The following is a 288,358-nucleotide window of genomic DNA, read 5'->3' on the forward strand; positions in this document are numbered from 1 at the left end:
GCTACCTGGGCTATTCCCACTCCTGGGGCTTGCTCCAAGAATACATGTGTACATGTAAAGCAAACGGTTTCTTTTTTCTGCAGGGCAAGCACACTGCAACCGTGTGCACAAAACTGACCAGATAAAAAGAACTAATGTTCATTCATTTTACAGAGTGATTACAGTAACCCCTTTTCACCATTTTCCACAGTATCTGCAGGTTATGCCAGCGATGTGTTCTGGATATTTACCCAACTGTGGGGTCGTAATTAGTAGGGGATGAAAGCAAAGCTTGCACGCTTGTAAAAGAAAAAAATTGGCTGTCAAACAGATCTTTTCAACACTGAACTTTATTAAATAAACACAACCTATCCACAGGTTACTAAAAATAATGGTTCTGCTGCCTCCATACAATTGGTTGTTTGAAAGGCAGATCAAACTTATCTAAAGACTGATCTATGAACCCCCACAAACCCCCCACTCCAACAGACATACTGGGATCTGATCAGGAGTAACAATGGGCTCTTCGATGATCCGTTCACAAAGGAAACTTCGCACACAGTTGTGCAAGTAATGGAAAAGATCACTGGTATAGGAACTCCGGCCACAAATAACATTGATACACAACATAAGCACAAATGCAATTTAAAACTACTCTTAGATTAAATAATTATTTTAGTCTTTGCTAGAAAAACAGATTTAAGCAAGAGTCTTTTCAAGTTAAAAATATGCATATATTGATCCTGGCGCTGCGGTTCCAGAAAACACACTGGACACAACATTTAGAGTGAAATTGGGAAAATATCAGGTTGGGTACATACTCAAAGCTTCAAATGACAGGTAGAGGAATACGAAGCTATGAGGAAAAGTTTTTCAAACAATAACATAGAAGGATTCTAACACGAGGCAGAAGGTAACAAGGGCCCAAAACTGTCTCCTTTACATGGCGCGATTAATAAGGACCCGAGTAGTCTTTGTCCCTTTGTGGGATTGTCTGGCGTAATTCACGATACAAATAGTTATATGTAGCAATGACATTGGTGGAAAACACCACGCCCACATTAATATACAACAATGTTGAGAAATAAAGCTACCGACACACAGAACATAACATGTGCTTTCTTTCTTCATTTTCCTTTTTTTGAGCATGCTATGATAGTGTAATGTAAAATTAAAATCATTGGGACCTTTCCAACATTGTGCCGGAAAGTGACTTACAAATGCAGCATGTGTAGCACAAGACTAGCAAAACAGACTAGCTCCTGCTATAGAATACATCCCGGCATTCCACAGTTGTACGTTGCCGTAAAAATCTCGATTGATGGCGGACTGTTGCACCTACGAACAAGGTAAGGAATCTTCCCCTCCTTTGAATAAACGCCCAGTATGCTGGTGCGACTGGCATGATACTTTTGAACAAAACTATGCGACCTTGCATATTTTCAAAAAGCGTCCAATATAAAGACCAAATTGACGCAATATAAGTATGATTCTTACAATAAGGCAGGCACATATATGAACAAGCATGTGTCAGCATTAACTGTCACACAAATAGACTTTTGTCCTTTTATTCACGGGAGCACGACAACAGTGTGTGAATTTCATAGCCATCTATTAAGGGCGGCGCAGGGAGCAATCAAACAAGAAGGTGCCATCACCCCCTTTCTGAGGTTAGCGATTTTTCTTTGATCTATGCACCTCCGTTCTAATAAGTACCACAGAACATAATAAAGGTCGAAATATACTAAATTGAAACTACCTATCCCCCATGTAGACAAACTTTACTGAGGTCCAGCCAGTACTATTGAATCTATCCATCGTGCCCACACTTACCCCTATCAAGGTATCACATACATGCACTGTGATGTCCATTCCAGAGCCTTCCATAATCTTATTGAGTTTTATTACTTTCTATCATAGTGTGTCGTTCCGAAAACAGTAAGGGTTACATCGATTTGCATCGCATATACAATAAACAACATCCTGAAGAAAGCCCATCAAATTCCGGTCAGAAACGTTTGGACAAACTTATTCAGATAAAAGGGCTGAAACATGTGTAGACAACTAGAATTTCAAGTGGTCTCTTTGTTCCTCTTCGGTACCTGATGTACATACATGGACATTGTTTTCTTAGTTTTTTCTGTTTAAGTAAAGAAACCCATAAACAGAAGTTTAATTGGTTTAATTTTTTTTTTTTAAAAAGGCAGATGTGCAATAAATAATTGAATCTCATTGTTACTAACCCCAAGACACAATAAGCTTTTTTATATGTAATGTTTTGTATATGTATTGTTGATACGGATATGAATGAATTATGGTATGAAGTAATTGTTTTTTGTGATTTGACTAAGTGTAAACACCATGAATAAATGTATACATTGCTAACAAAAGTCTCTGGACCACATAATGCTAAATTTAATATAGCATTTAAAGGTTGTTAACGCTAACAGGCATGAAGTTAAGGAAGGGGTAACCAGTTGTCACCCAATTATAAAAAAATCCTTTACGTGGACTCCAACCTTTCCTGGGGTTTATTTTACATAGTTCTGAGGTTAGTAAGGGCACAACCCTATACCCATGGCGGCATGTGAGGAATGAGGATTTCGTGCCCAACATGAGTTTTTCAGAGCACCAGTGCCATCTCTCAGACAGACGCTAACTTAACACTCAGACATCTACATCAATGAAGGAGGAGCAAGGAAAAGTCTTGCCTAGGTTTCAGCACTGTGATCATACATTTCTCTGTCAATTAGGCATTAATACATAATTCCCCATCACAGCCCTCTGTTCCGCAAAAGCGTCAATTGTAAAGAGAGCAACTCTGTCCAGACTCGATTGGGAGGCAGTGACATGTTCCAAGCTGTGCCAGTCGATATTTCGCAGTGGAGCCCAGAGCAAGCAGCTACTACTACTACTAGAAGATTGAAACAGTGGGCAAAGGTACCAGCTGCAAGAATTCAAAAAAAGAAACTTCGCCTTCTCCAGTGTTGGATTGGACCGAATTCCAAAGATGGCACTTGCAAAAGGGCAGAAATCGACACAAAGGTGTGCATTTCTTGACTTGGGGAGAAAGCAGGCCTTTTCTAAACTGGTGATCTCTTTTCCTTGGGTCACCAGCTTGGTCAGGTTGTCTGCTTTTCATGAGGGATTTTTATGGTCCACACACATTTAAAATCACACCTTCTTGGAAAACTGTGAAACTAATTTGTATCTACGGAAATCTAAATTGCTACATGTTGCCTGAGGTACACACCTATAGTTCAGGTCAAGGGTCCTTTCTGAGGCACCGACCAAGCAGTGAAAGAAAAACCTAACAATATTGCAAGACAGCGGATTATACGTGGTCTGCAAACAGATGTGCTGTCGGAGTGGGTGTGTACGGTCAGAAAAGCAGCTTAAGACCAAGATTTCATATCAAAGTTCATGCACAAAACAAGAAAGCAGCCTTGATTTAGGAAATTCAGCAGTTCTCAAGCACGTGAAACAACAACATTTTACAGTTTTACCAGACAGGGAAGGTGTTCTGTAAAAATAGACGTTACTAGGTGTACAACACAGCCTTAAGCCACCACCCCTTTCCTTCAGCCCAATGGCCCACCATTCCCTTTAAAGAATAGGGAAAAGCATGGGCCAACACATCAAAAATACTGTGGCTTGGGAACAAGCACATACCTGACCCCATGTCCTAGTCTCACCATGTATAGCCAATTTGCCTCACCATCTCAATTCCTTATTGTGTTCTTAATTGTACATGCAGCACCACTTCTCATCAAAGGGCTTGGGAAAATGCCCAATCTAGATACCTTGTTGGGTGAAAACATCTTTGACGATCACAATTGGCGAGGGACCTCCCATCAGCAAATAATCTTTAGCTAGACAATCAAACTTAGCTGAGGTTTCCAACCACGTGGACGCACATAAGTCAGAATCAGCCAGGCTTAGTGTGAACTACAGTCATCCACACCTTGTGAATTCAGGGCGATCGACACGAAGATAGAGACCAGCTAAAGTGAAGGATCCATGACCTTCACCGATAGATGTAGATCAACTCTAGCGAGGGAAACAGGGCATCCAGGATACGACAAATAGCTGTATGGTTTTGTGGCCGCTGGTTTTCCGAACCTTGTGTTTTTATTTATTCCAGCAACCAGAATAATAGATTTGAAATAACGAAACCTTTGTCATCACAGTGGCTCCCAGTCATTTGCAGTCACAACCCAACTTTGATAAATGCATTGCCAGCAGACAATTGATTCCATTCTGTACACCAACCCTATGATCCTTTGTCCAATCATTATCGAAGGCTCAATGCTCCATTATTTTTGCCACCATCGTTGTGATCTGGACAGAGAAATGGGCGGAGAGTGCCAGTGAAGGAGCAGGAAGGAAAAGCAAAGAGCCGAGATCGTGCATCAACGTCATAAAATGTAAGCCTCCCCGCCTCATAGTCCAGGTACACCCCAACAACTCGGGGGATTACTTTTGGCGTGATGCGGGTTGGTGGGGTGGTGAGGGCCCCGTACGACTTCCCATGCACCAAAAACATTGCCCAATATCCATCCTTGGGTGTTAGTGAGCTCTTTGTTGTCCTGCTCACACTATCGCTGCAGACTCCCACAATCCAGCGTGTCTTCTGTCCGACTTCCACTTCCCAGTAATGTCTGCCTGATGTGAAACACTCGGCTCCTAGGACAAATGGATAATACTTGAACCTGCTTGGGTTTTTGGGTAGTTTCTGATTTCGAGCCCCGCTCCTCACATTTTTCATATCTTCGGACAGGATGAGAATAGGGTGCGCAGTTCCAGGGTCCAGGATCACATCCACTGCAGAAAGAAAAGGAAAAACAAAAAAAAAAAGAAAATCAGTCTCGCAGAACAATTTGCCCATTGCAGTGAAATGAAAAATGATAATATGTTGTAAAATAGTATCCCACAGCTCTACTGTCTGTACTAATCCTAACTATCCAAAAGATTACAGGAAAGAGAAATGAAGATCCAGTGATCTATCAGAAAGAATCTGGAGAAATGGTGATCAATGCAGCCAGGGGGTGCAGATTTTGAGTTGGTTGTTAGATAAATCAAACCGAACAGCACCGTCATCTCACTGATGCTTTGGAACTGTAGAAATCAGACAGTTGCTAACAGTAGCCATGTAAGGGCAGACTGGGAGACGTATGGTGCTGACTTGCACAGGAGTAAGAGAAGGACGCCTTTTTGTTCTTACTTGGCATCCATTTCAACTTTTACAAAACATTATCTTTCATACAAGGTAAGCATCTCTTGTTTTAGACACAGCCACCCTTATCAGATTGTGATATTCCCCCAACGCGATGCAGATTTGCGATGCCATGTGCCAGAACACACAGACGAAGAGGGGAGGGATGAGTGAAGGACAGAAAAACAAACCAGCTCTGTATTGGCAATGACAAGGCAAGTATTTTCATTTAAAAGAAAACATAAAAGTGGGTTAGAGATTGAAACATTTTAGCCTCCACCACTTAACCCATCTATGTGCAAAGGTAAAATAATTCCTTGAAAAGGGATGGGCAGACTCATTCAGTAAAATGTACATTCATTTCAGTATAGGCAGCCATGCAAGAGACACCCTAACCCCCCCTTGTCTCCCCACCTAAGAGAACGGGAATAAACAAGTTATGCACCTTTCTCAGAGCAGTAGGTTTTCACCTTTACAGCTTTGAAACTTCACTTTGTATGTACCCGCTTCACAGCCGTCACCAAAGAAGACCCTAGTTCCTTTCAGTTTGAGTAGTCTGCCCCAAAAACTTGTACCAAAACCAAGGACAACAGAGAGGATTCCAATCTTCAACTTATCCGACCATATAACCTCTCCCGCTGAACAAAACCTTTTAGAAAAAGGTTTGTCGTTTGTACCGGCTGCTAAAGCTCATGCTTTCCACACCAAAGTCGAACTGAAACGCTTTTTCCCCCGGAATATTCACCTGAAATACTTCTTCGAGGTGTACCTACCAGAACATTCACGTATCAACATGGAACGACCCGAAAAGGATACAGACAACGTCACAGGCCTGAAAATAAAATCTACATTTATGCCTCCTCCCCACAAGATTCCCTGCGAGTTCGAAACCTACGAGAAAATGGTCACCAGAGCTGTCCAGAAGGGACTCTCTCACAATCTACAGACAGATGAAAGAACAGCGCTACGTTCATTAAAAGACAACCACAACATCACCATCAAAGGTGGCGGCATCGTCATCCTGAACACCACGGACTACGACCATGAATGTCTGCGCCTATTAAGTGACGCCAACGCCTACCGAACCTTACAAGTGGACCCCACCAAGAATCTACAAGATGAGATCCGCAGCCTAACAGACCACGCACTTCGAGAAACCTGGATCTGCGACGAGGAGCATCTCTTTCTAAATAAAGCTCACCCGCGGATTCCTGCCTTTTACATACTGCCAAAGATACACGATAGCCTACAGAACCCTCCTGGAAGACCAATCGTATCGGCCTGTGATTCGATTTTCGAACCCCTGTCAGTCTACACTGATTCTTTCTTGAAACCTTTTGTGAACCAAATGAACTCCTACCTCAAAGACAGCACAGACACCATCCTCATGCTGGGGACTATCAACATGGAACAAGATTACATCTTAGCCACCCTAGATGTCGAGGCCCTCTACTCTTCAATCCCACAACAAGAAGCACTAGAGGTACTGAAACGTTTTCTGGACAAAAGGAACACCAAAGATGTCCCCACCAACTTTATACTTGAGTGTGTGAGACTGGCAATGACTGAAAATTTCTTTTATTTAAAGACCAACTGTACAAGCAAGTCAAAGGGGTCAGCATGGGGGCCACCTTCGCACCAGACATTGCCAACCTGCACATGGCACACTATGAAATTGAAAACATCATGGCAGACACCAATCCCTACAAAAATAACATCAAGCTGTGGAAAAGGTACATCGATGACGTGCTCCTCATCTGGCGTGGGAACCAACAAGACCTAGCCGCATTCCAACAATGGCTCAATCAATGTAATCCACACATCAATTTCACGATGCACTGGGACTTCAACGGCATCGACTTCCTTGACCTTCATATCTACAGGTCAGGTGATCACCTACAAACGGAACTATTTCGGAAACCCACCGACCGTAACACCTTGTTACACTTCAGAAGCTATCACCCAGAGTGTTTGAAATATAACTTGCCTTACAGACATTTCTTGAGGATCAGGAGGAACTGCACCAACCGTGACACATACGAGAAACACGCCACAGATCTACAAAACTGACTTCTCGACAGGTGATACCCGAGGAAATCCGTGAGACACGCAAGCAAACAAGCAGCAAACACGGACCACACAATCTGCCTCACCAAAACTACCAAAAAAGGACTGGACAGACTAGTATGCGTCACAACCTACAGTCCCCTCAGCAATTTGATAAAGAAGACTATCAAGCAGCACTGGCCACTCATCAAGAACACTGGATCCCTCCAGAAAGTGCCCCTATTCGTCTTCAAGAGAAAAACCGAAACATCAAGGAGTCACTGGTTCATACCTCTCTGGAACCTCCTAAACAACCCAATACTCTATGGAATCTACCGCCTGTCCAAGGCCACTACCGATGTGGGAAATGCATGGCCTGCCAGTTCACAGAGACCACGAAAGTGTTCACGCACAATGAGATCTCGTGGACCTTACAGGACCACACTAACTGTAACACTAAGCAAGTAATATACACCATTGCATGCCCCTGTGGACTTTTGTATGTCGGGAAACCATGAGAGCTATGAAGACTAGAATCGGCGAGCACCGATCTTGCATAAAAAACAGGTTGCCATACAAACCACTAGTTGAGCACTACGTGAAGAAAAACCACACCAACATGGACATAAAGTGGTGTGTCATACAGAAAGTAAGCACCGCAAAAGAGGTGGAGACATTGACAAAACCCTGACCAGATTAGAACAGAAATGGGTCCACAAACTACGTACTGTAAAAGAGGGTTTACACATAACTGTAGAGTAGTAGCATTTGCTGTAAAGTCATGTGAAACTAGTGGTGTCGTGTAACAATACACCTGTCTTCAGCAATATGTTTTTTTGATTATGCGCATGCCTGAAGCACTGTCATTCACCATGCACCTGCCCGCAACAGTGTACAGATTGATTCACAACCATTGACATGACAGCACACATGGATTTATATGGACAGTGGTAGACACCTTTATCATGCGCCTTTTTCTGCATGACACCCTTTACATGTGTCACACTCGTGCATGACTTGCATTTTAGCCTGACTGATTGCCTGCACTGCCCGCACTAAGCAGGCACTACACTCATTCAACAAACAGGATATGCGCCCCGATCCCACTGGTGAACTACAACCCCCTCCTGGACAGTGTTTCAACACATGACCGCCTCAGCTTCCAAACAGGCACTGAGGTAGACACCCCTCATCATGGCTGCCGCCCTAGAACATAGTACATGCCTAGACCTCACACACTCGCGTATGAACCATCTCGGCAGCACCGCACGCTCGCAATAGGTAAGTTTACACTGCACGCGCTTATCGCACATATCCTGGTATGCCGCACCATAGCATCTCCCGTGGGGCACATTTCTAACTGTATGACTCTGCGTTCTACACGCTCCCAGCCGCTTGTGCTCCCAACCGTAAGGCGGTAGGGCACGCATTTGGCACCTAAATCTCCCCTGCTCTTAAGTCACAGTCCACACAGGCCATGGGCATTACCTAGCTCCAACTGTTGTGGCCTGCAGCACCCGGGGGGCACCTGTTCATTTCTCCAGAACTAGCGATCAGGCGAGCCCCTTTGTGCACTTTGGTAGACACATACAGGCACTTGCGCTACCCGTATCTGCACTCAATTCCATCATGCAACTTTATGTTTTGTCATGTTGAGACTCCGCTTAGCCCTTTTTTGCCTTTTTAAACACACGGCACCACTCTAGTCCACCACAGTGGGACCGTTAGAAGGTCATCTCTCACCACCACTCCTAGGACCTCCACCATTACCTCTTTCAGCTAATTACTTACCATAGGCTGTAGAGGGACAACACCTACTTTGCGCCAATTAGTCTTCGTACCTTTCCTCATCCTCCGACAGGTACAGCCGCGCATTTGTTTTGCACAAGATGAAGAATCCTTCCTGTGGAAGTGGATCCTCCCACTTCGAAGTCTGAGCCACTGTTCTCCTCGGATTCGGTAAGCACCGGCATCCGCCCCGTCTAGTATTCATTACTTATTCTCTGCCAGACCCTTGTCGACCATCTACATCCTGACACGTTCTTTGTCTGTTTCATTCCAACAGACTACATAGGATATTCCACTCCTAAAGACACTCCTGTCCTGATGAAGGCCTACACCACTAGAGCTCACCTAGCTCCACGCAAAATGGCCGAAACACTGTCGTGTTGACATGTTATATATGTTGTTCAACTCTTGATTGTGCCCACACCCAATGGGCTACCTAGCTGTTTATGATTCCACTAAATTCTCTAGCTTCCTTCCCAAGGAACCCATAGAGAATGAACAAACAAAAGAATTAGATTGTTCAAATATTTACTACTTGATTGTTCCAACTCAGGTACTACACTCCGTACGTCCTCAATGTTGAATGTCCTATGTTTTTGATAATAGCAGTGTATTACCACACCAACTGCACTTAAAATAAAACTTTATTGCAGAAAAACAGATTGTGATAATTCTGTGTCCACCCATGAATGGGGTGACCCACCCAGGGTTGTAGCAGTGGTCGCTCTACAGCAGATAGATCTACCTGACCTTGCTCATTTGTTTGTTGATATTACTGTACCCACCTGGGCAGAGCAAGGCAGTAACCAGGTACCCTTCCGAATATAACCAAAAACTCAAGACAATTAAAATCTCAGCTTGGAGGGATTCCCTTTATTTCTTTGTAGGTTTTCTATTAAAGGCATCCTTGTGTTAAATCATGCCAGGGGGAGGTGATGTGAAGTTGGGGGCAGTGAACCCCAGAGGCCATAGCCCAAAGATGCCTTGGAAGATCTGGTGCATCAGGATGGTAGACAAGGATTTTCAAGCTCGAGATGACCAGCAGTTGTTGCTTGATGGTGGCATCCCCATTCCGATTCAGCATATTTTGTATTTCTGGCCACCACTTATTCTAAGAGTTCCCCATCACCTCCCATTCAGGGAGGATTTCTTTCTGTACATGGAGTACTACACCCACCCCCTCTATCAATGAACGTACCTTTCAGTATTTGTGTCTCTAGTGTTGAACATCCAGGCATTCTCAGAACAAATCAGACTATACTTCAGGCAGCTGGAAGCGAGTACATCAACAATCTGTCCAAAATTGTGTCCAGTTCGGTCACTGGTATTCAGACAAGCAGGCTATTCTGCACTTTTGCTCTATGGGCCATACCTTATCCATTGTTACCAGCCTGGATAAATCAGGTATTCAGGATGAACCCTGGTGGAGGCATCTTGCTGCAATCAGATGCCACAAACACTGCTAGAGCACTGCACACATGCCTTTGGTTGCTTGTGGTCTTGTGAAAGGATTGTGACCTAGCAGTCCAGGCAGGACTTACCCTTTTGCGGTGGGAGCAAGGTTGATTTCCACATGGTCTTTGCCCTTCTGTAATGTCATGGTAGGCTGAAAAGCGGTGGTCTGGGGGGTTGCTCAGAGCAATGCTAGTGGTTTGCATTCATTGAGAACCTTCCAGTCATCGCAGATCTGTTTTGCAAATGCCCCAGCTTCATCTGCAATTCTAAAAATGGCCTTTCACCTGCCGAACAAATATTCCAAGTATGGAGGAAAAGTCACTATAGGCTAGTGTGACAGCGGAACCAGGTAGGATCATTCCCTCATGTACAATTACAGATATTCTTTGCTTCTGCTGGTCAGTAAGAAGTGGCGCAAACATGACCATTACTTTGGAAGAGGAACCTAGGACTTTAAACGTAAGCATTTCAAAATGACTCGCCGGGAAATGGGCGGATATGTTACAAGAGGTTTGTTCAACCGTCACTGTATTTCAAGGATCCTCATCTGGGACAGATGGTTAACAGGAGGAGTTTCAGGGGAGCGAAGACAGACCCGTTTACCTTAACTGAGGACAATGGAGCATTACGGTAAAGTCTCTGAAAAATGGGTCCGCTGTATGAGAATCCAACAAGTGAGTTGAGTTGCGTCAGCCAACAACACTGGATTTTAAACCCACAATCAGATGAATCGTCCAAATCTTTTCAGTGTTCCTACAGTGTCTTCGCCTTTTCATTTAGTGGGTTATGGGGCCATTGCTCCTTGAACAACTCTTAGGAATTGGGGGCTTGGAACCATTCTATGAGTAATGGTCGTCATCCTCCACTTCAAATGCATACGAGTGGTATTAAATGGTTCTCTCTGAGTCGCAATGGATGAATGCCTGCTTCAGTGACACAATGCAGATTCATGCTTTCAGCTAAACTACATTGTTGGCTCAACACTGCATCTTAGTGCTTTGTGCAGTCACCTCTGTGCAATGTCTGCAAACAGCAAAATGCCACAAGTGGCACAACTACATCTGCACCAACAGCCTTTTCTCTTAAGACACAGCATGGGAAAAGATTTTCAGTATCGGTTGGTACTGATATAACAGGGCACTACGCACCCCAGTACTGGCTCATCCATAGGAGTAGAATATCCATACCCAATTCGGTACCAATTATTTCTCTTCTTGGTACTTGGGAGGCAGCAGTCTCACGCTCTTTCTCTCCCTCTGATCAAGTTTGCTATCTGGCTGCCAAAAATGTACTTCGAGTCTCTGGGGTTTACAGCATCCCACACTTTTTTTTGTTCAATTTTTGGTTGTCTCTGGAATGGTCAGGATGTTGCGTCGGTGTTCCAGGACTTGTAGTTTACATGACACCACCAACACTGGTGCCTTGGGTTGTCTTGACAGGGATCGGGTGATGAACTCTTTCAGGGTCATTGGACCGGACTCCAGTAGTTATCCAACTCCTCCTCCTGACAATAGTAGATGGCTTCGAATGACTCGTCTACCAGCTCTTCAGGTATAACCTGCAGCCTCTCCATCACTGTAAAACAAAAGAGGCGATGGCTGGAAGGTTTAGAATTAATCTTAACCTCTGGCATTGCTCTGGGCAGCCCTCCAGACCATCGTTCTTTGCATGCCAAGCCATTACAAAAGGGGAAAGACCATATGCAAATCAGGCACGGTCCCACCACACAAGGGAAAGTCCAGCCCGAACTGCTACGTCACATCCCTTCTGCACGAGACCACAAGCATCCCCAGACATGTTTCGGTCTGTTGAGCCTCATCATGGTCTCGTGCAGAAGGGATTTGACCAAGCAGTTCGGGCTGGACTGCCCCTTTTGGATTGGGACCAAGCCTGATTTGCATATGATCTTTCTCTCTTTGTAATGGCTTGGCAGGTGAAGAACGAAGGTCTGGAGGGTTGCCCAGAGCAATGCCAGAGGTTCAGATTATTTCTAAACCTTCCAGGCATAGCCTCTTTTGTTTTGCTGTAGCCCCCCCCCCCCCCCCCGAGTAGGACGGGTATGCCCAGACGTGGGTCCCGTGCCTGCTGGGCCTAGAGCCCCAAGCTACTCCTCACTGATGAGACCCAACAAGGCTGGAGCATGTTTGGAGATACTTGTGGTCTTGTGTAGAAGGGCTGTAACCAAGCAGTTCCAGCAATCGCCTCTTGTTTTGCTCTCTCCATCACTGTGCAAGAATTCTTTCTAGGATCGAGACTTTCTCTCTCTTGCCCTTCCGCCTCATACCTCAGTCTTTTCTGCTTCCTTCCTCTGGCCATCTGCCTTGCTTTTCTTTTCCTACTCTTCTTGCCTTATTTCCTCTACATGAACTTTCGCTCCTTCTCTCTGTTTCCTTGCCATGCTCTTTCCTTTTCACATCCTTGTAACTTACACACTTTTCTTCTCTCCTAGGTTTCTCTCGCCATCTTTCCCCACTTCCTCCAGTCTTCTCTCACTTCTCACTATATCACCCGCTCTCTTCTGTCCCTCTTGCGCCTCCTTCACTACTCTCCACCCTCCCCCCATCTCACCTCAAAGACACGTCATGCTCTACTTTGCAACCATGCACCTAATTCCCACCTCTTCCTTTCTTTGCATTCCCTCTACTTAGGCTGCCGTTTTATTGGGAACGAGGCATGCAATTGTCTGACTACATTCAGCTGAGCATGCAACTGGTTTGTAATTGGTCTGACCTGCGTGGACTACAGGTTGCCCAGCTGATTGTGTTGGCATATGGAGCATATAGAATACAACTTATGCAGCTGCAGGGGTTCGTGAAAACTGCAGCCTCATTTACCCAGCATTTCAGTAAGACTGTAATATTATGTTTCTTTTGACATGCCACTAGCAAGCAGAGACTGAATCGTCTGCAAGCAATGCTCCTGGAACTTGGTCTCTTACTGAAGCATGCTTCTATACGGATAGTGTGTGGCTTACTAACACCTGTGGGAACAGGTCTGCAAGAATCGCTGCTCTCTACCCAGCACTTGTCCTCCCCGCCCCCCACTAGAGTGGTCCTCCCCATGTTATTAAAGGAGTTTACAGTTCAAAAGGCCCTCCAAGGCTGGGGGTAGGCTGCAGACCTTGCAGTATCAGACATTTACATCCTCCAGGGCCCCCATCACAAAGCATGTGGTGCTCCCCCCACCCCCAGTCTCACCCCAGTCCCATCCTGTAGCAACAAGCATGAGGCTTTGTTACAGTACCTAATAGGAAGCCCATGGACATTAGATGTATGTATGTAAAGCATTTATAAAGCACAAACCTAGCTATGAATCAATGGAGCGCTGTACATAAGGTACCCACTCGGAGGGTTAGAAGTATGGGTGCAGATAAGGGTGCAGGAGTAGCAGAGGAGCTGAAATGGCTAGGGGGACGGGGAAAGCTCCAGAGGCAGAGAATTAGGGGCGAGTAGAGCGATCAGCAATTAACGAGATGTGAAGAGTGACGGTCAAAAGTACTGACGGGATGACTGCAAGGCATTGTCATCTTGAAGGCCAGTTTGGCACATACATACTAAGGTTAAGGAAGCTCAGGTGAAAATGCAGAAGGATTTAAACAAAACAACGGTTACCCATGAGAACATTCATTCTGATGGACTATTCCTTCTCCCACACATTCCTGATCTTTTGAAATAGCTGCAAGGACAGACTGGATGCAGGGAATTTTTGCATAGCCACCAGACAGCATTAGTGAGGCTCCTATGGTGCTGAAATGAAGATCTCAGATACCAACATAGAGCAGCATGTATGCCCTTTGCTTACTTAACCCAATTTTCCCTGTTCCAAAGACAGCAATGAAATGTTATAACAGACAGAAATAACCACAGTCAATATGTTCACACATATTAATAAAAATCATATAAATGAGTGAGGGGGAATCTACGGAAGTAACAATGTACCCATCAGAGAAGTTAAGCAACTTAACCAACTGGTCATGGAATCCACTCATGTCAAAGGCCACACCATAGACTGTTCGTCTCACTGATCCTTACACTCCAGGTAGCCAGTAACTAGCCTCTCTCCTGGACAGTTCATGTTCTCCTCAATTTCTCACTCCTAGCGACTTGTGATCTGGAGCCAAGAAGTTCCAGGAGGCTGTTTGCCCGCATCATCCAAAGGAAACCAGTCGCAAGCTCTCCCGGCAACTTTACAGGAACTGCTTCAATTCACTCCATTCCCACTTAATACCCAGTATCCCTGAAATCATTGAATGCATGATTGCTTGTAGATCCCTTACTGATGAATTGAGATATCTCGCTCTCTCTCTCTCTCCTGCTAACTCCCCATTCCCTTATTTCTTCACTCACATTTTCTTCCCCCTATGATTGTAAAGCACTCAGTTGCTTCCCAACAAATACCCTAATAATAATTAGCTCTGCCACAATCCGCTTGAGGGAAGCAAAAAAGGAAGCTCTACAAGACATTGGGGGGGAAGGCTGAGCTCCCAGCAGACCTCCTGGTTTACCTTACACACATCTATAGATACAGATAGGTCTTCCTCAACATAAGGAAATCGGGATACCAGCTCCGGGTTACAGAACCAGTCAACTCATCTGAAGGGTTTGTGTAGATCTAAAGGGTAATGACTGCAACCACAAATGCTTCATGAACTCAGGAGTGATGCAAAGCTCTCGCATCCTACTTCAAGAATAGAATGGACACCCTAGAGTCAACATCCTTGCAAATGACAATCATCATGGAAATGTGTACCTAACACTACCAGAGTGCACATTATGCAGGCTGCAGTTCAACCTAACTGAAATAAATGATAAGGCCAAACTCCATGCAGCAGTCAAACAAACATCACCACAAGCTGATATTCTCAATGAAAAAGTTGTTAATTTGGGTATGCCTGTTCAGGACCCCACCAGCTACCACACTCATCAACAACGTGCTTAGCACCAAACGGATACCTCAAATTCAAACAAGCCATTGTAACTGCACTCTTGAAAAACCTATTGCTGATCCTGGTATCCTCTCCTACTGCCATATCATGTCAGGGCTACCCTCTTATTTGCAATCCGATGGCAAACTGAGCATTCCCCAGTGCAGCATCCTCTGGAATAGAAATCACCATAGTGAACAAAAGGGCTGAACTCAACACAAAGGACAGACATGCAGCCTTCCAATATTGGACAACTTCACTTTCAATACCATTAAGCACAAATGTCTCGAAAGACTTCGGTTGTTGCAGTTGAAGGACCTGTGCTCCAATGACTCAGATCCTTCTTTGGCAAACAAATGCATCTAATCTACTCACCTAATTATTTCACAAACACTTGCAGAGTACTGAAAATGTCTGCACTAGCCCCAATTCGGTTTCATATTCGCAAGGACCCATTCCCCACTCCTCCAATTGGTGACAATGGCGAGGGCCTAAAGAAATGTCTAACATGCGTATGTGACCAATACCCATATAGGGCTAAATCATCAACAAGGAGCCAAAGGCAGCCCAACTCATGTGAAACGCTGGAAGCACCATAACTAACTTTACCTAAACTCGTCAAAGGTAGAGATAATCCTCCTTGGGGTAATATATTTAATCTTCCTTGCGTTCTACTGGCCTGCAGCCATGGGTCATGCCCACAAACTACACAGTGCTGCACCCGGGAGTAGTGTTTGATACCAATATGAACATCCGCCAACAAATAATTTGTTACCACATTGCCACTACTTATGCAGCCCATCACTAATACATCCATGCCTTTGCAGCAGACCTTAGGACTGGCCTGTGCAATACCCGGGCACCAAGGAAATTCCACCCTTAGACCACATCACTGAAGTTTTGACCAACTTAACACAGCACAAAAATAGGGAGTAATCCCACTTCAAGACTATACTCCTTTATAAATCTTGCCCCAGGTTTGAAAAGGATGTCAAGTAATTCTGCAAAGGATCTACAACTAACCGGTTCCTGTGAGCCTTCGGTCCACAGTCACAAGGCTTTGTTTGCGTTCATCCTTCATTCACCCCATAACAAATCTCTGCAGGACGACATGGCATCTGGATTCTGCCTCAACAAGCCTAAACCTTCCTAACAAAACTGCATCAGAAACAAATATCGGTAATTAATCGTGTTTGTTCCTCTTTTCAAATGTCTCCCACCACCTTCCCCTATCAAGTTTTCGGAAGTGGCAATCTACGGCGTGATGTCTGGTTGCGCATTGCCCGATCGCTATAGAACGTCTTTGCTTGCAAGGTCATAGTAAGTCTGAATGTAAACTACTATCGATCTTGCAATAGTCTTGAGATAGCTTTCTGTTCCTATGATAGGCAAAATTTAACTATCTAAAAACAAAAAGGGGGTGCCTACAAACTGACAACAGGATTCTAGCTGTGAAAACTATCTTCCTTCTAACTATAGCTTCAGCATATTTAAACTGGCATCAAGTCAGGTAAACTGCAGCTCTGCATGCGTTTTGGACTTTGATATCTCACTACTGAAAACCCTGGTTAGGGCTGATGGGAGTTTAGTCCAAAAACATCCTGCGAGCTAAAGCCTGCAGAACCCTGACAACAGCATGCATAAAGATGCCAAAGCGAGGGTGATAATGTAAATCCTATGATGCGACAATGAAACGGCCCAGAAGAAAAGAAATTATAATCCCTCTAAAGCATGGTCGGAATGAAGAAAAGAAATCTGTTTGGGTGTTCTTTTGGATAGGGGCATACGTTAGCTTTCCACAATCCAAAGGCCAAAGGCCATTTCTGGGCAACACGAATAGAAAACCAAATGCAAAAAGGGGATGCCAACAAGTCAACACCATTAACACTTCACCAATTAGAAAACCACTTCCAATGCCTCATACAATGTTTGTGGGATGTATGTCTTTACATCTCCTGCATTCACTTCGCCATACATTAACTTTTTCACTTTTACGCCTTCTTACATTTTCTTCTTCAAACATGCACTTAGTCATTACAAGGGAAGAATCCCTGGTAACACCCCTTTTTCTGATCTATATTGTTCCCCGTACCTAACCATTGACCTCAATCCCACTAACCGTAACTATCGATTGCCTTAAACCCACCGCTCATATCCTTCCCTCCAACCCAACCCCTAGATCAAACTCTTTCCTTACCCCCATTCTTAAATCTAACACTAAACCAAACCCTTACCCTGATTCTAATGCCAATCCTTACCCTAGCAATAACCCTCTCTCTGACATTAAACCTAACCCTTTATTTAGGACCAACACACTCCTTTTAAAATGCATTTTGTCCTCACAGGGGAGATCCCTGTGACCCCCTTACTTTACCTGTAGTCGTCCTTGTATGCCAACCCCCTACCTTTAGCCCTTACTTATCCTACCCTGCAATCTAGCCCTAAAGGTAAACCCATACCCTAGCCGAGAAGCTAACTCTAATCCCGACAGTTGAACAGACTTTCTAATGTATTTATTTCTGTCTAAAAAGAGTAAACCGGTGCCCTCTTTACATCTAATGCGCGAAGGAAACCTTTAGCAGAAAATAGTTCAGGTAAGAAACATGGTAATGATATTGCTTGATTAATGTGGAAATGAGAAACCAGTTTGGGATGGAAAGAAAGGTGTGTTCTAGGGGATCAAGAGAATTTCTGACTGGCAATCTCCTGGATCTCATCCTCTTAGTCTGAGAAGGGGATCTGAATTACAGTGAAGATGACTTTGAAGAAAGATTCATGATTGGGCGGCATAGTAAACATATCAATCAATTCATTTCTCAGACGTAACATCTGATGAAATGAGGAAAACATTGCCCAAGGGTGAATCAGGAAATATTGAAATGGGTATCTGCTATATTACTAAAGCCAGAGGATATATTCTTCAGAGGCATGCTGGTTAGCCAGAAGAAAATAAGGGTCAGGGCACAACATAGCCTCTTTCATGTCATCAGCATATCAAGAAATATTACCCTTATCAGCCAGACAACAAAACCTTTTCTCATTTCATGTGCTCGGATCCTAACTAAGAAAAGGGAGCTACCCTCCAGCAAACATGTGGCTTTATGGCATAGTCAGAGCTAGGCACCAGAGATCCTTCAGTGCTACTGGAAAAAGGTAACAATGTGGCAGCATGTGTTCATTGTCTAAAAGACACAAATTGCCCTTAGGCAAGAGACAAAAGGTTTTCAAGCATTTGAATAATTAACACACTGTACATCACAAAACTAAGAGGTTTCCCACAGGTCGCACAAAATCCAACACCCCATCCCTAAAGACCTGCTCTCCAATCTTGATTCCAACACCCCCTGTGTCCTCATCTTGTTTGATCTCTCGTCTGCCTTTGACACGGTCAACCATGCTATCCTGCTCAACCGTCTGTGATAAGGAACAAGTTACTTACCTGTAACTGTTGTTCTCCAGCATGGGTCTGGCATGGATTCACATGCTCATGAATATTCCCCGTCGTCAGGCTGGGAATCCTCGGTAAAGAAAAAACCAGTATCAGTTTCGTTTCTGATCTGTCTTTCGTAGTAATAACCAATCACTGGTCTCTGCGTCATACTGACCACAGCCAATGACTGCCCTCTACCTAAGCACCGCCTCTGGCAGCCATCTTCAGATTTGGAAGCACGTGAAGTGGCAGTATGACCAAGTGAAGAGCCGCAGAGGGGTAGGCGGGAGGGTTCGCATGTGAATCCATGCCAGACCCATGCTGGAGAACAACAGTTACAGGTAAGTAACTTGTTCCTTCTCCAGCATGGGGTCTGGCATGGATTCACATGCTCATGAATAAAGAATACATAGCAGTACACACATGCACAACCACGGGAGGTGGCAAAGGCTCAACATTAAGCATCACATCAACTCAACATTAAGCATCTTACCTCCTCTCCAGGCTCACCTCAGGCGAACAGGTTGCGCAGCACTGCTTGGCCGACCCTGGACTCCTCCCTGGAATCCCGGTCGACGCAGTAGAATTTCGTGAAGGTGTGCGTCGACCTCCACGTAGCAGCCCTGCATATGTCCAGCAGGGGCACACCAGATAGGAACGCCGTGGTAGCTGCGATCGCTCTGGTGGAATGGGCTCTCGGACGGCCAGGCAGCGGTCGGTTTGCCAACCGGTGACAGTACATGATACAGCCGGAGAGCCATCTGGAGATGGAAGCCTTCGAGAGAGCCTTCCCCTGATTGACAGGTCCAAAGTTCACAAAGAGTTGTGACGTCTTCCGAAAACCTTTCGTGCGGTCCACGTAGAACTTCAGCGCTCTAGCTACATCCAGCGAGTGCAAAGTCCTCTCAGCCGGCGACGAAGGCGACGGGAAGAACACAGGTAACACCAAGGGTTCGTTGAGATGAAAGTCCGACGGTACCTTGGGCATGAAGGAGGGGTGCGTCCTGAGCACTACCCTCGTGTCGTGGAAAGTCAAGTACGGGGCCTTGCAGGAAAGGGCCTGGATCTCTCCCACTCGTCGTGCGGAGGTGATGGCCACGAGAAAAGCTGTTTTCCACGATAGAAACTTCAACGGGGCCGAGTGCAGAGGCTCGAACGGAGGTCCCATGAGTTTGGTCAGCACCACGTTGAGCTCCCACGCCGGGGCCGGAGCCTTCACCGGCGGGAACGATCTGAACAGTCCCTTCATGAACTCTTTCACCAGACGATGAGACCACAAGGACGTCCGGCCCGTGGTTCTGGTGTATCGGGAGATCGCAGCAAGATGAATCTTGATGGACGCGTGTGCCAGACCAGCTTTGGCCAGCGTCAGCAGGTACGGCAGCACTTGGGGAGCCGTAATCCGTAGAGGGTTAATCTTCTGTGCGTAGCACCAGACAGAGAACCTCTTCCATTTGTGTCCGTAGCATTTAAGAGTCGAGGACGCCCTGGCCTTTGCAAGAACCTCTCTGCAATCGGCCGGTATGTCGTATCCTCCAAACTCTAGCGCTGCAGGAGCCAGGCCTGCAAGTTCAGCGACTTCGGGTCGTGGTGGAGGATGGCGCCTCCTTCCCTGGAGAGTAGATCCGCGTCCGCCGGCAGCTTGATTGGCGGGGACGCCGACAAGTCCAGAAGGTCCGGGAACCATATCTGCCTCGGCCACGCAGGTGCGACGAGGATCATCCTGCACCGTGACCTCTTGAGCTGGTTGACGAGCCGGATTAGCAGAGGCAAGGGAGGGAACGCGTAGAGGAACAGGCCCTCCCAGGGGAACGAGAAAGCATCGCCCATGCTCCTCGTCTGGGGAAACCTGCTGGCGAACCTCCGGCACTTGGTGTTCGTCGCCGTCGCGAACAGGTCGATCTGGGGTGTGCCCCACCGTCGGAAGAGGCGATCCACCAGATCCTGCCGTAGTTCCCACTCGTGGCACGAGCGCAGCTCCCTGCTGAGTGAGTCGGCGATGGTGTTTTTTATCCCTGCCAGATGAAACGGCACCAGAAGAATCCCTTGGGCGACGGCCCAATGCCACAGGTCCTGCGCCTCCTTGGACAGCGCTGGGGACCTGGTTCCGCCCTGTTTCCTGATGTAAAACATGGTGGTGGTGTTGTCGGTGAAGATCCTCACCACCTTGCCCTTGAGGGACGGAAGGAAGGACCTGAGGGCCCAAAACACTGCACGGAGCTCCAGGACGTTGATATGCAGGGACTTCTCCGTCGGGAGCCAGAGTCCCCTTGCGTGCAGATTTTCGGTGTGCGCTCCCCACCCTTCTAGGGAGGCATCCGTGGTCACAGTCACCTGGTGGGCTGGGGTCTGGAAGTCCATGCCCGCCGTCAGATGCGCGCGGGTGCCCCACCACCGTATCGCTCGTCGGAAACTCTCGTCGAGCTTGATCCTTTCCTCGAAGCTGCCCGTCGTCTGGATCCAGCGCGCATCCAGGAACTCTTGCAACGGGCGCATCCGGAGCCTGCACATGGGAATGAGGTAGATGCAGGAAGACATCATCCCGAGGAGGGACTTGATGGACCTCACCTTGGCCGCGTCGGCCACCAACATCCGTTGCACCTTGCCCAAGATGGTCCTGGTCCTCTCCTCCGACGGGGAGGCCAGAAGGGACACTGTGTCGAGCCTCGCTCCCAGAAACAGTGCGACTTGCGCGGGCACCAGGTGGGATTTGGCGTAGTTCACGGAGAATCCCAGGTCCGTGAGGAGTTGGACGGTCCTTGCCGTGTGGACCACGGCGAGCTCCCTCGTCTTGGCGCGGATGAGCCAGTCGTCCAGGTAGGGGTAGACGTGAATCCCCTCGCGGCGCAGCTGCGCCGCCACCGGTGCGAGGCACTTGGTGAAAACCCTGGGTGCCGACCGCAGTCCGAAGGGAAGGGCTTTGAACTGGTAATGACGCCCTTGGACCACGAATCTGAGGAATTTTCGGTGCCCCTTTAGGATGGGAATGTGGAAGTAGGCATCCTCCAAATCCAACGACGATAGGAAGTCTCCTTCCTCCAGCTGACCCAGGACGTGCTGGAGGGTGACCATCCGGAACTTCTGCGCCTTGATGAACTTGTTCAGGCGTCGCAGGTCCAGGATGGGGCGCCATCCTCCCGTCTTCTTCTTCACGAGGAAGTAACGCGAGTAGACTCCGGAGCCCCGAAGCCTCTTTGGGACGAGTTCGATGGCGCCCTTTCTGAGCATCGCCTTTACCTCCAGGAGAAGTTGAGGGACGTGAAGTTCTTTCCTGGCCACGGGGGGGACGCGCGGGCACCTTCTTTGAAACTCGAGCGCGTGGCCCCGGGCCAGGGCGTCCAGCACCCAACGGTCGGTGGAGATGGACTCCCACACGCTGACGAAGCCCGCCAGCCGGCCTCCCACCGGGGTGCTTCGGTGGGGGCCCGACCCCACGGCCGGTTCAATCCTGCTTGGACGCGGCCTTGCCGCCTTGGCCTCCTTGGCGACGACGGCGGGGGCCGCCAGACTTGCCTCGTCCTCTGTAGGCCTCTTGCGACGACGAGCGGGCCGCTTGACGGTAGGAAGCGAAACCGCCGCCGGAACCTTTGGAGGCGCCCTTGCCTCCGCCGCACCGAAAGGGCGTCCGCCGTTGCTGCAGTACTCCAAGGGCCCGGGCCGTCTCAGTATCCGCCTTGATGGCCTGAAGGGAATCGTCCACTGTCTTCCCAAACAGGTTGTTCCCGTCGAAGGGCATGTCCAGGACCCTGGTCTGGACGTCCTGCCGAAAGTCCGTAGCCTTGAGCCATCCGCGACGTCGAAGGCAAACGCCGTTGCCCATCTGGCGGAACCCAGTGTCGGCGATGTCCGTCGCCACGGTGATGGCGTGGTCCGAGGCCACCTCACCTTCCTGCAGGATCTCAAGGGCCTCCGCCCTCTTGTCGTCCGGCAGAAAATCCAGCAGGGGAGCTATCTTGTACCAGAGTTCCCTGTCGTAGGGGGCCACGATAGCCAAGGCGTTGGCCGCTTTAATCGTCGTCGCCGCCGACGAGATGACTCTGCGTCCCATGGCATCCAATTTCTTTCCCTCGCCGTCCGGCGGGGAAGTCGACGTGGAGGCCGCACCCCCCCCCCGCTTTCTTCCTGGCTGCCGCGGAGACGACAGAGTCCGGGGTAGGCTGCGCCCGGAGGCATAGGGGGGCCGAGTCCGGGACCCGGTACTTTTTCTCGTACCGGTCTCTTTTCGCTGGCGTCGTGGAAGGGTTCTTGAGGAGGGAAAGGCCCTCATCCCAAATGTCGTCCAACAGAGGCACTGCGAGGACCGTCTTCCTCTTGGTCTCGCGCCGTTGGTAAAGGAAGCCTTCCTTTTTCTTCTCCTCAGGGCAGAGTTGGAAAAGCTCGGATGCCCTGGCGATCATTGAGTGGAACGATCCAATCTCGTCGGGCGGAGAAGCCCTGGTGGGAGGCGACGACGGAAAATCCTCGTCGTATGCCTCGTCGTCCGTACCCGTCGCTGCCGTGTCAGTCCCCGTATCATCCCCTCGGGTGGACGGGGAGGAGGGCTGGACGGGGCGCGACGGTTGAAAAGGAGGCGGTGGATGGATCCTTCTTTTCTTGGTAGGGGGAACACCAGAAGGTCCCGGTTCTGGATCCCCCGACGGGAGAGGTTCCTCCGTCGGTAACGGTAGTCTCGTCCTTATCTCGGAGCATAAGGACTGTATAGCCAACAAAATGGCCGCTGAGTTGTCTTGCGGCGCTGGCAGAGGGGAATCCGACGGGCGAGCAGGGGCCCCGTCGGTATCCTCGACGATGTCGTCGTCGTCACCTGCGTCGGGGCCCATTCCGACGGGCTGGTCTTGTTCCACGCCTAGGCCGTGGCTTAAGACCTCGATCAGTTCCTCTTCTGAGGTTGAGGCCGAATCTACGACGACGCCCTGCCCCCCCTTCTTCCCCACGGAGGGTTTCACGGGGGTCCTATCGATGGGCACGAAAGAAGACTCCCTCCGAGGAGGCAGGGAGATTCTGGGCCCCGAGGCCGCCACCACTGGTGCAGCCTCCACAGGCTGGGCCAGGGCCGCCGCGACCGTTTCGATAGAGGGCTTGGTCGAATGGATCAAGGCCTTCACCACCTTAGGTGCGCTCACCGCCTTATCCTTGAGGGAGGGGGCACTGCCACGCTCCTCCTCTGCCTTAGAGCTCGACCGGGGTCTCTCCAGGAGCTTCGCCGGGTGCTCGGCCTTCCTCTTACCCGACCCAGAGCGTTGGCTCGTGGTTGATGGTGCCGGGGAGGGTGCGCCCTGCCTGGCGCCCGTAGAGCCCGACCGTTCGGCGCTCCCGGTGCCAGCGGACTCGCGGTGCTTGGCCTTATGTTGGGCCCCCGTCGCCGGGGCGCCCTCAAAGGTCTTAGAAGACCGCTCAGATTTCTTCTTCTTCTCGCCAGACGGGCTCTTACCCTCCAGCCAGCTGGCGAGACGTTGATGGCGGTCCTTCATGGTCCGTTCCGACATGTTGCCGCAAAACGCACAGTCCTTCTCCACGTGCGTCTTGTCCCCATGAAGGCAGTAAAGGCAGAAAGAGTGTTCGTCCTCCTTGAAGACGTTCTGCAGCTGGCATCCAGGGCAGGCCCTGAACAGCTTTCCGGGCGTCGAGCTTCCCTTCTCCTGGGCCATCTCCGAGACCGGGCCTGAGAAGCTTCTGGAGTCCTCCGAAGTGTAACTCGACGAAATCTTCACCCTTGAGGGGCACAGATGAATCCGACACGGGTCCCCGTTGATCGGATGTAGGATCGGTGGAGCTTGAGGCTCTTTTGACCGAAAGAATCGAAGTTTTTGTGAAAAAGCGCGAAAAAATAGCACTAACGCTCGAGAGCAATAGCACGAGGATCCCAACACATGAACGTGCGGTAAAAATCTGAAGATGGCTGCCAGAGGCGGTGCTTAGGTAGAGGGCAGTCATTGGCTGTGGTCAGTATGACGCAGAGACCAGTGATTGGTTATTACTACGAAAGACAGATCAGAAACGAAACTGATACTGGTTTTTTCTTTACCGAGGATTCCCAGCCTGACGACGGGGAATATTCATGAGCATGTGAATCCATGCCAGACCCCATGCTGGAGAACCTGGGTATCACCGGTCAGGCCCTGGCGCGGCCAACTTCTTTCCTCGCTGATCGACCCTCCCAGGTCCAACTTGGGTCCTTCCTCTCCTCTATCTTTACCTCTACATGTAGTATCTCCCAGGGGTCTAAATTCTCTACCTGGTTGTTCAACCAATACCTGGCACTTCTTGCCCACCACATCGCTGCTCTCTGCCCTACCTTTCAGTGCTGTGCATATGAGTCAGCTCATTTTCAGGCTACCTTCAGCCACGTCTCCTATTCAGGAGTTGTGTGCCGCCAATGATCTCTGCCTCAATGCCAGTAAGACAGATTCTCCTCGTGGGCACACCCGCTCCCTCCATTCCCGTCACTCTCTGGCTGGCCTCTCTTGGCCCTCTTCCTGCTCCCACCTGCGAGGCTAAAAACATCAGGGTAATCTTTGACTCCACTCTCTCCTTACATTGTTGACGTCTCTAAGAAGTCACACTACCAGCTGCACCTTCTCAGAGGTATTCTTCCTTTCCTCTCCTTCCCCCAGAAGATCACTGTCTCCAGAGCTCTGGTTCTCTCTAGGCAGGACTATTGCAACAGCCTCTTTCTAAATCTGCCTGCTTCTACTCTCCGCCCTCTGCAACTCATCCAGAACAGGACTGCGAGACTTGTCTTTGGCCTCAAGCCCAGGGATCGTATCTCCCCAGGACTGAAATCTCTGCACTGGCTCCCAGTGGCTGCAAGGACTAAGTTCAAAACCCTCTGCATTGTCCACAAGGCCTTCTGCGGTCTGGGGCCTCAATAACTTCCACTCTCTCTTCCTAAATATCTTCCTTCTCAAGCTCTTCACTCATCTGCCTCCAACTCCCTCAGGGTCAGTCACTTCTCCAAGCAACGACTTGGTGGTAGATCTTTTTCTGTGGCCTCCCTCTGGAACAGCCTCCCTCTCTCCTTGAAACTTGAGGAGAACCATCTCTGGTTCCGAAAGCACCTCAAAACCTTCCTCTTTGCTTCGGCTTTCTCTCATCCTCTCCCCGGCTGAACTCCAGGCTGAAACTGCACTGGTTACCTAGCCACCCTCTGATCTCGGGCCCAGGTCCCCCTCTTGCCAGTTGCACTCCTGCATTGCCTCCCTGGCAACCCCCGCACTTGGGGACTGTTTTCTGCATCCCTACGGTCCCCCACCAGCACATGACACCCGGTTTCTGCACTTACCCTTGAACTTGCCACCAGCTGGCCATACTTCTCTTAAAGTTTATTTATTCTATTTATCCCATGTACTGCACTGTCCCCTCCCCCTCGACACCCCACACTTTCCCCCTTCCCCCACCCCTGCATTTGCGCTGTCTGAATGACACCAGGTCTAGTAGGATCGGTGTCTCAGTCTTCCCTCTGCCCGCTCCCCCCCTTGCCACGTCGCGCCTTGAAACACTTTTGTATAGGCGCGTTATAAATGCCATATCATATACTCGCTTCACATAGTACACTTGCAGAGCTCAACATAATTTAGTCCCAAGAACACAGCCAAATGTATGTTGAGGCACTGTACAAGACACCATGGAACACCATGGATTGGCAAGAAAAACACCAGCTCATGAGATTGAAGTATCTCAATAGGACCGACTGGAACATTGGATGCCGCCAATGATCTTTGTCTGAATGCCAGCAAGATGGAGATCCTCCTCATCGGCACACCTTCACCATCCTTTCCCCTCACTCTCTGGCCGGCCTCCCTTAGCCCTCCTCCTACCCCCACCTGCGAGGCTAAGAACCTCAGGATCATCTTTGATTCCACACTTTCCTTCTCCGCCCACATCTCTGCACCTCCTCAGAGGTACTCTGCCTTTCCTCTCCTTGCCTCAGAAGCTCAGAGTCTCCCAAGCTGTGGTTCTCTCTAGGTTGGACTATTGTAACAGCCTCCTTCTAAATCTACCTGCCTCTACTCTCCGCCCTCTGCAACTAATCCAGAACAGGACTGCGAGACTTGTCCTTGGCCTCAAGCCCTGGGATTGTATCTTTCCAGCTCTGAAATCTCTCCATTGGCGCCCAGTGGATCCAAGGATTAAATTCAAAACCCTCTGCATTGTCCACAAGGCTTTCTGGGGCCTGGGTCCAAAATATCTTCAGGTATCCCTCCGCAAATACCTACCCCCTCAAGCTCTTTGCTCCTCTACCTCTAACTCCCTCAGGGTCAGTCGTTTTTCAAAGAAACGGGCTGTGAGTAGATCTCCGTCTTCGGCTGGGGCCTCCCTCTGGAACAGCCTCCCTGCCACTCTAAAACTTGAGTACCACCATCTCCAGTTCCGGAAGCACCTCAAGACGTTCCTCTTTGCTTCTGCCTTCGCCCCCCTCACCCCTGCTGATCTGTTCTCTCATGGCACTGTGCATCTGACCACCCTCTGTCCTCGGGGCCAGGTACCTGCTTACCCTGCCACCCTCCCGCACTGCCTCTGGGCCACCCCCGGCACTGGGGTCTGTATCTGTACCCATACAGGCCCCCCCCCTTTTGTTGCTACACTTATCAGACCTATCCTTTCTACTGCCTTAAACCCAGCACTTGCCAATTGCTGGCTGCACTACCACTGTTTGGTGCCTTTATTATTTATTTTATTATTTATGTTTCTCCTTTGTTCCGCACTTTTCACTTCTCCCCCACCTTCCATGCACTTATTCCCTCCCCCTGTCCCATGCACTTGCGCATTCTCAATGTCACTGGGCCTAGTATGATCATTGTTTTTTTCTCCCCTGTTCCCCTCCCTTGCCTTGTCGCGCTCTGAAACACTTGTGTACGAGCGCGATAGAAATAAAATATCAATATCAATAGTTTCCATACTGCACAGGGCTTTTGACAGATCAGCTAAATATGTATCAGGTTAACGATCAAAAAAGAAAAACGAATTGGGGGAAATATATAGAACAACTTGCTTAATGGAAAGTTAATATTGGAAATTGATGTAAACAAAGAATTTAGTGTCTCATGATAATTCAACTTCAAATCAAAACATTTCTCCTGTTTCTTTCTCCACAGAGAAAAGGGACACCTGAAACGTAACGAATCCCCAGCAAAACATTAGGGTAGAAAAAAGTGAGCAGTGGGGTTCAGTTACCTGTAAAGCTGCGGGCCCATCTCAACTCTGAAAAAAGCACATGTTGAAATGTATGTCAGTAACGCATATACAAGAACCACTGTTAAATATTTACATTATTAGGAATCAAACTTACCAACTTCTGCAGGAAATCTTTCTGTGATAGAAGAAACAAAAGAAAACAGCCATTATCAACTCTGCTTAAATATTTTGCCTAAATATCCCGATACTGTGAATCCGTACTTTAGGTTCTGGATTTTCCAGCATGCATCTGCTCCGGACAACCCCATTACATCTAGCTCACTTCCTCTTGTCATAATATCTACAGGTCAATAGTTCTCCGGAATATAATCTGAATCACACCTCAGTTTGTTACTCTGACACAAGTCCTCTCATGCCATCCACAATAACCTTCTAATCCGTTTAAGTGCACTTTGCTTTTCTTACTCACCTCTTGAAGCATGAATGACTGCACCCTTATGGTCCCAGTAGTCACCTCTTATCTGGCGCTAATGCAACCCTGTCTACCTTGAATTTCCTCCATAGCTAACCTGTGCTTCACTGATCTTTCAGATGTAGCTGTGGAGACTATACAACTTCTCACACTGTTCCAAAACGGTGGTCACAAAGTGGATAGCCCAGAGCACTTACTAGTTCAATACCTTTAATTTGTTCTCTTTAGGGAGGAGATGGGAGCAATGTCTTCAGGAGTGGGGCATAGCACAAAAAGGGGACATTTCTGGACAAAGTGTGAGGTTGTAGGAGCAACTGGAGGACAGTGAAAGGAGTCCTAAGCTACAAGGGCCTAGTGCCCTTAGTTCAATGTCCAATCGCTATTTTGGTCCCTACAATTCCGGGGTGCCTGCAGCCAAAAAAGGTTCCTCAAGGCATTTAATGTTGCATGGAGGTTCAAGGTGCCCTACTACCCTTATTTACTTGTACTTGGCAGAAGGTCTCAACAATGTGCTAACCTATGGATCTCTGTAGCCGTAAGACACTCCCACAGGGGCAAGTGACCCCTCTTGCCCCAGGGGTTGCTTTAGACTTTTATGGAGACAAGCCAGCATAGTTTTTCCCGCTTGCTGTAAGGGTTTCTTGGGTAGGATCCCCTTTACTGCCAGAGCCATTGTGAGAATGCAGTAATCAGTGTGTGCCAAATTGTTTGTGCAATCAGTGTGTGCCAAATTGTTCCACCAACGCCACCTGCCACATTTCAAATGTTTTATTCAGGTATTGAAGTTTCCAGGATAACTTAATACGGCCATCCCCCTTGTCCCTGTAACCGGTCCTTTTTACTGTTTTCTCATTTGCATGCCCTTCCCAACTTAACTTCAGGTGGCCAATCCTGCCCTCTGTACGAAATTCCAGAGGGATGCACTGACCCATTTTCTATCGCTAGCCAAACATGCGAACTGGCGTCCCTATGAAGCAACTCATTGGCCATCAATAGTTCTGTTAAATTATATCCAAAAATTGTGCAAAATTATATACCCCCATACTGAGCTTTATGCGTCTTACCAGATGAGCTGCATTAGCGATCTCTCTATCCTAAAAAACTTAGATCTGACGTTTTTGAATGGCGTATTTTGAAATACATACAAGTATCTTGGCAAAGGCAACATTTTAAACAAGGCTCCTGGCTCCGACTGGGCAATGGTAAGATTGGCCAACATCTAGTACCAGTCTGGAATCTTCTTTTAACAGGTTCTAGGTTGCATAGAAAGAATTACTTTTGACCCCTTACTATTTTTGCAAGCCCAAGTATTTGAACAAATCAGATCAGTTTCATTCAGGCGTGGACATCGTTTCTGGATGGTATCTCCACCCACCACCTATACTGGAAAAAGGTTGGGGGATTTTTAAGGCTGCACCGTCTACCGAATGTTGCAAAGATGTCCACCACTCTAGGTCAGCACCATCTCAGGTCTTCGCTAAATAAGTAAGACTGTCTACAATGAGATGCAGTCCTCCACACCCCCGGCTACTTACAAAAGTTCAATACTAGCTCTTGACATAACCATTCTGTTAGAGTTTGCAGTGCCAATGTGATTAATAGCGGAGTTAGGGTGCAAACATGTCTCAGCCATGCTTGAAATAAAGTTAAATCTTTGAGACTAGGAGCACAGTGCTCAAGTCTTGGAGTTTGTTACATGCTGGTCTCAACCCTCCTTTGCAACGGGAAGGACTACAGCAACTGCCAGTTGACCCTCACTTTTGCTGATGGCTTGGTGTAGAACTGTTGTAGCATATTATTAAATTAACTCTGAATCCTATGGTCTTCATTATAGCCCAAAGATAAGAACACTTGACATTCAAAGGTTGTCCAATCACATTTATAGCCAATGGCTCAGGAATTGTATGAGATATGAAAATGGCACAGGTTCACCCCTGGTGCCCAGGACTCCGCAGGACAATACGGTGCAGCCCTTTGGGTGCCAGCAGTTTCAGTATGGTGCATTGGTCACACTGGTCTTTTTGGCCTGCATGGAGCAGGGACCTAGTAGCGCAGTGTTTCCCAAATACACTTATCGTAAACACTAATAAATCTAGTGGTTCGGGTGACCGTATACTTGAGGAATACACAGCGCTCAGTAAAAAAAAAACTGTACTTCAACACATAGGTTGCTGTGTCCTGCATGTCATGTATGCTGCATACATGAGATGTGGGACACAGCAAACTTCAGTTAAAGTACAAATTCATTTTATTTATTTTTAACACAGGGAGGAACAATGCTCTTGTGATCAATAGATAAGAAATCAGATTTGACGGGAAGCAGTGAGCTTCTTACAATGGGGTGAGTTTGAGTGACATTCTGACCAGGATGTGGAGGGGAGTAAATGGAACAATCACCGGGGACAATACATGGGCGGACCTACATAGATTAAGGACAACCAACATTAGACATTTTAAGTGCATGTAGGTGGTACAGCCAGATGTGTTAGGGATGCGACCATGAAGCGAGGGAAGGCAGGTTAGAAGCAAGGGAAAAATGTTAGCTAGAAGGCATATGAGGTAGGTTAAGAGGGTAACTGAGGTGAGGAGGTAGGCTTTTAGTTTGGTTTTGAACAAATCCATGCAGACTGTTTCTCGGATGTCTGGCGAAGAGTCCATGAAAGTGTAGCAAGAAGAGGGAAAGAGAGCAAGCACAGGGATGGCGAGGTGCCACATGGGTAGTCGAGGAGAAACAGCAGAGATTACGAGAATGCTTGTAGAGTTAAATGGAAGAGGATGGTGCCTTGCTGTGGATAGATTTGTGAACCAGGAGAAGAAATTAAAATCTTGCCCTGTTCTGCATCGTCAGCCATCCAGCCTGGTGACGGTACGAGGAAGCAGATGTGAAGTGAGGAAGTTCAAAGAGAGTCCTGGTAAGAAAGTTAATGATCTTGTCGAGAAGACAGAAAGCATAGTTGGGGAGAATGAAGAGGATGCTGGCACCGTAGTGTAGTTTACAGAAGACTATAGTGGTAAGAGATGCTTGACAGTGTTGAAAAGAAGGAGGTGCCTGATTTTCCTAATATTTAGGAGGTTGATGCGACCCACCGTTGTAGTTTTGGAGATGAAAATAGAGAAGGTGTGAGAACGGTCATAGATGATGCCGAGGTTTCTAACTGAAGAAGAGTAGGGGAGAGTGTCAGGTGGGAACTGGATAGGCAGGGGAATAGACAAGAGAGTATTTGGCAGTGTAGAAGAGAACCTCTGTTTTGGTAGAGGTTAACAGACAGTAGGAAGCCATCCAATATTTAATGGCAGGGAGACAGTTGGAAATTTTGAGAGAGCGATCAGAAGAGAGTCAGGAAAAGGGAAGATTATGTGTGTCGTCTGCGTAGAGTTGGTACGAGAACCCAACGGAGGCAATTAGTGTCCTAAGATCAGAGGTGTAGAGTGTAAAGAGGAGAAGACCCAAGAAAGATCCTAGTGAGTTGAGAGATGTTGTTGCTCCAGGAGACAGAGAATTAGCAAGGTGAAGGTAGGATTCAATCTAGGCAAGGGTTTGATCGCGAAATACCAAAAAGAGTATTGGGGAGATCAGAGTGATCGACAGTGTCAAAGGGAGCAGACAGGTTAAGGAGAATTAGGATAGAGACTAGGTTGGAGTGCTTAGCAGAGGCGATGAAGTTGGAGGTATTCATGAGAGCAGTGTCCATGGAGTGACAGGAGCAGAAATCTGCTTGTAGGGTGTGTCAAAGGTTGTGCATGTCTAACAAATTGGTAAGATGGTTGAACACAACCTTTTCAAGAACTATGGTAGTGCAGATGGAGAGACACAGGGTGAAAGTTAGCTGGTAGGTTTGGGACCGCCCCTTGCTTTTTTAGGAGAGGGATGACCGTGGCCATTTTGAAAATAGAGGGAAAGCAAGTAGAGTTGAAGGACAGGTTGAAGAGATTCAGCGAGGTGAGAGGCTGATAAAAGGGAAATAGGCTTGACTAGCTGAGGCCCAAGAGGGTCTGATGGGACACAAGAGTGGTTAGAGCTCTTCAGTATTAGTGTGACTAAAGTGGGAGTTCGAAGCAAAGGGTAGAGTAGGTAGAATGTAGGAGGAGGAAGTGCAAGGAAGTTAGTCTAGAATTTTGGAAATGTTTGCAGCAAAGTATTCAGCTTGGTCATGACCTGTTAGAATGGAGTTCACAGTCATACGTTACCTTCAGAAGGAGTGAGTTTAGGGAGCCCTGTAGCCAGCAAGGATGGTTGGATTGAGTCAATGAGGGTGTGGTAGAATTCCCTTTTCGTTATATCAAGAGTGGCCTTGAGAGAGTTCAGGGAAGAGAGGTAGAGTCGCTTCTCATGCGAGTGGGTACACCTCCATATGCATAGCAGCCAAGGCATGTTTGTTCTGAGAAAGCATATGAATGGGGTGACTCATAGTTGAGGATGCTGAGACTTAGTGGTGAAAGTAAGCAGCGGGAAGTGAGAGGAGAATGAGTCAGAGATTGGAAGCTGGAGAAGGCAGTGTTAGTGGAAGAGGCGTCAGGTGTGAGGTGGAGAGTGAGAGCTGTAGGTCGGAGAGAAAGGGAGAAATGGCAGCAGGTTCACTTGAGCTCAGGTGATTTTTTTTCTGTGTTCTGGACTGGGGTTAAATATACTAAGCTTGTACCATTTATTTCACAGCTCAACAGGTAAACCATTTAGACATGGAGTCTTGCCATATGGTAGGTTAGATATTGCTAGTTCTATTTCACAAACAAACATTAGCAGTGGCTTCTCATGACATGGCTGTGGTCTTATTCCACATCTAGTTACACTACAGACACTCTTCGGTGATGCACATCTTTCCATATAGCATCAGCCAGCTTGGAGAAGTTGATCTGATTTTCAGGATAAATTGTGACTGGTCTGCATGCATGACACCACCTAAACTCTCTTAGCCCCAATAAAGGGCTATTTGGGCGCAGTCTTGGCCACACTTTTCCAACAATAAATGTGCTTGGCAATAATTTTCAAAAGTATTTATAGTGAACCCATCCTTTTAACAACCTATCACAACGCTGTACTGCCACGCCCTCATCCTTTGCCGGTTATTAATACTTTTGTAATTGAGACTAACGCTAGCCACTAATCCTCCAGTTGTGCTTCTCCATTTCATATCGCCCAGGTCCGATTTCCACAAATCACTTCACATTCCAGACCTAAGATTCTTTTACTATGATGCACAGTTGGCTCTCGGGTTGCTGGGCTACTGTGACCTCTCCTCTTGCAGCGAAGGGTGCCCCTGATGATTGGATTTCGGCAATACTCTTTGTGTAGTGCATCGCCACCCTAGGGTCTGAAGAAGGGAGTTATATTACCCTTTAATTTTCTGATTGTTTCCCTTGTGACCACTAACCCCACCCATGCAAAGTTCCCCAATGATCCCCTAGTCCAGCTAGCATGGTTTGTTATGGTATATTGTGATCACCCTAAATACTTATATTTCGAACCAACAAGCTGAGTCTCTTGTAATAGAAACACCGCCAAGCAGTACTGGCTGAGAAACTGGGCCACTGCCCCCCCCCCCCTAATTTTATCACTGTCCCATATAATAGAAATAATTTGCATGAACTTCACAAGTGACCCCCTTTGATTTCTGGCCTGAATGGTGAATAGTAACTTTCAACATGCCACTAAACTGTGCCCCTACTCCCTCCTCTTCATATGCGATGTAACCTACAATCATCTGTCATCTATCGTAATGTAAAGAAAAACTGTTGTGGGTGTTTGAGCAAGTTGCCATGCCGACATATACCCACCCGTTTGTTTATGCCTCCAATTATTTGACTAATATTACAAAATGTCAATGGATATCTCCACTGTGTCCATGTTGCCAGTGTCCTAATGATCCGTTTTATGCCTAGGTGTTAAGGAACTCTCTGGCTCATACAGTGTGCCAGTGTCCACTCCCCTATCAGGCATTTATTATGATATTTATTGAGCGCGGACCTAGTTTCAAGAAGCAACAGTGCGCTTTACAGAATACAACAGTACAGATGCATAGCATAGTGCTTTTCGGAGGTATACAACAGTACAGATATACAGTGGGCAGTGGGATATAGAGGAGGGGTATAGCTGTACCGGGTGGCAGGGAGGAGAGGGTCAGGTGACTAGCGAGTCAGGTGGCGAGAGGGGCGATGCAATGGCCTAGGTGTTAACGCAGAGAGATTCCTTGAACAGGTGGGTCTCGAGTTCAGAAAATTGTAAGAGCATGGTTGTGAGTCCGATGCTGATGGGGGAAGAGGTTCCATAGTGTTGGGGCGTAGGTATCAGAGGCTTGGTTTCTGGACCTTTCCTTTTTGCAGCAGCAGATTTCAAGTCTGCACATGTCCTCCCATCTGGTGGTGCACTGTCCGCCAGAGATGCTGATTTTCTCAGCAAGGTAGCTGGGAGACTTGAGGGTGACTGCCTTATAGAAGATGCAGCAAGACCGCAAGATGATTTGTTGGTGCAGTGGCAGCCAGTGAAGGTTGATGAGGGCCAGGGTGATGTGGTCGTATCTGCGTAGACCCTTCATGAGGCGTGCAGCTTCGTGTAGGACACTTCTCAGGGGCACAAGGGAGGATAACAGGAGGCCTTCAAGGAGTGCATTGCCCTCATCCAGGTGGGATAGGACCAGTGCTTGAACAGTGTACCTAAAGCTGTCCAGAGGGAGGAAGGGCTTCACTTTTCGCAGGAGAGCCTATACCAAGCTGTGCGAGTTTGCTAAGCTATGTGTGCCTTGAAGGAGAGGTGTTTGTCGATGTGGAACCCGAGGGACTTGGCGCAGGAGGTGAGCGCAGGTGTGAAGTCCTCAGAGTTCATGGCTGATAGCCAGGTGTGTTTGTCTGGGTGTTCGGTATTGTTGGTGAGGAGGAGGAATTCGGACTGGAGTGGTTGAGCTTCAAGTATGCACTGGACATCCAAGACTGGATCAGTGAGAGGCAGGCTTTGAGCCTTTTGATGTCCTTGATGGAGTCGATCTTGAGGTACAGCTGTGTGTCGTCGGAATATTGGTGGATGTGGATGCTGTGTGTGGCTAGGATTCCTTCCAGAGCGATTTTCCGTGTGATTTGAAGCTCTGTTCTCTCTGACCCTCGAGTAAAAAAAAAAAAAATCAAAAAAAAAAATCAAAAAACGATCAATCGCAGGCCTCGGAGGCCTCGGATGGGTCAGCGAAAAACTTTGTTCCATTGTCCCCCATCGTCTTCTTTTTTACCATCTCAATAGATTGCAGAGCCTTTTGTGCATTTCAATTATAGTTGGGAAAATTGCGACTCTGGCCCCTTCCAGAGCACTCTTCTTTCTGGCCACCTGCTGAATAGGGCCCCGATTATGTAGAACATTTGGAATACGGAGAGTTCTACATGCAGTGTTTGTCATATGGTTAGAATTTATTGAAAAGCTAGGTTTTTAGTAGATTCTTGAATTGGGAGGGCTCGTTGCATAGATTGGATGGAAGTGAGTTCCAGATTCTGGGGGATGCTACGGTGAAGTTGGCGCTACCTGTTCTGGAATTCTTGAATCTGGGTGTGAGGAGGTCAACGAGGCAAGGTGGGGGAAAAGATAAAATGAAAAAAAGGAAGCGGTATAGATACAGCCCCGTCATGCGGTACAGTGACAGGTACACCCATAGCAGTACAGGTTGGGATGGACAAACAGTGCATGGAGCAGGGTGGAGAAGTGAAGGCAAACTGGCTGCAGGTGTGAGAAGTGGGTAGGAAAGGCGGGAGGAAGCTGAGGGGAGGAGCAGAGCAGGAGTTAAAAGAAGCCCCGGGAAAACTCATCAGGTGTCTCTCATTACAGCAGCAGCACTGGCCGGAGACCACAGAGAAGTGGGAGGAATCCCCAGGTGATGTACATTGGGCATACTAGGAGGCTGAAGGAGCGGCATCGCAGAGATCCTTATCAAGAGGCAGACTCTCTGCCAGGAAAGGCTAGAGGAGCGGCAGCGCCGGGAAACACTACCGAAGTGGATTCACTGACCAGGAAAACCTGGCTGTAAACCATTTTCAAAGGACAGTGTTTCCGTGGGTTTACCCTCTCTGTTTTTTTTTGAAAACCCAATTTGGACAGCTGGCGAAGGAATGGAAAGCTAGTGTCAGGGGAAGGAATTTATGTGACCTGATTATTTTTCTTTCAAAGAGGAGCAAAGGTTAAGAGGACATTCATGTGAATGTCTGAATTGATTCACCCTTTTTCCGAGCAAGCCTGCTGAGCCACAATTAAGCATGTTTTGTTGTTTATAATGAGGGGCTGGTGGAAAGGTTAACAGCAATAAATCCTACCTTGTTAACCCTGCATTCCGACTGCAGTCTACTACTTTACAGTGGTGGCAGCGGTGGGATTCAAGAGAAAGCCAAGGCAGACAGAATGGAAGCTGTGATAAAGGCACTCACAGAGGGACAGCAGCAACTGCAACAACTTATCCAAGTGCAAGGCCATCAGGCGCAGACAGACAGACAAGCCCTCCAACAAGCCATACAAGTGCAAAGTGCGGCACAAGAGCAAGGACAGGAAGAAGAAGAATATTGGGAGAAGCAGTGGCCACCACACGGACGCATCCTGCGATACCCTCCACGGTATTACAGAAATACCAAGTAGAAGACCCCAGTTTTTTCTTTGTGAATTTTGAGAGAATAGCCAGAGCAGCTCAATGGCCGCAGGACAGATGGGCCTTCTACCTCGCACCCCTGCTCACGGGGCCAATGCAGGGGGCATACCAAGCTGCCAACCCCACAGGGGACACTCCTTAAACAGAGATTAAAAAAACAGTGTTGGAAAGACTCGGTATGGATGAAGAATCATACAGACAACTTTAGAGAAACCAGATTGAAACCCAGCGAAAGCCCAAGACAATTGTTCTACAGAGTGCAAGATTTGGCGGAAAAATGGCTGCAAACAGGCACTGCCACAATAGGACAGATTAAGGATAAAGTAATGATGGAACAATTAATTGATGCCTTACCCGGACCCATACAGAGGTGGGTTAGGCAACATCACCATCTGTCCTTAACCGAGGCCATAGATGTGGCAACAGCATATCAGAAGGCAGGTAACACTCGGCCCTTCCCAGCGACCCACTTGAGACCAAGTATGGAGACTCCCGCTTTACGCAGTGGGCCTTACAAGGGGCCAAGCACTGAACCCAGGAACCGGCCAGAACCCCGATCTAATGGGGTTGTTACAAACAAAGGAACGGCACCCCAATGTTTCGATTGGGGTCATATTGCTCGATTCTGCTCCAGAAAAACAAAACCTGAACCAGTGGAAATCGGGACCTTACAAACTCAGGAATACAGAAGGAAACGGTTACCTTATGTGATAGAAGTCACAGTGGACGGGCATCCCCGTCAAGCAATGATGGATAGCGGAAGCCGACTGACGGCCATACAGCCCCATGTGAGTGAGCAAGATCACGAACAGGTGAGAACCATTGGCATCAAATGTGTGCATGGGGATGTGAAAGGGTATCCTACCAAAGACACTGTTGGGATTGCAGGGACAGGAGATACCCATCAAATCAGCCATTATTCCTACCCTACCCCGGTACTGATAGGAACAGATCTACCGGAATTTGATAGATGGTTAAGAGAGGCCCCCTTTGCACAAACTGATCTAGTGGGGCCCTGCAGTCGAGAAAAAATATCCAAACCCAGAAAAGGATGAACCGAGGGAATCAGGAAAAGTACAGAGACATTTCCATTATAGACTGGAAAGTAGGGGATCATATGCCGTCATTTCGAACAGAAACAGGGTTAGATGAAACGCTAAAAAGAGCCAGAGAACAAGCCCTAGACGCTAGCGGGACCAACCCTACTACTCCTTACTTTAAAGAAAAACACGGATTAATATATCGAGTAACTCAAGGCCCTGATAACATAGAGAAGGAGCAATTGTTGGTTCCCCAGTCCTACAGGAAAGGGCTGATACAGCTGGCACATGACCATACCACAGGGGGACATCTAGCGGAGAACATGACGATAAAAAGGGTGTTGCAAAATTTCTACTGGCCCAGAGTCTACGCGGAGGTGTCAAAGTATTGCCAAGAATGTGGGATATGTCAGAAAACAAGCCCACATATACCGGCCAGAGCCCCGCTACAAAGGATGCCCTTGATCAAAGAACCCTTTCAGAGAATAGGGCTAGACATTGTGGGGCCTATGGAACCTACCAGCAGAGGATACCGGTTCATACTAGTGGTAGTGGACTATGCCACTAGGTACCCCGAAGCCTTTCCATTAAGAGGAATATCTGCAAGACAAGTATGTGATGCCCTCTTGCCCTACTTTGCCAGAGTAGGGATTCTTTTAGAGATTGTGACCGACCAAGGACGTAATTTTATGTCAGTTGTCATGAAGGAGGTATGCAAGACCCTTGGAATCAACCATTTGAGAACCTCTGTGTACCATCCACAAACGGATGGGTTGGTGGAAAGATATAATAAAACCATCAAACAAATGATAGAAAGAGCCACCAGTCCCACTGGTCTGGGGTGGGAGCGAGTGCTACCATGGGTGTTGATGGTTTTACGTGACACTCCGCAATCTTCAACGGGGTATTCCCCATTTGAATTATTATTATTTGGGAGACAGCCAAAATCTATCTTGGGATTACTGAAAGATACCTGGGAAAACCAGGAAGAAACAAACCTCACTGAATATGTTAATGACTTAAGAGAGCACCTGGGAAAACTCCAAGATTATGCATAGGAAAACGGGGGTCGGGCTCAAGAAAGACAACAGGCATATTATGATAAAGGAAGCAAACCGAGAACGCTTAAAGTAGGAGACAAGGTGTTGGTGCTTTTACCCACTCGCACCAACAAAATGCTCGCCCAATGGAAAGGCCCGTACAGCATCACAAAAATATTGGGCCCAGTTAACTATGAGGTAGAACAACCTGATAGGCAAAACAAACATCAGAACTATCACATTAATCTCCTCAAGTTATGGAAAGAAGAAGGGGACTCAGCTGTATTGTGTACAACCCTGGCAGAGCTGTCGGTCCCAGAACAAATGGTCACAACCTCGGCTAGCGGCATACAAGATGTGGGATTGGGGAACAATTGAGCGACACCCAAAGAACTGAGTTATTTTCCACCTTAGAACCTGTGGCAAAATTATTCGAGTATACCAGGAAGAACCCATGTCTACCCACTGCATCCCCACAGAGGCAGGCAAGATTGTACGCCTCCGACCCTACAAAATCCCTGAAGCAAAAAGGGGAGAGATAGCACAATAAATAGATAGTATGCTGAAACTAGGTACCATTATTCCCTCCAAGAGCGCCTGGTGTTCACCGGTGGTACTAGTGCCCAAACCAGATGGTACCACACGGTTTTGTATGGATTTTAGGCAATTAAACACCATTTCCCGGTACGAAGCCTACCCAATGCCCAGATTGATGAACTGATAAAGAATCTGGGAACAGCATCCTTCTTGAGCACCTTGGACTTAACCAAAGGGTATTGGCAGATACCTCTCAACCCGGCGGATCAGGAAAAAACAGCCTTCTCAACACTCCAAGGGCTATTTCAGTTTACGGTGTTACCATTTGGGTTACACGGGGCTCCTGCCACGTTTCAGGCCTTAATGGACAAGATCTTAAATTCTCATGAACCATATGCGGCGGCCTTTTTGGATGACATAGTAATTTTCAGTAGAACCTGGGAAGAACACTTAATACATCTCACCAAAGTAATTAAATCCTTACAAGAGGCCGGGCTACATATTAATCCCAAGAAAACCAAACTGGCAGCCAAAACCACTAAGTATCTGTGATATTCGGTGGGAGGTGGGGTAATCACACCCCGGGTGGACAAAATACAGGCTTTGGGAAAACTACGAATTCCAGGGTCACGGAAGGAGATCCGAGCATTTCTAGGGTTTGTGGGGTATTACAGAAGATTCATACCACACTTTTCTACAATAGCGGCACCACTGACGGACGCCTTGAAAACCAATAGGCCACTTAAAATTACTCCTGAAGCGGTGCAAGCCTTTGAACAATTAATACAGCTAATATCAACCCAACCAGTCCTACACTGCCCGGACTTCTCTAAAGACTTTTTTTTGCAGGCAGATGCATCAGCATTAGGATGCGGTCTAGTACCAAGGGAGACTGACTTGTACCTGTACAGATGATTGTTAACCTCTGTGGCATAGTTGTGATCTTGAAAAATGTATGAGGAACCTTTTGTTGTGGATACTAACAGATGGACCTCAGCGCCCAAAAAATGACATCCGGTTCAGACAAAGTGGTGTTGCATGAGTATGGTAAGCAAAAACACAGATTGCTAGTTCCTCCACTCCGTTTAACAAGAAATGATATTGCGATGTTGCTTCATATTAGGTTAATGCGCCACAGAAAATGAAACTACACTCAATAGTTCATGCGAGTGGTTTTCACATGAACTATTGTGTGTAGTTTCATTTTCTGTGGCGCATGAACCTAATATGAAGCAACATCGCAATATAATTTATAGTTGTGATCTTGTCCAGGGTGATCAAATCATTCTGTACCACAGGATCAGAGCTTTGCCACAACAAGATACTTGTGCGAGTTTCCAGAATTATCCTCCTCCCAATTGACCTGTTGAAGGCCGCAAAGCGTGACGGATTTCAGACTCCCTCCCAAAAGTGAAGACTGCTTCAACACCACCCAGTATCACACCCCCTTTACCAGAATGAGTTGGCCCGGGACCCATTAAAAAAACCTGATCATACACCTTGGAAATATATTTACAAGTTGGTTGCATACCACTTGGACTACGAATTTGTATTTTCCCACCATTTGAAGATGACATAGAAGCGATCAAAGATTGGGAAGAACTGTTTACTACAATCTCAAAAGAAATTATTTATAGATTAATTATCAATGCAAAAAAACATGATAAACTCATCGAAAACATGACACAAATAAAGGAAGACATAGAACAACTCAATATACCAGAGAAAACATTTAAAAACTATGAAATACTGGATGACATAATAGATTAATATTCAGCACAAATTGAGATGAACTGGACTAAGTTCAAAAGAGTATACACTTTCAACCAACAGTTTAATCTAAGGACCAAACAACCAAATGTAACGTCACAATCAACAACACCACCATCGTCCACACCATTAACATCAGACACTGATACTGTCAGCAATACGGACCTAGAGGAAGGACCACCAGCGATACCAGTCTCAACCAACAGACAAGTCAACCTCTTCCCAACCTGTAACTACATACTCTTTTTTAGAAGAATTCATCCAACAAAAACAAATGACAATCTATCCCAGACCACAAACAAACATAGGCAATACCATGACACCAAATCCAGGACCCGGAGGGGCAAGAAAGGCAAAAGATCCAAATCTAAAAACAAAAACCAACAAATCGAAAGTAGGGAGGAACCGCTGATATCTAAAAGCAGGGAAACACGTGTCGAGGGAAGACACAAGAAATGAAATACCAAAAGTGACCCTAAACTGAATATACTATCAGTGAATTTAAACTGAATTCCAATTCTCTCATTTGAATTTCAAGAACTAATGATTTATGAAAAAGAAAAAAATCACAATAAAAATAACTTTCTGATCATAACGGAGTACATTGTATTATTCAAGGACAAGCACAACTCAGGACCATTTGTTAATGAAATCATACACTGTAGAATCTGACCTTTAGCGGACATGAACTGTATTTATGCCCTCGCGGAACATGGTGCCAAACGTGTGCAGATTTCCAAGCAATGTCACATAGGCACTGTGCAGGACAAATGTGGACAGAGCTCTGCTCTATCCAATCCATTTCTTAAAACCAGTTGTGAATGACATGCACAAAGGAAGCTTCAGGAGAACCAACCAATTACAAAATACTTTCACTTTGGGTGAAAAATTGTATGAGCTGTCCAAAAAAGGGGGGTGTTAACCCAAGATGCTTTTACAAGCATGATACTAGGTGGAAAAAAAAGAACAAGGCATGGCAGTTGGTGACGTCATATTTATAAGGCTGGGGCCACATCACAAAAGGACTCGGTATGAGGTGCCTAATGAAACCTTTTTTTCCCTGAGGATTTGAGTTAAATTTCGATTTCATTTTTGAAAATGTGTTAAAGTAAAAAAAAATATGGTAAAAAAAGGTAACAAAAAAGAAAGATTCCCATGCTCTGTCCTTATGGTGAAGAAACAGATTAATTTGTGAAGGATACTTTGCACTTACACAATTTCATGCATTTACACTAAGCTGGAAGAGAAATTATTTTATTTCACTGCTCCAATAAAATCTGGTAACTTACCTAGGGAATATTTTATACAAATCAAACATATTGACGGAGAAGCAGCCAACTCAGGTGATCCTTCCTGAGAAATTCATCACTTAATCATTACCTCAAGTTGGGCATCTCACAAATTTAAACTACTTTTTACCTCCAAATTCCAATATCAGGTTCCTCAGATCTGCATTAAAACTCTGCAGGTTCTTCTCACGCTCCTGTAAATCAGACTCTGGCTCCTGAATCTTCACCTTCTTGCACCTGATAAGAAAACGGGGACATGCCTGAAGCTGGGAATATTGAAAAGGATGTCAGGGTACCTAAGCAGAGCCAACCAACTACGAGTCACTCAATACAAATTACATTACAACACAGTTGGAGGCCAAGCGCCGTCTATGGGCAGAAGTTAGGACATTGGCAAGATTGATGTGCTGGAATCTACCAACAATATTTATGCACGAATAAGAGACTTCCCTGGTGTTAGGATGAACAAGGACCATTTGCAGTGATATAAATAAGAACAAGAGTCTTGCCAAGAAGAGCAGCTACAGCAAGATAACGGAGGAAATGACACCACCCAGGGGTAAGAATGGACAACGAGCCTTTAATGCAGACTTAATAGAAAGATTACCCAGGGGTAAAGATGAACGGGCAGCCTGTTACCTTGTGAAACCAGAAGGCCCTCCCTTCATGCTCCCAGTGGTAAATATGACATCAAAGGCTGTACTTTTTAAAAAACATGAGACAAATGAGAGATTGCCCCATTAGAAACAGTGAAATATGCATAAGAAAAAAAAGCACTGTACCTGTTCAAAATGCTCTGCACATCCTAGAAAGACAAAAATCAAGGATGATTACAAACATCCTGGAGACATTCCACGCATCTGACCAGGCTAATAAGGCAGCAATGCTGCACTTCTATTCCTGTACATTACCCACCCGCGACCACAAGGGACCTCACACACGGATGCAGACCCTTCTCTCTGTGATCAGGCACCTGAAGGAGGAATGCTCCTCTTCTAGCTCCTTGGATCACAATCCTGGTACACCTCTTCCTGTGGCTCACATTTTGTCTAATGTATTTTACCTGTGATCTGATCCAGGAGAGCAGAATGAATGCTGCTCTTTCAGTTCTATAAACCACTCTCACCTTCAGTAATTCAACGTCCGGCTGCAAACATTTCTTCTCCATCTCTGCGATTAGTTTACAGAGGGATGCATGTTGCTCCTCTAGCTCAGCAAGATTTTTTTCGACAATCTTTAAACATTTGGTCCTTTCTTTTTCCAGACTTGTCAGAAGGAGACACTTCTCTTCTTCTAGAAAGTTTTGCATATCTTGAAATGCATACATGACGACCTTCCGTTGGCTCTCAAACTTTAACTGCAAAAATACACAAATACATGTTTTGAAAGAAAAAAAAACATTTTAGGGCATGGATGAATTTACTTTTTATATTGAAACGTGCTGTCTGTTTAGGTAGGTACTACTTTGGAACCATAAACAGAGCAAGAGAGGAACATGGAGAATAGTCAATCTATGTTGGGCATCTTTACTATGCAAGACCAATATGCACCAATTTGTATTAGTTAAGAAGCATACGAAAGTTTTTTTCTCACACGCAGTGTCAATGCATTATCACAAACATGTATTCAAAATAGGTTTTGCATAAGGAAGTAGAAGAAAAAAATAACACTTAGGATAGCTGCGCTCAGGTACCATGCCTGGATTTCGATAGTGGCAATCTCACCACTGGGAAAGAGCAGTACTCCACCATCTCCGAATAATTGCACACAACTCAGTGAAACACGCCCTTCATTTTTTTAACTATGGAATGGTCGCTTTGCTCTGCTAGCAATTGACCTTTCCTTACCTTTTCTAGTTGCTGAGCAAGGTCATTCCTCTATTAACCATTCAACCGGGTCTTAAATTGAGCGGATCTGGAGGTGTGGCTACTGGTGGCAGATATAGCTGCCTAATCCAGCCCCTCAAGAGCCCTAGGGAGTCGCAGGCTCTCAGACACCGTCGGAAGTTGCAACGACCTAAAGTGAGTTGGCAGCAGTGTGGCGAGTCAGTCGCAGTAGTAGTGGAGAACCGACAGAACAACACGTCTGCAGTGAGCTGCGTGGGGAGGCCTGCAAGCCCATAGCAGACCTGCCCAAAACCAGAGGGCACGGCAGCGAAAGTGTGGCTAGCTGGAAGATTCCAAAGAGGTGGCGCAGACCTGAGAGCCTGAGAACACGCAGGCAAGTGTCCAAATATTCAATGTAGACTGGCAGGGTCAGTGTAAGGGAAGCGCGAATACATTGTGTGCCCACTGGGCAGGGTGACTGGCTCGCGGGGTAAGCCTGCAGTGCGGCTGACATAGGAGCGCCAAGGCCATCTGGAGGAGCCCCCGGAGTGGACTCGACACCTTGGCAGCGGTGGGAACAGAGGGCAGAGACCCGTCCAATGGGGGGCAAACCCATGAGGAAATCTGAGCGGAGCCCAGCTGACCGAACACACCTAGGAGAACAGACACAGATGACGCACACGGAGAGATCTGGCTCCCGGCAATGCTCACCCTAGTTTAACCGGTGCATTGGGCAGGCCCCTCAGTGCTGAGGCTGCCCGATAAAGACTTGGCAGACTTAGTGGAGTGGCAGCACGGTAGACACCATTCAAATTACAAAATGTAAGAAGAGCCCCCACCTCGGTGTGTTGAGTCGGGTCAACTTTGAGAAAGCAGTGGGACAGCACTAGCCTGATGCTGCGAATAGAGCACATTGGCAATTTAAGGGGATGAGATGAGAATGTGCATCATCAGAGCACAGGAAAAGCATTTCAGCAAATTCCAGGAAAGCTGCAAAAAGATTGCGCCTGCTACAGATGGACTTTCCCCTTCGGTTTGGTGTTTGCTTGGAAGAGGCGCGAGACAAGAAGCATGACCCCTGAAGAAGCTGTGTTGACAAGGAGCTAGTGCTTTTCCTCATTCCCATGCTTCCCAAGCACTTTAGAATTAGGCAAGACTTCTGTTAACTGTTTTCTAAGCAATACAAGAGTCCAGGGGGGAGGAGGGTCACTAAATGAAGATAGTTAGTATTTAAATATAAGGTGCAAATAACTATGTAGCTGAATGAATTTGAAATAAATGCTAAATTGTAGCTAGTTTAAAATCTCAAAGCACTGTGAATGCAGCCTGTGCTGAAAATAGACTACAGGCATTGCCTGGTGTCGGCTAGCTCCGACAGAGGGCACGAGGTAACTCAGCAGCTGTTCCCTGTCCATCAAAAACCAATGGAAACTAAAAGATTCAATGCACGACATACAACGGTATCCAGGCATTGTTTCGAAAAAATAGTTTCGAATGACAAAATATTTTTAAAAAATGAATCGGAAAAATGAATTATTTTTGTAGGTAAAGGTTTTTTTTGTTACTAAAATGGGCAGTAAGGGGTAACAAAAACAGGGGTTGGCACCCCCCATTAAAATAAATAAATGCATTTTTTAACGCATTTTTATTCGAAACTTTGCCATTCAAAACTATCACTAGGAACCACAGAGTACTATGGCAACAAGGTTTTTGAGGACAATTACTGGACCAAATAAAATATGAGAATATTGAGTGAAGTGTCGAGTAATGCTGAAAGGTGCGTTTATATATAAATGGTTATAATATAGCAAAATTATGAAAAATGAAACAACAATGTATTTTTGCATAGGCTAGCATTATGTTAAGTAGCCTGTCCCAAACGGAACCCGGCCAGGCAAGAAGGAAGACTTTGCAGAATCCCTTGAAAGACAAGAAGGACAGTTTTGGTTGAATCATGCGGGTATCCAGTGACCAAGTCAAAAAGTATATAAGGGCCCTGCTTGGCATTAGTCTGCAGGAGCAAACCACGGAAGACAGAACGCTGGTCTGGGACGGGGGGTCAGATTTCTCTGCCCCCACCATCCTCATCTTTGTACAGATTAAAGCTTGTTATCCGTGCAAGATGAAGACTCGTGTCCTTCATTCCCTAGAGGGGTGCATTTACTCTGGCGTGAACGTGATTAGGGGTACCTGTATTTAAGGTGTACCCCTGTAAGTTGGGCTACCTTTCAGTGATGACGACCCGACGTGATACTTCGTTTTTTGCCTCTGTACTTTGCGAAGCTCTATGTTAGCCAGCCACGCCCTGAGCGACTTTAGTAGAAGCCATTTTAAAAGAAATCCTTTCTGCTCACTGAAGCAGGGCATGGCTCCAGACAGACAGGCCAACATGGGGACTGGATTGGATAGGATAGAATGGATAGGATTTCAGGTGATGTGTTAAGGAGTAGATTGGATAAGAGGAGGGTTATGTATTGAAATTGTCAGATATTTCTGTTTTTCTACTTTTTATAATGGAAGAAGGGAACCTCAGCTTAGAAAGACTGGGAAGTAAGGGATCCTCAGCCATAATAGATTGAGAAGGTAGCGGCACGCATTATTCTTTTAGGACGATAAAAGCAATCAGATCCTCAGCATATAAAAAAATGCAGGGAAGATGGTATTACAAACTTAATGGCTAGGTATAAAGGAATGGGCCTGGATTTTAGTCAATTCTTTTTTATATTTTCTCTTGCTGTCTTTTGTGGTGAAAAAGGAAGGCAGGAAGGTAAAGTGGAAAAGTGTGAAATCAAAGTGGAGAAAGTATAAGAGGGCGTGGAAAAGAAAGTGGGTTAATCTGTATTTTTGTGTACAAAGCTGAAGCATGCATAGCAATAGGGTTTAAGTGACGCATTAGGGACGCGCGCAACATTATGGAGGAAGAAACTCCAATAAAACACATGCATAGGGTTCTGACACTGTATTGTGACAGAATAAATAAACAATGGGTAGTAGAAACAAAGGAAGGGGGGACGTCCTGCTCCTGGCCAGAGCAGGGCTCCCATAACAGAAACATGCTAGAAGAAGTCCATTGTTGTAGCAAAATATGAAGGGAACATGTCCCAAAAAAAGAAAAGAGATTCTAGATCTCTGTCAATTAGTTGAGGATATGGAAGATCGGGAAGGTGAAAAAGAGATCCAATGTAAGGGAATATACCGTTAACGCCTAAACCTGCAGTAGGGTATACAAACCCAGTCTATAAGCCTCCAATGGTAGAGAGTGTCAACAGGATTATCAGGATTGGCAAACAGGGGGTGCGGGGGGGGGGGCTCAAGAGCTTTTGCACCTCCATATAACCCATCCACAAGTGCTGATATGTCCGTAGCATCGGGGTACCCAGAGGGCCCACAAGTGGACATATAAAATAAATTAAGAGCATTGCGGGAAAGGCATCACCAGAAATAAGGGTACCGGTGCAGAAAACAGGGGATTGGAAGTCAGGAGATTTATTTGTTTAGGTTTAACCCTTGGGCAATAAGAAATGTTTGTGTTGAAAAAGATGATGGCCAGAAGGTATGGACGGTCCTGGGACAAGAAGTAGAACAAGCAGGGGATAATGTAGGGGAAGATCAAGGTGGTAGAAATAACGAAGAGGCAGGGCAAGAAAGAGATCAAGGAGAGGAGGCATTGAGAAACCGGTCTCTGCCACAAGAGGCAGTGAGGAGGGACAGACCGAGAAACAGACCAGACTTAATGGTGGTAGTACAAGATGAGAAGGAAAAAAGGGGTAGAAAAAAATAGATATGCAGATGCCTCTTATACATAAAGGAGTAGGGATAATGCAGTATGTGCCATGGCCTCAAATGGACAAAAATAATTTGATTAAAGCTCTCCCCCAGTTTATAGCCGGAGCTAGTAAATGGATCTATGAATTTGAAAAACAAACACCAGGGGTAGCCTTAGCACTGGGAGATTTTAAGATTTTACTGGTCGCCATAGTTGGGGACCAGGCTGGGGACATATTTCCTTCTCTGCCCACATCTTTGATGTCTCTAAAAAGTGAAACGTCCTACTGCCTTTCCTCTCCTTCCCCCAGAAGCTCATGGTGTCCCAAGCTCTGGTTCTCTCTAGGTTGGACTATTGTAACAGCCTCTTTCTAAATGTACCCGCCCCTACTCGCCGCCCTCTGCAACTAATCCAGAACAGGACTGCGAGACTTGTCCTTGGCCTCAAGCCCTGGGATCGTATCTCTCCAGCTCTGAAATCTCTCCATTGGCTCCCAGTGGATGCAAGGATTAAATTCAAAACCCTCTGCATTGCCCACAAGGGTTTCTGGGGCCTGGGTCCAAAATACCTTCAGCTATCCATCCGCAAATACCTCCCCTCTCGAGCTCTACCTCTAACCGAATACCTCTAATACCTATAACTCCCTCAGGGTCAATCGTTTTTCAAAGAAACAAGCTGGGGGTAGATCTCTGTCTTCGGCTGGGGCCTCCCTCTGGAACTGCCTCCCTGCCACCCTAAAACTTGAGCAGAACCATCTCCGGTCCCGGAAGCACCTCAAGACCTTCCTCTTTGCTTCTGCCTTCGCTCCCCCTCTCCCCTGCTGACCTGTTCTCTTTTGGCACGGTGTACCTGGCCACCCTCTGTCCTCCGGGCCCAGGTACCTGCTCACCCTGCCACCCACCCGCACTGCCTCCGGGCCACCCCTTGCACTGGGGTCTGTATCTGTACCCATACAGCCCCTACTTTTTCTTCCTGCACTTTTCAGACCTACCCTGTCCTGCTGCCTTAAACCCAGCACTTGCCAATTGCTGGTTGCACTACCACCGTTTGTTGCCTTTATTATGTATTATTATTAATCTGTTTCTCCTTTGCTCCGCACTTTCCACTTCTCCCCCCTTCCATGCACTTTTCCCCTCTCCCTCTCTCATGCACCTTGCCGTTCTCAAAGTCACTGGGCCAAGTAAGATTGTTGTTTTTTTCTCCCGTGTTCCCCTCCCTTGCCTTGTCGCACTCTGAAACACTTGTGTACAAGCGCAATAGAAATAAAATATCAATATCAATATCAATTTGAGGACAGTGAACAAAATGGGGAGATTTTGGAAATCTGCATCCCCTGTGATGATATGGTCCAGTATAGGGAGGTACAGTGCCCCCTGATGGCAGTGGTGACCGAGTTGTTTTTATTGTTTGAGGATGACATGCGATATGTGCCAGCACAATTATGGACTGTTAATCCACATGATGTTGGGTTACTGAGAGATGTGACCCCAGTACAGTGCTTAGCACAATCATCAAGTATGTCGAGGATTGGTTGGTATGTAGTGAAAATGAACATCAGTACAGGAGGGATTCTGTTGCATTATTGTAATTTCTGGCTCACAAAGGGTACAAGGTAGATAAAACGAAGCTACAATACTGCCAACAGGAGGGCCTATACTTGGGGCAACTCATTTTTTGTAAACAGGTAAAAAGATCATCAGATAGGGCGGCGGCAGTATGCACCGCCCCTAGGCCCAGTACTATGAAGAAAATGTTGCAGTGTTTTGGTCTTATGTAATTATTGTAGGGCATGGATCCTAGACTATGCAGTCTACACAAAGCCACTGTTACAAAGTCTCAGGGAAGGACAGAGTACTTAAAAGTACATTTGAATGGACTGACAAAATGACTAGACAATTTGAGGACAAACTATTTGCACAGCCCCTGTTTTTAGCAACTCCGGATTATATACACAAGTTTTATTTATTTTCCCACTCTGATGAACGGCTCATGCATTGACGGAAGCAGACATATTATAGGTTGATGGGTCATAAATTATTGACCAGGGGACCCGACGTAGTAACACAGGGGCGGTCGTGAGAAAGTGGGACCACAGTTCCATACACAGCACTGCCCATATTACAACAGGGCTATTATCTGGGGGAACTGATCAGCCCCACGTTTAAATGTCCATATGAGGTGGTGTTCTGTACTCCTCTAGCCATCTGCATGAAGGAGTTAGATATCTCTCTCTCTCTCCTTTTCTCCTCTCCAACAATAATCAAAGATGGCTGACGAACCTCTCTGTTACATAGGGATAATGATCATAAAGATTTTATGTATTGTAGAAATGTAGTGGCATAATTGTTGTGTGACACTGGTCGTGGTTGTTGGGGTGGATGAAGGTATGTCTGTTATATGGGGTGGCCATATAAAGAGGGGGATGGACAGCTGGAAAATAATGTGAATATGTCTATAAAAAAGGAAATACAAAATGGCTCACTTTTTGCCGGACTCCATTTCTTAGACGAATGAAACAGGAAGTATGAATGACGTATGATTTATATAAGGGGTTGGGCTTTGACACTATTTCTTACATCCAGCATTTGGAGACATTGAATAGCTGGTACTCTGATATGCGCATTGCCGGAAGGAAATCAATGAAAGCTTTTATGTGTGTGCACTTATCATGCACGCATCAGGGGCTCTTAAGGTTTTAGTTCCACATCCAGTCTCAATTACAGAGGCACAATGCCTGGTACATCTTGCACTATACGGGATAAAGGGCACATTCCATGCACGCAGCGTGCAGTTGAGGAGCATTGATCTAGACCCAGCATTATGCAATGGAAACACAAAATACTGCCATATTTCGCCATGGGAGGTTACTCAAATGGCAACGACAAATGGCTGACATGCCCAGCAGATGGACTGATCGAGTACAGTGGAGTAGCAATATCCCAAATAGAGACTATGTGTGAGCAAATATGGTCCCAACTCACCACAAGGCTGACACGGCTTGCAACAAGAAGCCAGTGTGAATACATTGAGCCATAGACTCAATGAAGGAACAGTTCCTGTTGGAGCAAACACACTCTTGTGATCCCAGATATGACGAAAAGGTACGGCAGCAGTGATGGATTACTACTGGGTTTGTGTTCACTGGCCACCCTGCACTCAGTGCTACTAGTAATCCTGGAAGAACACCTGAAGGGAGAAAAAATGCCTTTCGAGGTGCCAACAGCCACTCTATCACCTAAAGAATCGGAAAGAAGCTTGTAGATCACACAGCAATTTGGTATGCTGCCAGAAAAAGGACGATTTCAACAGTGGGAAAGAAAGAAGAGATCAAACTGTCTCAAAAGACTGTTTTGCACTGCTCAGAGGAACTACTGACGAGTATCGGCCTTTTAGCTCAACAGAGACTTTCTTTTTTATCTTTTTTGGCTTCTGGGGTACAAACAGCTGCTGCAATTTTATACCCCCGGAAGATGCGGAGAATGGGTCACTATCCCACGTCATCAAGGCAGTGCACAATCTAGGTGTTCAAATGAAGAAAGAAGGTGGAGTTCAGAACACAGATTGGCTATCGCTTGCCTTTGAGTGGATCCCGCCATGGCTGGGGGCAGTAGTAAAACTACTGGTGCCTGATAGTGTTCTCTTCTGCACGTGCCAACTGGGTCTCCGATGATGTGTTCATATAGTCCCTAATAGTGCAAAGATGATGGTATCAATTGGGGGACCCAAAACACCTTGCCATACAATAAACAGCGAAACCCAAACTAATATTTCCGGGGTTGTAGATATGTCAGGTGGGGACGAGTTTGTTACTGTAGAAGTAACAAAAGGGGGGGAATGTTGAGAAGGAGCTAGTGCCTTTCTTCATTCCCAAGCACTTTAGCACTAGAAGAGTCGAGGGGGGAGGAGGGTCACTAAATGAAGATAGTTAGCATTTAAATACAAGGTGCAAATAACTATTTAGTTGAATGAATTGTAATAAATGCTAAATTGTAGATAGAGTGAATGCAGCCTGTGCTAAAAATAGACTACAGGCATTCCCTGGTGTCGGCTAGCTCCGACAGAGAGCACGACATAACTCAGCAGCTGTTCCCTGTCCATCCAAAGCCAATGGAGACTAAAAGATTCAATGCACGACATACAGAGTATTATGGAAACAAGGTTTTTGAGGAGAATTACTGGACCAGATAAAATATGAGTATATTGAGTGAAGTGTTGCGAGTATGGCGGGAAGGTGCGTTTATATATATATAAATGGTTATAATATAGCAAAATGACAAAAAATGAAGAGACAATGTATTTTTGCATAGGCTAGCATTATGTTAAGTAGCCTGTCCCAAACGGAACTCGGCCAGGCAAGAAGGAAGACTTTGCAGAATCCTTTGAAAGGCAAGAAGGACCGTTTTGAATGAGCCATGCGGGTATCCAGTGACCAAGTCTAACAGTATACAAGGACCCTGCTTGGTATTAGTCTGCAGGAGCCAGCCACAGAAGACAGAATGCTGATGGGGGCGCGGTGGGCAATCATCATCTTTGTACAGATTAAAGTTTGTTATCCTTGCAAAATGAAGACTTGTGGCATTAATTCCCTAGAGGGGTGCATTTACTCTGGTGTGAGCGTGATTAGGGGTACCTGTATTTAAAGGGTACCCCTGTAAATTGGGCTCCCTTTCAGCTGCACAGCCTTTTGGTCTACAGATCGGGAGCGAACAAGGAGAACTGAACAATTGGTGGTCCGAAATTCCAGCATACAGGCAGCCACGTAGCCCCATAGATGCTAAAGAGAGACAGTACTCACAAACGCAGGAAGCTTGATTGAAACAAAAGCATGTGCTTGATGAGGAAGCTGGGATTTCCCCGGGGGTGATCGAATTAAGGGCCTAAGTGTTACCTTATGAGAATGGGGTGGAAAGAAGGGGTGACATAGTTTTCCCAAATACATCACCTCTGTTCACAAGGTGGGAGGGAGGGAATGAGCGAGATGGGGTGGGGAAGGGTTGGGGGTAGGCCGGAAACTAAATTCACAACTAGTAAAAGCACAAATATGTGTAGAAAGGGGCAGTCTGGGAAAGCACAACTTAGCCATTTGCGCTGGTGTGCTAAGCAGCAACCCTCAAGCTCCTGACATATGACGCAAGGGGTCGCAATACCCCGAAGAAGACAGGTAGGCTACTGATAGAGCTCTCCCGCCTGCAAGTAGATGCGGCGTGCATACAAGAGACACATCTGATGAGGAAAGATGTGCATAGGTTATGCTCGAAACACTTCCCGCATCGATACTACGCGAGCGCAAAGAACAAGAGCAAGGGGGTAGGCATCCTGGTGAACAGGCAGGCTCAGTTCAGTCTGGTGAAGACCAAGACAGAAAGGAGGGAAGGTATCTCTTTGTAGAAGGGTGGTTTAACAGAGTACTACTCACAATTGCTTCGGTCTATTCACCGAACACTGGCCAAAACTAATAGTTGTGCAGTGCTGCGGGATCTGGTGGAGTTCGCTTCGGGGGAGGTGCTTATTGCAGGAGACCTTAACATGTCATTTTACCCCAATTGGGACCGCTACAGGGTCACATATATGGGCACAATGCAGCCCTCGAAAATCTTTAAGGGGTGGGGGGGGGAGGGTCTGGAATGGTGGATACTTAGAGGCATATGAATCCCAGAGTACGGGACTTCTACTACTCCCACATGCACAAAGTGTATTCAAGGCCGGATTACATCATGGTGGGGAGGGGGATTCTGTCTAGGGAAGAGTAGGCAGAGATGGGCACGATTTACGCATTCGGACCATGCTCCAGTGTTTATTTCCTGGGATCTACAGCAGAGGGAACATAAATCCTCCTACTGGAGGCTGATCACATCCCTGCTGCATCGGTATGTAGGAAGGATTAAGCTGCGATATTACAAACAGGGGAAGAAGGCAAGCAAATTAATGGCCTGAGAGCTTAAAGCTCAAGCTACTAAAAGTGGCGTCTGAGATCTGTGAGCACCCGATGCAGCACAGTCGAATTAAAACAGGGGAACGGGAAGGCATTTGATCAATTCTAGAGAGCTGTACACTTCTGACTCCCTGACTGAGGATTTGATAGACACTTTCCTGGGGAAATGTGCCCTACAGAAGGCGACAGAGGATCATTGGCAGAGGTTAGGAGAGGGCATAACTAAGGAAGAGATCTTAAAGGCCATCGGCTCCCTAAAACAAATAAGGCCCCAGGTTTGGATGGATTTGCCACAGAACTTTATCAGACCTACGCAAGCGTGCTTCTCGTCCCGCTTCATATATTATTGAACACAATCTGGAGGGAAGGAAGGGTCCCAGACTTGATGGAGGCGGCGATGGTAAAGACCCAGGGTTGTGCTCCTCATACCGCCCCATCGTGGTACTAAATATCGATAGGAAGCTCTACACCAAGATTCTAGAGACCAGGTACTTCCGTACTTGGTGACGGTTGATCAATTTGGATTTGTCGTGGGGAAACAGGCTGCTGACAACACCAGGAGGGTGATAGACCTCATTGACATCGCGCATAAGAAAAAAGTCCCAGCAATGCTAGTAGCCTTAGCTGCAAAAAAAGCATTTGACTGGTTGGAGTGGAGCCATTTACGGGCAGTGTTACACATGTTCGGTCTGGACGAGAACTTTATATGGGGGGATATTTGCATTGTATGGGACACTGTCTGGGAAGGTGGCAGTCAATGGGCAACTATCTCAGGGCTTCCGCTTAAGTAGGGGAACAAGGCAGGGTTGCCCTCTTCCGTCTCTCCTCTTTGAAGTTGAGCCACTAGCCGAGCAAGTAAGAAGCAGGCAGTATATTCAGGGCAGCAGTTATGGGAAGACCGATCATAAAATAGTGTTATAGTCTTCACTCCCTCCAACACTTGACCTTTTAAAAAGGAATCAGAGCAGTCTCAAGGTTCCAATTAAACCTGAATAAGTATGAAATCCCGAATGTATCCCTGAGACGGGACAGATTGCAAGATCTGCTGGGCATTTCTCCCTTGGAGTGTGCTACGAAGGTTATCAGATACCTGGGCATAAGGATTGCAGCTCCAGCGGGGGGGCCTATATGAGGCAAATTATCCTTAAGTCCTGAGGGCAATTAAGGCCAACTTACTGAAGTGGAGAACACAGGAGTTGTTATTGGGTAGAGTGGCGGCGATAAAAACGATTGTTCTGCCAAAACATCTGCATCTATTCCCAGTTCTCCCCCATGACACCTCCCAAAAAAAGCACTAGAGGAAAATATGCAAATGTGTCTGAAGAAATCATCCAGCCAGGATTGAAGCAGCAAAATTATACAGGCCCAGCCACAGGGGATGGCTTTAAAGCAGCTTTGAAAATATTATCAAGCTGCACAATTGCGGGTGGTTTGTGCCTGGGTTGACCCGAACTCAAAAAAACACTGGAGACAACTAGAGGAGCAAGCAGCAGGCAGACCCCTTAGATATGTTATGGAGCACAAAAATGTAGCAGATCTACAGGATTTCTGAGTCTTTTTGGTGAAGTGGTTGGAATCTAGCAAAACAGACTGAACATGGGTATTAGACTGATAACATTAATCCAAACAGCCCTGCTTGTAGCAGATGTATATGAGCAGTCATCTATGCAGCTGCTTTACATATTTCACTGACGGCGGTGTTGTAATGTCAAGCCTGCTTCTAGCAGAGCCAACGTAGGTCTGCGTGGAAGAGGATGGTTGGCATTTTGCTAATCTAACAGAGCTGAATGCAAGGGCCTGTAAAGCTCAAGCAAACATTGTTTTTACCTACCTGAGCGTCTAAACTCTATGCAGTTTGAAAAGCCATCTTTTGTTTAGTTTAGTTTATTTATTTATAGAGCGCGCCTAACCCGGAGGTATCTGGGCGCTTTAGCTTGAGCAAACCACAATGGTTACAGACATAAATATACAGTTAGCAGTTAACTTGTGTTACAGATCAAGTAAACATGCCAGACAGATGCAGTTCTAACAATGTGCACTATAGATACAGGTGAAGTGGAAAAACAGCAATTGCCTAGGGTTACAGATCTAGGCGTCAATCGAAGCGGAGCATGTGAGACGTGTTGAAGAAAATTTTTGACCTTAGTTTTGCTGGGAAAGAGCCATGTTTTACCTTTTTTCAAAAGGATGGTTCAGCTTTTAGTGCTGTTGGCAGGGAGTTCCAGAGTTTTGCTGCTAGAACAGGGAAACTAGACCCACCAGCCTTTTGTAATTTGTATTTAGGCAGTGTGAGTAGTGAGAACTGGTGGGCTTGGTAGATTGATTTCTGTTGAATTTGCCGACCAGGTATTTTGGGGCCAAGTTGGAAAGGCATTTGTGCGTGATCACTAGAGTTCTGAATGTGATTCTGTCTCGCATTGGGAGCCAGTGGGTGTTGCCTCTTACTGATGAGATGTGGTTAGTTCGTGGGATCTTTAAGGTAGATCTAAGTGCATTATTTTGAAGCACTTGTAATTTGTTCAGGATTCGATCCTAGGTATAAGGTGTTACAATAGTCCTGCTTAGATAATGTAAGTGCTCTGGCCAATGTAATGCAGCTGTTAGTGGAAAGAAAAGGTTTTGATTATGTTGTTCTGCAGCGACAAAGGCATTAAGAAAGAAAAACAGAAGAGAAGTCGATCTGCAAATCAGAGACGTCCTCCTCAGACAGAGCCTTTGCAAATCACACCCGGATCAGTTGACCTGCTGAGTTGCGGGACGCCACCACAGACTTCACCCCTCCCCCCAACTTGAGCAGGGGTGAGGGATGAATGACTGAGGGCTGCCTAGGATACCGGGGGCAGGAAAACAGAAAAGAGGCCCACCGCCAGGTCTGCAGGGATCCAGCAGGAAACAGCTAGAGCTCACACCAGCCCATGGTAATGAAAGCAGGCAGGGCAGGTTCTCTGCACCGGGCGGAAGCATTTCATTTGTATGTGTGCCACATTCTCCCCAAGCTCTGCAATGGCATCCGCCGGCACAGCACTCCTGCAACCAGCAGCGCATTCCCCTAACAAACCCATCTAGACTCTTGTAACTTGGTGCGGGTCCCAGGGGGCACTGGACTGAGCCGGGAACCCGTTGCTCCCCCCACATGACTCCCTGTTGAAGCGGCCCTGTTAGCCAGAGACCCCACTGCAGCCTGTAACCCATTGCCTACCCGAAGGATCCCCCATGGAGAAATCCAGATACCCCTGGTGCAATTTCCCTGCCAATCATAATCCACATACTGAGCAACCCCTTATGGTCAGCTCCAACCCGGGGCCCTGTCCCCACACGGCAGTGACAGTAAATCTCGAGCCAGCCTCTTAAACGGAGGCCCCCCCCCGCAAGCCAGAGGATCAGCAAGGGGCACAAAACGAATGTCCCAATAGCTTAGTCCAGCTGTGACGAACGCATGAAGGGGCCTGAGGACCGCCACCACCACCGACCTCTCAGGGCTCTCTCGACTCAGCCATCCATCTGCAAGACTAGGAATTTAGTCTCCCAGCGGCCATCTATGAGCTGGGTAGCCTCGCTCCAAAAATTCTGGCACGACCAGAGCCCTTGCCCGACACAGGCAATCATGCCAATATACCGGCATCCAAAGCGCAGGAGACCCAGTCAATGAGTAAAGGCTCCTTGAAGAAATCAGGGGCTTTAGGGCTGATACTGGCAAAAGGCTGGATTGGTTGGACAAAAACAGACCGCGTGGACGACCGCATACCAGACCTAGAAGCCAACCGAACTCCCGTGGACCTTTTGGAAACCCAAATTGACATGAGACACTCTAGTTGGAGAGGAGAGAAAGTGTGCCCTAAGAAGATTTTGAAAATCGTGAACGACGCAATAACTTAAGGTTTTTTGGCTTCCCGGAGCGCAAAAGTGAAACCCAGAGCGACATCACTAAACCATAAACGCGGTAGTCAGTAATCTCTTTAATGAAGAAAACACCAATGAACCTACCATTGACAGAGCCCATAGAGGGGGAGGGAGCTCCAGGGGGCCAAGATCAATTCTGGCAAGATTCCATTACTTTTCAGAGAAGTCCAAGATTCTGGAATTGGCAAGAAAGAGAGGCCCGGTAAGAGTGGGGGAACATACAAATCACATTGTATCAGGATCTCTCAGCTTTCACCCTGACAAGGAGAAGGCTTTGTGGGCCCCTAACAAAGTGGCTCAATGCCAAAGGAGTTTGTTGTAGATGGGGGTTCCCCTTTTCCCTAGCCTTAGAGTATGAGGGTTAGAGATTCAGCCTCATAACAGAAGATGATATACAGAGAGTGACAGAAGACCTGCTGGGCAATGCCGCCCCTGCTACCGCATCGGAACCCGAGGGGGAGAACTGAGTGAATCCCAGAAGACTAATGAATTTGTGGACAGCTGCTGCGTTCGTAGCCACAGGAAATTTAATAAACTAAATCTGGCGTCCCCGCCGCTCCCTGAAGGGCGAGGCCGAGTACTTGATGGTTCATTGAGGGGGCGACACAACCTATCACTTTGGGAGGACATGGAGAGTCCACGTAGAGGAAACTGCACTCGATTTGGTACGGCAGACCATACGAACCTGGCCTCGCGGGAGGCCGGGGGTTTCTCCGGGCCCCAGACTATGACTCTGGTCATGGGGGCGCTGCCCCGGTGTGCGGTCCAGCTCTTATTTGTGGGAACATCATTGGTTTGTGTCTCCTTGGGGGGGGGGGCGGTGAGAATGATTGGAGTATGTTATCGAATCCAGGGTAACTGAGGGGGGCTCAGAGGAGTTATCTGGCTTCACACAGGCCCAGAGGGGAGGTAGGAATGGTAGCTTGGTACAGCAACGTAATAAATGTTGCAAGTAGTCCAAGTGTGGGGAGGGCGGCGGTTGGGGGGTTTGTTGATTATCGAAGGGAATTAAGTTTTGCAAGCTACCAAAAACCAGTTCCGCCCAGAGGGGGGGGTTATACCAGTTAGACGAAAGAGATCATGGCCCGGGGAGAACACACTGGGGCACCAAATCTGGGAGGTATAAGAGAAAACTGCGAACCCCCCCCCCGCCACCCCACGATGGCTGACACAACAAATACACTGGCGCTGGGTTCGATAAATGTAAGAGGTTTGAACTCCCCCACACAAAAGGTCCTTAACGGTTTGGGAATTCAACCGATTAAAGCTGGAATTTATGTTCTTACAGGAGAGCCACTGGCAAAGGGGAGGGAACCGTCCTTGAAAGCCAGGTCAATAGGGGAGGTATTTCATGCGTCTGGCTCAACCAAAAAAAAAAAGAAAAAAAAAAAAAAAAAAAAGGGAGCAGCCCTACTGGTATCCAGCAAGCTACATTTCATACTGAAGGCACAGTTAAAAGACCATGGGGCCGCTTTGTGATGGTGAAGGGGGAGATCGAGGGCTTTATCCTCACTGTGGTTTCCATCTATTGCCCAAATGAAACCCAGGACCAGTACTATGAATCGGCTAGGAGCAAAATTCAAACCTTTGCGGAAGGTACACTATAATAGGGGGGGGACTTTAACAGGGTCTTGCACTCCAAAAGTGACAGAAAGAGTACATCCCTACACCACAACGGAGGACCTCTGCTCGCTTCCAGAAAGCTAACCTGGAGTTGGGAGTGACAGACACCCACCCAAGGGGACAGGGTTGAGACCCGCTCTTTCCATACTATGTAAAGGTACATGGCACTAAGGATAGATTATATCCTTGCGAAGACCAGAGGACTACTGTTGAAGACATCCAGCATTGCCTCCTGCAAAGTCCAGGGAAGCCCTGCCTTTCTGCATTTATCTTCAGAAGGCCCAATTGGTGATTGCCCTCTTGGGCTAGTGGGACCATAAATTCTGGACCCCTGCATGAAGATCCTGCCATGAGAAGAAGCCCAGGTATTCCAAAACCATCCTGTGGGCTGACCAGCTTCATCTAGGGCATCTTCCGTGCATCGGTCCCAGTTGCATGTTTTGGCTTGGAACTTTGCAGATCGCTAGCTTGTGGCCCAATGCCCGACCTCCCGCAGCTACTGCTCCCCATCACAAAGTAGGGCTCTTCAGTAGCTCAGTATTCATCATTTCCACAAGCTTTACCTGCTGCTCTCTGATTGGGTACTTTCCACTTCTGCTCACCTCATTCTTGCCCTGGGGGCCTGCTGTCGTCGTAGAATCTATGATGGTTATCATGCTGTGGTGCTTGGGTCCACCAGCTTGAAGGTATCTGGAGCTGTCGCCTAGACGGACCAAGTCCTGACGCCGAAAACTACAACTGCACCTGCAGCCCTGGACCACCTGCAACCGGACCTTCAAATGAGGTGGGCCCAGCGGATATGAAAACCCTAGGGCTAAACGCATTCTAATGCCACTTTCAATATATTTTATTTTATAGCCCCAACGTTCTGCTATATGCATTCACATGCCTTTCTCAATCCATTGTATAGCTTAGCCCAAATACTCTGCTAAAAAAGTACCCATGTATGTTCATGCATATGCTTGGCCAATATACCAACACCTAATGGCGCACTACTATTGTCTAGGCCTTGATACCTTGACCCATCACAAGCCCGTAGGTAGTAACACACACATACCTAGCCATTGCCTATGAACTAATAATCTCTTCCCCCTGACTACACCGTCACTGTCCAAACCGAAGCATGGCTCACTATCTACCCGACATGCCGCCTACCTCTAGCCCAGGCTCGGCACTTCATCCTGACAACCACAACCGCACACTCACCAAAATCCTCACAATGGCAACTCACCTACCCGATTCACACTGCATACTCCGACCCGCTTTCCGCCACCCCTACACTCCTTCCACATCCTAGTTACTAAACGTAACAAAATCGGCCGCCAGGAACGCTACACATATCGCACCAAACCAGCCCATCTCGCGCACCCTACCAATAACAACGGCAAGCACATCAACACCTGATGCCTCCATAAGCCAGGAAGCCCAAACTCTCAAAGGCGCACTTATCAACACTAGACATCGCTGACCTAATCACAACCAATAACTTGGACCTCTTAGCCATAACTAAAACTTGGCTCCACTACGCACCCGGGCCCTCACTCTCACTGGCCATCCGTGATAACTATACCATCTTCAGATCAGATCGGCAGGGCGCCAAAGGTGGAGGAGTGGCTTTCATCACCAAAAATCACCTTCTAATAAGAGAAATCCCCCATCAAGCATTTCACTCTGGAGAATTACTCTCGATTAAACTGTCACTAACCCACATCAGTACAGTGACCATCCACCTAATTTACAGACCTTACATTTGAAGAAGACCTAGCTCAACTTCCATCCACAAATACTAAGCCCTCTTCAAATATAATCCTGCTAGGCGACCTAAACCTGGACCTCAACGACCCAAATGACGACCATGCCATCACTATTGCCAGTACCATGGAAGCACTTGGCTTCACCCACTGTATCACCAGTCCTAACCACATCAAAGGCAGAACGATTGATTGGCTAGTTGACCACAACTGCCAGACTAAGATTGTCTCGAATGTCCCCTGCCCATGGTCAGACCACCACATCATCTCCTTCACCATTCCAATAAACAAGACCCAGGACAGTCTGCCACCCTGCCACCCCAAGCACCAGCAACTCCTTCAAGAAACTCCCGTAACATAACGCCAGAAAACCATCTGCCACTCTTGACTCAAATAACAGACCCTCAGAATCACACCTGCAACAACCCTTATGCCATGGTAGAGCTTTACAATCAAACCCTCCTTGCCGCCATTGATGAGGTAGCACCCCTAAGCATGCGTAAAAGCCAAACCACAAGCGCACCTTAACGCCTGGTTCACTCCCGAACTTAAAACATTACGTAGTGCCAAAAGAACTGCAGAGTGTAACTGGATAAAGTCACCAAACAGATCTCAAAGGCATCTTCACTAGCATCGTGAAAAATTATAAGAAATCTACCCTCCTGACTAAAAGCTCCACCTACAACAATAGAATCACCAATGCCAACTCAGGCACCAAAGAATTATTTACGATACTACGAGAGCTTGAATCACCAGTACCCCACAAGAAGTATGCCATAAAGACACAGCCTGGTGCACAGACATACGAAATGCCCTTCTCGGCAAAATTGCCACACTCCAAACTAATCTCACACACAACCAACCTGCTGAGATTCCTATATACTCAGCACAGAACTCAAATTCTTTATTCAACTTCTCCCCAGTCTCAACAACAAGTGCTGAATATCAATAGCCTTAAACCCTCTAGATGTCAAGACAACATATGCTCAGCTTCTTTTATTAAAGACTGCACTTCCGGCCAGGACATGGTACCGAAACAGCCTTGCTAGATCTAAAAATCCAAATGGATGAATTCAAAGATAAACGGAAAATTAGCACTCCTCCTCCTCCTACTAGAAACTTATCTGCAGCTTCTAACTTAGTAGACCACAGTATACTCTGTAACCATCTAACCACAGCAGCCCACTTCTCGCCTAATGCCATACTCTGGACACAATCTTTCCTCTCTAACAGAACCATGAGAGTATTCACCCCCTCTGCATCAGCACCCCCAGCTGCAGTCCCATGCGGAGTGCCACTAGGTTCCTGTGTTTCGCCCACGTTATACAATATATTCACTAAACCCATCTTCCAGCGCCTCGATGACTTGGGTGTCACCTACACCAACTATGCAGATGATACCCAAATCCTCATACCCCTGACAGGCTCCTACGACAACGATACGAAATCACTAAATCAAAGTTAACAAACTATCCAGGCATGGATGGCCCAATATGGCCTCTGCCTTAACAATGAGAAGAGAGAGCTCCTCCTCATTGGCTCTCAACCCAGACTAAAAAAATCTTGAAGATTTATATAACTCATTCATGACTGATGGTATTAACATATTAACATCAAAGTTTCAAAGGAAGTAAAAACACTAGGCATCTATCTAGACTCTACGTTCACCGTCGAGACTAGTCAACGCTACAGCCTTGGCAGCAGCCTACATAGCCAAGCTCATCAACGGATGTAGATCCTTCCTCTCCCCAACCAGCTGCAACACCATCGCTAGAGCCCTCAAACTATCCAGATTGGATTATTGCAACGCCCTCTACATTGGGACTAATAAACGCAATCTGAAGAAATTCCAGTTTATTCAAAACAACACACTAAGAGCTGCTCTAAATATCCCCAAGAGTAATCGCATCAGCAAAACCAGGCACTCTGTCCATTGACTGCCAGTAAAAGACTGCATCCTTTTTTAAAAACACTCCTTATCCCATAAATTTATCTCGCAAACTGCCCCAAAATGCCTCGCTAATACATTTGCACTGAACAAACCCAATAGACCGACATGCAGCGCTTACACACACCTACTCAGCATTCCCAAATACAATCTCCAGAAAGCACGGGGCAACAGCTTCCCAGTGCTAGATGCCAAACATCGGAAATGCTTGCCCATCAGCACTAAGATCAGAAACCGCACTCTGGACCTTCAGACAAAAACCTGACTATTCACATTAGCACATGATATCCAATTTACCTGACTCAACTACCAGCTTTACCCCCACCTTCACCTTGCGCTCAGCTTCTCCCCTCTCTCCCCCACATCTAGCCTACTGTTAATAAATGCTTGCAATTATTTGTATTTAATTTAATGATACCACTGTAAATGGACAATTCATGCATTCCACTACCCTAACTAACCAACCAAGATGTATGATACATAATGTCAGTAATATGTATGTATGTAACGGTCAAGATGTTTTCAGTACCCAAATGCCCCAGGGTTAGGTGCACTTTATAAATGCCAAAATAAATAAATAAAAAAGGGATTTCTCGCTGAATCGGAATAAGAGGTATGGGGGTTCATTTGCATACCAGTTTACACTGCCGACATACGGTTGTATGGGTGGAAATTCCTCACTCCAACTCTCCCTTGCCTGGTTGTGATCAGTCTAGTTCTGGCAAAGAGTCCCCCCTAATCTAGTGAATGTTTATTTTTTACAAACTGGAACATTCACCTTCCTGTTGGCTTTGTCAATACTTGTTCTTCAACTTTAAAGACTTCCAACTTCCTACAACAGGTAATATTCGGAATTATGACTCTTTGGGGCACTACACCTACTTATCTTAGCAGGGAAGGACTTCTAATGTGTAAGGGGCCTTATGAAGGCAACTCAATTTACTGGCCACAGTCTGTTTCGCTGCCAAATTAATTATGGTTTTCAGGGTAATGTGTGGTTGATAGTTAACGAGATCGCCAAATGTGTGTGTGTATATATTTATTCATGGTTTTGCTTTAGTAATAGTTACTTGTGATTTTACATGTCTATGACTTGGATCTGCGTGAAATGACTGAATGCAAATGTCCGACTACCAAAAGTCGGAATTTTTTTTCTCAATTTTTCCGCAAATATATGACAATGCATTACTTACCGTAAAAGCATTTCTGATGATTGTATCTGCTTAGATTCACATGCTGTGCATAGGTCCGACATCCAGTGGTCATTTTGTTTTTCGTAGTCGAAAAGGGGACGTCGACAAGGCGTGTCTGTAACACTATCCCTGTAGTGACGTGCGTTGTACCCACAATCCCTCACGTGTCGAGGTCCCTCTGTATTTTTCTGCCCTGAGGGAGCCTTCTATACGTGAGTGAGTACAGAAAAGAGAGAGATATAGAAAGGTGTTTATGTTCCTTCCATCCGAGCGGGGAGGAAGGGTGGGTGCATATGAATCTAAGCAGATACAACCATCAGAAATGCTTTTACGGTAAGTAATGCATTGTCTTCTGATGTTTGTTAATCTGCTTAGAATCACATGCTGTGCATAGACTAGCGAGCAGTACCCGGAGTTGGCGGTGGGTTATGAGAAGGAACAGTAGAGAAAAGATGTCTTAATACTGCTTGTCCCACCTGCGAGTCAGATCTAGAGTATGCATCTAGACAGTAGTGTTTTGTAAAGGTGTGCACAGAACTCCAGGTAGCCGCTTTGCAGATGGACTCAAGGGGAACATTTGCAATGAACGCTATGGAAGCCCCAGTGCCTCGAGTAGAATGTGCTCTTGGCTTGAAGGGTAGTTCTCTCTTAGAAAGAGAGAAACAGAGAGTGATGCATTGAACAATCCATCTAGATATAGTGGACTTTGAGACTGCATCTCCTTCTCTTCCTGCTGCCACCGAGACAAAGAACTGATTAGTCTTTCTCAGTGGCCTGGTTCTTTCCATGTAGAACATGACAGCTCTACGTACATCTAGTGTATGCAGACTTTTTTCTCCCAATCTGGAAGGGTTTTGAAAGAATGTTGGTAGTTCTATTGACTGGTTTACATGTAATTTCGAGATGAATTTTGGTGCAAACCTTGGGTGTGTGCGTAGAACCACCTTATCCTTGTGAACTGTTAAGAAGGGGACTAGAACAGAAAGAGCCTGTAGTTCACTTACTTTCCTAATGGAGGTGATAGCTATTAGGAAAGCAGTCTTAAGAGTGAGGTCTTTAAGAGTTGCCTTGTGCATGGGTTCAAAAGGTAGAAAGTACCACATTTAAGTCCCATCCGGGAGCTGGGTTAGCTATCGGAGGGTGTATTCTCTTTACCCCCTCCATGAAGGCCTTAATAACTGGGATCTTCCACCACAACACTTTAAGTTGGGAAGTGGTGTATGCAGAAAGTGCCGCCAGGTGGGCTTTAATGGAATTGAACACTAGACCTGAATCCAATAAATGGGTCAAGTACAGAACAATATGTGTGGGAGAGCAGTCAACCGGGTTGATGCTCTTTCCTCTACACCAGATAACAAATCTTCTCCACTTGCTAGAATAGCAGTGGCGAGTATTCGGTTTTCTGGCTTCCCGGAGGATGTCCATACATCTCTGTGGGAGTTGTAGATGTCCAAATTCTATGATCTCAGGAGCCAGGCTGCTAAGTTCATGGTCTGAGGGCATGGATGCAGTGTCCTGCCTCTGTCTTGTGCAGCATGTTCTACGGGCAGGGAAGTTTCACTGGAGGAGATAGGGACATCTCCATCAAGTGTGTGAACCATGGCTGCTGGGCCCACATTGGGGCCACTAGTATCATGGTAACTTGCTCCTGGTGCATCTTGTGCACCACTTTGTTGAGAAGGGGAGTCGGGGGGAAAGGCGTAAACAAATTTCCCTGACCATTGAATCAACAGACCGTTCCCCTTGGACTGGTTCTGGGGGTACCTGGAGGCGTAACTTTGGCATTGTGAGTTCTCCAGAGTTGCGAACAGGTCTATTTCCGGGAATCCCCATTGCGTGAAGACGTCTAAGACGATATCTTTGTGCAATCGCCATTCATACTCTTCGGGCAGGGGGAAGTCTCTGCTGAGTTCGTCTGCTAGCAGATTGAGTTCCCCTGGTACGTGTTGTGACAGTAGGAACATGTCTTTGAGAGCCCACTTCCATATATTCTGGGACCGCTTGGACAGTCCTGGAGAGTGGGTGCCCCCCTGCTTGTTGATGTAGTACATGGCTGTGGTGCTGTCTGTAAGGACCATCACCGTCTTCCCTTGTAGGTGTTCCTGGAAGGCTTTTAGTGCTTTGAACACCGCCAGTAGCTCCAGTAAGTTTATGTGCTTGGATGCTACGTTCGGAGTCCACACTCCGTGAGCAGTCTGATGGGACAGGTGAGACCCCCATCCTGTGAGGGATGCGTCCGTGGTTAGAGAGGCCTCCACCGCGGGTGTGGCAAAGGGTTTCTCTATTATCAGGTTTTCCTGTGTCCACCACCGTAGCGAGAGAACCAAGGCTTGCGAGACCACCACTAGATCGTCCCATTGTCCGCTGGCCTGACACCACTGGCTGTTGAGCCACTCTTGCATTGGGCGCATGCGCGCTTGAGGTACCAAATAAAAACACGACGCCATCATACCTAGCAATCGCATCGTTTTGCGCACCGTCACCTCTCGACCTGCCACATATTGGGGGATCTGAAACAGCATGTTTTGGACCCTCTCGTTGGAGGGGAAGACAAGGCCGTCCTTTGTTCGAATTAGAGCCCATAGGAATTGTTTGACTTGGCTGGGGTCTAAGCTGGACTTCTTCTCGTTGATGGAGAAGCCCAGTTGGATCAAAAGGTCTACAGTCTTTTGGGTGTTTGAGAAGCATGTCTCGTAAGAATCCCCTGTTATGAGCCAGTCGTCGAGGTAAGGGTATACTGGGATGGATAATCTGCGCAGGTGGGCCGCTGCCACTGCCAGTACTTTCGTGAATACCCTTGGTGCAGATGCTATGCCGAAGGGTAGCACTCTGAACTGGTAGTGTTTGCCCTCTATCATGAACCTGAGGTATTTTCTGTGCGCTGGCAACATTAAAATATGAAAGTATGCATCTTTCTTGTCCAGTGTTGTCATGTAATCTCCCTGTGATAGCAGTGGGATCACTTCCTGTAAGGTCACCATACCAAACTTTTGGGGTTTGACAAACTTGTTCGCTGGGCGCAGATCTAATACAGGGTGCATGGTTAGATCCTTTTTGGGTACAAGGAAGTACACTGAATAAATACCTTCCATTACATGAGATAGAGGCACGACCTCTATGGCTCCTTTTTCCAGCAGTTGGTCCACTTCTTGGAGAAGGATGGCGAGGTGTTCTGGTGTCATGCGGCGTCCCCTCGGGGGTCTGTATGTTGGGGAACTGTTGAACTCTATACAGTAGCCGCGGGCTACGGTGGAAAGTACCCAGCGGTCTGATGTTATTCCCTCCCATGCTGGAAGGAAGGATGTTAACCGGCCCCCAACCGGCGTTGCATGGGAGGGGACGCGAATCTTCGCGTCACTTGGTTGTGTTGTTGGCTTGGGAGCCTCTGGGGGTGGAACCCCGGCCTCTTCCCTTGCCACAGCGTTGACCCCTCTGATTGTACTGGCCGCTATTAACCTGGTAGTTGCTGGCAGAATACTGTTGTTGGTTTTGTTGCTGGCGTTGTCCACGAAAAAAGCGCTGATTACCAAATCCCCGCCTGTTAGGGGGTTTTGAAATTCGGTCTAAGGTCTTTATTGTATCAAATTCTTTCTTCGCGTTCTCCACTCGTCATCCACTGCTCTCCCAAAGAGGTTGGACTCCTCTATGGGTTTATTAATAAGGGACGCTTGTGTTTCCGCCTTAAAACCGGAATTGCGAAGCCAGACGTGACGCTTCAGTAAAATTCCTTGTACCAAAGTGCGGCCAGCCGTCTCTGCTGCATCAAGGGTATTCTTGACGATGCTTTGATTGACCAGAGAGCCCTCGTTAACTGTAGCCAGTAAACGAGTCCTTAGGGGTTCGGGAACTTCTTCGATGTCCTGTTTGAGCTTAGCCCATTGAGCATTGGCGTAGCTTGCCAATAGTGTGTTATTATTGGCGATTCTGGTAGAGAATGCTGCAGAGGTGGTGATTCTCTTGGCTAGGGCATAAAGCTTCTTCCCCTCTTTATCTGGGGGTGCCTCGCTGGTAGATAGTGGGACACCGGCCCTTTTCCTGGTGTTGGTCACGACCAGGGAGTCCGGGATTGAGTGACCCTTTATATATAACGGGTCTGATTGAGAGGGGGAGAACAGTTTCTCAATCCTCTGATTGACCCCTCTCACCAATGCAGGAGTGGAAAGAGAAGGTGTAATACGTCTCTTAACTGAGGCGAGGATGGGTATAATCTGGCTAGTGGGGGGTTTTTCTTTGATAATCCTCTCCACAAAATCGGTGTCTGGGGTGACCTCCCCAGTTTTGATTTCGAAATGTGCTGCTGCCTTCTTCAGCAGTGCATTGAAGGTGGGTTGATCATCGACAGGCGAAGGGTTCCTGACTGGTGTAGTTTCAGTAGACCTGATGACTATACTGCTACTGCCTGTGTCAGTCGACCTAGCCGGTGACTGCCAGGGATTTGGGTCGCCCTCGTCTGTGTCTTCCTGGAATCCCTCCTCACCTATGTTAGTTTCCTCGTGAAAACCTCCCTCTTCTTGTTGGTCCTCAACATAGGTGAACTCATCTTCCTCCTGGAAGAAGGTGTCTTCCTCAGTGGGATTATAAGAGTATATGTCCTCCTGTGTGGGGTTATAAAACTTCTGGTATTTAGCCCTTGGACTCTTCATGGGTGCCTCCCTTGGTCTCTTGGGTGCCCTCTCTTCTGGGATGGACATGAACCGGTCTAGTTTGTCCATACAGGTCTGGAATCTTTCAAAGGTCCACGGAGGTCGGCCAGGACGGCCTGAGAAAGAAAAAGGAGTTTCTTCCTCCTGCAATTGTCGGGTTCTGTCCCATAACGTCGAAGAAAGTGAGCCTTCTCCTGAGTAGCCTTCTTGCTGGCTAGGGCCTTCTGTCGGCGTCGGGAACTGGCCTGATCTGTTTTCCGGCGCTTTCGGCGTATCTTTGGCCTTGTGCGCGGTTTTCGGCGTTTCACACGCCGTACGTCTCTGGCCGTCCTTAGATGCTATGCGCGCGAGGCTCTCGGCGATCATTCTCTCTTCCGAGGGATCGGTCGCCGTCGAGTCCTTGGTCGTAGAGTCCTTGGTCGTAGAGTCCTTGGTGGCAACGTGAGCGCTCTTACGATGCGCGTCGCCGGAGGTTTTGGTGTTAGCGCCCTTATTTTTAGAATGCCCAGTCGCCTGTCGCGGAAGCGGTGACGGCTGACGACCCTTACGGTCGGCGGAAGACACCGGTGGGCCCGGCGTCCCCGTTGGCGCTATGGCCGCCTTCGACGAATGCGTGCCGGGGGGTATGTGCTTTGGTGTTTTCCTGTGTGCGTCCTTGTCGCCGGGGTGTACATCCCCATAAGCTGGGCGTGAGCCGGGCTTGTCGGGGCCGGGGACGGACGAAGAGGAGCGTGAACGCTCCTTTGAGCGGTCTACAGCCTCCGTTACGGGGGCCGTGTAGTCACTGTCCTCGTCACACTGGGCGGCGGCGGCAGCGGGCGAGGAGTCAGGCCTAGACATGGCATAGGCCACCCACCTTTTGACCCTGCGGTCTTTTAGAGTTTTGGGCTTTAGTAATTTACAGGCCGAACAGCCGTCCTCCTGGTGATCGAGAGGTAAGCAACGGTTGCACCGTTTGTGCTTATCCTTCCAGGTATATTTACCCTTGCAAAGCGGGCAAAACCTAAATGGCGTCCTCTCCATAGCTGAGGGTAATAAGTGTGACTACGACCTCGAAAGAGAGGGAGGGGAAAGAGAAAGGCATTCTTAAAGAGAAGAAAGAGACCACAAAACCCCACTCTCCCTACTGTGTATGGCCGGCGAGGCCAGGCCACGTGTTCGGCAGCGCCAAAGGATCCCCTCCGCTCGTCCTTCCGTCGAAGATCTTGCTCGGCGGAGAAACAGCTCTGCGTTATCAATCTTAATAACAAACGACCAAGGGTCGAAGAAACTATTTGGCAATGTCTCTCGAGGTGCTCCGCATAAAGGCGACCAGTAGCTGGGCGGAAAAAAACAATCTGAGGGACCTCAACGCGTGAGGGATTGTGGGTACAACGCACGTCGCTATAGGGATAGTGTTACAGACACGCCTTGTCGACGTCCCCTTTTCGACTACGAAAAACAAAATGCAATACTCCGCAGTGACCACTGGATGTCGGACCTATGCACAGCATGTGATTCTAAGCAGATTAACAAACATCAGAAATATACATTTTTATTATCTTTACCCCCCCCACATATATATCTGCGGAAATATTGGGGTCAGACTTTTGGGGGGTCGGACTTTCTGCCCTCGGTCATTTTGTCCTATTCCCTATGACTTATCCGAGTGCTCTGTGTGTGTCTCATTGAACCAGTAAACGACGCTCATAACGCCTAAAGGCTAAACCTTACTGCTTTGCTACACTAACATGACTGAGCTAGGCTAGACCCAAGTGCTCACTACTCTGTTCACTAAGTAGGGTGGCCTCTAAGAACTTTCCTCCAGCGCTGGTTCAGAAAAACCATTTTAACAGACTATTGTTGCCTTTATGCAATCGAAGCCACCCAAGTCCAGACCCTGGCAAGGGAGCATTGTGGGAGGGAAGAGATGCTGAAATATATTGTTAGCATTTTTATCTGCAATGATTTTATAAAGTTCACTAAAAATTACAAAAAGAGGAATAACTATATCCCTATGAACTAAAGACTTCACCATGTAAACACTTCGGCTTGGGTGCCGTAGTTCTCTGGCCTGGGCGTGCCAGCAGTCTCTGCTGCCATCTTGGAGTGCCTAACTCCCTCTTTAGGCTGATGATGTAGAAGTTGCGAAGTAGGATCCTCCCCCCTCATGGTGGTTTCCATTCCTGCAGTGGGGCTTGGGGCTCAGTGACCATCTCAAAGATTCTGACAAAATGTTACAAAAAAGGAATCGATATCCCAATGAACTAAAGGCTTTGCGATGTAAAAAAGCACCTATTTCACTTACTTTTCTAAAATAACTAGTACCTATAATGAAAATCTCTTCCTATGAGATGTATAAACTGTATGCACTGGTCCAATGGGGTACACAATAGCTTAGCAAGAGCAATAAGCTCCTTTGTACAGATTGTGTGAGGAAATGCCTCTTCAATCCATACTCTAAAGTTGGAGTTGCATATCCCACAAACCAATAAAAGTAATAAAAAGTCGGGAAATAACTTTATTTGAACAATGAAGGATTCCTATCATGTGTACAGAGGCTAACAAACAAGTCTGAAAAGGAGAAGCTTAAGTTATGAAGCCAAGTTTGGAGATGAAACACTTCTTGGATGCTGACCACCATCAGGAAAGATCCCCAATGGAGTGGGTAAAATCCAGAGAGGTAGTGATGACTCCAAAATGTTGTTCGACAAAATACATACCTCTAGATCTTTGGTCTCGTTCTCCTCTTTAGTCTTCAATCCCAAAATGGTCTGCGATTCAAGTCTCAGGGTCGCCAAGCCACGGTGAAGCTTCTCCTGAAAAAGTGGTTGGAAATGGATTCACCACTAGGCAGGGAGAGATACGCACAATAAAACAAGCAAGCTTTCTTTTCCTCAAGTTGCTGAGGTGAGCCCATTTCAATTTCAAGTTACTTTTACCACACAAATCACATTCGGTTTTCCCAACTGATTATAGCTCCATGAGCACTCAGCTATGCAACGTTTGTCCTAGACTAACACATGCATTCCCTCACTGTGATACAGTTGGTTAAAGGGAAATGAACGAAGTGGCAGAATAGCACTCAGCAGGGTTTGAATAACGGTAGGGCTGTACATGCGAAGAGTACATATAAACCTCCACAAGATGCATGCAGTTTCACTTGCTGCAGCGCACACACACCACCCAGACCACATTGCATTTCGGACCAAATCACTGGAGGAGACCAAGGTCGACCCTTTCATCATTTGGGCTATTTGGCTCATACACAGTCTGCCCCTAGACACTGCTTCGCATGATTTTTGCCCTTGCTCAAGCCCTGACTCCTTCACTCAATGGATGATGCTTCTCCGATTTTACCAAATGGTTATCAGCCCTTTCCAAGACATCAGACAGAAGTCAAAACAATTTGTCTGGATGCTGATCTTAGTCAGGTGCCAACTAAGACTCCACCAGAGTTGGATAAATATGCAGACTACTGCCGCTATTCACCCATATGTGCTCCAGACCACTGAGTGCCAGCTGTTTAGCATATGGATAGACATTTCTGTTAGTGAAGGTTCAATCCAACAGCGGTTCTATGTCAAATGTTTAGGGTTCAGAAAGATCAATCCACACCTAGGTACTTGGGCTTCCCAATGTTTGCCTGACTTTCCCAGTGGGTAGTCAGAAGGGCAGTCAAGGCTGTACAACCAAGAGGAGAACAGAGTAGAAAAGTATAGGGTAGTATAACAGCTGGCAGGAATATCCCCAAGGTAGACATTTCACAATATACTCATTCACATAAGAGTGAGCATAAATGAAAATGAAGTATGTTACAGGTGAGTAACAGATTTCTTCGGGTGGGGACCTTTGCAGCAATGAGTTGGAAAATGCAAGGGTTCAATATAAAATATGCTTTTAGGGTTTTCTGAACAGCATAAAATCCAATGCTTTTGAACGGTACAGTCACTAGTGGAGGATGGTGGTTATTAGAAAGTACAGCCGTCAATGTTTAGGCAGAGCCAGTAGAAGTCATCATTGGGCTTGCTTGCACCCAATGGCTCTCTAGGGGCCAATGTTGGTAATTGATAAATACGAGAGGAAAGCATCCAGAACAAGTTAAGAGGCAGTCAATGTTGATGCCCAGCTGTAACTGTGCAGGTTGAGCAGGCTGCAGCCACGGAGGTGACACAAGGGCCCTAGACAATTGCAGTTACACCACCAGCAGCAACAGTGGCCAAAGTAGTACAGGCGGTGGTCTAGCAGTTCAAAAGGTGACATATTAGCACTGTGGACACCAACCACTGCCAGTCTGTTGCCAGAGAGTCAGGCCCAGCACACGAGGTAAGCCATGGAAGGCCCCCCGTGTGCTTTCAATGGAATATGGGAGGTGATTAACTTGACTGTACCTGCACAGTCAAGACAAGGAAGCACAAGTGTGGTTCCCTTTGTTGGTGTCGCGGGAGGTCTTGAGTGCGCACACAGCCAGGAAACGCTTCTGCAAGACGCACCCCGAGAAAAACACACACGTTTATTTACTAGGTGCAACAACCCAGGAACCCACATTCGGGCAGATCACGTCCGGATACACTATAAAACATTGTCCCAGCTTAGTCCCAGCTTAGTCCTGGGCTGGAAATCTGGCTTCATTGGGTTTCCAGGTACTTGCACAAGCCGAATGCACAAAGTCATTAGACTGAAGGCCATTTGTAAGCAATTAGCCATGGTGAAAGGACTGGGAATTTAGATTTCAAGTCTACTGAAAGGTCAGTGGCCCTTCTTGGGGAGGAAATGCCTGCCCTAGTTTTGTCCTTAATTTTCCTGGTGAAGGGGACAAACTGGGATAGAAATGGGGAGGAGTTTCAGCTGGTAAGCAATAGGCCTAGATTGAATTCAAGATTCAACACACTCTAGAAATGGCACTTCCTGTGGGGAAGAGAACCGGCCAGCCTTTCATCTATTGTATTAATAGGATACTCTGTTTGTTAAAACAACTCAGAATCATCCTATGATTCTTTCATGTATAGAAGACCAATATTCCATTTGAGCCAAGTCACACATGCCACAACGCCACCTATTAACCATCATTGGAAGCACACGTCCAGTTCAGAGCCATATCAGAAAGGCATTGTGGGTATGCAAATTAACTCCAATGCAAGCCGTTTTCTCCAGAAAATTGCCTTTGATTTACAGGGCAGTGCTACTTATGCATGCCCCAATGCTACAACCACAAAACTTTGACTATACAGACGATCCCTAGGAAGGTGAAACCGGGTATAGTCGTCTGTAGTCTTGAGAAATGCCTGTATTGGGTTGATTAAGTAATGTATAAAGTAGCATTGTCCTGTAAAACGAAGGACATTTTCTGGAGCAAACGGCTTGCATTTGAGCTAATTTGCATACCAACAGTGCCTTGCTGATATGGCTCTGAACTGGAGGTGTAATTTCAACACTGGTTACCAGGTGGCGTTGTGACTTGGCGCAAATGGAATATTGCACAGTCACATTTCAGGTGGATACACAAACAAAGTTTTTATATGGAGCTTCATGCCGAAGCCAGCCTCTATATGTGTGGGACTGGTTATTGAACTCATGTTGCTCAGTGTTTGCTTCCAGGTCAAGCATATTGCCCCTCAGCCATACTCTTGGTACCAGATATGAGGGATATAGACTCTTAAGCTCACATGGTACTAATGTGCGGGCGGGATGAGGGGATTAGTCCCATATTGCAGGGCATTTGAGGGCAGAAGGTTGAAACAATGGACGTGAAAGATAGCAAAGTCCCCCACACCTATGCACCATTTAAAAAAAATAGGAACTGAAGCATATACTCCTCTTGTCTAAAGGAACTAGATCTAATGCCTCTCACTCCATGGGGCTGTGCAGCATGAGGAGGGTTTCTGATATGACTGGATGAGCCTAGGAAGGAATTCAGGAAGGCGGGAGGGAATACAGCGATTTATCTGTAGACAACAGAATATGATCCAACACTGTTCCACTTAGTGACCTTCACTTTGACAGCTGTGCAAAAGAATCAGAACCGACTACCTTCTGCCAACATTTCTTACCAGGAAAGAAACCCATTGGAGCCTTTTCTATTTATTTCTGGCCTCTAAACCCTTGCAGTTATTTGAATTATCAAAAGAGAAGGCGTAAAGAAAGGACTTCGCACCAGTCATCAGCAACAAAACAGCAAAGTCTGGGCTATTTCAGCCATACTTCCAATTCTCCATTGGATACTGCATGAGAGCACAACCATGCCTTCTCAATTAATAAATCATAACCTTCTCTTGTGCTTCATTTGTTTGAAAGGAAAGATTCTACTAAGCCAGTCTCCACCAAGGCAGTATGGGAGATGGCCGGCAAAGCACAGGATTCAGATTTTGAGATGGCGATATACTAAGAATCTATTTCCTTTATGGCAACATGTCTTGTCACTTCCCTTCACCAATTACAATTAAGCCTTTCGTTATTATAGCATACGTATTCTTTAGATCGCAGAGGAGCGTCCAAGACCACCCCCCCAGCAGGGGCTGGGGTAGGGAAAATCATGTACCCGTCACACTGCAACAGGAAAGAGAGCAGACAACAACCCCTGCAGTAGGTGGCTGCTCAATTGCCAACACAGGAGAGGTTTACAAATGTCACATTATACTTGTATTGATAGGGCACTGCTCATACCATCCATAAACCCTCTTAATATTCATGTTGCAATGCATCTGATACTCAGAAATGAGCACTCAATGGATGTGTCTTACACGCTCATGCAAAAAATAAATCTTAATTATGAGAAATATGCAATAAAGAAACATTGCTATTACTATAGTCAATCTGCACCATACACAAAAAATGCAAAACGTCTTTAATGAAAAAGCTGATATCATTGTCATCACCTCTACCTCTAATCAAGACGAAGACTGATCAACCTTCCCCAAGAAATCATAGTCCTCTTAAAAACCAGCTACTTGCCTCACCAGATCATGCTAGGCGACCTCACAAATCATGCTTGGCAAACTTCATACAAACACCTGCCTCACCAAATCACGATCGGCAACCTCATAGAAGCACCTGCCTCAAACAATACCTCTCTCAATGTGATTTCAATGAATGATAAAAGGCCCGCCATACTCACTAACTGTAGTAGTTAGGGAGTGGAGAGGGTTGGCGAAAACTGGATGCCTAGATGCCACAATTCAAGGAGAAATTGAATTCTGAAAATATTAAAAAGCCACCTATTAATGCACCATGTTTTTTTAAATCATAAAAATTATCACAAGAACGACCCTTCAAAAAGGAATAGATGTCCATTGGGATTAATGCTGCAGCATTAACCAATCCAGAATAAGATGCCTGCTCTTAGGTGGCGAGCTGATTCGCCTTGATGAAGAAAAACAAAATTGTTCCCCACGTAACTCAATCAATATCAAAGTTCTTCTCAAATGTCAAGAGAGAGTCCTCCTGGGACTCAAAATGCCTCAAAACAGCCAGAATCCCATCTTAGTTGCTTTAGAATCCAGCTCAGGAAACATGAGGGAGTTGCCCCTTCCTTCTGGAAACCCCTTCTGCTCTCTCTTCAGTCTTCCAGCCATCTGTGTCTTCCCTTCATCTTATTGCCAGCTCTGTCGCCGCAAACAGCTGTGTGGGGCTTGAAGCATGTCTTATTCATACTATTCGGCGTTCACAGTTCCACGCCTACAACCGCCAAAGTTCATCCAGCACTAGAAATCTTTTTAAACAAAAATATCAATGGCCAACATCTTTCTTGTGTAAACTTATAGCAAGGACGTCTGTCATTCAGCACTAGGAATCTTTCCAACAAAATTGTCAGCGGACTACATCACTCCTGTCTGAAACTACAGTAGAGAGTTTTGTAGTTCTTGCACAGTGCCATAGTGAATTCTTCACTTGTTTTAGATTTATTGGAACAATGGCACTTGTCCCAGAAAAAGCCTATAGAGCAATTAACTGCTTGGTGTATAAGAATTGTAAAATATACTAAACGGAAGGTCAGTGGTGCTTAGCCCGGACTATAGAAAAAATCTCTGAAGAGCAGTGAAGAGCGGACTGTTGAAAAAAAAACCTCTAATGCAATATAATAAGTTAATGCTCACGCTTACTTGACATTAAGTGTTTGCATCACACTGTACGTTTAGCATCAAGTCTGGGCCTACGGCCCACACAATAGGCTGCTTTAAGCGTGACATTACATGGATAGACACAAAGTGACATGTCAAAGGGAGGGGCGCCGTGATAGGGTAAGAGTGGCATTGAGAGGTAAGGAGTGGTGCAGTGAAAGGTAAAAATAAGGGTAGGAGAAAGGTGAGAAGGAGAGAGAGGACTGTGGAACATCGGAGGCACAGAATAGAGAGAGTTTTGAGTAGCAGAGGCGAAGGAAGAAAAAGGAGTAGTTAGACAGGACCAGGGTGTCCAATCGGCAGCACAAAACAACCATTCTTTTTAAAGCACTGGGGATAGGAAGAACCCCAGAGGAAGACAGATAGATGAGGTTTCTGCCTTTATGCCCTCACCCAAGCTAGATTTATATGAACTAGTTACTCACCAACTGTAACGTTCTTTCGACTGGATGTTCATCCCACATATTCCTCATCTATGATGTTCGTATCTCATCAGCTTTGCTGCTTTCGAGGGCGCTGTGCACAAGGTTGTGGCGTCAATGTCCCTCGCCGGGCTCCGTACCGACGTCACCACCAGTACAAGTAGCTTGTGCTGCGCCCGTTGGCTTCAGTTCTGTTTTTTCGAGGAAATATTCGAGGAACACCCAGGTGTGCCTCATGACTAAAAAACTCTTTGTGAGAGAGAAGTGTAACTAACACAAACTGTACTGCGGGGTAGGATGGGAGGGGCAATGAGGAATACGTGGGAGGAACATCCAGTCGAAAGAACGTTACAGTTTGTAAGTAACTAGTTCTTCGAATGGATTGTGTCCTCCCACATATTCCTCATCTATGATAGACTACCATACCAGTGATAATTTTGGAGGTGGGAGTACCATTTATTTTTTCTCATGAATGGAATGTAGTACCGCCTTAGCAAATAATCCTTCATTGGAAGAAGAAGCATCTAAGCAGTAATGCTTGATGAAGGTATGCATTGAGGCCCATGTTGCAGCTGAACAAATATCTGCTGCAGGGACTCCCCTCTTCAGATCTGCAGAAGAAGCCATACCACTAGTGGAATGAGCTTGAAGCCCATCCAGCGGGTCCTTTCCCGCCAATCTGTAGCACTCAATTGTAGCCAAAATGATCCAGCGGTATAGGTTTTGTTTCATCACCGCTAATCCCAATTTACGGCCAGTATAACCTACAAAAAGTTGGTCATCCCGACGTAATTTTGATATTGTTGAAACATAAAAACTGAGAGCCCTTTTTGGGTCCAGTCTATGAAACCTCTCCTCTTTGCCCAAATGAGGAGGAGGGTAGAACGTTGTTAATATGATTTATTTGCGACAAGTGAAAGTCAGAAACTACTTTTGGTAAGAAAGAAGGTTTAACCTTAAGTTGTGAAAAGTAGTGTATGGAGGTTTGCATGAGAGAGTCTGCAACTAACTAACCCTGCGGGCTGATGTTAAGGCCACAAGAAGGACGGTTTTTAATGGCAGAAGCCTCAAGGGACAGGAATACAGAGGCTCAAAAGGTATACAAGTTAGAAACTTAAGCACAAGATGTAAATCCCAAGTCAGGCCATGAAAAGGGACTGGAGGGTACACATTAGTGAGCCCTTTCATTAATTGAATGATTAATGGGATTTTAAAGTAGAAAACCTCTTCAGAGGAGTGCTTTAAAATGGACAGCGCAGCCAGATATCCTTTAATTGTTCCGATCTGGAGCCCCAGATTGGCTAGTTGCAATAGGAAAGAAAGCACCATTGGAGTGCCACATTGAAAAGGGTCCACATCTGTATCCCGGCACCAGATACTGAATTTATTCCAACAACACGGTACAGGGATTTAGTTGCTGGCCTTCTGGCCGAAAGCAAAATCTCCATTACGTCATCCGGAAGATCCTAATCCTTGTATCTCAACCTCTCAGAAACCATGCATGAAGGTTGAGTGTCTTGACCTCTGGATGGAGAACCCGACCTTCCTGTTGCGAGAGAAGATCCTCTCTTTGCAGAAGACTTATTGGAGGGCAGATGGACATGTCCAGAAGGTCCGGGTACCACGTCCTCCTGGCCCAATCCGGGGCAAGTAGGATCATGGTTCTCCTGAACTTTCCTCACATAATCGGGAGGTTGAGAATCACAAGGACTGGAGGAAACGCGTACAGAAGTGGAAATTCCCAGTCCACCACGAACGCTTCTCCTAGAGCTCCTCTCAGAGGAAATTCCCTTGAGCAGTACTGTGCGCACTTTCGATTGATCCTGGTCGCGAACAGATTCACTTGAGGGGTTCCCCAAAGGGTGAAGATCTCTCGAAGGACTTCCTGAGCTAGTTCCCACTCGTGGGACACTGTGTTCTGCCTGCTCAGAGCGTCTGCCGCCGTGTTCTGCTCTCCGGCTAGGTGAACTGGCGATAGAGAGATTCCTTCTCGTATTGCCCAGAACCAGAGCTGCATTGCCTCTCTGCACAGTGGTAGTGACCCTACACCTCCTCTCCTGTTGAGTAGTACATGGCCACTGTGTTGTCTGTCATTATCAGGACATTCTTTCCCCGTGCAGAGGGCAGAAAGGCCTTCAGCGCTAGTCTGATTGCCTTCAGATCCAAAAGGTTGATATGTAGTTTGGACTCCGATGGAGACCAACGACTGCCGATTGTCAGATCATTGGTATGTGCTCCCCACCCTGTCAGTGAGGCGTCCGTTACTACCTTTATCTCCGGCCATGGTTGCCAAAAAGGTTCTCCCTTCAGAATGTTGTCCTTGCAGGCCCACCACAGGAGATCCTGTGCGACCCTGCTTGGAACCTGAAGGAGTTCTGACATTCTGCCTGAGACCATTGAGTCCTGAGAGCCCACTGGAGGGATCTTATTCTCAGGCGTGCCTGTGGCACCAGAAAAATGCAGGTTGCCATGAGGTTGAGCAACCTCAAAGTCGAAGGCTGGGAGACGCTGGGCACTTTGGAATTTGATGACCATCTGCAGAATATCTTGAGCCCACACTACTGGTGGCAAGGCATTTCCCAGGGATGCATCTTGGACTGCTCCAATGAATTTGAGCCTTTGAGATGGTATCATATGGGACTTCTTGAAATTGAGGGTGAAGCCTAGTCTGTGAAGGGAGTGACAGGTGATTGACAGATATTCCTGAGCCTGTTCGGGAGAACACGCTCTGATCAACCAATCGTCCAGGTAGGGGTAGACCTGAATCCCCCCCCTCTCCCGAGACTCGCTGCCACGACCGCGATCAGTTTGGTGAAAACCCACAGGGCGGAGTTCAGCCCGAATGGCAGAACTTGAAACTGATAGTGAGAACCACGAACTACAGGCACTTTGTGCTTGAGATGGATTGGCACATGAAAGTAAGCATCCTGAAGGTCCAATGATACCAACTAGTCTGAGTTGGAGAGCCTGAAGGATCTGAGAAAGGGTTATCTAGTTTCTTAAATCCAAGATGGGTCTCAATCCTCCATCCGTCTTTGGGATGAGAAAGTATAGGGAATACCAACTCTTGTTCCTCTCCGCTACAGGTACATGTTCTATTGCACCTTTCTCTAGCAGGGTTAAAATTTCCTGCACAAGGAGCGGATCTGGAATGTTGACAGAGTTGGTTTCCGGTGGATGGACCTGAGGCCTTTTTAGGAAAGGAAGGCAGTAACCTTGAGCTACTGTCTCAAAGGCCCAAGCATCTGAAGTAATGCCTTGCCATTCTGTCAGATGCTGTGAGATTCTGTTCCCACTGGGGTCTTGTGTGATAAGGCCTCAGAGTGACTTGGTGGCGGCTGCAGGATTGGCTGAGGGCAAAGATGCTGTTCCTGAGGCTGGTTTCACACCATTTCCTCGTCCACCACAAGTGGCATTTCTTTTACCTCTTTGAATGGCCTGTCCTCTTCCTCTACCAAAAGACGAGTAGTATCGAAAACAACGACCTCTCCTGGAAGATGAGCCTGAATAAGGTTTGAGGCTGTCGCATAGAGGCGCTAAGAGATTTACTCGCCGCTTTTGAGGTCTGCAGTTTTTCTAAGCTTTCATCAACTTTACTGCCGAACAGCCTCAGGCCATCGAAAGGCATGTTGAGTAGCCTGGCCTGCACATCAGGTGCAAATCCCGACTTCCTCAACCACGCAAATCTGCATAGCAGTGTGCTTGCAGCGATGGATCTGCCGATACTATCAGCAGTATCCAGTCCAGACTGGAGACATTCCCCCCCATGGTCTCCTTTCTGTCTTTTACAATATTTAGGAAGCCTTCCCTTTCCTCGCCATCCGGAATATGTTCAGCCCCGCCGAAATGCAGTCCCACAGGGTATCGGTGAACCTGGCCAGGATACAGGTGACATTTGCTGACTTGAGAGCCATGCTACCCAAGGTAAAGGCCTTACGGTCCCAAGCATCCACCTTCTGATCCTCTCTATATTCGGGGGGGATAGATGGATAGGATGTTTGCCTTGATGAAGTTGCTGTCTGAATAACCAGACTTTCTGGAGTGGGATGCCTCTTTAAATAATCAGGGTCAGAAATAGAAGTTCTGTACGTCTTAGGAAAATTACTGTTAACTGCAGAAGCAGTCTCAGGAGCCTTCCAGTTCTTTTCCACTGTTCTCTGAAGTGCCCTGTGGAAGGGGAGAACTGGTCCTTCTGGGGGCCCTGGTCAAGTATATCAGTCATATCATCCTGATCAAATGTGGGTGAGGATCTACCCCAGCCCATGTATTAAACAACCCTATTCATCAAACTCCTGTACCCTGAATCTGCAGGGTCAGGTTTTGTAAATTCTAGCTTTGGTGACGTATCAATGCCACTAGCAATGTGAAGGGTGCCACACAAGTCTCTCATTTTCGATTCTGGATCGATTAATTCCTCTGGTAACTCTTGTACCATATTGTACTCCAAAATGAGAAACTTCATCTTCTGAGGCACTTTCTTCTTCAAAGATAGAAGACGTAGACTTAAAAAAGTCTGACTTAGGGAAAGGAGTAAATCTCCTTTCCTGTGTATGAGTTTGCCTCGAAGGAATCAAAGGAATCTTCGAAGGCACTGATGATGTCTTCGACAAAGGTGTCAAAAGCTCTTTTGGCTTCGGTGTCGAAGTCTTCGGCGCCGATGGCATTGAAAAAGTAATTGAGGGCTTTGACGACTTAGGTTTCTTCGGTGTCAGGGAATCATTCGATTTTCAATGAGTCTTCGACGATTTGACGTCGGCTCGAGATTTACCCTTACTACTGGATCTTTCCACAGTTTCCTGCGTCGTCCAATGGAGAGACCGCGGTCTGGCTCTTTTGAGGTTTCTTTGTGGGGGTCGAGGCCGCATTCTCAAAGTCCTTCACCATCTTCCTTCTAAATTCAACCCATTTTCTTGGGGAATCCGACTTAGTCGGACATCTTACCAATTCGGTAGACATATCAGCCGAAGAGGAGGGAGATCTATGCCTTCTTTTAATCTTCTTCTTTGAAGATCTACTACGTAAAGATCTACTACGTGATCGGGACCTCTTGGAATGTTTTCGCCGGTCCGAATATTTCAATTCGCCCGACTTACTATGTTTTTTTGACGAGGCCTTGGAAGAGGCCTGCCCCACTGCCAGTTTACCTTTTCTCTCACAAAGAGCCTTCTTCGTCATCGACTGACAGGAGCCACAGTCTCTGGTTCGATGGTCTGACCCTAGGCACCAAAGACAAACGTGATGAGGGTCTGTAAGAAAATTTGAAGCACGCCGTTCGAGAGCGAAGCAATCGGAAAAACAGAACTGAAGCCAAAGGGCGCAGCACTAGCTACTTATACTGATGGTGACGTCGACACGGTACGGAGCCCGTCGCGGGACACCGACGCCACAACCTCCTGCACAGCGCCCTCTGCCGAGAATTCTTTTTCCGAAAGCAGTGAAGCTGACGAAATACGAATATCATAGATGAGGAATATTTGGGAGGACACAATCCATTCGAAAGTAGGTGTTACCAGTCGTTAGGTGGAGGAACATGGGATTGAAGGACGCCTGAGCTAGGGAGGTAAAAAGCCCTCTGGAGACGAGAGTGGGACGCCCAATAGTGTAACCTCACCCCTTCTAGCATATTCAACAATCTGCTACCATTAAGACTGAGCAATCCATATTTATATTGTTTCAAAGAATAAAAAACCTTGAACTGTCGGAGTTTGTGTGAATTAAGGTCATCTGTGACCTAATATATCTATTGATTTGAGCACCTCTAGCACAAAGCTGAACTCCATGCTAGCAATTCTTTGCATCCCAATTACCCCTCGGGAACAGTGTCTTAGTAATCTGGGAGCATGTGCTGCGAAGATACAAAGCACACTGTCTTTCAACTGCACAGAGCGTAATACAGTACAGACAACAACCTAAACATTTTCAATGTTTAGGTTTGGTTAGGTTTGTAGGGATCAAATTGGGCACAAGGCTGCACTATCTTTCATATCACAAAGTAATTTGATTACACCGCTGAATTTATTTTGCTAGCACTATTGCTTTCTATGGCTTTCATTGTAGAAGCCATTATACTCACAGCAGCAAAACTGGACTGTGGTCTTTTAACACTTACGGAGGGAAATCAAGATGAGCATCTTCTGGAGCGCTAAGGTGTACTTTGATGTTAAGATGGCTAGTATAGATCTGTCCGATATAAGCTTCTACCACTCGGTCAACTTTATTATGTGTGGGGTATTTTCAGGAACACCAAACTTCCCTGACACTTTAGGAAAAGTAATTGGCCTGCCGTCTTTGATAGAAATATATCACAAACGGACCATGGTACAGATGGCATTGTTGAAATTGAAATGGTCCACTATTTTACGAACTACTAGCATGAAGATTATAGTTTAGCCAAGGCAAGATGTGCTCAGTCCACTGCTCTGAAGCTGAGCGGCTAGTCTTCTTCAGATACCCATGGAAAGGCAACTCCACACAAGCTCAGTGAATGATCTGGTTTAGATACCTATAAACAGTCCCCCGTCCTCGAGCTGAGTGTATAGTCTGTTTAGATACTGCGACAACATCCTCTGTCTCGTTCTGAAAACGACCAAAGTTGGTTGCCTTTACTGCTAATGGGACAATCACAGCAACATGACCCTCCCAGGTCACCAGCAATACAGTCAGAAAGCTTGACCCTCCCCATTGCACCAACATGGACCCTCACCAACTGAGAGGGCCTGCAGCCCTCCTTGGGCAGACCCACATTCATAGAGACCAAAAACAAATGATCTACTGCAGAAGCAGGCTGTGTAACTCACAAAATACTTGTAATGTTTATCCAGCTACTATTACCAATGAATCGTGTTGGCAGTGAAGTTAGTTCACAGACCCAGGGAGGTGCACTGCAAGCTCCCAAAGACCCCAAAGAAATGCGTGACAATGTCCAGAAACCTGCATTAGATCAAAGCCTCAAGGAGATGCTTCAGGATATCTTGAAACGTGTGTTACGTGGAAGCCCCAGGGAGATGCTTTGCAAGCTCCTGGAGCCCAGATTTGATCAAAGCCCCTGGGAGGTGCCTCATGGGCTCCCGAATCCCACATCAAACACAATGTTGCTAGTTTGCCGTTTTCAGACCACAGGTTTAACCAAGAATAATAATCTTATTGGTCCATTGTCTCCCTGTAAAAGATTTGATCACCGGGGTAACAGAATTGTAAGTTGGGCACAAACTAGCATTCTTTACACATTCAGAAAAATTCTTCCAACCAGAAACCACAGAACTGTCTCCTTCTCAGAGACTACAAAGCAGGAACACAAAAGGGGAAGTGAATCCTGAAGACAAGTTCAGACACTCAAGGAGTCCAATCAAGAGTGGGGTTGAAGGGGTTAGGAGGGACGGGGAATAGAACTATTTGTAAAGCAGAGTCCCCAGTCAGTGAATGTGGGTTGTATGAGCATGTGCTTGAGTTTAGAAGTGGTTTGATAATGGATAGCGTTGGAGAAAGCAGAGACTGGAGAGGTGGAGAAGCAGTGGGGCTTATGAGGTGGCAACCTTAAGGAAGGAGAGTGGATAGGATCAAAAGTGTAAGAGCGGAGAGGAGAGAACACCAAGAAGAGAGGAAGTAGTAACCACAGTAGGACACGTTGGTAGTGCAGAGGTGGTAACATCAGGACTGAAGAAGGAGGTGACATCAAGAGGAAATGGTGGTGTGGTAACATCAAGGTTAAGGAGGCAGGGGGAAGAAACATCAAGGGGGAGATGAGGGTGAAGTAATGCCAGGAGGTGGATGTGAAGATGACAGGAGCAGGTGGCAACACTGGAGGAGGATGAGGAGGAGGAGGAGGTGGTAGTGAGAGGAGAAGGCAGAAGTGGCAGAGGAGCCCATAACACTGGGAGGTGACTACTGACAGGAAGGTTCCAGCGGCCCAGGTCAACCCAAGGTAGGGCCAGAAGGTGACTGGAGGAATGAATAGGCTAGGAACAAAACAATAAGACCAGAGAGGTGAGAGGGGAAGAAGCAGGAGTGGTCCCGGTCAGAACAGACTTACAGGAACGCTCTATCTCTACGTGCTGGTTGCCTCAGATGACCCATCTGCTGGCAAGACTATGCGCTTCAATCCCGGGGTGAGGGATCCGAGAAAGCCCACAACTAGCCAGTCATCTAAAGGAGGGTACAGAAGCCCATAATGTAAGGGTCTGCAACCTGCAGCTCTCCAGATATTTTTGACTACCACTCCATGACCAGTCACCATTGACTATGTTGATAGGTCTAATGGGTGTTGCCATCCAAAACATGAGCATGCCAAAGGTTGCCCTGAAGCAGTGATACCCAGAAAAAAGTATCTGTGTTTATGTTTTATGGATTTGTAATTAATCTGAAATAAACTTGAAGTTTAATTGAACTGAAAGTGGTGATAGAATTCTTTTTGAACTAGAAAGGGACTAGGAAAGACCTGTGCGATCCACGTGAAGTTGGGAAGGCCCGACAGTCTGGTGACCTTTTAAAGACAGAGAGGCCCAAATAAGATTAATCAGAAGGACCGCCCAGACTGAATTTGTGCTTGGGAAGATCCAATTTCATCTAAAATGGCCCAACTTGTATACGTGTCCCTAAATAAAAGCTTGAACATATGTTCTTTGTATGCTTCTTGGTTCCAGGTAACATTGGGACAGTACCAACAGAGAGTCCATCAACATTTAGCTCAATGGATAGTTTAGTTTAAATAACCATAGGCACCCCAACACACCTGAAGATCAGGGGGGTGGGGGGGGGGGGGTCGGCATATTTCAGATACCCACACACATTCCAAAATGTGCTATCCTGGAGCTCTGTGCATGTTTTATGGAATGTTTTTTGGAAAGGGTTAATTGGTTTGACATCAGAGAATATGTGGCATAGAATTATATCAGGGTATGAAATTCAATTTACAGCAGCAGTGGTAGACTTATTGCAGTCCTTACATTTTGTAGAATAAGGTAATCCACTATTAAGGTAGGGAGAGTAGTAAGACACAGGTCGGCAATGCTAGATGTTACTCCAGTTTCGGAAAATAATTCCTTGGTGAAAGAGCTGAACCTTTTAAAGAGCCAGAGAATAAGAAGGGTATGGGGGGAGAACCTCAAGCATGGTAAGGGGATAGGCGTTATTTCTTTAGGGGGAGCCGCCTGACCTTCCAGCCATCCAGGATCTCCCATAGTTTAGGGGCGGGGGGGGGGGGTGGCCGCTGTGTTGGGACGGGTTGATTCTCTGGCGTTTTATTGAAAAATGAAATGTGTTGCTTGGACATTTTGTACCAAATTGTAAAGGATTGTTTCTATTGTACGTAGATTGTAAGCCAAATGCAATAAAAAAACAAAAAAACTTTTATTTGATTTTAATTTTCAAGAAGAGTAAAATTACAGACACTGCTCAGTAACAAAATACAGAGACGAAACATGAGCATCCACCCCATACTTCTCGTAATTGAAAATACAAAAGCATTGTAATAGGCTTACATTCCCCTCTACCCTTCAGGGCTTCTGATGTGATCAAGTTGCGGTGCTGCAGTAGGTCGCCTAGTGTGTGAATCCCCAGTCTCTCAAAGTGTTGCCGGAAAATATTCTTGCGAGTGAGGGGTACTCCACTAATCCGGTATATGGCTAACTCACGAGAGAACTAACCCGCTCGTTGAATTTCATGTTGCAGCCTGAACCACGCTTTCCTGGTTATAGCTACAGGTTGTATTTCGGATGTCTCTTTCCCAGGTGTTGAGTCCCAAAGCAGGCCTCTCATGCCGTTTGGGTGAGTAGTTGCTTTCAGGAGTAGGATATGCGGGAGTTCGGGAGTCGGAGCCCACCACCAAACAGAGTAGTGAATCTGTGCTGCCAAAAGTAGATCCACAGATCAGGGAACTCTAGGCCACCCTGTTCATACGACAAGGTCAGACTATGAGACTCTTGCCTGTCCTCCGGCCCGTGCCAAGTGGATCATAAGGCTCCGGAGGCGGGACAAGAATCTGAGAGGGGGCCAAACGGGGACATTATTAAAGATGTAGAGGAGTTTGGGAAGGACTACCATCTTTGCCAAGGCCATGCAGGCCACCTGCGAGATAGGCAAACGAATCCAAGCATCAACTTTGTGTTCTAATTTCTCTAGGATTTCTGTGTAATTAGCCCTGTACAATTCTGTCGGAGAGGGTGTCACCAGTACACCCAAATAGCTGCTGCCGTCAGGGCACCAGCGAAAATCTTCGCTGATATCAGAGCAGACCACGCTCGTTGTCAAAGTGAGTACCTCCGATTTGGACCAGTTGATCTTCAAACCAGCGAGGTCTGCGAATCGGGTAATCTCCTCCACCAAGGGTAACAGATTGTGCTTGGGGTGTTTCACGCACAGCAGTATATCATCTGCATAAAGGGAAATTATGGAGGGATGAGAATAGATTTTGACACCCCGTGGCATGATATTGCCGTATGGCACAGGCTAGGAGTTCAATCGCCAAAGCGAAAAAGATGGGAGATGAGGGACAGCCTTGCCGTGTACCACGTGACAGGAGGATATAGTCAGATAGTATGGTATATGATATGGCATTTGTAACACGCCTATACACGAGTGTTTCGAGGCGCGACAAGGCAGGGGGGGGCAACACAGGGAGACAGATAACGATCCCACTAGGCCAGGTGTCATTCAGATCGCGCAAGTGCAAGGGTAGAGGGGAAAGTGAAGTACAGATGCGATTAGTATATATTTTTTCTTGCAGGGCTGTGTACAATAATTGTACCCATTGGAGGTATGCGGTTCCTAAGCCCAAGCGCCGGAGGATCTCAAAGAGAAAGGGCCACTCCACCTAATCGAAGGCCTTCTCGGAATCCAGTGCTGCCACAACAATTGGGATTTCGGGGTCAACATTGTGCATGAGGGACAATAAACGGCGCAGATTATTCAAGGTAGAGTGCCTGGGATAAAGCCGGACTGGTCAGGGAGGATCAGCGCCGACATGTGGGGCAGGAGTCTATCTGCCGGGATCTTTACCAGAATATTATTGTCTGTATTGACCAACAGCAAAGGCCTATCTGAGGCGCATTTACATGGGTCTTTGGCGGGTTTCAATAGAACTGTAACGAGGACAGTCCTGGTGGATTTCAGGAGAACCCTGTGCGACCTGGTGGCTTTATACATGTCGTGCAGCTGGGGGATCAGCAGGTCAGCATATGCTTTATAAAGTTCTGCTGTAATCCCATGTAGCCTAGGAGCTTTACCATTGGGAAGAGAGAAGATCACTTTGTGGAACTCCTCGATGGTGGGGGTGGGGAGGGTCGTTCAGGGCCATCCCCAAGCCAGGCTCCAGCCAGCCAAGAGCAACCCTGTCCAGCTATTGCGTAATGGAATCATGTCCGGCCGTTATCTGGGAGGTGTAGAGTCTCTCGTAATAATCACGGAACACATTATGACGAGGCGCCCTGTAGGGTCTCAATTTCTATCATAGGATCTAGCTGGTGTTCACGTTTGATCGCCCATGAAAGAGTCCAGCTCGTGCGGTCGCCCTCAAGAAATGAGGCCTCCGCAATGGGGTCAGCCAGGTATAGCTCCTCTCTAGCAATCAGGAGGGACATATCTGCTCTAGCCGTTTGAAGTAGAGCCGAACCTCCTGAGAGTCCTGAAGGCCCGGTCGTGATTTTAGCATCTTAATCTCACGTTCAAGAGAGGAAATGGAGTTACATAGAGACTTCAAGACCTCACCTTCTTTTGCCATGCAACATCCTCTGATAAAAACCTTAAAGTTTCACATACCACTCTAGGGTCTGGCACTGAGCCCGCATTTATTTCAAAGAATGTCTGCTATCACGTCTGATCTCCTCTCGAAAAACTGTATCCTCCAGGGCGCAGGCTCTGAAACACCACCGCATGTGTCAAGGTGGCAGGTCGGACCATGAAATCCAACTAATACTGGGGAGTGATCGGAGCGGGTTCAGGGGAGAATCTGGGCGCTTACAATGTCTCGGGCCAAATCGGAGACCACAATAACCTAATCGATCCTGGAGGAGCTACCATGTACCCCAGAGTAGTAGGAGTATTCCCTGGCTGTAGGGTGCAGTAGTCCCCAGGAGTCAAGGAGGCTGTAGTAATCAGCGATGGCCTTCCATTTCTGAGCTGATCTCAGGGGAGCATGCTGGGACGATGAGGATCTGTCGAACTCCAAGGAGATGGCCACATTAAAGTCGCCGGCCCACAGGATCTTGTAGGATGGAAATGTATATAGGTGAGCAGCACAGCGCTGAACAAACTCTGGGTTGTCGTTATTCGGGGCATATATGTACATAATAAGCACCCACCAGCCCACTATTTCCCCTGCAAGCAATAGATAACGCCCCTCTTCATCTCCAATACTGGTATGCAGTTTTAATTCCAGTGATGGTGGATATATGTGGCTACTGCTCGGGAGTGAGTCGAACAGGGTGAACCATATCTGTGGAGCCCCCATCCAGTCAGGTTGGGAATTCTGTTGCATCGTGCTAGGTGATTTTCTTGCAGACACAGGATGTTCGCCCCATGACCTTTGGCATAGTTTGATATCAGGCGTGCCTTTTTCCTGTTAGTGAAACCCTGTATATTCCAGGTTAACAATGTTAAGGGCAAATCGTGTCCTTGAGACTTATCAGGGGCACCCATACTGTGAGTTGATTAAGTTCTCCTGTGTATAATCAAGCTCTACACCAAAGTCTAAATGAGATGTCTTCAGCCGGGGTATTGACATCCACCCAGTCAAGGTGCAACGTGTATAGTTGTGCTTCATCAATTGGCACTCCCTAACACCCCAACCCCAAAACAGAAATGTGTACAACTTGCAAACATAACCCTGGGACCCTCGAACCCCCCCACCCACGCCAGAAACAGCAACTTACCAGCCCCCTGTTCCCCATCCTGTAGATACCCTAAAATTCAGGGAAAGGAAACAAAAAGAAACACAAAACAGACTGGCGCTTGGCGTCAGGCAAAGGGAGCTTGCTGCGGCTGGGAATGCTCCATGCGGCAGAAGCCAGATACAACATTTGATGCATTGCTGTAGACCACAGAAGGGGTAGATGCATTTTACTACTCAACATTACGGTTTATGTTCGCACCCCCGGAGAGGGCGCGAAGGAAGAGGACGCTGCCAGAGATACCCAGAACAATGGGTTGCTACAGAGATCTACGGGGAGAGCCACCTGTGTCTGGAATGTCCCTTGCAAAGCGCTCAGCGGCCTCCGGGGAGGTAAAAAAAGGACACCCTGCCGTCCAGGACCACCCTGAGCTGTGCACCTCTTTTTTCCTTAGGATATTTTTTGCTGCTTGGAATGTTTTTCCCTGTTCCTGTACTTGCGGGCTAAAGTCGGGGAAAAGACGAACAGTAGCTGAGCCCCCGCGCAAGTCTTTTGCGGCACGGAGTAGGATATTCCTGTCCCGGTAGCTGAAAATGTGGGCTATGATCACCCTTTCCGGTGCCCCGGGGGAGGTCTGGCAGCCAGTGACCTATGTGCCTGCTCCACCATGTACATGTTAGTAACCAGAGGGTTATCGAGGATCTCCAGCAGTAGTTTTTCAGTAAATGACTCCATATTGTCTATGGGGATAGATACAGGTATTCCTATTATACGGATATTGTTCCTCCTCTATCTCCCTTCGAGGTCATCATTCTTGGCCATCACTTTCTTAACATTTTACTGAAGGGATGAGACCGCCCTTTGAAGGGTCACTATCTTATATTCCCCGTCACTAATTCTTTGTTCCGCTTCTGACATTCGACCGCATAATTTGCAGATCTGGACTGCGGAGGTATCTACTTTGCAGGTCAGTGCGTCTATTTTTGCCCCGAGGTTATCTGTACTGCTTTTCAAGGACAATAATGTCTTGTTCAATGCGGAAACGTCCATTTTGTGCGGGGCGGGGGAAGGCATCTGGTCTGATCTAGCAGGTCCATTTTCGCTTGCCGCTTAGGGGCAGTTGACAGGGAAGCTAGGGAGCCCAAGTCAGTTGAGGTCCAAGCAGGAACAAGGGATGGCCTGTGGACCGATAATGCAAAGGGTTAAGATCTACCCCAGCGGCGCAGGGGCAGTGCGTCTGGGTGCCTCGGTCAGGAGGATGGTGGGATCAATCTGGGCCCCCACGAGCTGGAGGAGCGCGGCACAACAGGGTCCGCCTCATGATCAGAGACATCCGCCGGGGTTCAGATGTGAAGCAGAGGCAGGAAAGAGGCGGCCGGTCTGTCCCTGCCAGCCAAGGGTCTGCTACTCCCAGGGTGCAAGCTTCAGACTGAAGGTGCAGGGTGCTGCGGATATGCCCAGTGGGTGCAGGTGATGGAACGCCTTGCGCCCAGTGTGCTATGGTGAGGGAGCCATCTGGGATCCAACCGGCAGGTGCAACACCTGGCCCACCCTCGGCACTGTGTTGGCGGGTGGCGTGGTGCGCCCTGGGATGCAGAACTTGTGAAGGGCGGGCGGAGGAGGGCTGATATGGTGAGTGGGTTGGGAGCGCAGGCTTCCTACAGGAGCTTTGCTCTCTCAGTCACACCGCGTACACCGATGTGTAACCCAGTGCGGTAGCAAAGCAGGATAACGGACAGGATTTATTCGGCTTGAGCCGGAGCACTTTCAGGCCGTGGCCATTTCCCAGTTGCGCATCAGCGCCCCCATGTATGGTTTGGTTATTATTCCTATAGATCAGGGGTTGAAACCACTCCCATCAGCCCTAGTAAGCACAGTCTATGGTGAGGGACCACATGGATTGGTTTAAAAACATGGAGAGCTTAAGGCAGCAGAACTCTACCACAGAGAGTCTACCATGGAGCTCTATGGGCGGTCTGGTTTGCCAACCAAAGACAGTTCACCAGTACGGAGCCAAACAGTGGTTTGGTTTAGATACCTATTGACACGCTCTTGTACTCACCCGACAGAGGTATTACTAAAAAGGTTGTTTTAATGCCAATCATGTAAGTATTATCAGTGTGAACATAGTTTAACATAACAGGTCTTTCTGTGGAGCACACATTCCCTACTTACAGGGGTTACCTTTGGTCTATAGACAGATAACAGATGTTTATTGTTACCCAACTCAATGGAACTCATTGAAAGTGAAACTTCCGATTACTGCAAGCTTGTGCATGTACTCATGTGCCATGTGGCTATAACACTCCTTGGGAGAAAATTCGCCAACATACTGGTGTCCAAGTGCAGGGTCTAAAACAGGGGAGTTAAATTGAAAATAGGATAGAATTAAACCTCATGCTCGTTGTTCTACTAGGATCATTGGATTGTGTTTTTAATAAGTTAATGGGTGTGTGGGTGCTGAATCAACTTCTCCAGCATTGGATCTTTCATAGATTCACATGCTGCGAATATTCCCAGTCTTCAGGTTGGGAATCCTCTCTAAAAAAGAGCAGTTTAAACTTAAACTGAAACTTTCAGTCACTTTTGTGCTCTGTCATTTTGGGTCATACGGCTCACAGCCAATAGGAACATCTCCCTTGACTTCTCCCGTGTCGTCCAGCTTTAGATTGCTTACTGCACGTTAGTGTAGGGAGTCCTCAAACATCGTCTCTTCAACATTTCTAAGGAAATTTGGGGATTTTAACATCTTTTCCACTAAATCAATATTATTTCGCCGTCTACTCAACGACTGGTGTTGGCAGCGACAGTGCTAGCTCCGTAGACCATTCCCGCCACCGGTAATCTTCGATAATGTTTCGTTTGCGCAGTTGGGCCTACCTCATGGCGGAATCCATGAGGAAGAGCCTGTTCAAGGCCTGTCCCTGCTGTGGACTCAAGAATGTCTACGTGGACAATCACCACAATGACTGCCTCTACTGCCTTCATGCTCACCATGTCATCCAGGACTGCGAAATCTGCCAGTCGTTCTCCAACAAGACTATGAGGGATCGCCACTGTAGTCTCGTAATGCCCGAGGACGGCGGCAGGGCCTCTGATTCCGCTTCAGTACGGAGTCGAGCCTTGTTAGGGCAGGGCAGGACAGCCCAGCGAACCACCTCTATTAAGAGATGTAGGTCACATGTAGTCCAGGCCACCAGCAAGAAGAGGCATAAAGACACCTGTGGCGACTAGCCCAGATCCTTGCACAAGGACTGGTCTTCATCAAAAGGTCAGTGCCCAAGGGGTGTCGGCAAGGGAGGAGAGCCAAGGCCCTTTCCATCGCCAGAGGGAGGCGATGTCTCCTAAGTCCATGTCGAAATCTGGTGGCCACTCTTCGCCTTCAATGTCGAAAACTTGCTAGTCGCCTAAATAGGCGACTATGTCATCATCGGCAACAACCAAGCCTTCCTCCAGGTTGTCTACCCAAAGGCCATCGACACCCTGTAAACTAAGCCGTTGACTGCCTCGACTACCTCGCCACGACAGTCAACGAACTAGTCCATGGCCACCTCGTCATCGGCCACGACTACCGCACCACCAACGGCAATGGCCACAAGGATCTCGTTGATGGCATCTACATTGACGGCTGTGATTCCCTCATCGACGACACCACCAACGACCCCGTTGACGGCCAAAAGTGGTTCCTTCCATACCATTGTTGCCATTGTCACCGACCTCTCCGACACCCACACCAGACACAGAAACTGCTAGCTCCTTGGGCACACTAGATCAAAGCGCCAGTCCTTTCATTCAGGAAAAGGGTGCTATGGCAGGACTTTGCGGGATAACAGAACCACGTACCAGTCTTTCGTCTCTTGCAAGACCCCAAGAGGGGACCAGTACAGGAAAAGGTCCCAGTCCTACAGCCGTTTGCAGCGACGCCATGGCTCCTCCAAATCTAGGGGCCAGTCTGGCAAACGGGCATGACCAGTCTAGGTCCTCTCGCTTCAGCACCCCGGTGGGAGGACGACTGTCAAGGTTCTTCGAAGAATGGACACACATCACGACCGACGAATGGGTGCTATCCCTCCTCCAGCAGGGCCAGTCGCTGGAGTTAGGGGACTATCCACCAGACATTCCTCTCGCACACAAACCACAGAAGTTGCGACACCTCTTGCTTCAAGAAGTACGAGCTCAGCAGCAAAAAGGAGCAGTGGAGAAGGTTCCAGAGGGCAAGCTGGCTACAGGAGTCTACTCCTGCTACTTCCTGGTAAGGAAAAGGTCACTGCACAACAAGTCAGAGGGTTGGAGGCCCAAATTAGATCTGAGGGTGCTCAACAAGTTCCTCAAGGCACAAACGTTCCGCATGGTCACACTACAGCAGGTGTTGTCCCAGCTACAACAAGGACATTTCTTGCCATCCCTCGAGCTCGAGGGATGGCAAGAAATCATGCAACCCATTGATCAACTGCTGGTTACACATGAGACCGGTGCAGGAATTCCTGGATGCCCGCTGGATCCAAGCCTCAGGTTTCTGGGACGACCACATTGCTCCTACACGGTTTTCAAACTGAGCCTTCGCTGGTGGTCAATGAGGAAACATCTATTGCAGTGCGCGCCGTTCTGGTTGCCGGCCCATCAGGCCACGACAGATGCTTCACTGGAGGGCTGAGGCGCACATTGTCAAGACCAACACACCAGGGGCCTTTGGTTGGTGGAGGAAAAGAGCCAGCACATCAACCTGCTGGAGCTACAAGCATTTGTATGGGGACCGAAGTCCTTTCTACCCCTCCCGAGGGGAAAGGTGGTACAGAGTTACACCGACAACACAAAGTCGATGTTTTATGTCTGCAAGCAAGGAGGAACAAGGTCCCCACAGCTTTCCAGGGAGGTCCGAGCCCCGTGGCATTGGGCTCTACAGAAGGGCACGTTTCTCATTCCCCTTCATCTACCGGGGATTCAGAACACTCTGGCGGACTCCCTCAGCAAGGAGTTACGCTTTAGCCACGAGTGGGAACTGCACAACGACCAGCTTCACTTGTTTCAAACGTGGGGCACTCCGGAGATCGACCTCTTTGCTACCCACGACAATAGTTGCTGCAAGACCTTTACCAGCAGCTTCACCCAATGACCCCCCCACCCCCGAGAACTTGGGGCACGCCTTTGCGTTTCCATGGGAAGGGAGGTTTCTGTATGAATTTCACCAGATTCCTCGAGTTCTAAACACCTTCAGACTGCATCGGTGCAAATTGATATTAGTGGCCCCTGCGTGGGCAGTTTTGGTACTCCAATCTCCTTGCCCTCTCGTCAGCAACACCGATCAAGCTGCGCCCACACTGTCCAGGAATCAAGGAGCGTTACTACACCACGACCTAGCCTCTCTCAATCTAACGGCCTGGCTCCTGTGTTCTTAGTGTTCTGGGCTCTGTCCCTTTCACGAGAATGCCGGGCGATCCTGGCCAGGGCTAGAGCTCCGTCCACCTTGAAATGCTAAAGTGGAAGCGTTTTCAAGTATGGTGCAAAAACCAGCAGCTGCAACCTCAGACCATCCGGCCGATCTGTTGTCCTTGGCTCAATCTGGTTTAACGCATTCTTCCATTAAGGTGCACCTAACTGCGATCTCCAGGTACACCCACGCAGCACGAGGGCATATCCCTGTGGTCGCACCGGCTGGTGAAGGAGTTTTTGAGTGGGCTGTTCCGCTCTTTTCCAACTGTTCGTCGCCCAGCGCCAGCATGGGAGCTCAACGTGCTACTTGACTGTGCCGACCCAGCTTGATACTACCCAGTAACCCACTTCCACCTCTGGAGGACCCACACCTAAATATTTAGGTTCTCGCTTCTAGTCTGGCCTCCGGAGGCCTACTCTAATGCTGACATCTACCCTCCTCATGGCAGCTTTTCACAGAGTCACCCTCACCATGGCCTCAATCCTCCCGCTCATCCAATCCATCACGCCCACCAACTTCCTCCCGCCACTCCAAGCCAATAACTGCTTCACCCCCACTATCAACTCTCACCAAAGTAACACTACCGCAATCCTACTTAGCCCACTGGAATGGATCCATCGGTATGCTACCCACCACCCCCCACATCTTTGGTCCCATGCCCCATTAACATAAGGAACTGGAGACTAGGATCACGTTTCTCTGCTCATTTGCAGACCTCTAGGGTGCCTTTCCATTCCACAGAATACACCTCTAAATCCAGAGTGCACCCTCCTGCCACTCCACCCACAGTATCCTTAGGGATACGCAAACAGCCCATCCCCATCCCCACCACCACCCACACGAGAACACCTTCAGCCACTAATTCACCAAGTTTGCATAAACCTAACTCTGCAGAAATGCCTCCCACTATTAAAGGGCTGCTGATTAATGCACGCTCTCTAGTTGCCCATGCTCCCAACATTGCAGACCTGATCTCTGAAAACAGCCTCGACTTCCTGGCCATCACAGAAACTTGGCTCCATCAGGCGGCAGGCCATGCCCTTGCCCTCCCAGAGGGTTACACGATTAGCCCTAGCCCTCCTAGAGGGTTACACGATTATCGGATCTGACAGAATCTCAGGCAGAGGAGGAGGTCTCGCCATTATAGCTAGAACCACTCTGGTCCTTAGAGATACTACCCTCGCTAGCCTACCTTCACAGCAGAACTTCTCTCTGCTAAAATCCCACTAACAGCAACTCAAACCATCCTCCTAAACCTAGTCTACCGACCTCCTGGCCCCATCTCTTCCTTTGAGGAAAGCATCACAAGCCTCCTTTCTTCAAATACAAAACCAGGCTTGGGGGCGCTGTTGAGCAGCCTGCAAGATGGCTGCCTAGTGCAAGAGCTCCGTGCCTAGCCGCCTTTTATCCGTTGACATCTGCGGTTCTGCTTTGGATCCTGTATCCCTGCTATGATCCCCTCACTGCGGCCAACGAGCTCTATCCGCATGTCGAGTTGTGAGAGAAATCAGACCCTCGAAACCGGAGATCTCCGTCCCGCCGCCATTGGGCCTTCGCTAGGCCTTGTTCTCATCGTGGCCTGACCGGGTGCCTCCCGTCGGATTTGCTGCTGGCTGCTCTGCCCCTGGCACCTTGGGGCACACACTACACGCGTGGGCCGGTCAGCTCTTGTCCCGGCCCTACCAGACTGTCCTTCCCACTGGGGGCTTAGGCCGCTGCCATCCACGGCGCGTCGGCGGCCCGCCTGCGGCGGCGACGGGCATGGGCTGAGCTGCCGGGCGCGGGCCGGCGGGGACCGCTGTCGCGCCCTCACCGGGATTCTTCAATACCTAATTCACTGGCTGGACTGACCAAGGAGGTCTGGGTTCTCAACTCGCCGGGCTGCTTTTATCGAGCCTGTGGCAGCCCGTTACGCCGCCGGAGCCCGCTCCCTTCATTCTACTACCTCCCCCTCTGGCTCCGGCCATGTCGAGTAGTTCCAAAGGATCTGCTAAAGGGGGTGCCATGGACAAATTTACTAAGACGGTCCCTAAGTCGCCCGGAGGTGGGCCACACATCGCCTCCTCAGGAGGAACTTGACAACAACCCTAATCCGGGGGTGGCGGCGCCGGACCTCACTGCCATGATGGAATCAATGGCTAAAAACTTTGCCTCCTTTCATGAGAAGCTTGATGATATTAATGCGAATGTCGCCTCGCTCAAAACCCGTGTAGACCAGGCTGGATCTTGAATTACTGAAGCTGAAAACCGGATCTCCACTAATGAAGATGCGATACACGTACTTCAGGACACTGCGGCCACCTTATCGCGCGACATGAAGAGTGTTAAAGCAAAATGCGATGACTTGGGAGTCCCGCTCCCGCAGAAACAACCTTCGCATCATTGGGGTCCCTGAAACTGCCTTGAAGGGGCGCATGGAGGACGCAGTCGAACAACTACTCAAGGACTTGCTGGGGGACCCGGACCTCTCCCCTTACTTCACGGTGGAGCGGGCTCACCGGGCCCTTGCCCCGCGACCCAGACCTGGTGATAGCCCCAGACCCATTATAGCCAAGATTCTTAATTATCGTGACAGGGACCTCATCCTTCGCCTGTCACGGGAGAAAGGCGAGCTGCGACTGGATTCTCACACTATCAGAATTTTCCCAGACTTTTTGGTGGCGGTGCAGCAGGAGAGACGTCAATTCCTCGGCGTCAAGAAAATGCTCAGGGAACGCAATGTACCATATGCCATCCTATTCCCGGCTCGGCTTAAACTCACTCATAAGGGCAAACTGTACTTTTTCACTGTCCCTGATGAGGCGGTGAAATTCATCGAGATGCAAATACCGCTTCAGGGTTCTGGAGACGGCGGTGTGGACGCTAATTAATTGTGAATGACACGGATTGTGGACATTTATTGAACTTGTTTACTTGATTTGCAATGGTAAGGCTGCTTTGTTCATTTTAACGTTCTGCGCCTGCGATGACCCGCGACCCTGCAGTCCTTACGAGCTGCAGCGTTAATGAGCACATCCTTATTGGCGTGCCAGCGACGCACTGCACAGAGCTAGTCTCGCGTTGTTTTGTTGTCCTACCTTAATTTCTGTCTTCCTGTTGTTCAAATGCAGGTCTTTAATCTCTCAGCGATATGCCCCGCTCCCCGTATATGGGATGTAGGGATGTACGTTATTTGACTGTCGAAACTGTTTTGGTTTGTTTCGGAACCGCAGGGGCTTGTGCGCAGTCCCCGATTACCCGCTCCGCGGGCGGGGCCTGTGTCATGTGTCCGCCACCACTTTTCGTTTTGCAACAGAGCCATTCGGCTCCAAGCGTGCTAGCGCACGGCAACGGCGCACCCCATTGTGATTGCACTGTTTTTTTTTTCAAACCTTTGGTATGTGTTGGCCCCAGTTGGGCCTCGGGGCAGATTGGGCCAGGTTGGGGACGGCCCAACTGTGCGCAGTTAAGAGTGGGTGATGTTTACACTGCTGATCTACGGTTAGTGGTGAGGGTGGGAAAGGGGTGGTTTTCCAAAAAGGCACACAAGGTTTCGCGGCGCGCATGCTGAAGGGCCACATGCACACTTGCTGTTCCAACTCTGGGAGCTCATACCATCACTGGAGTTGGAATGTTCACTGATATGTGGGTACTGTATGTGTAGATGCCTACCTCTGAAATGACTACTGTCATAATGTCCTGGAATATTCAGGGGCTGAGCAACCACACTAAGGCCCGTAAAATCGTGGCATATGCCAACAGACACAATTGCAAGATATTGATTCTACAAGAGACGCATTCCGATGGACTCATCCCGAGGGCTGTTGCCCCGTCATGGGGTTCTGCCGGTTCTTTACCTCCTACTCCACACAATCTAGGGGCGTTCTCACAATAATCCACAAATCAATCAAGTTTGTGCTGCATAAAAGCTACGTCGACCCCGAGGGTCGTTATGTTATAATACACTGCACACTGGTCAATAAAGAGTACTTGCTGGTTAACACTTATTGTCCCAACGTAGATTCTCCAGAATTCTTTGACACTAACTACCATACTACTGGGCTTCGTGGGGGTGCAGTTCATATTGGGGGGGGGATCTGAACCTTATACTGGACACTGCCCTGGACAGAACTGCCACGGCACCCAGAGTCCTGTCTGGTGTGGCGCGCAGGCTGCATGGCCACATGCAGTCGCTCAACATCTGTGACGCCTGGAGAACACTTCACCCCCAGCAGCGGGAATACACCTATTACTCTTCTGTACACGATAGTTCATCCAGGATAGATTTGTTCTTGGTCTCTAGAGAGGTCATGGGTAGGGTGGAGGATTCACGCATTTTGCCCCGCACATTCTCGGATCACGCTCCAATCACATTGTCCTTAGGACTGGGAATTCCCATCCCAACACTCTGCACCTGGCGCTTTAAGTCCGAAGCTCTAAAAGACATTGGGCCTCATTACACGGACGACGGTAAGGGTTAACGGTCAAAAACCAACCCGAAAAGGGACCAGGGAGCTTATTACAGTGCCGCAATTTGCGGTGCCGTAATTAGCACCTTCCCCATTCCCATTATGCCCTATGGGGCAAAAATGGGAATGGGGAAGGACAATGGTGCAAGGGGGAATTACCGCCCCACCTACCTTGGAATAGGGCGGTAATTCCCCTTTCCCCCAAGGTGGTGCCGGTATTTTACCGGCATGGACCAGGGTGCTAATAGCACCTTGGTCCACCGCGGTCCATGTAATGAGGCCCATTGGATTTAAATCTGAGATACTAGCTGACATTGAGTCGTTCTTTGAGCTTAATTCTCTTCAGGATACGTCTGCTGCGGTTAGATGGGAAGCCTTTAAGGCTTACATTAGGGGTATGTCTATCCCCGGGAGGCTGGGGTGTTGAAAGATATTAGAGCCGCTCTTGGGCAATCTGTGGCCAAACTGAAAAGGCTGGAGCAAAGTTGCTCCTCTGGGACTGACCCCACCACTCTGGCCCAAATCTCTGATGAGCTCCAGGTATTTAACACTCTAGCTACCAGCGAAGTTCATTACTTCAGCCGCCCAAAGGCCGCCAGGAAATATGGGGAGGGGGACAGGCCCGGGAAGACGGTTGCGACACTTGTGAGGGGAGAATTGGGCCGTACGCAGATCACTTCCATCAAAGATCGAAATGGTGACGCTCAATGGGCGGACCAACGAATACTGGATATATTTACCGAGTTCTATAGATCCCTTTACTCCCAGCCCGTAGAGCACACCGAACATCATATGCGAGAACTCCTCGACCAGATCCCCACCACGGAAATTTCCCCACAGACCCGGGACCAGTTGGATGCCCCGTTTACACTAGACTAGATAGTGTCGGCTATCTCAGACTTACCTAAAGGCAAAGCGCCGGGACCTGACAGCCTCACTGCGGACTTCTACCGAGAGCATATAGCTATTCTGGCCCGCTGACTGTTGGAGGTCTGGAATGAGGCACTCCCGAGCCGCTATCCTTCCCCCTTCCATGCGGGAAGCGGCTATCACAGTGCTGCTCAAACCAGGTAAACCTGAGGACGAGTGCGGGTCCTATAGACCTCTCTCCCTCATGAACCTAGACACAAAGATCTTTGCTAAAATCATTGCTAATCGCTTTCTGCCAATTATGACGCACTTGGTACAAGAGGACCAAGCAGGCTTTGTCCCCGGCAGGTCCACCTCCTATAACATCAGGAGATTGTTCAATGTCATGTCCTGTATAGATGAGAACGTCGAGGCCGTAGCGGTTACGCTGCACGCTCAGAAGGCCTTCGATATGGTCTCTTGGAAATACATGTGGCTGGTCCTCGAAAAGATGGGCATTGGCCCAAACATGATAGGGTTCATTAAACTATTATACACTTCCCCTCTTGCGCGGGTACGAGTCAATTCACGAACATCCGAGATGTTCACGCTATTCAGAGGCAGCAGACAGGGGTTGTCCCTTCTCCCCGATCCTTTTTGCTTTGGTGATCGAACCGATGGCGGACTTTATCTGTGCACGTCACTCGCGTAAAGGAAGAAGACTGGTCGACGATCCTGAAATAATATCTCTATATGCTGACGATGTCCTACTATACGTCAGAGACCCCACACCCCATCTAGACCCCATACTGAGAGACATCACCTGGGTCGGCACCCACTCCGGATTTACGATGAACTATTCCAAATCGGAGATCTTCCCGCTCACTAAAGCTACCCTGCAGCCCACCACCGAGTAATCCCCTGCGCTGGGCCCCTGGGGGTGTTAGATACCTTGGGGTGCAGATATCCCTCACTAAACCCACCTTGCTTGCCGATAATTACTCAGCTGTAGCACGAACAGTTGAGACCAAAATTTCACGATGGCGCACTCTTCCGTTGTCCGTCGCTGGCCGACTAACTCTGATTAAAATGATCTTGCTCCCCAAGCTCTTATACACCTTTTGTAACATTCCCATATGGCCCGGAAGGGTTTACTTCACTAAATTGCATTCGCTTTGTGCACAATTTCTCTGGCACTCTGGTGAAGTGCGCAAGAAGTGGACTGACATGGCACTTTCATACAAACGGGGTGGTATTGCTGCTCCAGACCTAGTACTATACTGGATCGCAGCCCAGGCCCAGCATGCGACTCATTGGTACCCGGGCTACCCATTCCGCCCACATGTCAAACTGGATCGGCTTGCCTCCGCTGGTATTAACTTAATGCCCTTAATACTACATCGACACTACGCATCCGATTCCCCCATCGACCCCATTGCTGCGACTCTGTATGCCTGGTCACGTCTGCTACACCCGACAAGTGGGCCCTCCCCATATTACAAATGGCTTCCTGTATGGGCTTTTCCTGGCCTGGAGCCCACGCTTGATATCGCTTTGGCCCAACACTGGGGTGCACTGGGGTATCGGGCGCTGTCCGACTTCTATCCCGAAGGCAAATTCATAGATCCCCAAACTTGGAGACCGGGGCACAACAGATCCCCCCACCCCCCAGAGACTTCAATACTACAGGCTTTGCGCCGCGTTCCGTACCATGTGGCCCTCCTTTCCGGATGAGCCCCCAGATAACCCGGCGACAGCCTACATCGCCAACTCGGGCGGTGCACGGGGCATCGTCTCTTCACTGTATGAAATCCTACAAGACATCATCCCCACTCCGGCTCTTGGGGCGCGCAACGGTTGGTTGGCTGAACTGGGTCTAGAAATACCTGATGAACTGTGGGAGGACATGTGCTGCCCCACAAAAAGTTTCCCTCAATTTCCGTTTTCGTGCCATGCAATATCAGCTTCTCAATAGCCTCTACTAAACACCACGCAGGACATCGGGGTTTGCTCGCTCTGAGGTGCACCTCTGTCCACGCTGCAGGGCAGTGGATGCTGATCACTTACATATGTTCTGGACCTGTAACAAATTGTCCGATTTCTGGGACGGTGTCCTTCATACACTAAGTGCAGTACCTGAAACTGTAATTGATCCCGATCCTTTGGCAGTTCTGTTTGGGGTCTGGGGGACTGACGAAACTAAGCGCCTGAAAATGTTTTTGAATATAAGTTGCATGATTGCCAAAAAATGTATACTTCAGAACTGGAAGCCCTCCTCCCCACCGGCCTCTCAGAAATGGCTGGGTATGCTCACATGGTCACAGAACTGTGAGGAGGAATACCCGACTATGCTGCCCGCCCAATCTCGACCCAGGAACATCTGGAGCGAATTTAATACGTATCTCAACAACCAAGGTGAGAACACGCCCGGATCTGGCTTGTCTCCAGTTTCCATCCATGCACCGTGATCTCTGCTGTGTCCTTCTGTATCTGGCGAGGCTCTGTAACCACTGTTGGAACTATATTCTGTAATCACTATGATGTTTTATGCTATGCTTGATTTATTTGTTTGTTGCCTTGAAGCATGTGCCTTGTGAACCTCTGCCGACAAAAATAAAAGTTTTAAAAAAAAAATACAAATCCAGGCTCCTGCATCATATTCCTTGGAGACCTTAACTTTGGGTTCCAGGACCCCAATGATGCCAATGCTCTAGCTCTCGAAAACTCTCTCTCCCAACTAGATTTCAAACATTGAATCTCTGAGCCTACCCATGCCAAGGGTCGTACACTAGATTGGCGATCTGACCTGAACTGCTCCATAAAAATTCTTCAGAACGAACCCATCGCCTGGACAGACCACCACTACATATCCTTTGCCATTCAGGGAAACGCACCGCCTAGCCCTACCATCGCTCCCCACTCACTCTCCAGGAACACCCGTAACATACCACCACCCAATCTATACCCACTAATCAATAACATCTTGGACGATACCAATTACAAAAACTTAGATCCCACTGAATTGGTCGATCTCTATAATACAACTCTGAAGTCCGCCATGGAAACCATAGCCCCAGTTAAAGTGCAAAAAGCCAAAGCAGCCGCCCACCTCAATAACTGGTTCACACCAGAACTTAAAATTTTGAGAAACCTAAAAAGAGCAGCAGAATCCACCTGGTGTAAAGCACCCTCCACTCACAACAAGGCACTGTTCTCCACTACAGCAGCTACCTACAAATCTGCCATCCTTACCATCAAAAAGGAAATCTACAACAACAGAATACTCAATGCCAAATCCAGGACTAAGGAGCTATTCAGCATCATAAGGGAATTGGAATCCCCAGCTCCGCCCTCATCAGACTGCACGAAAGATGCTGCCTGGTGTTCCAAAATTCAACAAGCCCTAGCGGACAAAATAGCTTCCCTCTAAACTAAAATAGAAGCCAAAAAGAATAGCCTTGCAAACAGCTCACCAGATAAAGGCCCTCCCAAGACTCAACTTCCTCAATGCCCGCCTTTTTCATTCTCCATGGTCACACCCAGGGAAGAGTAAGACATCATTAAAGGCATCAAGCCTTCAAGATGCCAAGGTGACATGTCCGGATCCTTTTATCAAGGATTGTTCGAAGGAATTATATCCCTTCATCGCCACAATGATAAACGCCTCTTTCAAGACCAATCTCGTCCCCAAAAACCTCAAGGAGGCCTAGGTCATGCCTCTCCTAATAAAGCCCAATCTAGACCAGAACACACCAATGAACTACTATATGCCAATCACTACTGTCCCCTTCTTAGAAATTCTGGATAGAGTTGCCAACCTGCAAATCCAGAAACACCTGGAGGACAACAATCTCCTTGGATTACGACAATCAGGTTTTCGGCCTAGCATGGCACTGAGACCGCCCTCCTGGATATGAAAATACAGATGGATGAGACGAGAGACAAAGGCAAATTGGCCATGCTCCTCTTGCTAGACCTCTCCACTGCATTTGACCTGGTTGACCACCATATCCTCACTGAACACTTAACCTATGCAGCAGCCTTTTCCACTTACGCTTCCTCTTGGATTAAATCATTCTTAACTAACCGCACCACCAGAGTCTTCTCGCCCTCTGCATCCGCAGATCCAATCCCCATCCTCTGTGGGGTACCCTAAGGATCTTGTATATCCCCAACGCTATACAACATTTTTATGAAGCACCTATTCGACCTCCTTGACAACATGGGTGTCATCTACACAAATTACGCAGATGCCACCCAGGTTCTCATCACGTTGTCGGGACACTACGGCAATGATACCAAACTAATTAACAACATCTATCTGGAAATACAGGCATGGATGGCGACACATAGCCTCTGCCTTTAATGATGAAAAAACAGTGCTCCTGATTGTAGGCACCCAAGTTCGCTTCAAACTTAACCCACAGTACACGTCTTTCATCATTGATGGAAATACAATGAAAGTTGCAAAAGAAATAAAACGCTAGGCGTCTACCTCGACTCCACTTTATCACTAAATAAACAAGTGAGCGCTATCACCTCATCAACAGCTTACACAAACAAGCTAATCAACGCCTGCAAGTCTTATTTATCCACCACCAGCTGCATGGCATTAGCCAGAGCTCTAGCACTCTCCAAATTAGATTACTGCAACACACCCTTCTCAGGAACTTCCGAACTGAATCTCAGACTACAAGTCTTACAAAATAACTCCTCAAGATCCTCACTAAACATCCCCAGATACAACCACATCTCCAGCCACAGACAAAAATTTAGCTGGCTCCCAGTGCGTGATAGAATCTCACTTCGCACCCTGGCAATCACCCACAAATGTATCTCCAATGCTGCTCCTAAATACCTTTCTGACAAGTTCTCCTTACACTAAGCCACCTGACTCACCAGATTGTCCCACACTCATCTCCTCACCGTTCCCAGATTCAACCTCAAAACTGCAGGTGGAGCCAGCTTCCCTGTAAAAGCTGCCAACCTCTGGAACTCCCTACCCCCCCCCCACCATCAGACTAGAACTGTCCTTCAATGCCTTCAAAACCAGCGTCAAACTCTGGCTCACTGACAAGGCTATTAACTGATGAGTCCAAGGGATCCCGCATAACAGCCTCATTGTTTGGTTAGAATTCCGCTGTTTCTCATCCTATTTTTACTTATTTTGAAGGCTAGACCAATATGTAACCCAGGTCGACCCATTCGCCATTGCTATGTATATCCCCTTATGTAATTATGCCTTTTGTTGGTAACATGTTAAGTTTTCCAGCAGCCAGTTACCTCAGGGTTAGGTGCGCGATACAAATAATAAAAATACTTGCAAGACTTATGAAGTTGCCTTTTGAGCCTATGCACCAAGCATCGATTAAACTTCTTTCCTGAAAAACAGCGTTTTTGGTGGCCATAACTTCGGCCAGACGAGGATGTTAAATCCAGGCGTTTTCTGCAAAACCGCCCTATTTGACGGTTCACAAAGACAATGCTTTTTTTTTATGTACTAAACCCAACCTTTGTACCAAAGGCGACATCTGCTTTCAATCTAAATCAGCAGGTGGTTTTGCCCATATTCTTTGGCACGCCAACGTCTCCAGCACAGCGAACACTGCACAAGCTAGATGTGGTGCGCACTCTCGAATACTCTGTGGCGCGTACTAAGTCGTTCCGTACAACAGATCAACTGTTTGTTTCATTTGGACCTTCTGGGCCCGTGAAGGCTCTCTCAAAGTCTTCTATCGCAAGATGGATTACTGCTTGCATCTCATTTTACCATTAGCAAGCTGGCAGGCCGCTTGCCGGCAGGCCCGGAGCTCACTCTACCAGAGCAGTGGCAGCAACCACTGCTTTCCTCTCTGGAATTCTGCTGCCTGACATCTGCCGTGCAGCCACCTGGAGATCGGTACATACGTTCACAAGGTTCTACTGTATCGACAGAGATTCCGCAGAAGAGGCTAGAGTCGGCCAGTTGGTTCTGAAGAACCTTTTTGCATAAGGTGGGTAAGTCTCCAGTGGCAAGTTATGCTGGGAGCTTGCCTCCGCCCATGGGTATTGTTGTAATACTGTTTTGTAATCTAGTCACAGCATGTGAATCTATGAAAGATCCAATACTGGGGAAGGAATAAGTTACTTACATGTAACTCCGGTTCTCCATCATTGGTATGTTTCATAGTTTCATATGCGACCCTCACACCTATCCCACATGGCTCATCTTTTGGCTCTTACTGCCACTCACGTGCACTGCCAGATCTGTAGATGACAGATAGAGGAAGAGGTAAGGGAGCTGTTCCTATTGGTTTCGAGCATTATGACCCAAAATCACTATGATAGAGCACAACAGTGACAGCGTTTCAGTTTAAACTGCCCTATGTTACTGAGGATTCCCAGCCTGACGACTGGGAATGTTCACAGCATGTGAATCTATGAAAGATACCAATGCTGGAGAACCAGAGTTACAAGTAAGTAACTAATTCAATTTTCATATAATAAAAGCATTGTGCATCCTGATGGTCCAGATAAGATGTTTTAGGGAGTAAAAATGTAAGTCCAATTCACAGTGGGAGTATTTGATAAGCGAGTAAAAATAGGTTTTAACTGGAAAAATGAAAATGTTTTTGTAAAATGTGTATTTAGGCACCTAATTATTCATGCACATTTAAGAAACCGGTTCACTGCTTCCAATCAGATAGTACCACAAGAAGAAACCACTATTATTACTATGTGCACTACTAGTCCAAACATATCTATGGAGCCATGTTGGTGAACTCAGGGGCACAAGGTTATACGTGTCAGTTTCACATTTTTTGTGGTATTTATGCTCCCTATCATTTTTTACGAGGTTTTACCTATTTTTAGGGAGTAAAAGTGGCTGATACACCCCTTATCTGTAGGGCTGACTGTAGCCATGATTATTTTGTATAAAGCAGAGACTGGCTGAACTCTGATTGGCTGGCACAGAAATTACAGACCACAAGGTTAAGCCACTACCAAGCAAAGCCCTGTTCAGAACAAATCTATGTTCCCCCAAGGGATAACAGAAAACTACATGCCACAACAAAGCTCAGCCTCTTTCCAAGCACGGCAGGGATACCACATTGGTTGGTGGTAACTGGGCAACTAATAACCATGTGTAATAGTGCAAGACAAATATGTAAAATATGTCATGTGGTTAGAATAAGCAGCGATGGTAGGTTCAGCTTCTCCAAAAGGGGCTTTGGGCCTCTCTCATTGCTCATCTGCAGCTTTACTCCTTGGACCCTTCTCTCTGTTTAATTACCTCACTCTCCTTGAATGCTCAGATGTGTGTTGTGATGAATTAAGTGATGTCATCACTCCCTCTCCGGGGAAACTCTCTCCCCATATGGCCAGGGTAAGGCAGCCGCTACTTGATCCTGACCCTTGGGTGGCGTCATGAGGGACGACCATGTTAGGGGGAAGGGGACTCAGCGGGGAGAGGAGACAACCCTTATGGGAGGGAAGGAGAATCGCTAGCAGGAATATGATATCCCCATTTCCATTCAGGGGAGGACATTAACCCCTGTAATTCCAAATCCCGTATGGCCTATTCTAAAACAGAACCAGGCCATCCAATTTGCACTGACAAAGACTCGCCCTTACACCTTTAATAAAAAGGACTGGGACGAGGAAGAGCAACAAGAGTAATGCTGAGTGCTGAAGCCACAGAACTAGAGATGCGCTCTAGTTGTTGGATGGATCGGATAGGTGCTAAGACCCCTGCACAGCGTGGAAGATGGATACACAGTGCTCCCGACGAGGGTCGGGAGGCGTGGGAGAAGCCAGCTGCAGCGGGGAGCAGGAAGGCTCCAATCGGGATCGTCATGAAAGTCTGAGAGTGGAGGTACGCTGCACGGTACCCTGCAGCAAGAGAAGCTGGGGAGAGAAGGCTGAAGTGTAGCCGGCACCAGAGAGCTGACGAATCACCAGCAAAAGGAGGAGGCAACCCTTGGAGGAACAACAGACGCAGAGAACGCCCAAGAAGCCACAAGAGACCGCTGAGCACAGAGAGGGGAATTGGGACTCTGGGGCACTTTGTGGCGTATACCGCACAATGTTAAGAGACAGTAATACTGATTGGACGAACTTGAACAAGGGAGCTAGGCCACCAAATAAATTACTAATTGAAGCAGATGAAGGAGGGTCAAAGACCCAGTGCCTGAACGTGTCAAACTGTTTTATGTTGAGAAAGACCTGGCAGGAGAGTATATATAGGCAACGTGTTTGCGAGTCTGGGACTGACTGAGAAAACGGAGAGAAGAAAATAAGAGAAAACAGAAGAAAGTAAAGTGAACATTGAGGAAGTCCTGGCAGCGGAGGATACCAGGCAATCTGTTTTGTTAGTCTGGGACCCACAACCACAATTGAAAGAGGAAAATAAGAAAGTCCTGGCAGGACTTGATTGCGAGTCTAGAACCTGCACCCAATCATGCGAAATCCAGGAGAAGGGAAGCATACCCCCCTGGACTGGAAAATGAAATAAAAGTTTGCCTTGCATTCCACAATTTTACAGTTTAAGAGTGTGAAATCCAAGGTAAGCGAAACATACTCCTTAGGCTGGAAAGTTACATATTGTGGAAATGTGAGAGAGAAAGGGAAGAACCACACCCTGTTAAATACTGTGAACTGTAAAGTATCTGAGAAACTCAGGGAAAGGGAAGCACCTACTGAGAATTGTGATGTGAACTATAAAAGTGCTGTAGAAGCTCAGGAAAGGGCCCCCCCCCTTCCTGAGAATTGTGGAACTTTGATTATGCATTTCCTTTTACACTTTTTTGTTGGAACTATTGATGGCCAGTTGAGAGACTTTATCCCTTTTCACATTATCCTCAGTTTAGCATGCAAGGGGTCAGGTTAGGATTTCGGACAGAGGACGGAGAACTCTTTACTTTTGGACATTCTGACGTTGACATCCTTTAGTTCCGTTGAGGCTGGGAAAACCCTCATAGCGATAGGGCGAGATAGGTCTTTCTTCAACCCTCTTTTCACTTTAATAAAAGTCTATAGCAATCATCTCAATGCTGCTGTGTCCGAGTCTTACTCCTTATTCCTTACAGCGTGCAGGCTGTTTCTTTGCCTGCAGTCTCGCTGGGTTTAGGTCCCTCTCCCTATGGGTCTGAATGCATATAAATCCTCTTTAGCTGTTCTCAATTCTACTTGCCATGCCACTCTTGTTTGCCGATAGTGTCCTTTCTTCAACACATATCTTCTACTGTCTCCACTGGGTGTCAGACATGGGGGTGCCACTTGTGGTTTGCCTCGGTTTTCCCCTGCTCTTTTCAACCATACTCTTTGTATTAGATCTCTAGTGCCACTTGCAGATACTCCAACACAGGATAATGGGGACTCTCTCCAGGACGACTTTTTAGGCAGCCACAGTGTGGTGGTATGCAACACACGGCTGCCAAAATAGAACGTAAAACGGCTAAGAGTATTTCTATTGAGCTTTACACCCCTCCGCCCTTCCTTTTCGAGACCTGCACAGTGAGAATTGTGATCTCATATGTTCATATACCTTCTTTATGCGATTCCCCTTATGAGAGAGGTCATCCCAAACCATTACCATATACACCTCACAATCTTGAACAAACTGCTCTATGGGAATCCCAGGATGAGAAGTCTGATTCAAATGCCTGTTCCATACACCACGCAGTAGCCTCACCCTCCGGAGTGGGATCAAGCACCATTAGTAATTGTTTCCCCCCACACTACAGGCAGAAATACAAGTGTTTGGAGGGTTGCCCAGAGCAACGTTAATGATTACAATTGATTCAAAACCTTCCGTTATGCTCTGGAGAGCGTGTGCATGTGTGTTTTTTTTTATCTCCAACCAGTTTCACACTCTTAAGCTGCCTAATTTACTTGACATACAGAGAGATATGCAATTCCCATACCCACTTTCAAGCAGCCTCCCCTATTGCGGATCTCAGTGTAACATGTAACCATTAATCACCTTGCATTTGTTTGGCAGTCTCCTCTATAGTGCCCATACTGCACAATTTGTGATTTCAAACCAGTCACATACACATCCAAGTACACTTGGTTAGCTTTCTCTGTTAGACTTTCATTCAGGATAGGGCGTAACAAACACTGACAGTACTGCAGCATACATACCTTGAACTCTTGAGCCGCCTCGGTTATGGGAAGCACAGCGTGTCGCCTGTGTTCCCGAGACTCTCGACAAATGACGCAGATGGATTCCTTATCGTCTATACAGAAAAGCTTGAGCGTCTCATCATGCTCCTCACACAAATTGCTCTCCTGCACTTTCATCATGTGCAAGGGAAGGTTTCTTGCTATTTCCACCACGTTGGCTAGCTGCCGGTTAGGCCGGAGGTTATTCTTTGGAGATATTTCTCTGCACTGAGGACACGGGAAGTTAGAGGTCAGCCCCTTCCAACAGCAAGTTATACAAGAGAGGCAGAAGTTGTGTCCACAGTCTACAAGCACAGGTTCCTTGAAATATTCCAGACATATGGAGCAGGTTGCTTCTTCTTTGAGGCTTTGCAGTTGCTTCACTTCAGTCTCGCTTCGTGCTAAAAGAAATAAAAGGTGATCAGACGAGGACAAATCCATATCCTATTCTCACCCAGCTAGGAGCAGCGTAAACTGATGGTCACAGGAAAGTGCTAAAGATGCATACATGTTCTGTCCTATGCCCTGACCCGAACCCGTACTTCAAGACATATTGAGGAGAGAAATATATGATACAAATAGCCAAGCAGGGAGTATAGAACGTAAATTGTTAAGAGCAAAGAATGCCCACTCGCAGAGTGTAGCAAGATGAAGCAGAAAATAAAAATGGGATGTTGACAGCAGTCAGCTGAGGAGATCTCTTTGTACAGCCCAAAATGAGCTATTTCGTTTTAGAGAAAACGCAGATGGACTGATTGCCTGCTAGACAACACCAGGGGGGAGGGGAGCAGAGAGAGAAGAGAAGAGAGAACGAACACAAACCCACAACTTGTTGGTAGCTAGAGACCGGGAGGGGGGCAGTAACTCCCTTGCCTGGGGAGGTGATCAGAATGACTGCAGCCTGATAATCCATAGAGGACAGCCAGGGAAGAAAGACAGTTGCTCAACCCTAAGGCATACTTCGAGCCCCGGATACCCAACCTGTGTCCATACTAAGACAGAAGGCCACTGGATTCATTGGCTTATCTAGGGATATTTGAAGGGAATTTTTACGGACTTGCAGGGATGTAGGAACAGCTTTGATGTATCAGTTAATCAGATATATTACTAACAAAATACCAAGCTACCACTCTTCTCTGGATTGGCTCCTTCATAACTTACACATTGTTACTGTGGGGCCAGAGTTTTCATTTACTGTTGACCGGCAGCCACATGGACCATTGGATCACCCCACTGCCACTGAGCCCAGAGAAGAAAGTGGGGATCCCAACATATTTATATGAAAGGCTTTCACAGAACATTAGAGACTTGCAAGAGGATTCGCACACCCAACGCTGAAGGATTATTTTGGTAATAGAATTATGCCAAATAGTGTCTTTTAAAGCACATTGAGCCAGTAGCATTGGTAGATGTAATTAATACTAAAGGGGGGTTTGGTGCTCCCCCAATTATATTTTGGGTGAGCACCAACCAGGGGGGGGACAAGCACATTGGGTCTCTCGCAGTAATGAAACATGACTGACTGAAATTCTGCAAGTGGCATGTTGTAGGGCAACATGGAGCAGACGTAAAGGCTTAGCTGTGAATAGTGCATTTTAAAGTTCTCTGCACACATTTCACTGGCCAAAGACTTGATGAAATTTAAAATAGAATTTTCACAGGGGTTGAGGTAAAATAATGCATTTGTTCGGTAGCTCAGCATTCTTTTCCACTTTCACTTTGTGTTCATTCCCTCTCAGCCTGTCAGGCAGCTCAATGAGTGAAACATTTGCTAAAGTGATCTCTTTTCATGCAGGACATAGAAGGATGAAAGGCTGTCTCGGTTGAGCTGCATTTCAACCAGTTGAGTGATAAATAGAGTACCATTTCAATGCATAAAAATAAAACAGAAATTTGTATTGCGTTCTTTAATTTCTCCATTTTCATTCATTTCCTTCCTATATTTAACATTCCCTTTTTTATTTCGCTTTGCACCTACCTTTTTTCTTTATAAATTATTAGTTTCCGTTTACATTTATCTTTTCCCAGCTTAACTTCCTTCTTTTGTTGGTCTTCATCATGCTCCTCCTTTCTTCACCTCTTCTTTCACTCATTTACTTCCTTTCAATCACTCCATTAGGTTTATTTTTTGTTCACCTTCCTATGCCCTTTGCGTTGTTTCACTCATTTTGTGTATTATGTTTGCTCTTGCTTTTATTGTTTCTCCCTTTCTCATTCTTGCTGGCTCTCTTTTCCCCACTGCCTCCCTGTGTCTTTTTGCCTCATTTTAGCCGTTTCCATTGACTTTTTCTCACCAACTTTCTTTAAAAAGTTAAATAGTGTATTAGGAGCGAGTCCTTTGCCCCGCTGGCAATCTGCTCCACCTGGCTTAGCTGGAAAGCCAGGTCACAGAGGAGGTCCAAAGGCATAATATTGAGGATTCACCCTCTAACTATTTAAAGGAATGGTTCGCCCAAAATGTTTTATTGCCCAAAAAGATGGGCAATCATAAAACAAATATACTCGCTCTTTTAAGTTCCCATGTAAAAGTTTGAGCAATTCAAGCTCAAAAATTGGAAAATCAAGCACATGGGCGCATCCATTTTGTGAAATGGATGCCCGCCTGTGCTGGCTTTTGCGGCACTAATTGAGGAAAAGCCAGCCAGCTGTAGTAAACAAAAGCTACCACTGGGTGGCTTTTCCTTCATTGGTGCCCGGACTCGGAGGACGCGGACGGGAGACTACAGGCAGAAAAGCTGCATCTGAATCTCGGTAAGTGCCATTTATTTATTTTTTAAAATGAGCACTAGCTGCAGGCTTTTTCTATGTTTTCCGGGCTGGAGGAGCCCGGAAAACTTAGAAATAAAACCGCAGCTTTAAAAACGTATTTATGTTTGCGGTAGCTTTTGAAGCTACCGCAAACATAAATACGTTATTGTGTTTGAAAACGCTGCGGTTTTTCTTTCTAAGTTTCTTGGGTTCCTCCGAGCCTGAGAAACTTAGAAAGAAAAACTGCAGCGTTTTCAAACACAACCGCGTTGTGTTTATGCCTAAATCTGCTTTCCCATTTGGGGCTCCACAGGAGCCCGAGAGCCCCAAATGGGAAAGCAGATTTAGGCAGAAACACTGCAGCATTTAGCCTTTCCCATTTGGGGCTCTCGGGCCCCCCGTGGGGAGCCCGAGAGCCCCAAATGGGAAATCAGCTGTAGGCAGAAACACTGCCGTATGTAAACACAACCACGTTGTGTTCTTGCCTGCCTTGGCTTTCACTTTGGGTCTCCGATCCTCCATGGGGGGGAGCACCGGAGACCCAAAGTGATAGCCACGGCAGGCAGAAACACAACGCGGTTGTGTTTCAAAACGCTGTGGTTTTTCTTTTTAAGTTTCTCAGGCTCCTCCTAGCCGGATGTAACGCTCACCTGGTTCCCACGGAGGCGCGGCGTCAAAGGCGCAGAACTCTGAAGATGGACAGGAAGGGCCCCTCTATTCTGGCTTCCCTGGCTTGTTGGATACCCTCCTGTGCGTGAAAAGGGAGTATTACCAACTGTGGAACAATGCTCAAGCCTCCCACTCCCTTCCAACCCTCCACGATACCTCCTCCACGATTCCCCGTGAAGCCTCACCTTAGGGTTTGGAAGGATGAGCTCTCCATCCTGCTTCTGATGCAGGGGCGCGTTGAAACCCAGTTACTTCACTGGATTGAGGATTCAGGTAAGGCGCTGTAAAAGTTCTGTTCAAAAGTTCAAGCTTAATAATAATGTTCGTTGTCTAATTGCAGCAAGCGCTAATGCTTATGTCTTTTTCCCCATAGGGGCCGGGGTCCGGAGATGCCAGGAAGCGGCAGGACCCGAAATGCAGTGGGAATAATCCAACAGGTAAGACTTAAAAGGAAACTGAACTTTCCTTATTCCTTTTCTCCCTCTCACCTTTGTTCTTGTCTTTTTTCCTCTAGGCGCCGGGGCGTAGCTGAATCCGGAAGATCGCTGCTGAAGATGGAAGCACCTTGCAAAGGTGAGTAAAATGCAGCGCTGCAGCGATCGAAACGAAATGCCTTTAAAATGATGTCTTCCTTTTCAGGGCCGTTGGAGAAATGGCTCCGGGATGCAGATTTAGCAGGTAAGGGCTTTTCTTCTCCTATTCTCTTCCTTTCTCCCCTTGCAGGTGTTCCAGGGTGCTGGCAGGCGTGGCTGAAGTCAGGATGCAGGAGCTGACACGGTGAGCGTCCAGCTGCTAGGTGCAGAACAACGCGAAGCATGTGTGGCTGTTCGGGTGGGGTTTAAATAGCCTTGGAAGAAGTTCCTGGTATGTATCCTTCCACCAATCAGGTATGTATCCTTCCCCGACCACACCCGGGTGGTGAAGTAGTCCTACAGGTTAAGTAGTCCCATTCAGGCCTCAAGAGGGCCTCGATGAAGCAGCAAGGTCTGCATCAGGTAAGTGTGCACCCAAGCACTTAAACACATATCCTCTTCTATGAGCCTGGCGCCTAAGGCGCCAGGACTGGGGTCCGCTATGAGCCTGGCGCCTAAGGCGCCAGGACTGAGTCCAAAGGGCCCCGACTTGGGCCCGCTGAGACTTCCCTGGGGAAAATGATGTCTGCCTCTGGGGTTGCTGGGCCCGGCCTGGCTCCTTAGAGGTAGGCATCATGACACCGGAGGAGCCTGAGAAACTTAGAAAGAAAAACCGCAGCGTTTTCAAACACATTAACATTGTATTTATGTTTGCGGTCGCGTCAAAAGCTACCGCAAACATAAATACGTTTTTAAAGCTGCGGTTTTATTTCTAAGTTTTCCGAGCTCCTCCAGCTCGGAAAACTTAGGAAAAAAACGCAGCTAGTGCTTATTTAAAGAAAAAAAACAAATTGCACTTACCGAGATGCAGCTGCAGCTTTTCTGCCTGTAGAGTCCGGTCCGCGTCCTCCGAGTCCCGGCACCAATGAAGGAAAAGCCACCCAGTGGTAGCTTTTGTTTAATACAGCTGGCTGGCTTTTCCTTCATTAGTGCTGCAAAAGCCAGCACAGGCGGCCATCCATTTCACAAAATGGATGCGCCCATGTGCTTGCTTTTCCAATTTTTGAGCTTGAATTGCTCAAAATTTTACATAGGAATTTAAAAAAAAAAGAAAAGTGCGAGTATATTTGTTTTATTATTGCCCATCTTTTTGGGCAATAAAACATTTTGGGCGACCCATTCCTTTAAGCCTCAAGTGTCCCATGACACTAACCCTTTAAATGCTGTGGATTATCAGTTTTTCTTTTTATTCTATACTATTTTCCTCACTCTTGAACATGTGTCTTTTCTAGGCTCCGTGCTACAACTGGAAAGCTAATCACAGGCAGGATTTCGATCTTACAGTCAGAGGGATTACTGTGCTAGCCAGATGAACATTATAATGTCCTTTAATTAAAAAAATAAAAAAAATTAAAAACCACCCCCATCTTCCAAGGAGGATACCATAGGCTAACACATCCTTCGTTTTAAGCTTTCAAGCTGATCTATTGTAGGTGACGTCAACCCATAAGTTACAAAAACAGGAGTATACAGAATCTGTGTTATTATGCCGCTATTCACATTGTAACCATTCCACCAGAAAGCAAGTACACCAGTGCCCTGCTAATGATAGTGGATCACAAAACATTGACTCAAATAAAGCATCATACTTACCATACTTCTTTATTGGGCAACTGCCAGGGGGCCTGTGGGCTCGTCTCTTTGTTCCAACCATTGTGCCTCAGTCGAGTTTAACTTCGGACCACAAATAAAAGCTGCATCAAATTCACATCTAGGGAACAACACATAGAAACATATGGTTAATGGTGAAACTTAAGGCTGTATGGAACATCTGATGGGAGAGTTCACCTCCACACAGTGCACTGTATTAACAGGGATTTCTTGGCACACCAGTGGCATCTCAACCCCCTCTCCTGATGGGATCTGTGCTATGTCAGAATTAGAACTTGGACACTGAGGCATAGTTTTAAAGGTTTTATTTTTGTCAAATTCCAAATAATCTGTCCCTTAGTCTACAAGCTAATTCCCTGTTCTATAAAATAATGTCTAAATGGTGCTGGTCAGGATGTCTAACAATTTTAAAAGTCCACTATCCAGAATCCTATTCTAACCTGCTCACTTTCCCGACCTCCAAAAGAAAACACAATGGGCCTCATTACACGGTAGGCGGTAAGGGTTTACCGGTACCGGTATTTTACCGGTAAATCCTTACCGCCTTACTACGAGGTCCCTTTGCGGGTTGGAGAATTTAAAGCCTGCTTTTTGCAGGAGTTAAAAACCAACCCGCAAAGGGACCAGGGAGCTAATTACGGTACCACAATTTGCGGTGCCGTAATTAGCACCTTCCCCATTCCCATTATGCCCTATGGGGCAAAAATGGGAATGGGGAAGGGCAATGGGGGAAGGGGGAATTACCACCCCAGCAACCTTGGAATAGGGCAGTAATTCCCCTTTCCACCAAGGCGGTGTCGGTATTTTACCGGCATGGACCAAGGTGCTAATAGCACCTTGGTCCACCGCCGTCCGTGTAATGAGGCCCAATGACTTTTTGTCTATTATGTATGATGCATTATAATGGGATTAGATTCATGGGGGACGTTTTCAAGGATGGAAGGTTTCTAGAGTTCCCAGATGCAATGGCAGAATATGGATCACACTCTGGGCTTTTTCTGTCGTACATGAGACTGACAAAGGCTGCCAGAATCATGTGGGCAAGCTTTACGGTGCAGCCTGAAACAGAGGAATCTATAACATTAATGTACGAGTTAGAAGTTGGCTGGAGGAAAGTATCGAGGTTATATAGTAGACTGTTGGCAGGTAAGAGCGGTGAATCGCTCACAGTTAATTTTGGGAAGCTGATTTAAGTCAGAGCTTTTATGATGTTGAGTGGAAAAGCACAATGCTAAATGTTGCGGTGGTCTCTAGAAAGGTCCGACATAGATTAATGCAACTGAATGTACTACACAGGACTTACATGACACTGCACAGAGTGATAGAATTCAACAAACAAGCATCCCTGACTGCCAATGGTGTGGCACTGACATGGCAGATCTACATATGCTGTGTAAGTTCTAGAAGATTCGGGTTTCTGGGGGTCAATAAGTAGGGCAGTGAAGAAGGCCGGGATAACAAGATTTAAATGGGACTCCAGATGAATGCTTGCAAGTTTTGTACCCCAGATCACAGAGAGCTGCACATGAAGTTAAATCAATGGACCAAGACTGCAGATTAGCTAACTGCATAATTGCCATGTACTGGAAGCGGAAAGAAGGTCTGCTACTTTCGACTTGGTGGATGGATAAGCAGAGGTGGTCAGTGGTTGAGACTGCTGAGTTGTATAGAGCCCTGAAGAGGGGATTAATGGAAGCCACTGATAATTTCCAAAGCTTGGAATGCTCTCCTAGTGGCATTACTAAAGAGAATAGCAACCTAAAACCTGTACGGTAAAAATAATCCAAGAGACCAAATGATCACTGCACCAGTTTGCAAAGGAAAACAAGGTTTATTACATGCAAAGACCTCGGACAGTCCCGTAGAACCGAACGGACACCCCAAGAAATGACATATTATACAGCTGAAAAACACACATCAGCATACATAGGATACAATGTTATCCTTCCACCCTAATTGGCTACCACCTATAGAACATGCTAATGCCCCCTATAGTCCCTGGAACGACTGGCCACTCCTTATTTAACCCATTCCCCCCTTTCCATGTGGTTCCCTACATCGTCACTGGTGAATCCAGGTACAGGATTGGCTAAGAGTATATGGAAACATTAATAAATCATAACCATTGCGTGATGTGCAACCCTGCTATGTTTAAAGGAAGACTGGCGAGTCCAACGCTGCTTTGATAAAACAATAAGCCTTCACATTAACCCAGCTGCCGCGGCGCACTCAAGCTGCACCACCGACCATGTACTGAATTTATTGGCATCACCTCTGCTTCTCTTACCTCAAATCACAAAACATTTCACACATGGCTACTCCTTCATCTCCTTCAGTTTCCAGGGGCCCATTAATAATGTGACCAGGGCACCACTCTGGAGTCTGAATTTCAGGGATTTATTTGCTTTTGGTCATGAGTCTACTTGTAATTCAAATGTGACAACCGCTCCTTGGGTGAGGGTAGTAGTGCTCTAAACCTCTGCCTGGCCTATTTGCATCAGTCCAGAAAGAGTAGAGACCCCCTCGATCGTAAGGCAATATACTTTGTTGGCCGAAGACCAACAGCCTCATGTGTTTTAGTATTAGAAAGGTGTAGCAAAAGCTTAACCACGGTGCAGCCATTTTAAGGTGACCGAAATCGCCATTTTGTTTCCTTCTTGTTTTCTCTAACGTTGCCTTTTGCTTCATGTAAAACTGCTTTGCTGAAATATTATTCTGCTTCACTGGTGCATAATGAAAGGCCGCGAGAGGCATGTTGAAACATAACGCAGTAACCCAGACATAAATGCCCGGTCTTCTCCCTCACATATCCTTGGAGAGTGAGCAGCAAGGCATTCTAATCAGTACAGCAGGTGCCAGCTAGTCTCAGTAGCACAGTAGAAATGCTAGAGCGAGCATTAAATGACTTGAATTATGCTCTTCTTTGCGGCCCCCCTTTCCTGAGCCCGCTAGAGCCCTGGAGAGCAAGTTGACCCCCAGCACACAAATAGAAACTAGGAGATAGCAAGGACTGGAATGTGTCTCTCTCTATGCATAGCTTGCTTGCAGAGACAGAAGCATTGTGTTCTTTAAAACAAAGACTTATGTCTGTCGGCTGACAAAATTGCAAACTGTTACTAAATGAATGTTTGAAGGTGTCATACTCGCCACCATTGTCAATCATCGAGCCTAGTTCAAAGGAAATGCAATAGGGGCGGTATAAGTTGTGACACTGCTGATTACTAGATGCTTGTTTTGTATATTAACTGTTGTACGAATTTCTCTCTTGCGTCCCCCGAGGTCTGGTAGACACATATCGCGGGGCGTGGGACCAGTTGGTCAACTGAGACCATTTGCTTTGCAATAAACCCTAGATTTTGGGAATACAACCTCGTATCTGGCCTACCAGTTCGTGTGTGGTGATTGTGCCTTGTTTCCACAAATGAGGGTCCCTCAGGGGCCCCATCACTATCACAGAACCCATGCCCTATTCTCATAGATGTATCCTTTATGGGGCACATCCCTATACTCCCCTCCCACTGCATTGCTTAAAGGACGGCATTTCCTAGGGAGCCAAAAGTATCTCCTAGTAACTGTTTGTTTTAAGTTAACCAGGCTCTCCTAGGGTATAAGCAGAAGCTATTTAGCTGCCAGCAATTGTGAGCCCTGTTCTATTTCCTCTCTGGGGCTGCTGTGGTCTTTTAAGGACTGGACTGCAGTGTCAGACAAAAGAGGAGACAGCTGGACTGACCGGATGGTGCAAAAATCACTGAGTGCACACCAGGAGGGGCTCCGATGCATTGAGGCCCTGATGCTTGCATGGAGGTTTGTTTTTTATTTAGAAGGGCGTGACATATGCTATTTATTGAGAGATGCACAGGCAGTGGCAAGAAAGTGACCTGTTGCTAGACACTGGGGAGAGAGAGTGCGAAACCCTTCATAGGGGGTTGGCCGACCTGTGGAAAGCCCCACTGCAGGCAGTGTTGGGAGACCAGACATTGTGCAGATAGGTGGCGGTAAACCCAATCCACCATGAGGTATTTGAGTACAGGGTTCAAGTGCCAAACAGGTACAATAAAAAGGGACTGGAGGGAACACATTAGTGAGCGGTTTTAAGAATTGCAAGATGGGGGGGGAGGTGCTGTTGCACACAAGGAAAATGGCTGCCACCGTAATACCCTGCGCTAATTCATCCGTCCCGAGGCTGCCTAAGAGGCTGGAAAGCTGTGCTGCTAAAGACCCAGACACTTGGACATAAACAGAGAAAATCCTGGTCAAGTACGACCTAAATCCGCCAGGATATGGCCGTGAGGAGATTGGCCAACGCCCAGCACTGTGGCGATCCGGGTTATGGAACCGGGCGGATCCACCCATTTGCCGGGGACGCAGGGGAGCTGCAGGCCGCAGGTGGGAGGAGCCTGCGATGGCAGTTCGCGCCTAGCCTGATACATGGGCTTTGACTGGGACAAGCTGAGAAGACGGCGGTGTCTGACACTCACCGAAGGTCCCCGTGCACGTCCGAGATCCGTGGGGTGCTCCAGCTAAAGAAATACAGAAAAACGCTCTTCACCCTCCCGTGCACCACGATCGGACGTGATCCCACAGTGATTCCTGAATAGCGCGACAGGCACGTCAGCTCCCTGGAACGGCACGACAGCCACGCTCGACCCCTAGTAAGGTATCGGAGGTGTGAGGAAGGGATGGAACATTGTGTGGCGGGCCTGGCCCGGTTGTGTGGGGGTCTCCCGCCTGGACCGCGGCTCGGCCTTGCGGCTGAAGCGGCATTACATTCTGGTTGCCGGTGGGGACGCCCGTCGCCGTTGCCTGTGAGGAGGGACAAACACGTCTGGAGGCTTGTGAACACAGATCCGGGATTAGAGATACTCCAACCTCCATGCGCTCAGGATCCGCTGAAAGTTGGTGCTCCATGAGTAGAACAACATCCTGCCTCGAGGCGTACTGCACAGCCTGGAGCCCACTGGGTGGCAGGGCACCACCCAGTGGGCTCCAGGCTGTGCAAACCCCCATGGAGGACGCAGCCCTCAAGGGCACTACAGGGCGATCCGGGGGAGGGGGGGGGAATGCACTATAGTTTCAAGGGGAGCTGCATCTCCGATTGCTTGTTGGAGGGGGGCCAAAACACTGCTCCACGCCTGATGTATTACGGCCTCTAGACCACCTGGAGGCACGCAGAAACTTTACCATTGAAAAAAGAAACACCTGTGACGCACATTGGCTCCATAGGCAAAGACTGCATTCAAGGATTCGAGATAATACGACCAGAATACTAAGTACATGGAAGGACACGGTCCATTTGTAAGTCTAGAAAAATTGACACCTCTCACGATTGATGGCAAACATATTTCGGTGGCCGAAGGCCAACCGTCTCATGTACGAAACAATAGAAATACAGGTTTCCAAGTTTGACCAATGAACGGCCATTTTGATGTAGCAAGGATCGCCATTTTGTTTTTTAACGATTGCTCATTGCTTTCTGTTCATATTGCTTCGCAGCACATTTCTGCTTACACTGCACGACTGTTAACATTGTTGTCTGAACGTGAAAGGACAAGGCCGCAAGGCCGCGAGGCTAATAAGAGTTTGTTGAAACACAACATAGGCAGCTCCGGGGAGGAATGCCCGGCTCCCTCCCGAATGTAGCCTTGAAGCAGAGCCGCAGGGCATTTAATCATTTCACAGCTGCCAGCCAGTCTCTTTATATGATAGAATATTTTAGAATAAAGCAGCTAAAGGCTTGAATTATGTTCTTCTTACGGCCCCCTTTTTCCGAGCCCTATAGAGCGCGTCAGCTCCCAGGACACGAATAGCACCTCATAGATAGCAAGGTCTGGAATGTGACTCTTCCCCCGTATGTAGCTTGCTTACAAGAACAGAAGCACTGTGTTCTGTTCAACAAAGAAAAGATGTCTCTGCACTTCAAGGTTGCATATTGTTACTAGGATAGATATTTGAAGGTGTCACATTCGTCGGAAGTGTCCATCATCAAACCGAGTTCAAAGAAACCCAATAAAGGGGGGTGTTAAACATGTCACAGGTGATTGTATTATAGGCATTTTGTATATATGTAACTGATGTACGTAATTCGCTCTCTTGCGTCCCTCGAGGTCTAGAGATACACGTCGCGGGCGTGAAACCGAGTTGGCCAACTGAGACTATTTGCTTTGCAATAAACCCTAGCTTTGGTAATACAACCTCGTGTCTGGCGTATCTATCGTGTGTGGTGACTTGCCTTGTTTCCATAACGCGAGGGACCCCTTTCAAGATGGCGCCCGAATAGGGACCCTCCCCTACTTGTTCCATCGTGTACGGTGTAATTGAGTAAAGGCGGAGAACAACGAGGACGGGACGATCGAGCCGGGATCAAGAGGTGTTCGGGGCGCCATGTAGAAGTGATGAGATTCCTTTGCTGATCTGCACACATCTGATCTCTGATCAATGTATCAACGTATCTGGCTACAGAACAAGGAGGCGAGGGTCCCGAAACGAGGCAGAAGCCAAGAAACGCAGACACAACGTCATTGGTTGTGTCAGTATACAGACGAATTGTGTCCTGGAGGACAAATTGATTTATCAGGTGAGTCATACCCCGATTCAAAATAATCCTGATATTGGCTGAGAGTTGACTTTGCAAAATCAAACGCCCTAGGTAAGGTTGATTAACCAGGGGGGGAAGGTTGAAACATGCCTGGGGTATTGTCCACCCTAGCGGGGTTTTTCCGCTGTGATATGATATGGTATTTGTAACGCGCCTATACACAAGTCTTTCAAGGCGCGACGAGGGAGGGAAACAAGGGGAAGACAGACAAACGATCCTACTAGGCCAGGTGTCATTCAGATCGCGCAAGTGCAGAGGTAAGGGGAAAAGGAGGAAGTGCAGGGGGAGGAGGTGGGGGGGAAGTGCAGTACAAGGTAAGTAGCGTAAAAAATAATAAATAATAAAAAGGGCCAGCTGGTGGCAAGTGCGAGGTAAGTGCAGAGCAAGTGCTGGGAAGGGGGCTGTAGGGATACAGTGACAGTCCCACAGTGCAGGGGGAGCCAGGGAGGCAGTGCAAGTGGAGAGTGGCTGGGCCCTGGACCGAGGTTGCTGAGAGTGGCCCAGATGCAGGTTTAGTGCTGAATTCAGTGGGGAGTTAAGCAGGATTAGCAGGGGAGAGGGAGAGAGAAGGCAGAAGCGAAGAGGAAGGTTTTGAGGTGCTTCCGGAACCGGAGATGGTTCTCCTCAAGTTTCAGGGAGGCAGGAAGGCTGTTCCAGAGGGAGGCCCCTGCTGCGGAGAGAGATCTACCCCCAGCTCGTTGCTTCGAGAAGCGGCTGACCATGAGGGAGTTGGAGACGGATGAGCGAAGGGCTCGTGAAGGAAGATATTTCCTTTGGTAGACAATCTTTGGAAGATGGCCAAATTGTACCACCTGGGGGAATGCCGGCGTATGAGATGTATGTGAAGTATGGTGTGGGAGCGATAATATTCTGTGAGACTTGGCATAGGCAAACCAGAAAGCAACAAGACCATCAGTGGCCGATAAATGGTAGTTTTGAGATAGCGAGAATAGCTAATTTGGAAAGAGTATTGATAAGAAAGAAAGCGCATCCCGCAGCATTTGATATTGTTAAGGACTGGAGAAGGGAAGCAATGCTCCGACTTAGAAGTAGAGCGAAGCATGCGCACAGGCATAAATCGAAAGGTGAAGTAGCGGAAGAAAAGGAGGAGGAGTGGACTGAGAGTCTAAGGAGGTCAGGTAGAAGTGACCAGTTGACTATAGAAAAAATATACCCACAACGAGAATTGAACATAGCAGATGAAGTGATGGAAAACACATTGATCCATACAAAACAAGGCCCAAGATCAGAAGCGAGGCCAAACACGTCAGTAACTATTGCTCAAGCCCCTCCCGTAGCTCAAGCCCTCCCACAGCCGCAGACCGCGCACGTAACACTTCCTATTGGCCAACCAGGCCCACAGCAGACACTCCCTGTTCCAATTGTCCCATCCGCACCTCCCGCCTTAGATACAGACTCGGTACCGTCCGTTCCTCCAGGGGTTGAAGTTGAAACCACGGGGGCAAGAGGCGGGATTGAACAAAGTGGATGCACGAGGGTAACTCGCAGTGCAATCAGCAAAGAAAGGAAGGTGGAATTGCAACAACAGGCAGAAATGTATATAGACGGGAATGATGGGACGGCAGCATTGGCTTCGATGTATGACTTCCGAAGAAGCAACGAAAGACAGGTAGTGTTGGAATGCATGGGTGAATATTTGGTGGAGAGATGGAAACAGTTAATTGGGAAATTACCACCGCAGCGATTGTTAGACTTAAATGCATTAGCACGCTGTAGACAAAGAGATGAAGAAGTGAGGGAACATGTGTATGGACTTTGAGCGTAAAAATGAATTGGATAATGATTATTCTGAAATGTTTACTGCACCTCGGTACAGGGGTAAGGATATCGGGAGAAATAGGAAGGAGGCGGTAGAGCCATATGTACAGCGACGACATTCAATGTCGTCAGTACAGAGGGGCGACAAATTGAAAGTATGTATACGAGAGGCGTTCAGATGGATGTCGGATCCCAGTATCACCACAATGGAGATACATGAGATATTTGATTAATATTCCATGCCCATGAAAAGAAAAGCACTGCAGTCGATGGCTCAACATTTAATAGACAAAAGACATGAAAAAACGGCAAGCCCAGCCCACCCGAATTAATAGCAGTATATAAGAGCACTAGAGCGAGGGACAGGAGAAACAGCCCTATCGCTTGATCTGGGAATATTATTACACATGAGAGAAGTGGGAGGGACAGTAAGTGGGGCATTCCCTATGAGGGAGGTCCCACCTATCTTTGTGCCAAAAACAGAGGTTCCCGCAACGGGCACCGTAGCGGCGCAGGTAACGCCAGCCCATTATACCCCAGTACGTACATGTCCCCTTTTCCAGACAGGAGGTGAACAACATAAAGCAGACGATTCCCGATATAAGAAAGAATTCTGCAGGATTTTAAAAGGAAGTAGAGTCCTGCCTGCAATCATCTGTGATTACCATGGGTGACATAGACCTAATATTACCAGTGATCCTGCCAACAGACATATGGAAGCAAATAAGAAAGGTGGATGACGTAACGGCCTATGGCGCAACATGGGCGGACTTGATAATAGAAGACAAGAATAAAGCGGTTGGAGGAACACCAGGAGCGAACATGGTAGCATTACCAGCACGCATAATACAGAAATTAAAAGAAATTGTCCCAGAGAAAAGAATTCAATGGGACAAGTTGACTGCATGTGTGCAAGGCAAGGAGGAGTTAGCAACAGATTATTTTAATAAATTCGAAGTAGTATTTGCAGACTTCAGTGGGCAGGATGTAAGCTCGGAAGCGGGGAAGAGGCTATTTGTTGATAAATATGTGAGGGGGTTGAGACTTTCAATTCAGAACCTAATAATGACATCAGAAAGTGCATGGCAAGCAAAAACGCAGGATAAAGTATTGCACATGGCCCAATATTATGAGACGAGAGTGAATGCGGGAAAGGACCAGGAGGAGAAAGATAGAGTAAATCTGAAAACAAGGGTGTTACTGTAGCAAGTAACAGGACATAATAGAGGAAGAGGGAACGCACAAGGGAGGAGTAATTTGAATATGCATGGGGGGCCATTGAGACCAAATCAGTGTGCATACTGTAAGGAGGAAGGACACTGGCGAGCGCAATGTACACATTTACACAATAGAAATGGACCCGGTCAGAGAAGACAGCACAGAGGGCACCAAGGAGCGAATGGACCAAATAGGAATAGTATGCAGCAGCACCACAATAATGAAGGTAATCAAAACCAAGCCCAAAACCAAAGTGCTCCTAACGCGAGTAAGGGTCAGCAAAACCAACAGTATGGGAATCAGAGTGGGGGAAATAGAGGAAAGAATGGGAACATTTTCAATACGCAGCCAAATGCGTATTACAGTAATAGTAGTGACTACACATCGGATGATGTGTTATTTCCCCAATAGGACAGTCCAGGGCAGGGGTCGGAACCAGTGTCTATTCCCGTGAATCAGAGAGGACCCTACGTAGAAATGGGAGTCGGGAATAAGGAGCACCGCTTCCTTGTAGATACAGGAGCTCAAAAGTGTTCAATAGACCATCACTTGGTTCCGGATATACCACTGTCAGGGCAAAAGAATGTTTCTCTAGGGTTCGCAGGTACACCAGTCATACACCCAGTGTCCCAACCAGTCCCAGATACTATAGGATCATTCACTGAACATTGTCCCTTTCTCCTAACAGAAAATTGTGGGTAGAACTTGTTGGGATTGAACTTGTTGAAAAAGCTAGGTGCCATTATACACTTTACGTCAGACGTGGTGTTTCTGACGATTTGGCCACAAGATGCCCCAGTGTCAGAATTCAGGTCTGATACCTTGCCAGGAGAGTTAAGAGAAGTGGCAACCTGTATATGGGCGATGCATGACAACGATGTAGGATGCTTGAAGATAGAGCCAGGGAGGATCATTTTGAAAGAATGAGTTATACTGCCAAGAATTCCCCAGTATAAAATTTCGGCAAACGGAGAGAAAGGATTGAAAAGTATCGTTTCGGATTTGGTGAAATTAGGGGTAATTGAAGAAATTACAGGCAGTACATGTAACAGCCAGATTCTTCGTGTTTAAGAAAGGAGGCAATGAAGTACCATATCGTTTCATAATTGATTTGCGCGCGCTAAACAAAGTAGTAGATCCACAATTTCCTTTGGTCCCAGACGTCACTACAATATTGACAATGATACCTGGCTCAGCAGAATACTTAAGCGTAATTGATCTAAAAAACTATTTCTTTAGCATTCCGGTGGACAAGGACAGTAGATATTTGTTCGCGTTCACATTAGGGGGACGATCATTTACATTCACGCGCATTCCACAAGGATATACGGAAAGTCAGAGTATTTACAGTAGAGCGTTAAAAGAGCAGCTAGACATGCTAGAATTACCAGTGGGGTGTGTACTATTGCAATACATAGATGATCTGCTGATCGCTGCTGATACAGAAGAGATTTGTAAAAAGAGCACCGTATTACTACTGTCACACCTAGCAGCACATGGCCATAAAGCTAGTTTGAAGAAGTTTCAATATAATCGAAAGGAGGTAGCTTATTTAACTTTCAATATAATCGAAAGGAGGTAGCTTATTTGGGCTACCTACTTTCGAAAGAAGGGAGAAGGCCAACGCCAGAACACATAGAAGAACAAGTTACTTCTTACCTTGTAACGTTCTTTCGACGGGATGTTCCTCCGACGTATTCCTCATCTTAAATATCTCCTTCCAGCTCTGCTGGCCTCGGAAACATTTTTCTCTCTTTAGAGGGCGCTGCGCGTCGACGTCCTCCGAGTCGATGTCCCTCAACAGCCGCCGTATCGACGTCATCCTGCCTATAAAGGCCGCGCGCAGCGTCCGTTGCTCAGTTCCGTTTTGTAGCCCACAATAATACTTTCTGGACTAAACTAATCACCCTGAAGGAGCGTAAGCTGCAACAACAAGGGAAGTAGAACTGCGGGGATGGATGGGAGGGTCGATGAGGAATACGTCGGAGGAACATCCCGTCGAAAGAACGTTACAAGGTAAGAAGTAACTTGTTCTTCGAAGGGATTGTGTCCTCCGACGTATTCCTCATCTTAGATAGGCTCCCATAGCAGTATTCTATTATTGGAGGAGGGAGTACCGACTTCACGCTGTCTTCTATTGATGAATAGAATGCAGTACAGCCCTTCCAAACATAGTCTCTTGACTGGAGGAGGAATCCAAATTGTAAAAACGTGTAAAGGTATGGACAGACGACCATGTAGCAGCCGCACAGATGTCTTTAACCGGCACGCCTCTTTTGAGGGCCGAAGAAGCTGCAATACCTCTGGTCGAATGAGCCCTAAGGTTTTGAGGGGGCTCTTTCCCTGCCAGTTTATAACATTCCAGAATGGCTAGAATGATCCATCTGGAAATGGTCTGCTTAGTTATTGGTAACCCCAGCTTGTGACCTGCGTAACCTACAAACAGCTGGTCTGCCTGTCTTATCCTGGCTAGCCTACTGATGTAAAAACTTAAAGCCCTCCTAGGGTCTAGCCTGTTTAACCTCTCTTCCTCTTTCCCAGGGTGAGGAGGAGGATACAAAGATGGTAGGGTAATCTTCTGAGTGATATGGAATTCAGAAACCACCTTTGGGAGGAAATTAGGCTTCACTTGCAGGACAACTTTGTCTTTGTGAAATATTGTGTGAGGGGGTTTACAAGAAAGAGCTTGTAATTCGCTCACCCTTCTAGCAGATGTAAGTGCTATTAATAAAACAGTTTTAAGGGTAAGGAATCTTAACGAACAAGAATGGAGAGGTTCGAAAGGTGTGCCCATCAGGAAAGTTAGTACTAAGTTTAAATCCCATAGGGGAACTTGGAATGGTCTTGGGGGATAAACATTGGTTAACCCCTTTAGAAACTGTATTACCAAGGGTAATTTGAAATAGGATGGTTCTTCCGCAGTACGCTTAAAGATGGATAGCGCTGCGAGATAGCCCTTAATGGTGCCAACTTGAAGGCCTGAATTTGCCAAATATAGTAGGAAGGACAAAACCATTGGTGTACCACATGAAAAAGGGTTGATATTCTGTTCTCTACACCAGCTGCAAAATCTGTTCCAACGGCAGCGGTATAAAGACTTTGTTGCTGGCCTCCTTGCCGAAAGCAACACCTCCATAACATCATCAGGGAGGTCCCAATCCTTGTACCTCAGCCTTTCAGAAGCCAAGCGTGAAGGTTGAGGGTTTTGATGTCTGGATGGAGAACCTGACCTCCCTTCTGTGAGAGTAGGTTCTCGCTGAGTGGAAGTCGAATTGGAGGGCAGATGGACAAGTCTAGAAGGTCTGGGTACCATGTTCTCCTGGCCCAATCCGGGGCAATTAGGATCATGGTTCTCCGGAATCTTCTCAACCTCCTGATCATTTGAGGAATGACAGGGACCAGTGGGAACGCGTACAGAAGCGGAAACTCCCAGTCCACTATGAACGCGTCTCCCAGAGCTCCTCTCGGGGGAAATTCCCTTGAATTGAACAGGTCGCATTTCCTGTTTAGGCTGGTGGCGAACAGATCTACCTGAGGGGTTCCCCAAAGGGCGAAGATCTCTTGAAGGACTTCCTGAGCTAGTTCCCACTCGTGGGAGACTGTGCCCTGCCTGCTCAGAGCGTCCGCTGTCAAGTTCTTCTCTCCGGCTAGGTGAACTGCCGATAGAGAGATTCCTTCTTGGATTGCCCAAAACCAGAGCTGCATCGCCTCTCTGCACAGGGGTAGTGATCCTACGCCTCCTCTTTTGTTGAGGTAATGCATGGCCACCGTGTTGTCCGTCATTATCAGGACGTTCTTCCCTTGTACAGCTGGCAGGAACGCCTTCAGCGCAAGTCTGATGGCTCTCAGCTCTAACAGGTTGATATGTAGTCTGGACTCCGATGGAGACCAACGACCGCTGATGGTCAAGTCGTTGGCTTGGGCTCCCCACCCCGAGAGTGAGGCATCCGTGACTACTGTTATCTCCGGCCAGGGTTGCCAAAACTGTTCTCCTTTCAGAATGTTCTCCTGACAGGCCCACCACTGAAGGTCTCGAGCTACTCTGTCGGGAACTTGAAGAAGATCTGTCATTCTCCCTGAGAATTGTGACCACTGAGTCCTCAGTGCCCACTGGAGGGATCTCATTCTCAAGCGAGCCTCTGGCACTAGGAAAATGCAGGAAGCCATGAGGCCTAGCAACCTCAAAAAGTCGAAGGCTGGGAGACGTTGGGCATGTTGGAACTTGGTGACCATCTGTAGAATATCTTGAGCCCTCACCTCTGGTGGCGAGGCTTTTCCCAGGGAAGTGTCCAGGATAGCTCCTATGAACTGGAGTCTGCGATGGTATCATTTGTGACTTCTTTAAATTGAGGGAGAAGCCCAGTCTGTGAAGGAAGCGGCACACGTGATTTAGCTGGATCTGAGCTTGTTCCGAAGAAACAGCCCTGATCAACCAATCGTCCAGGTAGGGGTAGACGTGAATACCTTCCCTCCTTGGACTTGCAGCCAGTACCGACATTAACTTGGTGAAGACCCTCGGGGCGGAGGTCAGCCCAAATGGCAGCACTCGAAATTGATAGTGAGAGTTGCCAATTGCGAACCTCAGGTATTTCCTGTGTTTGAGATGGATAGGCACATGGAAATAAGCGTCCTGAAGGTCCAGAGATACCAACCAGTCCTGGAACTGAAGGGCCTGGAGGATCTGAGAAAGAGTGACAATCTTGAATTTGTCTTTTCTGAGGAATTTGTTCAACTCTCGCAAGTCCAAGATGGGTCTCAGTCCTCCGTCTTTCTTTGGAATGAGAAAGTAAGGGGAGTACCAGCCCTTGTTCCTCTCCGCTACAGGTACCGGTTCTATGGCACCTTTCTCTGGCAGGTCCAAAATTTCCTGCAAGAGGAGCGTATCTGGAGCTTTGAGAGCTGATCCCCAGTGGAGGACTCTGAGGTATACGTAGGAAAGGCAGGCAGTAACCTTGGGCAACTGTTTCCAATGCCCAAGCATCTGACGTGATAGCCTGCCATACCGCCAGATGTTGAGTCAACCTGCCTCCTACAGGTGTCCTGTGAGGGAAGTCCTCAGAGTGGTTTTGGGGCGGCTGATGCAGATGCCGATGGTAAAGAGGCACCTGCTGTTGCTGCGGCTTTTGAATATCTACCCTGTCCACCTCGGGTAGTTCTTCTTTGTCCCCTTTGAACCGGTCTTCCTCTACCTCTTCCGAATGCGGAGTAGAAGCGAAAGGACTTGCCCCTCGCAGAGGTTCCTGTGGGACGAAAAGGAGTCTGACGGATTGCAGCTCCTAGGGATTTAGCTGCTGCTTTTGAAGTTTGCAGTTTCTCTAAACTGTCATCCGCCTTTTTCCCAAACAAAGAAGAGCCATCGAATGGCATGTTCAAGAGTCTGGCTTGCACATCTGGGGCAAAACCAGACTTTCTCAACCAAGCGAATCTCCTGGTTGATGTACTTGCCGCCATTGCTCTGCTGATACTGTCAGCCGAATCAATGCCCGTCTGGAGGGATTCGCATATAGCGGCTTTACCGTCCTGTATAATATTCAGGAACGCATCCCTTTCTTCTCCCTCCGGGATGCAGTCAGCCGCTGTAGAAGCACACTCCCAAAGTGTATGGCTGAACCTAGCAAGGGTGCAAGTAGCATTCACAGATTTTAACGCCATGCTACATGCTGAAAAGACTTTCTTTGCCATAGCATCATATTTTTTATCGTCCCTGTCCTGTGGGACGGTAGGATAAGCCGTCTTGACATCGGTAGAGGATGCTGCCTGTACCACCAGACTTTCTGGGGATGGGTGTTTAGACAAAAACTCCGGGTCTGTAGAAGATACCCTGTACTTTGTAGACAGTTTTTTATTTACTGCTGATACGACATCTGGGGTTTCCCAGTTTGTCAAGATCTTCCTCTGAAAAGCTTTATGAAAAGGCACCACAGGATCCTCGTGTGGGCCTTTGTCAAGAATATCCGTGAGGTCATCTTGTTGGAAAGATTGTGAAGGTGCAGACCACCCCATGAACTCTGTGATCCTGGCCATTAAGGCTCTATAGGGGGTTTCAGCATGCTCCCCCGGGTCAGGCCTAGCAAACTCCACCTCAGGGGAAGTGTCTAATCCACTTGCCTCATGTAAGGAATCATGAAGATCCTTTAACCTGCGTTCTTCAGAGGAAAATTCCTCTCTAATTGGGGTTACAGGTCCCTGCAACTCAAATGTGTCTTCCTGTTCAGACAATTAACCCTCTTCCAAGATTGAGGACATAGTTCTCAATTGTTCTGAACTCATAAAGGGAGTAAATCCCATTTCCAAGGCAGAGTGTGCCGAACTTGTCATTATCGGCTTCGAAAACGTCGATGTCGTCGAAGGCTTCGAACGTGGCGTCGAAAACAAAGGCGGAGGCCTCGAAGACCTCGACAGAATTGGAATTCTACTCGACAATCTGGAAGCCATCGACGTCGAGGACCTGGGAATAGTCACTGGGTGTGTCGTAACTGACTTTTCTTGGCGTCGACGCCGGTGTCGAAGCTGGCGTCGAGTCGACAGACCCGTGCGTCGAAGGTCCCTTCGACAACGGCGTCGAAGACACCGACCTCGGCGTCGACGGAACCCTCATCGACGGAACCTTCGAGGAAGGTTTGGAGGTCATAGTCCTACTCGAGGGTTCGAGACGCGCTCGAGAGATTTCCTTCGTCGGGTACTGCGACTCGCGGCGTTTTTGACCTTCGGGTCTTTCGACCAGAGCATCGCTCTCGGCAGTCTTCGAGGGGGTCAAGGCCGCTTTCTCGAAGACGCTCATCATATTTTTGCGGAATTCCTCCCATTCAGCCCGGGAACTATGTTTCGTGGGGCAAGGGATTCTTTTTGGCGAAACAGAGGAAGAGTAAGACGGAGAAGGGGATCTTCGATGTCTCCTCTTCGAGTGCTTCGATCTCGAGGAGTGATGGGACCCACTCCGAGACCTGGAGCGCGAATGTTGACGAGGAGACGAGTGTCTCGACTTCGTCGACGAAGAAGAAGCTTTAAAAGTCTTACCTTTCTCCAGCTTCCCCCTACGCTCCTTCAGGGCCTTAGCTGTCATGGACATACAGTCCTCGCATTCCGAACAATGGTGTTCAGCTCCCAAACACCACAGACAAACTCTGTGAGGGTCAGTCAGCGACATCTTTTTCCCACAATCTTGGCATTTTTTGAAGCCGGATCGAGGAGTTGTCGGTTCCGACGAGGAAGCCATCGAGTACGGGTCGAATAACTCGAGGTAACTAGGTATTAATCTGACAATTACAAGAGTAAGCGCGGAAAAACGGAACTGAGCAACGGACGCTGCGCGCGGCCTTTATAGGCAGGATGACGTCGATACGGTGGCTGTCGAGGGACATCGACTCGGAGGACGTCGACGAGCAGCGCCCTCTAGAGAGAAAAAATTTTCCGAGGCCAGCAGAGCTCGAAGGAGATATCTAAGATGAGGAATACGTCGGAGGACACAATCCCTTCAAAGGTATTTCTTGTATGCCTATTCCAAAGACACAGAAAGGAGTCAGAGCCATAATAGGCATGGCTTCTTATTGCCAGCAATGGATCAGTAATTTTGTGTTAATTGTGAAGCCAATGGTGTTATTAACTAAGAAGGATGCGGTGATGCCTTTGCAGTGGAATGAAGAATGTCAGAGAGCGTTTGATCAATTGAAAACTGCATTATGTTCTGCTCCAGTCTTGGGCACTCTGAATTATGAAAAAGTTTTTAGATTATTTGTATACGAGAATGAAGGATGTGCATTAGCTGTTTTGACACAGGAACAAGGTGGAAGAAATAGGCCGTGCGGCTATTTTTCTTCTGCGCTGGACCCTGTAGCGCGCGCACTACCACAATGTTTGCGATCTGTCGCGGCGGCTGCATCGGTGAAACAAACTGAAGGGATGGTATTGGGGCATACTTTAATTCTGATGATGCCACATGTCATAGATGTCCTATTAAATAGGACACAGACGCAACACCTCACCTCTGCTAGACTGACAAGATATGAGATTATCTTGTTCGCACCCCATATCCAAATTATGAGGTGTAGCGCTTTGAATCCTGCAGAATTAATGCCACTGCCCATAAAAGAAATTAGTGACAACGAATCACCACCCCATGATTGCTTAATGGTCACTGAGGAAGAAACGAAGGGGAGAGTTGATTTAAGTGACATCCCACAAAAGGAGCCAGATGGAGTTATTTTGTGACGGCTCTTGTTTTAAACTACCTGATGGCACGTCAACTGCTGCTTATGCTATCACTACCCTAGAGAGCGTTGTAGAAAGCAAAAGAATCCCCTACAACTCGGCACAAGCAGCAGAAATAATAGCATTGACCAGAGCCTGTTTGATTTCTGAAAATTTGAACGTGAATATCTATACTGATAGTCAGTATGCTTTTGGTGTGGTTCATAACTTTGGTCGACTCTGGGCTGAGAGGGGTTTCTTGACATCGCATGGGGCCAGAGTTCAACATGGCTCTTTGATTGTACGATTGCTGTCTGCACTCACGTTTCCAAAGCACCTAGCAATAGTGAAATGCGAGGCACATAAAAAGATAACATGCAAAGTGGGAGAGGGAAACGCATTTGCAGACAGAATTGCGAAACAAACTGCCACTGATTTGAATAATAAAATGATCAGTCCAGACTGAGGAAGTACCAAGTATGATAGAAGATGGAATTTCCACTGTCAAAGAGATGCAGGCCGAAGCCACAGCGGATGAGACACAAGGATGGGCAGAGGGCTCTGCTGAGTTAGATTTAGAGGGTTGTTGGGTGGATTTTGCCAAATTCTTATGTGACTGCAATGGTCACAATGGCTCACAGCCCTACCCACATCTGTGCGAAGAAAATAATACAGCACCCATCTACGGTATGGCAGAATGCGAACATAAAGAAGAATGCAGAGAGGTTGGTGCAGAACTGTATTACACGTTTACAACACAATGTAGGAAAGGGAACAGTGACTCCAATAGGCAGTTTTGGCCCGCTCTCTATGCCTTTTGAGGTAATCCATTTTGATTTCATAGAGATGGAGGTGCCAAAACTTGAAATATGTCTTAGTGGTGATCTGTGCATTCAGCAAGTGGGTGGAGGCATATCCCTTAAAAGACTGCACAGCAATGAGTACGGCAAAAGTAATGCTTAAAGAATACTTTTCCCGTTTTGGCTTGCCCAGTGTCATATGGTCAGATAACGATCCACATTTTGTGGGCGCAGTGGTGTTACAGATATGTGCAGGTCTTCAGATTGATAAGAGATTTCATAGTTGAAGGCATCCAAGTTCGACCGGTCTTGTTGAGAGGCACAACGGAATCCTCAAGTCAAAAATGAGCAAGATATGTGCAGGGAGCAAGTTGAGTTGGGTGGATGCATTATCGATAGCGCTATTGTGCATGCGTACGTCTGTACAGGCTAGAACTGGGCTCTACCCGTATGAGATTGTGATGCGGAGGCCGGCGAATGTTTGATGCGCACCTCAGCCAAAGCGACTGAGTGAAGTGGAACAACCTGTACTTTTAATGCAGAAACTGCGTTTGATTCATCAGCAGGTGCATGAGGCTCTACCCGTAAGATATACTGGTCCGGGGCACGCGCTGGAGCCAGGCAACTGGGTGCTGCTTAAGAACTTTGAGAGAAAATAGTCGTTAGCACCCAGGTGGCGCGGACCCCATCAAGTGCTTCTGGCAACGCAGACGGCAATACGGGTGGATGGGAGGAAGTCGTGGATCCATGCCAAAAAGATCCCATCTTCACTGAAAGACTTGCCCAATCCGGACGACCGGAAAGAGACAGCGGTCCCAGAAACGAAAGAAACTGCTGACAGTCCACCGCCGCTAAATCTGTCAGAGCGGGAAGTGAAACTCTAAACAAAGCCTGAAAAGATTGCCAAAAAGGGGGCGGGAAGGGCAAAGAGTGCCCCAACGCTGCCCAGCAGAACCTACATCATTGTTGGCTGACACGAAATCTGCATTGCAAATAACGTCAGATACTAAACGTGTACCCCTTTGGCGCCCACCAGCACTTGCCATTGCGCCAGAGCCAAAGACCGAATCCGCATCACTGTCGCGGCGCACATCAGCATCTGCCATTGCGCCGCAGGCTGACTCTGAGCCTGGATCTGGAAGTGCACCGGCACTGTTCACGGATCACACAATACCAGGAGTGAGGCGATATGATTTGCGGCCTCGAAAGACAGAGTGATCCACAGTTCTTTGGTGTTTATGCTAACCTCTGGTTCCGCTCATGGACGGAGAAGGAACTAGAGGTGTAGAGGAGAGAAGCGTGAGAATTGTGCAAGTCGGACAATTCAAGACTCGCGGCTCCTCGGTGCGATCATAAAAAGGTACATGTGTCCTGAACCAGAGCGGACAGCTGGGCACACATGGTACAAAGGCAATAGAGAACTGTTCAGAAGTCCTCTGAGCAGTATGAGAGAGGATAAGTGATCTTGCCTAGAACGAATAAGCAAACCAGGCTGCAAAGGGCTGGCAGACTAAACTGTTCACAATTCCTTTGAACTTATTGACATCCGGACAAGTGCGACAAAGAGAGATATTCACAACGAACTTTGTCAGGAAGAAGAAGGACAGTGAGAAAAATGTCGGGACCGGTTTCAGCCTCCTCCTGCAACACTGCTGAGAATGAGTTAGTTATAAAGACTGTAAACTTAGGGAAAACACATGGTTATAAAAATTGTATGCTGGCTTTGACGATAATCATGTGCTTCATGAGTGTGGCAGCACCAATAACGACAGCCTTTGTGTTATGGTATGTGGAGTCTATACACCCATTGGGAATGTTTTTACCAATAGTTAATATATCCACTACTGTAAGCCCGGTTCAGGTGATTACTTATACCCTGTCCCCAATGGAAGGGAGACACAGAAGGGTATGGGGACAATACGCTATTACTCATCATGAATATGACGCATGCAATTCTAAAGAAAAATAATAGTTGGGTATGCGCCCATTTACACAGCATGCAGGGAAAGGAATAGGGTGGTATGTACAACCATTACCATTAAGTTCTGCATGCAGTGCATCTTTAATTGCAATGTTTTATGGGAAGTGGAATAAGAGTAGTACGGGTCAATTAGATAGAACAAACATGAACAAGTTTGAGAAAATTATCATGAGGCCTGTGGGTTGTTCCATATTTGATAAAGCACAAGTGATGATCCCAGAACCTACACCAAAATGTACGTGAAAAATAACACGACAAAAAATAGACAAGATAGATTGTCTCCACCAGTTAAAACATCTGTGATGACGTTTCGTGTAAGAACAGAAGGGAACAAAGATGCAATTCCCTCTTATTACACGGTGAATTACAACCCGAGAACTGTCCCTTTTTGTCTAAAAAAGAAAGGCTCCTATTTACAAAGAACATTTACTGGATGCATGAAGACAGCGGTACTAAAATGGGAAATAGAACCAGTATATGTGGGAGATCCAGTCTATTTCATATGTGGAGAGAAAGCATATCCTTGGTTGCCCAGAAACTGGGGAGGTACATGTTACCTAGGTCTACTGTTCCTGGGAGTGTTCTTCTTAGAAACAGCAGACATGGTCAGGCTATCCATATCTAGAACCAAAAGGAGTAGCGAAGGTGTTTTGATAGCGAAGGACGTAGCAAAATCATTCATTCCATTCTTGTCCCAGATAGTGAACTCCTATAACATAAGGCAGCTGTCCAGAATACCAAAAGATACCATAAACACAAAGACAGATATACTATTTAACATGACGTTGGAAGAAAAAGGAATTAGGTTAATGACGCTGCAAAATAAAATGGCTCTCGATGTAATCCTGGTTGATCGTGGGGGAATTTGCAAGATTGTCGGATCAGCGTGCTGCGTATTCGCAGATGACTATTCCCCTAAGATTTTTGAAGCAATAAAGAAAATGCATGTCCTAAGCTCTGAACTCCCTACTGGAGAAGGGGGCTGGGGAATAGAGTCCTGGTTTTGGGGAATACTGCGTTCTTGGGGATGGAAGTTGATTGCTATATTAGTAGTAGTGTTTGGAATATTCATAACGTGCTGTTGTTGCATACACTGCCTACCGATAGTTTGCACTTAGGTAACTGAGGGATGTACTAAGGGATGTATGCATATGATAAAAAGAAAACAAACTTATGGCTGGGATGACAGACACAAATGAAATGAAAACAGTGAAAGAATTAATGGCTATAGATATTAATGAAGATGATGATGCTTATAATAGCATGCAAAATTCAGACATAAGTGCTTCAGACTTATCATCATCAGAGGAGGATCCAATAAATGAATGAGATGTTTGGCATACGGCCAAAGGAGGGTTTGTCAGTGTAGAAAAATGGACACCTCTCACGATTGACGGCAAACGTATTTCGGTGGCCGAAGGCCAACCGACTCATGTACGAAACAATAGAAATACAGGTTTCCTTATTTGACCAATGAACAGCCATTTTGATGTAGCAAGGATCGCCATTTTGTTTTCTAACAATTGCTCATTACTTTCGGTTCAAATTGCTTTGCAGCACATTTCTGCTTACACTGCACGACTGTTAACATTGTTATCTGAACGTGAAAGGACAAGGCCGCAAGGCTAATAAGAGTTCGTTGAAACAACGCAGGCAGCTCCGGGGATGAATGCCTGGCCCCCTCCCGAATGTAGCCTTGAAGCAGAGCCGCGGGGCATTTAATCATTTCATAGCTGCCAACCAGTCTTGTTATATGGTAGAATTATGTTAGAATAAAGCAGCTAAAGGCTTGAATTATGCTCTTCTTATGGCCCCCCTTTTCCGAGCCCTGTAGAGCGTGTCGGCTCCCAGGACACGAATAGCACCTCAGAGAGCAAGGTCTGGAATGTGACTCTTCCCCCGTATGTAGCTTGCTTACAAGAACAGAAGCACCGTGTTCTGTTCAACAAAGAAAAGATGTCTCTGCACTTGCAAGGTTGCATATCGTTACTAGAATAGATATTTGAAGGTGTCATATTCGTCGGAAGTGTCCATCATCAAACCGAGTTCAAAGAAACCCAATAAAGGGGGGTGTTAAACATGTCACAGCTGATTGTATGATATGCATTTTGTATATATGTAACTGATGTACGTAATTCGCTCTCTTGTGTCCCTCGAGGTCTAGAGATGCACATCGCGGGGCGCGAGACCGAGTTGGCCAACTGAGACTATTTGCTTTGCAATAAACCCTAGCTTTGGGAATACAACCTCGTGTCTGGCGTATCTATCGTGTGTGGTGACTTGCCTTGTTTCCATAACGCGAGGGACCCCTAGGGGGCCCTTTCACATTCGTGCCAACACGCTCTGGAGACCTAAAACACAGAGAGACCTAGAACCCCATTCCTTCCAGGCCAAACGAACCACATGGTGTTGGTATGAACATCTGTAGAAAATCATCGCCTTAAACATTGATTCCGGTGCAATTGGAAATACACTGCTCTGCGCTGCCATGGGGGAACCACATAAAACAGGCAGGACATCCAAGACCCCTGGTAGCAAAAAGCAAGGCCCAATGGACACTTAGACGAGCAGCCAAGGCCAAACTACTGCAGTGGAAATACATTTGGAACCCACTGCGATGGGAGAACCTGAAAGGGGGGGTGGGAACGTGAAGACAAACTGGCAACGCTGGTACAAAATGGGTTCTTGGCAGTAAATATGAAGCTGGATGAAATAGTGGCTACTATAGGCTCCATGAGGGCCAGAATAGACAGAGCGCACGTGTCACAGAAACTGAAAACAGAATAAGCGCTAATGAGGATACTTTTGCTCACCACAGTCATGACATTACCCAAATTAAAGAAACGATGAGCAAGCAGCAAAACAAATGTGAAGACCTCGAATCTACATCAAGGAGAAACAACGTTCGAGTGGTCGGCGTAGCGGAATCCTTTGGAAAAAACCAAATGGAGAAGCAACTGGAAACGCTGTTCAGATCCTCGTTTGGTCCCGAGGCATTTTCTGATAATTTCCTGGTCGAGAGAGCACATCGTACGCTGGCTCCGGTACCCAGGCCAGGTGCACCAGCACGCACGATAAGTGCACTTCTCCTCAACTACAGAGACAGAGACACAATCCTAGGCCTGGCAAGGGAGGCTGGAACGCTGCAATATGAGGAAAACCGAATACATATATACCCAGACTTCTCCTCTGCGGTTCAGGAAAGCAGACGATCTTACGAACCAGTTAAGGCTAATGTTGGGCGACCCTGGGGTAGTGGAGGAATTACATATAGAAATTGCCGAGTTTTTTGCCAACAATATGGGATCAGTTGATAGGTACTCCACTATCTGGGAATCCTTTCAGGTTTGGACTAGGGGCACCTTGATATCTAAGTCTGTGGGTCTCCTGAAGGGGGTTCGAGCTGAGTGGACCAAAACTGAAAGCAGATTGGGGGAACTTGAAAAGACCTACACTCGCACACAAGACAAGGCAATATTGGGTGAAATCCAGACACAGCTACAAGAATTTAGCGCGTTGGCCACCTGAGAAGTTAGCTATATGGTGGCACCAGTCCGCGCCCGTAGGTATGGTGAAGGGAACAAGGCTGGGAGGACACTTTCCAATTTACTCAAACAGGATAGGCAATCCAACCAGATAACGAGCATACAACCATCACAAGGGGAGGTTCTTCTGGGTGAAAAGGGGGGGGGGGGGGGGGGGAATCAATAATTAATTTGCCAAATTTTACCAAGCACTATATAGAAACAAAGATACTAAAACAGACACTGAAATTAAGTCCTACCTAGAGGCACTCTCCATGCCAAAACTCTGAGGAGGCCCGACTGGCAATAGAACAGCCTGTGACCACTACCTCCGACAATGAGAGAGGCTGTAATAACCGTGCTCCCTAAACCTCGTCGGCCTCCCCAAGATAAATCATCTTACAGGCCCCTTTCCCTTATAAATACTGATGCCAAGATATTCACAAAAGTACTAGCCAATCGGCTTTTGCCGGCAGTCCCGACACTTGTCCATCCCGACCAAAACAGATTTATCCCCGCAAGATCTACAGCCCTGAATCACTGTAGACTTTTTGGCATTATGGCACAGATAGACCCTGGAACGCAGTGGCCATATCCCTGGACGCCGAAAAGGCCTTGGATTCTGTGTCATGGGCTTATCTGTTGGCGGGGCTGGAAGCATTTGGGATGGGCCCTAATTTTATTAGATATGTGAAGCTGTTATACACTGAACCTGGTGCAAGAGTATTAACAAACCGATCCATCTCTGAATTATTCCTGCTGGGGAGGGGCACTAGGCAGGGGTGCCCATTCTCGCCTAGATTATTCGCACTCACGATAGAGCCAATGGCAATCGCGATTAGACTTAGACACTCAGACAAAGGAATAAATCTGAAGGGCGCTACCCAATTAATCTCCCTATACGTGGATGATACGCTCTTATATGTTCAAGAACCAGAAAAAAATATCACACCCATCATGGCAGAGATTCAGGAATTTTCAGTCTACTCTGGATACACTGTAAATAATGCCAAATCAGAGATATTCCCACTCACACCGGCAACCAAATGTCCAGACACTCGGTGTGGATTTAAATGGTCAGAACAAACTATTAGATACCTGGGGGTACTTGTCTCCAAGGATAAACATACAATTTACACAGATAACCATGAAAACGCGCTACACGCTTTAAATACCAAATTACTGATGTGGGGACGCCTTCCAATCTCGCTACATGGCAGAGTCGCAGTCCTTAAAATGATAGTTTTACCCAAATTACTATACTTTTTCGTGAACATCCTATATGGCAGGGACGCCCCTTCTTTGCCAGGCTTCGATCTATGGCGGTAACTTTCCTTTGGATCGGGAGAACTGCAAGGATAGGATGGGGAAAAAATGATTGAACCATACTCCTCTGGTGGCACAGCAGCGCCTGATTTTGAAGGGTATTACTATGTTGCCCATGCTCAATTTGTGAAATACTGGTACGATGACACCAATGGGACGCCCCACGCATGGATAGAAGAATACACCACGCATCCCACGAATATACAGTCTGTAATTTCCGATACACACTATAGAGACACATGCGATTATAACCCAGTGAGCTGCACGGTCGGGGCATGGGAGGCTATATTCAAAAGACTGGGCTTGGAAACCCCTTATAACCCAGAAGTTTCCCTCTGGAACTACCCGGGCATACCTCCAACACATGATAGCAGCCTACAGGAATCCTGGGATCCCTATAAAGAAATGAAACTTGGTGACATGTTCATTAACGGGAAATGTGCGACTCTAGAAGACGTACTGGGGGCATTGGGCAGGGGGCCACTTAGGATACTCCAATATTACTGCATTAAATCAGCTTTCCAGAGGTGTTGGCCACTCTTCCTGGATGAGCCCCTTACACATCCATGTACGCAGCTGGCAACGGCCAGAGACAGCCTGGGGATTTCCAAACTATATACGGCGGTCCAGGCACATTCCCCCACAACAAATTTGGTTAAAGACAAGTGGCAGAGGGATCTACAGGGCCCCATTGATGATAAAACCTGGGACAGATATTGCTCGCTCACCAAAACGGTATCCTTAAATGCTGGTCTGCGTTTAATTCAGTTTAAAATTTTAAATAGGCTAGATTACACTGCGGCTAAAATAGCCAAATTCACACTGGACGGTTCGGGTGAATGCCCCAAATGTAGAGCACCTCAGGCGGGTGCGTTACACATGTACTGGGAGTGTCCGGTGGTGGCGGGCTTCTGGAGGGAGGTGGCGGAGATGTTAGAAGAAATTACACAGGTTCCCCCTGTACTAACCCCACAGAAATACCTATTTGATGATATAGGCAAGTGCTCCGAAAAAACCAGGAGACTGTTTAACATCTCATGTGCGGTGGCCAAAAAATGCATCTTACAAAATTGGAAAAGTACTGGTCCGCCGAACAAGAAACATTTCCTTCGGAAGCTAACATATGTAAACGAATCAGAGGAGCAATTTGTTCTTACCCGTCCAGATGCACGTAGGCACAAAGACATATGGGGCCCCTTCAGAATGTACTTGTGTGACATGATTTCTGATGATTATGAGACGATTTAATTTTCAATATTCAAATGAGATATGTATCATATAACTGTTGTATCCATGAACATGAGATTATAAATGCTGTGTATCTTTTGTGACCAATAATAAAAAGAGTAAAAAAAAAAAAAAAAGAATTGCAAGATGACAGGAATCTTGAAATAGGATCCCTTCTCTGGCACGAGCTCAATAGATAGGGCCACCAGGTATCCCTTCACAGTGCAAACCTGGAGCTTCTGGCTGGCCAAATCAAGCAAAAGGAGCAAAAGGAGAACACCATTGGTGTGTCACAAAGAAATGGGTCTACATTCTTTTCTCTGGACCAGCTGCAAAACTGTATTCCAACGGAAGCAGTACAAAGATTTAGTTGCTGGTCGTCTAGCCGAAAGCAACACTTCCGTTATGTCTTCTGAGAGGTCCCAATCTTTATATATTAACCGCCCAGAAACCAGGCGTGAAGGTTGAGAGTCCTGATTTCTGAGCAAAGAATGCAACCTACCTCCTGCGAGAGAAGGTCCTCTCTTTGAGGGAAGACTAATTGGAGGGCAGATGGACCTGTCCAGAAGTTCCAGGAACCACGTCCTCCTGGCCCAATCCAGAGCAATGAGGGGGAAACTCCCAGTCTACTATGAACATGTCTCCCAGAGCTCCTCTCTTAGGATATTCCCTGGAGCAGAACAGGTTGCACTTCCTGTTGACACTGGATGCAAACAGATCCACTTGAGGGGGTCCCCAGAGGTTGAAGAGCTCTTAAAGGGTTTCCTGAGGTAGTTCCCACTCGTGGGAGACTGCTCTGCCTGCTCAGAGCGACTGCCGACATGTTCTCTTCTCCGGCAAGGTGAACGGCCGCTTGAGAGATTGCTTCTTGCAGTGTCCAGAACCAGAGCTAGATTGCGTCATTGGTATCAACCCTACACCACCTCTCTTGTTGAGGTAGTACATGGCCACTGTGTTGTCTGTCATTATCAGAACATTCTTTCCCCGTATAGAGGACAGAAAGGCCATCAGTGCTGGTCCGATTGCCCTCAGCTCCAAAAGGGTGATGTGTAGTTTGGACTCCGATGGGGGACCAAAGACCGCTGATGGTCAGCTCGCTGGCGTGGTCTCCGCTGTTCGGAACTACCGTTATCTCCGGCTTTGGTTGCCAGAAAGGTTCCCCTTTCAGCACGTTCTCCTTGCAGGCCCACCACAGGAGATCCTGCGCCACCTTGCTCGGAACCTGAAGTAGGTCTGTCATTCTGCTGGAGAACTGAGACCTGAGGGCTCATTGAAGAGACCTCATCCTCAGACAGGCCACTGGCACCAGGAAAATGTGTATCCAGTAATTATAATGAATAAAAAACAGAATGGTGTTTCAACGAAAACATTTACAACAAACAAATATCGAATATATATATATATATTGGGTAAGGGGTTAAAACGAGTGGGGAGGGGAGACCCCCCCCCAAATAAAAATAAAACATACATTTTTTTATTTTTTCATTGTTAAAGTTTCGCTGTAAATTCATTCTCTGTAATTACATTAGTTAAAATCACTGAGAACCGAAAAATGCAGGATGCCATGAGGTCGAGAAACCTCAAAATATCGAAGACCGGAAGATGTTGGGCATTCTGTAACTTGACCATCTGCTGAATGTGTTGAGCCCTCACCTCGGGTGGTGAGGCTTTCCCTATGGACGCATCCAGAACTGCTCTGACGAATTGAAGCTTTTGAGACGGTATCATGTGGTACTTCTTGAAATTGAGGGAGAAACCCAGTCTGTGGGGAAGGTGGCAGGCAACGCTGAGATGTTCCAGGACCTGTTCGGGAGAAAGGGCCCTGATGAGCCAATCGTCCAGGTAGGGCTAGAACGCCTCACCGTTATTTTTTGTGCACAAGAAGTACAAGACCTTAAGAACATTCATCGATAATAGAGCCCTAACAGGATCACTGAAGAATCGATATCCACTCCCATTGATTTCCGTGATGCTGGATCAGATACAAGGTGCAAATGTGTTCACTAAATTGGATCTTAGAGAGGCATATCATCTTGTGAGGATCAGAGAAGGAGACTAGTGGAAAACTGCGTTCCAAACTCACTTTGGACTTTTTCGAATATCAGGTGATGCCTTTTGGCCTCTGTAATGCCCCAGCAGCATTTCAGTTCTTCATTAATGAGGTACTTTGGGAAGATCTGGACATCTTCGTGGTGGTTTAGATCGATGATATATTAATTTTCTCTAAGGATGAAGTTCAACATGAAGAACATGTTAAGGTCTTGATGGAACTACAGAAGAATTTGCTAAGCTGGAGAAGAGCCAGTTTCATACCCGACGGGTGGAGTTCCTGGGTTTTGTAATTTCACCGGATGGACTGGAAATGGATTCCAGCAAAATTAAGGCAGTCTTGGGAGTGGCCCACACCAACCAACGTTAAGGACATCCAACGTTTCATCAGATCTGCAAACTTCTATCGCAGGTTTATTCAAGACTTTTTTTGCCGTTGACGCCAAGGAATGAAGTTTGAATGGGGTGGTGAAGCAGAAGAGGCATTCCATTTTCTGAAAGAGGCTCACCACAGGACCAGTATTGCAGCATCCAGATGTAGGACAACCGTTTTTTGTGGAAGCGGATGCTTCAGGCATAGCAATGGGAGCAGTTTTGTATCAGAGACATAGTGACTGGACAACTTCATCTGGTAGCATTCTATTCCAAGACGTTTTCAGCAGCAGAGAAGAACAACAATTGCTGCCAATCAAGGTGGCGTTTGAGGAATGGAGGCATTACCTTCTAGGAGCTAGACATCAATTAACAGTTTTGACCGATCACAGAAATCTAACTTTCTTGCATTCAGCTAAGACACTAACCCTGAGACAATTGCATTGGTCCTTATTTTTTGCTGAGTACGATCACATTTAAACCTGTGCGCCAGAAGAACAAGTTACTTCTTACCTTGTAACGTTCTTTCGATGGGACGTTCCTCCGACGTATTCCTTATCTTAGATATCTCTTTCCAGCTTTGCTGGCCTCGGAAATTTTTTCTCTCTAGAGGGCGCTGCGCGTCGACGTCCGCCGAGTCGATGTCCCTCGACAGCCGCCGTAGCGACGTCGACGTCATCCTGCCTATAAAGGCCGCGCGCAGCGTCTGTTGCTCAGTTCCGTTTTGTAGCCCACAATAATTCTTTCTGGACAAGACTAATCACCCTGAAGGAGCTAAGCTGCAACAACAAGGGAAGTAGTACTGCAGGGATGGATGGGAGGGTCGATAAGGAATACGTCGGAGGAACATCCCATCGAAAGAACGTTACAAGGTAAGACGTAACTTGTTCTTCGAAGGGATTGTGTCCTCCGACGTATTCCTTATCTTAGATAGGCTCCCATAGCAGTATTCTGTTATTGGAGGTGGGAGTACTGACTTCATGCTTCCTCTTATTGATGAATAGAGTGCAATACTGCCCTTCCAAACCTAGTTTCCTGACTGGAGGAGGAATCTAAGTTGTAAAACCGTGTAAAGGTATGGACGGACGACCATGTGGCAGCCGCACATATGTCTCGAACCGGCACTTCTCTTTTGGGGGCCGATGAAGCTGCGATACCTCTGGTCGAATGATCCCTAAGATTTTGAGGGGGCTTTTTTTCCTGACAGTTCATAATATTCCAAAATGGCTAAAATAATCGATCTGGAAATGGTCTGCTTAGTTATCGGTAGCTCCAGCTTGTGACCTGCGTAGCCTACAAACAGCTGGTCTGCTTGTCTTATCCTAGCCAGTCTACTAATGTAAAAACTTAAAGCCCTTCTTGGGTCCAGCCTGTGTAACCTTTCTTCCTCTTTCCCCGGATGGGGAGGAGGATAGAAAGATGGAAGGGTATTCTTCTGTGAGATATGAAATTCAGAAACCACCTTTGGGAGGAAATTAGGCTTCACATGCAGAACAACTTTGTCTTTGTGAAAGATTGTATGAGGGGGTTTACAAGAAAGAGCTTGTAACTCGCTCACCCTTCTAGCAGATGTAAGTGCTACCAATAAAACAGTCTTCAGGGTAAGAAACCTTAACGAACAAGAGTGGAGTGGTTTGAAAGGTGTGCCCATCAGGAAAGTTAGGACTAAATTTAAATCCCATAGGGGAACCTGGAATGGTCTTGGGGGATAAACGTTAGTTAACCCCTTTAGAAACTATTACCAAGGGTAACTTTAAATGGGATGGTTCTTCCGCAGTGCGCTTAGAGATGGACAGCGCTGCGAGATAGCCCTTGATAGTGTCAACTTGAAGGCCTGAATTTGCCAAGTAGAGTAGAAAGGATAACACCGTTGGTGTACCACATGAAAAGGGGTCGATATTCTCTTCGCTACACCAGCTGCAAAATCTGTTCCAACGGCAGCGGTATAAAGATTTTGTTGCTGGCCTTCTTGCCGAAAGCAACACCACCATAACGTCATCAGGGAGGTCCCAATCCTTGTACCTCAGCCTTTCAGAAGCCAAGCGTGAAGGTTGAGGGTTTTGATGTCTGGATGGAGAACCTGACCTCCCTTCTGTGAGAGCAGATTCTCTCTGAGTGGAAGTCGAATTGGAGGGAAGATGGACAAGTCTAGAAGGTCCGTGTACCACGTTCTCCTTACCGAATCCGGGGCAATTAGGATCATGGTTTTTCGGAATCTTCTCAACCTCCTGATCATTTGAGGCATGACATGGACTGGTGGAAACGCGTACAGGAGTGGAAACTCCCAGTCCACTATGAACGCGTCTCCCAGAGCTCCTCTCGGGGGAAATTCCCTTGAACAGAACAGATCGCACTTCCTGTTGACACTGGTGGCGAACAGATCCACCTGAGAGGTTCCCCAAAGGGCGAAGATCTCTTGAAGGACTTCCTGAGCTAGTTCCCACTAGTGGGAGACTGTGCTCTGCCTGCTCAGAGCGTCCGCTGTCAAGTTCTTCTCTCCGGCTAGGTGAACTGCTGATAGAGAGATTGCTTCTTGGATTGCCCAAAACCAGAGCTGCATCGCCTCTCTGCACAGTGGTAGTGATCCTACGCTTCCTCTTTTGTTGAGGTAATGCATGGCCACTGTGTTGTCCGTCATCATCAGGACATTCTTTCCTTGTACACATGGCAGAAAAGCCTTCAGCGCAAGTCTGATGGCCCTCAGCTCTAACAGGTTGATATGTCTGGACAATGACCGCTGATCGTCAAGTCGTTGGCGTGGGCTTCCCACCCCGTAAGTGAGGCATCCGTGACTACTGTTCTCTCCGGCCAAGGTTGCCAAAACTGCTCTCCTTTCAGAATGTTCTCCTGACAGGCCCACCACTGAAGGTCTCGAGCCACCCTGTCGGGAACCTGAAGAAGATCTGTCATTCTCCCTGAGAATTGTGACCACTGAATTCTCAGTGCCCACTGGAGAGATCTCATTCTCAGGCGAGCCTCTGGCACAAGGAAAATGCAGGATGCCATGAGGCCTAGCAACCTCAAAAAGTCGAAGGCTGGGAGACGTTGGGCATTTTGAAACTTGGTGACCATCTGTAGAATATCTTGAGCCCTCACCTCTGGTGGCGAGGCTTTTCCCAGGGAAGTGTCCAGGATCGCTCCGATGAACTGGAGTCTCTGCGATGGTATCATTTGTGACTTCTTTAAATTGAGGGAGAAGCCCAGTCTGTGAAGGGAGTGGCAAACATAATCTAGCTGGATCTGAGCTTGTTCCGAAGATACAGTTCTGATCAACCAATCGTCCAGGTAGGGGTAGACGTGAATCCCTTCCCTCCTTAGATTTGCAGCCACTACCGACATTACCTTGGTGAAGACCCTCGGGGCGGAGGTCAGCCCAAATGGCAGAACTCGAAATTGATAATGAGAGTTGCCAATTGCGAACCTCAGGTATTTCCTGTGTTTGAGATGGATTGGCACATGGAAATAAGCGTCCTGAAGGTCCAGAGATACCAACCAGTCCTTGAACTGAATGGCCTGAAGGATCTGAGAGAGAGTTACCACCTTGAATTTGTCTTTCCTGAGGAATTTGTTCAATTCCCGCAAGTCCAAGATGGGTCTCAGTCCTCCGTCTTTATTTGGTATGAGAAAGTAAGGGGAGTACCAGCCCTTGTTCCTCTCCGCTACAGGTACCGGTTCTATGGCACCCTTCTCTAGCAGGTCTAAAATTTCCTGCAAGAGGAGCGGATCTGGAGCTTTTTGAGAGCTGATCCCCGGTGGATGACTCTGAGGTATGCGTAGGAGAGGCAGGCAGTAACCTTGTGCAACTGTCTCCAATGCCCAAGCATCTGACGTGATAGCCTGCCATTCCGCCAGATGTTGAGTTAACCTGCCTCCTACAGGTGTCCTGTGAGGGAAGTCCTCAGAGTGGTTTAGGGGCGGCTGATGCAGATGCCAATGGTAAAGAGGCACCTGCTGTTGCTGCAGCTTTTGAATATCTACCCCGTCCACCTCAGGTAGTTCTTCTTTGTCCCCTTTGAGCCGGTCTTCCTCTACCTCTTCCGAATGCGGAGTAGAAGCGAAAAGACTTTCCTCTCGCAGAGGTCCCTGTGGGACGAAAAGGTGTCTGAGGGATTTTGCTGCTGCCTTTGATGTTTGCAGTTTTTCTAAACTATCATCCGCCTTTTTCCCAAACAAAGAAGAGCCATCAAATGGCATATTCAAGAGCCTGGCTTGCACATCTGGGGCAAAAACAAGCTTTCTCAACCAAGCAAATCTCCTGGTTGTTGTACTTGCCGCCATTGCTCTGCTGATACTGTCAGCCGAGTCAATGCCCGTCTGGAGGGCTTTGCACATAGCGTCTTTTCCGTCCCTTATGATATTTAGGAACGCCTCCCTTTCTTCTCCCTCTGGGATGCAGTCAGCCACTGTAGAAGCACACTCCCAAAGTGTATGGCTAAATCTAGCAAGGGTGCAAATAGCATTAATAGATTTTAACGCCATGCTACATGCCAAAAAGTCTTGCCATAGCATCGTATTTCTTATTGTCCCTGTCCTGTGGGACGGTAGGGTAAGCAGTCTTGATGTTAGTAGAAGATGCTGCCTGTACCATCAGACTTTCTGGGGATGGGTGTTTGGACAAAAACTCCGGGTCTGCAGAAGATACCCTGTATGTAGCAGACAGTTTTTTATTTACTGCCGGGACTACATCTGGGGTTTCCCAGTTCGTCATTATTTTTCTTTGAAGAGCTTTATGAAAAGGTACTACAGGATCCTCCTGTGGACCTTTATCAAGAATATCCATGAGGTCATCCTGTCGGAAAGCCGGTGAAGGTGTTGACCACCCCATATATTCTGTAATCCTGGCCATTAAGGCTCTATAAGGGGTTTCAGCATGCTCCCCCGGGTCTGGCCTAGCCAACTCCACCTCTGGGGAAGTGTCTAAACCACTTGCCTCATGTAAGGAATCATAGAGTTCCTTTAATCTGCGTTCCTCTGAGGATAACTCCTCTTGAACTGGGGTTGCAGACCCCTGAAACTCAAATGGCCCTTCTTGATCAGACAGTTCTCCCTCTTCCATAATTGAAGACATTGTTCTCAATTGGTCTGAGCTCACAAAGGGTGTGAAACCCATCTCCAAGGCAGAGGGTGCCAAACTTGTCGTAATCGGCCTCGAAAACGTCGATTCGTCGACGCCGAAGGCTTCGAAAGTGGCATCGAAAACAAAGGTGGAGGCCTCGAGGTCTTCGATAGAATCGGACTTCTGCTCGAGGATATCGACAATCTCGACGACATCGAAGACCTGGGAATAGCCACTGGGTGTGCCGCAACTGTGACTTTCCTTGGCGTCGACGGCGGTGTCGAAGATGGCGTCGAGTCGACAGACCCGTGTGTCGAAGGTCCCTCCGACAACGGCGTCGAAGACACCGACCTCGGCGTCGACGGAACCTTCGTCGACGGAACCTTCGAAGAAGGATTCGAGGTCTTTGCTTTACTCAAGGGTTCGTGACGCGCTCGAGAAGCTTCCTTCGTCGGGTGCTGCGACTCGCAGCGTTTTGGACCTTTGGGTCTTTCAACCAGAGCATCACTCTCGGCAGTCTTCGAGGGGGGGTCGAGGCCGCTTTCTCGAAGGCGCTCATCATATTGTTTCGTAATTCCTCCCATTCAGCCCGGGAACTATGCTTCGTGGGGCAAGGGATTCTCTTAGGTGAAACAGAGGAAGAGGACGAAGAAGGGGATCTTCGGCGTCTCCTTTTTGAGTGCTTCGATCTTGAAGAGCGATGGGACCCGCTTCGAGACCTGGAGCGCGAATGGTGACGAGGAGACGAATGTCTCGACTTCGTCGAGGAAGAAGAAGCTTTAGAAGTCTTACCTTTCTCCAGCTTCCCCCTACGCTCCTTCAGGGCTTTAGCTGACATGGACATACAGTCCTCACACTCCGAACAATGGTGTTCAGCTCCCAAACACCACAGACAGACCCTGTGAGGGTCCGTTAGCAACATCTTTTTTCCACAGTCTCAGCATTTTTTAAAGCCGGACCGAGGGGTCGTCGGTTCAGACGAGGAAGCCATCGAGTATGGATCGAATATCTCGAGGAAAATGGAATAATATATCTACGAAACTGAGCAACGATATTCCGAGGCACTGAGTAAGCGCGGAAAAACGGAACTGAACAACGGACGCTGCACGCGGCCTTTATAGGCGGGATGACGTCGACACAGCGGCTGTCGAGGGTCATCGACGTCGGCCGACGTCGACGCGCAGCGCCCTCTAGAGAGAAAAAATTTCCGAGGCCAGCAAAGCTGGAAAGAGATATCTAAGATAAGGAATACGTCGGAGGACACAATCCCTTCGAATGGCACGGCTGACGCATTGTCGAGATGTGACCCTGGTAGTGTCAAGAAAGATCCTCTCACTCAAGTACCTTTGTTGCACGAACAAATGTTTGTGGTGGGAGAGGTGAGAAAGGTTACGAAGTTGGATGAACAGATTTGTCTGTTTCTGTCTGAGGAACAAATGAGTGAATGGGCACGAGGGATTCCTTCTCAGCAGATTGAGAGGGGTCTGCCATATGTGGATGCAAGGTTGTTTTTACCGTCTGAAGAACTACAGGAGGAGGCACTTAAGTTGTGCCATGATTCACCTCTAGCGGGGCACCCTGGATTTAGAAAGACATTGGAATTGTTACACAGAGAATATTGGTGGGAAGGAATGCATAAGGCCACTTTGAATTACGTTAAGACATGCGAGACCTGTGCCGAATGAAGTCTGAAAACCAGAGACCTGCAGGCCTTTTAGTCCTGCTACCCATTCCACCTACCCGTGGCATAGAGTTTCCCTAGACTACATAGTAGATCTTCCACTAGACAGTGGTTGTACTACCATTTTGGTTGTGGTTGATGTTCTGTCAAAAGCTAGTCACTTCATACCTTTCAGGGGGGAGGCAACAGCTTCTTCTTTAGCGCCAGCCTTTTTACAGAATCTTGCGAGACTCCATGGTTTTCCGTCTCAGGTGATATCGATCGTGGGGCTCAATTTGTCTCGGAATTTTGCAAAGAGCTAAATATTGAGGTGAATCTGACCACAAGTTACCATCCTGAAGCTAATGGTCAAACAGAGTGAATCAAGAACTAGAAAAATCCTTACGCAGTTATCTGAAGTCAGGTAAAGGTTGGGTGGAGTTATTGCGGCTGGCAGAATTCTGCCGTAATAATACATACAAGGATTCTACGTCCATGTCGCTTTTGAATCAGGGTTTTCATGCAAGATTTCTCAGGGAAGTTAGAGTGAAGGAGGTTGAAGTACCAGATTCTGAGAGCAGGTTGAAGGCAATGGGTGAGAATCCCAAGAGGGCCATTGAGGCATTACGAGAAAGTAAGTTAAGCTACAAAAAGGTATGCAGATTGCAAGCGCAGACCAGCTCCAGAGTATCAAGTGGGTGAGTTAGTTTGGCTTTCTAGTAAGAACATCGCTCTCAAGGGTAAGAATAAGTTCAGCCCCCGCTACATTGGTCCATTTGAGACCGGGCAAGTCCAGTCCCCAGTCACAGTAAAAGCGAAGTTGCCTTCAAGGTGCATCCCATGTTCTATGTAAATCTTTTCAAACCTTGTAGAAAAGGTAATATATTACATGAATTGCCAGGTCCTGTGAGTGTGGAAGGGTCCGAGAGCGAGTATGAAGTACAGGCAATACTGCATGCTCCGAGGCATCTGTAGTCGCAAAATCCACCAAAGAAGAGGTATCAAGGCCACTTGCATTCTGTAAGGAATCAAACAAGTGCTACATTCCAGATTCCTCAGTAATACATTTGGGGTACCATATTCACTTCCAAATGGAGGAGTGTCCTGTTCAGAGGACTCATTGTCCTCAAAGACAGATGATATGTAATTTAAAAAGTCTTTTTTAGGCAAAGATTTGAAAACCTTAACAGGTTTTGCCAATAACATCAACGTCTTTGACGACAAAGAACGTCTGTGACTCGGCGGAGCCACAGATTAATGAGGTTTAGGTCTCTCCTCTACTCTTTAAATGCTCCCAAGGGGTCGACGGTTTAGAACCCGGGCCAGAGGGCACACGAGCTGCAACCTTCGAAGATGCCTTTTTGGCCTTAGGAGGCGCAACATGGTCATAGGCCTTTTTGGCTTTTCAGAATGAGCCTGCTTCTTGAAAATGTTTAACATTTGGAGACAAAAAGTCTCCCACTCAGCCTCAGAGGCTGACTTATCCCGACCATGTAATCTTGTGCTCGGGAGAGGAGTCAGAAGACGTTGAGCTGGATCTTTGATGTCTTTTCTTGGCCTTGTTATGAGACAAAGATGATGAGTGATGGGAGCCACTTCGAGATATCCGGTGCTTCTTGGAGCGGTTTCTCCGCAGTGAACCCCTTCCCTCGAACTCTTTTCATAAGGAGTCAAAGGGGATTTATTTCTAGTTCTATAGATTTTCTAGCGCGCCAATGCCCGCAGGCGCTATATTGAAACAAAGACAGATGGACAAGACAGAAACACAAAAACAGCCAGAAGACCTCCCTAGCCGAATAATTTGTTTTCAAGAATTTCCTGAATTTAAGATGATTTTCTTCTTTCCGTAGAGACTCTGGGAGCTTATTCCAAGCCTGTGCAATCAATTTAGGCTGCGGCCTACCGGTAGCGAGTTTCCCTTTCCTCTCTTTAAGCGCCTTTCCTGTCATCAACAGACAGGAACCACAGTCCTCTGTCTTGTACTCGAGCCTAAGACACCAAAGACAAATGCGGTGTCGATCAGTGATGGACATCTGATGTCTCATCCAATTTTTGGAGCGAAAAGTGCACTGTATCTGAAATGAGCTGTGCAGCGGAAAACAGAACTGAAGTAATGGGTGCAGTGCACGCTATATGTACCATCAGTGAAATCATGCTTGAGAGCAGACGGAGGCCGTAGAGGGACAGAGTCGACGACGCCCTCTATGGAGAAAGTTTTCTGAAGCAGCTGGAAAGAGATTACCAAAGATAAGGAATACGTGGGAGGACAATTCATTCGAACATCATTTATATGTTCCATATATTAGAGCAAGAACTATGGCGAAAAGGAGCAAGCCGGGTGTAGCACTGCAGTGTCCTTTTCACGGTTTATGGTTTTAGCCCAGTTGCTGTTGGGCAGTAATGGGGCTGGAGGTGAGGAGGACAATGGTGCACAGTAAGTGGAGTTTGGCAATCAATATCTGGATCTATGAAATGTTTTAATATTGCACAGGGTCTGCCCCCACCAGATCCTGAGTTCACCTGTATTGCCTCTCTCGTTAAAATCTGCTTCCTCAACTTTTGTGCTCTTTCTTTCTTTCTTTCTTTCTTTCTTTCTTTCTTTCTTTCTTTCTTTCTTTCTTTCTTTCTTTCTTTCTTTCTTTCTTTCTTTCTTTCTTTCTTTCTTTCTTTCTTTCTTTCTTTCTTTCTTTCTTTCTTTCTTTCTTTCTTTCTTTCTTTCTTTCTTTCTTTCTTTCTTTCTTTCTTTCTTTCTTTCTTTCTTTCTTTCTTTCTTTCTTTCTTTCTTTCTTTCTTTCTTTCTTTCTTTCTTTCTTTCTTTCTTTCTTTTTCTTTCTTTCCTCTCAATCCTCTTTGGGCATTGGGATTGAGTTGTTTATGTGAATAGAAAAGGGCTATTTTTTTCAGTGTTGTATGGTGGCAGACTGGACAACATTGCTGTGGTCTTTATTACTGAAATGGAACCGCAACCGGATAGGCCGTTACTAAACTAAATAAATAAAAACAATAGATGCAGTGGCACCTGGGTCAGAAGTGCTTTCCTCCAACCAAAACGGAAGCTCCCCCACATAGAACCAAAATCTCAACTTCTCAAATGAAAATCGATATGCAATCTCTATGCGACAAGTTGCACATACAATGAGCTGCTGCGGTCCTGGTGCCTTCACCTGTAGCTCTAAAATGTTTCACATGCTCCAAGGTGGTCACACAGTGAGAGCAGATGACAACAGTCTCCAAGTGGGCCTTAACGTACTTTACCAGACATGTATGGCACCCATATAAGGGGTCCATGACTTCTACTGAAGGAATACTTATTGCCACTGCTTTAATCCAAAAGATGTCACACAGGAAAGGGTTTCAATTGTTTACTGCAAATAAAGCACCCCAACTTCTAGGACAAAGGGCCAGCTCCAACTAGTTTGAGATTGCGAGAGCTACACAAGAGCACAGAACTTTGAACATTCGAAAGATACAAGTAGAAGAACACAGAGATAAGAGCGCCACATTGGCTTTTGGGTTCCAGTGCACAGCTCTTCTTGTTCACCCGCATCAGCAGCGCAGATGTCGGAACGGTCTTCAGAACACCTGTTCTGTGTCGGGGACCGCACAGAGAAGCCATTGATAAGAATCAAAAGTAGAGGAACCCGCTTCGGTTAATAGCTTGTGCTCTTACTCATGTCCACCTGGATCAACCTGTGGAGGTTTGATGGCCAAAAGGGGTAGTGGCATGCAGATTGCATTCCTCCGACAGGTGATGGGACCACAGCAGGTAGTACCAAGAAAGATGAAGCATAAAGGGATTGATTGACTGGTAGGGAAGGCAAAGGGATCTTCCTAGAGTGATAGCTATGAGGTGAGGCACTGCATGGTGACGAGAGAATTTAGGGGCCCTGGGCAGTACCTGTGCAATTCACTTGTTATTTTCAGGACCATTATCTTTTTATTTATAGATAAAATCATACCCAGGTAACTAGGTTTGCAGTAGCAAATGAAGGGGGTGGACATCTTAGATAAGGGCTTGCTCCAGTGCACAAATTATTGAGAAATGTAAAGTACACACTATGGAATGCTTTATGCCATGAGGCTTCTACGCAGAATAAAGGTCAGAGGAAAGGAGCACAAACCGAATCCCCCAGATGAGAGGGTACGCACAAGAGGGGAGAGAGCTTTGCTTAGGTCTAACCGCCATACATGCAGGTATAAATATTAAAGGACAGTTAAAGGCAGTCAAAACTGGAAATATAATTGTAGCATTTGTCGGTAAGGAGTGATGCGAGTGGAACAGGCTCTGTGGAAAGCAAATGCCAGACAGGACGATCTTGAAAACCACATTTCTAAAAAATGATGGTGCAGTAGAGAGTGGACGAAACAAATACACTTTCTAACGCATTTAGAAGCTAGACACCAAAGTAGAACTGTCAGACACATAAGGAGGAGGGCTGGCAATGGCAGCTCAGTTACAGGTGTTGAGGCTTTTGACCGAGTTACACAAAAGAACCTACAAGCAGGTTTGAGAAGGTTCTGGGGAATGGATTCCGACTGGGGGTCTGTGATGTTTCACATGTATAAGCTTCCTACTAGGGGTGTGGGGAGTCTAAACGGAATAATAGGCCCGCAGGGTAATCTGTGTAGTGTGGAATCATAACCCCCCCCTCTTGCGGCCTCTTACCCTCAAGACCACCATGCCCTCTGTTATAATGTTATCTCCTATCCTGCCTATTTGTTAAGTGTTTTAGTTGTGTATGTTGTACATAGTTTACAGTTCCTCCCGTGGTACTTAGCTCAGACTAGTTTAGAATGTGACGACTTCATCACCTTCATTTGTTGGAATTGTTTTTGCTTGAGGAAAAGATCCTTGTGGTCAGTTGGGAGAGAACTGCTAGAGAGTGGCTGCAGTCGTACTGTGGTGCTCCCGTTTGCAATAAACCTTACCTTGCACCTTTGATTGAAGTCTCATTCATCTTTATAATACCACCTTTGAAACTCTGTATATTAAAATACTTTGCATAGGAAAACACTCATTGAAGGATGATGCATTATTTCTTCCATACCGAATATCAGTCTTGCCAACGTTGTAGTTCATTCAAGCATCATAAAATCCTTAAGGTCCTGCCAGACCTGCAGGTCGAGTAACCCAGTTAATCTACTCAACCTGTGATAAATGCACTCGGATCCATGAACTCAACATACAACATACTTTTTGCATTGAAAAAACATGGTGAGGCATGACGAAAATTTAGAAGCACGTTCAATATGACTTTTTAATATCCAAATTCTCATGTTGGAACCACATATTTCAAAATCCCACATGTGAAGCACCATTAGGTGAGGCTAGCATGAGGTTTTTAATAACTCCGGGTTACAGTTAGGCTTTGAGTTGGCAATAGCTTATAAGGAGGAGTTAGGGTAAGAATGAGACTACAAGTTAGGGCAGCCATACAGATAATGGGGTGCATCGGCCTCTTTTACTCCCTAAAAATAGGCAAATACTCCCAACGGAGCTAGCTCTCTTACCCAACACCCTCACTAATAATCTGTATCACATTGCACAGCAGTGCTGGGGAGAAAAAACATTTAAAGAAATGGATGCGCAGGGCTATTTGTGAAAATAAAAGAGCCGGAAGATGGCTGCCTTAATTCTAACCATACTTGAAGGGCGGCAATGTAGGTGTTATTTTGTGGCTCAATATTAGAAGTCTTGCCTGCTCCTCCAGGTAAGATTATTTGAGGAGTGGTGGCGGCAACAGCCAGGTATGCCAATGGCACCTCGCTCCAACACAGTCTCTTAGTCAGCAATAGCACAACAACAGGACATACTCTTATGGATTCCAATTACACATAAATCAACAGAATCATTTTTATGAATACCAATATTTTAACAAAAAATTTCCAAGATCCAATACATTCTGTGCAGGTCAACATCAGCTAGACTAAGACCTAATGCAGACACATTCAGTGAGGGGATTGGGGCTCTGATGTGGTTTATTTCAATACATTGACTGGTGTCATTCAATATCGTTACTATACCACACACACCTGTGACAGAATGGCTATCTTTTAAAGGCAGGATAGCCCATGCTTTTTTGTTTTTTCTTCATAAAAAATGATGCAGGTAACTGTATGGAAAGAAAGTCTGCTAATCAGATCCCACCCTCAAAAATGCTTCGTACCAAAATTGTAGTGCAACCATGTGAGTTTGCTGAGGCATCCTCCAGCCACCCTCAGTGCCAGCCCCCTGCAGTGGCACACGGCAGTTTCAAAGGTCACATGGGTTCCTGACAGCTGCTGAACCACAACGTTCCTGCAGGCAGAAGAGGCTTTTTAATAACCTGGACCTCCACTTCCATAATAAATGTACGCATGTGTCTGTCTAGTGGCACATACATCTTTAAAAAATATGTCATTCATGATTGTGGCATGGCGACTACTTGGAGCACACACTTATACAGCCACAGCAATGTATTATCACATTAGCTATGTGAGCATAGTCTAGCTAGGACAGAACTGGATGTTTACGCCGCCCGGTCTGAAAGGCTCCTTAGCTGCCATGTGGAACAGTGGCAAGGAGGCTGCCTTTCGAAACACCTGCAGGAAGGGCTATATCCTCCTGCCAGGACATAGAACTCATCAGCCGATCTTCTGGGCATCAGTGCTTCAAAGGCAGCACTGGCATGACAAAGCCACACTCACACCACCATGCCTACCTTCAGTCCCTTTGAGGTGAGCTGGAATCAGCAGTCATGGGAAGAGGGTGGATTTAGAGGAGCCAGATGTTCCTTCCTCCCTATTTCCTGCAGGTAGGGCACTCTTGTTGTGATGTCAGAAGGAAAAGGGCACTTGTTATAATAATTTGACCCCTTACAATAATTTGACCCCTTACAACAGCCCTGTTTTGGACTAATCCCTGCTGACATTTTGCTTTTTAATAAGGAAGAAGCACCCCACTTTCTTGGATTCATCTGAAACCTCTCAGAAGAGCAACAGCAACACACTCAACCTCTGATGGGAATACAGCCCATTCCAAAGTCCTTTGCAAGGGAGGTGAAGACAGAAGTCATCCAATGCAGAGGCGAGCTCTGTCCCCTAACATCCCTAAGTAACAATGAGTGTGAACTGCTGGGGACCAAGGCCTCTCTGCTGGCTGTGACACTGGACAGGAATCCTGCACTGGAACCCAGAAGGGGCCTTGATACACATTTTGAACTGCCTTTGTGCTCACAACCTCAGCCAGATTGTGTCATCCTGCTTAGCAGGACCACCTTACGTGGGGAGGAGAGCTGACTCAGCCACATCTATTCTTTATATTTGAACACTGACTTTCCTTTGCATACACGTTCTCCTTCACACACTTTTTTGTACAAGAGATAGGGCAGGCATTAGGTTTTGTTAGTATAGGCCATTTTGATTTGACAGACTTAACTAGGAACGTTTTATTTATTATTTGATGGTTGAGACTACTCCTATCCTAGCTATGGGGCAAAATAGGAATTTTTCCAAACCCTGCAATTTGAATTAAGGTTTTTCAAGTTCTATCTTTTGTGTCAGTGTCATACTTGTGATACCATGCATCCCTTACAATACAGTCAGAATCTTTTCCTTTATCACTAGCCAAACGCAAGAAAGCAAAGTTCACCCAGAGCAAGCTTGCAACCGTTTATTGCAACTAACCATATGGAGCTACAGGGACGTATAAGTTGGAGATTGTGATTTCCTGTATGATCCCTGTTTGGAAAAGAAAGGACAGTTCTAACTTGCACCATGGCGGGGTCCTCCGTCTTTGCCAGGGGAGGGTTTGATGTGCCTTCGGTACTCTGCTAAACTGTGATTTTGTGGTGCAAACCCCGTCCTCTGGCATACCTTACGAATTGGTAGCAGAGGATGGTTCACTACGATTGATCGGCATGGAGCCGGCTCTTGTGTCGCAACGCCTGGAGGGTTGTGAGGTGACCCACGGAAAACGAGGACCACACAGAAGGTGCACCCCGTGAAGAGGCCATCAGCGATTCTGTTTTTATCCTTGCGCATTATTGAGGTGACGTCACCAGTGAGAGCAGAGAACTTTTTGGCGATCAAAGATTGACGAATAGTGGCGTTTTGTGGCGGTGCGGAGAGATAGCAGAAGGGCGGTGCGTGGAGCACTCCCAGATTATTGGTTGAGGAGGCTTGTGATTTTGTGGATTGAACTGTTACTTGAATATTTGAGGTTAACATCAAGCAAAGTTAATTTCTTTCCCTATGCCAGCGGAAGTGTCGAAAGCCCAAGCTTGGGGTCAAGTGAGTATTAACGTAATGCATTGTGGCAGCAACGCTGAGGACACACCCCTACAGCACATGTGCCAGTCCCTTCTGTAATAGAAGGACAACATTTGAAAATATAGCACGGAATGGACATGAAGCACAGACGGTAAACTACCTAAGCCATGGCCAAAAGGTGGGAGCTTCTTCAAATGTGTGCAGCAACCATTACACAAGGTCTACAAGGGGAAGAAATTTAATAAACTAAAGGCTATATTCGAATTCTGGAAAATGTTCCAGGACGATGCAGGGGAAGTGGCGCGGCAGCACTGGATGCTGAACCAGCGGGAGGCTGCAGGCAAAAAACCCTTGACCCCTATCCTTCTTCCTTCTGAAGAAGAGAACGAAGGCGCAACAGCAGGGGCTCAGGGATTATATCCAGCAAGGGAATTGAGAGCAGCGGCAGGGTACACAAATCCAATATTTGCACCTCCAGCATAAAGCAGGAGGGAAGGGCAAAACGAGACCGGAAACGTGGTTGAAGAAGCTGAAGGTTCGGGAGGTGGAAAAATGAGTGAGAAGCGAGATACAGGCACGCACAAAAGAGGGCAACATGGGGATGGAAGAGTGACAGGAAGGACCAGAGAATATAGTACCGAACGAGTGGTTAATGTGAGAAACCTGAAGGTGTCTCACTTACTAGTCCACAGGGATCCGTCATCTAGGTGGCCAGGAAACAGCCATCGCTATTGGATCCAGTTCCCGGGAGTGGACTAGTACGGGATGATCACCTGGATTGGGGGAGGAGGGGTCCTCGGGGAGTGGAAGTGGGACACCGACGGGTGAGACGCAGCATTATACCGGGCAAGAAGGCGAGGACGACGAGATCCGGGGGACCTTTGTAGGATGTACCACATCTGCCTCCCTTCCTCCCAATGAATCTCTCTTGCCCAGATCCAACGACCCCTCTGTACATGACAAATCCCCTAGGAACCCAAACCCTGTTGCACTTTGAACTTTCTCTTCCAGAATCCTTGTTTTCCTGTGTCCTACCTGAATACTCCGTCATTCTCCTCCCTGCCACTCTGATTATTATTTCCCAAACACCCAATTTGTTTGACAAAACACTACCCTTCTTAGGATCTTCTCTTTTCAATTTACGAACCCTACAAAGCTTGCCTTTCCTAGTTGACCAAACACCCCCTTCCCTAGAGCACCTTTTCCCCATCCTACCCCGTAGGATATTCAGATGTTCTAGCCACACCCCCCCGCCTTTCCGACACAAACACTTTCTTACATCGTGAAAGACAACGGACTAACACCAAAGCCGCTTAGCTGACATGTCCCAACACAATGGTCAGGCAATTGACAATAACTATGCACACCTGACGGCCCTTTCCCACAGGGATAAAAGGCAGAGCACAAGATCACACTTTGAGCAAGGCCGAACGCACAAGGAAGCAGCCATTCCGGACCGGAAGTTCAATCGGAGGAGAAAGGCGGCAAGACCAGAAGGGACGACAAGGAGGGAATTGTCCTTGCCCTTTTCATCTCAGACCCACTAAGCCTCTGAAAGTGAAATCGTAAGACCGGCAAGCTCAGCTGGCGTGTGGTGCGACAGGTATCCGGCATACAGGGCCCTCCCATGCTGATAGCCAAAGCGCGGAGAAGCACTTGCTGCCGTTCTCGACTCCCGAGACAAGAAACTCGAACAGTTCAGCACAGCCGGTGAGTCGGAAAAAAACTGACAGTAAACCGAACGCTGCAGGCAGCAACATTGTTGAACAAAGAAAGTGTGCATTTCAAATAAACCCTAGTAAAAGGTCCAGAAGCAGAGTAGTCCGGCACCACGGGGGCGATCATTCGAAGGACTATTTTTGGGTTGTGTTATTTTTTTTGAAACTACAAGAATCAAGAGGCCTTAGGAGAGGATGGCGTGGAGTGTCAAAGTGGTCCAACGAAGGTCAAGCAAAACCCCTTCGTACACTCGAAATTCTTGACACATTGGATAAAACGGAGTGAACTTTGAAATTGGCAAATGAAAACCCGACGGAGGGATGCCTACAAAATTGGGGGTAAACGGTGATAAAACCGTGACCAATGTGGCGACAAGTGTGAACCCAGCCAAGAGATGTACACAATGAACAGGTGTTTAAAGAGACATTGAGACTTTTGAATGATATGCTTTTGAGTAAGATGCCGTAGTGAACCCGATTGAGGGAGGCTAACGTTTCAAGAAGGATCAGGGCCCGGCTGAGGGGAATCCAAGGGGCGAGGAGCAATCGCCCAATGTGAAAGATTAATAAAGGAGCTTTTAGTTTGTTTATGGTCCAGCATGCATTCTAAGACAAGAGACTTTGCAGAAAAGAGACTTGGCCCCAGAAGGTCCTGGCATCGTTGAAAGGAACTGTTAACTGGCGAGACCCAGGAGTGTGCTGTGCTCATGGTCCCGCATTGTCCCGTGCAAAAAACATGGGGCAGTGAGACCCCAGTCATACCATCCTGACACTTTTTTTTCTTGTGAACATTATCCCACACTTTTGTAACTTAGTGGTAAGGATTGGCAAAAGTTTTTTTTTTTAGTATAGGCCCTTTTTATTTGACAAGGCGCCACTAGGACTGCCTCATTATTGTTTGATGGTCTAAGCTTGCTCCCATCGTAGATTTAGATTAGGTGTTTTTCTCACCCAATATACAGTTTAATAAACACCCTTGAACTGTGATCACTTGCGGGTCTTTACTGTTGCCACCATGAGTTCCTTACAGTAGACGGACAAATATTGCTTAAACTAGACGGGAAGGTAGCAGGAGAAGCGCGAGGTCCTAACAAGGAAGAAATGGGTTGCAAGGAAACGAGTGAAGCAAGGAAATGGGCAGCGATTTGGAAGAAGTAGAGAGACGAGAGAAGGAGGAAAAGGAGGAGCACAAGAGGGTACAAAGGGAGAAACAGAAGGCAGAAGCGAGAACAGCGGGAGATGCAGAGAGAGAGCTTCAGGATATGGTGATAAAAACGGCAGAAGAAGAGAGGGAAAAGCAAGTACAGATAAAGAAAGAGAAGAGGAAGTTGGAAGTGGAACGGCTCCGTGGAGAGCAGCAGCACAGCGAAGAGGATGAGAGCGCAGTAAGGGAAGTGCAAGTAAAATTGGATTTAGCACGTTTTTGTAATAATGAAGGGGAGAGGAGCAAGAGAATGAGACCGAGGCAGGAGATCTGGTAGTGCAGCCGCGCTGCCAGTATCTGGTCGTCTGTGAGGGGGAGTGCGGGAGGGTGAGCGGCATTAACGGAGGGCAGCAGGAAGGCACGGTATTAAGACGACTCAGCTTCCAAGAAAATATCGACAGCGATGGTGGAGATACGGGGTCGGACAACTTAGTAGGGAGCGAGGACGAGGAAGTGGGGCGACCTGCCCATCTGTCTATAGGGAAGAGGCCTGACCGAGACACAGTATGGGAAGCAGACATGGATGAGAGGGCACGTCACTCTAGGGCTATATCACCTAGCACAGATAGCGTCACTCTATATACGCAGAGGCTCAGGGACCTTCAGGCACGGAGGAGGGGAGAATTGGCAAGGGCGTTCACTGCCACCAAAGACACCGGGAGAAAGGGTGGAAGACCGGACTTACGCAATTTCCTCTATTGGAGAAGCACAACCTCAATACATACCATGGCCACAGATTGACAAAGACAACTTGAGGTGCAAGTTACCCCTGTTGACCGCGGGCGCCGGGAAATGGATATAAGAGATAGAAAGGCTAACAGCGGCCACGAAACTAGTGGTGTGGGACATACTTTCAGCGATTCTCTGCGAGGTTGCCAAGGACATATGGAAAAGGGCAGCTACCCAGGAGTAACCGCCGAGAACACAGCGCACGACAGTTCGCAGTTCAAAAAATGACGAGCGGCCGTGTGGCATGCTCTACGAGTACAGTACCCAGACATTAGCGCAATGATGGCATGCAAAATGGGGGAAGACGAATACCCCTTGCAGTAAATTCAAGCTATTCAAGAGAAATGGAGACATGAAACGCAAGAACCTTGTAACAAAACAGTTGGATTATTCTATCATATATTATATGTCAAGGGTTGCCAGAGCTGATGCAAAGTAAGCTCACAACGTTTGTGGGGATGGAAGCCAAACAGTGGTCAGAAATTCAAATAACGATAGTACACTATTGTAGGCTAATGCAAGAAAATGTGAGAAAGAAGCACAAGGAAAAGAAGCAGGAGGAGGCAAACTAGTACAGAAGACGTTGTCAATATATACAATGGAAGGGGCAATGTTGACGAGCACGGAAGGACAGGGTGCCCCGCATGCGTAGTACAGAGAGCTGCCCACAGGGGGAGGTATCATGGGCGGGGTGATGGTTTAGAGGGAGCCGCCTAGTGTGAGAGTATGGGCACTCGGTGCAGCACGAACAAGAGGGATTTTCAGGTGGGCATCATAGGCCAACAGGGGGACCACCCCAGTGCTGGGTATGTGGCCAATTAAGAAATTTCTAGGGTGTGTAGAAACAGAGGGGATGCAACAGAACGGGGGGATGCAATATCAGTCCACATATCAGAAAGAACAGACCAGGTACTATGCGCAGGACCAAACACAAGTGCAGACCGCAGACGCATACACGCAGGCATACCAACCCGTGACCGACACCCCAGATGCAGGCGCCAGTACAGCCATACCCACAGGCACCGCCTGCACCGCAGATGCAGACTAATACACAGTCGCCATACACAGCACAGCAAAACGACGGGATGTTGACATGCACACACTGAATGGGAATGACTACCATTCGGAAATTGGGAGTGCGACTGTGGTGGGGGGAAACCCATTCACAGAGAACAGAATGTCATTATACCCACAATAGGATAAGCCCACAGACAGACCGGATGTGTTCCATCCTATCGATTACACCCAACTCAGCAGAGGAACCACGTATAGGGATCACGATAGGTGACAAGACTTTTTCCTTTCTCATAGACACAGGGGCGACTAGGTCCTGTATCAGGGAGGGAAGTTATTTTAATGGTAGTTTAAGGCGACGTAAGGCGACGACATGAATGTGCAGGGATTTTCTGGGGTGACGGATTTGGTTCCTGTTACAGACGATCTTACACTTTCTATAGGGGAGCATGACTTAGCTCAAGGCTTGTTATATTCCCGACAGACACCAGTAAACAGAATAGCAAGAGACATTATGACCAAACTCAACATGACAATCTCATTTACTGACCAAGGGATCAAGTGTTCCACACCTAGGATTCACCTCCTAAACGCGAGAGAAATTATTCAAACCTATTGTCGACGCACTGTACAGAGGGGGGTGCCAGCAGATGAAGAATTTGTTACGCTCACCTGGTCTCTGCAGGGACGTTGGGGCACGGTTGCAGCCCTCCCTGGAACTGGCTCCCCTGGGTCAGGCTTCTTCCCCAGCTCCTGTGTTGTGGTCTGCTCTGGTTGTTGATACTGCCCTTGTTTATTTAAGAGGGTGAGCTCTCTGTCCTGCTTCGCAAGTGCAGGAGCGCTTTAAATGGACCTAGTTCCTTCACTGGTCCATGTGCGTGGTAGCCCAGGCCGGCTGTGACTGATCCACTTCTAAGGTACATGTTCTTCAACAATGATTATTGTCCGTATTCTTTTGCAATGTCTTTTTTACCCATGATTATTGTTCGTATCCCTTGTAATGTCTTTCCGACTCTCCAATAGGTGATGAGAGGCCCAGCGGAGTCGCGGTGCTGGCAGCAAGCCCCAATGGAGTCTTGAGGAGTTTACAATGTCCCAAATAGATGGCAAGTTTGGTTCTATGGTCAGCGCGAGGATTGTGTTGCGCGCAACCTTAGCGTAATATCTTTATGTTGTTTCTAACCCGATTTGTCCTTTTCTCCTGCAGGGATGGCCTGGCGAAGTCAGACGGGGAGCAGCTATCCGAAGATCTGCCAGTGGGTGATGGATGACTGGAACCACAAAGATGCGGGCCGAGATGAGCTACTGCGTAAGTGTTGGAAATCTGGAACAGGTAAGGATGCGCTCCGACGGCGATGACTGCTAGGATCAGGTACGATGCGCTGCAGGCGATGGTATTGCTGGAGTCAGAGAAGGTGCGCTTCTGGCGACGGTGAGCGTTACGCTGCTAAGAGCAGACTAAAGCGAAGCACTGGCATGCGGGTGGGGCAGGCTTAAATAGCCTGGTCCCAGGTACGCCCCTTTGCTCTGCCTTGTGGCTCCACCCTGCCGCTCCCAGAAGATGCTGCACGTGTAGCCCAATGCATTCCAATGGCCACGCCCGACCTGGATGCACGTGATGGTCCTGCAGCGGGTGAAATAGCACGTGCACTAGAATAAAAGTGTGCAGAGCACACTTTCTCATGAGCCTGACTGGGTCCAACTGGACCCTTTAAGTGATGGAGCTTGTGGTCCTTGCTCTGTGGCCATGACAGAATTATTCTGATACGCAGGGATTCAGGAAAACCTATGGCGCCTTCGAAATGAATACATATTCAGACCAGAATTACCATTAAACTTGCCAGAGGGGACGGCAATCCCACTAGAGCAGTAATAGTGGGGGGGAAAGGGGGACAGAACAACATTACACGGGACAGATGAGCATGGAGGACAGTGATCCAGTGGGAGAAGGGTACAGGCTGACTACCGTCACAGACAAAGAATTGTTCAAAGACCGCTCAGATCACGAGATGGTGTTGGACATTAGCCTTACATATTGGGTGAAAATATACTACAGAGAATGGCAATGATTCTACAAGCACCTCCATCATTTTGTGAGGAAGACTTGGCCAAGGTCCCCAGTGTCTTATGGACGACAAGTCTGTATGACGTGGGGCTTTTGAAAGGGATAGGAGTAGTGAATATAAAACTTAAACAAGGAGCCATTCTACCAAGAGCAAAGCAATATCCTCAGTCAAGGGAAGCAGATTAGGGCATTTACGAAACCATTGCAGCCCTAGTCAAGCCAGGCATTCTAGTTGCACAGCGAGTAGAGCGCTCGCTTTGACATCCGTGCAGAGCCTGTTAACGCAGGTTTGAATCCGGCGGGGCCAAACTCAGCCTTTCATCCTTCCGAGGTCAATAAATGAGCACCACACACTGTGGGTAATAATAAGCAGCACTCAGATACCTGAGGGTTCGTAGCGCTATATAAATGCCTTATTATTATTAGTACCATCAGAGTCACTGTGCAACACGGGGGTATACCCTGTGAAAAAGGCAACACGTGGGGGGGGGGCTTTGGGTCACAGCGTTTTATACAGGACTTGCAGCCTTTGAACCATATTGTCAAGGCAGCATTTCCAGCGACAATTTTGTGTAGCATTCCTACAGAAGCTACCCACTTCACGGTTATAGATTTGAAGAAGAACTTCTTCTCTATACCCCCATCCAGACTCACAAGATTTGACTTTGTTCCTATATAGAAATACAAAATGTAAACATACTAGGCTCCCACAAGGGTACTTTGAGTCCCTTTACATATTCAACAGGGTCCTCCAGATGGATTTAGGCAATGGTCAGTTAGAAAGTAATATGTACCCAACATCTTGATGTGCAGTAAAAACAGAAACACAGTGTAGGAATGACTCTGTGCACATGTTGACTGTACTCACAGAAAAGGGGTACAAGGTAGACGAGGCCAAATTAGAATATTGCCAGAAGGAAGTATCATATAGTGGCCAACTTATATCACAAGAGGGACGGAAAGTGACACCAGCAAGAGCAGGGGCAATTCGCAAGACCCCAAAACCCACGACCATAAAACAGATGAGGCAGCAGTTTTTAGGCCACTGTAATTATTGCATAGCCTGGGTATTTGACTACAGCACATACACAAGACCCTTGTTAAGTGCACTGAAAGAAGCACAAAAGAAGAAGTTACTTTCTTACCTGGTAACGTTCTTTCGATGGGATGGTCCGACGACGTATTCCATATCTATGACAGGTAATGTCCACAGCTGTGCTACTTCGGAAAATCTTTGGCGTGTGCGTCAATGCGCCGTCCCCGAGGACCTCCTCCGACGGCCGACGTCACCCGATGTGATAAGTAGGATGCACGACGCCCATAGCCTCAGTTATAGTTTTTCCCCCAGAACGTGTGCCACCAGTTCTCTGCCAGTCAGACACACAAGGCCTTGCGGAACGGAAGCTGCAATCGCAAAAGAAATTCTGCAGCGGAGTGTGTGTGAAACGAGACAAGGCACATATGGAGTTGGCCGCCTGAAGTGCCATACCCCCCGAAGAAAACACTTCCTTCGTCCAGCCATCAAAACGTTTGTAGTCCTTATCCGGAGGGATGGTAGGATACGACGCCTGCTTTGCCGGGGCCGTAGCCGCCTGCACCACCAAACTCTCCGGGGTGGGGTGCCTAGACCAGTAGCAGGGGTCGCTACTGGCTGGACGGTATTTCGCGACAAAGACTTGCCCACTGCCGGGAGAGTCTCCGGAACAGTCCAAGCCGCCACCACCCTTCTCTGCAGAGCCATTTGAAAAGGCAAAACGGGGTCAGTGGGCGGACCGAGATCAAGGATGTCCGTGAGATCATCCTGAACGAACTCCCCTGGGGGAGCTGACCAACCCAAGTACTCGGTAACCCGAGACATAAGGCGCCGATATGAAGAATCGGCATGAGTGCCAGGCTCCAGCCGACAAAACTACACCTCCGGAGAGGTGTCCAGTTCACTGGCATCATGCAGCGACTGCCTCAGGTCATCAAACTGGCTATGGCCCGAGATAAGGTCATCTGGAACCGTAACCGGAACCAGGCCGCCATCAGAGCCTTCCTCACCCTCTGAAATGTACTCCAGGCAGTGAGAGGAAGACACTGCGGACCAAAGCAGTGCCGGACCTTAGCCATAGCCTTTCTAGGGGCAAACCCTGTGCCACGGGGCCCCTCCGACACCACCGCCTCGAAAGGCGCCGGCGTCGACAGAAAAGGCATTGAGGGCGCCGAACGAGTCGGCACCGGCGTCGACAGAAAAGGCATTGACGTCGAGCGAATCGGCGTCGACGACAGATGCAGCGCCGCCAGCCTCGGCGGCGTCGACACAGTCCTCGAAGCCGGAGCTCTGAGCGTGTCTCTCGACAACCTGGGTGCCGACGACCCCCTCGGAGGCAGAGCCTCAAGAGAAATCGTCGACGGCCTCAGCGCCACAGGCGTCGATGTCTTCTTCGAAGACGGCACAGGATCACCTTGTCCGAGCGGGACCTTTCCCGCGAGCCGTGCCGACCACCCGAGCCCGAAGGCGTACGGGCGGTGTCTCTCGACCGGTGCCGACCGACTCCACTCAGAGGCGCGGACGGACCGGTGCCCTGCGATTCCAAAATCGCTAGCATCTGCTTCCCGAAGGAAGCCCATTCCTCCGGTGTCGCTTGCATGGAAGGATAAGCGACCCGCCGACGGGTGGAGTCCTCGGAAGAGGACGGGGAAGGCGACCTATGCCGGCGCTTCCTGGAATGCCTAGAAGAGGCAGAGGAGTGGCGAGACCGACTCCTGGAAGGAGACCCACCGGACTTCCGACGATGACGCAGAGAGTCACCCCTCGAGTCATCGGTCGAAAGCCCCGCAGACCTCGACTTCTGGGGCTTAGACACCCAGCCTACCGACTGCTTCTTCTTGCGTTCCCGCAAGGCTTTTGCAGTGAGCAACTGGCAGTCGACACAGTCGTCCGTATCGTGGGCCTCCCCGAGGCACCAGAGGCAGGCGTCGTGCGAGTCCATGACTGACATCTTGGACCCACAGCCCCCGCAGTTCTTGAAGCCCGGACGCGGGGTCGAAGATGAGAAAGACATCGCCACGAATAGGTCTTCAACGAACAGAGAATAGAAAACATCAAACTCCAACGAGTCGAGGCGTACTGAGATTCACGAAGCGAACACGTTCGTGGAAAAAACGGAACTGAGGCTATGGGCGTGGTGCGTCCTACTTATCACATCGGGTGACGTGTCCTCGGGGACGGCGCATCGACGTCATCCACGCAGGACGCAGACGCTAAAGATTTTCCGAAGCAGCACAGCTGTGGACATTACCTGTCATAGATATGGAATACGTCGGAGGACCCAATCCCCTCGAAAGGGGAAGTTACATTACAATGGACAGAAGAAATGACCGAAGCACTTGAAGAGCTGAAAACAGCAATATGCACAGCTCCAGTTTTAGGGATCCCAGATTATCAGGACAAGTTTTACTTTTTTTAATGACCGCAGTACTGATGCAGAAAACAACCATAGGTCACAAACCATTAGTATATTACAGCAGGAAATTAGACCAAGTGATGAGAGGGCACTACGACTACGAGCAGGCTCTAGCTGCGGCCGCATTTTCAGTGGAGAAATCGGCAAGTATACCATGGGATGCAGCACCACTCTTTTTGTGGAGCATGCTCTCTTCGCAATACTAGAGCGACACAAAAGTACACAAAGAGCTTCCGGATATGAGGTGATACTATCAAACCCAGCTATCGAAGTAGTGAGGTTCCAACTGGTGTATCTGGCGACGTTTGTCGCTGAGCATACAGAGGAAGGAGATCATGTACACGTCTGCACTGCGAACATAGAAAACTATGATGACATCCGGAGAGTAAAAGAGAACGCACTTGATGGGGGAGAAGTACTTTATATTGATGGGTCGTCAACAATAGACCAGACCACAGGAGAAAGACGTACTGTGATGGCAGTAGTGAAGTTAAAGGAGGACGGGACAAGTGATTTGGTAGTAAGCGCACGCTTACCGTCACATTTTTCAGCACAAGTTTCTGAGCTAGTAGCTAGTGGCACTGCAGCGAAGCAAGAACAAGAAAGTGACAATATATTCAGATTCCGTCTACATGACGTCTACAGTGCATTCTGGGCTGTCGCGGTGACTAAGGAGGGGCTTCCGTCGTGCTGACGGGTCACCGGTGCAGCACGGGCTCCTATTGGGTAGACTGATAGAAGCGCTCCAGTTCCCAATGGGCATAGCAGTCGCAAAATGGCAGGCCGACACGTGGGAGGAGGAGGAGGATCCAGTCTCCAGGGGCAAAGAAGCAGTTGAAGCGGAAGCAAAACGCTCCGCATATTCTGATGACTTCTTAGAGATGGACACCCCATCTCAGACGCGTAACTATGTACTATGTATGTACGCATACGCCGGCTCAACACCGCGAAGGCCCGCACGGAAAGGCCCTGTTTGCAGCCTCGACCCCCATTCTTGCATTCATCCTGGCGAGGGCAGGAGCCCTCTCCCATCTCCCTAAGCATCCAGGCTGCATGATTTCCTCACACAAGTAAGGTGAGCTTACTGTGAGCTCTATAATGCATTTTGTGTCATGAACTTCAGATCACGCCCCTTTTGGACCTCCTGGTCCTTGTCTCAACGGGGCTTACATTCAGTACTACTTCCAACATGGCCGTTCAGAGCCGTAGCCCTTGCTCGCTCCATGCGCTGAGCGCGGCGTGATCCATTTATAGACCACGCCTTCTGAGGCTCCGCGCGTCTCAATGCTATTGCAGAGTAGCCCAGACGTGCGTTTGTAGCTCGCGGTATTGTTTCCTTTATCCCAGTGTTATTACCCTCTCCTGTCCCTTTCCCCCTTCCTGGTTCCGGGCATTTCTAGCCTTTTCAGTCTCCCGGATTCCTGGACTCCGCGATCCCAGAACTAAACGCAACCGGGAACCAGACGAGACTCGAGCAGCGCGGTTCAAGACCAGGAGCGTTCGCAAGAAGGCAACGATCGAAGACACCGGCAAACACCGGACCCAGGTGAGAAGGGGGGGAAACTCCTTGACATTTTGCCCCATTGATCTGTGGCATCCGAGAAGGACCTCTCTGCCGACGCTGCATTTCGTCGAATTATCCCCGCTGTCCAAAGATGTCCGTCCGCCCGCCGCAACGCAATGTTGCACAAGCGTTGCTGAGCAACAAGTGTCGTTCATCTACGACTCATTTCCGCCAGCAGGCGGATGCGCTGGCCTGACACCGTCAAGGCCCTCATGGAAAGGCCCCGTTTGCGGCCTCAACCCCCATTCTTGCATTCATTGCGGTGAGGGCAGGATCACTCTCCCATCTCCCTAAGCATCCAGGAGCTGTACCCCGGCACAGGACCAGCAGCCCAGGCTCCTTGTGTTACATGATTTTCCTCACACAAGTAAGGTGAGTTTACTGTGAGCTCTATACTACATTTTGCCCTATTGATCTGTGGCATCCGAGAAGGACCTCTCTGCTGATGCTGCATTTTGCCGAATTATCCTCGCTCTCCAAAGATGGCCGCCCACCGCAAAGCAGCGTTGCACAAGCGTTTGAGCAACAAGAATCGCTCATCCACGACTCATTTCCTCCAGCAGGTGGATGCGCCGGCCCGACACCGTGAAGGCCCGCACGGAAAGGCCCTGTTCGCGCGCTGCGGAACGCCTTGCCTTCTGTCCTCGGGTAACTACCGTCCCAGAACCATTTGTTGCAGCGGCACATGATTAGACTTATATTTTACACAAGCCATTTAGCGTACAGCAGACTTCCATGGTCTCCATCTTTGATTCACTGCCTACACACCACTGTTGCTATGTATCTAGTCCAAGCGTCGCCATATCTGCCCACCAGAAACTACCTTTCACATACCTGAGCCCAGGTACGCTAGAGATCCATATGCTGCTACATGCACGACCACCATTTTACTCCGGTACTGCCGATTATTGCATAGCCCAGCACTCGATGCCATTCCTGCAGGTTCAGCCAAATCTGCATTTAATCTACGCAGTCTACTGTCTCCAGCCCGGCAGAGTCATTAGACTACTTTTACCTTTGTACTGCCTTCATTTCTTGTATATTCTCCAAAACCTGGGCACCTACCCCATGCTGTTTACTGTTTTGAGCCCACTCGGCTATTGTTTCTAGCATATACTGCCTAATCTAGATACATAGATTACTGTTTTTTATTTATTTGTAATGCACACCATACCCAAGGATTTCAGGATGCAGAAGTTACAAGAAGATGCAAAACTTAGTTACAACGAATCAAAAAGTGACGTACATTACTTACAAAAGCAGGGTATACAAAAATGTACAGATATTTTCAATGCATTGTTCACACAATTGGACTTACCGTCATGGGAGTAGCAGATAGTGGAGCATAAATGAGGTACATAATTGCAAGAACGGAATATTTATAAATATTATAGGCATGGTACACATAATAGAGGTTCCTGCCACAGGGGTAGCAGATGGGCCTTACTATTGCATTTCAGTTGCATTACATTTCAGCTACACCGGCTTGAGTTAATGGTCGGTAGATTTCAACCACGAGATGGTGTTAGTTCTGAAGTTCTGGTAAGATTGGTCAGCTCTCAATGTAGGGGGAAGGGAGTTCCATAGTTTAGCTGCTTTGACAGGGAAACTATTGCCTCTGATCATGGATAGTTTGAATTTAGGGATGGACAAACGGTCCCCGTTTCCTGATCTAGTTGGTCTTAGGAATGTCCGTTTGTGGAATCGTTCAGAGAGGTAGATAGGAGCGGCGTTATTGAGAGATTTAAGGGTGACATTGTTTTAAGAATGATTTTGTCATTGGTCCGGAGCCAGTTATTCTGTCGTCTACTCTTAGAGATATACTCTCTTCTGGAAATGCCTAGGGCTGCTCTCAGGGCATTGTTTTGTAGGATTTTAATTCCTCCTATGATAGATTTGTTGGAGCCTATGTATAGGGCATTACAATAATCTAAACGGGACAGGATGAGGGCTCTAGCCAGGATGGTACAGCTGTTGTTCGAGAGAAATGTCTTACCAGTTCTGATGAGTTTACATGTGTACGCCGTGGAGGACGCTAAAGTGTTGACGTGTTTGGAGAAGGACAGAGTAGAGTCTTTACCTCCTGTGCTACTGTTATGCTTGAACTAAAATGGCGCTGGTGCGCAATGCATTCTGGGAGCGCTCAGAGCCATGATGGATATTTACTTCATGCCGCAGTGAAAAGCTGCAAACATTTTGCGGAGTGTTAGATTCACGGTGCTGAGAAAAACATGCTTTCCAAACCTGGTGTGCGGTCAAGGACATTTCTGCTGGGAAAGCTAACATTGTTATGGTTTGCTACTGTTCTCCGTGGAGCGTGTTTTTAGAGAAGGGAGGCACTACGCTTCTTGGGGGGGGGGGGGGGAGCTCTCTATTGACCCAGCTGGCAACCGACGGCTGTTCCTCAACTGCGCAAGTGCAATTTCCAGAACGTTCGAGAATTGACTCCCCTTTGTGTAGTGTGTATATATGCGGAAGCCCGGAGGTGGTCAGGTGAGACATCAGCTGGAGAAGGACGCTTACGTCCGGCCCTCCTGTGAGCTGTGGTGCTCTCGGCCTGGCTGTTCCCGGGTTCTTCCAGCCACTTCTGGAAGAGATGAGGAATCCTGTTACGCTCACAGTGATGTATTTCCTTTTGAATTCTTTACTTCTTCTGTGATTTATGTCCATATTATTTTTGTGAGTTATTTCTATGTACTTCTAAACTTTGAATATATAGCCGTATAAGAGCCGATTATCTTCTAAGAATGTGTGGCTGTGAGTTATTGCGTCTGTCTACGTTCAAAGTATTTGCTCTGTAATTGCATTGGTGATTTATGATTGTTCCGTGCACTTTGGGGAGAGCAATACAGCTACCTTGATGCAGTTACCGTCAATTACGAAGGAGGAGTAGTCGGGTCCACGTTTTTTTTAGGTTGAGAGGGGTACCCAAGATAATGGGTTCTGTTTTATCATCATTCAGGCATAGACCGTGCATGGCCATCAATGCCTGAATGATGATGGCCAAATCCTTGTCATAATCCCCAGAGGGAGGAGGATCTGAGTATCATCTGCATAGTTAGTGTAGGTGATACCAAGATGGTTCAGATAATTGAAAACGGCATAGTAAAAATATTGTACAGTGTGGGCGAGACGCAGGACCCCTGTGGCACGCCGCATGTGACCGGTGTGGGGTCTGCCGCTGCAGAAGGCGTGAAAACCCTCATTGTTCTGCCGCTTAGGAATGATCTAATCCAGGTTGTGGCATCTTTGGAAAGATGTGCTGCTGTGTCCAGATGATGACATAGAATAGTATGATCCACCAAATCGAAAGCCGCTGAAAGGTCCAGGAGGAGAAGCAGAGCAGATTTGCCATCGTCTCTAAGCTCATCGATGAGGGCAGTCTCCATTCCATGTTGTGAACGGAAGCCGGATTGTCTAGCTCCTCACAGGTGGTGTGCTTCCAGATATTTTTGTATTTGGGTGTAAGCCAGTGATAGTTCTGGAACCAGTTTACTAAACCATCACTGTTACTACAGTCGACTGGATCTAACATGAAATAGCCACCTCTCCAAGCAAGGCATCTTCGCCATGTACGTTACAGGCCTATACACAATCCTACTGAGGGCTACTCTAAACCAGATCTATATAACTAGCACCACAAGCCTCCTCCTCCTATCAGTACTTCACCTAACTATGTCAGATCAACTACCTATACTTGCAGATACCCCATTGGCACTACTGTTGCCCAGTACCTCGGATCTAATATGCCCAGTAACTACAATCAGCTTTAACATTGATAGACCTTGTAGTACCACTACCAGAAACCTTAGACTCCGCTCCAGACTACCCAAATTATTTGAACCTCTCTCCAGCTCTACCCTCAATACTAACATAACAAATCTCATGAAAACATGCCTTCTAAACAAAACCTCCAACACAACTCTAAACACCACATTCCCTACTTATCCACCATGTAAGAAATACCATCAGAACAAACCAGGTAATGCACTCCCCTAAAAGGAAAATAATTCTCAGCCTCCTTCAAAATCACCAATAGTGAATAACACCCCACAGCTTAAAGGTGCCCTAATAAATGCCTGCTCCTTAGTGGCTCACGCCACAGGGATAGCTGACCTATCACTGAATCTTGGCTTCATTCGGCAGCAGGCCCAGCCCTCACATTGGTTATCCCAGAGGATTACACATTCCTCAGAGCAGACAGAACTGAAGCCCGTGATGAAGGTCTAGCTATAATAGCTTAAACTAATCTAGCCATGATGCTATCCCCATCACCTGATGTTAAATCCTGTGAATCCCTGATCGCCAAACTTCTGACTCCGGGATCACAAACTCTTACCATTAATCTACTATACAGACTGTCCGGCCCCATCGGATCCTTCGAGGAGGACCAAACCACCATCCTCTCCGACAACCTAAAAAACACCTCACCAGTCCTCCTGCTCAGCGATTTCAACTTGGGGTTTAAAGACCATCAATCTACACTAATAGCCGGCACTCTCGACGAACTATATTTTAGCCTAAGAGTGACGCTCCCTACCCACAATAAAGTCAGAACGCTTCACTGGGTGGCAGACTACAACTGCAACAACTCCATCACGTCCATCACTACACAGTCTTGGACAGACCATCACCTACTAGCATTCTCTCTAGAAGCTACAACTCTGTGACCACCAAAATTAACCCTTTGGCCCCTTCCATATCCATCAGGAAAAAGAAAAACATCACTGCAGACAAACTTGTACCGTAAATACTACCGACAATGAACTCCCTACCTGAGTCCACCGACCCTTCTATCCCAGTTGAGAAATACAACAAAATAATGTCCGAAGCCCTAGATTCCATTGCTCCACTTAAATTGAGAAAGAGTAACAAGAAAAAAAAAGACATATGGAGACATTCCCCATCAGACGATAACAAGGCCAGCCTGAGGAACATCTCCTCCCACTACAAGAAATACTCCTAGCCAAACAAGACTCCTACAACAAAAGAATTCTGCAAGCTAACTAGTATAAAAGAACTATTCACAATCCTTAAAGAACTCGAAACTCCCATCCCTGTGCCAGATAACTGTGTAAAGGACAAAATGCACCAGCATTCAAAAGGTCCTAACGAATAAAGTGACAACGCTCCAGGACAAGACCGCTAACAAAAAAGAAAACCTTCACACTCTATCCTACAACCTAGCATGCTACAATTCAACACTCCACTACCTCTACACAAATCAACACATTGTTTCAGTTTTTCCAAAGTAACCCTTCTAGAAGTCGAAAAAGTCATCTAACTGCCAAGGAGACGCTTGCCCAGTCCAAATCATTAAGGATGCTGCCAGAGACCTATCACCTTTCATCTCCAAGTTAATTAACGCCTCTTTTTCCACTGGCACCATCCCCAGCAACCTCAAGGAGTCATGGGTTCTCCCACTCCTAAAAAAGCAATCACTGGACCCCTCCATACCTACAAACTACAGACCCATCACCACAGTTCCCTTCCTGCTCAAAACATTAGATAGGGTAGCATACCTCCAAATGCAGCAATACCTGGAACAAAACCATGTCCTGGGAGTCCGTCAATATGGTTTCAGACCTCAACATGGGACTGAAACAACACGGATAGACCTGAAGGCACAAATTAACTTAGTGACAACGGAAAAACTGACCCGTTATTGTTACTAGACTTATCAGCGAGGTTCGACTTGGTAGACCACAAAGTCCTCTGCAATCACTTGGACACAGCCGCGCACTTCTCGCATGAAGCTATAGGCTGGATACAATCCTTCCTGAACAAGAGGACCATACGCGTCTTCTCCCCCTCAGCAGACCCCTTTCCCATCATCTGAGGGGTCCCACAGGGCTCATTTGTCTCTCCTACCATGTACAACATATTCACTAAGCCCCTTTTCGATGATCTTGATGGTCTCGGTTTCACCTACACCACCTATGCAGATGATACCCAGATCCTCTTACCGTTGACGGGAGATTATGACAAGGATTTGGCTTTGGTGATGGCCACTCACGGTCTATGCCTGAATGATGACAAAACTAAGCTCTTAATCCATGGCTCTACCCACAATCTTAATAAACTAGGCTACAAATACTCCAGTTTTAACATAGATAGTAACATCAAAGTTGCAAAGGAAGTTAAAACATTAGGTTTCTACTTAGATGCCTCCCTCTCCCTCAACACACAGGTTAATGCCATGGCCTCTGCCACCGCTTACACTTGTATGCTAATTAGAGCTGCCAAACCCTTCCTCTCTACGCACAGCTGCACCACCTTGGCCAGAGCTTTCATCTTATCAAAACTGGAATATTATAACGTCTTATACTTGGGGGCCAACAAGCATATTACCAACAAAATCCAGATCCTCAAAAATAACGCCCTTAGAGCAGCGTTGGGCATAACAAAAAAAGTTAATATTTCAGAAACAAGTACAACGAATAACTGGCTCACCACTAAGGACAACATTCTACTGAAAACGGCCTCATTTACACATAAGTGTCTCAACAACGCCGCCCCACTTTATCCCTTCGAATGAATTCAGAAACAGTGTTCCACCCGCCCTACAAGAACGGCCAACTCCAATCCCTTGACGGACCCTAGGATTAGACTATCCAAAACTGGAGGATGCAGCTTCCCAGTTAAAGCTGCTCAACTGTGGAACTCCCTACCCCCTGCTCTAAGGGCAGACCAATCATACCCACACTTCAGACACCACATTATCAGTTGGATTAAAGAAAATGACCGCTAAACACTGAACCCCCCCCCCGCCAGCTCTACCCTATCAGCCCACACTAGTTTTTGTACATACTGTCCAAGGACTGCCGCTACCTGCGTCAGCCCTATCTCTGTTTTGTATATATTGTATCTTACTTGTTATGCTTTGTTCATATTGTAAATCTTACATTTTACACTTACCTCGCTCCTCTCATACTTGACTGTGTGCGCATAGGTTAACCTACGGACCTTATCCATACTGTACATACTTGTGAAACTACTGTATATACCTGTACAGCACTGTAACCAAGCTGAAAATGTTCTTGTGTCCTTTCTGCGCCCCGATACCTTCGGGTCTGGCGCACATTATAAATAATAAAACAAACAATGGTGTTGAAGGAAGGGTATAACACATTATGAGTGATGCAAATTATGGAGTTGCAGGGAGCTGTACCAAAGGAGGAAAAGGAATTATGGTTGAGAAGGGGATGTTCTATATCTCCGACAGACACCCTATGGCTGCAGGAAAGCAAAGGGAAGGTAGTGATGCCATTGTTGCACAGAGCACAACTACATAATCCTACCCATATGGGGGAAGGATATGCTTGCTGTTCATATTGGAGAAGATTGGTTCTGTCCCAACCTGACGGAATATGTGGCAGAATGTATGACCAATTGCTTTGTCTGTAAACGTTTCACAGCAGGCCATTCACATTGAAGGTAGAGAGGGGAGTCATACCTCGCCCAATGGGTCAATTTCAATCCTTCATGTTGACAAGCTCCAAGTATGCCAGGGCTACGTCTACATGATAGGGGTTGTGTGCCCATTTTCCCGATGGATCGAAGCCGGTCCATGTTCCCATCCTGATGCCATTTGAGCTGCAAAATTCCTGGATCGGAAGGTTTTCCCACAACGGGGGCATGTGCGAGGTCCTGCGGTCGGACAACGGTCCTCACTTCGCCAATGAGATGTTCCATCACATCGCAACTGCAAGGGATACAGCACAAATTCTCCTGTGCGTATCACCCACAAGCAACCGGGATGCGTGAGCGCCTCAACAGGCTGCTCAAGGAGAACATAGACAAAGTAAAGAAAACGTTGAATAAGAGCTGGCTACATTGTTTACCCATGTCTCTATTTGCATTGAACAAACCAGGGTCCGACCACCATTTAACCCCAGATGAGGTGGTAACCTGGCGGCGCACAGCTTCCCCCTGCCCCTCCCCAAGACTCCTACTAGGATGCTGACTGATATCTGAAAACATTTCTGATGTATAGGGACAAGAAATGTAAGAGTACACGGCAGCCTTAATGGCTAGTGCCTCTTATTTCTCGCCACATCAGTTGAGGCCCAAAGGAAAAAGCGAAGGCAACAATACAGAAACAAATGAGGAATGACTGAAGCCATCACAACTTTATCCTGGTGACACAGTCCTTTTGCACGATTTTACGAGGACTTGGTTTAAACCCAGATTCATGGGTCCCCACCAGGTTAAAGAAATAACTGATTGCACTCTGAAGATAAGGGGAAAGGCGTGGAACTACCTTGGGGATGTCAAGCCCTGTCGAGCAACAACCTCACCTAGCAACAACAGTGAAAAGGCCAATGTTCCACACAAGGAGGAACAAAAAAGATCACTCAGAATCATTGCAGCCCAGCAGAGGCCAACCCACAATTACACGCTCCCAAGCAAGAGAGATAGGGAAAGGACTTCCTACACAGCCAGAGTGGGGGTACACGGTTTGTTTCTTATTTTTCTTTTTGCACACTGACAGCATTCATCGTGAAAGCTGCAACTGTTATCCCTCCATTGTCCCATGCTACCCGAAGACCCTCACCCCGCAACGTTCCAAGGCCAATTTGTCCTCTTTGTTAGGAGATCCAACTGTGTAAGAAACCCTCTCCCAGTTTATTCTTTCGCGTTTTTCTGGCCTACTTGTCCCAAATATACCCACGACTTCATTGAGGAAACCCCTCGGTACTAGAAATACTTTGTGACCCTAGAATACACATTGTGTGGGAAGTTATTCCTTATTGCAGTAGAACACTATCACAACCACAGAGCTTAACATAATTAAGTGAAACACTTGTGTATAGGCGCGTTATAAATGCCATATCATAATCATGTACTAACGACAAAATAACGCATTTGTAGTGCATTTCAGGCAGTTCATCAATATCCTCAAGACTACACAAGGTTCCGAAGCAGAGTAAGTAATGAATGCCATTATAAAGTGTGATAACGCTGTCTTGTGTCTAAGAAAGATAAGGTCTGTCGAATTAACTAGGTTGAAGAGAGGGAACTACATATCATCAGCGATGGACTCCGGACGACATACCACCTGAACACGGATTGTTCAGCAGAACAGAAATGTTCTTTGCGTCCGTCGTTCCGGCTGCACAGACATACTCAAATGCAAAACGGCTCCAGATTATGAGGTGGGAGCAGATGAAACACGACTGTCAACGGCTTCAATGCCATAAAAGAAGAGCTCTGAGCAGTAAGGTTGATGGCCCTCCAGAACATGTTGGTTCTAGATCTTCTCATGGCGACAGAAGGAGGAGTGTGCACCAAGATCAGATCCTCTTGCTGCAGGTTCGTTCCAACAAACAATGAAGCTAACGGAACACTTACTGAAGCAGTTACCAGATTATCGCAAATGCCTGCCAAAATGGAGAAAGAAGCGAAAGGGGCCGTTAAAGGCGAAGGTTGGCGAACATACATATTCTCAAGGGTACCTACATGGATGTCCAACGGAATGACAGTGTTGCTGACAGCCTTTATTTCTGCTATTACTGACAGTGTGTGACCAGGATATGCATCACACAATGCTGATAAACGACAGAAAACTGTAGGAATGAAAATATTACTAAAACCAACTTCCGAAGAAGACAAGATAATAGCAGCCTCAGATGCCCTAAGGACGCAAAAAACAGTGTGTCCACTGTTCCCGACCGGAGTAGTGTTAGAGGACCCCGACTACTACAAAGAGTATTGAGGGAAATGGGTGTGGTGTAACCCGGAAGGAGACGGCTGTTACATGACATGGAGTTTAGATTTTAAGATGCAAGATTCTATGGACATTTGGGAGGAGTGACGAAGTTTTGGCTCCCAAGGACGAAGGTGAATACGTATGGAGACGTGGCCGACAAGTCGACCTGAGTGGGACTGAAGTGAGGGTTCATGGGATGTCCCCTATGAGCATGTCAGCCCGGAGGATGAGAAACGAGAGCTGCCAGTCGCTGTTTGGCCAATCCACATGGGGGCCATTGTATTCCACATACTGTAACAGATATTCTCTTAGACAACCGTTCAAACCCTATACATCTGATGTCTTCACAGTGACAGGTGCCTCATCACTGGACCAGGTTGACTAATGATAAATGTCCAACCGTGCTGACGTCATTAGTGACAACACAAGTTACGCAAACACACATACATATACGAAGAACATACACACACATTTCTGAAGATAGAGGGCAGATACATATACAAAAAGTCAGAATCTTTTCCTTTTTCACTAGCCAAACTCAGAAATGCAAGAGAGCAGAGTTCACCCGGAGCAAGCTTTCAACCACCTATTGAAACTAACCATATGGAGCTACATGGACGTATAAGGAACCTGTAAGGGCCCGAGTACTACGGGGAAATCATAGAACGACTGTAGTGAATTGACATGAAGCCACAGGCCTCAGAATGAGGGAAGAAGAGATGTAGACTCTGCAGCGTGAATCCTAAAGCCAGCGCTCACAGCCAAGGACAAGGGCGGGTGGAAAAATTCCTGGCTCCTGGTACAGGGAGCCACCTGCAAAATAACAGAATAAAATCCTCACTAATTGCAGACCGAAAAGCTCAGTTTTGTGGTGCTCACCCACGTGATTCAGCCTAGCCAAACAATAGCTGTATATTCGTGGTGGGAAGAAAAGCTGTTCTCAGCGAAGGCAGACAGAATTGATGCATGCTTTGTCCACCGAACATTTCAACTGGTAGGCACTCTCCCAGGCTAGGTGGCAACAATGGGGACACAGTCTCATTACCTTGAAAAGGTACACTGAGCGCTGTAAACAGTAAAGGGTCCCAGTCCTGCGGAGACCCGCTCCAGCCAATCACGACACCCAAATCCTGGGGTGGTGTGTGAGGATGCAAGGGCCAATAGTAGTCCTGTGACCCTACAACAATGTTATAGTCTTTGAGGAAGTCTCAGGCGAACCCACTTGACATGGGAAGCCCAATCTAACAACTCAAATTGGGTATCTCTATAGGTGTTACTACCCGAGCTACCCAATGATATGATATAATAGTTTATTTATATAGCGCCTATACACAAGTGTTTCAAAGCGCTTCAAGGCGGGGGAGGGAGCAGGGTAAAAAACACAAGAACATTCTTACACGGCCTTGAGACAATAAGAATGGCAAAAATAAACTATCGTACTAGACCTGACGAAATGTCAAATAGTGGGGGGGGGGGAGAAACAACTATCGTATTTGTCCGAATGACATTTCTGATATTGCAAGAGCATTGACAATAAATGAGGGAAAGAATGGGGGTGGGGGTGAGGGACAAGAGCATGGACAATAAATGAGCGAAAGAATGAGGGGGAGGGACAAACAACAACTATCGTACTAGGGCTGACGACATTTCTGATAGTGCAAGATCATTGACTAAGGTGAGGGGAGGAGGGAGGGAGAGAAAAGGAGAGGCAGGGATAGAAGAGAGGTAGAAATGAGGGTCAGAATGAGTAAGGTGGCCGGCGAAAAACAAGTGACCAGGGCCAACAAACCAAGGAAGGAGGTGCAGGGATATACAAGCACACTAATGACCAGTAATGCAAATGAAACCCTGAGGAATGGTACCTCACGTAATGTGGTTGTCTGTTTCCGTGCAATGGATTTGGTTTTTAGGTTTTTTGGGAAGGGTTGGGAATTATGATGTCACTACGTGATAAAAGCTTGTGACATGAGCTAAGGAGCTGAGATTGCTGGAGAGTCTGATTTCTTGTATGATCCCTGGCTCGAATCCCAGATCCACGCTTAGAAACCGAACTCGGGTATGGTATTAGGTGCGTAATAAAAAAACAATTAAATAAAAATAAAAATCCCTGCCTGTTTGGAAAATAAAGGACTGTTCCAACTTGTCCCATGGCCGAGTCCTCCGACATTGCCAGGGGAGGGTTTGATGGGCCTTGGGTACTCTGCTAAGCTGCGATTTTGTGGTGCGAACCCCGGTCCTCTGGCATACCTTACACTCTTGCCTAGGAGCCTTTACTTTGCTTTGTTCTGCTGCTTGTCTTAAAGTACATTAGACCTCTCATCCGCACCCTTAAAACAGACTTCACACTTGGCAAAGGTCACCAACTCTACCTCAATGCTCTTCAAAACTCCTCCTCTGCTCTGGACTCTGCCAAACGTGACTGCTATCACTCATTTCATCTCAGCCCTCCCAACCGAGGCACCTCCAAAAATCATAACTAAATTCTCTCACCTGCTAAATACTCCTCCACTCTTTCTACAAATGATCTTGCCCTCTACTTTGCTTCTAAAATGTCTACCATTCACAGTACCCAGACTAATTACCTTATATCCCCTTCTACTGCTCACTTTTCCCCACCACTACTACCCTCCTCTCCCGCTAATATGTCTTATTTTGCCCCCACGAACCCTGATGAGATTCTTGCCTTACTCCTCATGGCTAACCCTATATGTGCCCCCACGTTGTGAAGCACAGAGCTTCCAATGTTACGTCCCTCAACTCCTCTTGATAATGCTACGTTTCCCTCATTCTATAAGTCAGCTACTGTCACCCCCTCTCCTTAATAAACCTGGTCTTTATCCAAATTGTTCTGACAACTTTTGTCCTGCCTCTCTTCTACCACCCTATTCCAGAATCCTAGAGGGTAATATTCAATCGACTCACTTGAGTACCTTGATACTCAACCTCCAGGACCTTCTTCAATATGACTTCCGACCTCTGCATTCTACCGAGACCGCTCTGCCAAATGTCAGCAACTTCAACTCTTCTGCACATCATGGGAACCGTTCATCTATTCTTATTATTCTCAACATGATCTTCTCCTTTGCATCAGAGATAAGGCCCTGGGCTTCGTTGCTTCATAATACCTTAGCACTAGGCACCTTCAGGTGTCACAGAAGGGCCTTACCTCCCCACTCACCCCCTTACTGTTGGGAGTCCCCCAAAGTGCTGTCCTTGGTCCAATTCGCTTCACTCTCTATATTTCAGTTGTTGGCGCCATGAAGACATCTTATGACTTCATCCATCAACTTTTTACTGACGATATTCAGATCTTCTCCTTTCCCTCCTTATCTGACAAGCTGCTGTCAAAAATGTCAAACTGTCTCTCCGCCATCAAATATATGCTCAATTCCACTAAGACTAAAGCTCTCTACTTCCCAGCCAAACTTGCTATCTCTTCCTCTACCCCTCTTCTGACTACCTTCCGTACTCTGCTTCCGCTCAAACTTGGTGTCATCCTCAACATCTTGCTCTTCAAATCTGCCACTGCAGCTAAATTTGCAGTCCAGATACTTTTCAATCCTTCTCACTTTACCTCTACCTCTTCTGCCAGTCACCAGATCAGCTGGCTATATATGAAATAAAGAGTGAAGTAATCATCTTCCAAATGATCCATGGACTTGCTCCATCTTACCAATCTGCTCATCTCACTCCCTTCTCTCCCCCTCGCTCATTCTGATCATCTTCGGCTCAGCTCCTTCCTGCTACTTAAGGAGCCTGTGCTCCCTCCCGTTTCCGCTTTCTCCCTCTTCTTGCTCCCCCATTGAGAATGCTCTTCCTCACCCTCTCTGTACTACTCCAACTCTACCACTATTTAAATCCAACCACAAAGCTCTCCTCCTTTCTGAAGGACCCGTTTCCTAGCACTCATTACTCCATCACCCTGTTTTCCTCCCTCCCTAGACAACCCTACGGCAGTTTTTAATCACCCCTTCATCCTTAATGTAGCACTTGGTCCACAATCCTGTTCCTATGTTTTTCTGCCCTGTCCTCCTCCCCGATTTATATTTCCACCTTCCCTGCAACATCTGGTCTTCAAGTCACATTCTCTCACCCTATTGCCAAGGACCCATATCCTCCACTCTGTTATCAGTGTTACATTTTGTACTTGTTTTTTTGTGCCAAAACTGCATTGCTTTACTGTGATTTCAACAAATAAATTTTAAAATATAATCGGCCTATCTCACCTATCACCACTGTAAATTCAAGCCTGACTCAATGATCTCCAACCTCGGCCAAGACATCTCATCCAAGCTCACTATCCCCCACTTGCTCACGCCATATAGCTCTTTTAATTAATGTATCACTACACTGTCCACCCCTTCAATGCTTACTGTCCCGCCCGTTTCTTCCCCCCCTCCCATATATCTTCTTCACTAAAATCCTTGACAGAGTGGTCATCAAATGCATATGTAACACTTGAGGAACATTCATTTGCCCACTCCCATCCAATCTGGATTCTGGTCAGAACAATCCACTAAAACAGCTCTCATCCAATGGCACCAATACTCTTACCCAGTGCTCCAGATAAAATTTGGAAGTGGGAGTATGTTACTCCCTATTTTTTATAGTTGGGAGTAAAATTATTTTGATGGGAGTAAATGGGAGTCAAAATGTAAGACGGATTCCCGATGAGAGTATTTTATAAGCTAGTAAAAATAGGTTTTATCTCGAAAACTGAAATGTTTAATGAATAATTATTTCTTTGCACCTAGTTTTTCATGCATTATAAAAGATACTGGTCTACTTCTTCTGATCAGGCAGTTATAACAGTAGTTTCTACCTGCACTACTGGTCCATAAATATTTATGGAGCTGTGTGGGTGAAAGCAGGGGCACAGGGTTCTACGTGTCCGTTTCTTATTTTTTGTTTGGGAGCATTTGCCTATTTTTAGGGAATAAAACTGGCCGATACACCCCTTATCTGTAGGGCTGCTCTTACCACTGCAGACTTCTCTCACCTCTTCTCCATTCTCATCCTTCCAGACCTTTCCGCTGCATTCAATACTGTGGGTCAACTATCCCACTTTCAAACTATTTCCCTCTTCGGTTTCAAGGGCAATGCAATTGACTGGGTGTACTCCCATTTCCCTGAACGCTCCAAATCCATCTTCTGGGAACCCAGCACCTCCTCCCCGACAAGCCCCCACCCAGAGTGGACCTTCCTTAAAAATCAGTCCTATACCCAGCCCTCTTCCGTCTCTGGCAAAAACATTTCCTCTTTTGGCTAGAGCTGTCACCTCTTTGCTGCTGATACTGAGATATTCTCCGTCCCCTCCTTGACCCCTACAATGTCTGAATGCACAACCCATTGCCTAAGTGCCAACTACTGCCTCATGCTCAAACCTTCAAAGACCAAGGTAATTTTTCTTGAGGCTTCCAACACCAACCCCACACTCGACTCATCCCCCCCCTCCGATCTGCTCACCACCTCACACATGGCTTGCAACAACATGACAGCAACCTAATCATCTTTCAGGCCAACAGTATGTTCTATGTGAGCCCATGCGCTTGGCTTTGTGTTTCTATTAGCATATGATCAATAAGTTATTATACAAATTTGTGTTATTCACAGTATCAGTTTATTAACATCTAGAAAAGTAATCATACAAGAAAATGCAATCATTATAGTTGATACAGTAACTTATCGAGCACAAACTGTTGGTCTACACACTCACGGACTGGTTGGTGGATAGCAGTCTCTATGAACCCATGCAGCTAAGGTCCCCACCCAGTTGATCAAATGTTATTCCATAACTAAATAAGGTATGGGAAGAGCGCACTGACCAATTTATTCACCTTCTCGGATAATAATCTTTCAACGCATCATGGCCACTGCCACTAGGGAGACCACACCTCCTAGAGATAAGAAAAATCACCCCACACATCACAAACAATTCTCTTGTGCTCAGCCTACTTCTTGGTCTACCGCTCCACTCTTTTCCTCCCTTCAACAAAGTCCTCACATTGAGACATGCACCCTTTCCAAATTTTCTAGATCTTTTTCTACCTCTAGATACCGTCACCGCATTGGATGGCTCTCATTGCAAGAAACACTCTGTTTACACTCCTGCTGCTAGCATATAAATTCATCATCGACCTTGCCAACTGCACCTCAATGGACTTCCCCCATCTCAAATTATCTGCTCCTCACCCCTCACAAGCTAACAGTCCTTTTCCCTACCTGTCCCACAGCACAGGGATACATATGCATTTATTTGTTATTGAACGTACAAATGTTATGTTTTTTTATATTATAAAAATATAATCACCTAATAATTTATTTTAATATGGGAGGTATCCTACAACGTCAGTACTAACACATTATATTCTCCTATTCCAAACATGTATGTATCCGTAAAGAATATATCTTTGTTTACTTTTATCTAAATCCCACCTCTATTACCCAGTTAACTTTAAACTAACTATATGCTTCAGATAATTTTACAGCCCCTATGAGAATTTGAAAGAAGGTCACGCTTTGAGGTAACCCACCAGCCCGTTTGTCAGACTTCATTCACATGTGGCTTATACTCCACATTTGTTCCATCGCTCCCACCCCATAACATTTCCTGGTTCCCCATTTGTATTTTTACACGTTGATTTTCCCCTCTCTTCTTTATTCATTGTTTATTTCTTCCACCCGAATCATCTTGGTTTGGACTCCATAGATCGTCTGTCCGGTCATATTTGTCCTCTTTTTAGGCATGCTTTGCAGCAAGTTCCTGGGACTTTCACTGCATGGGCCACTTAGTCCATTCAACGATATGGGAGTTTTCACAGGAGTTTGTCCACTGTCAAAACTGCACAGAAGACACATTTGTGTATGGGCATCTGGTTAGATCCCTTGTCCTTCTCTCTGCTCATAGGTTCGAGTGCCGCCAATTCTCAGGGTATATATAGGGTTCTCTTTCTCCCCGCCTGTAATATAAAACTGAATGAGTTTCCTTTGAAAAATAAGTGTCTCTAACGTCAATATTTTTCCTTTCAACCCAACCCTTTAAAACCCATTTATGTGTTACCTTTAAAAATTCCATTCCTTCTACACCTCAAACTATCCAGAAGAGACCACATCACTCCAGCCCTAAAAACACTACACTGGCTCCCAGTAAAACATTGCATCACCTTCAAAACAATGTGCATAACGCACAGAGCAATCAGCGGACAAGGAGCAGAATTCCTACAAAAGAAAATAACAGTTTACAAACCAATGAGACCCCTCCGATCAAGCAACGAAATCCGCCTGGAACTCAAACCATACCTTAAGAAAAAACTTGGAGGCACCTCCTTCTACCACTTAACCGCAAAAACCTGGAACAACATCCCAAAAGAAATATGAAACAATGAAGATCACCTAAAATTCAGGAAATCACTAAAAACCTGGCTCTTCAACAACACAGACTAAATCTGGAAACCAAAACCGGAAAAGGGATGACTAATCCGGAAAGGACACCGACATCCCCGACACGAGAGGGTAGCTCCCACGGCACCTGGACGGGTGACAACGGACAGACTGGAACACAGGCAGCACGCACGAAGACTGAGCCAACTCCCCCAGACAATCCCACTAACACTTTCGCCTGTCCCTTAGTTACTGCCAGTTACCACAGTGGTGCGGAATTGTCGAGATATTGGCAATCACCACTCTACCTTAGAGGTTGATATTGGCAGGTGCACTTGCCACAGGAGTATGAAGGGAGGATAAGGGGAGCTATGAGAGAGCATGTTAGAGGTGGGGGCCAGAGGAGTAAGGAACCTTGTATGCCAGTCGGACCCAGATTCGGACAGAGCAGCACCAGGGGAGACTGCGCAAGCCGAGCGCCTGAATTCAGGATAGAGACGCAAACTAACCAACCCTACTAACAATTTCCCTTTCTGCATACACCTCTCAAACTCCAACCAAACAACCAAAATCTACAGCACAACAAACCGCACAACCTTCACTACATTGCAACAACAAAACAAAAACACACAGTCTTGCACAACATTACACGACGACTACCGGCCGCAAACACCCCAGGCCCAGCCAATGGACCCACCGGGCTGAGGCCGCCAACAGCACATCACTGCTCTCTTGCACTATTCCTGCCTCCTCCCACTAACTCAACCTCCCCTCCTCTTTCAGAGCCGCCAGAGTGCCAGGGGACCACCCCGGTGGTGATAATGTTAAAGGACATTTGTACCGCGCACTAACATTAACATCCGCCTATCCAAAGTAACCTCCCAACCCGCCTCTCCTGCACTCTGCCCTCATGGCCTACTTTTAAAATGTGCAAATACTGGAGTCAGCCTGTCCGGGCACCAAAACACAACAACAAAAATACATTTCTGTGTCCTCCAGTCACTCCCCATGGTATATGTTCCCACTATCACCGCTTCACCACTCAGTAGACAACACTCAATTAAACAAGGCTCTTCTGGAAATGCACCTTACCACAAGTCTGCCTCTGCTCTCTGTTGTTGCTTACTTTGTTATTTATATTCGAAATTACACCCTGCCTTCAACAATTACCCATACTGGCAGACTCATGGGTGTTCTGTACACATCCGCCTCGGAGCTCGTCCAGAACTCAACCCCCAGGCTGCCTTCATTTACAGACTTGGTGGGCAGACTGCCAGAGATCGACTACCACACAACTGGCAAGCACATGGTGCAAATCTGCCACCCAGCGGGCAGCCACCGATAGTGCAAACATTTCAGAAAGTACACGTCCACAGGGCAAAGGTAGTGCTCGACCCACTTAAAAGTTATTGACGATGCTAGTGAATTTTGTGGTCTGTCATTTCCTTGTAATATACATCTTGCTGCCAGTGTAAAACAGCAGAGCTACATCGGTTAGTGCCCTTTTCTAATACTTGTAGGGCCAAGGAGACAACTCATAGCTGTAAAGCAATCTTCATCCTGATGGGCCAGCCTAATTTCACCATCACTGTTATTGAATACATGACATGATAAATATTCCACTAGTCCAATGTTTTTAAAGGGACATTCCCATCGGGTCACCCTCTCGAACAAGCATTTCTACGTTTGAGCACCCAATTGCAACTTTGAAAGGTTGACAGCTATTTAACATTGTTTGTCATACTAAGTGGCTGAGGCAACAGATTATAATACCATACTGCATTTTTCTTTTTTCCCCCCGCGTTCTGTAGTGTGTTTGGCCTCAAATGAAAATACCTCCAATACGTGTTTGTGAAACTCCAGACGGGAACTGAGCGAGGGCACAATGAGGAACATGCATATTACAGGTTTGCTATGTACTGTATTGCCCAACTATTTTCATGTAGATTTTAATCCCATATTGTTCTCCTTTAAAATTGCAGATTAGAAATTCCAAGCGGTGACAAATGCTGAATGCCTCAAAAACGTTCCCATTTGAGAATGGTTATTCTGGCTACTATTTTGGCGCACTGCTTTGTCGCGTGCTACTTAAAGGGTTTATTTTAAAGACAGGCAGTTACTGCGAGGACTATGGATAAGTGATTATCTTTCTGAATTGGGTGCTGTCATCATTTAAGAGATACCCGTCATGTGCATTAGAAGGGAACCTATGAGGCTGGCATAAAACTCACCTTTCAACTGGGGTCAGACATGTAAATCGGGGGGCCAGTTGTGTGGTATAGTTTGAAGTCTTGGTACCACCATGAAAGATCTATTTGGACAGCACAGCAATTGGACTGGAGCTTGAACCACCGACTCCAAAAATAAATAAACTCCAGCTGAGGGTTTCACATTCTCATGCATAAAATAAAAAGGGACAATGTAGACAGAAGAGTCCCAAAGACCTATTTTTCTACTGAATGGCACAACCATGCCGCAGGGTTTGAAATTGAGGGAAGCTATTTAGCCCGTGCTTGTAGTCTAGTAGAGCCCGATTCTTGATAGCAATAGCTACCAAAAGTAACGTTTTGCTCCCCAGGCCAATGGGTGCCAAGCAAACCTATGTGAATTTAACTGTGTATTTGGTACAATCTAAAAATAAACATTATGACAAATCTATACACCATTAAAGCATAAGGGGTCATAAATAAATGATAGGTCTGCATCTTAGGTGGAAGTTACATTTACACAATGCTATGTGCTCGTTTCTCGTTCCCTACGGGTAGCTCCTGGTCACTGGTTAATGCTGGATACCCAGGAGCTGCTTTTAGCTCCTGCTTATCCAATCTTAATTTCGAGCCCTGTAACAGCAACAACTGAAGTGTTTCTATGCTCTGAAGAGTACAAACTGTCTGTGGCAAGGCAAAAGTGCATCTCATGTCTGTATGTAGAATATCTCAATGAATGGAGAGGGCAAGCCCCACCCAAAATCTTTAAATGCCCACTCAGCACAGATGTGTGGGCATTTACAGATGTTAATGTCACTGCGGCAGGCCCAACTACATTAGCTTCAGGCTCGACTTCTTAGACAATCCTGGCCATGCCTCTAGAAAAGGCTCGTATGGGACCAGAGAAGACTTTTGCTTGTTAACCAAAAGGCAGTAATGTTACTAAACTCCTGCGAAGGGCAAGGAAACCGACTGTTCGTAGGAAAGCCATGCCCTTTGTGATGAGCCACTAACAACAGTTTTCAGAGAAAGCAGCTCTGTGGAGTCCAGTCTTCCTTTCATCACTGCAGTGATGTGATGCAACCTGCAGCATAGCGGGAGGTTAAAAAACATTAAGATAACGAAAGGGTTGGACCTTCAACCTCTGGTGAACGTGCTGAGACAACGTATGGACTCAGCGAGCAGAGGCGGATCCTGGAAGCTGTCTGCTGCTGCTGAATGTTTGGGAGCTCCAGGAATCCAGATCATGGCCAGATTGTTGGATATGGGAGGATGAAGAAGCAGTTTGCAGAGAGAACGAAGAGAGGTAGTCGCCAAAAGAGAAGATGAGGAGAACGCGGACAGCTCTGCTGAAGAGGAGGAAAGAGCGGATCCACCATAGCTGAGCCAAATAGTACCTGCATTTTGCTCACCCCCATTGAGACATTAAACCTGTCACACATTCCACTCAATATGAAGGTTCATCACCCTTTAAAATAAAAACACTCTGGCTTTTTAAAATCCTTGGACAGTCACTGCAGGCAGGTCCAGATGGATAGAAGATGTAGCAATCTGAAGGGACAAGGCTCTCCATCAGCCTGACATCTAAATAGGCTCAACATGGTTGATTTAGATGGAATCAAAATTAAAGGGGTAGACCTGCTTTCAATCCCTGGTCCCACAGGCAAAATATAGAGGGTTCACAAAAACATGGTTGGACCAATGGATAGAGATGACACGTAAGTTTGTTTTAAAACATAGTATCACAAATTTAAATCAATAAACACATAGCTAAATGTTATATGCAATGTTTTAAAATCATAAATCACAATTGATCATCATATATTTCATCTATACTTCTCTCATTCGTACAAAATTCTTCCTAAAAAAACAAATTTGGATCTTTCCACATAAAGTATTGTTCGCTTAATACATATAATTCTGAAGACATAAATCAAGGTATTATCTGCCCAGTTTTTGCTTTCAGGTGTCGTCTTTGTCTGGTCGAACAGTCAACCAGAATATCTTGTATGTCGTTGACACGTGTTTCGGTCCACATTTAACAGAAATTGCTGTTTTTCATTCCTAAGACCTTCAGGACGTAAGGCGCAGACAATTGCGTTCGCCCTTGTGTTTTGGAAAAATATGCGCCAATTGTCAAATCTAAAAAACAATATACATAAAATGCCAACAGTGTCCGTTGTCATCCCATATTTCTTCAATTAGAGTTAGTTGTTACATTTTTTAACCTACTTTGACTCACTGCCACATGGCGGTGATGCAACTAATGTACATCCATTTTAATTATGTACTATTTCCAGCAGCTCCGTGCATCTAATTTACGAAGACGGTTGCTGGAGAATAGGCGGAAAGTTTTACAACTATTACACAGCCCGTAGACCCTTAATGGTGAGTGCACAGAGTTTTTGGCATAATTCTTTTGCTACCTTCCTCCCGGACCTTGACGAGAGAACACTATATGACATACATGATACATTATACAATAGAATGTTCTGGCTTTTACAGGTCTGTGGAGCCAAAATCTTAAAATTCTTGATTTTTGAGAAATTTTAGAAAATTGAAGTATGAAAAGTCATCCGACGGGATGCTTATCAGCGAAGAACTGTAAGTCAGATATCTTTTGACTATATCATCATGTACTATGAAAGAATTGTTTTACTGACACAGAAAACTAAGGTGTTTCTCTGTTTGTTTCACAGGGTCTTGATTATATCATTGATACCGTGAAGGATTGATTCCGCATACTTAGTCGCCTACCTGTGAATTGACACATAGGGGTGAGTAGGTAGTGGTGTTGAGATGCTATACACTTGACAATAATAGTCACTCTAAAGAAATATGGGATGAAAACAGCCAATGATGGCATTTTATGTATATTGTTTTTTAGATTTGACAATTGATGCATATTTTTCCAAAACACGCAATTGTCTGCGCCTTACGTCCTGAAGAAGGTCTTAAGAATGAAAAACAGCAATTTCTGTTAAATGTGGACCGAAACACGTGTCGACGACTATACAAGATATTCTGGTTCACTGACCAGACAAATACGACACCTGAAAGCAAAAACTGGGCAGATAATACCTTGATTAATGTCTTCAGAATTAGATGTATTAAGCGAACGATACATTATGTGGAAAGAGCCAAATTTGTTTTTTTAGGAAGAATTTTGTACGAATGAGTGAAGTATAGATGAAATATATGATTGTGAATTATGATTTTAAAACATTGCATATAACATTTAACTATGGGTTTATTGATTAAAATTTGTGATACTATGTTTTTAAAAAAAACTTCGGCGTCATCTCCATTCATTGGTCCAACCTTGTTTTTGTAAATGATTTAGATGGAAGGCTGGACACTGGAGCCCGTCAAGTGTTCAACCCTTGAGAAAAAGCCATCAGATTGATAAAGACACGAGGCATGGAGCTCTGACCAAACCTGGGTCTTTGTAATTACCGCTTCAATACACTTCTGAAATGTCATGTACAGCTTCCAGATGGGAATATTGAAGTATGTGTCTCTGCAATTGAAGGCAAAAAGAGGACTCCCACCCCCATCCTTTAAAATGCTTAAAACCGGTTGTCCAAGGGGTCTACTTTGAAGGCCTTTCTGTAAAGAAAAGGTTTTTGTATTTGGGTTTATATATTGTGAACCTAGCTAGAAACCAACAGAGCGCTGTACGGGTAATTTGGGGTTACAGGTTAAAGTATCTAGGATATCCCATACTACAGGTGAGGCATATAACTAGGAGTCACAGGTACTAAGCAACCAGTCGATATTCCATGAAGAGGAGGGTCTCAAGTTGAACAGCAAGGGGGAGTCCAGATTGTTACCAGTAAGCTGAGGGTAGCAAAAGGATTGTGTCCTGGTTGTCTCTCTTTGTGCCCGTTTAGCCTCAATCCTTGGAATGGTCTAGTTAGAAGAGGTGCATGCCCTCCTCCCCTTCTCCCCCCCGAGTTTTATGGCTACGCAGGCTGGTGTTCATATGAAGCACGCAGTTTTGAAGAGAATCCAGCCCAGGATAGTTAGCACTTAGAATGATGTTAGGTTAGGGAACTGTGGTCCAATTTCTTAGTTTCCATTATCAACTACTTGGCATCAAATGGAAGGATCGTAACCTTTTCCTCAGCCGAAGGTAGAAAGAACCCCTCCAGGTAGGTCTAAGTTTGCCCATACTCAGAACCATGGGCATGGATTGGAAGATTCAGCACCAAGGATTTAAAAAAAGCTTGCCTGGCTGTGCTATTCAGGTCGTCTTGGAATTCGGACAATAGGGTAATGGGAAGATCTGGAATAAAATGCAACCATATAATACAAATGTAGTCCGCTATAGCTTAGTGGACATACAGGTGGGGAATATTCCAGCACTAGTAATAGCCAGCTGGGGAAGGCAAGGCCGGACAACTGGGTATACATGTTCTAACAGGGCCTATATAAATTGGTAATGGTGTGCTACCTGGGCACAATGAAAATCGACAATAACGTGCCAAGTGGACATAATATAAAGTCGCAATAATGGGCAGAATAGTGGAAATGTACAAATATGTTCTAGCTGGGCGTAATGAAAACTGACAATGTACCGGGTACTAGGTGCAACGGGAACACGATTTAAGATGGCATAATGTAAACAGATGATGGTGTGTAAAGATGGGCAAAACGGAACACGTCAATGAATCATCAAAAGGAAATAATGTTAATGGGCAATTTTGTTTCAACAATGACAGAATGGGAACGGTCAGCACATGCACAGTGGCCATAACGTAAATAGACATTTCTATATAAAACCAGAATAATGCTAACCGGGAATAAAGGAAACAATATGTTGCAATTAAGGTCGCTGGTAACAGTGTAATATTGTGTTGCTAACGAGGCATAATTGAAAAACACATTAGAACCATAAATATAAACGATGTAATTCAGATATACATATTTTAAATCTTTGCGTCCTATAATAGAATTACCACGATGAGCTCTGTCAATACCCAATGCCTTGTATTTATTTAAATCTCTGCCCAGTAGTATTCGTAGATACGATCAATTTTACCGCTCGTAATAATTATGTAACGTCGTTCTGTTCTTCTTAACATCTAGCTTTGAAACGACAATCGACTGCGGCTTAATCTACTATATGTCATCGTTCTCGCAGACCTACGTCCGACAATCTGCAACAAAGGGTCGGGCAGCCCGCACCGAGCAGGTGTCTGGCCTGGCAGAGGACTGACCCTGCTCTGTGAGTCCGGCTATCTCTGGAGAAGGGCGCGCGCGCGGATAACGGCCACTCTCGAACGTTTCCGCGAGCGAGAGGGCGTGAGCCCCAGGATCATCCCTAAATGCCTTACCTGGGATAAAGAAGGTAAACTGACAGCCATCCCATTTCCGGCGCACGCGCACTAAGCCGCAAGACTGCGGCGCGCGCTCCGAGACACCGCCCCACGTAGCATAATCTGCTCTCTGATAGGCCTGCTTGCCTGTCCTTCGCAGACGCGAGCCAACTATCTTCTCCAATTGATCGATGTAGGCAGACTGGCCTTTTCTCATTCATTCAATTTTGCCTGACTCATTCATGGCTACCGGGTGCACGCATGCCTGCCCGATAACTTGAAGGTAAGGCGCGTGCGCAGATGTCCACGTCTATGGGCGAAATGTGACTTTTAGTTTACTGGTGAAAGTGGAAACAATAATCATAGTGGACTCAGGCTGCATCCAAAAAGTAGAGAGTGGGAGGTGTGGAATGGGGCTTGCTTGACCGAGGCTTGACTAGACATACCTTTATTTATTAATTATTTATTGGTCACTTATTAGGCACTTATAGAATTAGCAAAACTGTTTCAAAGCGCCCACAGGGCAAACAGGGTGGGGACAGGGGAAGACAATGAATTACAGCAAGGATAAATAATTGCAATAATAGTACAAACAAATAATGAGAATAAGGGAGGGTAAGACAAACCTACTATACCTTGTGAGTATTCAGAATGTGCAAGTGCAGAGGGTGGAGGGATAAGGCGCTTTGATGCTCATGGAGAAGCAGACATGCCAACCCTCACGATTTAGGTGGGAGACTCCCGATTTTGAACTGAAAAATATTGCAAAATATTGCTATTTTCCACGTTCTCCCGCCTAAAATAATTCTAGCCCCAATGCATGCCTATGGGGAAATTAATTTCTCCCGAATTCTCTCGTGAAATCTCCCTCCTAGGTGCCTCAGAATGTTGGCATGTATGGAGAAGTGCTCAGGGTAAGTGCTAAGAGGAGAAGAAGGTAAGTGCAACCACCGATGAGTGGGTGAGCCAAGTAAGTGCAGTAGAAAGACAGCGGCTGGTATGAGAGATGTGGGGGTCAAAGCCCCGAGGACACATAAGGGCCCTGCACATCAGTCACGCTGCTGTAAGATTAGCAGGGAGCTGGGCGTCGCGTAACTAGTATCGAATAATAAGTTTGCGCAATTGTGGGAGTGCTTTGTTGAGTACAGTTAGGCAGGAGCCTCTTGAAAACCTGACTGTATAATCTCATACCCTTGCAAACTATTGTGGAGGTGTGCAAACTTGCACAGTAACTTTTTTAAAAAAGAGTTATTTTTTTTCCTCACTAGCTGCGCCCTCTCACTTCCGGCATCCAACAAGAACCATCTCCCGTGTGCATTCGTGGAAGAGCTTAGTTGAGTGCAGTTAGGCAGGAGCCTCTTGAAAACTTGACTGTTATGCTGTCCTGAAGACTTTCCTTCAATTTTGTTCAAATTTCGATTTTATGGACTAACACCTTATAACTACTATCTCTGTTTCCCCCCAATATAATAGTATCACCTTATACCCTTGCGGACTATTGTGGAGGTGTGCACATTTGCACAGTAACTTTTAAAAAACAAATTGTTATTCTTGTATTTACATTTTTTTTCCTCACTGACTCAGCCCCCTCACGTCCGACCTCCTACAAGAACCATCTATCGCGCGCATTCACGGCAGTGCTTCTTTGAGTGCAGTTAGGCAGTTCGGAAGGCGGAGTGGCAGTGAGCGTGACACAATCTTTGGTTGAATATAAATGTGTTTTCTTATTCATGTGAATTGATTTTTGTTCTTTTCTGTTTTGTCTTTTTAACTCCCTGTTAATACGGCAAGTGCATTGTAGCACTGCCCTGTCTAGAGAAGTGAATTTACTAATATGAGCTATTCTTGCACTTCAAAATCAGCCATGCCTAACTCCACCATTGTTATAACTAAAACAAAACTAATGAATCTTCGGAGTTCAAAACACCACACATCCAAACCTAGCATTAAACCCTTGCCACCGCGACTGTTTAGTAAAATGTGTCAATAAACACTTCAGATATACAAGAGTTTTGCACCCCAAAGTCAATATAGCTCTCCTTAACCAAGCCATTGCAACAAGTGGACAAAGCACGAGAAATTTCAGATTAAGTGTTAATCGATCTCACGGATTGCATTGTCGCAGAATCCAATATAGCTATTTGTTATCCTTCCTTGATCTCCACTTTGACATTACAACCTTCTTCTTGCTTTGCCGCCTCTAATGCAGATATCATTATACATTCTGAACAACATGCTGACTTGTCCCTATTACACTCACAGATAGACATTTTGTCACAACACACGACATCTTGTCATTCGCCCATTGCACATTTTGTTATTACACTTGCAAATGATTTAACATTTCCTCGTGTAACATCTATTATTGGAGGAGCGCCTGTAAACAAGACGGTAGATACTCATGGCAATGTTCAACTGCCACACCTATCTCCTTTGTTGTCGCTATCGCCCATGTTTTCTAAATCATCGTCATCTTCTGAAATGTCCTCCCCACTGTCCATTTCATTTTCCAATCCAACAGCACATAGACTTTCTCTCCCAAGTATAGGCACTGCTCCTTTTCTTGAGATCACGCTAGGAGCTATGAACACAGCGCTTACATTGCTAACCAAACTCTATGAAACTTTAGATGAGATATTAAACAAAAACAATAACCTACTAAATAAATTACTTACGTTGAATTCTGCTAAAGTTCCAAGACCGGATAGTCAGACTGAAAACACTATGCATATCCAGACTATATCTACTGATCTAACGACACCATTAACGAGAAGACAGCGTAAAAAACAAAGTCTTGTGAAGCAACAATGCACTCAGACAATTTGTCCATCTATTCCAATTAATTCCAACCCAATTGTTGTACAGACAACGCCTGCTCTTCCTACCAACAGTGAGCACGAACTGACTCAAGACATTGTCTGTATGATTTCACAATCAGTTGCCCCATGCTGATCTTGGCGAGACGAGCATCAGTACTCTTGGTTCAGATTCTGTAATGCTTGCACAAAGGCCCTGCTCGGCCACAAACCCCAAATCATCCAATGCCAAAGCCATGTATCTGCCATTTCAGAGATTCACCAATAATAAACCTCCAATTGCAAATTCTTTAATATGGAAAAAAAGAAAAATCAGAAAGCACCATCCACACCATTCTTGGTTATATCACAACATTTCATACAATCTTTAACACTTCCACCTACTCAATCCAAGACTATTAGCAATCAAATTACGAAAAAATATGTTAACATGGCCAAATCACGGAAAGCTATGACAAAGGCTAGCTCTAATACTTTGCAAAATGCATTGATATATAAACCACTTGATGATTTAATACAGGAAGAGGAACAATGGGATAACAACAAACCCTTGTCAGAACCCCTTCTCAACACTAAGATACCTGATGCTGTGAGAGCAGAAGCAGTATTGAATCTACATGTTAATCAATCAATAGATCCAGCATCTTCCACCTAACCATACTTTACATTAGAGCAGCGAAGAACTAGAATGGATAAATCTCACATTGACTATAATGCTTTAGAAAATGTATGTACAGCGCTAGCTATCCAGCCCATTAGGTCGCATGAAATAGCTCGAAAGCAGGCATTGGGGGGTGTTAGATATAACTACACTCAGTTGAACATGTCTATGAAACACCCTACAGCAGATCGAGTTGCCCATATGAACAAATATAAGAATCTCCATTCCTTATTACTGATTTGTAGGGGAGGACGTTATCAAACAAACACTTTAAACAGATCCAGTATTCTAGCGATTCTTAGCGATATACAAACACTTGAAGACCTGAGTTCTTCCGATATATCCCAAGTTGAGTTTAGCTATGATGACAACCTTACACAAGCCAGATTATGGATCATGTCCCGCATAGTATTAAATACCATATGGAAGGCAAAAGCAGATCTTTTTTGTATGGGATTTATTCTAAAACAAAACAACATGATCAAAGTACAAAGGACAGATGACCAATCAGAATTACGAAATCCAGATTCTGTGGGAAAATGCCTAGAGCCGAGGTTAAAATTTACTTGTACCGGAGATCTATTTGATCACACACGAGAAATTACACTAGGTCCACCACTTATTCATGCTAAACCAAATCATTACAGATCTTTCTACCCAAGCAATAATCCAACTGATGTATAACAACTAAATACTATTGATATGTCAATTTGCAAGCTGGCCAGCTGGAACACGCAAGGATTTAAACACCTACTGCAGCCAGCACATGAATACCGTAATACATTTCATATTGTTTTACTCCAGGAAACGAGGCTTTTTAACACCCCATTGTTGCATGGATATAATATATCCCTACTACCAGCGAAAACCTTGGCCCGAGGCAGACCGTCTGCCGGTCTTTTGGTAGCTGTCAAGTTGAATTGCAATTATATGTTGGAGCCTTGGGCTCCTCCCAATATTTATGCACAATTGGTCAAAATAAAAACTACAGATGGAAATCTTGCAATATTGAATATTTACTGGAATTATGTTGGTATTGCTGAGGTTAATGTTTTACATGACTTGGAACATATGTTTGAACTGATTGTTTTAGATCCCTCCATTAACTTTACGATTCTAGCCTCAGATGGACTGAGCGCTGAATTTTATAAAGAGTTTCGGGAGGAGCTGGTCCCGGTGATTTTGGAACTATGGGAGGAGGCCCTGGGTAAGCTAATACTGCCCCCCACAATGTGATAGGCTATAATTATGGTATTGCCTAAACCGAGACGCCCGCCACAAGATATGGCATCGTATAGACCCTTATCCCTGATAAATGTGGATGCTAAGATATTTGCGAAGGTGCTAGCGAACCGCATGCTACCCTTTACACCCACGCTGGTACATGCAGACCAAAGTGGGTTTATTCCCCGAAGGTCCACTGCCTTAAACCTGCGTAGGTTAATCGGCATAATGTCACAAATTAACCCAAACAAACAAGCTGTGGCGGTGTCTCTTGACGCCAAAAAAGCGTTTTACTCAGTCTCCTGGGAATACCTCTTCTTAGTGCTTGAGGCGTTTGGAGTAGGCCCCCACTTTATCAACTATGTCAAACTGCTATATACCGCCCCTGGGGCGAAAGTATGCACAAATAGAACCGTGTCTGGGCTGTTCGAGCTGGGCAGAGGAACCAGACAGGGGTGTCCCTTCTCCCCCATTCTTTTTGCTTTAACAATAGAACCCATGGCAGCTGCAGTTCGGTTGAGACATAACAAAAGGGGTATAACACTGAAAGGAGCCACCCAAATAATATCACTGTATCCGGACGACACACTGCTTTATGTCCGCGAACCGGAAAAAAACATTGACCCCATCATGGCAGACATTAACGAATTTGCACAGTATTCCGGCTACACGATAAACAACTCCAAGTCAGAAGTATTTCCACTAACCCCTTCCACGGAAAGCCCCGCTCTGACATGCGGCCTCAAGTGGGCGGACCGAAACATTAGATACTTGGGGGTGTTGGTTTCAGGTAATAAGCAAACCCTTTACATGAACAATCATGAACTGGCACTGCAAACAATTAATACCAAACTACAGGTCTGGAGACACCTTCCAATTTCATTGCTCGGCAGAATCGCAATCCTTAAAATGATAGTACTCCCGAAACTGCTATACCTGTTTGTAAATATCCCCATATGGCCGGGAAAGGAATTCTTCTCCAGGCTTAGGTCCATGACGGTGTCGTTTCTCTGAAACGGGGGGGGGGGTTGTCCAGGATCAGCTGGGAAAAGATGGCAGAACCATATGAAACAGGGGGGATAGCGGCACCAGATTTTGAGCTCTACTGCATAGTGGCGCAGGCTCAGTTCGCAAGGTACTGCTATGATGAGGTAGATAATTCGCCACACACCTGGATAGAGCAGTACACCACTGCACCCACAGATATCAAATCAGTCATTTATGATACAAGACACAGAGATGCATGTGAATTTGACCCTGTGAGCTGCACCGTTAGGGCCTGGGGGGCGATATTTAAAAGACTGAATATAGAAATGCCATATAACCCCGAGACTCCCCTTTGGAATTATCCAAACACCCCCCCCCCCTACATTTGATACTAGTATACAGGAGGCCTGGGACCCTGACAGGGAGATGAAAGTGGGAGATATGTATATAGAGGGGAAGTTCGGAACCCTTGATGTATTCACAAGAGGCGTGGGAGGAGGCCCACTCCGTATATTACAGTACTATAGAATGAGATCTGCATATCAAGCATGCTGGCCGTCATTCCCTGACGAACCCACCTCTCACCCCTGCACACAACTGGTTGCAACACAGGACGGGCTGGGTATCTCCAAATTGTATAAGGTAATACAGATCCACACCCCCACGGCCAACCGGGTGCAAGAGAAATGGGAAACAGATATGGAAATGCAAATACCTGACGACAAATGGGGCAGATATTGCGCACTCACGAAAAAGGTATCCCTCAATGCGGGACTACGCCAGATACAATTCAAGATTCTCAATAGGTTACACTACACGCCTGCAGAGGTTGCTAAATTCACACCAGACGATTCAGGCAATTGTCCCAAATGTGGGATTCCGCAAACGGGATCCTATCACATGTATTGGAAATGCCCAGAAGTGGCACGGTTTTGGGAACAGGTGGCCGCCATGTTGGCTGATGTCACACAGATTCCTCCGCATTTGTCTCCCCAAAAATATCTGTTCGGGGACATCAGTAAATGCTCAGAAAAAGTCAGAAGACTGTTTAATGTATCTTGTATTATTGCTAAGAAATGTATATTGCAAGTATGGAAAAGCTCAAAGCCCCCTACCATGAACACTTTCTTGCGAGAACTAACATACATCAATGAGTGTGAGGAACAATATGTACTTACCCAACCCAGCGTGAGCTGACCGAAGGACATCTGGGGCCCTTTCAGGACATATCTATGTGACATGCTTATGGACTGCGAAACAGATCTGTGAACGACGAACTGCTTAACATGTTATGATGCTATTGCTCTAAATTTACCATGAAATGCATTGACTGAGTGATGTTGTAACTGATGAGACCTTAATAAAAAGATGTTTAAAAAAAACTTTACAATTCTAGCAGGAAATTTAAATATACACTGCTTTACAGATTGCCCCTTTAAGATGGATCAAACAACACATAAGTGGCTGACGTTGATGTCAGAAAGACAACTAGTAATGTTAAATGGAGCAATGAAAGGAGATAATCCTTCAAAATATACTTGGACGAGAGCTAAACAATCTGCCATTATTGATTATAAATTTGTGGACTGAGGCATGTTTAATATTACTCACGATTTTAAAGTCCTTTCTCAAACGTACAGTGATCATGATTTATTAGAAATGTCATGGGCCTGGGCAGAGCAACCAATTAGTTGTGAATGTTACACGCCCCTACTAGAGATCTTGAATGGTATTAATAGATTTCGGTGGTCTCCAGACTGCTTATATTTGACCGGGCCCTTGCAGCAGATCATAGAGACCTTAATCCAGAATTGATCATATCCCATGGTCATTATGTGACAGTCATGATGATGTTTAAGTCATGTTCCTCTCTTAACCAAAAACCAAAATACAGGCACAAACATGTATATAACAGGGATGTAGCCACAAAGAAAACTGAATTGCGGGCCAATATAAGACGAGTAAGGCTGCTCCCATTAAATGAAAGGATACAATCCATCTGAGTACTAAAATGAAATATAAAAACTGGCATAAAGCATATCGAGCGGACACCTTCCAAATAGAATGTGAGCTAATGCTATCTATCATAGCATCCAAAAATAGTGCAGAAATTTGGAAGATCCTAAATGCTGCAAATCACATGTCTCAAGCTCCTTATCAAATTAATTGTGTACCTAAAGAAGTGTGGCTGAAACATTTTGAAGACTTGTATGTTTCACATATGATATCAAGTTCTTGTGATTGAGAGATCTGGACGAATGATGAAAACTTGAAGTTTGATAAGGCGGACGTACTTGATCAGATAACAAAGTTAAGTACCTCTTGTGCACCAGGGCCCGATGGACTTAATGATCATATGTTGAAAGCTCATCCTGAGGAGAGGGCGGCAGTGCTATATGCTATCTCTTTAAGGGTAATAATTCAAAGGTCGATTCCCCCTTCTTGGAAAAAGTTGATAATTGTACCAATTTACAAAAAGGGAGATCGGAAACTGCCTGGAAATTATCACCCGATCGCCCTTTGAGATATTCCGGGTAAGATTTTCACGAGATTATTGTTGAGAGACTTCTCAAACTGGATTCAAGAAACTAACACTTTCGACACTCATCAAACTGGATTTGTTTCATGATTGGTACTGCTATTAACATGTTTGCACTATGAGCAATTAAAAGCTATGGGCAACAGACTCGGCAGCCAATCGCCATGGCGTTTATTGATTTTAAAGCAGCTTTTGACTTGATATCTACAGATTTATTGTATGAGAAACTAGAAAGAGCGGGCTGTCCTTCCTATATACTGGCTCTGATTTGCCAATTGCACACTAACAGCTCAATCCAAATCTGCTTAAGCATCAATGGCAATCTTTCTGAGCCTATAATCACTAATCGTGGCCGTAAACAAGGTTGTATTTTGGCTGCCTCATTGTTTAATTTCTTTATCTCGGACATAGGACAAACATTTGGACCAGTAATGGCAGATCCACCAAAAATTGGAGCATAGAAGCTTTCGTGGCTTCTGTATGCAGATGATTTGGTGTAACTCTCTAAAACTCCGAAAGGTTAACAAAACTTATGAACAGCCTTAGAATCCTATGCCACAGATAATCAATTATTAATTAATTTGAAGAAGACTAAGATTTTGATCTGTGGCAATACTAAAAAAGAGCATACTCCCAATATAAATGGCACTTAAATGGTAGTCAGATAGACACCACAAAATAATATTGTTATTTGGGGCTTAACACCAATGATAATGCGCCGATTTGCCATATAAGCCTGAGCAACTAAGAAAAGTCCAGACTGCAGCAGCACAAGCGATAGTCATACTTAGAAAATACAGATAATTCTCATTGGAACCCATTGTAATATTTTATAAGCAAAAGGCAGTTCCAGTTATAATGTATGGCACAGAAACTCGAGGCTTCAAAGATACAAAATACTGGACCAGTCGAGAAGGTCTTTTTTGGAAAAGGGTGTTAATGTTATTAACAAGTCAGAATCCAATACAAACTGGAATTGTTGTCTCTTAGTGCAACATGCACTTGGAAAATGCTTAACCTGTATAAGAAATGTATCAATAATAACATTGAAGTATCTCTTTTTTCTATTTTATAAGTCTATTTAAAAAAAGACATAATAAAAAAGCTAACTCCTTGGAAGAATCACTTATCAGCTACCATGCTAGCAGCAGGTATTACATTAGAGTTGTTGACGAGAAATCCAGATCGAGCCAAAAATAAACTATGGTTATATGAGTGGATGTGAACTCATCAACAGTGTATGCAATATGCAGATTTTAAAAATGGTACGCCCCGCAATAAGAGCATGAATAACGCTGAGCGTTATTTAATCAAATTTCCAGACCCCAAAATAAGAACTATGTTTCTACGCTTTAGGCTTAATATATGGCCAACACGCGAGGTTACAGGACGAAGAACAAAAGCTGGGCATGCTTTAAGAATGTGCCGCTTACAGTATATTGTCGTGCACTGCTTCACAAAAGAAGACTATATTTAGAGCGTTTATATCAGAAGTATACTTTTGTATCACATAACATGCTATGGGTTAGTATCTTTAATGGGAATTGTAATTCAACAATCATAGCTGCAATGTCCTTTCAGAATTCTCTGCAACTTGACCGAATTGACAACTAATGCTTTTATTTAGAGTAAATGATGAATATGAACATTCAGATCTACAGTTGGTTCCCTATGAGGTCTATATAAACGGTTTTTGTACCAGTTTGACAAAACTAAAGACATGACTTCTAACAAAAGAAAATCCTTTTTATGTGTCTTATATGAAAATGTGTAATGTGAATGAAATACTATGGGCCTAATTTACAGAAGCGTTTTATAATGGCAAAACTCCATTGGAAAACACTCTGTGAATTAGGCCCTATATTTCTTAGACGCAAATGTGTGATATGGATGAAATACTATATGTGATATTTTCTATGTCAGCATTGAGCTGTATGTCTAAAATCTTGGTTGGAATAAGCTGTTATAACAGAAGATATGAATTTTAACATGTTTCTTAAGGTTTTTATTTGTAATTTTCTTAGTATCAATGTTAAAAGATTGTTGGATCCTTTTGTATACAAAAAAATGTAAAGTGTTACATTGTAAATGTTGAAAGGTTGTAAGTCCACCACATAAAAAAAGACAGTTCTTAATTTACAAAACAAGCTTTGGCAAAGCCAATAGTTTTGGCTTTTTGGTAGGCATTGGAGATAAGCGCTCACATTTATTAAAAATGTAATTAGAAAAAATAGACAAACATGATGCATTTTACATTACACAAACACAGGTGCATCTGTTACTCTGGACCGTACACTGTGGCTTTACGAAAGACCCACATGTTCACCTAAGCACATGGGCCGGAAAAGGAGGAGCAAATGGGAAGGCAAGTTAGTTCATGTGTAGAAATAAAGAGAGAAAGGTATCCCTCAATCCGTCTCTGCGTCGCTCTTTAGAAATCCACCAATTTGCCCTCTGAAAGGGGTAACAACTGGCAACGAGGCACAACCCACCCTCCTGAAGCAGAGACAAACCGGTGTGCATCGACATCTGCGGCGGCATCAATCCGGTGAAGAAATGACACGCCCTGCTGATCCCGCCGTGCTTCCACACTATGCGGCAATCCTGCCGCCTGCACCGGCAAAAAGCGATCACGCCTGTTGGCTCCTTCTGCGTAGAGACGCATCCTCCGGCACAGGCGTTCCCGCTGTGCCCCTGCTCTACCCGGCAATCCCGCCACCTGCAACTGCCAGGGCGATCCAACCTTCCGGTCCTCCAACTCCGCCCAACAATTCTGCCACGCCACAGGCGATCCAGCCTGCCACCTCCTCATGGCCTCTGGTGTTTCCAGCTGCACTACTGTGATCCAACAAGTCACTGTATCTACAGGTGAAGAGCCCAATCTCCTGCAGTGCACCACCACCATCAAAATAAAAATGAAAAAAATAAACGAGACAGAAGACACAAACAACGAAACATCTATTTAAACCAGGGCAAAAAACGCCTCTACACAAGTCTCTGACTTGCCTCCTGTGCACACAGCATCACCTATAGTCATCGTCCCGTTAGCCCCACCAGACACAAAACATGAGCAGAGAAGCACAAGACGATGACGCATAGCGGGCCAACATGTCGGCCACCACTAGAGTGGCTTTCCTCAGGAGGCCATTACCAATGCCTCAAGCGACAAAGGACCAAGATGGTTGGAATGGATAGAGGATTTCCAGGGTTTTGTCAGAGCCGCAGGGAGGACAAATCACCTGCGTTAACTGACATTTTCACAAATTTAGCAGGAAAATAAATCAAAGCCATTATAAAAGCAATCCCCGCTGAAGAAAGGAACACATACAAGATGTTGATTGAGGCACAAAATAAAAAGCTCATAATACAACCTGTCAGGAAAGGCTTGGTATCATCAATGAAGACTGACACAAATGAGACACTGTTCAAGGGTGTTTATTGAATTTTAAAGGGTTAGTTTAACACCTATCCAGAGGCATTGCTAGGAGGGTGTAAGGGGGCTATAGCCCCTTGTCTTTTAGTTGTAGCCCGATAGAATCTCAGGAGCTACTACCAAAAGACTAGCTAGCCCCCAGTCCCAACAGTTCCGACATCAGAGTAGCCCTGGGTCTTTTCCCGAACTAGCAACACCCCTGCACCTATCTAAACCTAAATCTAAGAGTGGGAGCAAGCATCAAATAATAATAACGCAGTACTAGTCGAGTCGGTCAAACTAAAAGGGGCTATGCTAATAAACCTATTGCCAATCCTTACTTCTAATTACAAAATGATGCCGGACAGTAGTGTATGCAAAAAAAGGAAAAGTGTTCAAGAAATTATATGTCTGGACAGTTGAGCAGTTGGCCTCCCTTCCCCACACTTTCAGCATGCTTTCAGCACAGGGCAAGGCAGCATGCTCGAGCCTCATGCACACTCTGGCTTCCTCGGCACAAGGACACAGTTCAATGGTTCAGCTGGTCTCACACCACTCTGGCAAAGTCTTTAAGAAACAAAAAAAGGATTCTCAAAAAGAAACTTCTATTGTCAAAACACAGGCTTCCTCTACCTTGAAACAGAAGTTCACTTTACTTGCCAAAAGAAACAGTATTACCTTCTATCCCAGTGGCTGCTGGTATTTGTAGTTCCTTTTGTTCAATATCTCAGTATCAGGACCTTCTGTTCCAAAGTCTCTGTCATTTAAAGTCTCTTACTGCAGAGTGTCTGATGTAGCAAACAAAACACAAAAGTTCAATTCCTTTGTCAAGATTCTCACATCCATAAGTTCACGATTGGTCTCCCTCCTTCGGGCTCGGACCACGGGTGCCCCACTCTTTAACTTTCACTTCGGCCACCTCTCAGCTGAATACCTAACAGAGACCTTTGATTGGGCACACAGGCAGTGCCAGACCACTCTGTCTCACAGCTTTGCTCTTTTGGACTACAAGTCCCAGAATGCACATAAAAGGTTTTGTTCCCACTTCGCCAGTTACAGGCACTTTTGGGATTTACACAAAGTTCTTGACACTAAAGGTTATCCCGCCTCAGCTTCCCTTGTGTCACAGGGTCTCCATCTTTTACCCTCAGTGATGAGGTATTAGCAGGTCCTCACTGGGGAGTCACTTGAGGTCAGGGTCCCAACACCTGCCCCTCAACTACCTGGGTTTCTGGAACTCACCCAGGGAGCCAGCACTGATTAAAACACTACCAGAAAGGTGTAGCTGGAGTTTTGGTTCCCTGGGGCATGGCTCCCCTGCCACAATGTAGCCCCCTTTGTACTCCTGAGTGTCTTGGCAGTCCGTCCCCCCTTCTGTCTTCCCAAATTTCTCCCAGCTGCTGACTTCTCCGGTCTTCAAGGGTTACTTCAGCAGCCCCAGCAAGCCCACAATGCTGTTTGTGGCTGCTGCTTCTATACTCCCAGCTAGAGGTAATTGGAATCAGTTGTGAGAAGTTGTCCTTCCGTGCCTATTCTGCCTGACCTCATTATCGGAACAACATAGAGACTGCCCATAGGAATCCATTGCCCATTGATTCCTATGGGCAATCCTCATGACTCCCATCTACCTCCTCTTCGTCCCAGTAGTTGGACCTCTCGAATGGAAGAAGGAATTGTGGGAGTTGTAGGTTTTTCCAGAGATCATGGAAAACCCATGTGGGCTTATGTCAGGATGAAGGCAGTAAATATGTTGTGGTGGGAGAATGGATTTTTTATTGGGTTCTTGTGATTGTATAGATGGTTTTAATTTCCGTGATCGTTTTCTCCTTTTTCTTACAGAAAGGTACTAGGGTATAATGGCACTCTGCTGACAATATCCCAGGACAACTGAGGGGATGTCGGGTAGGGGTGTACTGAAACGGGAGGAATACCATGTCTCGGTGGAGGGCGTGTCTCCCATAGTCCCCAAGTACCCCCTGCAGAGGTTATCCTCCCTTGCTCGCCTGCCTCCAGTGTTGGCATCCGAGAGCGATGTCCCTCATCTGGCCACCTAAACAAAGGATCCCCAGGAATAGCCTGGGAGAAACGCCTCAGGTTTCTCACAATCCCAACAGGGATTATGAATGATACTTATTTAACCATTGCACCCAGCAGTCCGAGGAAACCATTGAAGAGTTCATGACACGGGTATGCAAAAAACGAGTACACTGTGAGTTCTCCAAGTTTTTGGATGACATGGCCATCCAACTCAGTGTTATCGAAGGATGTATTTCCTCCAACTTTAGGAAACAATTACTAAAAAAGCCTCCACCTGTCGACGAGGTCATAGAGATTGCACAAATCTACGAGAGGGTTTACGCACAGGCGCATCCATGGAAAACGCCTCTAGCAAGAAACCAGAAAAATGCGAAATCCTAGTTGCTGTACAGGCACAAAAACCAGGAGACCGAACACCACTTACCTACTGGCTACCCCAACGACAACCAAAAAGAAATCAGAGACTATGCTACGGATGTGGTTGGGCTTTCCTGCACTCAGGGGCATGTCCAGCACTCAAGCTATGGAAGAGAAGGCCACTTTCAGTCTGTCTGCCGAGCAGGAAAACCATTCCGCACGCAGAGGCAAGGCACCACAAATGTCTGGAGACAAGGCAACAGACCCTTCCCCTCTCCGCAACTTAGAGGCAGATGTAAGGAACTCATGGAGGCAACAGTAAAGACAGACACAAGTGTTCACAGGTCATAGGGCGTTTATTAAACTGTATAGGTAGGTTGGAAAAACGCCTAATCTAAACCTCTATCTAAGATGGGAGCAAGCTACGACTATCAAATAATAATAAGGCAATCCTAGTGGCATCTTGTCAAATAAAAGGGCCTACACTAATAAAACCTATTGCCAACCCTTACAACTAAATACAACAAGAGTGTGGGATAGGATTCATAAGAAAGAAACAAGTGTTCACAAATGATAAATCAGGCTGTGGTAGTCGGGGGTCTCCCTTCCCCACGTTTTGAGGGACTCCTGAGCACAGGACACTCTTGAGCGTTCCCAGCACAAGACTACAGGTCTAAAGTCTCTTTCCTTCGAGGACCTGATGTGTTCAAACAACCAAACAAAAAGTTCCTTTCTGTATGTGCGTTGGGAGATGCCTTTTTTACCCCTAAATCCCCCTCTTCCGGGTTCAGACCCTTCTCGAATGTTAGCCTCCCTCTGTCGGGTTCACCATGGCCTTTTCCTGCACAATTTCACCTGTTGCATTCACAAGTCTTAATGTCCTTTTAGGCAATCCGCTGTGGACATCCCTCTGTAGGGTTCACTCTTGTCACCACAATGTTCATTGAGGCATCATGCTTTGTCCCGGTTCTGCTGGCATCCCTCCGGTGGGTTCATGTTTGCCAGCTTCACAGTTCCTTCTACTTTCACACTATACAGTATTTGTTTCCTTTCGTTTTCCAATTAGTTGTCGATCAAAGACTTTCGACTCTACAGGGGGTTTTGCTAGACCCCTGTATGAACACTTTGACCTTTTCCTTTCCAGCTCTCCTAAGGCCTTCTGGTGTCGGTAGTTTCAACAGTAGGGGAATCAATCATAGTCTCTCAAATGAGCACCCACGTAGTGCCGGACCCCTTTGCAGCTGTGTTCCCCCGAAATGTTAACAGTTCTTTGATGTCCCTTAATTTGCCATTCACAACTTTCGTTCAACACAATGCGGTTTCTTATCGGGTCTTCTTTTGACTCACCGGCTGGGATGAACCGCTTGTTTTTTCTTGTCTTTTGGAGTCAAAGACGGTACAACGGTAGCAAGCATCTCTCCCTGTCCTGGTTATCAGTGTAGGTGTAACGACTGCCAATACAATACAGAAGCACTTTGCAGGTAACATTGGAAAAGTCCTACCTTGTCTTCGGTATCTCTGAAGGAGTGAAAGTTTACCAGAGGCCCCTTCCCCCACCTTCTAACACAGGTGCCAAAAAGGGGTTCTCAGGGAAACCCTCTTAGAGGAAAAAAACCCGGTTGTGGATATTGTTCTGTAGGTGGTTCTCGTCGATACCTCACGACTGGAGTAGGAAGTCTAACAAGATGGAGTTGCGTTGAATTGACTTGGGGTTTAATCGGTGAGACTCTTCTGTGGGAATAGAATGCATAGAATTATCTATCTGTTGCACCCTTTGTCTTATGGTTAACCAAAGTTGAATGAGTGGGAAGTACCTGTGGGAGGATCCCAAAGAGTGTTATGGAGAGTCTCTATTGGCTGGGGATGTTGTCCGATCTGATATAGGTTAAAGGAAACAGAATGGAAGTGTTTTGAATAAGGTTTTGTAAAAAGAAAAGTGAAAGGGAACCGAAGCTTGAATGCTTAGATCCCTACCTGTTGGATATGCCAGAATGCGGAGATCGCGTGTTGAATCTTGGGAGATTGAGTGTACTGTCGAGACGAGATCGACCAAAGTGAACTGCTGCCAAAAGGGAAAGAACTCGTGAATACTAGACTACAAAGAAAACTAGGATCCTGATTCAGAGCAAAAAGGGGACAGCTTACATAAGTCTGCAGAAGGTTTCGTCCGTAAAGCTGAGTAGAGTGGAATTGCCGGGTCGGACACAACAGGGGTGAAATGGTGGAAAGTCCTGCAGGGAAATGTAAGCAGAGTAAAGTAAAGTAAGAAGGGCTACACTGATTTTAAATCAATGAGAGGCACGTATCGCAGTTTCAATAACTCACGGAGCGGAGCTGTAATGAATCGTAGCAACGCGTAGTACTCCTGGCAACTCTCGTTCATATCGTACTTCCGGAGTGGGGGGGAGGAGTCTCGCTCTCGTCCTTCTCACAAGCCACTAGACCGCTCCTCTGTGCTTGAGGCTCCATGTTGGTGGTATGAACTCGCATCCGCGGCTGTAGCCGCCAACGATGCCAGAGAGTGGTATGCCAAAATCCGGGTGTAACAGTAGGAGGGCTGTGTGTACCGTTGACATCTGCTGCAACACACGCTGGCTATTGTTTGTGGTCTTATAATTCCTTTCACGGAGGCTTCCTGGGTCTGGCTCGAAAACGGCAAGGTCACTTCCCTCCTTGTCGCCCTTTCGATTCTCTCTGCCTTTCTCTTCCTCTTGAACTCCCGCCCTGGGATAGCCATCTCGTTGTGCTGTCTGCCTTGCTCGTAGTGGCCTCTCGTGCGCCACCTTTTATCCCTGTGGGGAAGGGAAAGGGCCGTCAGGTGTGTGTGATTCTGGTCAATTGCCTGACTTTGCCTGACCCCTTTGTTGGCACATGTCAGTTAAACGGCTTTGGTGTTAGTCCATTGTCTTTCGTGTCGTGAGAAAGTGTTTGTGTCGGGAAAGGGGGTGGGAGGTTTGGAAAAGGTGTTATAAGAAGGAGAATACTGTGTCTCAACCTTTGGTGTCCCACTTCCACTCCCAGAGGAACCCAATCCAGGTGATCCTCCCGCACTGGTCCACCCCCAGGAACTGCATCCAATAGCGATGGCCGTGTCCTGGCCACCTGGATGACAGATCCTCGGGGACTGGTCAGGGAGACACCTTCAGGTTTCTCACACAGGCCACATCAGGGGTATACCCCAGGCCCACAAAGCTACATGAGGGCAGTGGAAAAGGTATTGGATGATGGGTACAGCCAAATAAAAGACCAGCACCCGCCCCAGGGATATGGGCTGCATTCAATGAATGATCTCACTGACTTCGATCAGGATTACCATGATGTATATGTGAACTTGATCCTGGGACAGCCAAGAAGTGGAGGAGGCCCCACGAGTATCCATCAACATGGGGAACAAAATACACTGCTTTCTGATCGACACAGGCGCTACAGTGAATATTATCATGGGGGAACAGGAATTCCTGTAGATGGCCATGAAACACACACTATCCAGATCAATGGAGAGGATTTTACAATGGGGTGCCGCATAACCACTGCAGTCAATCGCCATGTTTACGCGCACCTCATCATACAAGAATAAATCAACGGAGGCCACCATTCATGTCCTCTGCAGCCCCATGAAAGGGCGTTGCCTCCTCAGCTACAAGAGTGCACACTGTCTGGGGCTCATCGACGTCCACTGTTAAGGCAGTGACATGGTCCAGTCCGTCACAAACCCTCAAGGATGCACACTTAGCCCATATGAAAGGAGTCCATTCAAGCACGGTTCCAGGGTCTATTCATAGTGTTGGGCAAGCTCAAGGGACTTGTCATCAAGCTGCACATTGACAGCACAGTTAAACCCGTCCCTCAGCACCAAAGGAGAGTAGGATTCCACCCCCAGCAGGATGTCTCCAAGGAGTTGCAACAACTACTACAGAACGACATAATTGAACGTGCACAGGGCCTACTCTATGGATCTCACTGCTGGTGGGGGTGTCCAAAGACGGTGGCAAAATCAGACTATGCGTCGACACGAGGATCGCCAATGAAGATATCCAAAGAGAGAGGCAGCCGGGCCCCCGCATCGAGGACATGATTGTGCAACTGAACAAAGCCAATACGTTCTCTAAACTCAACCTCATCCAGGGGTACCATCAGCGCGCGCTACACCCCGACTCCAGGGTCATCAAGACTTTCTGAACGCATAAAGGCCTGTTCAGATACTGTTGACTAAACTTCAGCATCTCCTCTGCTGTGGAAATATTCCAGGAAGCCATACGTCAAGTGATCCTCCCCATCAAGTCGACACTAAATTATAGCGACAACCTCCTTGTCTATGGGATGTCGCAAGGGGAATACGATTAGGCTCTAGTAGATGCATGCGCAGCATTACAGAGGGTTAGTCTGACTCCCAACCTAGCCAAATGCAACATCAACCAGCGGAAGCTGAGATTCTTTGGTAATAACTTCTCTGACGCAGGAATGACCCCTGAGCCCCACAGAGTCAGCAAAATTGCCAGTCTGGCGGTACCAACACAAGCGGCAGATGTTCGCTCATTCCTGGGCATGGCCAGCTACTGCACCAGATAACCTGTGCACTACGCCTCGCAAACAGAACCCCTGAGACAACTAATGCAAAAGGATGCTGTCTTTGAGTGGACAGACAAGTGTCAAGAGGCATTCGATGGTATCAAGAATGCGCTAGCAGAGGCAAAACGATTAGCCTACTTTGACCCTAGGTGGCATACTGAGATAGTCATTGATGCGAGCCCTGTTGGCCTTGGGACCATCTTAGCACAAGCCAGAGACAAGGATGCCGTGCCCAAACATATTGTTTCCTATGCCAGCAGAACCATCTCCCCTGCTGAGAGAGCGTACTCGCAGGCCGAGATAGGAAGCCTGGCTGCCGTTTGGGCCTGCGAGCCCTTTCACAACTTCGTCCAGACCACCAGGCACTGCTATCATTGTTTGGGAACCCTTGCACCAATATGCCACCAAGGATTGAAAGATGGGGCATCCGCCTACAAGACTACGACTGCACGATCGGCCATAGACCCAGGGTGGGGGCACCGTAACCCGGCAGATTACATCTCACGGCACCCGAGTGACAACCAAGAAACAAGAGAGGGCGACTTAGAATATATTAACTATGTCACAGTGAATGCGCTACCACTCGTGGTCACCCTGGAAGCGGTAGCCAGAAAGTCCACCAGAGACCCATCCATAGCCCTAGCCATCCATCTCATGAACAACAACAAATGACGAGACTACCGCAGGCAAGCCGAAGCTCACCCCAATGCTAATCGGACAGAACTAGAGTGACTAGCAAAAGTACACAGGGAAGTAGCGGTAATGGCCAACGAGATCTTACTCAGAAGATGCCGACTAGTAATACCACCCATGCTGCGCCGGTCAGTCATTCGCACTGCACATGAGGAACACAGGGGCGCTGAGAACTCAAAGAAACAACTAAGATGACACATGTGGTTCAAGTATATGGACACGCTTGTGCAAGACATGGTGCAACAGTGCCTACTGTGCCAGTGCACCGCGCAAGCTGAACCACCACTGCCAATACAACACACCCAAATCCCAGAGAGACAGTGGGACCGAGTAGCAATCGATTTCTATGGACCAAAGGTCACCCGCTCGTCTTCATAGACAAATTCTCACAGTTCCCAATGATCAGGAAAACACCAACAACGGCTTTTCCCCAGATGGCTGCCATCATCGAACGGCTTTTCCCCAGATGGCTGCCATCATCGACAAAGTACTTAGTGAATGGGGAATTCCGAACACCATAAAATCGGAGAATAGGCCCCCGTTCAACAGCCGTGACTTCACACATTTCGCCAAGCACCTGGGATCCGTCCACCAGAAGATAACACCCAGGTGGCCACAAGATAATGGAATGGCCAAAAAGGTTCCTGTCCTCCATTAAAAGAACAATTCAAAAGGCACATATGGAGGGTACCTCGCCCTACCAGGTGCTCTACAGCAGGCTAAGAGACTATAGAAACACAATGCATGATACCACAGGGGAAACACTGTCAGACATAATGATGGCATACCAAGTAAGGACCAGAATTGTCAACATCCCACCCGATCGTGGCGATGTCGACTTTGACATAATAAGGAGGGACACTGAAAGGAAGCAGCAAGACAAAGAAGAGATGGATCACAAGAGAGGAACCAGGCTCAAAGAACTAGGGCTAGGGGAGGAAGTCCTTGTGAGGCAACAGGTGAAAAGGAAAACTGACCCTCGCTACAGGCCACATCTGCTCAACGCGGTGGCCGTGAAAGGGTCCATGATAACGGCAAGAAATGGGGATCAAGAATTGACGAGGAATGCGTCACAATTCAAGCATCTCAAACGTTGGAGAAGAGCGCAGAACAGTGATGGAACAAGAAGTGGAAAGAGATGATCTGCCGGACGAACTCTGGAGACCACTGGTTGTCAGCAGAAGAGAGATACGAGAGCAGACACAGGACCCAGAAGGTGAAGCACCTGACCCGGCCTGCGATCGGCCCCAGCGAATATTTAGGAATCCACACCGCCTCATAGAAGAATGCTGTGAGCCACGAAATAACATTATTGGGGGTTTGGGGTGTGATGTTACTGCGGACAGGACACTTTAAGAAAGACCCACGTGTGCACCTCAGCATGTGGGCCGGAAAGGGAGGAGCAAAGGGGAAGGCAAGTTAGTTCATGTGTACAAATAAAGAGAAAAAGTTATCCCTCAAACCGTCTCCACCTCGTCCTTTAGCAATCCACCAATTTGCCCTCTGAAAGGGGTAAGAGCATCTAGGTGGAACGAACTGGATATTTCTAGCTTAACCCACACATACATCAACCCTCACCACTGTTAACAACACGACAAACAATATCACAGGTGTCGCTTTAAATTCAGAGTACAACTCAGTGTGGTTCCCCGTCTTGCTCCGTGTGGGATAGATAGATAACTGCAGAGTGGACTCCATATTTCCTTTGGCCTACATGCCGTCACTACCGTTGCCACATACCTGGCCTCCCTTTCATTGGCGTATATTAGCCCCTTAAGCCAATCCAAGCAGGTAGGAGCTGTTTTACACTTCCAATACTTCAGTATACATTTTTTCGCAACAATGCAAGCAATATTAAAGAACCTTCTCACAGTTATGGAAACCTATGCCAATTTTACCCAAGAGGTATTTAGTGGGGGGCATAATACAGGAGGTATATCGACAATCTCATGCAACATTTCTGCTACATCCTGCCACAACCGTGTTATCAGTCGGCAACTCCAGAACAAATGGTACGAGTCCGCCCACGCCCTCCAGCATTTTGCGCATTCATCACTCGTATCCGGAGAGAACCTAGCAAGCCGTGCTGAGGTGTAGTATAGCTGATTTAAAATTTTAAATTGTATTTGTCGGAATCTCACATTCATCGAGACATACCTAGTTAGGAGACAATATTTATGCCATTGGACGTCCTGTATCTCTGTGCCCAAATCTCATTCCCATTTTGTCTGTGCCACATTCTTGGGGGATTTGACTAGTCTGCACCAGCTTTTAAATCTTGGAAACCAGTCTCCTGGCATCATCACCCAACATTATAGATTCAATCCAAGTGTGTGTGTCAGGTTCCTGCGGGAACGACAACCACCTGCGCCGCACTGACGCCCTCAATCAATAATACTGTAGTAGGATTATGGGGATGTTTCCCAGGTTAGCAGCAAACTCTTTCAATGTGACAAATCTAACTCCAGGGTATAAATCCCCTCAGACTTCTGCAAAATGTGTGAAGTTCAGATTGTGACCCCTGAAGTTCAGATTGTCGCACCCAGATGCCTCTGGGGTTACATGGAATTATACCCAATCCAATAGAGGTCAATCACTGTGTGCAAATATATCAGCCAATCAGAAGACAGCAATAGCCTTTCTGTTCCAATCCAATTGGCTAAAAAGAAACAGCATCTCCACTAATGATTACCTGGTTCTATTTGATATGTCCACTTTACAAAGGCAGCATATCAAAAAGGCCCATTTAGTTCGGTCGTTTTGTCTGCAGCCATTAAAATCGGAAATAGCACACTACTGGGGCGTTTCAACCCCACCACCCAATCCCTATTGGAAAGCCTTACCCATGTCCACTTCCACCCCAGACACACTGACCCATACACATAAACATGCATACACACTCACGTTTACCCGCTCGACCTCCCCCGCCCTTCCACATGCCACAAACCTTCCCCCTACTCCTCGACAGACACACACATACACGCACTCACACTCTCACACACCAAAAACACTTACCTCGGGCACCCGCATCTCTCCTCTTCCGGCCCAGCCGCATTTGTCAGTTCCGGCATGCACTCGTGTGCGTCACATGGGATGACAGTTCGATTTGCAAAGACCGATCGGACGAAAAATGCACTCCACATGGAATACCTATTTTGTACAAGTGATATCTTCCTGCCTTGAGAATGGCAGGTTAGGGGGTGGGAGGCACTCGTTTCTGATGCTATTCTGAGAGTGTGCAAGGAAGAGCAAGGTCATGGGTTGTAAACCAGGGTGTTCTTGTGTAGTCATGCCAGGAGGGTAAATGTTCTGCACAGCGAGGGGCCAAATGGCGGAAGGAAGCGTGGTGCTTGGTGTGATATGGCAGTGCTGGGTTTGGGAGCAGCATGACTTTGGTGTAGCTGGGGCAGGTAAACTATGGCTATCCCAATGTTTTGGTCTACAACTCCCATTAGCCCTAGCCAGTATAATTCATGGTGCAGGGATCATGGCAGTCAGGTTGCCTATCCCTCCTTACTACACTGTAATAGTGCTCAGTAAATAAAATTTCGTCTGGTCCATGGCAGATTTGCTGGACTAAGAAATGTGGAGGTTAAAAGTGCAGAGGATTGTGTTACTTCTGAAACTGGAGGTTGCAAGGGCACAATACATTCTAAAGGGGACAATGCAGCTAAATACATTGGGCAGGGATGTACTGTATAGCAACCCAAGGCTTAATGTTTGTCTGAGATAATTCACAATTTTCTGTGACTGATTTCCTATCACCAGAATGATCATTGAGGGAGTGATTGCATGAGGGACGGATTAAGTCAGTGGGTGATTGAAGTGACAGTGTGAATGACTGTGTGAGAGAATGAGTGAGTTATTGTGTGAGACTGAGTGGGTGATTGAGATGAGTGAGTAGGTTAGTGGTCGGGTGAGTGAGTGAATGTTTGGGTGGATGAGTAAGAGAATATGTGGCTGTTATATGGAGCCAGAATGCCTTTTATTCTCTCTTGAAGACTTTTTAACCCATACTCTGGGATACTCCCCATTACCCAGGCTCTACATAATACATCTTTCTTTCTGGACTCTCTCCGTGTTGGTTGGTTGGTTGGTTGGTTGGTTGGTTCGTTCGTTCGTTCATTCGTTCGTCGTTTGTTTCGCCACAGTGTATTGCTTGTTTTGCATCCCCCTTCACTTTTCTAATGTCTCTCGATTTTTGCTCAGCGTCTCATGTCACCTCTCTCTCAGGCTCCCCAACCCCCACACATTTAACTCTTGCTCTCCACCCCTCTACGATTTCCCTCATTCTTGGCAATGTGCCATTAAAGGGTTATTTCTCCAGATTCTTTCTCTCTCTCTTTGTACTGAACTTGTTCTTATGTGCAGCGCTTTGGTGTAAGGCGCAATATAAAACCAAATAAAATGCAAAATACAAATACCTGATTTTGCATAGATTCTGTGAAAACGTCACAGTTTGCGCTCTCTCTCCCTCCCCCTCTCTCTTTCTCTCTCTCTCTCTCTCTCTCTCTCTCTCTCTCTTTCTCTCTCTCTCTACCTCTCTCTCTCCCTTATCTCTCTCTCTCTCCCCCTCTCTCTATCTCTCTCTCTCTCTCTCTCTCAATATGTCTGCAAGAAGTATTGCAATCTCCCTTTTCACAGAAGAGAGGGCAATAGTGCTAGACAATTGACTGCTTCTGTCCCAGCCCTACCAGTGTTTTAGAGGTACCACCTTGTTGTATTTCCTCCATTATTTCCCTATGGGCCAGGTTGCCTCAGTGTCGGGGCACCATATGTATAGGTGATACATAGAAGTGAAACAAACAACATAAATACACATGTTCTGCATGAAAGTAGTGTGATGATTTCATAAAGCCATGCTTGGTCTCAGATGTGTACTTAGGGGATATGCTAGACGGTGGACTTGATGCCCATTGCTAGAGCTATATGTTGTTCCCTTACAACAAAGGTCTGCAACCTATGGCTCTCCAGATGTTATGCACAACTCCTATGATCCCTCACCATAGAATATGCTGGCTAAGGCTGATGGGAGTTGTAATCCAAAACATCTGGATAGCCAAATGTTGTAGACCCCTGCATTGGGGTTTGAACAGTCTTTCCTGTAGGGGCAAATAGAGGTGTGCAGCTTGATCTGTACATTGACTTTGGTATAGTAAGTAGGTTAACTAACCTGCAATGCATGTATGAGGTGCATTGTCAGGGATGTATGTTGGCTGTGGGGTACTTGAGGCAGTGATACATCCCGGACCCTAAGTATCGTTCCAACAGTACCATTATTTAGGTCACATTTGACAGGGTGTGGGTTTAGGTTGCTTTTCAGCTCTGTATCCGTGCATCTCTGTTAAGATCAGATAAAAGAAAGACTTCTGTTGCCTTAGTCTAGTTTGTTGGAGTCACACCTGTCTCAGTACATGGTCTCCAGCTTTACCCTTACGCTGACTACAACCCTCTCATCAGCTCGTCCTACCCATGACGTTGCTGCATGATTGTTGTTAAGACTAATCTACTGGTACCAATCTCAAGGGCTTTCCCTAATTTCCCTGGAGACCCTTTAATATATTCCATTGCACTCTTTATTCTGATCAATCCATGTGTGTCAGTTTTCTTTCAGCCGGCTCCTGCCCCTTCTGAGAAACCTGAAGGTGTCTCACCCACTAGTCCCCGGAGATCTGTCATCCAGGTGGCCAGAACACGGCCATCGCTATTGGATCCAGTTCCTGGGTATGGATCAGTGGGGGAGGATCAACTGGATGGGGTGGTCTTCGGGGAGAGGAAGTGGGACACAGACGGGCGAGATGCTGTAGCCCCTTTTCCCCATCATACCCCGTAGGATACTTAGAAACTCTACCCCACCTTTTCCGACACACTTTCCCACACCGTGAAAGACAACGGACTAACACCAGGGTCTTTTACCTGACATGTCCCAACACAAGGGTCAGGCAAAGTCAGGCAATTGACAATAACTGCGCATACCTGACGGCCCTTTCCCTTCCACACAGGAATAAAAGGCGGTGCACAAAAGCACACTTGGAGCGAGGCCGAACACACGAGGAAACAGCTATAGCGGACCGGCAGTTCAAACGGAGGAGAAAGGCGGCGAGACCTGGGGAACTGCCCTTGCCCTTTTCAACTGAGACCCGCAAAGCCTCTGAAAGGGAAATCATAAGACTGGAAGTCCAGCTGGTGTGCAGTGTGATGTCAACAGCACACAGGGCTCCCCCACGCTGATAGCCAAAGTGGGAGGAAGCGCTTGCCACTGTGGTGCCGTCCTTAACTCCCAAGACAAGAAAGCCTTGACAGTTCAGCACAGCAGGTGAGTCGAAGAAGATAGATAATACAGCTGAACTGTGCTAGGCCCAAGGTTGCAGGCAGCGACCTTGTTGAACAAAGAATTTGTGTAAATGAACTTTAAAGAAACCCCAGTAAAAGGTTCAGAAGTAGAGTGGTCTGGCATCGCAGGGCGCCTATTCGAAGGACTCTAACTCAAGCCCTTTTTGGGTTGTGTTTTTGTTTTGTTGCTACAAAAGCGAGAGGCCTTAAGAGTGGTCCTACGAGGCTTGAGCAAAACCCCTCGTACACTCGAATGTCTTTGACATATTGGAGAAAGATGATTGTACTGTAAAACTGGCAAACGTGAACCCGACAGAGGAACGCCAGACTGAATGAACTGTGAAACTGGCAAACGTGAACCCGACAAAGGTATGCCAAACTGAATGAACTGTGAAACTGGGAAATGTGAACCTGACAAAGGGATGCCTGCGAATTGATGGGAAACAGTGATGTGCCCGTGAACATTGTGAGGACAAGTGTGAACCCAGCTGAGGGATGTCCACAATGGATAGCTGTTTAAAAAGACATTTTGACTTTTGAATTATACGTTTTTGAGTGAAAAGACGTAGTGAACCCGATTGAGGGAGGCCAACATTGCAAGAGGGATCAGAGCATGGCTGAGGAGGATACAAAGGGGCGAAGAGCAATCACCCAACGTTAAAGATTACCAAAGGAAATGTTGTTTGTTTATTGTTTTTGGTTCAGCCAGCCTTCTAAGGTAAGAGACTTTGCAGGAAAGTTACTTGGCAACAGAAGGTCCTGGCATCGTAGAAAGGAACTGTAACCTCGTGCTGGCGAGGCCCAGTAGTGTGCTGTGCTCGAAGGTCCTGCCTTGTCCCGTGCTAAAAACGTGGGGAAGGGAGACCCCAGCCCTACCATCCTGACTTATCATTTGGCGAACATTTCTTTCTTTTCTTGTGAATATTATCCCACACTACTTTGTAATTTGGTTGTAAGGATTGCCAATGGTTTTTTTAGCATAGGCCCTTTTTATTTGACAAGATGCTACTAAGACTGCCTTATTATTATTTGATGGTCATAGCGTGATCCCATCTTAGATTTAGTTTTAGATTAGGTGTTTTTCTTACTCATTATACAGTTTAATAAACACCCGTGAAGTGTGATCACTTGTGTCTGTCTTTACTGTTACCACCCCACAGTTCCTGTGACTGCCTGTCTCCACAAAGATTAGTCTGGTAGGTACCATGTTTCTGGTACATGCTGTGTTACCTCCCGAGTCGCCCCAAAACTACAGTGTGTACTCTGAAATATATATATTGCCCTGTGTGCTCCTGAAACATGAGGCTGTGGCGTATTCTGTAAGGCTAGCTCTGGTTTGTTCTTCCGCAATTGCTCTGTAACCCTTCCTGGGATTGGTGTGTCCTTTCAGGAGTTTTAATTCGATTTATTATAGGCTTATTGGCTGAAGTCAGTGATTGGTTTATGGGTTAATGGTTTTTATTAGGCTTCAATTCGAACCATAAAGTTTCATAAGCGTCCATGGCATGCAGCGCCATCTTCAAATTCCCTTCCCTGAGGGCTGGCTATGCTGCTTCCCACAGTCTCTTCTGCTGGGTGCTATCCATGGTATGGGCGCTAAAATACTTGGCGAGGACATCCCACTGCTTGTTTCTGTATTCCAGTCCACAGACCGGTCTGCTTCCTGGTGAGCATACTGTGGAATGGAGTTTACTGGTGTGAGAGAGCAGAGTGCTGTTCTTGAGGCCAGGTTAATGCATCTCTGTGTGGATAACTAGCCGGCGTGATCTCTCCTCGTCCGCCCTCTGGTTGACATATCGGAGTGACTGGACCATGCCAGTCCCCCATTACTCGAGTGTCTCCAATTCACTACATGTACCAGTATTATTATTATATTATGAGCTGTTACTATTCGTCCGGGTGGGGGGATTCATTTCTTGGTGCTGACTGTTGTCTCTGTTGTGCAGTAACACTGTTTAGTGCAGGTTCTGATGAATTGTTAGAGCTGTGTGCTCTCTCAGCAGTGTATTACAATGGTATCTGACTTTCCACACCCCTTTCCATTGCCCCAAGTAGATTGCTCCATGCTACTTTCATTGACCCAGAAAATCACTGCTTACTCTGTGACCCTTTCACACAGCCCCATTCATCTGCCCCTTTTCATCATGCATCTTGGATTGACCCTGACCTCCCTTTCATCTTGCCTCTAGATGATTGCTGTGCTCTTTTGTATTGCAAAATGAGGTCAGAGCACCCCTCTGCAAGAAAGTACACGGCATGATAACCTGTCCTGTGGGAATGTAACCACTCAGAGTCTGCAGCCAAATGTTTCAGCTCACTGTACCTTTGACATAGGAGGAATATCCATTTGCATATCAGTCTTTGCCCCGCACGCTTGAGCAGTCCAGCGCAATCCTCCTTTGAACGAGAGTACACACAGCAAACCCAGACACGAGTTTTGGCCTAGTCGGCCTTATAAGCGAGGTGGAGCTGTGCCTCTCTGAGCACAGTGAGCAAGGGGCCCACATCTGGATAACCCTAGGTAACGTAGGGTGAGCAACCCCAAGTTCCTTTTACATACAAAAGGAGGTCAGGGCACCCCTCTGCAAGAAATAATATGGCATGATAACCCTGTTCTATGGGAATGTACCCATTCAGAGTCTGCAGCCACATGTTTTAGCTCACTGTACCTTTCACAAAGCCGGAATAACCATTTGCATATCAGTCTTTGTCCCACCCACTTGAAGAGTCCAGCACTGAAATGCTATAGCAATTCTTCTTTGAACAAGAGTACCAACAGCATCCCCAGACATGTGTTTCAGCCTTGTTGGGCCTCATCAGTGAGCTGTAGCTGTGCCTCTCTGAGCACAGTGAGCAAGGGGTCCATGTCTGGATAACCCTAGGTATCTTAGGTAACCTTTGTGTATTGTGCCATCTCCATTTCATATTGCCTCCTGAAGATTTTCCCATGTCACTTCACTTTGCTCCCTGTCCCTTTTCCATTGTCCCTAGAAGTTTTCCCAGGAAATTACTATGTTCAACTGGGGAACATGAGGCATGTCCTAGCTAAACAATCTCCTTTAAATTGTGTGCTGAAGGAAACGTGAGCCTCTTGGGATGTGTAAAACAATTTAAAACCGTTGAGGAATTACTAGTTCTATCATGAGTTGCACAGTCCCTGCGCTCATCTAGACATTATGGCCAGCTGATGTCAATCTCACAATAATCAATCACAAGGACAAATCTGCTACAGTATGAAATGCCACCGCTGACAAAAGAGTTGGAGGCATAGGTAGTTGGAGAGTGCGTGGCAGTGTGACAAGCAGGTTAGAAGTGCTAAGGAAGTGAAGGAGCATGAGGAGACAGTCGTAAAGGAGGAGGAAAGTATAGTAGAGGTTGAGGAAGAGGTGAGTAGTCATCAATGGGAAGTGAAGTTGGCGGGAAAGAAGACCAGGATTATAAATGATGGGGAGGAGGAGGAGAGAAGTAATCACAGGGAGGTGAAAGTGGTAGCAATTTAAGAGGAGGTGGGAGAGAAAACCTGGAGTGGAGAGGAGGTGGGGGAAATATTGAAAGGGAATAAGGAGAAGGGAAACCAGGAAGAGGGGAGACAGCAATCAAAGATAGAAAAGAGGTAAAGATAACAACAGAGAGGTGGTGGTAAGCAAGTTAGAAGGAGAAGAGGAGAGACAGTTTTGGTAACCAGGAGGACAGAATAGAGTTAGTGTGGAGGAGAGTTAAGAGTGCAGCGAGGAGAAGTGTGTTGCAAATCGTCAAGGATGAAAGAAAAGGAAGGTGGATAAGTCTGCGGAGGGGAAGGAGGAAGGTGAAATAGTAGAAGAAGGAGGAAGATGAAGTGCCCAAAGAAAGAGGGTAATTCTGTAAGATTAATTGGCGTATTTTGGGAGCACAGAGCACAGCACCACTGCACAGGATCAATGTATAGCATGTTTTTTTTATGCAGCACCACTGCATGGGTTTGGTGCATTGCTATGATGCAATTGTTTCAAGCTATGTGTTGCCAGTGCAACCTATGGACATGTAAATGAAGACAGGCTACACAGGTAAAAAACAAACCATTTTCTCATTTTAAAAGCACACATTTTTTCACATTCAAAATGCACACCATTTTATCACCTGAAATTCCTCTGTTGCAAGAGACACATTTGAGAATTAATAAACTAACCTCGTTAACAAAACTAACCTGATCTTAACTTCTTATAACATAATGTGTTCTCCACTGCAAAATGAGGCAGACTCTGAAAGTCATTTTAAACGCGCATCCAGATTTATTTTTCTTTTTGCTGCTTTGTGCTGCTTTGTCCACAGTATTTGCAGGAAGCAAAGATTCGAATAAGCAGGAAATCAGTTTTGTTACAGTTGCTTACTGTAAAAGATTTCTATTGTGTGCAGGAGGAGGATAGGACATAGGGGATTCTTATTGGACAAGCATCATATTAGAGGCTGTAACCAAGTTTTCCTGTAGAATCTGGGGGAAGGAGAGAGGAGAATACATTTCTACACAGCTCGGAGAAAGACCTGACTGGTGGCTGTGGAGTTCCTGATTGAAAAAGCAGATCCCAGCTGCACTGCTGCAGAGACTGGGAATCCCAGACAATAATCCCCGGTTTGAGTAACGGCAGGGGTACAAAAGTGCACATTTTGGGGGATAATGAGGTGCTAGAGGAGCCAACTCTTCCATGCACGCATAAAACAAGGAGCAGGCAGCAATGGAGGGGCATGTATTAATTCAACAGCAGAGTGGGGGTATGATGTAACACATTTTTCTCATTTTTTATGTTTATGTCGAAAATATCTTTAGGACGCTGGAGGTCAGGTAAATCAGTGATAAGGAGCAGGTGGTGGCTGCCTGAGTTTTTCTAAATGAATCATGTTATATATATATATATATATATATATATATATATATATATATATATTTTTTTTTTAAATAAAAATAAATAAACTATGATACTTTTATAAAATTCTCTGATAGATGTGCTGATGATTTGTTAGACTTCAGCTACCAATAGGTCTAACACATAGTAATGAGTGTGTAAAAGGGAGGGGTAACCTGTTTCCCTGTGTGTATATTGTCAGACACAGAAGGCATTAATCGCAACACAGTGAGGAGAGCAGGAGGCATTGAGCAAGCAGCAGCCTATTCACAGACATTGAGGGAGGTGGGTGTTGCACAGTGCGCTTTTTCTTTTTTGATGTGGCATTTGGCATTAAACTCATTAGGGGACAGGCAGTGGTGGGGATGCCCACCTGCCCCAGGAGGAATTCAGTTCAAGAATGAGAGGCAGCAAAGGAGAGGGGTCAAATGACGATGGAGGTCACCCCTGTCGCGGGCAGCATTGAAGTTGGCACACAGCGATATTCAGGCTTGCCTGCCCCTGGAGACCTTATTAGTTTAGGCTAATCGGTGGCGCTTAAGCACCACCTGTTAGCCGAACCTATTGTATTGCAGTACAAGTAGGAGGAGGGTGATGAAATGTGTGGGGACACACGGCTTGTGGGTGTTGATGTTTTTTACCCACTCATTGACGGTGCATGGTCTTGCTAATCCCTATCGGTATTCCAACCCACTACCTTCCCCCTTCTCGACCTAAATACATCGCCCTGGGATCTCTTTGAGCTCCCTCCATCAATCAGTAACATCAAACTTCAGCCTGCCAGAGTTTTTTCTAAGCACTCTGCTGAGAGTTAATGGCTTAATTGCAGCTGTAAATGGATACTGGTGTAATAAAAATGTCTTAACCAAGTGTGACTTGATATATATCTCTTCCATACACTGAAATCCTGTTACGAAAAGCAACGACAAATCCAACAGTTTTGGCTTGAGCTATCAGATAAACATTTTCCAGGCACTGACAACATGTGCCCACGTAATTGCTCCATGTTCCAGCTGTTGCAATCGTATGGCCAAATAGTACTATTACATTAGTGACTAGCAAATGCGTAGTGCATACCCACACAAAAGCCCAAACTGTTGGCTTTGCCAATGTTTGTTTTCAATGCGGCAGCAATGCATGGTGCAGGTGGTGTTAGGGGGGCCCTTATGAACCAGGCAACATTAACTTTAGCACAGTGAGAGGAATGGTATGGGGACACTACAATCAATCCGGGCAAGTGGCGTGGTGCCAGTGGTGTACCGAGCGGTGGGGGGTAGGGGCGTGGGGACAGGGAGGGCCAGCTGACTCCCCAGTGGCTCTCTTAAGTGCCAGATCAGGACATTTCTCAGTGGGACACCTCACCCATTTGGCACCTCAATAAGGGTGCCCAACGGAGAAAGGTGTCTTGTTGGCAGGACAATGTGTGCCGAACAATTCCTGCTCAACACGCTCATTGTCCTGGCCGCAGGACACCTTACCCTTTCCGAACGGGAGATGTGTCCCGCTGCCAGGACAATGTCCCCAGGCACTCTAGGCAGAAGAGGGGCTCTCACGTTGCTCTGTGTCAACAGAGCATTCAATGTGAGCCATTAGCCACTGATGTGAGGGGGGACTATTAGCAGGGCCTTTTGTCCCTTTAGAAATGAGAAAAGGAGTGAGTGAAGTTAGAAGGGTGCATAATGCTGTAGGCTTTATGAAATAATGACTATGGCTTTAAAACCCAAGGGAGATTTGTTAGGCTCACATTAATCTACATGATGCTATTGTGACTTTGCATGCAGTAGGTGGGGGGAATAAAACTAAAGGCATACTCGTATTGCTCAACAAATTTCTATGACAATGTAAATAGTGTATAGTTAGTTTTCTATGAAAGGCTAGTTTATTATGTAATGTGGTTTGCTTCCAAGCCGCATTGCTATAAATAAAGTATTATTTAAGCACAGGAAGTAAAACCTTAATAAATATCTATATCAACTAAACTGGGGAAGATGTGCTCAGTTGCTTAAATTATCCACATCCCGGTTTCACCATTTAACCAAAGTGTGTGATCCTGGGAAAATCATTTAATCACACTGTGTCTTATCTGCAGCTCTGTAAGTGATTCTGATTTGCTTCATAGCATGTATTAATATATTCTGCTATTACAAAAAAAGCCTATAGAGTTGCTCCATATATAATAATAGTGCAATGTAGTTGTTTTGCACCAAAAAGTTATTTGCCACTTGGCTTACTTATGGTAACTAGTAAGCCATATAGCAGCATAGGGACGCACTCCATAGATGCTTTGTGAGATCATTGAAAAACGGGATGATTCTGAGGGAGTTACTGTGCATGGGGCCCAGGAATTCATTACAACTCTGAAAGAGAAGGAGTTCCCTTTCTTTCGTTTTTTTGTTCAATGACATAATGCCCCATGTTGACATTCTATATAACCAGCTTCAGAAGCGAGATAATGATTCTGTGTATGTGCAGAAAGCTACTGCAACGTTTATCAAGTGCATTGGCAGAGTACGTGAAAGCACTGACAATTTAGAAGCTAAACGTCCACCAGAGGCAACTTTTGCAAGTCACAATATAAATATGACCACTTTATATCGTTTGGAAAAAGAGGTATGTGATATCATAGTTACACAGGCCAAGAACGCTTTGCATTTACTAAACACTTGGAGGGGGCCAAATTGTTGCAGAGTGACCTATTTTACATGGACAGTCTTTTCCCAATGATGCACTGACTGCAACTGTTCAAGCGTACCCCATGTTAAACAGTCTGAATGCTGTTTCTCCACCCTGAAGCGAGTTAAAATATTCTTGAGAAACACAATTATATGATGTGGCGTTTATAACGCGCCTGTACACAAGTGTTTCTAGGCACGACAAGACAAGGAGGGGGAAACAAGGGAGGACAAAATGACGGCCTTGTGTCATTCAGATCGTGCAAGTGCAGGGAAGAGGGAAGGGGGAGGGGGAAGGGGAGAAGTGCCGGGGGGGAAGGGGAAGTGCAGGTAAAGTGCAGCCAGCGGGTGGCTGATAAGTGCAGAGAGAAGGGACTGTAGGGTTGCAGATACAGACCCTTAAGTGCTGGGGAGCCTGGAAGCAGTGCAAAGGCAATTGGACATGCAGGTGCCTGGGTCCGAGTTCAGAGGGTGACCAGGTGACCAGTGCGCGGAGCAGTCAGGTGCATCAGCAGGGGAGAGGAAGAGAGAAAGCGGAAGCAAAAAGGAAGGTCTTGAGTTGCTTCCGGAACTGGAAGTGGTTCTGCTCAAGTTTGAGAGAGGCAGGGAGGCTGTTCCAGAGGGAGGCCCCAGCCCAGGAGATAGATCTGCCCCCAAACTCTCTGCTTGAAGAAGCATCTGACCCTCAGAGAGTTTGAGTTGGATGAGCAGAGAGCTTGAGAAGGAAGATGTTTTAAAAGAGAAAGTTAGAGGTAGCGCGGTCCCAGGCCCCAGAAAGCCTTGTGGACAATGCAGAGGGTTTTGAAGTTGATCCTTGCAGCCACAGAGAGCCAGTGAAGAGATTTCAGAGCTGGAGAGATACAATCCCTGGGCGTGAGGCCAAGGACAAGTCTCACAGTCCTGTTCTGGATAAGTTGTAAAGGTCGAAGAGTAGAGGCAGGAAGATTTAGAAAGAAGCTGTTGCAATAGTCCAGCCTAGAGAGGACCAGAGCTCTGGAGACAGCGAGCTTCTGAGGGAAAGTGAGAAAAGGAATAATCCCTCTGAGGAGGTGCAGCTGATAGTTTGACTTCTTAGAATCTGAGGATCATCTGAATGCTTTGGCCATGCTGTCCATGGAACAATAACTCATTCAGGAGATCCCCGACTTCAATACACAGACTATTGTTGAATTTGCCTCTATGAAAAATAGACGTGCACAATTTGTGTACAAACTTTCAAAATGATTGACAGGTGAATGTTGTTCTGTTACAAGCTATTTGCAGTTATTTTGTGGGTTATACCTTCATTTAATTATTTAATTGTTTCAATGTTCTTACATGTTAGGATTTTGTGTAAAGTTGCAATGATCTATTTGATAGAACAGTGAGATATGTGAAGTTTGTTTATTTGTTGATCAGATTATGATGTTATGGTTGTTGGTTGTGATAATAAAACACTGAAAATAACAAACTTAGTAAACTATTTCTGTTGCATTGTTCGCCATGCAATATATATGTGCTATTTCTGTGACCTGTGCATTCAACGTGTTTCAACTTCGAGCAACTGAAGCAATGGCGACTCAGCGAGGCAGCTAGCCATTAGCGGTAGGACAAATGTTGCATTAATTAAGTGGTTAAAAAGTAAAATGTTAGCTTAGTTTATCCCCTTTGAGAAAAAGCCTAGAATCCCACCTTAGTAAGAGGATGAATGCATATGAATGTGTAACGTTTACCTGTTATCCACGGGGGCGGCACTCAGCCTGTTCTGACCTCTTACGACCTTGAACCCTTCCCTGGAGGCTATTCGACTGGAGACTGGGCCTGAAACACAGGATTGGTAGAGTTTAACTCCCTATTGTCTCTGTGTGCTTGAACCCCTTCTTCCCCGGGGTCCAACCCTTCCCTTTGATCCACAGCTCACCTTGTTTTCTTGGATAGTGTGCTCTCCGTCCTGCTTTCAGCGCAGGGGCGCGTTGATTGATGCAGGTTCGTTGCTGCCTAGTTACTTCACTGGCAAGAGTCCGACAGGTAAGTATGATGAGTCTTTTCAACAGTTCTCTAACTTTGTTCCTTTCCTTCCTTAGATGATGGCCGGCGTCCGGGGAAGGCGGCGTGCTGCTGAGATGAGTAGCGCTGAAGGTGAGTGAGGGCGCAATGCACGATGCACCCCTTTCGTATTTGCATTGAACTGCATTGAACTGAGTTCTTTTTCTGTGTCTTTTAGGTGCCGTGACGTTTTCAGCGTGGTTGCCGGTTATGAAGAAGAAATGTGGTGGGTAAGTGCGGTATGCGGTGCCTCTAGATGTTTCCACGCTAACCTGGAGTGTCTTTTACCTCTTGCAGATGGATGAGGAGTTCCGGAGACAGAGTTCCCCCAGAGCGTTTGAAGCTCGTACAGTATTTAAAAATAAGCGAAGATTTGCAGAATGCTTCCTAATGCCTTTTTTCTGTTCTTTTCCCTTTTCCTTAGGAAGCGGCGTGCTGGGATAGGAATGACACCGCCGAAGATGCCCACAGAACAGAAGGAGCGATGAATGATGGGCAGAAGCGCCGCAAGGTAAGGCTGTCCCTAACAGTGTTCTCGTTCTTGCAGGAGCTGAGCGCAGAAGAAAGATGCAGGCCTACTGGAGACCGATCCGAACACGGTGAGTGTCACGCTGCAGGTGCAGAAAACGCAAAGCATGTTTCTCAGCCTGGGGGTGGCTTAAATAGTCTCTGGGTATCCCAGGTGTCTCTGGGCTGAACCACACCCAAAAGACTAGACCGCACATGCAGTTCTGGGAACCGAAATATGTGGGGGCATCCATCTTGTCCCCATCAATGCACTACAAGTCCAATCCCCAATGTTATCCTATGGGAGTGAGCGAGTCTGGTGCCGCAAGCGCCAAGTCTGACTCCAAGTGGGTCTTTGGAAGGATGGAGAGGCCCTTGAGGGCCATGTAGGTGATCGTGGCCTGGCTCCAGCCTGACATCTTGGAGGGCTGGGGACATGAGGGGCAGGAATCATGACAGAATGCCAGTAACAGCATGACAAAATGGTATGTTTCCATCAATACTATCTATATAATGAATTTCTTTATGCATACACTATAGTGCCAGCTATTCTCAATACAAGTTGCTGTAAAATACACCATCACACTTGCACACATAAGAATAATGTACACCATTAGTATGTAAAACCTAATGCTTTTTATGTCATAATTCGGAGGGCATTATGTCATATTTCGGAGGGTTTGGCAGTAAATTGCACATTTTGGAAGTCATTTCTCAAAGAATTTCACGGGGGAGAACCCTTGCCGTGGTGTGGGCTTGCTCCCAAATTCGCACCGGGAAATGTATGCCCCACCATCTTTCAAACTCTCCAGCCGGCATTGAACTTGTTCTAAAGTCACTTACATGGTGCCTCCAAGCATCAAAGACTGGTGATGCTCCTTGCGATGTCCTTTTCTGTGAAGTCACTTCTGTTGGTGCAGTCCATATGCAAATTAGGAGGTTTGCATGTATTTTGCTCCAGCACGCCTGGACACAGATCTGATAGATGGGGTCCAGCATCTTTAATGATCGTGCAATTTTTTTGTTATGTTAAAATGCCATCTGCCACTAATGTTACCCAAAAAGGTAGTTTGAGGCAGGGGTGGGCGGTTTGGGGGCACGCATGAGACGTATGGAATTGCATGCACTGCATTGCCTGGAAAAGTAGAGCAGAACCTTCCTAAAACATAACTCTTTTTTGTTTTAATAAACGTATTGAAGAAAGGCAAAATTCAGCAATTCATGGGCAATACTAAGATTATGCAAAGGCTGCACAAATTAAAGCATACAGACATAATAACAATGCGTTTTGCAGTTTCTAGGCCATAAAGGAGCACTGAGCCAGGGAAGGATCACTTAGATCCACCAGACAGGAAGATGGAGCAGGGGTCTGGGGGGGGTCCCACACGAAGACAGGGACAAGGCACAGCCAAGTAGGCCATCCCCACCACAGCCCATTAAACTGTCACTTTAACAGTTCAGCTCCATAGCTCATTGCATCATCCTCATACCATTACATAGGTCTCTAGGTCGTCCTTCAATTTAAACTGGACAGTCTCCATCTTAGACCGCAGGAGCAGAGCCTCAATCCACATTTCAACCATTGGCCTACCTATTGCTTTCCAAAGATGCGGGACCACAGTTTCAGCCACAATCAAACCAACACCTCTCAAATGTACCAAGCCTGATTTGCACATGGTCTTTCCCCTTTTGTAATGGCTTTGTAGGCGAAGAACGATGGTCTGGAGGGTTGTCCAGAGCAATGCCAGAGGTTAAGATTCTAAACCTTCCAGCCATCACACCTTTTGTTTTCCTAACCTGTTGAGGCATTTATGAGTGTGAAACAGAACCAACCCCAGGTCTGTAGGTAACTGGTAAACCAGCACTAGATTGACACTATTCAAAGCATTGCCCCATAAATCGGAAAACCTACTAATAACCCCAGAACTTATGTAGTAAAGGACTGGGTACCCTTTTTGAGTGCCAAGCGAGGTTACTGTCCGATAGGTCAAGTCAGAACATTTTACTCCATGTAAGAGAACTCTTAAATGTGATGCACTGATATGATTATCACAGTCACAGGTTGACTTTAATGCTCTGGGCGGGGGAGCCGCAAAGCCATTTCCATTGCAGCTCGCAAACCTCCACATCAAGATCCTCACGCCACTTGTCCATTCTGTTCCTGTCCACGTCTTGTATCTGAGGTAAACTCAGAATCAGACCCAGGAGGTGCAGCCATCAAGCCATTTAACATCCACAACAGTCTGCTCCTCAGTAAATCTCTCAATTTGTCCGACTTGGTCCGCTACCTAACTCCTAGCTTATATTTAAATCTGAGGTATTCAAAGTCAACTATATTCTGTCTTCACACATCACTGAGATGGAGGGTGCCCCCCCCCCCAATCCAAGAAGGCGAATAAAGCTTCAAGTTCCCAAGTGTTAAGGGTGAGTGCCCAAATGGATGCCTTGTCATGCAGGTAGTAGATGTTCCGGTTCATAAATGTGAGGCGTTATAGAAGAAACATTCCAACTCTTAATTGGCATACGTTACATCAAACACTCCCTCATTGGCTGATACAGTGAAAAACACACAAAAATTACAACAGGAACTTCAGCCAATGCATGCCACAAGCATTGCCAGTTGCCATGCCAGCAAAATATTCTGCACCCCTTTGTTCTGCTCTCGCTGGAGCATTGTTTTGGCCACAGGGTGGCGATGAAGTGCCACCACTGGTACCAACACCAAAACATATCTGGGGGATGCAGTGTATAATGTGGTCTTTTTTTTAATTATGTTCTGTTGCATAGAGATTCTAAGGAGTGTCTAACTTTGGTGAAGTTCCCAATCAAAGCAATGCATATTGGCAGGCAAAATCTTAAAAGGTCATAACAGTCTTTAGTCCTTAGTCAGTCTTTAGCCACGGGCTTTATATCTCAGGCGGAAGGCTGGTCCACCTAGTACAGCCACTGTACACAGCACTCAATTCAGTGCATTCAACTTTATTCGGTATAACCATAAAAACACATTTTACAACAAATTAATTGAAAGTCACATCTTACAATACAATCAACAGATCAACTGAGCAATGCTTAAAACCATTCTTAAAACAATATGTAAAACATTTTATACATTTAAAAGAAAGCCTAACCAATAGCGGATTCAATGTACAATAATAAATGATTCCGGTCCTAAACCGATTTCGTGGCGACTTGATCTAGACTCCGCCCCCTTTTCCGCCGAGCATTTAGAAGATAAGTCGTCTCAGCGTAAACTACAATCTATCACCAGATGAGCAACACATGTCCATAGCCTGCAGGGTAGATCTGATGTTTCTAGCAAGGCACAACGGTTTTAGATAGCGTTTTCTCAACCCTAAATACAGAGGGCACAAGAATACAAAGTGGATGGGGCATTCTCTCCTTAAGATGCAACAACGACAAGAGGGTGAGTAATCGCTGTTCCATTTATTTTGCAGAGTGACTAAGGGCAAACGACCAAATCGCAGTTTGGTGAACAATGCTCTCATCGGTTTCTGGGTTATATCATCCAAATATGTCTCAGACCCTGAGCGTTGCTTAACTGCCCAATAAGTCCTGAGTGAGGACGAACTATTGACCATGCTGAGAACTTCAATTTCAGCCTTGCTCTTATAAGCCTTTCTAATAAAAGAGTTAGTGCTGCCATCCATAAGACTGGGCAGATCCCAGCAAAGAGTCTGACCAAGTCTGTCAAGCTCTTTTCTTACATGGACAAACCAAGGCAATGAAGACCCCCCATTCTGACTCAGTACATCTCCAAGAGCTTCCCTTTATTTAATTAGCCTTGGTGTAGACCAAATCCTGATCCAGAAAAAGGCGGGTCTAGACTTGCATATTGATTCACCCCATGGCATGTTTATCTCTTAATATGCGGGCATGGTTGCGCGGGCATGGTTGCGCGGGCATGGTTGGTGCGCAATGCTGAAGACCCAGGATATTCTTAATAAACGTGTTCTCTAAAACTGCAAGTTTAGTGCAGTTACAAGTACCCCAAAGCTCAGCCCCATACTAGCTTGTGGTTTGTACGCTACACCATACACAGCATTGTTGCTATAAGCAACCCAGCACAACATCTGGCTGTGCAACACTTTTCTTTAACAAACAAAACAAAAAGTTAAATAAGATGGTTACCATGGAAATTGTAAACGCAGATAGCGGCTACCCCTAGTTACAGCAGTGGTAGAGGTAATGTATAACTATCAACTACAAAATGATCCCTACTGTATATAATTATTTGTAATCGGTTAAAGAAAAAGAAATTGTTCGTAGTGGTAGCGTGTACCAACATGGATATCACGCTCGGGAGCACCAAGACAGGAAAACTCTCAGCATGTATTTGAAAGAGCAGAACAGGCAAAGGAAAACCTTGGAGTAAACAGAGATTGTACTAACAATTGTTTTATTCGGGTTAAGACAAAATCAGTGCTAGAACATAAACGTTATGCAATTCATGAGGAAACTATTCAAAAAGGTAGTGCAACAAAAGTCAAAAAGGTCTTATTTAACAATATAGGTACACACACATACAGAACACAGTTAAGTATTCATTCATTATTGAAAACAACATTCCATTAACTCATTCTGATTTTTTGACAGCATTATTTATAACAAAATGTGATGATCTAATTAATTGGGCAAAATTGATTGATATAGTTGGATCCTCCAAAGGTGTGTATGGTAATTAAGAGGACTTGTGACTATTTGTTCATTATGAAGTTCAGATCACAGGGATTGTGCATCAGCCCTGTGTAAGTATACACTCTTTGGACAGGGTATCCACACGTAGGGCTGCCTACTTGGGAGGATTTGTCACGACTACGTTTGAGGACCCCACAGTTGTTGATTAGGTCCTGCTTCAAGTCTCGGTGGGTAACTATAATTTAGCAGTAAAAAAAACCTTCCTCAGGGCAGGTGGCCCAGGGGGAAGCAGACAATGGTAATAAAAAAGGCTTAACTACCAGTGTGAGAGGCGACCTGCGAGGTGCACCTTAATGAGTTACTTATGCCTTTTAGTCAACAATTCCCCGGGCGTACTCACCCTATTTGTAGGTGTACGGGGGAATTCCATCTCCAATGTGTCAGGATGGCACACTCCTAGTCTCGCCTTCCCCTGATTTTGTGAATTCTATGAGAAATAGAGAACAAATGCGGGAAGAGGTCCGTTAGGACTGTCTTCCTGGGAGCTCGAGTAGAGTATGCGTTTAAAGGCAGGCCAGACTGTCTTGCTGCCCTGCATCAAAGTCGAAACTTTTTAATAATAACGGAAGTACCTTTGTTTGTTGTTGCTCTGTCCCGGGTAGTTGAAGTCTTGGCTGCAGCACAGTGAGTGGCGCGTGGCTTTAACAATGAATGCGTCCATGGAAATTGAGACAGTGCTAAAGGGGAGTCCCTTTTCTAGTTCCATGATGGTCATGCGCATTAGAGTGTGGTATCTGAGCAGCAGGGCAGCAGAGGGTAGAAAGGGGTGGTGGGCAGAAGTAGGGCAATGATGGAGACAGCAGGGTGCGGGCGAGGTCTTGAGCAGCCAGTAGGCTGCTTGGAATGCAGGCATGTACCCTTGGGTAATGCCCCTGAAGCAAGCAACCTGGTTGACTTCTCACCCACTCCAGGTTGTTATACTTGTGTTATTCTCTTGCCTATTCAGAACACAAGAGCACTTTGCTGCAAAGCTGCTTAATGATTACGTCGCACTTTAAACCCCTTAAGTGCCAAGGACTAGTATGCTTGTCCTTTTTGCATAGACTTGCATAATAGCCTGGCACTTACTGGCATTTCCAAATCCTTTTTACAGGGTTTCAGGTCATTATGAGGTATCCGTTAACCGCAGTTCCGGTACTATTGGCCGCAAGAATGACCATCTGCTGAATTCACAGATGAAGAAAAACACCTCTAGTGGTATTCCAGCAATACCCCCTGCAACCAGGGCACCTTCTGAATTATGCAGAATTGAAGAAATACCACCAGGAGAGGTGACAATTGCCACTGGCAGGGAACATACACCAGGAAAATGTTGTTACTTTTCTATGACAATGGCATTTTGTGCGACTTTTTACTTAGTACATGAAATTCTGGTTATATAATTCATGTACACTCGTAATGCCAGTGGCAAACAAACTGCAACTACTTAGCACTGGCACAGCATGTTTCCTGCTTGCCAGTTCTGTATGCAAGAGAAGAGCCATTGCACGCTAGCGTGGCATCTTGCACAGTAAGTTGGAACAATACAGTATGCTCTCCATTTTGACTTCCCAGTAATGATAGCCAGATTTTGCCTTAAATGGTTCCTTAAAATTATTATTATTATTATATTTATTGAGTGCAGACCTAGCTTCGAGAAGCAACGGAGCGCTTTACAAAGGTCGACAACAGTACAGATGCATAACAGAGCACTTCTTAGAGGTAAAAACAGAACAGATATACAGTGGGGGTTGGGGGGTTGGATACAGCGAGGCACAGAGGAGGGTTACAAGTACCTGGTGGCGTGGGCAGGCGGCGTCTAGTAAGTCAGGTGGCGTGGGGGAGGCAAGGTGATGGCCTCATTGTTGAGGAGGAGAAGCTCCTTGAAGAAGTGGGTCTTGAGTTCTGTTCTGATTTGTAGGAGCTGGGGGGGGGGCTGATGCTAACGGGTAGGAGGTTCTATAGGCTTGGGGCGTAGGGCGTAAAATGTTGTTTAAACCTTAGAAATAAATTTCATATGTAAACGATACAGTCACTTTATTGTCCTCACTTTGAAACGTAAAGAAAACAAATGAATTTTCCCGGGGTCCTCAAAACCTATGGCACCTTGAAGGACATACCCCAAATGCTGCACTTCCTTCTTTGAATCTTTGGAATATCTAACAGTATAACAAAGGGCCAGATGTATGTTTGTCCCTGTATGTTTGTTCGATGCAGTCATAGCTTCGCCTGTTGTCATTGTCAGAGGTAGCTGTTGCCTTAGGTTATATACAGACAATGCTAATTTGCATAGCTTTGCCTTTTGTCACCACTAGAGGGAGCTGTTGGTTTAGGATATATAGTGGTTCTACTGTGTCAATAAAAAGCTGCACTTCGGCCCTTCTACACAGGCATGTACACTAGTATAGCTATAAATGTACACTTTACTAATGTTATTTTCATAAATATGTCTCTGTAATAAATCTTTTACTCCTGCAAACTCCTTTCCTTCTTCTCAAGAAAAGTTAAAGTAAGCATTTAAATCAGTCATAGCTCTCTGAATTTCTGGTTGGGTATATACAAAATAGATATTCAATGTGTCCATGGCTACCTTAACTTGGCTTGCCCCATCACCTCAACAGTGCATATTTTCTGGCCTTAAAAATTGTCAAATTTGAAGACACATGGAAGCTGACGGGTCACCTGACAGACCGGTCAGTGCCTTACGCCAGGATAATAACTGTCATGTAATTTGTCATTTGTATAGCACCTTTATCCAATTCGTATGGCCTCAAAGCACTGTAGGTGAATGCCCTCAGGGGACTGTAGTCCAAGGTATGGGAAAATTGGTCAGAGGAGTTTAGAATGTGTGTGTGCATTTTAGCCAAAGCGAAGTTGAACAAGGGTGACAGGTCCCTACTAGCACCCATATCGAGCTGGCTAGTGGATGGGTGCTTTGAAGTTGCAAGATAGAGTGCGAGAGCAGTAGGTCCTTTATGTGTCCAGTTAGACCGAATTGTTGTTGTGGGGGATAGCTGCATTCTAATGGCAGAGGTGTTGTGCGATGTGTCATTGGGAGTGGTGTATTGTTGCAGATGTTTGCGGGTGACTGGCCTTGCCTTCAGCTATCTGACCTCCCCCACTACTTCTTCCTACCGTAATGAATCCCCTGACCCAACCCACTCATCTACATTTTTGCAAAATGCTTTAAAAAAAACCTTGTTGTTATGGGATTTAAAAAAAAATTGGCTTCGATGTTTTAGTACTATACCAAGAGGCCAGGGTTTAATAGCCATGTCTTGATGGCCCTCCGGAAAGCCAGGTGGTCCTCTGTGAGTCGATATGTTAAGCATCATTGAATTCCATATAGTAGGGGCTTGGACTGAGAAGGTGGAGCCTCCTATTCTGGTCGAAGGAGGGGGTCACCAGGAGGAGTGCAGTGCATGAAGGCAGGTTTCGGTTGAGTTGGTAGCGGGTGATTTTCTGTTTCAAGGTATTCTGGGCCCGTCTTGTGGATGGCACAGTGAGTGATGCACGTGGCTTGGGTGTTAGGGACAGCTTTTCACCATTTACTATCACCCATGATAACCCTGCGGTAAGGTGAGAAAGCTGGCGTGAGCCTATAATCACACAAGGTACCTTTAACAAGTATCCTCAAAGCTTGAAGCTTCGATAGTAAGGGCTCCATCGGGGGAGCACGGCACTGCCATTTCTGCGGGAATCCGGGGGAACGTTTTCTTGCCAAAAAGGTAACCTTTCCAAATGACATTGGGGAAAAATGCGTGTGGTGAACCAAGGGTGATGCTAGTTCTTGAAAAGATCCGGGGCTACGCTAATGTCATGACTGTCGGGACTCGGGGCCAGCTAGCCTTTTGGTTGTAGCCCCTGAGCTTCTATCCAGGGCTACAGCCAAACGATCCAGGCTATAGCCCCCCCCCCCATCCCCGCACTAGTAGCAACGCCTCTGTGTTGAACAACTGTAAACTAAATAGCGTGTTGAACCTGCCAAATGATTTTTCTTAAGAAAGGAAAGCTGACGAAGGCTTCTATAAAGTTCATTTAATTACTTTTAAATACAAAGTGTGCATGAGATGTTCCTTTGTGGGTTTCTTTCCTCGTTTACGTTGCTTCTTGGACTTGTTCACAGGAGTCTTGTCTATCCTTTCTCCCCCGCATTCGAGGGGGCTTCACCTCAAAGGATCCGATTTCATCTTTTCCATGTAAAACAGAAATGCGATTTAGAAACTAAGATTACGCTCCCATCCATGTTATTGCCGATTTGAACTTCAACATGGCTCGTTCTGATGATCTCTGTACAGTGTATTCAAGTCAGCATATGTCTTAGTTATGTTTACATTCGTCCATTAAAGGGACAACACAATACATGTTATAACTGTTCAGGTTGTGTTGCCCTGCCATGTCGAAGCGTCCGGCAGAGTGATGCCTCAAGCCCAGGCCTTGCTCTCGGACTCCCTCGTTACAGTGATCACAGAGATAGGGGACAGACACACAGTTCAGATCAGAGCACTCTTTGTCCAATCCGTGAGTGTGTGCACCACCACGCCGTCCTTGGACACGCCTAGAGGGCAATTGGCTAATGCCCCAACCGCGGGCCTTATAGCAGAGTGTGAGCCAGGTTGGTGACTTAGTGTACTATGCCAATAAAGAGTTTGACAGCTGGTTATAGCACAAATGTGTCTTAAAAGGAACCATTTGACACAGCATTTTAAAAAAATTAGCCCCCGTACATATTACGAACAGTTTATTGTGAAAAGCCATTACTGCTGATTCATGGATGTGGGTGCTTATTTATGGGTACCCACGGTTTTTTGTGCCAGCCATATCCCGTGTTGAGCATGCTTTCCTGGGGCACTCATTCCCCCCTCGCGTTGGTTTTCTTGTTTCTGCCATGCAGGAGCTTCACTATATGCCAACTTAGGCATGACAACCCTTCCCATTTACCAGCGAGACTTTTGATTTTTCTATATAATAATGTTGATTTTTTTACTGAAATATTTTCCTTTTCACAATTATATAAAATGTCCCTGAGCACAATGGAAGTCTATTGGCAAATTGAATTCTTCATTTCAAAATCTGCCTCCTGGCCTATTTAAAATGTGGCATGCATGCATACAGTCTCCGCTATCCTCTCCATCTCAAAGATAAACTGCCAAACATAAACACCCCGACAACAATGAAACAAACCACACATGGTCTCACCCATCACAACATGATTGCTACCAACTAAAAAACACACCTACGCTCAGTGAACGGTGTCACCGAACTGAAACTGCCAACAGCACATCACAGCTCTCTTGCTCTTTTTCCCGCTCAGTCCTACTAACTTACCCGCCTTCCTCCTTGCTCTACATATTCCTAAGATTCCATTACAACATATCTCCTTTCCTTCTTTCAACACACCCTCCTTCTCACCCCTGAAACCTGTTTCATATTCCACACCTACCCTCCTTTTACTATTACCGCACCATCCATCACTCTCTCCACCTGCACAGGCTCGGAATACAATGGTCACCTTTCTTTCTTACCACACCTTTCTTGATCCTCACCCAGTGTCTACACAGGCAGCTCCACTTTCTTTCCTCTTCTCTTCTCATTCTCACTCAAAAGCCTTTAATCGTTCTTCTTGTCCAACTTCCCTCTCAAAACCTCCATGACACAATCCGACTTGCTCAACCTTCACAACCATGGAGGAATGAATTTGGTATTCGTCTTCCGTCCTCTAGTCATCTAAAATGGCCTAATACCAGTAAATCAGTGCAGAGACATATGAAAAGCATACATCCTTTCCTGCTCTGCAACCTTCTTGTCCCTACCACACACACCAGCCATTCAATTGGCCTCCATAATGCACCTATTTGTTCTTTCTACCATGCCATTGCACTCAGGATGGTACAGCACAGTCTTCTTGTGCTGTACACCACGCCTAATCATATACGCTCTAAAATATCCACCAGTAAACTGCGTCCTGTTATCTGTGAGAATACGTTTAGGCAAGCCTTCTCTCACAAAAAAATCCTGCACAAACTCCACCACAGCTTCACCAGTAGCCTCTCTCATAACTTAGTACTCTGTCAATCTGGACAGCAAGTACTCCAAAACAATAATTAATTCTCCTCGTCCACCTCCTATCTCAACCAGGCCTAGTACATCCATGGCCAAGTCTTCCCATACACCCTTAGGCACCTCTGCCTTCACCATGGGCTGCAAACCAGCCCACTCCCCTTTACCCATGTGTCCACATGCCACGCAATCATTCAATCTTCTTTCCACATCCTGGTCAGATCCCGGCCACCAACACTCACTTCTCAAAACAGCTTTTGTCCGAGACATCCCTAAATGGCTCTTATGTGCCAAATCAACAATCTTATTGCGTACGGGTTGAGGAACAACTACACGCTCCCAACGATACAATAATCTTCCCAGAATGCTGAGCCTGCTTTGCCCATATACATTACACCCTGGGTTTCCATATTCCTAAGATTCCATTACAACACTTTCATATGCTTTTTATGCCATGCCCTGACTCTTCATGCCTTGCTTTACCATGTTATGTCTTGATCAAAGTGGCTTCTTGATTATATGGACTTGTCATTAACCTGCTCGTTATTCTACTTTTCACCTTATGCTACACACATTGATTAAGCTGCCAACGGTGCAAGTGAACACCAGCCAGAAATGGAGGAGGGGGTAGTAGTAAGAAGGAAGGAAGGAAGAAGGAGGCCAGGTCGGCTCAAAGAAGGCACAGGAGGTGGGAGGTGGTTTGTTATCTAGGCAGGAAGTTCAGCATACCAAGGACTCCATATGCCGGGGGAACTGGACCCTACCAGGACAAGTGGAGGGGGAGGGGAGTAGACACCTGGAGGTAGCTTAAAAAAAACAACTGACTCAAACTCTCTGAACTCCAGAAATTACAATACTACCTAGACCTGTTGAGCTGACTCACAATAGCCTTCTGGAAGCTGAGTGAACTTGGGCCAGGTGGATTACATTCAGATAGGAAGTCTGCAACGAGATAGCCGGAGCAGAGCCACGGACCACCCTGGAATGGGAGGGTAAAGGGCTGACTTTAGTTTGGGTTAGGGCAGCTATGTGAAGCTTTGCACGGATGCCCAAGTAAAGTACAGCCCCATATGCCCCGGTTGAATCCGCCCGTGACCTTTTAGGCTTCAAGAAACATTTACATGTAGGTCTTGCTAGTAATTCAGATCTTGCCAACGTTCCATTTCAGTTCAATTTGTATTTTGAAATCTTTGTACACAGACTGGTAATTGCCACCAGGAAGATTCTGATTAGGTAACATCTCTTTTGGAAACGCAATTAAAATCTCTTGTCTATGAACGTGCTTTTCTAATGTGATTTGGTTATGTTTGGAGCCAGGGAACCTTTCCATTTGCAATGGTTAAAGTGGCACAGTGCCCGAACAGAGCTTGGGCAACGTCTGCCACTTTCTCCTGGTATTTATTAAAACGCCACCACATGGCTTACCACTTATGAGAAAATTAGACTTAAAACTGTGTCCCTCACACACAAAGCCTTAAACAACAAAGCACTCAATACTTAGCCGACAGATTCTCCAGAACGAACTCTACTAGACAAACTAGACTAGCTAACACTAATCGCCTCCAAGTACCCCGATTCAAACTAACGACTATAGGCGAAATAGCTTCCCTGTCAAAGCTGCGCAATTGTGGAACGAGTTACCTACCACATTGAGAACAGAACAATCCTCTACCTAATTCAGGCACAATGTGATTAGCTGGCTGATAGTAACAAATGTCAAATGAATGAAGGAACCTGTTCAGGCATGTTTACTGATATGCCTGCCACAACTGTTATCCCTGACTGCTATTTCCCAGTTCTTACTTGTTAACCTTAGTACTTGTTAACCTTTCACATGTATGACATTCTGTAACGTGTAACTTTGCACCAAGCTGTACGTTTTCTTATCTCCTGCGCCTTTATACCCTAGGGTCTGGTGCGCATAATAAATACTAAACAAACAAACAAACAAACATGTGCAGCACTGGTTCATATACATGGCTTAGCTCATATTTACCAGAATAGGTTCACTGCTCTGGGGGTTACTACATTGTCCATACAACTAGAACACACAAGAAATTGGGCTAAGCACAACACGTCGATCCCTCTCCCCAAGAGAGGTATAAAAATGGGCGCGGGAATGTGTCAAAATCTAGGGCTACCGCAAAAAAAGGCACACAACTGTAACACATTGCTAGGACTGGGGCAGAGTCAGGCATCAATTGCATTTGAAATGTTTTTAAATCCAAAACCTACTCATCTCTCTGGATTATTTCAATTTCCGGATCGACCAGTTTGTTGCCATGGCAGCCACAAACAGGTCCTTGGTTTGCCCTTCAACAAGGGTGTTGGTAGGTCTGGAAAAGATCAGGGGCTAAGCTAATGTCAGGATTGGCAAGATTCGGAGCTAGCTATAGTCTTTTGGTTGTAGTCCCTGAGCTTCTATCCGGGGCTAAAACCAAAATAACCGGGGCTATAGCCCCGTCAGGCCCCACCGGCCTTCAAACTTAACATTTCCAAGATCACAATGGGGAAATGCACAGGTCTGTACATTTTAAGTTTTTCCAAGTCGTTTGTAGATAACAATGTTTTTTTGTTGTTGTTGCTGCAAGAACAACATCTCTATATTACGGAGGCTCCAAATTCAGATGCCTTGGAACCTGCATCTGGCGTACTTATGGTCAATGTAAGCAGCCAGATGTTGGGCTGCTGGTAGCAAACAGTGTAATTGTCATTGGTTATTTATAACGCGCTTAATATAAGTGCGGACCCGGGGATCGAACCTGTGTTGTGTTGCTTCGCGTTGTCTTGCTTCCAAGGGGAGCATGTTGCCCCTGAGCTATCCTCCTGAGACAAAACATGGCAGCAAGCGTCTACTTTTTGCAATGACTTCTAAGATGTGCATCTTTTACCCCTGAGACCGCAAAGACCTGAAAATAGGTATGGGCAGCGAGAGGAAGCCGAGTAGAGAGAGAGAGAGAGAGGACAGGAAGTGCTTTGGTTTGATTTCCGTAGGGCTTACGTTTTAGATTCTGGCCCAGCCTGTGTGGACAAGACACACATGTAGTCATTGTCCTCTCTTCCGGGACATTCGGGGAGAGTTTGAAATTGCATGAGTTATGACTGTGTTCTCAAACACAATGCAGAGTTATTCTCAAGCGAGGATTCAGCCTGGCATGGGACAGAGCCGTTGTCAACAGCTCCAGTGGCCAGATGGGATAATCCTGGGGCGTGGTAAAGGAGGAAGCCTGCCACGCTCACTGGACCCCGACTGGTCCATCCCTTTGGGAAAGATGTGCCACTACAATCTTGGCAAGAGCAAAGCGCTCCACGTGCCAGCAATACGACACAAGATGGGGAGTGGCGGGGTTGCTGCCACTCAGATCTTCAGTAGAGGCAGCAAGTAGAGAAACAGACACCAAAATCCTCAGTGTCCCTGGCAGTAAGGACATTGCAGACTACCCAGCAAAGACAGTAGCCGGCTGCCACACATTATTGGGATTCTTGCAGTGACCGCATGCTCATACTTTGCTGAAGACCCCTGCCAACCGACTGATCCTCTCTGCCTGTCTGACAGCGGTACGTTTTAACTTTACTTTACTTTAGTATTTCTACCACGTAGACCGATTACCCGTAGGCTTAAGGGAGCAACAAGTAACAGAACATAACAAACAGATGGAGTCCCTATGCTGCACAGTTTTATGGGCACATCAGACAGTAGTGTTTTTAGTTCCTTTTAGAATGCATGTTTTGCTGAGTTTCTCTGATCTCACAAGGGAGCTTATTTCAGGCTAGTGTGGCGGCAATGCTGAAGGCACCTTTGAGGGTTTCAAAAAATATTTTTGGCATTTGCGTGTCATACGCTGTTCCGTGTTGCTGGATCTGAGCTGTCTCTGGTTTTTATTTTCCATAATACAGTCCTGCAAGTAGTCTGGCATTTTGCTCAATGTACATTTGTGAGTAATCACCATCAACCGGAAGGTGATTCTTGCCTTAACAAGTAGCCAGTGTAGATTACGTCTGGCCTCTGATACACGATCCCTCCATTTCAATTTCTTTATCACTCTTATCCTTACTTACCCTGAAATCCAGTGAACGGGGATTAGAACAATATTGGAAGGATTTATCTTCCAGGCAGGATTCTACAGTCTCAGAACCTCTGAAGGTGATATGGCATGCGACCGGAGGGGTGCCAAAGACATACACTTTCAGATCCTAGATTGGCCTGATTCAGGAGTTTGTGTAATAGACAACTCTTTAGACAAGCAACATCAAAGAGTAGCTTACTGCGGGTCTGCAGGGTCATGCAAGGTAAATCGCAAGGCAGGGTAATGTGGAGTAACTAAAGGTTTGTGGGGCTGGAGCCGCGTGAACGTAATAACCCACAGACGTGAGACCTCTGTGGGTCGCCTTCCATTAGTCAGGAACCTCAGCTAGTGGGTTAACCTGGCATGGCTCAAGAGGGAGGAAAGAAATAACCCACAGATCAGAAACCCAATAAGTGTTCTAGAATGCATCGGGACACTACTGTGAGATAAACCTTTAGCTTCAAGCCTCTGAGGGTTCTTTAGCCTGGTACGGGGCAGCAGGATACCCGCGGGCATAGAGCCTTAGAGGGTGGTCTTGAGTGCTGTGGTTCTGAAGTGCATTGTGGACATACATATCAGACGTTGAACTTCAGAAGGTGGCGAAGCGTGGGTCTGCAGGGGTAGTGAAGAAATTGACTTGAATGATCAGATGGTGACCTAGCATGGATCAGGATGGTGTTATAGAGATAAAACCACAGACCTGGAACCTCAAAGGGTCGTCTAGAACAGTGTGACTCAAAAGGGGATACAAGACATAAAGGCGCACACGTGGAAGTTCATAGGTGGAATTTCATTGTGTTGGAAATCAGGGTACCACACGGATAATACTTCATAAATGTCACATGCCGATTGAGCAACAGATGACATGAAAACTGTTTTCATGTTCCAAGTGTCTTTATTTACAAAATATAAAGCTAAGGGTGTTGGGAAGATTGGGAAATTTGCAGAAGTTTTCACTAAACAAGTCATATCAATCTTCTTTGTTGGAACATCATTCTTCAGTCCTTCCCTCTCTCTTCAGTGTCCTCCTCCCTGGCAATCACGAATAGTCACTTAGAGTCCTCTGGGTTTTAAGTGCCGTGCACCTCTATCTTGGATGCTATGTTTTTCTTGTCAGGATGTCATACATCTACTTCTCGTCTAAGTATCTGCTTCCCATCCTGGTCAATACGTCGGCTTCTTCCCTCATTACCGGGGTGCATGCCCCCAGGCATCTTGAGACCTAGGAGTGTTCAGGCTTATCCTCTCACTGAGTGAACTGAGACCTCCTGAGATTGGTCTTCTCCTTCAAGCCACCCCCCCTCCAAACCTATGCCTCTGAGCCAGACTTCTCCCGTTCTCTTTATCACTCCTCCATTGGCATCCATCTTTCTCCACCTGGTCTTTGTCGCCTCCTCTGAAGTTTATCATGCTCTAGTGTGAGCCCTTGCTCTCCTCTCGTGTTTACTTCGGTGTCCAGTCAAAGGGTCGAATACATTGTTTCTAATTACAATAGATTTTAAACAAAAGGACCGGAAAGAAAGGTTGAATGCCTTTTTTAAAATGTTTTTTTGTTTTGGTTTCCGTATATTCAAATCAATTGCAGTCGACCCTTTCACCTACAACCTTTACTTCAACACCTTCTGTTTCTACTCTCATTCCCCTTCTCTTTGTTTGCCTCCTGCTCTTCTCTTTTTGCCAATGACGTACTGCCTTCCTCGCCTTCTTTCTCTTATGTCCTAGGAGACCCTGCTGCTCCATCCTTTGGTGTTTCTGTTATCTTCGCATGTCCTCCCTTTGCTGTTCTTCTCCTGTTTGCCTTGTTTCCCCCTGTATTTCCCCACCTGAATCATTTGTTCAGCCCATCCCTTCTCTCCCTCTCCCCCTCTCTGCATTCACACACAGCCTTCGTCCATCTATTCCTCCTTGTGCCATCTCTTCTTATCACCTTTTAGATTTCTTTCTGACTACTCCTCTGCTCCCTTTACCAGTCCCCTATTTTCTGCCAGCTGCCCTCTCATCTCTGTTGTTCTTCCTTTCCATCTCTCCCTCTCTTGGGTGCTTTGCTCCCCTTCAGTTCCTCCTTAGTCTCCACCACCTCCACTCACCCAGGTTTACCTGCCCCTTCCTGTGACAGGTGGTCTAAATAATCCACAGACAAAGGTCTTAGAAGGTGTTTTATTAAGGTTTTAACCAACTAGACTGGGAAGACTGGGTTGGTTGGAACAAAGGTGGTCCCTATGGCTCTGTTGAGCCGTCCCCTTCCCCGGTGGGCTCCCTCCAACCATGACCAGGCATCCTTAAACCCAATAATCTCCCCAGTGTACTCTAAAGCAAGGTATCCCCTACCATTCTAATAGTCTTTCTAGTCTCAACGGGGAAACCTAAAGGCTGGGGCCTTTTCTATCTATCGCCCCGCCAACACTTTGTAAGGGTTAGTCCTGGTCTGCTGGACTGTCCAATGTCACGATCGTTTCTCTTCCAGGCTCTCCCCTGTTCACTCTCTCCCTCAATCCCCACTATCCTCCCTGTGTGATCTTCCTTGTCTCCCTCTCCATCCAACTGTACCCCTTTCCTTTTTCTCTCACTGCTCCCTTTCCCCCTCTCCTATCTGCGCCATACTCCTTCTCCTCTGTCTCTTGCGTCACTGTCTCACTACCTACGCCTGTCTCCTCTTCCTCTCCCCCTGCCTTTGTTGCTCTCCCAATCGCTTCTGCTCTCTACCCTCCCCACTCTCCTTCTCTTCTCCCTCTCTCTTTTCTCAATCCTCTATCTACATCCATCTACATCCATGGGTCCTAATCTCACCACATTTTCTCCACCTATCTCTTCCAAACACTGCCACCTCCTGCTTCACGCCAACCTCACCACTACTCTCCTACCACCTAGCACACTAGCTACTCCCTCGTACCAAACACACTCATTATCACATTCAATCTCTCTAATTTCTCATACACTTCTCTCCCTCTCTATCTTTCTTGCTCTCTTTCTCACTCCCCATTTATACCCCTCTTCTCCACACTACGCTCAACTGGTACCACTCTCTCCTACACACATTACCTTGCATGCACTCTTTCAGAATACTTCTACAGTCTTGTCAGAACTCCACTCCACAGGTCTCTTGATCCACCACCGCTCCACCTGATCTCACCCCAACACTTTTCAATCTCCTATGTACTGGCTGGACGTATATAGCCCAGCCTTCCCCCTTCCAATACTCCTCCCGGCTCCCTTTGTTCACACTGTTCGCATGCACCTCATGGCCAATCTCTGGCTAAGCTATCCCTGGAGGGCTCCAAAAAGGCTTTTAGCCCTTTCCCCTTCTCTATCTCCATTTGCAGGGTAGCAGCCAGTGCACAGGATACTCATTGTCCTTGTGGTTTTCTTCATATGCTGGTGAGCTTTGCTGTCTATTTAGTTTGGGGAGAATTTCTGTTTCTCCAATGCTCCCCTGCAGTCTCCTCTAACTGTTGCACAACAATTCCCCTGGGGTCTGTCTGGGCTTGGTCTACTTCTCGTCCATGTGTCTGCTTCCCATTCCGGTCAATACGTCGGCTTCTACCCTCACGACAGGGGTGCATGACACCAGTCATCTTGAGGGCTATGAGTGGTCACACCTAACCTCTCACTGAGTGAACCGAGACCTCCTGACCTTTGTCTTCTCCTTCAAGCCCCTCCCCCCAAACCTCTGCCTCTGTGCCAGACTTCTCCCATTCTCTTTATCACTCCTCCATTCTTTTTCTGTTGTGCTTCACTGATATCCTTCTTCCTCCACCTGGTCTTTGTTGCCTCCTCTGAAGTCTGTCATGCCCTTGCTCTCAACTCGTGTTTACCTCAACCCCTTCTCTTTCTACTCTCCTTCCCCTCCTCTTTGTTTGCCTCCTGCTTTTCTGGGATTGCCAATGACGTACGGTCTTCCTCCCCTTCTTTCTCTGATGTCCTTGGAGACCCTGCCTCTCCATCATTTGGTGTTTTTGTTATCTCCACGTGTCTTCTTTTCACTGTTCTTCTCCTGTTTGCCTCTTTTATTTATTTATTTTATTTTCTGTATTTCTCCCCCTCTTTATCTTTTGTTCAGCCATTCCCTTCTTTCACCCCCTGTCCCTCCGCCTTCTGCGTCGACAGCTTTCCTCCATCTATCCTTCCTTTTGTCATCTCTTCTTATCATCTTTTCGTTTTTTTTCTCTGATTTCTTCTCTCCCCCCTTTACCAGTCCTCTCTTTTCTGCCGAGGCCATGTTGACCAGGCCGTGCCATAAGAACATCTGCTTTAAGGCCCAGCAACAAAAGAACTCAATTTGAAAAGAGCCCAAGTGCCTTGGAAATATTCCACTGCAGGTCTTATGTATGTATGTATGTATGTATGTATGTATTTATTTATTTATTTATTGGCAGGGCCCAAACCCGTAAGCATTACAGCACTGGTAACTGAAGAAACAGAGCACAGGAAGACGATGGTACATAAGCATAACAGTAGATGTTGCTGAGGGACAGGCCTTGAACGCGTTAGCGCCATGTGACGATGTGGGCAGAAGAACCCACAGGTCCCTGTGTGCAGTGCACTGTTGACACATGCACCCGTCCTCTTGATGAATGGGAAGGGTTTTCAGGTATCGCCTTGCTCCAATCTTCTGGCCATTGCACTGAACCAGGTATGGCAGCCAGACTCAGGCGAGGTGACCTTCTCACTGGATTGCTTGGGTACTGAGGCTGGCAGAGATGGAAAGCCTCGTGGCATGGCAGAATGTGCACCATCTTAAAGACTAATGGATGATGCATCAGTTACACCCCAAGGTGCTATGTCTAGTACTTTTAGCTACTTTGTACAGCTGCATTTGGAGCCTGCCTGAAGAGTTGATTTGATTGATTGATTGATTGATTTTAAATTTATATCACGCATATCAGAAGGATCCAAGCAGAATCTGCAGCTGGGTGCAGATGGTAAACAGATGATGGCTGTGTCGTTACAAGGCTTTTATGCAAAAATATAGGTTTTTAGTTTTTTTCCTAAAGATGGATACGGAACCAAGATCACACGGGCAGTGGGTAGAGAATTCCAGGAGTGTGGCCCAAAATAGGAAAAGCATCTGTCACCCCAAGCAGCTGACCTAGATGAGGGGACCGTCAGCAGACATTGCCCAGTAGAGCGGAGCCACCGATTAGGGCAATAGGTGGCAATCTTTGAGGATAGGTAAGCTGGAGCCAAGCCATGGATGCACTTAAAAAACAGGCAAAGAGTCTTGAACAGGACCCTCTGCTGCACTGGAAGCCAGTGAAGGACCGTGCAAAACAGTGAAACAGAGTTCTGGGTGACCTGCAGTCGGTATCGTTGGTATTTTGGAATACCCGTTAGAAGGGCATTACAATAACCTAGCCTTGAGTTCTTCATTCATGGCCTATGTGGCTAAGCAGAAGCAGGCCACTATCTTCCACCATTCCAGTCCCAATGCCTTTTGCATCTCTTGGTGCCCTAAGCTTTACCAAGCCTGGGCCCTGGATTGGGAGATGGCCGCAAGCAGCGCGTCTGTGTGTTATAATATCTGCCCCTTGGCCTGGCGTGCTGCTTTAATCAGTAGCAACCCGGCTGGAGCTGCACTTCCGCATGCTGCAATGGCCCTCAGGATCCAATTGCTTGTTTGTTTGTGTATTCTTTATATAGCCCTTCCGCACCTGGAGGTAAAGGGGCGCTTGGTACAAGGTTACATTATAGACAGTTTACAATTATACATGTATACAGTTTGTGCATAGGAACATAGTGACAGTATAGTTAGTAACATCAGCCGTGGTGGAGATGGGAAGGTGAATGCTAGGTTTTGTTCAGTAACCAGCTAATTACCTGTTTCCTAAATGACTCGATAGATTTGATGTCGAGAGGGAGGGTGTTCCAAAGTTGAGAGCCAGTCGGAAGGAGGCTGCAAGCTGCCCTACATAGACCTCATTGGAAGAGCACTGCTAGATGATCCTGGGACCCCAAGAAAGGCAGCTGTGCCAGCTAATGCAAGTCAAGAGATGAAGGTACAGTCCTCTGGGAGTGACACCATTTGAATGGAAATTGAGGGAGCGGTTTTGCACTCCAGATAAACCAAACTCTAATCAGCCTGGGTATCAACACTCAGGATAAAGAGGACGGAGAAGGTACAGAGTGGTCCTGCCCAGGAATCAGGGGCGTAGGAGACCCATAAAATCTGGGGGGACAGGGGACACCTGGGGACTTTTCTTTCTTTCTTTATTGTTTTTTAGTCAAAGAACTTAACTTTTCACAAAATTCAAATAGCAGTAGGTATTAAATCACATATATCATCACGCAGGGCACTGTTGGTATGTTTATACTAAATGAAATCCTACACACTACACACAGTCATGTTTGGTTTAGGCCCTCCGCTTTAGGCAATAGATTAATTTATAAACTGTTATAAAACATAGGGTGTTTGAAGGTTGGATCCAGTTGGATCGAGTGAATAGTGTCTTTTATATTGTTTAGGTTATACAGTTTACATAATGGGTACAATCAGAGTCTGGACCATGAACTGGAGTTTCGTTTGACAAGTGAGATTAAACATATACATGACTTGTGCAATAACAACGAATAATCAACAGCAACGATTAATACATTAAATGCTAAAATGAGTATTTTAGTGGCACCCACATCCTTCAGCCAGAACTGCCCAAGAGCGCATCAGATCAGGGTGGACTGGGAACCAAAAAAGGCCCTGGAAATCATTTTCAAAGTGGCCTTATATTGCATATTTTCAGCAGGCTCAAACCTTTTCCTATGAGAAAATTTGAAAATTCATTAGGTTCCCACACAAAAGAGGCCCAGGGTGCAGAGGCCTACCGGGAAATCTCTAGAGCTTCCACCCCTCCTGCATCAGATCCTTTGGCCAACAGTTCCACTTTTTCCGTTATACCGATGATTTTTCTTTTAAAAGTGATAGTCACTCCTTTCAGCAACCCTTTGCATACCAACAGTAAATTGGCGATGGGTGACTGTGTAGCTAAACTTACACTTTTTGGTAGCCTAATAACGTAAGTGTGGTTTGATGAAACTGTGTGAAAGGTTCCACTTGACATTTTGTTGCAAGGTTTAAAATGATGTTGTTCCATTCAACTACATGGGAGATTTTTGCTTTGTCTGATAGCAAACAGAAACACCTCTGGGTGGATTTGCACCAACCACGTGCTTTGCATCCTATTGTGGCAACCCATTCAAGCGGTTTTGTATTTAAACAAAAAGGTTGGTTAAAATGTGATTTGTCAGGATGCCATTTTGGTTTTTATAATGCACTTAAAATACAAATTGAAAAGGGTGTACATCTTCACCCCAGGGATGTCAAGTGCATGCCATTGCCCCCCGAGGGTTGGACAATACCATTTTCCTGGAAAGCACATCTGTGAAATTTGTCAGTGAATTTCATAGACCATGTGGTGGGTCCAAAGACCCACAAGGGGATGGGGGACAGTGGAGTGCCATGCACATGTTTGTTTCCCCTGGCAGGGTTACAGTAACATTGTACCATACAAATATCTCTTTTGGGCGGTGTACGGTATAAGTTGTCCTGTGTCAATGGAATGCATGAGGCTTTCTGCAATAACTACATGTACATCTCGCTGATTGCATGGCTTTCCGTGCTGGGGAGCAGCAGGACTCCTACTGTTTGACATATGGTTCAGGTTGGTCCTGTTTGGTAATGGCGTTGATGAGCTAAATAATTAAGTACTTGAAGTGACCCAGAGGGATTCTGAGTAGCTGTGATTAACTCTAAGCTTTTCATGCATCACTTCTTGGTATTAATAGAATTAGGTCTTCATTATACATTAGGTACAACCAATAGGTTCTGCACAGAGTCCAAAATGCATCTGCTTACTACTTGCTTTCAGAACAAGCAGACGGTCCTAGTGGAGTAGTGCAACTATGACTGTATGACCTGACTTTTGTCGTCGCCAATGTCCACCTCATTCTGATACAATGCCTACACTTTCAAACACATCCACCATATGCCCCGGGTTTACTTGGTGCTTAAAACAGCTACAAGCCTCTTTCTAGGACCTCAACATCTTTGGCAGATAAGGGTACTGAGGCATTTAGAAATAAAGGGATCTGCCCAGGAGCACACAAAGCTCTTATGTGGGCAAGTCGGTTTTGGGTCCGTAAGACCACAACTCTTGCAATCACTTAACAACATCAAAGCTTGGGCCAGTGATATACTCACAGCACTATGACATTTCACACTTGAGTGCTGGCTTTAGCCCACTGGTCCCTTTACCCGGCTGGCCCCCCTCTACATGAACTGTGTGTGAAGCTCTCCCGTTTTCCATTGGACCCACTGCCCGCCCACATTATAAACAGAATTGCGCTCTAGCCAGAAAGCAACACCTCCCACCTCCCCATTCCACCCCGATGCGTGCTGCGCCCCGCACCCCTCCAGCACCGCGGCCCGGCCTGCACTCAGGGATCCCTATACCTAAATAACTGAAAACAGCCTACGGGTTAATGTAGCCCTCTTTAAACACAAAACATACATTTACCTACCAACAAGAAAGAACAGTGTCAATTTGCATTTCATATTTGGGGCGATCACCAGTCCAATTTCATTAGCGCCAACGCAAATGCTTTTCCACTGGATTTTCACTGGAACCAATGCAGTGTGCACATGCCCACTTTTAGATAAACCCGCCCTTCGCCCGCAACCCTTCGTGCTTTTCATTGAGTTTCTGTGGTAATGCGTCATCTTGAAGCATTGGCATCACTGTCAAACAGAAAGGTGTACCAAGTACAACTCTTCACATTACACCGTTGCTACTCGATGCCCTCCCATCCGCCCTACTCATCAGAATCATTTTGAGTGGGAAGAAGCTTTAATAGCCCGGCACTGTTTAACACTGGAAGCTATTAAAAGTTCAGCACATGGAATGAGATGACCCACTTGACCACTGGATGCATTACAGGGAGGGGGGACGCACAAGTTCTTGTTGTTGTAACAAGATTCTAATCTTGTTACAAGAATCTTACATTCCCGCTGCTGCTGCTGAAGCAGCTGAACTGCGTGCCAAGTCAAGTTTGCATGCATCATTCTGCACACACACATGGGGGAAACTGTGGGGGATAAATGCCATTGTATCCCCCCACTTAAAATTGTGGGGGGGATTTGTCACCCCCATGCCCCCCATGTCCTACGCCCATGCCAGGAATGTCTCACTAAAAGGGACCCAGAGGCTTATGTCTCCTTCAAAAGACAGGCATACCACATCTAATCCCTTCTACCAAACAGTCCCTGAAGGTTCATGGAAATTACTTAAAAGGAAACCCACTTTGTCTCTACTCCATACCTAAAGGAATTAAAAAGTAGATCCTGTAACACGGGACAGGTGGAGTGGCTTTTTATAACGTTGTGGATAAAAACTTTCATTCAATTGCATAATTTCATTGTTCATCTGATCATATGGCTTTTCCTAGCTTTCTTAATTAAATAATTAATAATCCTTTGTAAGGCGCCAATTACCGAAGACCAGTCTCTAAGGATTCAAACATGTGTTGCTCTGCGTTATCTTGCTTCCAAGACAAACGGGTTGCCCGGCCCAGATACGCCAGTGTATAGCCATTATCTGTGGCCACTTCCTTTATAAAGTAGATCCTTCATCTTGACATTGAACTTTTAATGTGTAGGTCTCAGGGGTCTGCATCCTGCGGCTTTCCAGAAGTTTTGGACTATTCCCACGATCCCTCACCATTGGCTAGGCTGGCTAGGGCTGATGGGATGTGCATCCTGAAACATCTGGACTGCCCAGGGATGCAGACTCCTATAGACTTATTTGTCATGCGCCATACATGGAAACTATGGCAACGCTGGAAACACCGGTAATACTTTATTTTTCCACCTTGTCACAGCCGCGGTCTAGTCTTCCACCAACATGGCCGTCGGTATAAGAAGGGGGCGGATACTTCCTTCATTGCGTTGTATCCGTTTAACGGTGTTGTTCGCCTTTCTGTGCTCTGTGCTTTTCGTGCATTTCCCTCCTTAGTACTTGCAGGCTTTGCTATTCCTAATTTTTTGGGGTTTTTGGAGCAGTATTTCTTTTTTCAGTGCATTGACCGCTACGATCCGCTACGCTCTGCTATATTTTTCCGTAGCTTTTCCTGGCTTCCTTATCATGGGTCTATCAAAGCAGTTTTCTCTCACTCCATAATTTTCCCTTTCATCTGTTTACACTTTGGGTAAGCCTTTTTGGGTTCTATCTACTTTCCTTTCTTTCACGGCTACCGTTTCTTTGGTAGCTGCTCTGTCTGCTTTTTCCCTGTACTGTTCCAAACATTGTGTGGTACTTGTATTTTCCTACCTTTAGTTTTGCATGTTCTGCGCATACTTCTTTCGCCTTCTGCATCTGTTTACATCCATTCGGTTCCGCGGTAGACTTCTGGAGTCCCATACCTTAACCTCCTTTTGCAGTTATATTCCTTTAGTTGGTATTTCCGACTCATCCAATACATTCAGGACTGTGATCTTTCACTCTTGTACCGGAAGCAGATTCCAGATTTGCCCAAGTTCTACTCATCTATCCGGACATTGTATTTGGAGAATTCAGATCTTTTGCGTCTTCAGAGATTATTCCAAGGACAAAAGGGGAAAGGACTACAAACATTCTTCCAGGGTTTTTTCTGCCTATAAGGCTTTTTCTGTGAATTTGGGGTTGGCTCCCTGGGGGTCCCCGGATTTAGGGTTTTACTTCTGATCACGGTGGCCTCTGAGGGAGCACGCCCATATCTTCACCAAAAGAAGGAAAGGGAACCCAAAGAACTCAAAAGTTCTCGGAGGAAGAAGGATTCAGAGGCCCAAGACAGCCCAGTGGATGATCCAGGTGAGGAGGAAGGTCGGGAGGGTTCTACAAATTGTGACAGAATACAACGCCTAACAACTCCAATGGCCTCTTTGGAGCAGTTTCAAGAGATGTACAATGCCCTTCAAGGGCTAACAGCAGAGGTACAAAGCCTTTGGGCTGAAAATGTGGCTTTACGAGAGCAAGTAGTCGCTCATAATGAACATAGAGGGGATCTCCCATCTACCCCTCTTTCCTTTGGAAAATTTGATGGAAATCCTAAGCACTTAAAGGAATTTCTCGACACCTGCTCTGTGTATTTTTCCTGCCGGCCAAAGACCTTTGAGTCAGGTAGAGCCAAGGTGGGGTTTGTTATCTCTGATCTATCTGGGAATGCATTGGCATGGCCAACCCCTTTGGTCACTGATGCTGATCTTTCATTCAATGACTATGATAAATTCGTGCAAGGATTCAAGAAATATTTCGAGAGCCCAGACGTCCAGTTTTCTTCATACAAAGCTATGTTGGATATTCGCCAAGGGGCGCAGGATGTGCAATCTTATGTCGCACACTTTCAAAGAATTTCCGCCTACTCAAGTTGGCCAGACTCTGCGCAACAAACTCTGTTTCGTAGAGGGTTACATAAGGAAATTAAGGGCGAGTTGGCAAGGATAGCAAGACCCAACAACTTTCAGGAGCTGGTTACTCTGGCGTGGAAATTTAGTTTAGACTAACCGAAAGACGTCAAAAAAGAAGAAGAGGTCGGAGTTATCCTCCCCTACTAGGACCACTGCCACTCCCAAGGAGAAGACTACACTTGAAGAACCAATGCAGATAGGAGCTGCTCGAGGACCACTGACCCATGAGGAGAGGAAGAGACGCAGAGAGATGGGATTGTGCATGTATTGCGGCTCCTCAAGCATTTATTGTGCAACTGTCCTGAGGTACCACTAAGGTGTCAGGGAAATGCGCCACCCCATTCCTAAGCAGGGATGCCAGCAGGGTAAGCAGCAAGAGTCCCTGCAACAATACTCAACCCATGATTAAGGAAGACTGTAAGCTGATGGTTTTTCAGATTTCTTTTCACTCCCCTCCCGATCATCCTCAGACTGTACTGGCAATGCTCGATAGTGGAGCAGGCGGTAATTTCATTGACATTACTTGGGCAGAAGAAAACCACCTACTTCTCCAACCGAAGGAAAGAGCTATACCAGTGGAAGGTGTAGATGGCAAACCATTGTCATCCGGACCCATATGCATGGAAACTGGTCATATCCAAGTAACCATGGGGAGTCACTTTAATCTTTGATGTCATCTGGGCTGCTCATTTCCCAGTTATTCTGGGTATTCCGTGATTAAGGTTACACAATCCACAGATCGATTGGAGTGCCAATCGTTTAAGATTTGCCTCTGACTACTGTAGTCAACATTGTCATGAAGTCTCAAGGATGGAAACACTACAGGGAGATTCGGTCGCCTTAGAACCTTCAACTTTCTCATCCATCCCGATGATCTACCAAGCCTATTCTGAGGTGTTCGAGGACAAGATGCCTAAACTACTACTCCCACATCGACCAGAAGATTGCAGCATTGATCTGAAGTCAGATGTTCCCGTACCTTTTGGAAGAATGTATCCTTTGTCCTTACCAGAAAAGGAGGCTTTGCGTGAATATCTGGATGCCAATCTGCAGAATGGGCCTATTCAGGAGTCTGAGTCTTCAGGAGGGGTGTCTCTCTTCTTCATATCCAAGAAGGGGATGTCAGAATTACAACCTTGTATAGATTACAGAGGCCTCAATCAAATCACGATACGAGATCGCTACCCCATGCCCCTTATCAGAGACATCTTAGAGGCAGTTCACGGCTCACATGTATTTACAAAGCTGGACCTCAGAGGAACATATCACTTTCTCAGAATTAAGAAAGGAGAGGAATGGAAGTCCGCCTTTCGTACTCCACTGGGACTGTTTGAATACAGGATTATGCCTTTTGGATTGGCAAACGCTCCCGCAGTCTTCCAAAGATTTATCGATATGTTATTTTCTGACTTATTATACCTCTCGGTGGGTGTCTATTTAGATTATATATTGATCTTTTCCCCTAACTTGACAGAACACCGTCAACATGTGAAAGAGGTGCTCAAGCGTCTTCAGAACAACCAGCTTTATGCCAAGCCAGAGAAATGCGTGTTTGAGGCCTCTGAAGTATCCTATTTGGGGTACATATTTTCTTCTGAAGGTATTAGGATGGATCCAGAAAAGTTAAAGGCGATTGTGAACTGGGCTGCACCCAACACTGTCAAAGAGGTTCAAAGATTCCTGGGACTTGCAAATTATTAACGTTGGTTCATTCTCAATTTTTCTACAGTGGTGTTACCCATTACTTCTTTACTCAAGAAGGGAGTATCCTTTTCATGGAGTCCTGAGTGTCAGAAGGCCTTCCAGAGACTGAAGATATTGTTCACTACTGCACCTATTTTAATCCAACCGGATCAGTCGCTTCCATTCATATTAGAAGCAGATGCCTCTGGGGGAGCGATAGGAGCAGTACTCTTGCAAAAGACCCAACACAACCAGGAGCATCCAGTGGCCTATTTCTCAAGGACCCTCACCTCTAGCGAGGCGAATTACTCTGTATTAGAGAAAGAATTGTTGGCCATTCAACAGGAATGTGAAGAATGGAGGCATTTGCTTCAAGGAGCAACCCACCAGTTCGTAGTATGCATGGACCATCGAAATGTGAAGGTTTTGAGACGGATGGAGTGTACTAACTCTAGACATGCCCGTTGGGCTTATTTTTTTTCTCATTTCGATTTTGTCATCACTTACATTCCCGGCTCATTCAATATTGTGGCAGATGCATTATCCCGTAGTCTGGGTGAGGACACTGGCTCCTATCAAGGCAGTGAGAAATTACTGCCAGAAGGATCTTTTTTGGCAATTATTCATCCTTTTTTAGAAGAGGTCTGAGAAGAGTCCCAGCATCCTATGAATTCCGACCTTTTCATTTTCAATTAACAGAAAGAGAGGGCCTCCTATTCGAAGGGGAAGCATTGTTTCTACCTAATGAAGTATTCCAAAGGAAGGCTCTACAATGATGTCACGATCTTCCTTTAGCTGGACATAAGGGATAGAAAGCTATGTTTGATATCCAGAAGTTTTTGGTGGCCTAAATTGAATCAGGATGTCAACTCTTATGTCTTCTCTTGCCCTGTCTGTGCATCACATAATGTCCCTAGAAGCACACCATTGGGCCTTCTTCAACAGGATTCGTTGCCGTCAAGACCCTGGACACATGTCTCACTGGACTTCATTGTAGATTTACCCCTCTCTAAGGGCAAGACAGCCATCCTAGTTACTATTGATTCTTATAGTAAAATGGCAAATTTTTCTACCTTCCCAAGTGTACCTTTGGCTTCAGAAACTGCAGCTGTTTTTCTTCGAGATATTGTTCGACTACACAGACTTCCTTAGACTCTTGTGAGTGATCATGGTACCAAATTCCCCTCTAAGTTCTGGACAGCCTTATGTGATCAGCTTGGTATCCAGAGAGCACTATTTTCAGGGTACCATCCACAGTCTAATGGCCAAACGGAATGTTTAAATACCAATTTGGAACAATATCTCAGCTGCTTCTGTAACAGAAACAAGATGATTGGGCTGATTTAATGTCCTTGGAGGAATTTGCCTACAATAAAACCCTTCATACGGCTCTCAAGATGACCCCTATCATGTGAATTTATGGGTACAGTCCCCAACATCTACCTTGGTCGGGCTAGACCACATCTCAATCCCCAACAGTGGACGGTCTCTTGTCAGGACTCCTTCAGGCGCACAAGGATGCCTTAAGAGCTTTGGAAGACAGCCGGAAGGGCTATAAGAGGTATGCTGATCTGAAGCACGTTCCCAATCCAGAGTGGAAGCCAGGCACACATGTTTGGTTATCTACTAAATATCTGCCTCGATGGACTCACTTGGGCAAGTTTGCTCCACGGTTTATTGGTCCTTTCCGAATTTTGTCCAGAATCAATCCAGTTGCCTTTAAACTCCAGCTCTGCACAAAACTGAGAAGGGTTCACCCGGTTTTCCATACCTTCCTCCTCAAAGCCTACGTGTCAAAGATCCTTTCAAGAGGACTTACAAAAGAGCCTCTTTGACATGTTCCTCTGAATCTGAAGAATATGAAGTGGCTAGACTCATTGATTCCAGATACAGAAGGGGTGTGTTACAGTACCTGGTACACCGGAAAGGATATCCTGATTCTGAGCGAACATGGGAACCTAGGTCTCACATACATGCCCCTAGGCACCATCTCAACCCGGGGAAGCCTGGGGAAGGGGTGCACAGGAGGGGGCATACTGTCATGCGCCATACATGGAAACTATGGCAATGCTGGAAGCACTGGTAATACTTTCTTTTTCCTCCTTGTCACAGCCGCGGTCTACTCTTCCACCAACATGGACGTCGGTATAAGAAGGGGGCGGATACTTCCTTCATTACGTTGTATCCGTTTAACAGTGTTGTTCGCCTTTCTATGCTCTGTGATTTTCGTGCATTTCCCTCCTTAGTACTTGCAGGCTTTGCAATTCCTAATTTTTTGAGGTTTTTGGAGCAGTATTTCTTTTTTCAGTGCATTGACCGCTATGCGCCGCTATATTTTTCCGTATCCGTATCTTTCCTTCTCATGGGTCTATCGAAGCAGTTTTCTCTCACTCCATCATTTTCCCTTTCATGAGTTTACATTTTGAGTAAGCCTTTTTGGGTTCTATCTACTTTCTTTTCTTTTTTGGCTACCGTTTCTTTGGTAGCTGCTCTGTCTGCTTTTTCCCTGTACTGTTCCAAACTTTTTTTGGTACTTGTATTTTCTTACCTTTAGTTTCTCGTGTTCTGCGCATATTTCTTTCGCCTTCTGCATCTGTTTACATCCATTCCGTTCCGTGGTAGACTTCCGGAGTCCCGTACTTTAACCTCAGAACTTTCTACTTCTTTCCTTGTTTTCTTTTCCCATTTCTCCCTTGACTTTCCTTACCTCCTTTTGCAGTTATATTCCTTTAGTTGGTATTTCCGAATCATCCAGTGCATTCAGGACTGTGATCTTTAAATCTTGTACCAGAAGCAGATTCCAGATTTGCCAAAGTTCTACTCATCTATCCGGATATTGTATTTGGGGAATCAGATCTTGTGCGTCTTCAGAGATTATTCCAAGGACAAAAGGGGAAAGGACTACAAACATTCTTCCAGAGTTTTTTCTGCCTATAAGGCTTTTTCCCTGAATTTGGGGTTGGCTCCCTGGGAGTCCCCGGATTTAGGGTTTTATTTTTGATCACGGTGGCCTCTGAGGGAGCACGCCCATATCTTCACCAAAAGAAGGACAGGAAACCCAAAGAACTCAAAAGGTCTCGGAGGAAGAAGGATTCAGAGGCCCAAGACAGCCCAGTGGATGATCCAAGTGAGGAGGAAGGTCGGGAGGGTTCTACAAATCGTGACAGTAATCTGTATCTATTATCGCTGTAAAAATAGTAAGATTGTAAAATGGTTGAACAATTGAATACTTAAAATGGAGTCCTCTGCGGCTTTGTATGCCATAGCATCCATATGAACACTGATCACTAGATGTACCAGAAAGGCATACACTCCCAATATCACATTTACACATTAAGCAATGTGATGTAGCAACTACCCATCTGTTAACCAATGCTGATAAGAAGCCCCATCCTTATTACGCTTCAGAAAGGATCTGAACACTCTATCTGAACACTCTACTCTTCAAAGAACATCTAGCCAAATGCTGTTCACTCTACCCAACCCTATTATTTCTTCTCTGGAGCACCTCTCTTCCCTGCTCCCCTTATCCATCTCCGCTCCTCTGTTATTCCTGAAACCTTAATTGCAACCCACGAGTCTGCCCCCTCTGTACAGCGCTCTGTTGCTTCCCATCTTTGTTTGTGCTTTATAAATCCCATACAAAGATACATACATAGGTCACACAATGGGTAATAATGACCCGAATAACTGGGCTCAAGTCAACCAATAGCCTACGTACACTAGCTGCGTGGACTTTCCTGCTCCGGCTGCTCCGGTTGGAATCCGGGTAGTTCAAGTGGCACCTCTGGTTACACGAGATCACACAATTATTAATTCTTCTAAAACAAATAATTAATTCACGGCAAAATCAGAATCACCCATAAAGGAGGGTACCTGTGATGTTTCAGGGAGATGTTTGGAACCTATTTCTCAGTCAAATGTACAGGTCCAGTGGACATCCACCCGACCTCAGGTGCAACACGTACAGGTTCCCTTAAAACAGCTGCCTTCATGGTCTCTTCTTTCGCCTCTTGTGGACTCCAGGACATCTACGCCCAGAAGCAGCAACACAGCCAAGGGAGATGAGAAGGGACTTCTAGACAAACAGCATAGACCACCTGAGCAGATGGATAGTACCTGGGTTCCAAGGAAAAGGTTGACAGCCAGTCCTTGCTTTTCCTCACCCATAATTTGGAAGTACTTTGTTGATGGTCAGTGATCATTGTACAGACATGCTTCTGTATGCAAGCCTGAAGCTTGGTTCATTGTACAATAGTTCCTTTCATCATATATTTAGACGGCAGAGAAGCAATTAACAGCCATTTTAGGTCTGCAAACCTTAAGTTTCAATTTTTTTTTTTTCCACATTGAAACGAATTGATTTTCATTTGCAAATATCAAACAGGCAACAAAGAACCTCATATATAAACAGCTCGAATTTACAACAACAACTTATATCTTTGAACTGACGCTTTCAAATCTCCATCAAATGCCCTATCCCTCCCTCCCTCCCTCATCCCTGCCCCAAAACCAAATAGTTGCACAAATAAATCACACAGAGGAAAGGTCTCGACTTCCCTTGTCATGGACCAGATACATCTTTCAGTCCCTTTCCCTCATCCCACAATCGCCACGCCCCCATTTCCCGGTTGTGTCAGCCCGGCCTGAAGCATGTATTGCCAGGTAAATGGCAGCCACTCTTGTTGAATCTCAGAGCCACTTTATTGGTCAACTCTGTGAGCATTTCCATCTCGTATATGCCCATGGCTGCCGAAACCCACTCCCTCTTACCAGGTGCCACTGTGTTCTTCTATTCCCTCGCCACCATCACCCTAGCCGCTAGCAGGTGGTTCTGCATCATGGGGCCTACCCGTATGTGCCCCCCTTCCTACTCCTGCAAACCAAAGAAAACCAAGAGGGGCGTTACGGGTATATCCACTCCATCTAGATCCCGAACCCAGGACAAGACTTTTCACCAGAACAGCTGCAATAGGTGCCAATAAATGTCCTGCGCACTACACCCCTTCCAGTAAAGTGGATCCACCCCCAAATACATGCGGGCCAACCGCGCTGGCGGCAGCTGACATCTGTGGAGTGTCTTGATCCCATTAGGCTTGTTCTGAGAGGATATGGAGATCACCTTTGTGGACCTGCACATCAGTTTCCACTCCTCCCCTGGCAAATCTACTCCCAGATCCTCTTCCCACTTGGTCCTAACACAAAGGTCTTCCGAGGGGTTGGACTCCCTTAGGGCCCGGTAAAGCTTTGAGATCCTAGCCTTCTCCAAGCCCCCTTCTATTAAAATCTTTTCAAAAGGTGTAAGCTTCCTTGCTAAGTTGGCACTTCACCTCTTATTTGTCAAAACCCCCTTAAGTCGAATACCTCCCAATCCCTAGAAGCTGCTCCAATTGCTGGATCGTAAGGTAGTTACCATTCCCCCATATCTGGACCGCCAGCCTCTTACCACCCCTGATATCTACCCGGCTCAGATAAGTAGTATCCAATGGGCGGCACCCATATAGAGCTCAGTGGCGACGGCCACATCGGCAACCAACGTTTGTCTGCCCTTTGCCTCCACAAATCCAAGAGTACTTTTAACACCGGATGTGACCATATTCTCCGCGAGCTGTCCCACTGAGGCACCCAGAGCCATTCGTTAAGGGGGATTGGGAAGAGAACCTAATTCTCCAGAGCCACCTATTGCTTGCTTATATGAGGATCCATATGGTCTATCACCACCCACAGATGCGCCACCCGGTAGTAAGCAGCAAAATCCTGGAGCCCAACACCTCTCTGCTCCCATGGTCTGACTGGTGTGTCATACGCAATCCTTGGTTTCACTCCCGGCCATAAAAAGGCCACCATCCTTTCCCATAGGGTATCCGAGAAAAACATCTGGACGGGTATAGGAAGCATTTGAAACACCTAGAGATATCTCAGGAGCACAATCCTTTTAATAATGTAAAGGTGCGCCATCAAGGATAGGATCATTTTATACCATCATTCCATATCCTGCTTAACGTCCTCCTCCAAGGGAATGTAATTCGCCCTGAACAAATCCTTGAATGGGTTGGTAATACGTATCCCTAGGTATTTAATCGAGCCACCTAGAGGCCAAATCGCAACTGCCAAATATACTCTTCTGTTTCCTTAGAGGTCTCCCCTATAAGGAAAAACATTGATTTAGAATGATTGACCCCCGAAACCCGAACACCTCCCATATTTTCTGAGCTCCAAGATTATTTCTGGCATCGTTCTGCATGGATCTCTAATATATAACAGTAAGTCGTCCGCGAACAGGGCCACCTTGTACTGAGCATCCTAGGCTTGGATGCCCTTCACCCGAGGGTTACCCCACAGTCGTGAGGCCAAAGGCTCCATCACCAGAGCATAGACAGGGGCAACAATAGGCATCCTTGACTCGTGCCCCTCCCGAGCGGTAGTTCTCCCGACTGGGCCAGTTCACCTGCACCCTTGCTACCGGCCTGGAATATAATTTACACAGGCTGTCTGCCCCTGGTTTATTCCTCACAAAGCCCACTTGGTCAGGATGAATCAACCGTGGCAATACCCTTTCCAGGCGCAACACAAGGATTTTATTGAAAATCTTTTCATGTATGTTTAATAATGAAATGGGTCGATATGAAGAGCACAGCTCTGGGCCCTTCCCTTCCTTTGGGATTACCACAATCAGTGCACATAAAAAGGAGGGCGTCAAGCCATGGGCTCCCGTGTAATTATTAAATAGCTTGGTCAGAAAGGGTGCCAGAACACCATATAGATCATCGATCTTGTAAAAAAAGGATGAGAAGCCATCCTCACCTGGCGCCTTCCCCGACTTCAGGCCCTTAATGGCCAGGGCCACCTCTTGTCTGGATATTGGGCGGTCCAGCTCCGTTGCCTCCTCCGTCTGAGTTGGAAAGTCCACCCTTGCCAGATACCCAACCAAGTCATCCTCCCCCAGAGAGGTCTCCGATGTGTATAGGGTCATATAGTATGCTGCAAAACTAGCAACTATATCTTACAGTTGGCGTGATACCCGACCTCCCACTTCTCTAATCTGCTTGACATGTCTGTCCAACGTTTGTCTCCTGATCCTATTCGCCAGCATAGCTCCTGCCTTATCCCCATGTTCATAGTACTTCTGCTGTACCCCCTTTAATCTCTTATGGACCAGACTGTACCTAAGCTCCCCAAGTTCCTGCCGTTTATCCTGAATTTTGGCCACTGTTGCTTCCCGGGCTCCCACCCCAGACTGCATTACCTCCCTGAAGGCTATGATCTCTTCCCCAGCTTGGCCTCTGCAAGCCTCCTAATCCTTTTGACCTTAGCCCCCTCTGCAATCAAGAGACCCCTGAAGGTAACCTTGGCCACCTCCCAGACCCCCCTAAATGAACCTCACTTGTGTCGTTCGTGGAGAGAAAATGCTGCATATGATCCCACAGGAAGTCATGAAAGGTCCTGTCTTTCAAGAGTGTGCCATTACACATCCGCCTTCCCCTCTTTGCCTTACCCAGGTAATTTCCATCTGGATAGAGTAGTGGTCCATACAATCCACCACCACGACTTGCACACTTCTCAATAGGTACTTCGTGCCCCTTCCTGCCAATAAGTAATCAATCCTTGTAAAGGATCTATGTGGAAGATAATGAAATGTGTAGTCCCCTGCCCCCTTATGATGCTCTCTGCACATGTTACACCAACCCAAAACATCCAACCCCTCATGCAGAAGGCGCTCGTTCTTGGTCTGTGGCCGTCTCACTTCTCTGCCCCTGTACACCCATCCAGTCTGGGTCTTGTATGCAATTAAACGCCCCCTCCCCCAGGGCTCAGATCCTCCTTGCAAAGTGGGCCCCCCCTCTGTCAGGTTCACTATGGCCTTTCAAATACAGATCATAACATTCAGGAGTCTTAATGTCTTTTTAAACAAACACCACTGTGGACAACCCTCAACCGGGTTCACTTTCGTTGACACAATGTTCCCGGATGTATTACTCTTCATCCCAACTCGTAAGCATCCCTCAGCCAGGCTCACGTTTGCCAAATATACAGTTTACTCTGCTTTATCTCAATGCAGGATTCACTCTCAGTAGTTTTACCCTTGGCATCCCTCTGTTGGTTTCACATAGCCATCTTTCACACAGTTCATGATTTGCTCAATTTCACCAGAAAGTGTGGATTCCCTTCTCCTAGATTTCTCTCGGCATCCCTCTGTCAGTTCACACTTGCCTTATTTCACAGTTCACAATCTTATCAGAAAGCGGGGTTCCCTTCCCCTAGCTTTCTCTTGGCCATGGGTCAGAGACTTTCGATTGTACAAAGTATTTGACGTGACCTTTGTAGGACCACTCTGACATCTCACATTACCCTTTCCTAGTGCCTTTTGGTACTTGTAGTTTTCAACAAACAAAAAAAGGGGCCAGCGACAGTCCTTCGACTGAGTACTCCTACGGCGCATGCCCACTCTGCAGCTGGACCTTTTTTGGGCTTTCACAAAAGTTAAAACACACACAAGTTCTTTGCTCCAAGTTTCTGCATTCATCTAATGTTGCCGCTTGCAACCTTGAGCTCAACACACGTCGGTTTGCTATCAGCTACCTCCGACTCACTGGCTGTGTTGAACCCATTTGCTTGTCTTGCCTCTGCAGTCAAGGACGGTACGACGGTAGCCAGCAGGTCTGTGCTATCAATGCGGGAGGCCCCTGCGCACCGTTGACATCTGTTCCTCCACACGTCAGCTGTAACTCCTGGTTTTATGATTTCCCTCTCGGAGGCTTTGCGGGTCTGAGTTAAAAAGGGCAAGGGCAGTTCCCCTTCGTTGTCCATCCAGGTCTCGCTCCCTTTCTCCTCTGTTTGAACTGCCGGTTCAGTATAGCTGTAATCTTGTACGTTCGGCCTTGCTCGTTGTGTGCTTTCGTGCTCTGTATTTTATCCCTGTGTGGAAGGTAAAGGTTTGTCAGGTGTGCATGGTTGTTGTCAATTGCCTGACTCTGCCTGACCCATGTGTTGGGACATGTCAGATAAACGGCTCCAGTGTTAGTCCGTTGTCTGTTACGGTGTAAGAAAGTGTTTGAGTTGGAAAAGGGGGAAGTTAGAATTTCTAAATATCCTGCTGGGCAGGATGAGGAAAAAGGGGCATAAGAAATTATATCCCTCATCCTAGGTGTTGTGACAAACCCAGAAGGGTAGGTTTTACAGGGTTTGTGAAATGAGTAGGAGGGATTGTGGGAGCTATAGTGTTTTGTCACAGTCGACTGGGAATTCAGAAAACGATAATCAGAGGGATGGGGAGAAGAATGACTGGGAGTATTTGGGTAGGTTACCGGAAAGTAGGGACTCTGGGAGATGTAGTTCCCCACGATAACGTTGTTCAGGTTCCGACTTGGTTTCACAGACAAGGAAGGGATGCTGAATTCTGATAAGGGAGAATGACTGTGGGGGGAGGGGTTTATTTTGGAATAACCCATAAAGGTCTCAAGGACTTCGTCCTCCTTCCTGGTGTAATACCGCGCCTCACCTGGGGGATTTCTCAGAGCAAACCCTGGGTTGCCCCATCCAGGTGATCCTCCCTCACTCGTCCGCCCCCAGGTTTGGGGTCAGAGAGCACCAGCTCTTCCCTGGCCACCTGAAAAAGGGATACTCGAAGTGTGCTCGGGAGAATACCCTCAGGTTTCTCACACCACCCGCCCTTCCATGGTGGACAGTGCTACCTCCGCAAATTCCCAGGAACCCTGGTTGGGCGCATTGAGGGTGGCCACCGTCAGAACCCTCCGCTTGAGCTTGCCCATCATCATCAAGAGCCTCCTATCCTTGTCCCTTTTACTTGGACCTCCTCAAATTGGACCCTTGGGTGAATGATTATGCCTACTCCTCTTTTCTTATCCTTTGCAGATGAACAATAGCAACGGCAGATGGCTCTTCCGCAGAGTCTGGCTTCCTCCCCACGATAGAAGTGTTTTTCTGGATCATAAGGATAGAAAGCTCTCATGGCCTCATTTTCCTTCCCACTAGCGAGCTCTTAGTGGGAGAATTGAGTCCCTTTACGTTTGATGCAGCTATTCTGAGGGATGCCATTCCCCATCAGGGTTGTGTTTCTATCTCTAGTAACCCAGCCCACCACCTCCACATCCTTCAGACCTCCCCCCAGTATGTCTGACTCGTTATGCAACTTCTATGTCGACCCCCCTCTCTGCTTCCCACCCTCCATATCCCCAATTATCTCATGGACCATCAAGACTGCATCCAGGCCTCCTCCTCCAAGCCCGCACGTACCGTCTCAAGTCTAAGGCCCTGACAGCTTCCTGAATTTCTGGGATCCCTACATCCAGACCCTCGTTCCCTTATTATTAAAAGCCTTCAGGAATCTGTCCTGTTTCTCCTTTTCCCCCTGTAATGACAAGGCAGCGGCAGTGGGGGAAGGCCCACCCTCAGATTTTCCAAGGCACCTGGAATCTCAGCGACATCTGTCAACCTGTAAGGCATCTCTTGATGTTCAAGGACAGGGAGAAGGGGAAACCCCATCTGTACCTCACATGCCTCTCCGTAGGCTGTGATGTGAGGGCAGAGGCGTCGCAATGGGATTCCTGGTGGGGCTATAGCCCCGGGTCTTTTGGTTGTAGCCCCGGATAGTTGCTCAGGGGCTACAACCAAAAGGCTAGCTAGCCCTGAGTCCCGACAGACCCGACATTAGCGTAGCTCTGGATCTTTTCCAGACCTAGCAACACCACTGCATGAGGGGCGCGAAAGCCCTGCAATGGGAAAGTATGCCCCCTGATAGGACCTGAAATACCTGGACCATACCCCCCACAAAGGTGATTTGCTTCTGTTGCTTGGCCCTCGCCAAGATCTCCATCTTATCTTGATAGTAGTGACATTTGGCCCTGGCTCTGTGAACACAGACAAACTGAATCTTCCTCGGTGACTCCCCTCCATGGATATGGGCCACCAGCCGTTCCACCTTCCCCACCAGCTCCTTTACCGGGGCTCAAATGTCCTATGTCACTCCCAGCCTGGGAGTGAACAGGCTGCTGGGTTCACTATCTCTCACCTCTTAATATACACCCCCGTTGAGTTGGTGTGTCACTCCTCAGGGCTTCCTTGCTAGCTTATCCTCTGCAGCACTAGCTGTCATACACAAACCAGTCCCGCCACCATGCACCGTCACACCAGCACACACAGGTACTGTCCCTGGGTTGCAGACCACCTCCCGGGACATTTCCATACCTAGGGTGCGAGGGAGTCGCCATGGTCAACGAGGGCGGGCAGTGCGGAAGGTCCGACCCGGTTTGTTGCCTCGTTACCATTGGCAACTCCCATGGAGACTACGTTCAAGCTGGAACACCCGACTGCGTTTACTTCCTGGTTCCGCGGCGCTCTCCCGATCACGTGCCCAGAATCCCGCTCACGTGATCAAGAGCCGGCACGCATAAAACCGGGAAGTTCGAGTTCCATCACCGCTTCACAGCTGTTCCACGACTCTGTTCGGCTTTTGCAGCATTCACGATACCTGGATACAACGGATTTTTTTGGACCTTGGCTTACGGATTACGGACTGGCTTGCTGACTCCTCGGATCTTGTTGCACGGATATTGTTACTTTTGACCCTCGGCTTTTGATTAACGGATTGCTTACGGATCACCCTTTCTTGACTCTACGATTTTGGCCACTGGCGCTGAGTGGCAAACTCAGGTGCTCACCTAGTTACAACCAGCCTCTACCATCTGGGTTACGGTTGACACGGCTGTCCAGACCTACGGCTCTCCCTCGCACCAGGCCCCCGGCACCCCAGAATCATCCCGGTTGGGTTTAGGTAAGAGATTTATACACGTTTCTGCATATCCCAGTATTGTGTCTGCCTGTGCTAATCTTACCTTCCCTTTAACAGCCTCCGGGGTCCAGGACGTCATCAGATCCGACGAAGAAACAAAACACCTGTGGCCTCAAAGCTCGCACAGGGAGTTTCTTTACTCATCCCTGTGGGTGATTTGTGGACAGAGGTCCATTACTCTTCACTACGCGGCAAGTCACGACAGACTGTGAAGCCGTTGCGTCGTGGAGAGTATGGAACCGGAGGACCCCGTGGCTGCCTTGGTACAGGCACTCACATTACTAAGAGCAGATATGGTTGCCGCTACTGCTACGATACACCAGAGATTAGATCTGATACAGAGCACACAACACCCCTTGCCCGCTGATGCTGAGTTCGGGGAAGCTGCTGCTGCAGCGCAACCCCCAACTGCTCAACAGCCTCCTACTGCTCCTGCCGCACCTCAGGTTCCAATACTCATGTCCACGCCCTTTCCTTTGGCTGCCCCAGAGAGGTTCCACGGTGACCCCAGAAAGTTTCGCACATTCGTGAACCAGTGTAAACTGCATTTCCTCTGTAGACCTCAGGCTTTCCCTGACGCCACCACTAAAGCAGCGTTCACCTTGTCCCACCTGGCCGGCACCGCGGCAGAATGGGCCAACCCTTTGTTGGAGAACGACAACCCCGTCCTATACGATTTTGACCTACTAGTCACAGAATTGTCCCGTGTGTTTGACACGCGTCACAAAGCCCAGTCTCGGGACCTCGAGCTGTTAGATCTGACCCAAGGGAAGAATACCCTCCTCGAATACATAGCTCGTTTTAATCAGTTAGTCGCTGAGACATCCTGGCCTGAACCAAAGAGGGCGGTCGTTTTCTATAGGGGGCTTAATAACACCATGAAGGACGCTATGGCTGTGGTTCCATCTTTGCCCACGACCCACACTGAGTTAGTGGATCTCGCATTACAAATCGACGCAAGACGTTCCGAACGTCGGTCTGAAACAGGAATCCCCCTTGCCACTCCACCCTCCTCTTTCTCTGGTACAGGCATTGAACCCATGCAAATAGGTGGCATTCGCAGTCCCATCACGCAATCAGAAAGGGAACGCAGAAGAACTGACCATGCCTGTTTTTACTGTGGTCTACTTGGCCATTTTGTAAAATCATGTCCCCGACGCCCTAAACTCAAGAATCCGGTTTTTCCGAATGCTCGACCCTAGATCCGGGGACTGGATCGAGCAATGTTCCCATTTCCCCGGATAGGAACCCCGCTTTTGGCAGAATCAGACCAGTGTTGGTACAGGCCATGCTTAACCCTACACCCGACATATCTCATGCCATCTCGATTTACATCGATTCAGGCGCCACGGGCAATTATATTGATATAACTTTGGCCAGATCCTTAAACTTGCCTCTGATCTCCAAGCAACATCCTGAGCCGGTACAAGCAGTAGATGGTACAGCACTGATATCAGGCCCTATAAAGCAACAAACCGCCCCCATCACACTCACAATACAAGACACGCATCAGGAAATCATCACCTTCGATTTGATTACGATGCCACAGTTTGGTATCATCTTGGGTCTTCCTTGGTTACATCTACATAACCCCTTGATTGACTGGAAGTCGGGGCAAGTCCATTTCGAATCTGAGACATGCCAGAATTTTTGTCTCACCGCACCTGATGACGCTGAATTCCCCCCACGGGCCCTAGGGGGCATAGCACAGCTCACTCTGCAAGAGGATATCCCTATGGCTCTCGAACCCCATGTAGTGGGGGCTGTTGCCGTTGGTTTCCCTGCGGATTACAACGATTTCCGTGAGGTATTCGACAAGGGTTCCTCGGAGGTGCTACCACCACACCGGCCTTATGACTGCCCCATAGACCTAATTCCTGATTCCGTGATTCCCTCAGGCCGCATCTACTCCTTATCTCCATCAGAAGAACAGGCATTAAAGGATTATATACAGGTTGCATTGAAGGTCGGTCATATACGTCCCTCCACCTCTCCGGCTGCTAGCCCAATATTCTTTGTCCCAAAAAAGGAGGGCGATCTGCGTCCTTGTGTGGACTACCGCCGACTTAATTCCATCACCGTAAAAAATCGATACCCAATACCCTTGATCACTCCCTTACTGGACAGGTTAAGCCACGCTACCATATTTACAAAACTCGATCTCCGCGGAGCCTACAACCTGGTTAGGATCCGCTCCGGGGACGAGTGGAAGATGGCTTTCTGTACACGTTACGGATTATTCGAATACGTGGTCATGCCCTTTGGGCTTTGTAACGCCCCTGCTACCTTCCAACGTTTCATGAACGAGGTATTTCATGATCTGTTGGACGTATGCGTGGCAGTATACCTTGACGACATTCTCATATACTCACAGGACATAAAAGAACATATAGTACACGTCCGCGAAGTACTGTCCCGTCTCCGCCAACACTCACTCTACGCCAAACCTGAGAAATGCCTGTTTCATACTGAAAGCGTTGATTTCTTGGGATTCCACATTACACCTGGGGGTTTGGCCATGAACCAGTCCAAAGTCCGTGCGGTTTTGGACTGGCCAAAACCCGGCAATCTCAAGTCCTTGCAATCATTCCTTGGGTTCTCGAATTTCTATAGGCGTTTCATCCAAGACTTCTCATCTCTGGTAGCTCCTCTTACAGCCCTAACCAGCCCCAAATCGCCTTTTGTTTGGTTGGATGGACACCAGGCTGCTTTTGACGCCTTAAAGTCTGCATTTACTACTGCCCCTGTCCTGAAACATCCCGACCCAGAACTCCCGTTTATTGTGGAGGCCGATGCGTCCTCTTTTGCTCTCGGGGCAGTCCTGTCCCAACGTTGCCCTCATTCGGGTCAATTGCATCCAGTGGCATTTCATTCTCGGAAATTCTCTGTTACGGAACTACATTACACTGTCACGGAGAAAGAATTGCTCGCCATCAAAGATGCATTCTTGGTCTGGCGGCATCATTTGTTGGGAGCGAAGCACACAGTCATGGTGTTCACCGACCACCGCAACCTCCAGGATCTGGCCTCGCTTAAATGTATTAACAGTCGGCAGGTGCGGTGGCATCTATTCTTTGCGGCCTTTGACTTCCAGGTCAAACATCGTTCCGGTCTGTCCCATGGGAAAGCGGACGCATTGTCTCGCTCTCCGGGTGGGGTATCCTTACCTGTGTTTCCAGAAACCCTGTTAAACCAACATGTTATTTGCCTTTGCACCCCTCCTTTATCTCTATTGGACTCACTTCGCACATGGGTTTCACAACATCCCGATCAGGTCACCGAGTGGGATCCAGAGTTTCATGAAGGGTTGCCCTATATCCGAAACAGGTTGTGGTTGCCTTCTACCGACACTCGTAACCTTGCTCTGAAATGGTCCCACGATAGCGCCATCAATGGTCATCCAGGACAGAAACGCACGTTGGACATGCTCAGGCGTTGGTGTTGGTGGCCCTCCATGAAACACGACGTTGAAGGGTATGTTAACACCTGTGCTATATGTGCCCAGTGTAAGCATCGTAGGGGGCGTCCACTGGGGCTTCTACTTCCGTTACCTGTACCCCCCAGGCCTTGGCACACGGTTTCCATGGATTTCGTAACCGACCTGCCCCGGACAAAGGGTTTCGACACCATATGGGTGGTGGTCGATTCATTTTCGAAAATGGCTCGCTTCATTCCTTGTTCTGGCATCCCTTCTGCCCCAGCTTTGGCCGATCTCTTCTTTAAATCGGTCTTTTGTTTCTTTGGGTTGCCCACGATTATTATTTCGGATAGGGGGCCCCAGTTCACTTCTCGGTTCTGGCGAGCTCTTACGGCTCTCCTGGGTATAGATTCCCGCTTTTCCTCCGCTTACCACCCGGAGACGGACGGCCAGACTGAGAGGGTGAACCAGGCCATGGAACAATATCTACGTTGTTTGATTCTGCAACACCAGCAATCCTGGCTCGGTTTACTACATCTTGCTGAGTTTTCGTATAACAACTCCACACATTCCTCCACTGGCTCTTCCCCCTTTTTTGTATTATATGGCCAGCATCCCCGCACCTTACCTATCCCGGACCTAGCTCCCTCTGACAACCCTGCTGCTGTCGCCTGTGCCCGCGACCTATCGGCTGTTCAGGCTCGGACCCTTACTCATCTCCAGGAGGCCCGGGAATCCATGAAGGCCATGGCGGATAGAAGGAGGGCGGTAGCACCTTCCTATGTTGTGGGGGACAGGGTTTGGCTCTCTTCTCGTCATCTTAGGCTACCTGGGTGTCGCAAACTTTTACCCCGTTTTGTGGGCCCGTATAAGATTACTGCTGTGATCAACCCTGTAGCCTACCGACTCTCAGTCCCTGCTTCCTGGCGCATACACCCCGTATTCCACACCTCTTTGTTGAAGTCCTGTCCGGCACCTACTCGTCTCCGGTCTACGCCTGGCCCGGTGGCGGTGGGTGACTCCGTGGAATATGAGGTTTCTGCTGTCTTGGGTTCTCGCTTTGTCAGGGGTGGGCTCCAGTATCTTGTTGACTGGGTGGGTTTTGGCCCCGAGGAGCGTTGTTGGGTTCCTGCTGGGGACGTCCATGCCCCGAGGCTTGTTTCACGTTTCCACCGGGATCACCCTTCCTGCCCACGTGGTCGTGGGCCATTGAGGGGGGGCTCTGTCATACACAAACCAGTCCCGCCACCATGCACCGTCACACCAGCACACACAGGTACTGTCCCTGGGTTGCAGACCACCTCCCGGGACATTTCCATACCTAGGGTGCGAGGGAGTCGCCATGGTCAACGAGGGCGGGCAGTGCGGAAGGTCCGACCCGGTTTGTTGCCTCGTTACCATTGGCAACTCCCATGGAGACTACGTTCAAGCTGGAACACCCGACTGCGTTTACTTCCTGGTTCCGTGGCGCTCTCCCGATCACGTGCCCAGAATCCCGCTCACGTGATCAAGAGCCGGCACGCATAAAACCGGGAAGTTCGAGTTCCATCACCGCTTCACAGCTGTTCCACGACTCTGTTCGGCTTTTGCAGCATTCACGATACCTGGATACAACGGATTTTTTTGGACCTTGGCTTACGGATTACGGACTGGCTTGCTGACTCCTCGGATCTTGTTGCACGGATATTGTTACTTTTGACCCTCGGCTTTTGATTAACGGATTGCTTACGGATCACCCTTTCTTGACTCTACGATTTTGGCCACTGGCGCTGAGTGGCAAACTCAGGTGCTCACCTAGTTACAACCAGCCTCTACCATCTGGGTTACGGTTGACACGGCTGTCCAGACCTACGGCTCTCCCTCGCACCAGGCCCCCGGCACCCCAGAATCATCCCGGTTGGGTTTAGGTAAGAGATTTATACACGTTTCTGCATATCCCAGTATAGTGTCTGCCTGTGCTAATCTTACCTTCCCTTTAACAGCCTCCGGGGTCCAGGACGTCATCAGATCCGACGAAGAAACAAAACACCTGTGGCCTCAAAGCTCGCACAGGGAGTTTCTTTACTCATCCCTGTGGGTGATTTGTGGACAGAGGTCCATTACTCTTCACTACGCGGCAAGTCACGACACTAGCAGGTAGGCCACCCCCAGCTTCTGCACAACTCCACGTCCACAGCATTTCACTGCCCCAGCTCACCTGCACCTGGGGACTGCAGTGCCTGTTGAGCTCAGAATGCCCTGACTGGCGTGCCCAGGACTGCGAGCAGCGTCCTCCCGACATCAGTACAGGCCCTCCGCGCTTCTAGGGGAAAGCCTGCAGACTCCTAGTTCCTCTGTCTTCTGTCTCTGAGGGGGACGGTCCCCACACCACCACAGGAGGTCAGGCTTCTTCCCTCAGCCTCTTGGACCCGTCCGTCCAACTTGCCATCCTCACATCTCCAGCTCAGGTCCCCAACTGACACACATAGAACACTCAGATAAAACACTCACCCAACATTCTCCTGAGCTGCCAATCATCCACTCACCAACATTCTACCAGCATACAAAAATGGCCAGCAGGACAGCACGAGACTGGACATACATTACAACATCAAATTCATACACCACAAGAAGCAACATGCACACCCCAGTCACTCCACAACACGCTCAGATGCACAGTCACAGACTTGCTGCACCACAACCAAACACCTTCCATCCGGGACTGCCACTCCCAGATACAGGGCTTGCCACACCCTGGCACAAACAGTCAAGAAAGGGAAACACTCAGAAACCTACAACTAACACACCAAAACGGTGGGGAAGACATGACAGGAGAGGGAACCACAGATTGCCCAACAACTGGACCAGGATGCATCTCTCCTCATGGATGCAGCACCTGGGCGGACCAACCAGACCGCCAACGTCCACACACTAACACACAAGGAGGGTGGTGCTACCCATATCCAAGAGCAGCAACACAAAATGGGGTGCTGTGAAGGCATCACGAAGCAAGACACAGACAACAGATGCATATTTAAAACTAAAACACTTTAGTAAATCAATGTCAGGATGCCCTATGCTAAGGTGGGATTTCCCTATCGGAATAAAACTAAGGAAAGTCTGAGTCAAATAGACCCACTTCAAAGTCTGTGTCCATAACGTATACTTGCCCTCACCATAAAGACTAACAATGTGTAGGGATGTTAATAACCAAAGAAACAATGTTCAACTCAAAGGTCGGTACTTCTTCCAACTCTCAGCTCTCTTTCCCCATGTATAAGATAGTCCCACAAAAGTCTCAAGATTACCTCTTTCTCTCGAGCTTCAAGCAACATAGTTAAAGATAATCCTCTGGGTTCACTTCCCCAAGTCTCATGCAACACAGTTAAAAACAAAAAGGGGTCTTGCGACCTCGCTCTCAAGACAACATGAACAGGTTTTTCAGCCTCAGGGTTCCCTTCCCCAAGACTTCAACTTCACCTTTTGTACTTGCTCTGGTTGGTTTTACCAGTTGGTTTTCCCAATATCCTGCGCCTTCAGTATTCAGGGGTCACTGGTCAAGGCGCAGTTGTCAGACCGCACGGTCCAGCCATTACAGGTTGTGCAACCAGGATCCCTGGGCTCTTCAGCCAGCTGGTTCTTTGGCACTTGCTCCTGTGCATCAAGGTGTTCTGCTTAAAGTATTTTGGTTGGCCTCCTGACTTTATGTACAAAGTTCCACTCTTTGTGACTTCTCCTTGTTAGCCTCTTGGGATATACTTTAATATTCGTATTTTGCTGCACAAGCATATTGTAGTTCTTAATGGTTTTAATATTCTTTGATTGCAAGTTGCTTTCGATTCAATAGTTACTTGTGTTGCTCAAGGTTTAAGCTTTCATCAACAAAAACACTCTTGTTATTTGAAATGCACTCTTGTAGTTTAAATATAGGTTTGCTTTCAGTTCAGTTTACAAAATGTGCTTTCGTACTTAAATGTGAGTTTGCTTTCAGTTTGGTATTCAAAAGAGACAGACCGGCACTTGCCTGCAGTCTGCTTCGGAGCACCCCAGTCCTCTTTAATTCTTTTCTGCCGGCGTCCTGGTTCCATTTTCAGTCCCATTCCTCTTTGTCTCCTCTTCCTTGTCACAGTACTGTCACCTGTCACATTGGGGAAAGTCAGGGAAACAGGGTTACCATAGCCCATAAACGTCGGGGCAGGGTCAAGTTGGGTATTGGTAGGAAAGGGGGATACCATGTCTCTTCCAAGGGCACCCCACTCCTGGTTCCCAAAGACCCCCCCACCCAAGTGATCCTCCCTCGCTTGTCCACCCCCAGGGTCAGGAACCAAGAGCCATGGCCTTTACCTGGACCCCTGTGCAGATGATCCATGGGGGAGTAGGAGTGAAAATGCCCTCAGGTTTCTCACAGTGTGTAATCTGTCATCTTCTACCCTCACACGCAAGAACTCAAACCGCACAATCAACTCCACTCTTCATCCAAGTCAGCAAATCCCATCCTCGTCACCAAATGTTGTAATAGAAAATAGTCCATCACCACTTACCCGTGTCGCGAGAGCCACCTACAGAGGTCAGAAACACCCTGAAACCATATTTCCACTTTTCAGTGTTGCAACCTCAGCCAAAGTTAACACCATTACTGGAACTACCAACATAAAACTGATGCTTGAGACCTAACTGTGCATTACAAGAATACAATGTTGGTGTTCTTATTTACTGAATAAGAGAATCTGAATGGAGACCATTCAGGTGGCAGCAATAGGGATTCCACAGATGGCAGAAAGTGTGGTCCCAAAGGACGCAGACGCACATCCCACAAGTGACAGCCACGAACATTCCTCAGGAGGCAGCCAGGTGATTCTGTGCGAGGCAGCCACTGAGATCCCACAGGAGGCCAAAGAAAATAGCCTACAGAAGACTGAAGGCAGTCCAACATGATGCAGAAATGATGATCACACAGGATGCACCGACAGAGATCCCATAGCAGGCCTCCATGGAGAACTCACACAATACCCCATAGAGATCCCATAGTAGGCTGCTGTGGAGAACCCACAGGAGTAGGCTTCCATGGAGGTCTCATAGTAGCCCACCATGGAGATACTACAGGGCACCCCAGACAGATCCCCCATCTCACAAGATGCCCCACAGAGATCCCATAGTAGTAGGTTGCCATGGTGATCTCATAGAATGCTCCTACAGACATTCTGTAGGAGACATCCATGGAGATCCTGCTTCATGCTCCACAGACAGAGATCTCAGAGTAGTCCGCCATGGAATGTTCAGTGACAGAGAAAGAAAACATTCTGAGCAGTGTGACCAGAACAGTTTGTGGTGGAAAGAGGCCGTAGTACCTGCAAGTCTGGATGTTTTACTGAAACTGAAGGCTCCATGATCTCCTTTCGGGTAACTATAATTTTTCAGATATCTCAAGCACAAAAGGAAGAGTGCAACTTCACAAGTTCTGGGTCAAAATACGACATTAAGAGGCAATAAATGTTTTTCAGGCAGTGGCATAGTCTGCGATCATTGACGGCAGGATAGTAACTGCTTTGCAAATTTTGAGACTCACTCCAAACGAGTAAGAGTGTCTCTTTCAAGTTCTGCGCCCCCCCCTTTTCTACTCTCCTCTGCCTTCCACTCACTAAGACTGTACCTCAGCTTTCTGTTTTCTTTTCTTGTCTCTTCCCTTTTTGCTTTACTGTTCACTTCTGTCTCCGCCTTAACTCCCCTTCAAATTAAATTGTCTTTCTTGAGGCCTTGCTTGTCTCTCCCCTTTTAGTTTTTCTCTTTGTCCCTGCTAACCTGCCACTCTCTTTTTTTCAATGCCTTCTTTCTTTTTCATTGCTCTCTTTCTATCACTAGGCTCATGTCTCTGCATTCTTTTATCCCAAATCTGTCCCACTTCTACGCTCCCCCTTTCTATATTTCTAGACCCGCCTCTCTGCATTATGTTTATTTCCCAGACAGCTAAAGTCAACCATTTCTTATATGTTATTTTGTGTTGTTTTGTTTTGATTTGTCCCTGGTCTTTGTCCAACTTTGTTCACACTCTCATAAACTGGCTCGCCACTTGTTCTCATCTTTGTGCTATTGTCCATGCACCCTTCCTGGGAATGCCACCACCATCTGTAAATGTATTATTGTAAGTCATATCGTCCTACAGCTTTATTTAATTTCAGGCAGAAACATGCATATTTTCACATCGGAGCAAACATATGGTGTTTAATCAACAACAACGCCAATATATATATATATATATATATATATATATATATATATATATATATATATATATATATATATGGATCCATGATTAATCAAGGATTATTCACAAGTTTCAACAGTCAGGAATCACACTGGCCATAGATACAATATCTGACAACATTTTGCCAGCCCTTGGAAAGTAAGACTGGTCAAAAGTAACAATATTTACCTTGAAAAAGACTGCATAAGGTCGAAACACATGTTGGCTAAGTTAGGGCACAATATGATTTTGTTCCTATTGAAAAATTGCAATCCTATTGATTGCTTATATCTAAATTAAACTCAAAATTGCTGGGATCAGCGCACTGAGTACAGTGTTACCTTAATTGCATAAGTGCAATTCAGGTCTATAGCGCCGTTGCCCCGCACTATAGAGCAGCAGAATATTTACACTTGATGAAATTGAAACCTCATTGTTCTGTTTTCGCTCGCTTTAGATTGTACACTCTTCCCTTGTTGTCATTGCAGGCACGATAGACCCAAAAGTCAATTGCCAGGGATGAGATGTCCGCATGCTGCAAGAGATACAGAATCTCCAATGCGCTTTGTTTGATATTGTCCCCTATAGGGGAAGCCAAAACATTTTTTAAGGCCAATATTATTGGAAAAGGTTTTTTTTACCAGTGTAAACCAACATAGCTTTAGTTACTGTTAGCATCAAATGCACACATTGGCACTGCAGTGACAATTTGTTTAATGACTGCACTACACATTTGGGCTACGATTCTGTTATAATGGTGCAGTGTGTAGTAAGAGGTATTCAATACGGATGAATAGGATCAAATCGAATGGAAAAATGACTGCATTTTTTTTTTATAACGGCGGGGAGACCCCCTGGCACCCCACCTTAACTATTACCCTTGCTCAATACCTATATTTTTTAAAAAAATCCCAAACCTTCGGAGAAAACATGCAGTCATTTCTCCATTCAATGTTTTTAAGACAATCCTTTCTACGGATACCATTCAATACGTCTTTAGTGCTTTTATCAATCGGATTACACTTGGAATTATTGATGAATAAAAACTAAATGTTTGCCTTTTGATACAACATGCTTTTATGGAGTTTGCCTCCGAAATAAAATATCTTTCACATAGAGTAAATTCATTTCTCAACGCTGCTCTAATTTCTAGATTCCGCCATCTTTTTCAGAGGAAAATTGTATGGCAGATGCTGTATATTAGGTTCCAAAAGTTGAACTAGAAGAACGAATGGCTTCTTTGAAAAACACCTTGGTGATTGTGAATGTCTCAGTGGCTCTCAGTATCACAAACTTCTGGAGTTAGTTCAGAAGTTCATTGATCACGCTCCTCATCCTCACTCTGAGTCTGATTGTGTGATAGATAATGAGCTTGGCTTTGTGGTCCTTTTGTGAGAATGATTATCTTGTTGTAAACGGAAACCTTCAAGGACTATCCACAGGATACTTCAAGCAAGGAATGTTGGCCCTCATTTTGAGTTTCCCGGTATCCCGCCTGTAATTCCTGTGGGATACCGGGAAACTACTGTACCATCTCCACCGCACGATAGCCCAGTATTACTGGAATATTACAGGCGGCAGAGATGTCGGTAACTCCCCATTCAATGGAGTTCCATAGGACTCCAAGGCATGGGGTTGCCGGAAATACTGGCACCTGTAGTGCCGGTAATTCCGGCAACTCGATCCCTTTGCTGTTGATCAAGTTAACGGTAATGGGTATTACCCAAATTGTTCGTTTACAATTGTTCGAATGAACTATTGACCGAATTTAAAGGGTCACAATTGACCTTTTCACAATTGACCGTATATATATATATATATATATCTCGGTTTGGTAATATATATATATATATGTACATATATATATCTATATATAACTATATATATATTGGGGTTTTGGGGGGTTTGGCATTGGGCGGAGGGTTGCGGGGGGTTTCCCCCCCACATATATGTTACAATTGACCTTCACAATTCGGTCAATTGTGAAAAGGTCAATTGTAATTCGAACAGTTGTAAAACAAACAATTCGTATGCAACCAGTTAACGAACCTGGTAGCTCTTTTCCTTTGTTGCCTTTTACCAAGAGGGCATATTTGGTGTTTCTTGCTTCCAAAGTGGAACCTGTCAGTAAAAATCCCTTTAAGAGGGATTCCATCACACCTTCTCTGGTGCAAGAGGACAGGCATGGAAATTGTTTGAAATTTGCAATGTGCCAGTGTGTTGGGGTTGTTTGCGCTCTTTGGTTGATTGCAGAGTGATGGTCCGGGGATCGGCACAGTTATTTCACTGAGCTTGATCAATTTGTCAGTTTCCTGATAAACACAGGCCCTCTGTAGGGAGGGTGCGCTGGTGCATTGAGCCCTGTAGGCCACTTGGAGGCAAGAAAATCAAAGTAATTCTTGAGTGCACCGGCACCAGCAGGGCACACGGCAGCACCAGAACCAGCAGGTGGATTTGGGGTAAGACGTCTGTCTGCCAGCTTTGCAGATCATAGTTTCATAACGGCTGAATCCTGGCTACTGTTTGTGGGTTTTCCTGTTCTGCTGGGACAGATGGCTACCTATGCTGTCATCGCTTTATTGGTCGGCGCCTTATACAAAAGTGTGTTGAAACTCTTCCATCCCTGATCTCTTGCACTTTTGATCTCTGTGCCTGACTCCAGTTTGGTCAGGGTCTTCTTTATGCATTGGGATTTCTGCCTCATTTGAGACCACTTCCAGGGGACTGCCTGCTTCCCTCTGTTTATGTTCAGTGCGGAGAGGTAGACTTCGGCAAAGGGGAAACGTTTCCTTTGGATCAGCACAGAGAGGATGAGTCCTGGGCGCACCCCAGGCTATCCTGCCATTTTCCTCCCGATCACCTGCTTTCTAGGGCTGCTTGTATGGGTTTAAGTTTGGACTCTCGCTCACAGGCCCGCGACTTCCATTTTAGTGTTCCCTCTCAATTGCTCTAGCGACTTGCCCCCTTCTCTTAGCCGGTCTTTTGCCCCATCTCTCTCTGCATGTCGTTTTCCTTTCGGTTCTCCTCCCACTTTGCCTTTGTGTCAGTGTCCTCCTGTCTGCTAAAGCCCCTAGGATCCTGCCCCCCTCTCTCTTTGGCTATCTTCGCCACTAGTTTTCCTGTCTCTTTCTCTCGTGTACCCTCCATGGTTTCCACCTGTTCTGAAATCGTTTCCTGGCTTGCTAGCCGGTTTATAATTAGAAACTGCACCAATTTCCTCATAGCCGTGTAGGCAAAAATCACCTAAATTACCCATCTCAATGGAGAATGGTAGTCTAAGTGAACCGACTGATATCCAAACATGTGATGTGATGTGCAGGAGAAGCATGCACGTCAGTAAAGGCTTATCGCACTGAGCTATCCTTATGGCTATACCATTAATATTGGCATCATCGGCTTGCTGTTTGCCAAAGGGCTCAGTGTCCTAGCCTTAGTTTCATGCATCTGTACAAACATCTCTGGGCGGATACAAACAGCAGTCTACCCATCGCCAACTATCCATTAGCACCTGGAATTATGACAAACCTCAGGCTTTTGGGATTAAACCAGCCCAGAACACTGCGCTGAAACACCACTTGGCCTCTCTGCAAAGGTCAGCTTTATGAGTGGGGCACAGGAACAAAGAGCAAAAATGCTTTCCTCCTATGGTAAGTTGATGGATGGATGTAGGCAAAATCCTTACTGAACTGATGAGTTGCAGCAAGATCGCCCTGCATAGGTTGCCACTCATGACTGGGTCTTTTCACTGACTCTCCTCCTGTGTTGGGGCTTTTGGCCTGTGACTCTCCTGTTGTTGTCTACCCACCCTGCTGGTTATTACACTGGAGAATGTGCAGCAATGTCATGCAGGCTGAGTGGAGCAGTGTCTGGACATGGTCAGCCTCAGTGCCTAGGATGGCCACCTTGCATCTCATTGTTTTTCATGAAAATTGATAAATAGTCCTGCCCCACCAACCCGTGTCATCAGGATTGTGAATAGCAACGAGCCAGCCCAGGGTGCAGCGACCTTGGCCAGTGCACACTGTTGTTATGTTACTATGACTGACGGACAGTTGAAATAATAAAGTTGCCAAAACACCACAAAACAATCAAGCTGGGCTGAAAAATAAGTGCTGGGGCTCAAAACTAAGTGCAGGGGCGGAGCCCTGGCAAGCTCCCCCCCACAAATTAAGCACTGCCGGGACTTTCAGCTTTTATTCGCGTCCTATTCTTGGCCTTTCTGTAGTGAGTTACTTCTATGCATGAGAGGGAGTTCAGCAACCAGGCCCATTCAGCCCTTTGCCTTTTTACTCGCATTAGGCAACAGATCAACCAAGTGGGTAAAATGGAGTCTTTGGTTTATATGGACACACATCAAAAATGTCCCCTTTCAATTGAATTAGCGCTTAATTGAAGAAATGTACGTATGATAGTATGACTTTAATTGGCTACAGGCGAATTTGGATATGTTGAAAGCCAATGTCATTTAAATTCCATAATATGTATTAATATTGAAATATGAATTTGGATGTGATAAATTATCTTTTTTTAAATTTTATTTTGTTTTATTACACGCCGAAAACCCAACAGGCATCAGGGCCTGAGATATATACAAAAAAGACATAACATGAACACAAGACATAACTACTAATCAACCTGGACGATGGAATTATCAAGGGTTTATTCAATCAGGTATTTTTTCAGGACCTTCCAGAACGGTAAATTACTTTCCAAGAGCAGAGCAGGGGGGAGATCATTCCTGGCTGTAGCTGCCATATAAGGAAAGGATTTACCATTTGCTCTCGCCCTCTTGGGGCGTGGCCGGTTTAACAGCATTGTTGGATCGCACTGCATTACTCGGCTGGTAAATAGTTATCCTCTTTTTCAAGTATTCTTGTGATGCACCATAGTTTACTTTGTGGATTAGGACCGCCATTTTAAAGTGAATTCTAGCCCTAATTGGAAGGCTATTAAGGGATTTGCGATACGCAGTAATGTGTTAACCTTGTGGGGCTTGTTTTCTGATACGAATGGCCTCCTTTTGCACCACTTGAAGTGTATGCATGTCTTTCTTGGATGCTCCGCCTAGCAAAGCATCGCCATAATCCACTCTCGATAAGAAAGTAGATCTAGCTAATGTTTCGCAGTTTTCATCAGAAATGAAAGGTCGCATTTTTCTCAAGAACCTCAGGTGATAGTGCATATCTGATTTAACCTCCCCTGGGTGATTTGTTAACTACTTCCAGAACGAAGTACTTCATCACAACGGTCTTTCACTTTTCTTGTTATTTGTCCCACATAGAAAATCCCACAAGGGCAGCTTAGTCCATAGATAACTGACATCAAGTCGCATGTTGCGAAATCCCTGAGCTTAATGTTTGCCCCCGTGCGAGGGTGTCTCCCAGAGCTGCCTTTCATGATGTTGTTGCAGTTATTGCAATGAAGACAGGCAAATGTGCCACGTTTCTTCTTTTGTAGTGTGGTTTGGCTATTGGGTTTTGTTCTCTCTGTTCTGACTAATTGATCCCTGACGTTCTTGCCTCTCTAGTAGACTATGAGAGGGGGTCTCGCAAATAGATTTTATAGCTGCGTATCGAGTTGAATCAGCCTCCAATTCCTCTTGATAAGTTATGTGATGACTCTGGCTGGAGTACTTAAGAGTGTAAAGGAAAGGGGTCTCCTTACGTTTAGCTGCCTCAATTACCCTGTTGGGGTAACCCCT

At 46.7% G+C, this 288,358-nt stretch overlaps 2 protein-coding genes across 4 annotated transcripts in view; one reads left to right on the top strand and one right to left on the bottom strand.

Annotated features, from left to right (window-relative positions):
• Positions 1-309: 309 nt before the first annotated feature.
• LOC138521755 (E3 ubiquitin-protein ligase TRIM39-like) lies at positions 310-197,671 on the bottom strand. 3 transcript variants are annotated; one of them, XM_069634813.1, is made up of 10 exons: positions 197,587-197,671; positions 117,164-117,281; positions 111,501-111,922; positions 72,011-72,106; positions 43,853-44,083; positions 43,509-43,531; positions 42,857-42,963; positions 28,127-28,147; positions 28,012-28,038; positions 310-4,803 (listed from the first exon to the last, which is right to left on the bottom strand). In XM_069634813.1, exons 2-10 carry the CDS (start codon positions 117,222-117,224, stop codon positions 4,274-4,276), a joined length of 1,518 nt encoding a protein of 505 aa, XP_069490914.1. In that variant the 5' UTR covers positions 117,225-117,281; positions 197,587-197,671; the 3' UTR covers positions 310-4,273. The 3 variants fall into 3 exon arrangements, with proteins under 3 accessions (XP_069490914.1, XP_069490915.1, XP_069490916.1); XM_069634814.1 differs by lacking the exon at positions 197,587-197,671 and adding an exon at positions 197,400-197,568; XM_069634815.1 differs by lacking the exon at positions 197,587-197,671 and adding an exon at positions 197,470-197,555.
• An 84,066-nt stretch (positions 197,672-281,737) lies between these two features.
• Positions 281,738-288,358, top strand: part of LOC138521756 (carbohydrate sulfotransferase 5-like) — a 15,070-nt gene continuing 8,449 nt past the window's right edge. The window contains exon 1 of the mRNA XM_069634816.1: positions 281,738-281,816. Coding sequence (XP_069490917.1) covers positions 281,802-281,816 — 15 coding nt within the window. The 5' untranslated portion in view covers positions 281,738-281,801. The remainder of the gene's footprint in view (positions 281,817-288,358) is intronic.

Source organism: Ambystoma mexicanum, chromosome 13 (assembly GCF_040938575.1).
Source record: "Ambystoma mexicanum isolate Mex_15411 chromosome 13, UKY_AmexF1_1, whole genome shotgun sequence".
NCBI classification, from domain to species: Eukaryota; Metazoa; Chordata; class Amphibia; order Caudata; family Ambystomatidae; genus Ambystoma; species Ambystoma mexicanum.

Coding starts and splice junctions, on each gene's coding strand:
- LOC138521755 (XM_069634813.1), bottom strand. CDS start 117,224: ATGGTTGGAACAAAGAGACGAGCCCACAGGCCCCCTGGCAGTTGCCCA. Junction 28,148..42,856: donor CCTGATATTGGAATTTGGAG/GTAAAAAGTAGT, acceptor CTTCTATCACAG/AAAGATTTCCTGCAGAAGTT. Junction 28,039..28,126: donor AAGATTTCCTGCAGAAGTTG/GTAAGTTTGATT, acceptor TGCTTTTTTCAG/AGTTGAGATGGGCCCGCAGC.